Source organism: Dermochelys coriacea, chromosome 9, assembly GCF_009764565.3.
Source record: "Dermochelys coriacea isolate rDerCor1 chromosome 9, rDerCor1.pri.v4, whole genome shotgun sequence".
NCBI classification, from domain to species: Eukaryota; Metazoa; Chordata; order Testudines; family Dermochelyidae; genus Dermochelys; species Dermochelys coriacea.
The window spans coordinates 17,102,005-17,390,362 of NC_050076.1; the positions used below are offsets into that span (position 1 = coordinate 17,102,005).

Here is a 288,358-nt window from a genome sequence, read left to right on the forward strand (position 1 = left end):
CTCAGAATAGTTCTTTCTCAAAAAGCTGACCAAATGCTTCACTGATGCTACTTAGAATAAAACACATTGAGATATAAGTACATAGCCAATATTCATAACTTCAAATACAAAAATGATACACATATACAGACAGCATAATCATAAACAGCAAATTACAACCTTTCCATAGACACCTTACTTGACCTCCTTTGTACAAGATTTGGTGCAACTATAGGACCTTGGTTGCAACAATGATCTATATAGTCACAGTTCATGTCAGTAACGTCACACCTCTCACCTGTGGAGCTCAAAGCATTTTACCAACATAGGCAAGTCTTGTTAAATCCAATTGACAGTTGGGAAAACCTGGGAAAGTCTCCATCTCTCTGTGCCTAAATTCACCTAGCAAATCAGTGGCAGCATTCAGAATAGAATCCTTGGGACCTCGTTTTAAATCATGTGCTCTCACTACTAGACAAAGTGTCTTCCATGGTGAAACAGTAGCATGACCATTAAATTACCTTGTACAAGAATGCCTTTAACTAACTCCATGGCCCTTTTCCTGTGTCAAACATTCCTTGAATCTGGAACTGTGTGTGTGCATGCATGTGTATTTATTTTCAGGAAAATTCTGCTGCCACTTCTTGGTCTATTATGAAGGTGGTCAGTTTCAGTGCCCTGGTTCAGGATGCTGCTCTGTAACCATCTCTAGCACAATCCACTTATTTTTTTTATTCCTGCCTGGCAGCATTTAGTTGCACTTTCTGGAGGAGGCACTTCCAACTCCCAGAATTCTCCAAGTATTGATATGAAGGAAATTGCATTTTGAGACATTTCCTTATTCTAATTGCCATAGTTTGGTCTCCATCTCCCATGTCTCTTCACACTGATCTGCATATTTTACTTTGGAACAAAGAATGGCCCGCCCAGGCCAATAGTGGCAGGAGCAGAACGGCAATTTGGAGCCAGTGGTCTATCCAACCCTTATACCAGGCTGAGGAGAGCTGCTGAAGCCACACTACTATCCACACTGTTGGGTTAGCAACAAATCAAATCATTTTCATTCAATAAACTTCCTTAAAGAAAGCTATGTAGGAATGTAGACTTGAAATAGACTTCCCAATTTACTAGTGTCCTCAAGAGCTGTTGCCTGTGCCTGATGGAATATCCCTCGTAACTCTGGCTTTTGTTCTGAGATCTGGCTTCTTGTTTCTCTCGGTAGGTATGGCTAGGAACTGTGCAGCTACAACATGCTCAGTCTTGGGGTGGGGGTTCTCTCACTTTCTATAGCACAAGTAGAGTTTCATTTCTACGCCTGCTTTATGAGAAGCAGTGATGGTTCATTACCGGAGTCATGTTGGATCATATGTGGTCACAGCAAGGGACTGGAGGTGGGGTGAGTGGGAAAGCAGGCAAAGAAAGTGTCCTAGCTGCTTTCTCTCACACAAAGTCAGAGAAGACCTAAGCGGTAGATAGCTTTACTGTCTGTCTCTGCCCACCTTCATTTGCAGTATTTATCACTGCTGGCATTTTACAGGCATGCTGGAGTTCTTTTGCATAGCAGGGAGAAGCACTGCCCCCTCCCCTGACCAGAAATAACTAAAAGTATTTTAGAATTATCGGTTACAAAGCTAGACCTCCAGAAAGACCCTATCTAATCCTTCCAGATATCTGATCAAAGAATACCACTGCACTTAGACAATCAGTCTGTGATTATATACATAAGCTACTTGGGCAGCAATGCATTGTCCTTGATCTCAACAGATGCTAAGTAACCTTGGCACCATCCCAGAATGTAGATCTAGCTGAAGTAGGTAATTTCTCGTGCAATCACTTCTTGTATTCCATTAAATAAAGAGAGCTCTGGGTACTCTCAACATAGTCACCTATATTAGGGGTTCTCAACCTTTTTCTTTCTGAGGCCCCCCCCAACATGGTATAAAACTCCACTTGTGCCACAACAACTGTTATTCTGCATATAAAAGCCAAGACCAGCATTAGGGGGTGGCAAGCAGGACAACTGCCTGGGGCCCCACAAAGCTAAGTTGCTCAGGCTTCAGCTTCATCCTTAGGTGGCAGGGCTCGGGGCCCCGGGCTTCAGCCCCTTGTGGTGGGGCTTTGTCTTTCTGCCCCAGGCTCCAGCAAACCTAATGCCGGCCCTGCTTGGCAGACCCCTTGAAACCTGCTCATGCTCCCCCAGGGGGTCCCAGACCCCTGGTCGAGAATCACTGACCTATATCACCAATTATCTAATTCTTCAGTTCAAATATGTTGTCAACAGTAGGATAAACAGCTGTTAGAGACCCTTTCCTGGGTGAACAGCCAGAATGGAAACCTTTGTAGCTCCTTTAAACGCTTCTGATGGGACTTCCCCTAAAATCACACGAATCTCCAAAAGGCTATGGGCCAAATTCTGCCCTCATCCATGTGCAGCCACAGTGAAGCCAGTTATAATTACCCCAACGCGTTCTCCCACAGACTTCAATACCCAGGTACTGAACATCAGCGTAACAAGCAGAATTTAGTTTATAAGCCATCTGATCCAATTCCCATGCAAAATTATCCCATAGCCATATTCTCAATTCCCCATTTTTGGAGGAAAAAATTATTTCCAACATTAAAATAAGGGGCCCCAGATTGCCTCTTCCTGGGTCTCACAGCTAATGTAAATAGCCATAACTCAGTAGAATAAATATGGAAAGTTTCTTGCCACTGAGTTACGCTGACTTCCTGAATTTTCCAGCTTTATTAGGGGTTTGTGCCCTTTTAAAAAGCAAGCATGAGGCCATTCTTGATTCATTCTTGGCTCCATTACCTCTCTTTGCTACAGTAGCTTCTTACCTCGCAAAGAAATAAAAAACAGATGGAAAAAGGACATGAGACAAAGCTTAATTGTAAAGAGGCAGCCCCACACAATGTTTTATCCATTGCAGAAAATCATATATTTGTATCATTATGTGATCCTTTGCATGATTGTTGTTGAAATACAGAAAATATGTAGAAGCCAATGGAGCTATACCAATCTACACTAATTGATCCGATTCTTGATGCTAAATGTTAGGCATCAAAGGACATCCCTTATAAAAAGGGACAAGTGAGCTTCACTCTAAAATATAAGGCACCAAATAAGGAACATTCTTGTAACATCTCATACTCCGTGAATTTTCAAACTGCTACACTATGGAGACTAGACCAAATTCATCTCTGGAATAAGGATCACAGCTCCCAGTGAAATCAATGGAAGCTATGCCTGCTTATAGCAGGGGCAGGTGTGGCTCATGATTGCTAATTACAGGTGTCACTCTTAGCTCTCTTTTCCTGGGAGCAACCAGTTTAGCTGCACTGAGATTACCTCATTTTTCTTAACCTAAGGAAAAAACATCAATATTGCAGGTTTCACATCAACACTGCAAAATAGAAACCTTAAACTATCTTACGATGCAGAGAACAAACTCACTTAAGTCCCAGTGCCATTTTCCATTTCCTCATGCCAAAGGGAGGTCATCACCACACAGTTGAGCTGGAAGGGAATAGATCAGGGGTGGGCAAACTTTTTCACTTGAGGGCCAGATCAGGGTTCTGAAACTGTATGGAGGGCTGGGTGGGACAGGCTGTACCTCCCCAAACAGTCTGGCCCCCGCCCCCTATCTGTCCCCCTCCCACTCCCCACCCCCCTGACTGCCCCCCTCAGTATCCCTGACTCATCCAACTCCCCCCCCCGCTCCTTGTCCCCTCACTGCCCCCTCCCAGGACTCCCCACCCCTAACTGCCCCCCCGGGATCCCACCCCCTATTCAATCCCTCCCTGTCCCCTGACTGACCCAACCCCTATCCACACCCCTGCCCACTGACAGGCCCCCCTGGGACTCCCATGCCTATCCAACCTCCCATTCCCCATCCCCGACCGCTCCCCCAGAACCTCTGCCCCATCCAACTGCCCCCTGCTCCCTGTCCCCTGATTGCCCCCCAGAACCCTCTGTCCCTAATCCAACCACCCCACTCCCTGCCCCCTTACTATGCCGCTCAGAGCAGCAGGACTGGCAGCTGCACCTCCCGACTGGAGCCAGCCACACTGTCGCGCTTCCCGGCAGGAGCTCACAGCCCTGTTGCCCAAAGCGCTGGCGGGACAGAGAGCTGAGGCTGTGAGAGAAGGGGGGATAGCAGGGGAGGGTCCCGGGGCTAGCCTCCCCAGCCAGGAGCTCAAGGGCCAGGCAGGACAGTCCCATGGGCCATAGTTTGCCCACCTCTGGAATAAATGCAGGTAGTTGACCTTGTATAGTTTCCTCTCCTGTATAGTTTCTTCCTAGAGAAGGAAGAATTTGGCCCATTATTAGGAAGTTGCAAGTTTTAGATTGACCACCTGTTGTTCTCAACTGCAAATGGAGACACTGGTTCAGATTCCACTGTGTTAAAGTGACAGTACAGAATTCAATCCAGAGTCTATTTATAAATAACATTTCAGTTTTGTTTAACACTGACCTGGTCAGAGCCAAGTAGGTTCCATCTCCCCATGTCAAGTTATCCATGACTCTCTTCTAGTCATAACTCAGTTTATCCTCCTGTAGCCTCCCTCATTGCTGTACTGTCAGCAACTCAATGAGCTGAATTTCTAGTTGTATAATGACCTCAAGTTATTGTACCCTAAGCAGGTCACACAAGAATTCCACATTATTCTGAAAAGCCTCTTCTGATCTTTTCTGGAGAACAAACTGAGCCATGTAAAATGTATCTGGGGAGTTTTATATTAATAAATGACCTTCATAAGTATGAACTATTCAAATGAATGAAATACCCCTCGGAGATCAAGTGAATCAGGTATCACTAGCAATTTCTAATTGTTTGAGGATGATCATCCTGTTAGATTTACAAAACCTAGGGTCAGCAAGTGGCTATCACTATCTAAGTTGAAGGATAAGGAAGAGATAGGGGCTAGTAGTGAGAGCACTTAGTTGACATGAAGAAGGATAAAAAATGGAATTGAGAGCCAGGACTGTATTCTAGTCCCAGTTTTGCCACTGATTTACAGCATGAGCTTCAGTACTTGAAGTTAATTAGATTAATCTAATCAGAGTAAACAGAAAAGTGCCCTTTCCTGGAGTTCAGCTTGATCCTGTAACCTCCAGCTGTGGAGTCCAGCATTCACAAGGCATTCTCTCCCTTCTGGTTCCCAAGAAGCCACTGTTTAAGATCTTCCTTGGACACCTATACAAGGTGAGCTAGAGTTAATTTCTTGTCATTGGGACCAAGCAATGCCCTCTTGTGTTTGTGTCTGATCCAAAGTCAATGGGAATCTTTCCACTGAACTCAAATGGGGAAAGGTAGTTTAAGCTCTGTGTCTATTTTTGCATTGTTGTGAAAGCTGTCATGCTGATGTTCTATTCCTTTGATTAAGAAAAGTGAGGTGATGTCAATCTACCTACACTGACTGCTCCCAGGAAGAGAGTTGCTTTCAAGTGAACCTTACAAGTGAACCACATTTGCTCCTGCTGTGACTTCACTGGGAGCTGTATTCCTTATGCCTCTAGTCACTTAATTTGCAATTCTGGTACTGCTTTAATCAGCCTTTCATAATCTAGGCACTCAGTAATTGAGTAATGTCTCTTGTTCTATGTCTCTGCCCTGAAGTTACAGTCAGTTAGGTGGGACTGGCTTTTGGTTCTTAGGAGCAAATCTACAACAGCGCTTTCTCAGTTTAGGGTTGATGTTAGGCTTTGCATAGTGCCCTATGTACTATTTCAGGTTCATCCCTATTTGACTTTTGATTACCTGTGTGTTTTTCCTTCCTCCCCCCACCGATTTCCCCCCCCCATGTATTAATCCCATTCCTTTCCTAGTCCTTACGTTAACCGGGAATAGTTTCCACTTTTGTCATTAGGAAGGTTGCAAGAGGTTTATTAGACTTGTGGTTGATGTTTTGGTTCTTGTTGGTGGCCTGCCTACTTGGCCTTCGTTTGTGATGTTAATGTGTGCTGATTTCATCATAGGATGCTTATATGTTGGTCTTTTGGACATAAATAGTCTACTCCATTCCTCAATTTCCTCCACTACATGAGGTGGATAGTGATATTTACTCATCTCACAGTGATGTTGTGAAGCTACATAGCTAATAGTTAATGCTTGAAATGCCCTTTGAGATGCTCCTTAAGTACAGGAGAGCAATGTGGTGTTAGAATAATAACAATTGTCCGGTACATCATGTTTGTCAGAGTACAAGTGCTATAGGGCTGGGATCTGGTCTTTTTATGTGTGTTATAGCACTGTCTACTGTGCTGTTTAAATAACAATGGGCCAAATTATCCCCTCTGCCTATGAAGAGGAATAAAACCAGCAGGAATGTGTAGATAAGGGAGTTGGCTCCCTTTGTAACATCATACCTTTGTCCCTGAACCTCCGAGAGGGTCTTTCACTAGCATAGGGATTCCTATTTGGGGGTGGAACAGGTTGGAGGCAGAGTAGAGGGTGGTACAGGAGGAGGGGTTAACTTTACAATCAGCACTGAATCTGTTATTTTACATATGTTGCCTGATATATGGATTGTGCATTAATTAGATAGGCTTTTGTCCCAAGATCAGGGCCAGTATTATTAAAATTACTGTTCATTTGGGAACTCCGATGTGTACGGTTTTTGTCCCAAGATCAGGGCCAGTATTATTAAAATTACTGATCATTTGGGAACTCTGATGTGTACGGTTTTTGTCCCAAGATCAGAGCCAATATTATTAAAAATTACTGTTCATTTGGGAACCCTGATGTGTACAGTTGCAACATTCACACTTAGAAAAACCCTTCTGTATCTGTAATAGTTGTATTAACAGAGTTAGCTAAGTCACCAACATTCTAACCAGCAAGATAGATAGAGATAATACAGAATGTACATTTGATCATCCATATTGTTGAACATTAACACCATCCCTTGCAGAACAACCTGAAATGTTAGACATTATCTTTCTCATCACCATCACCTTCCTCATCGCCATCATCGGTGATCATCATCCTGGCACCTCCCAAGGGCTACATCTCTCCCTCCCAAAGCACCTGGGCTGGAATACAACTTTTATAATGTGTTACGCTGACACCAGGATGCCTAATGCACATTAAGTGTGTGTGGGAGGGTCTCCACCCTTCCTTGTTTGTTTTTTTCCTCAATGTGCTAATGTTGGAGTATCCTTCTCCCATAGGTTACTAGGTGTTGTACCTCAAGCTTATTAGAATATACATCCATTAGTTGCCATGGCACTCTTGTGATCAGATATCTGCAGATGTTCCTATCTTAAAATATCAAAAAGCTTATATCAGTTCATATTCCTTTGCTTACCTGGTTCCATTTTATACAAAAAATCCCCTAAGTGTAATAATCCTGGTTCCCCAAGAACTCAGGGTCACTGTTTGGTAACTCACTCATGCTAAGGCTCATAGGCCTCAAAGCTTTATGATAACTGCTCAAGCTAGCAGAATGTAGGTTTGTAGGTTTCTTGCATTACTGATACATAAATTACCTCTAAGCTAGGTGTATGGGCTACACCTAACTACTGTACTTAAGTGACTTCACTGTTGTAGTGTCCAAGCACCTGAGGCTGTATGGATTTTTGCATGTGCTGTTTCTATACTATGTACATACCCTCTCTGTCCTTTATGGTGAATTCCCGGGACAATTGCCTCTGTTGAATGTAGCTATGAAACTGTTATGTATTTTTCTTTTTCTGTACTGATCGTTTACATTTCTAAGAACTCAGGGTGGGATCCACAAAAATACTTCAGCATCTGAAAATGGGATTTAGGTGCCTAAGTCCCCCCATGGCAACTCACAAAACTCCCGCTGAATGCTGTAGACACCGAAGTTCACTTGTTGCCTAAGTTTTTCAAAGTGAAAATTCCATAGGCGCCTACATTTTTACCTCTGGGCTTATGCACTGCTGCTTCACTCTAGGTGTCTGGATGCCTATCTCCCACCTAAGCCCCAGGGCAATTCATGAACCAGGAGAAGACAGGCATTTGACTGCTTGTCTTGTCCACGGGACTCAAACAGGCAGGTACCCTCTGAAAAGCATATCATATTGTGCCCCATTCAAAAGTCAGCTAAAGGAGGAGGAAATGGTGGTCATCTTCTAGCCCAGTGGTTAGAGCACTCACCTAGGATGTGGGAGACTCGGGTTCAATTTTCCCCTCCTTGCAGTAGTAGAAGGGAGTCCCCAGTTCAAATCCCAACTCTCAGGCGAGTGCTCTAACCACTGAACTAAGAGAGAGTCTGATTGGCAGTCGTTCAGTCTCTCCTATTGAAGCTGTATCATTGTTGAGAAATAATGAGCCTGATTGGAGCAGGGGGACTTGACTCAAGGGTACCCTAACCACTAGGGGCTTGGGGTGTAGGAGGGTGCTCTGGGTTGGGACTGAGGGGTTTGGAGGTTGGGCTGGGGTGCAGGGGGGAGTGAGGGCTCTGGCTGGGGATGTGGGCTCTTTTATAGAACAGTGGGTACACTCTTTCATGGTAAACCTTGCTGTTAACATTACATACATAGCACATCTTAAATCAGCAGCCAGCAGAAGACGATGGCCAGCAGTCATACTGCACCGTCTTCTGCCGAGCACCCCGGAGATGACGATGGCTAGCGATCGTACTGCACAGTCTGCTGCCAACAAGATGTATAAAGATAGATGAAGTGGATCAAAACAAGAAATAAACCAGATTTGTTTTGTATTCATTTTCTCCTCCCTCCCTCTGTGAAATCAATGGCCTGCTAAACCCAGTTTTGAGTTCTGTCCTTGAGGTTTTGAGTTCTATCCTTGAGGGGGCCATTCTGTTTCTCGCAAAGCCACCCCCTTTGTTGATTTTAATTCCCTCTAAGCCAACCGTGGAAGCCATGTCATCAGTCGCCCTCCCTCCGTCAGGGCAACGGCAGACAATCGTTCCACGCCTTTTTTCTGTGCAGATGCCATAACACGGCAAGCATGGAGCCCACTCAGATCACTTTGGCAATTAGGAGCACATTAAACACCACACGCATTATCCAGCAGTATATGCAGCACCAGAACCTGGCAAAGCGAAACCGGGCGAGTAGGCGACATCAGCGCAGTGACGAGAGTGATGAGGACATGGACACAGACTTTTATCAAAACACGGGCCCTGGCAAGGTGGACATCATGGTGCTAATGGGGCAGGTTCATGCAGTGGAACGCTGATTCTGGGCTCGGGAAACAAGCACAGAGTGGTGGGACCACATAGTGTTGCAGGTCTGGGATGATTCCCAGTGGCTGCGAAACTTTTGTATGCATAAGGGCACTTTCATGGAACTTTGTGACTTGCTTTCCCCTGCCCTGAGGCGCAAGAATACCAAGATGAGAGCAGCCCTCACAGTTGAGAAGTGAGTGGAAATAGCCCTGTGGAAGCTTGCAACGCCAGACAGCTACCAGTCAGTCGGGAATCAATTTGGAATGGGCAAATCTACTGTGGGGGCTGCTGTGATGCAAGTGGCCAACGCAATCAAAGATCTGCTGATATCAAGGGTAGTGACCCTGGGAAATCTGCAGGTCATAGTGGATGGCTTTGCTGCAATGGGATTCCCTAATTGTGGTGGGGCCATAGACGGAACCCATATCCCTATCTTGGCACCGGAGCACCAAGCTGGCGAGTACATAAACCGCAAGGGGTACTTTTCAATGGTGCTGCAAGCTCTGGTGGATCACAAGGGACGTTTCATCAACATCAACATGGGATGGCCAGGAAAGGTACATGATGCTCACATCTTCAGGAACTCTGGTCTGTTTCAAAAGCTGCAGGAAGGGACTTTATTCCCAGACCAGAAAATAACCGTTGGGGATGTTGAAATGCCTATAGTTATCCTTGGGGACCCAGCCTACCCCTTAATGCCATGGCTCATGAAGCCATACACAGGCAGCCTGGACAGTAGTCAGGAGCTGTTCAACTACAGGCTGAGCAAGTGCAGAATGGTGGTAGAATGTGCATTTGGACTTTTAAAAGTGCACTGGTGCAGTTTACTGACTCGGTTAGACCTCAGCAAAACCAGTATTCCAATTGTTATTACTGCTTGCTGTGCGCTCCACAATATCTGTAAGAGTAAGGGGGAGACGTTAATGGCGGGGTGGGAGGTTGAGGCAAATCACCTGGCTGCTGGTTACGCACAGCCAGACGCCAGGATGGTTAGAAGAGCACAGGAGGATGCGGTGCGCATCAGAGAAGCTTTGAAAACCAGTTTAATGACTGGCAGGCTATGGTGTGAAAGTTCTGTTTGTTTCTCCTTGATGAAACCCCCCATCCCTTGGTTCACTCTACTTCCCTGTAAGCTAACCCCCTCCCTCCTCCCTTCGATCACAACTTGTAGAGGCAATAAAGTCATTGTTGCTTCACATTCATACATTCTGTATTAATTCATCACACAAATAGGGGGATAACTACCATGGTAGCCCAGGAGGGGTGGTGGAGGAGGGAAGGACAAGGCCACACTGCACTTGAAAAGTTTAAAACTTATTGAATGCCAGCCTTCTGTTACTTGGGCAATCCTCTGGGGTGGAGTGGTTGGGTGGCTGGAGGCCCCCCCACCGTGTTCTTGGGTGTCTTTGTGAGGAGACTATGGAACTTGGGAAGGAGGGCGGTTGGTTACACAGGGGCTGTAGCAGCAGTCTGTGCTCCTGCTGCCTTTCCTGCAGCTCAACCATACGCTGGAGCATATTAGTTTGATCCTCCAGCAGCCTCAGCATTGAATCCTGCCTCCTCTCATCACGCTGCTGCCACCTTTCAGCTTCAGCCCTCTCTTCAGCCCGCCACTTACTCTTTTCAGCCCGCCACCTCTCCTCCCGGTCATTTTGTGCTTTCCTGCACTCTGACATTGTCTACCTCCACGCATTCGTCTGTGCTCTGTCAGTGTGGGAGGACAGCATGAGCTCAGAGAACATTTCATCGCGAGTGCATTTTTTTTCGCCTTCTAATCTTCACTAGCCTCTGGGAAGGAGAAGATCCTGTGATCCTTGAAACACATGCAGCTGGTGGAGGAAAAAAAGGGACAGTGGTATTTTAAAATATACATTTTATAGAACAATGTGTACACTCTTTCACGATAAACCTTGCTGTTAACATTACATACATAGCACATGTGCTTTCATTCCAAGGTCGTATTTTGCCTCCCCCCAGCACGTGGCTAGCCCCTCCCCCCTCCCTGTGGCTAACAGCAGGGAACATTTCTGTTCAGCTACAGGCAAACAGCCAAGCAGGAACGGGCACCTCTGAATGTCCCCTTAAGAAAAGCACCCTATTTCAACCAGGTGACCATGAATAATATCACTCTCCTGAGGATAACACAGAGAGATAAAGAACAAATGTTGTTTGAACACCAGCAAACGTACACTGCAATGCTTTGTTCTTACAATGATTCTCGAGTACGTGCTACTGGCCTGGAGTGGTAAAGTGTCCTACCATGGTGGATGGAATAAGGCTGCCCTCCCCAGAAACCTTTTGCAAAGGCTTTGGGAGTATATCCAGGAGAGCCACGAATGCCAGGGCAAATTAATCATTAAACATGCTGGCTTTTAAACCTTGTATAGTATTTTAAAAGGTACACTCACCAGAGGTCTCTTCTCCACCTGGTGGGTCCGGGAGGCAGCCTTGGGTGGGTTCGGGGGATACTGGCTCCAGGTCCAGGGTGAGAAACAGTTCCTGGCTGTCGGGAAAACCGGTTTCTCCGCTTGCTTGCTGTGAGCTATCTACAACCTCATCATCATCATCTTCCTTGTCCCCAAAACCTGCTTCCGTGTTGCCTCCATCTCCATTGAAGGAGTCAAACAACACGGCTGGAGTAGTGGTGGCTGAACTCCCTAAAATGGCATACAGCTCATCATAGAAGTGGCATGTTTTGGGCTCTGACCCGGAGCAGCCGTTCACCTCTCTGGTTTTCTGGTAGGCTTGCCTCAGCTCCTTCAGATTCACGTGGCACTGCTTCGGGTCCCTGTTATGGCCTCTGTCCTTCATGCCCTGGGAGATTTTGACAAATGTTTTGGCATTTCGAAAACTGGAACGTAGTTCTGATAGCACAGATTCCTCTCCCCATACAGCGATCAGATCCCGTACCTCCCTTTCGGTCCAAGCTGGAGCTCTTTTGCAATTCTGGGACTCCATCATGGTCATCTCTGCTGATGAGCTCTGCATGGTCATCTCTGCTGGTGAGCTCTGCATGGTCACCTGCAGCTTGCCACACTGGCCAAACAGGAAATTGAAATTCAAAAGTTCGCGGGCCTTTTCCTGTCTACCTGGCCAGAGCATCTGAGTTGAGAGTGCTGTCCAGAGCGGTCACAATGGAGCACTCTGGGATAGCTCCCGGAGGCCAATACCATTTAATTGTGTCCACAGTACCCCAAATTCGACCTGGCAAGGCCAAATCCAGCACTAATCCCCTTGTCAGGGGTGAAGTAAGGAAATTAATTTTAAGAGCCCTTTAACTCGAAAAAAAGGGCTTTGTCGTGTGGATGGGTGCAGGGTTAAATTGATTTAACACTGCTAAGTTCAACCTCAACTCCTCGTATAGACCAAGGTTTAGAAAGGTGCAAGCTGTTTTCTTCTCATGGCTTCCTCCTCTTCTCCCCTCCCCTTTTTTGGGGTGTCTTGTGCTTCAAGAGGCTAGTTAAAAACAGTTCTTGCACCCAGAAAAGAACAGTGAGTGCAGCTGTGACTGGACTACATAGGTTCATAGAGTCTTCTCCCCACAACTGGACATTTTTATAATCTGACCCTCAGGGAGCAAGAGGTGGTGATCAGAAGCATTTCTAAGCTTCAGACTTCCAAAAGGATTAATAATGTAAAGCATGGGAGAAATGAAAGGACCTGAGAGTGGCAGGAACTTCTGTCAGGAGAATTGTATGAGAAACTAGTATGTTTTAAAAAACAAAACAAAACAAAGAGGTTGGGCTGAGACAGTATGTGGTGATAAAGGTTTTAATGTATTAATGGAAACTTAATAAACTATTTATTTGACAGAGGAAAAAAAGAGCCAGGTGTTTGTACAAAAAATTGTTACATCTAAGAAAAATACTGCACTACTGTTCCATTAAAGGGATGTTTTCTGTTTCTTATAATCTGTCCCTTCAGGGATTCCTTATTGCTATTAATTAGGGCTCCTGATCAGACCTATTTCCTCCCATTTGTTCCTGGATTGTTTTTTTCTTAAGTAGATACTTCAACAATATCCTTTGTCAACTTTTAATTCAAAAAGCTTCTCTTAGTCGTAATCTGTTTCCAGATACTCAGTTGAAGACCAATAAACCCTACTGTACATCGGTGTATTCTTCTGCTGCATGTTGCAAATCATCTTTCACACAGGTCACAAATGATATTAAATCCAGCCTTGAATCATGATCAGTATTTCATTTACTGAACTAGCAAGTTTGCTTAACATTTATAACTGCAGCATGTTTCCCCTTCTGTAGTGTAAACATTGCTTCTATATATTATGACACTGCAGTTTTCTCTGCTTGTCTTTATCTGGTTGTAACGGCTTTGGTAGATGGATAGGCAGAGGTACATACTGTAAGTCTCTGCCTCCCTTGAGATGAGAATCATACTGGTAAACATAGATGGAGCTAGCAGGCGGACAAGTCTAAGTGAGAGGTGCAGTTATTTATAATGCTGTTTGTTCAGCAGCTGGAGCATTAACTCAAATAACTTGTTTACCAATAACTTTTCTCCCCCTGTTTGTTTCTGAAGTTGCTCAGTCTGGTGATGCTGCTATATATGAACTGAGATAGATTGGTTTGAGATCTAGTGCATTATACCCACTGCAAGCAGAAAAAATGGTTACTCAACTTCTTGTAACTGTTGTTCTTCTAGATGTGATGTTCACATCGATTCCAAGCAGGTGTGCGTGTGCCACATGCATGGTCGTCAGAAACTTTTTCCCTTAGCAGCTCCCATTGGGGCGGCTAGGGAGCCCCCTGGAGTGGCACCTTCATGGCGCTCAATATGTGACCCTGCCGACCCAACCCCCATTCAGTTCCTTATTGCCGGCTACTGTGACAGAGGGAAAGGAGGGTGGGTATTGGAATGGATGTGAACAACACATCTCAAAGAACAACAGTTATAAGAAGGTAACCATTTTTTCTTCTTCGAGTGCTTGTTCACGTTGATTCCAATCAGATGACTTCCAAGCTTTCCCGCACAGCTGGGGTCGGAGTTAAGGAATCACTGATTGGAGAACCACTCTGCTGAAAGCTGCGTCCTCTCTAGCATGCTGGGTGATGGCATAGTGGGTGGTAAACGTGTGCACTGAAGACCAGTTTGCCACTCTGCAGATCTCCTGGATGGGCACCTGGGCCAGGAAAGCGGCAGAAGAGGCTTGAGCTCATGTTGAGTGGGCTGTAATAGCCGGGGCTGGGACCTTGTCTAGGTCATAGCAGGTACGGATGCAGTCCGTGTCCCAGGAAGAAATGTGTTAAGGGGATCAGAAGCCCCTTCATCCAGTCTGCCACTGCTACAAACAGTTGGTTCGACTTCCTGAAAGGCTTTGTGCGCTCAATGTAGAATGCTAGTGCTCTCTGGACATCTAGTGAGTTAAGCCTTTGCTCCTGTGCATTAGCATGCAGCTTGGGATAGAAGACTAGTAGAAAAATGTCTTGGCCAATGTGAAATTGGGATACCACCTTGGGCAGGAAGGCTGGGTGCAGCCTGAGTTGTACTTTGTCCTTATGGAAGACTGCGTAGTGGGGGTTGGAGGTTAGCACTTTTAACTGAGACACCCTCCTGGCTGATGTGATGGTAACCAGGAATGCCACCTTCCACAAGAGATAGAGGGGAACATGTAGCCAGTGGTTCGAATGGGGCCCCCATTAGCCCAGAGAAGACCAGATTGAGATCCCAAGCAGGTACCAACGGTCGGGACTGTGGATATAGCCATTCCATGCCTTTCAGGAAACGGCCCACCATAGGGCTGGTGAATACCGAGCGCCCCAACTCTCTTGGGTGGAACGCCGAAATGGCCACAAGGTGTACCCTGATGGATGATCCCGTTGCTTCAGATTGAATGGTATAGATGCCTGAAGTGGAGGTACGTGACGCTGCTCACACCAGCACGAGAACCTTTTCCACTTAGCTAGGTAAGTGGCCCTGGTGGAAGGTTTCCTGCTACCAAGAAGCACCTCCCTCACCGATTCCATGCACTGAAGCTCTGTTGCTTTAACCATGAAGCTTCCAAGTCATGAGATGGAGGGACTGGAGGTCCGGGTGAAGGAGGTGACCGTGGTCCTGTGTGATCAGATCGGGATAGAGCGGCAGTGTGATCGAGATATCTACTGACAGCTCCAGAAGCATCGTGTACCAATGTTGGCATGACCATGCTAGGGCCAGCAGAATTACCTCCACTTTGTCCCTGTGGATCTTGAGCAGCACCTTGTGGACGAGTGGTATCGGCGAGAAGGCATACATTCGATGGTCTGCCCAGGGTAGCATGAATGCGTCCGAGATAGAGCCCGGACTGTGTTTTTTGGAAGAGTAAAACATTGGACACTTCTTGTTGCTCCTCATGGCAAATAGGTCTATCCGAGGGAACCCCCACCTTTGGAAGACGGAATGTTTGATGTCCGGATGGATGGACCTGTCTGTTACTAGGGTCATGGAGGGTTGAGGGGTGCTGAATGGGACTCCTTCACGGACAACGCGAGGGTCTAGCCACTAGCAAAGGGATTCTAGAACTCACTCCGGTACTGTCACTCCTGGGCCCAAGCTGTCTCAACCTGGGCGATAAGTTGAAGCGAGCCATGCCTGGAGCACCCTGAGCGTCAGTCTGGCATGCCATCTGACCAAGGAGACTCCAGCATCCCCTTGCAGTTGTGGTGGTATACCACCTGAGAGTCTGGATAATATCTGTCATTGTTAGAAATCTGGACTCTAGCAGAATTGCTCTGGCCTGTACCGATGAATTCTATTCTTTGGGTTGGTGAAAGCATGGACCTGTTCACTTTGAGGAGGAGTCCAAGTCTCAAAGGTGTCTCTGACTAACCGGACTTGGGACTCCACCTGTTCCTTGGAGCACCCCCGCAGCAGCCAGTCGTTTGAGGTAGGGATACACCTCTACCTGCCTCTTTCAGAGAAAGGCCACAACCACCAACATGCACTTGGTGAACACTCGGGGGGCTGTCGATAGATCAAATGGGAGCACCATGAAGTGGTAGTGTTTGTGGCCGACCACAAACCTCAGGAAACGTCAGTGGGCTGGACAAATGGCTATATGAAAGTATGCATCTTTCATGTCAAGGGTGGCATACCAGTCTCCCGGATCCAGGGAAGGTATGATTGTGCTCAGGGAGACCATGTGGAACTTTAACTTCACCATGAACTGGTTGAGTTCTCTTAGGTCTAGAATGGGTCTGAGACCTCCCTTTGCCTTGGAGACAAGGAAGTATTTGGAGTAGAATCCCTTGCTCCTTAGCTCCTGAGGAACCTCCTCCACTGCCCCTATGGCAAGGAGCGATTGCACCCCTTGAACAAGGAGTTGATCATGGGAAGGGTCCCTGAAGAGAGATGGGGCAAGGGGGTGGGAGGGGAGGAGCTGAACTGGAAAGAATATCCCACTTCTACCTTGTGAAGCACCCAGTGGTCCAATGTTATTTGCGACCAAGCACGGTAGAAGTGGGACAGACGATTCAGGAAGCACGGGACAGGATCCAGGATATTGGCGAGCACGCCGTCCTCGGGCTTCCCTTCAAAATCTTTGTTTGGAGCCCAACGATGGCTTGGTCGGGCCCTGATCCTGCCCTGAAGGTGGGTTTGAAGGCTCGTGCCTGTAATTTCTGCCCCTTTGCCTATAAAAATCCTGCCTCGGCTAAGGATGATATGGGTGTTGCTGTTGCTTAAAGTGCTTGCATTGGGTTGCAGGGATGTGCATCCCCAACGACTTAATGGTTACCCTGGAATATTTCAAGCTGTGTAGCTTGGAGTCAGTCTGCTCCAAAAAAAGCCCTGCACCCTCAAAGGGAAGGTCCTGCAGGGTTTGCTGCACTTCCGGGGGTAGCCCAGATGCATGGAACCAGGGTGTTTGTCGCATGGCTATTCCAGAGGAGCAGGTATGGGTGGCCAAATCTGCCAAGTTCAGGGTCGCCTGCAGACTGATCCGTGCAACCACTTTCCCTTCCTTGACTATAGTGGAGAATTCCATTCTGGAGTCTGCTGGGATCATATCTTTGAACTTCAACATGGCGGTCCATGAATTGAAGTAGTACCTATTGAGGATAGCCTGCTGATTGGCTATCCTCAGTTGTAGCCTGCCCGTGACATGGACCTTTCTGCTGAAGAGGCCAATCCTTTTTGCCTCCTTGGACTTGGGCGCTGGCCCTTGCTGTCCTTGATGCTCCTTCTTGTTGACTGCCAACACAACTCTCAAGCATGACTGTGGGTGTGAGAACAAATACTCATGTCCCTTGGAAGGGACGAAGTATTTACACTCAACGCCTCTAGCAGTTAGCAGGATCAAGGCTGGAGTCTGCCAAAGAGGTTTTTATGTTGTTCTGCACAGTCTTGATTAGGGGCAGAGCCAGCCGTGATGGACCTTTTGGGGGCGAGAATGGGGTTCTTGGTCTCGACAATCTTCTCTGCTTGCAACCCTATGTTGCGGGTGATTCGCCTGAGGAGGTCTTGGTGCACCCTGTGATCTATTGGAGGTGGCCCCGAAGCTGACGCCCCGCTACAGCTTTGTCTGGGGAAGAAGACGAGGTGGCTAGTGGAGGTATTGGGTCCTCCTGTTCCTCTAAGTCTCTGACCTCCTCTTGGTCAGTACAGACTGTTGTGGCCACTACAGTAGATACCTGGGGCTGGTCCTGTGGTGGAGATGTCTCGGCCACAACCTGAGGTTAAGGGCTTGGGACTGGTGGCTGGAATCCAATGATGGAGACCAGTAGTGCGTGTCCAGTGCCGGCGAAGGCGGACGAAGACCTGGTGCCATAGGTTGGTGCCGATCATTTGCTGGCGTGGGGGATCGATATCAGTCTGACCGCGGTGTCAGAGAGGTGGGGCATCACATCACTGGTGCTGGTGAGTCTGTTGCCAGGCTTGGTGCCAGGAAGCAGCGCCACAGCGAGGGCAAGCGATGCCAAGGATGGTGCTGAGCCAGGGACTGGGAGCACCGTATCATAGTGGGCTTGCCTCTAGATGGTACCAGCATCATTGGCACCAGAGGCTTGTTCCTTTAAAGCTGGGGGCTGTGCCACCATCGTCTTTATCAAGTCCCTGGCGGCTTCAAAAGTGTCCAGGGTAGAGGGTGGCTCTGTCACCTAGCACTGGCCAACTGGCAGGTAGAGGGACAGCAGAGGACTGCACAGAAGACAGCTGGGGGCACAGCGAAAAACAGGGCAGGTGTGAGAGAGGCATTGAATGTGAGCAGGAGAGAGAGAAATAGCTGTTAGGGCATTGGTCTTTAAGTCCGTTCAGCTGCTTAGGTGCCTTATTTTAAGAGAGGGTTCACAGCTGAAGGCCCCAAATAGAGGGAGGTGTCTGTCTCTGGTCTGTCAGCAGCATAAGTGCCTAAACCCCTCTCCTCAACAATTCACTCCTGGTTAACTTCAGTAGCTCCCCACTCAGCTGGCTGGCTTGTGAAAAATCCCTTCTGTAGGTGCTTAACTCTTCCTGTGTATTGTACGGGTGAGCCAAGGTACCTCACTTGGGGCTCAAAATTCCACTGAGTGGCAGGTTGCCTAGGATTGAGGCATTGCAATACTGAGTGTGGCAATACCTAAGGATCTGCCCCATGTGCCTTCCCCCCCCCCATCTTGTAAAATAAGGATAATGACATTTATGATCTTTTGTGAAGTGGTTTGATTGGCTCTGAAACATGACATAAGTGCACAGTACTCTTTTTTCTTTTCCCCACCCCTCTCTACTTGAGACTTATATGGGAATTATTTGCATGATGTTCATTACCAACCCTAACACTTTTTCTGAAGTTCTTTGCAGGGGGAATAAATGTTTTATGAAATCTTTTTTTCCACTAACTAATCATAAGTTCAGCACTAATGACCACTGAATCAACCGATGGAATAATGGACTGTATACACAATCAGGAGCTATACCTTTTTGTTTTCATGTTTGTTCAGTTGCTACATTGGATGATTTTATTCATAATGTTTTTTATTAAGTAAAGCAAGAAGCAACTGTGAAATTATACCAGCTGCTACAGGAAGTCTATTGAAAACAGACTCAAGAGATCATTTGCATTGCTTGGGTTATTTTGTCCTGCTCTGTCTGTAAATGAGAAAGCTATAGTATAACTCTGTGTACAATACAGTCTTGCACCATTTTATGCCATTCTCCTCACAAACTTTTCAAGGCACATGATCAAAATCAATGATAAACTGAGTTCAGCACTAAAGCACATACATACCAATTCTGAAATAAAAATGTGCACAGCAAGAAAACAAATTTTGACTTCCAAGTATTTTACAAAGGATGATTCGTACATCTTCACAATGCCCCTGTATGGCAGGTAAATAACTACTATATTACTCTCATGTTGCAGAGAGGTTAAGACTCAAATTCTCCTTCAGTCATATGACTTGGAATGGAGGTGCAAGTCATTCCTCCAACTTGCAATGGTGTTGGATAGGTTGACAGAGAAGAACTTGGCCCTATGGGTTTGACTGGTGCCATAGAATGAGTCAGTATCAAAGTTGGGATTAGAATACAGGGGTTTCTAGTTCCCAGTTCTATACATTGAATAGAAATGATCCCCTTTGTTCTAGATTCATAAGGTTTGACAGCTGCTTTAAATAGTAATGTACCATATGGATGAAAAATGTTGAACACAAAAGCCTATAGTTCAGTTCTTAATGCCAGCAATGGAGATGGAAACCCTTTAATTTAAAAAAACCCACAAAACATAATGCTACAATATTCACTGATAATCCAAAATATTACAGCCTAGAGTAGCATTACTAGATTTTATTTTGTTGGATCATAACTAACTGTAGAAAGACTCTCCTACATTGTATGGTTGATAAATATTCCTCAATAAGGACAGCATAAGTGAGAGTTTATAGTTCCAAGTAGACCAAGATCACAGAGGGCTGCAAATGATATGGGGGACTGAGGGGTGTGTGTGTGTGAGAGAGAGAGTGTGAGACAGAGAGAGAGCACTCCTTAGCTTGAAGTAATAATAGCAACTTAATGCATGGTTTCCATCATACAGAGGGGGTTACAGTTTTGTCTAATAGTTTTCAGCACCATACTATAAAAATTGTTCCAGCACCTCTGCAAGTGTTTCTGGGGTTGCTGTTAAGATGTATTAAAAGGCATCAGATATGAAACTCAAGTCAACCAAGTAATTAGGACTTGTTAAAAAAGCCCCACTAGCAACCAAACAGGCTGCCTCCAAGAGAAATGGGCTTTGGAACTAATCTCTGACCAATTATAAAGCAACATTCACTGACTGTCCTTCATCAAAGGTGGAGGCAGAGTGGCTGAGGTGCAACTAAATTTGCAACAAGTTTATCTGTATTTTAGCATAATATGGTAAAATGTATGATAAATAACTTAGCTGTCTCAGGAGGCAAGTAAAGACAGCTGGATTATGAATTTGTAGGTTCAGGGAGTCAGCACGTTGTATTCCTACAGCATCTCTGCCATTAGGCTCTTTCCCTAATCAGACATAAAAAAGGCTCCTGGCTAAAGTGTAATTTACCAGTCATTTGAGTCATTCCCCTTCCCCTTTGTCTCTCCTTGAAGCTACATTACCCTCTATGGATCTAATCTAACTCCCATGGACTTCACTAGAAGTTGGATCAGGCCTCAACTGGGGCAATAACAAACTTTTTAATATTTAAAACACTTGTATGAGAATCTGAGATACACATCACAGGATGGTCACAGTCCCATTTGTCTAATATGTATTAAAATTCTACTAAATTTCTAGTAATCATATATTTGCTCAGTTTCCACAGCTACTAGTAGCCTCCTCCCCACTGCCATACTCTAATGCATACAATACAGATTTGAGAATGAGTTGATTGAATATTTGAGTCTTGTATACATTACCAGATAAAGAGCTGAAAAAAATTAATGTACACTAGTTGATAGAGAAATTAAGTTGAAAATTCTAGTCTACCCTGTACCCAGAGCAGGTTTCAGTATAACATCTCCTCTATATGTTGACCTGCATAGTTTTCTGCTTAAGTTTAAAATTTTTAATAATTTATTTTCAAAATTGGTTAAACCAATGGTAATCACATTTTATCAGAAAAGAGTAACTATTACACTTGTTATATGGCTATAGGGAGAAAAATCAATGAGACCACTAAAATTGTATTGCAATAAGGAAATTTTAATAGAGTAACTGTTTAAATGTTCCACTAATATAAATAAAATTGTTCCCATTAAAGTCATCCTACTAGACAGGCATATAAGTTACGAAGTTTAAGTCAAAACCGGTAAGGGGAGTAGAAGCAACTTACTCTGAAATACTTTGATTTAAAAAGTAGCCGCATATCTTAAGAGAACTGAATGCTGATCAGTACCTTTATTATGTCCATATCTCTATTTGTACCCTGTGTCTGTTTTGGAAGTGTGTATGCAAAATGTCACATGTCCACTGATCCTTTTTTTTTTTTTTAGTTGTTGCTGGCATATCAAATTGTAGCCACTCATTTCCTATCTAACCCTAAAATAATTTATAAGTAGTGCAGTGAATTTAGTATTTGTGGAAATGTCTAATAGAACTGGGCAATGAAATGCTTTGTGTCACTGAACAGCTCCCAACAATAGTGCACCCTTTCTCATGTTACCCTGTCACTGTGTCTCAGAGTTGATCACTGCAAATTTAGGGTTAAGGGTAAGCGGGGGTTCATGGTGTACATGAGCTGGATGTTCCATCCACTTCACAAGTTCTTTTTTAAAGGTGATATGTGAACCAATAAAGTTTGGGAGCCAGTGGATTAGAGGATAGTTCCATTTCCATGCCTAGTTAAGCTATGAACTCTCCTGCCCCAGGGTTGGTATGGGTTTTGAGATCTAGACACCCGTCTACTAGGAAATGGACTTCCACCACAAGCTCATTTCAAATAAGTCACTGCACAGACAGCAGGTGACAGCTTTACTAAATAGGTATTTAATATTATTCCAATTTAGAATGATTAAATGTAATATTCAACAGGATTGTTAAGAGGTAATTTCATTTTAGCTGGGGAACTAGAGCTGTAATACATTGCCCTAAAGGCTTCAAACTGGGGGAGCCCAATTGTTTTTTACTTGGAAAAATGCTGGACCTTATTTTCAAATATTAGTTAAACCATCTTCAGCTTCTGTATTACACACTTTTTTTTTTTACCTCAGGTTCTGTTCTCCAGGCTTTTAAAAACTAGAGAGGCCAAATGTCAGTCTTACTTGATTTTAACTCACTGAAATCAATGGGAGTTTCACTGAATAAAGACAAGATTTAGCTTCAGCGTCGACTACAAAATGGTTTTACCACCCTGCATTTTACAGTAAAATCAAGGGTTCCGTGCTGTTCTTGCTCATCTGAAAGGAGGATGTACGTCTACCATTTTATGTATGATAATATTGGGTGTTTAGGGTGGTACTGAGCTACATCACAGAACCAAATAGCTAGAGTGTTGTACACAAAGGATTGCAGTTCAGTTCCTAATGCTAGCAACAGAGATTGGAACTGCAAGCATGGTAGATTTTAGCTTCTGCCTGAAGGCAGTGTGGTGTTCAAAATAATTGCTAAACTGAGTGGAGAGAAGAGTTTTGAGCCAGTGTACTATTCCATTACACATGCACATCTTAATAAGGTAGTGGATGGGAGTGACGGATCTGTTAAAACAAGTCACTGTAATCAGCAATAACACACGTCAAAGTTTGCCAGGGAACAGGTTAATAAAAATATCTTCCGTATTAATAGAAAAATGCATAACAGATCCAATCTCTGTTCCCCATACAATAAATATTTAGAAGTAGGAAGCAAATCAGACCTTATCAATGCACACATAAAATGTATATATTTGCACAACCAGAAAAATTAACATCTTCATTCAAAACACTGATGATGGAAAAGAGCAATTCAAGGAAAAAAAAGATGTCAACTACTGAAAATTCAAGCAATATCTAGCATTCTTTCCTCACAGTGGTGTCAGGGAGGAATAATATCTGTATTCACTATTTCAATTTCAGTCTGAAATTGAACAATTCAGAGGAATTATGTCAAATCTTAACATTTTTTAAATGCTTATATAACTAAACAAAACGTCCTCCAACAGTCTAGCAAATAAGAGATGTGTGAAACAAACTGAACATTCAAATTGCTTCAGGAGTTTTAAAAACAATTCGATCTTGGTTGTCTTTTGAATTAGCTTTTTTGTTATCTGTACTTCTGAACAGGTGAATACTCTCAAGCAGTGCCTACTCCTCAGTTAATACAGTACTCCAGTTTCTGAATACAGAAAATGTTAAGATTAACATTAAGGCATAGAGACAGCTATGTTGTTATCTGCTTTTGTTTAATAAAGGATCAATTTACTCATTCAAATGCATGGAATGTTGGCAGGAAACTAAAGCTCCTGGGATAAATCTACCAATCACGTACAGATTCTGTGAGGTCCTCCATCTTGCATTTCTCTAACAAACACACCCTGAAATGGCTTCAATTATACAAATTGAAATTTGGATAAAACTTCTAAATAATAAGTAACAGTTAAAATAAAAAGGGTTGCTTTATTTTAAAAGCATGTACAGAATAATTTCTTCTTGAATTATGATGGCGAGGGAAGAGAGGGGGAAAAGACGACAGCCAGAGTTTCCAAACTGCTGTTCCCTTTACCTCCTCGAGATGACACCTTTCTCTGAACCAGATGTACAAAACAATTTGGATTTCTTAAGTTGGTGGAACACAATTTGTACACAACTGAAAACACTGCAGCCAAATAAGCACTACCAGCTTGTATGTCTTTAGCAAAATACTTTAAAATTACCTTCTGCTAAAACTAGTTGTCTTAAAGTTCTCTCTTACAATTTTATAAAAATCAGGAAGAATGTCAAGAGAGCCATCAGCTAAGAAGTGCTTTACTTAACTAGCTATCAAATGAATATACTAGGAATAATCTGAGATTTGGTCATTCAACTTTTACCATTTTACAAAGCTATTTTGAATAGGCTATACTTACTGAAAAGTTATGCAAGTATCAGAAAATGACAATAGGGAAACTATGTTCTTCAGTATGTTTGAGGACTATCTAGTCAAATCCTAGGATCTGACAGAAAACTTGTCAAATTGACAACTTTTTTGTAAATGTAGTATTAATGACTTCAGATTGTACCAAGTAATCAAGCTAATAGTTTTTAAAAAATGAAGATACTAGATATAAAACTGTTTGGATAACATGTATTTCAGCAAACAAATGGAAAGAATGTTACTGTAACTATATTTTGGTGATCAGCCAATGAAGAAAATCCAATTGTTTTGCACATATTCAGTCTCAAAACTACAGCGAGTTAGGATTTTTCATGTAAAGACCTAGTTTCTTCTTCTTCCTCCTCCTCCTCCTCCTCCTCTTCCTCCTCCTCCTCCTCACAATCTCCTTCATCTGTTTGCTGTTCAAGTTCCTCCTTTGTGATCATTTCAAAATCATTTCCATTTCCACTACTATGCTGGGATCTGTCATCCTCTCGCCTATCACTGTCTGTGTCTGAATGCCGCTCTCCTCCAGAGCCTTCTGCTCCCGAGTTTCCTGTTGCTTCGACTTTTCCATCCTCATCTTCCTTTTTCTCACTATCTGATTTCTCCTCACCGTCAGACTTCAGCTGCTTTTTGGACTCTGATTTCTCGTCTTTCCTTGAGTCTGCTTTTGGTCCCTTATAGTCGTGTGTGTACAAGGGCCTGAAGGAGTCAATGAAACCCACGTCTGCTGTCAGATTTGGCAAAAACCAGAAATGATGCCTTCCTCCAGTTATCAGCCAAATAATAAGGAAGAGGATGCAGCGGGCTGTGAGGAGAGAAAGCCCAAATATTGTATATAAATATTTACAACATATAACAACTGTGTTTATTAGCTGCCTCTCCCCTGCTGCTGCACTCAAAATCAAGTTGTGGACAGACAAAACACGAAAAATACAAATGAAACCAAATTCCTGGGCTGGAAGGATGGGTCTAACAGCATGTTCTGATACTTAATGGTGGTGATTGAGAAGTAAGCAAGGGGGAGAATTAAAAGGTGCCATCCTTCAACCCCCTCCCAAAAATAAAAGTCTGATATAAAAGTTTGATGATAAAAGTTAGAAACAGTAAAGAGCTAATAGACAGAAAAGTCTATTCCCTTGCAATGGGATATGATCATTTGATCTTAGCCGAAGACCAAGTTTTCTCTATTAGTTTGTAAATCTCCATGAAAAATAGGAGGGTCAATGATCTCCCATCTGCATTTTAAGCATTGTTTTGCTCAGCTACACACCATACAAATCAAAAAGAAAGCTCGATTACCTGCATCCAGCTCCTCAAAGGTAGTTAGGCTCCTAACTTCCACTGATTTCAGATTTGAGGATCTGGGCCCAAATCCTTAATAGGTGAGCCACGTTCTCAGTTTTATTTCTTTTGCAAGTGCCTATGTGTTAGTCCTGAACTATTCCTTAAGGGCACTGCATCTAATTCTGTCTAGAAGAAAGGCAGGTGGCCAAAATGCAGGCCTCTGATATCAAGATGCAACACATACCTGAATGTGACTTAAGTGGTTTTCCTTTCCTTTGTATTCTAGCTACAAGCAATGCTCATAAGTTTATAAGTAACACACTGTTTCTAGGTCAGGTGATTCCACCTCTGCCCAAAGCCTGAACTGGCTTTTCAGGAGGAAGCACACATTCTCTGACCAACAAGAAGCACTGCCTCTAATTTGTAGATTATGGTCCTTTCCCCCTCCCTGTTGTCTCAAACTTTTTCTCTTCATCCTAGCCACTGTTTCTCCTCCAGTTTAAATACCCCACCACCTTGGGCACCTTTCTCATCTCCCAATCTTAATAACACATCTCACATTAGATAGCAGCAGCAGCACCACTAGTGCCTAAAACAAGAGTGAAGCAGCACGAGAGGTCAAACATGAACCATGGACCAGAGAGCTCTGATAGGAGAGAGTGCTTGTGTTGTCCTAAGGACTATGATCTCCACTATGCAAGATCAAGATTGCATGTGCTAGTGTAAGCCTGCAGCCTGAAATGGACCCTGCGGAACACTTTTTTCCAATGCCACAATAGTGACATTTAGTGGCCATTAAGGAACTACTCACATAAGATTAGTCTATGGCAGTGGTCCCCAAACTTTTCCTCTCGTAACGCACCCCTTTACCAGTAATGGAATGTGTCCATGCTCCCCTGGCCAAGAGCAGGGCTGTGGTGGAGAGGTCAAGCCGGTTTGTGTGTGTGTGGGAGGGGTGTTAAACTGTGGTGTGGGGAGTCAAGCTGGGGGAGGGAGCAAAGCTGTGGACGGGAGCGGAGCTGAGGGCAGAGTGGGGCTGGGCAGCACTTCCTCCCCTATGGGAGTTGGCCTATGCCCCCCCAGATATTCCTCCATGCTCCCCAAAGAGGTGCATGCCTCACAGGTTGGGGACCACTGGTCTATGGCTATTTTAAATAGGAGTAAAATTTTCAAAAGTGAAGTTGACAGATTTAGGAGCCTAAGTACTTATTCCACTTTTACAGATTAGATAGGGTTCTAAGTCACTTAGACATGTCTGAAAATTTTACTCTACTTGTCCTCTTCAGGTAACTTCTATTGATAAACAAATGACACTTACCAACAGCAAGGAGGAGAATACTGGCTACGAAACAGCCTGCGCCTACACTGAGGTAATAAACACCTACTCGCATCTCTGCAGGCCAAAGCGGGAAGAGAGTAGCAGCTATAACCGCAATCACTAAAAATGAAGATAAGAATTTGAGAAACATGGATAAGTTACCAATTAAAGGGCAATAGCGGTCTGGGGTTGTTGCCTGTAGTAATGTTTGTACAGTACTTTGAATAGGCATTCCCATCATTTGATTGCCATTCAGAAACAGAGTAAGATTTCTCTTGGCCCACAAATACACATATATAAATGACCAGCTTAGGCCATAAAAACCCAGTAGAACAGGCTTAAGTTTGGAGAGCAAGTGAATATCCCCACCCTTTCATTTTTTGCTTGTTTTTCAGTCCCCACCCTCGCCCCCCTTGTCTTCCATAGAGTTGTGCGGTTTCTGTCCTCCTGCTATTTGTTGAAAGATTGCGTAATCACATAACTGGCTCCCAACACCACTTTAGAAGCTAAGCACATTACCTTTCAAAGCCCTAAATATATCATGGTCATATAAATTATATCATCTCCTTAGAGAACTGTACTGATGGAGAAATGATATGAACATGGAACTGGGAGCCAGCAACTTCTACATTCTAATGCCAGCTCTGACACTGACTTACCCATGTGGCCTTGCCTTGGCAAGTCACTTCACCTCTCTGCCTCAGTTTTCCTCATCTTATAATTGGAATAAACAATATTTACCTGCCTCAGAGAGGGTTTGAAAAGATGATCTATATAATTCTCAAGATAAAAGCACCATATAAGTAGTAAGTATTCCCTGGTAAGTGTAGACAGAACCCAATATACAAAGTATACTGTATACTACAGCCCCACCAGTTGTAGCATGGTTAGGCCCTTTATATACTGATCAAAAATATTTATCCATCTACCTTAGGTATTCCCAAGGTGCCCATCACCATAGTGGTTAGGCATAACGTGTCAACATGATTCTCTAGAAAGGTGCTACCATGATTTCTAAACTCAGGGAAGTTGGATGCCTTTTAGGCCCTAACTTTTTCCATTTCCCCATTACACAGCAGCATCTAAGGAAGAATAATACACCTGTGTTTAAACATTAATATTGGTCTAGACCTTAAAAAAAAATTGCTTGGGCCAATGATCTACATAAATAATACTGGGAGGTGGAAGGGAAAGGGTATCAATTGTGAGTGTTCAGTACCTATTAAGGACACAATCTATTAGTGCTAAGTAATTGAAATCTACAGATCAGTTAGCAGGTGTAACTGTAAGCAAGGTGTAAATTGATAAAAATGTTAATTCTGTGTCTGAATATGAGAGAATAAAAAGGAGCCTCGCTATTCTGAGGTTTTTACTGCATGCACCTTTTCTCTCATTGGTACCAAGGCTGAAGCAGGTATCAAATTAGAGCAAAGTGTAAACACTAAAAGGTTTGTCCATGGGAAAGTAACAGGTGTCTTAAGGAACAGATATGCCTGTTTGGTACTATAGCCTATACTACACATTAACATCCATTCTTACTTACCAAGAACAAGTCCCATGGCAAATGTTTTAAAATGAACTGGGTCATAGATCCACACATACACCTGCAGTAAGAATAATCAGGTTAAAATTAACAAAATTGTATTCCAAACTAAAGATCTTTGGTAAGAGCTTTCAGATTAGTTTCTTCATCTGCATGTTTCTGTATTACCATATTACTCTAGTACTATGTTACATTCACCACCAGGTGCCACTCTGCCCTCCAAGTCAGCAATGAACTACGGTACAGCATTGTGGTGAGGGGGCACTGTATTGCTGGAAGTTCTGTATTTTTGGATGAGACATGAAGCCAAGGTCTATGTCAATTCTGCTCAGTGAAGTAGCTGCAGAAGCAGATATATAATCTTGTGACTACCACCCCTTTAAACCTACACAAATTGCCTCAGCAATGCACTGACCCTTAATCTGACTCAGTGAGCAGAAGGCCTAAGCATAATACTTTTATTGGAGAAGGATGTATAATACAAATATTACACTGGTGCCATATCTTGTCAGGCACAAGGATGAAGGCTGGGAGCTTCCAGCATCTGATAGATGCTCTTATTAGGATATATTGCTCATACCCTGGTGTGTGTTGGTGCCTTTATTTAAAATATTTTAATGATTTTAATGACGACTTCTTAGTATTATTTACTCCCGAGGGCATTCTGTGCCAAAAAATTAAAAATTCTACGCACAGTATTTTCAAATTCTGCAAATTTTATTTGTCAAATAAATGTGGAGGTTCCAGCATGGTATTGGGGAGCACAGGCCCCTGGCTGCACAGAGGTGGGAGATCACCGTGCAGCTCTCACCTGCGGACACAAACTCAGCAGTCTTTCAGAGTGGTAGCCGTGTTAGTCTGTATCAGAAAAAAGAATGAGAAGTACTTGTGGCACCTTAGAGACTAACAAATTTATTTGAGCATAAGCTTTTGTGGGCTAAAGCCCACTTCATCAGATGCATGCAGTGGAAAATACAATAGGAAGATATATATATTGTGACAAAGCTCTGTCCTTGCCTCCGTGGGTCCCGCGTTTCCTGGCAGATTTCGCTAGCCTCAGAGGCTCACTGTGACCCTCCACATAACCTTTCTCTCTCTAGATACAAGGGTCACAGTCTACTGAGCCATTTTCATTATAAGCCAGCGAGGGAGGTGAGAAGAAGTTATCCTTCCTTGCCCAGTCTCTGCTGTCTCCCAGTCTCAGTGATTAATCAGGGGGGCAAAGGTGGGGGGGGAGCCCAGGCCCACCCTCTACTCCGGGGCTCCAGCCCAGGGACCCTAATAGTATCAGCTATGGTAGCTGACCTTTTAGAAACATGACATGTACAATTCCCTGGGCTATTTCCCCCACAGCAGCCCTCACTTCCTCAAGCTCCACTTCACCCTTACCTCAGGGCCTCCTTCCTTGTGCCTGATACGGTGTGTACTACTCAGCCTCTCCAACCGCACAACTTCCTCTCATAGCTCCTGACATGCACGCCCATCTGACTAACTGGGAGGCTTTTAAACTAGTTTCAGCCAGCCCCTGATTGGTTTCAGGCGTCCCAATCAACATAGCCTTCTCCCTGCCTTCTGGAAAGTTCTTAATTGGCCCCAGGTGTCTTAACTGACCTGAAGCAGCTGCCATTTCACTTATCCTGCTCCAGGGATTTGTTTAGCCTGGAGCTAATATATCTATCCCCCACTACTTTTCTATAGCCATCTGGCCTTGCCCTATCACAATATACAGAGAACATGGAAAAAAAATAGAGGTTGCCATACCAACTCTAATGAGAGTAATCTATTAAGGTGGGCTATTAGCAGGAGAAAAAAAACTTTTGTAGCGATAATCAGGATGGCCCATTTCAAACAGTTGACAAGAAGGTGTGAGTAACGGGGGGGGGGGGGAAGATTAGCATGGGGAAAGTTTTTAGTTTGTGTAATGAATCATCCACTCCCAGTCTTTATTCAAGCCTAATTTAATGGTGTCCAGTTTGCAAATTAATTCCAGTTCTGCAGTTTCTCATTAGTCGGTTTTTGAAGTTTTTTTGTTGAATAATTGCGACTTTTAGGTCTGTAATTGAGTGTCCAGGGAGGTTGAAGTGTTCTCCGACTGGTTTTTGAATGTTATAATTCTTGACGTCTGATTTGTGTCTATTTATTCTTTTACGTAGAGACTGTCCAGTCTGGCCAATGTACATGCCAGAGGCGCATTGTTGGCACATCATGGCATATCACATTGGTAGATGTGCAGGTGAATGAGTCTCTGACAGCGTGGCTGATGTGATTACGTCCTCTGATGGTGTCCCTTGAATAGATATGTGGACACAGTTGGCAACGGGCTTTGTTGCAAGGATAGGTTCCTGGGTTAGTGTTTTGTTGTGTGGTTGCTGGTATTTGCTTCAGGTTGGGGGGCTGTCTGTAAGCGAGGACTGGCCTGTCTCCCAAGATCTGTGAGAGTGAGGGATCGTCCTTCAGGATAGGTTGTAGATCCTTGATGATGCGCTGGAGAGGTTTTAGTTGGGGGCTGAAGGTGACTGTTAGTGGTGTTCTGTTATTTTCTTTGTTGGGCCTGTCCTGTAGCAAGTGTAGGTGACTCAGTAATGAGGCTGCACCCAACCCTGACACAGCTCAAGGACCAGGCCTGCCCCAGAAACACCCCAGGACCATGCCCCTCAATGCCACATGCACCAGGTGTAGGCAGGCAGTCTCAGCAAGGCAGGATCCAAATGTGGAGGGGCTTAGTGTGGGGGGATCCAGGTGTGGGTTGAGAGGGCTCTGTGTGGGGCATTCTGGGTGCGGGCAGCTCATGGGGGATCTGGGTGCAACAGTAATGGAAGTCTGCAGGGAGGTCCAGGTGAAGGTGGTTGGGGCTCAGCAGGTTGGGGGTCTGGGTGCAGGTGGCTCGTTGGGGTAGTCCAGGTGCAGGGGTTCTGGGTGTGGGGAGAGTGAGGCTTGGCAAGAGGGTCTGGGTATGAGGGGCTCTGGATGCATGGGGATTGGGTGGATGGGGGAGCAGCTCTCTGTACAGTGATCCCTCCCCCTGCAGCTGAGGAGCGGGGAGTTTGCAGAGCTTCCTACCGCCAGGGAAGAAATCTGGGGGTGGATCACAACCCCAGATGCTGTGCAGGGAAGAGGAAGTCCTGTCCTCCCCAGCCCAGCTGGGACTAGCAGCTGAGCCCAGCGCAAGGTAAGAGTCACCAGCCAGGTCTTCCCCAATCCCACCCTTTGCCCCACAGTGATTTACCTCTGTGCCAGTTGCCCTGGGCACTCAAAAGATAGTGCTGGGGAGGGTCATATGACCGCCCCTGTGGCTTCCCCATCAAAGTCATTTTTCTGCAGGGAAGCAAAGAAAACTGAGGGGGACATAAATTCTGTGCAAGTGCAGTGGCGCAGAATTCCCCCAGGAGTATATTATTTTTCATTAATAATATATAGCCCTTTACACTTTCAGCATCTTACAAACATTAATCTTTATAGCTCCATCAGAGATAAAGAAAGGAAAGTTACTTTCATCTGGCTTAGCTGAAAATACTATTTAGCTGTATATTTTTACTTGAAGTTTAGCATGAGACTGGCATAAACTTCCCTAGCTCTCAAAGACTAACATTTTCCAGTGCTGAGAGTTGTCTCATTTACTGACCAACCAGTGGTGCCTCAATGTCCCACTTGAGCATTCATTTGTAATGCTTTAATGAGTGGGAAGCATGGAGCTCTCTAACCTCTGAGAATCATTTGTGAGCAAAAAAAATAGCTAAATGGACAAAAGGTAAATCATCAAGGGTTCATCTCCCAACTGTAAGGAAGTAGGAACACATCAAAGGATATTTTCAGAGAATTACAGGTAAATAATTTTCCCTTCTCTTAAGCTATAAAAATCACTTTCCTGAATGGATTCCTAGAAGCGTTACTTCTTAAAAGAAGCTTTAGCTAAGAATAATTTATGAAAAATGTTTTCTCTAGGAGTTCACAGTTAGGTAACAGACTCACGGAAATGAAAGAGCATCAGAAATAACACTAAATCACAGTGTTTATGGAGCTTTGGAGGTACTGGCCATGAAGCCATAACTTCCAGTAAATAACAAACAAACTCATGTTCCCAAAAGGGAAAAAATATATACTTTGAACTAGTAGGATTAATGAATGTCATTAAAGCCAGATAGCATCTTCGTCTAGTAGTGAAGACTCAAAGTGCGTGACAGCAGTAACTATGACCTTCACAGCTGAAAAGGTGGTGACCATTACGTCAACTGCATACCAGACATATACAAACCCACTTCTGTAGGTACTCACCAATTTTGTGAAGAACGTTTCTCTCGATGTATAGTCTGTAGGATAGGCAGGAAACTGGAACCAGTCATAACAGTCACAGTCCTAATGGGACATTCCTTTGCTGACCACCGTCAGAAAGGAATTTAAGGAAACATTCCAGGGGCCAATGAGACACAGCAGTTGGTCTATGTATGAGACACTGTTCCCTTTGTTTAAATGGGCAAAATCACTGAGAAGTACAGGAATTCCCTCGTCTCAAGATATAAGTGCAAGAGCAGGAATCCAGACAGTCTGGTATCATTAGAGAAGTAAATCATCTGATTTAAACAAGAGGCAAGTGAAGCATGGAGAGATTAAATAACTTAAGGCCACACGCAGAAATTTGGTGGCAGAGCCTAGTTTAGAATTCAGGCTTGCCTGACTCCCAGTCCCATGTTCAGACCACGAGGCTTCTAGATGGCAGCCACCTTGGACTCCCTTCCCTGTAACTGAATTTGAAGCTCCAACTTTTGTTTACAAATACTTCAATATGGCATGACCTTACTAGCAAGAAAGGCCAGCAAGTTTCCACCCATGCTGGTAACTATCAAAAGGGCAGAAGGAAAAAGTCTGGAGAAATTAATCAGTCCAGTACATTGACCATAAAATACTGAGTCACCGATAAACGTAGGAAGTTACACACAAACCTCACCTCATTTCCATCCAGAAAAACTTGATCTTCATGTGGCTCAAGTTTAAATTTTCTCTTGGTTTCCTTTTTCTTGGGTGTTCCTGGGTTCTCATCCTAAGAACATATATCAATCATGAAACAGAAGGAATAATTAAAAAAGGAATTTAGAGACTGTAAAAGGCTCCAGATTCATAGGTTCCATTTTGAAATTTTGGCTGCATCCATATATCCTCATTACAAAGTTGCTTATGAGTGCTGAACAACAAGAATACTACTGTAGAAGCACTCCCCATTACTAGCCAACATTTCAAAATAGGACTTCCATTTCTACACATGCAACAGCACACACAAATTTGGTGCACTGTCTTACATATATTCAAATGTTAAAATATTGGTGTAGCACTCTGCACTTCAACGCAGCACCCTGGAATCCTCATATTCATCCCGGTCATATAAATTATGATATATTTCATACAAAACATGCCATGTAAGATATCATATGAAAGGTCACAATCTGGTGAACCTGACTGTTCTATCAAAGTATGTATATTGTCAGTGTGTATGAAGTTATGTAATTTTGCTACATAGTTGCTACTGAAATATGTTGCAAGTTTGAGGCTGTGTCTGCCTGGCCACTTTCAGCACTAAAACTTTAAGTTGTTCAGGGGTGTGAAAAAACACCCCCCCCCCCCCCCCGAGCACCAAGTTTTAGCAAAGAAAAGTGCCAGTACAGACATCGCTTTATTGCTGGGAGCTGCGCTCCTGGTGATAAAGCTACCACCACTCGTTCAGGGTGGGTTTTTTTTTTTTTTTTTTTTATTGCCAGGAGAACTCTTCCCCGGCGATAAAACATGTCTATATTGCTCATGTCACAGAGCTGCTGCGGCCGCACTGTAATGTGGGCAGTATAGACATACCCTGAGAGTTGTCCAGTGCTAGTTCTCCAGTGACAACAAAGGTGGTTATCCTCTCCCAGGAGGGTGTTAAGAGACCTTTAATCAGCAGGGGAGTAGTAAACAAGGGGTTTATAATGCTGTAAGAGTGCTGCACAAGCATCACACAATGGGGGATTGCACAACTCTGTGACCCAGCAGAGCCCACCAGGACATATATGGACTAGTGTTTTCCAGGCACAAGGACTGAGGATATCAAATAGGGGAGAGTGGCATCATGCTTCTACCTCTCTCATCCCCCACCTACATTGGAAGCAACAAGAATGCTGTGAAGACAAAGACTTGAACTGAAGAGACTGGTCTCAGGCTTAAAGGAGAGGCCTGTGTATTAAGAACTGTGACCTACGTGCAACATCGAGTAAGCTCAGAAAAACTGCTTAATCTAAATATTGCCTAGTCTACTAAGATTTAGACCATGCACTTACCGAAAAAAAAAATAATAAAAAGGTAACTATATCTCACCTTTTGTGCCTACCACTTATAATCACTTAATATTTATCTTTCTGTAGTTAATAAAGCTGTTTTACATTTTACCTAAGACAATGTATTTTGCTTGAAGTGCTTGGGAAATCTCAGCTCAGTTTACAAAGGCTAGTGTGTGTCCTCTCCACATCGAGGGAGGGGTGGACTGGGTAATAAACTTACACTGGTCAGGCTTCTGACTAGGGCAAGATGGTATATTCTGGGGGTGCAAGGCTGGCGGCTTGGGAAACTTGCTGTGCCTTTCTCTGTATGATTCATGAGTGGCTCAGGGAGATTCACGCAATTAGCTGGCTGTGGGGCTCCACATGCTGTTGTGCTAAGTGATGATAGTGCCTGGAGAGGTTTGCTGCTTATCACTAGCAAAGCAATATGAGAGATAGCCCAGGCTGGAGAGTTAAGGGGGCACAGTGGTACCCCAGTTCCAGGCTGTACCCCAGGGATCCCGTCCTTTGGTACAAAGGATCACTGCATGTTCCAACCAAAGACAAATGTGTTTTGTTTGTTAGCATAAATTCCAGCTTCTCTGTCATTATGATAAAATGATGAGGTGCACAATTGGAGGTCAGGCTGGGTTCCCTTGGAAAATTTAGATCCAGATATTTAAAGAAGTAAGTATATTTTAAAGCCCAAAGTAATGGAATAGCAAGGAGATGGTAGGTTAAATTTTGGGTTGAACAACCTTACCCTTTTAAAAACTAGGTTTTTCGCAGTAGTTAACAGTATCTACTAATAGGTTTGACTGTCTTCTTTTTTGGTTGCATTTACCTTCTTGCATTCTTCTTTCTCACCATCCTTTCTCTTTTCCTTCTCTTTCTCCTTCTTAGTCTTTTCATCTTTGCCACTTTCCTTCTTGCTCTTTTTCTCATCCTCTTTCCCACTCTCAGTCTTTCCTTTCTCTTTTTCTTTTTTTGTGTCCTTATCAGGCTTCATTTTCATCACTTTCAGTGCTCGGTGAAAGAACTGCTTCTTTAGGAGTCTTACAATAAAAAGGTTATATTACTAAATCAATTCGGAGTTACTGGTGTGGTTATATGTTTAGAACACAATTAGGTTATTGGATATCTGTGAGAGCATGATGCAAAGACAGTGTCACACCAAGCAGGACTGATTATTAATAAACATAGTGGACCTGATTCTCCTCTGCTTCACACCTGTGTGCCTTCTTTGTAAGCCTGTGCAAAATGGGAGTAAAACCTCTAGCTTCCTGATTCGGTTGCATTTTGAAGAGATGTAAATGACAACACCAGGAGCAAGGGAATGGAAAATCAGGTCCATCGTTTAAAATATTTTTCTTACACTTCCTTTCAACATTTCTCTTTAATTACATGTCAACATTTCCCACAGCAGCAGGAGATATGGGAAGTGGACGTACAACTTTCCAAGCTATGTGGTTCAGAGCTGTAGGTTGACCCAGAATGTACTACTGAAACCAAGGTAACACACTTAGACAACGACATTCTGTGCTGTCCCAAGCATAAACTTGGTGCAAAGTGAGGGGGAAAAGTGTTGGGGAGATTTTTACATCTGAGAAACCAAGCATATGCCAACTGAGATAGCCAGAGCATAGAATACTATGGTCATGGCCTCTGCCACTACAAGGGCAGGTCAGGCTGGGGCTGCAGGAGGCAGGGATTAAAACACCAGAGAATCTTGCCCTTACATTGTGGTCTAGTTAGTTTGAATTATTGCCATCGCTTCACCCAGTAACTGATTCTTGTCCTTTCCTCTATCTATTATTATTGTAGATCAGGTGCCTTTGTCAGAGCTATTTATGGTAAATTTACCTAAATATTTTACAGGGAAAGAAATCAGCTGAACTACTTCATTGGAAAAACTATATGCAGAATGATATTAAAATAAAACATACACAGCTGGAGGCACAACAAAAATTAAACAGATAAAAAAAGAAAAGCAAGGTTTCATTCTTTTTTCCTTTTTAAGGCAGAGTAACTTTAGTAAGAATATGTTTGAAAAATAGTCCAGTTCTGCTAATCTGATCCTAAGCTGCATTGCTTTCAGCCTGACCCTGCAGTTCCTATACACACAAACTCCCACTAAAGCCAGGTTGGAATATTTAATGCAAAATGGCAGTAGAATCAGGTCCTCAATCCCTTATTCAAGAGGGAAAAAAAAAAATTACTTACCTTACAGTAACTGAAGTTCTTTGGGATGTGTTTTCCACATGGATTCCACTCTTGGTGCACATGTTCCTCATGCCTGTAAGATTGGATTCTTTTGGCCAGCAGTGTCCATTGCGGCCACACCTGTGCCCTAGATCGCCTTGCTTCCCATCCACCCCCCACCCTAGGCATAACGGTGGAGTGACCCCAACCATCCTTCAGGTCCTTTGCCAAAACAGAATCCCAGAGAAATAGGACTCTAATATCAAGAAAGGAGGGCAGGGTGTGGAATTCACCTGGGCAACACATCTCAAAGAATCAGTTATTGTAAGGTAAGTAAGCTCCCTTTCTTTCAGTGATTGTTCATAGAGATTCTACACTTGGTGAGTAACAAACAATCCATTTGCTTGTAGTTATCCTACTTAAACAAAAACGACAAGACAGCCCTACCAAGATCTCTGTCAAAGTATAAGTGTCCCCACAATAAGGGTCTGAATCCCCAACCCTTTGAGCTGATGTAATGGCAACTAAAAAGGCAATCTTCACTGATAGCAACTTGTTCCCTACACCACCTAAAGACTCTAAAAGGAGACCCGTCAATCCTGTTAAAACTATATTGAGGTCCCAAGAGGCCGGTGACTCCTGAACTGGAGGGGGTAAAAAAAAACAAAACTAATGAATAGGGCCTTTAAGAAATCTAGCTACTCTAGGATGGAAAGAATACAGTTTGGTCCTGGATAGCAGGGTGATGTGCAGATATTATTGCTAGATAAACCCTTATGGAAATAATAGGAGGCCAAAATTGTTTCAGGTCCAGTAAACCGTCCAATTCGTTGAAATGAGAGTTGTTGAGGACCAAAATAGTTTAAAATCTTTTTTGTGGAAGAAGATGGCTCTTGCTGACCTGAAATCTAACAAGACTTCTATGAACTCTCTGCTTTGAGTCAGTGTGGCAGGGAACTTTAAGGCTACTTTAATCAAGTTGGTCACTTGTTGCGGTGATCTTTCCTGGATCGACCCATCACTGGGATATTGGTAGACCTGGATCCCTTTTCTCCTTATGTGGGCTGCTACATCTGCCAAGTCCTTGATGAACAGTACTAGTGCTGTGGAAAGACCAGAAGACAAGACACTGCACTGGTAATGAGATGTTCCTATTAGGAATCTGAGGTATTTCCTATGAGCTAGATGTATGGATATCTGAAAATAGGTGTCTTGAAAGGTTAGAGCCATGAAAGTCTTGAGAATCCAATGGAGGCTCGAGGCACCATCCTGAACCTGAAATGGTGGATGAAGTTGATGAGACATCAAAGGTCCAGAATGGGATGCCAGCCACCTTTCTTCTTTGGAATGAAAATATAGTGTGAATAAGAACTCCTTCCCCCGAACTCAAAGGGCACCTCGTTCCACTGCTCAGAGATACAGGAGAGAAACCACCTCTTGCTTCAACAGTATATTGTGAGAGTGTCTCAGAAGAGGAATGGGGAAGGTACCTGAAGGGTAGTAAGCAACTGGAACTGCATGCAATACCTCTTGCTGACAATCTCTCACATCCACTGGTCCACAATGATCCCAGCCCAGGCTTCCCTGAAAAAAGACAGGCAGTTGCCAAAAGGGCTCAACTACGACATGAAAACTGCTGTTGAGAGGAAGACGTTGAGTGCATTGTAGCAGAGGAAGAGGCCGTGGGTTCTCTATTCTGGAAGCTCTGCTTCTCCTTTACTGGCTCCAATGTCCTCAGAAAGTTATAACAGTATGGAGCAGAGCGACTATGTCTGAAGGAATCTCGAGGTCTGGTTTGCTTTCTTCTTGGGGCTGAGGTATACAAACCCAGAGAACGCAAAGTGACTCAGGAGTCCTTTAACAACGGGAGGGCCTCATCAGTTTTTGATGAGTGTTTTGGACCTCCCCAATTCTGAACCACCACCAATGTGACCATGGTGCAGGTGGACCTATCAGATACATCTAAAGCAGCCTACAGGGAAGTTAAAGCTATCAGCTGCCTCTCTCACATGATGGATTTTAATTCTTCCTTCTGCTCCTGCAGCAGTCTTTCCATAAACAGAGAGAATTTGTCCCAGTTCAGATAGTCATATTTTGCCAAAAGCTGGTAGTTGGGAGATTGGCAGAGAAGACAACTTTTCTGCTGAACAGATCTAGTTTCTTAGGGTCCTTTTTCTTGGTGATGTTTTTGGAGGCCCTTTCTGCTTGGATCTTTCTGTAACAGCCACTATGACAAGTGAATTTGGTACTATAGGAATGGCCATAGTGGGTCAGACCAATGGTCCATCTAGCCCAATATCCTGTCCTTGGCAGTGACTATTGCCAGATGTTTTAGAGGGAATGAACAGAACAGGACAATTCTGAGTGATCAATCTCCTGTCATCCAGTCCCAGCGCCGGGCAGCTGGAGATTTAGGGATACCCGGAGCATGGGGTTGCATCCCTGACCATCCTGGCTAACAGCCATTGATGGACCCCTCCTCCATGAACATATCTAATTCTATTTTGAACCCAGTTATACTTTTAGCCTTCACCACATCCCATGGCAACGAGTTCCACAGGTTGACAGTGTGTTGTCTGAAGAACTTCCTTATATTTGTTTTAAACCTGATGCCTTCAGTTTTCAGAGAGATTGGCTGCCATATCAGGGGAGGAGGAGGAAATTGTTGCCAGGATCAATTGTTCCTCTATCCCTGCCTGTTATAGCCTCCTCCCTCTTAGGGGAAGGCGAGCTTACCCTAGAAGTGAGGGCAGAGGACGTTGGTTTGATGGCATATGGCTGCATACACTAGGCAGCCCAGTATGGCCATGACTGATAAGTAGGAACTGTTGGGCCCACTCTGCCCTTATGCGCTTGAGTGTGGGGGCTGGAGGACACTAGAGCACAGGCCCACCCCCAACAAGCACTGCTGGCCAAAAAAATCCAATCCAGTGTGCATAAGGTGGAATCCATGTGGACAATCACTTGAACAACAAGGCATTTAAAGCTTCTCCCAATTTCAGTCTTTACTGGAAAGTTCATTTTGCTCCTACAAGTCATGAAGTAGGAACTTAAAATCTATCTTTGCTGCCCTCCAATGCAGCCAACAGTTTCTTGATTGACTGCTGCTGGATATTTGTGGGTTATAGAGCCCAGGCCTTCAGAGCAGCAGTCCCACAAGAATTCTTACATAAGAACCACCATACTGGGTCAGATCAAAGGTCCATCTAGCCCAGTATCCTGTCTTTTGACCAAGGCCAATGCCAGGTGCCCCAGAGGGAATGAACAGAACAGGTAACCATCAAGTGATCCATCCTGTTGCCCATTCCCACCTTTTGGCAAACAGAGGTTAGGGATACCATCCCTGCCCATCCTGGCTAATAGCCATTAATAGACCTATCCTCTATGAATTTATCTAGTTCTTTTTTGAACCCTATTATATAGTCTTGGCCTTCACAACATCCTCTGGCAAAGAGTTCCACAGATTGACTGTGTGTTGTGTGAAGAAATACTTTCTTCATCTGAAAGAGCAGTTATTCTGCTAGATAAACATTACAATGTTTATGGAATTGGGAGAAAGATACTTTCACTTTGCTATTATTTTACTGTCTCCTTTTTCCTCCAGGGGTGCTGCTCCAATGGCAAAGCCACCAGTTATTACAGGATCGGGTCCAATAAGTTCTTCAATTGTTAACAACTATATAATTACAATTATTAAACTACATTATTTCTATGTTACTGATACAACACCACAAATATTTTTTCAAACATTCTAATCAAAAACATACATTGCTTCAGCAGTCTCTTTTGAAGTAACTATAATGTACACACAAAAGGTTAAGAAAAATAGTGAAAACATAATTTTTGAAAGTAGCTGTCCCATTTTCAAAAGGGCCCAAGTGATTTAGGACCTTCAGAAAATGGGACTTTAATGCTTTTGAAAATTGTACTTGTTATTAAGACTATTTATCTTGACTAAAAGGCCATACCTGTTGCAATAGTCAACTATAGACTCTCGAGTTGTAAATAAGGCTTCTTCTCCCTTCTTGGCTTTTGCCCACTTAGAATCCAAAAGGCAGTCCACAGCTTTTGAGGCTGAAAGGAAAAAAGGAAAAACAAACCTGTGACAAAATATAGAAAGAGTTCACTTCAATATTTGATGCACCCAAATACTAAAAAAACAGAATCTGCAATTAGTTCTCTCAGTTTTGCTAAATACAGGAACAAAATCCACCTGCATAATGAAACAACCCCCACAACTCTTAGAGAGATAGGCCACACTATTGCAACAGAGTTCCCACTGATGCCAACGGGAACTTCAACTGCATAAAGAATCCAGATTCAGATGAATACTTTTTACAATATTATATTACAAACCAATTTTAACAGGACATTGCAAGATCAAATCCTATCCTAAATAAGAATTTTGCTATAATTCCAAAACTAAGGTGTGGGGATTTTCTGTTTTTTAAGAAATTCCAAAGGAACCTTAAAAAAAAGAGATTATCCTCTACAGTAGTTTGTGCTGCTAGTGAATGAAAATCAAAAAAGTTAAACTGATTAGTCCATTTTTACTATCCAAGCTGAAATGCAGGAAGTAAAACATGTAAGTAGTTTAAAAAAAAGTCAGATTTTAAAAATGTATTTCAATGCATGATTTTTTTTTTATTTTTAACATGACAGTTAAATCTTTAAATATTCTTGGCCAAGTTCTATGAAAGGGAGTCATGTGACTATCTAAAGCAAAAATCTGACACAAAATATGAAATGGATTGTTATGTCCAGGCTCTAAAAGTAACAGCAATACACTAATCATGGAGCAGATAAAATCAAAGGAACAAGCATAGAGGTATTTGTTTATCCTGGAAAATTCTCATTAGCCTGTCCCATGAAATTGCTGTCCTACACCTTCTGCATAAACTGGCTTGCAGACACCAAATGTCCAAACATGTACGAAGGTGTAAGCATGTGCATACAGGCTCAGAAAGAGTGTCTGAAATCATAATGAAGATTTTAAAGCTTAAAACAACCAAACAAAACAAAACCTCAACTCTCATAACGGAACTCTCTGAGAGATCCAATTAGTTACTTTAGAAGTTTAAAGGCTCCAGGACAGATCCTGGCCCCCAATAAAGTTACTTTGCCCTGGTAGTACGATGCAGCCTTCAAGCCATCTTAACCAGATACCAGAATATGGGAATTTCTCTGGCATACTGAAATATTCAGGTGGTGGAAAGATAATGTAGCCAGCCCCACAGCATTGCTTCCCAGTCTCATCATAGAGGGCATTTTCAGGACACAAGACCTGGCTGGAGTGCTGCTGTGATCTGGTACTCCTTGGCTACAAAATGGCTCTGTGGGGGCCACTGCAGTCAGGTGTTTAGTGAGAAGGTAATTTATAGGAGAACAAATTTTGTCCAACCCTTCAGCTGCACTGACTGGAGCTCTGGCACAGCTGATGATACATCCTTTTTTCCCTTCTTTTTTAATATTTACACTTTGTACAATAGCTATTGCACAAACAGGCTGCCAGTTTGGACTCCAATTATATCACTTCCAAACTGAAAGCCTTTGCTTTCAGCCAATCATTACTAAAGCATTCTATTAATGGTATTGATTATGCCACGTGATCTCCCACTTCGAGGTTGTATGAATTTAAAACACAAACGCAGCTGTTTGTGTGTGTAGCTAGGAAGAGTTACGATTTTTTCCATTCTTTAGTCAGGCATATTACACATTTTTGTTTTACAATCTCTATTATTGAGGCTTTTTTTAAAAAAAGCATAATGTCATAACTATGCTCCGTACAATGCCAGAGCATCGTACCAAAAAAGTGTAAACTTAATGAAAACACTTCCAAAATCCAGTCCAATCACATGGAACACAGTTAAGTCCTTACTCCAAATATAAGTTTGTTGGAACTCTAGAATAGCTTCATGGCAAAATATATTGCTGAACTATTCCGTCAATCATAGAATCATAGGACTGGAAGGGATCTCGAGAGGTCATCTAGTCCAGTCCCTTGCACTCATGGCAGGACTATGTATTATCTAGACCATTCCTGAGAGGTGTTTGTCTAACCTGCTCTTAAAAATCTCAAAAGATGGAGATTCCACAACCTTCCTAAGCAATTTATTCCACTGTTTAACCACCATGACAGTTCGGAATTTTTTTCCGAATGTCTAATCTAAACCTCCCTTGCTGCAATTTAAGCCCATTGCTTCTTGTCATATCCTCAGAGGTTTAGAACAACAATTTTTCTCCCTCCTTCTTGTAACAACCTTTTATGTACTTGAAAATCATCATGACCCCGATCAGTCTTCTCTTTTCCAGACTAAACAAAACCATTTTTTTCCATCTTCCCTCATAGGTCATGTTTTCTAGACCTTTAATCATTTTTGTTGCTCTTCTCTGGGCTTTCTTCAATTTGTCCACACCTTTCCTGAAATGTGATGCCCAGAACTAGACACAGTACTCCAGCTGAGGCTAATCAGTGCAGATTAGAGCGGAAGAATTACTTCTCGTATCTTGTTTACAACACTCCTAATACATCCCAGAATGATGTTCACTTTTTTTTGCAACAGGGTTACACTGTTGACTCACATTTAACTTATGGTCCACTATGATCCCCAGATCCTTTTTCACAGTACTCGTTCCTAGGCAGTCATTTCCCATTTTGTGTGTGCGCAAGTGATTGTTCCTTCCTAAATGGAGTACTTTGCATTTGTCCTTTTTGAATTTCATCCTATTTACAATTCTGTTTTATATCCCACAGTAAGAATTAAATTATTTCCTAATCAACACAAGACAAATGGTTTAGAAGGAGAACCTGTATCAAAAGAAGAAGAAAAAAACAGTTAGGAATACACTAATCATCTTGGCTGTATTCTGGCTGTCACAATGAGACTTGCCCCTTTAAGACAGAGCGGGGCCCCCTACACCTGTGACTGGTCAGGTGCCTCCCAATTGGGCTTCAGAGCAAGGCCATATCACAAGGAGGAGACTGAGTCAAAGAGAGAGTATGAGCATGTCAGAGTCAGGAAGGGGCAGCAGGCATGAGAAGCCTGAGACCAGAGGAGAAACAGAAGAGTAGCAAAGAATGGCTAGAGGGAAAGAACACTAGGAAAACAGTAACTGTGAGCTGCTGTTGACGAGTTCTGAGGAAAGCTGTTGGGAGGACTGACTAGTGCTGGGGAACCTTTATGGAGTTGCAGGAAAGCTTGTGCAGAGGCCTTAGGAACAAGGGAAAGAACCAGTCTGATCAATGCAAGCCAGACCTAGATGTAAGCAGTTGATTCTAGAAGAAGATCCCCAGGACCAGAGGTAAAAAATTCATAGGTAAGGAGGTCTGGGGAGTGGAATGCTGCAGGGATCTAACGTGGGGCTATAGAAGACAACGTGTGGGAAAGAAATTGGTCTTGGAACTCTCAGGTGAATGCCCTGGAGAGTGAGGATCTTAGAACAGGGATAAAGAAACTGGAGTTGAAGGGTTAACAACTCTCAGGTGGGCAACCAGAGAATGGTGACCTCTGTTCGGGATTGAAGAGTTCTATGTTGTAACCTTGAAGAGTGCGGTATTGTGTTTTGGGAGAAACTGTTTTTACCATGAGGGATCTGAAGATTGTGGCACTTTATATGAATAAAAGGGTTTGAATTTGCTGCTGAGAGAGACAATATTCATTTGCATAGGCAGCTGAAATGGAAACTGAGGTGGGCTATGCCTGTGCTACTAATGTCGGCAGCAGGGGGGTGCCCACGGTGAGGTTTCCCTGCAACACTGACGGATACACAGTAGAGCACTTTTTTTCTAACCAGGCAAAACTGAGACTTTGAACTACTATAGTATTACAGCACCATTACACCAAATAAAGGTGGAGTAATCCTGATACCACACCACACATGCCTTACTCCTAAGCCAGCAGGGGATGGGTACAAGTGAATGTAGTATCCTTAACCCCTTCAGCCAGGAAGGTCACCTTAATTTGGGGCTTTTAAGGGTGGGATGGGAGAGGGGTGGAGAAAGGAGGTGATGGATGCCCTTCAAAAAAATAAAACAAACAATTAGCATAAACATTTTAAACACTAGCATGACTTACTGAACACTCAAGCAAGAAATGCTTTCATTTTATGAGTGGAATTTGCTGTTATATTACTGCCATTTTTGTATAAAATTTTACCAGTGAATACAATGTCATCTCCAAAAGTTACAAGGAAAATAAGTGATTGAAAAATATAAAATATAACCATTCAAACTACCAAGAAAGTTATAATTCAAGTATATAGCTCTTACATAGCCCTTTATATATGAAAAACACTATGAAGCTTAATTAAGTCTCACTACACCCATCTGAGGTATGTAATTAGTACCTTCATTTCCATTTTACAGATAGAGAAACTAGGGCAGGAAGGTTCGGAAGCTCGTCCAAGGCTACAGAAAGGAGTCTGTATGAAGTTATAAGTAGAACGACTTGTCTCATAGTCCTAACGCCACACAAAACATCTCACAATTTTTGTAACATTACTTCACAATGAAAAGTGAACTAAAAATAGGGTTTGAAAAAAAATCACTGGCCATGGCACATGGGAAGCTTTCCCTGGTGATTATGAGAGACAACGCCATCAATTTCATATTAAAAGATAATTTATACCCCTTATCATTACAAAGAAGTTTCCAGATGAGAACAGAATAGCCAGTGTAGCATTGTCTTGCAAAGTCTGCAAACAATACCTCTGCTACTCCTCATAGCTCAAAGAGACAGCAAGACAATTAAATTAACAAGATTCTGGTTAGTTTCTTGCTTCCATTCAGACCCTAGAGGAATAATGTGAAGCTATCATGAATAATATTAATGTAATGCTGCTACTGCTGTTTGACAAAGCTCTGGCTTTATTCACAGAGAAAAAAGACCCAAAAACTGGAGACTAAGAGAGGGGTCGTGTAGTGGAAATTTGCTGCCACTTTCCCCCCAGTAGCTTGAAGGCTCTGGGGAAGTAAAGTAGCAGAGTCTGCCCCTTTCACAGCAACTAGGATACTCAAGAGAATGGGGAAGAGACGGAAAGCTACTGCTCCCTTTCAGCAGCTAGAGGTGGGATGTGGTGTCAGATTTATCAGACACCTACTACTCAGTGACTGATGTGAATATTAGAGCCCCCAAACAGGGTGCAGGGACAACTGCTTGTTAGAAATCTCAATCCTCCTGCCTTACCAACAAATGGGGTGGAAGACAGACCAGGCTTTTCACCAGGGTGTCTTACTCTGGACCTCACTTCTGCTTTCCTGACTGTGTCTTCTGCATCTGCTTCAGATTGGTAAATGTAATCTTCTGACTAGTAAGTGCCTTGTTAATTTTCCTGGGCTATAAACCTTATACAGCTTACTAATTAAAAACACTAGTAACCTAAATTTTAAAAAGTACAATATTAGTAAATATGCAGTATCATTATTTGGTTACACATAATCTTACCAATAAAATAATCAACTCTGTGGCCCATCATGTTGGTAGATTTTGTTGGACAGTTGAAACGTAGGTATTTGGCTACAGCTTTCTCCTCTTTGACCGGCTCACCAACTTCCTATAGTATAAAAATATAAAATTAATACTGGTTTAAACACACAGCCAAGACAGTTTCATTTGAACTTAAATCTCAATTATTTTAAAAAGTACCAAGTTTTTTTTTGGCAATATATAAATAACGAACAGCATGGTCCTTGCTCCAAAGGGCTTTCAGTCTGCTTAAGACAAACTGAGCCAAAAGTTCAGTTCTGAGATAGTCTGAAGACCACGTCATGAGATCAAAGCTTGAAGGCTTTGCAAGAGTGAGTTAAAGGAGGAACTGAGGAGAAGGAAGGAAGGCACTTGGCACATGGAAAGTGTTCTACGCATACAGGACCGCATGAAAGAAATTATAAAGTTGAGAGTGGAAAGAGACAAAATGGAGAACCCAGGAATCAGAAACTGTCAGATGATAAATGTGCAGACAGTTGGCAGAGCTGAGTGGTACAAAACCTTTAATGCAATGAGAAGCTTGAACCTAATGTGGAAAAGGAGTGGAAACAGATGAAGTTTTTAAAGGTAGGGAGGCATTTACAGAATCTTATGACTGGTAGCTGTAGGTGATACCACATGACTTGAGAATGACTTTACAAGCAGAAATTGAGACCACAATTGAAGAGATGCTACCAGTTTGGAGAAAGGAAGTATCAAGACAAAAATTTGCTGGGCTAAAACGTAGAAACCTCAATTATCCTCACAAAAATGGGTATTTGGGGAGAAGGATTAGCTGTTTTGCATGTGTGAATATTAACATATTTATAAGAATGAAAACTGATATATTAGAGTGTCTCTGCAACCCAAATACCACTCCGAGATCAGTCACTGCAGAATAATGCAGTGTCATGAAACTGAAAGTATTACCTCTGCGCCTGTGCTTGCTTTGCAGGACTGCGGAGCATGGCACTAGTTCAGGCTGGGTCACTTACATGGCATATGGAATATGAATGCTCTATAGATGAATTAGTTTTAATCCTTAACATGCCTATCATGAACCACCTCTGGTCTTGCACTTATAGCAATACGTTTTAATTCTGCAATAAACACTTTAAATGGAAATGCAAAGATCAAGTATTTTTTTAAAACCAAACTGAAAAGTTTTAGACAGAATGAGACGGTATTACTAAAATTAAACAATTTTTACACAAACATGAAGAACTTGTAAAATAAATTGGTTGATAAGTGGTCATCCCACCTGAGCACGCTGTTGCCTTTCCTATCTGAATGGACAACTTTAAAAGGAAATTACACTTAACATACGACACACACTTTAGCAAATGACAGAATGTACTGGGTAATTCTCAGAATGCCAGCATCTTCCAGACTAAATCCTTTGGAGCATGTATCTTGTACACACATATATATGCAACACACGTAAGGTTAAACACACATGCCTGTACAGTATTACAGTCGATGATTGTACATTAGCCCTTATATAGGCAAAATGAAACATTTCTCCATGCTCATACTTGATTTCTGAATATTCACTTGAAATCTTTGTAAATCTATCCCATAGCAATACATAAAAAAAACACCTATACAAACAGACATACCCAAACACCACACATAACTATGCAACTATACTTGATATGAACTGACTCGCGCTATTGTGTTGATACTTTCACATGCACACTGATGTTATAAATACTGATGAATAACTACAGTGGGTTAATTTTCACTTAAAGCTTTTGTAATATTTGTGGGTTGCCACCCTATCAAATAACCTATATTTAGTACAATAGCTCCCTACAGGACAAATGTCCTTATTTCACAATGCAGAGTATGGAACTGCTCTCTTGGAAAAATCATCATCATTCACATTTACCATCAATGCTTAATTTTACTGCTAGTCTTGCTTATGTTTTTCCCCTGTCTGTTATCCGGCCAGTTCAGGATTGTTCCCTACCTACAGTGCATTTTCTAGTGTTCTGTCCAGTCTAGTTTTTAGTGTTCTAAGCAATAGGGCTCTCCTTTGGGAGGCCATTCCAGAGTTAAATAGCTCTTACTCTTAGAAAGTTTTTCCTGATAATTCGCCTACATGTTTCCCTCTCAGTTTCATCCCATTACTTGTAGTTCCAGATTTGTACTGCAATGTTAAAATAGACTGCTGAATGAAAAAAGTTGAAGTGACAGACACCAAGTGTACACGGGCATATATTTAAAAAACAAAACAAAAAAAACCCCACCAAAACACAGAACATGTGTCAGACTTAAATATATTGCTCTTTTTAAAGATGCAATTTGACAGACCTTCATTTCAGACCTAAGAATATCAAAAACAACAAGTATTTCAACTCCCATTAACTTGAGTAGGGCCAGAATTTCAGCCCTAATTTCCATTTATTCACATTCCATTTCTTGTAGGCACATTGTACATCATCTAGATGCCTAAATAACAGATTACGTAAGTAATTTGCAAGCACTAATACCCTAAATTATTTGCTCAAATGATTGCAGATTCAAAACTATTCCTGCAAATGGAGGCCTGGTGAAGATCCAGATGAAATAATTAACCCTCTGTACTCTAATCTCTCCTCAACATGCATTTGTAATTTCCATTGATGTTAATGATGGCTCTGCATGGACCCAAACAGAGAACAGAGCTGTAGATATTTGACAAATTGAAAACTTCTTAAGTTTTTAAAACCTGTGCATGCTAAGCTGGTCTTAAGCTTCTCTCTCTTTTGTTCCCACGTAGGTGTGACTTGTTCACTGGGGCTCTTCTCATTTGTGAGATGATCGACATGACCTAAAATAGGATGTTTCCCTGTCACAGTATAAACAAAGGTTCTGGAAAAACAGAATAGAACTAATGAGGACTGTCATTATCAAGATATTTAATGTGAAGACAAAATATTAAGAATCTTGGTGCCCTTCTAACACTAAAGAAGTGATCACACTTGTAAAAATTCTTTGAATTTATCCATATGAATATTTAGTAATAATACTTTGTACTTCTATAGCACCTTCTCAGGATTTCAAAACATCTAAAAACATCTATGAAGTAGAGTAAATATTTTACTCAATTTTCAAATGAGGAAATGAAAGAATTTACAAGCTTAATTTTCAGAGCTGCTTGACATTCAAAGGTCCCATTAACTTCAGTGGTATTTGTGGATCCTCAGTAAGTCTGAAAAAACAGGCCCTGTGTGACTGGTCCAAGGTTACACAGCAAGTGATGGAGCTTGGAAGTCAGATATAGAGCCTGACTCTCGGTCCCTTGTTCTAACATCTCCTCTCTTATTATTACAGTACTGCAACCATGTTAAAATTATTTTAGTTAAATGCTGTTTTTACACTCAAAACATTGGGATGGATCCTAAGGCACACCAGAGCTCTATTCGGTGTATACTAGGGAGGAGGCAGAGGTGTCATTATACTATCTTTCCAACATCTCCTTCCACTTTGAGGGGCATAAATTAAAGCAGCCACAGTCCTAGGGGTTGTTCTGTTGACATAGGATCACCAGAGTATAGCATCATGCTATCCCCTCAAAAGTCCCACAAGCATTCTATTATACCAGTTCTGTGTCACCAGGGTATTCCCCAACTACACCTTCACAGCATCTTTAAGTGTAGTGGCACAAATAGGACTTAGCTTGGGCTAAGGATCTGTACTATTTTGAAAGAATTTGAAAGAAATTTGTTTAGATAAGCTATTAATCATTGCAAGATGGGTCTCCTAATAAGAGTTACGGTAGTGGATATTTATAAAAGTATATAAGTACATACAGCAGGGGCGGGCAAACTTTTTGGAAACCACATCGTGTTTCCAAAATTGTATGGAGGGCCGGTTCTCGCCCCCTGATGTGCCCCCCCCACCCAGAAGTCCTGCCCCATCCACTCCCCCCCACCCCCACTCCCTGTCCCATGACCAGCCCCGGATTTCCGCCCTGACTGCCCCTCGCTGCCCCATCCAACCCCTCCTCTCATTCCTGACTGCCCCCCTGGGACCCCTGCCCCCATTCAATGCCCCCTGTTCCCTGCCCTCTGACGCCACAACCCCATCCACACCCCTGCCCCCTGACCACCACCCTGAACTCCCCTGCCCTCTATCCAACTTCCCCCACCCCTTGCTCCCTGCTCCCTTACCGTGCTCCTTGGAGCACCAGTGGCTGGTGGCGCTATAGCTGCACCACCCAGAACACCAGGACAGGCATCCATGCCGCCCGGCTGGAGCCAGCCACGCCACCGTGCAGCACAGAGCACCGGGTCAGGCCATGGCTCTGCAGCTGTTCTGCTGGCAGCACAGTGAGCTGAGGCTGTGGGGGAGGGGGGAACAGCAGGGGAAGGGCCAGGAGCTAGCTTCCCGGGCCAGGAGTTCAGGGGCCGGGCAGGAGGGTCCCATGTGCCGGATGTTTGCCCACCTCTGATATAGAGGCTCAAGTTACAGTTGTGAGTTGCTGAGTTTATGGTAAACCCCAGTTTTCACTCACTTGCCTGTCCAGATGTTTTGCTTTCTGGTGGGAGACATTAGTGGAGAAAAGAATGTGTTCCTGTTTAGTCTGAAAAGGATTGCATTTGATCCGAGAGTATTTTTAATGGATGACAACAATGCCTAGAACCTGGGACAGGCTTCACTTATGAGTTAATTTTTATTTATTTATATTTAGCTAGTTAATTTCACTTTCAAAAAATTATGTACTCATTCAGGACACATTTTTATACAAAATTCAAGCATACAGCATGTCTAAGCTTGTGAAACTCAATTATCTTGTCTAATCATATGAAAGTTGGGAGACAATAACAAAATTAAAACTTACACTGTGTCCTAGAGAGAGAACATTTATTTTCTGTTTGTCTTTGTTGGTCTGTGTAACATCTTTAGCATTTATTTAAGAAATCTGTCAAAGTAAAAATATCACTCTGGAAAAAAAAAAAAAAAAAAAAACACCTTTGCTATTTTAAAACACCTCTCATCTAAGGATCTCAAAGTACCTTACAGGCATGAATTGGAGTTTAGACCCATCAGACAGGTCAGTATTGGAAACTCAGGCACAAAGGCTAGGGGTCAGATTTTCAGAATTATTTAGGTGTCTATCTTGCATCTTTCAGGTATTTAGTGGGATTTACAAAAGTGCCTATCTCCACCTTTAAGCACCTAAATACCCCTGAAAATCTAGCCCTAAGTGATGAGCTAAGACTAAGACCAACTCTAGACCAGCGGTCGGCAACCTTTTAGAAGTGGTGTGCCAAGTCTTCATTTATTCACTTTAATGTAAGGTTTCGCATGCCAATACCATATTTTAATTTTTTTTAGAAGGTCTCTCTAAGTCTATATATTATATAACTAAACTATTGTTGTATGTAAACAAGGTTTTCAAAATGTTTAAGAAGCTTCATTTAAAATTAAATTAAAATGCTGATTTTACACCGCCGGTCTGCTCAGCCCGCTGCCGGCCTGGGGTTCCGTTCACCTAGGCTGGCAGTGGGCTGAGTGGAGCCTGCAGCCAGGACCCCGGCTGCCAAGGGGCAGCAGCCAGAAGCCCAGATCGGCAGTGGGCTGAGAAGCTCAGCCCGCTGCCAGTCTGGGATTCCGTCCGCCAGCTCCTGCCAGCCAGGGTCCCGGCTGCCGACCCCGCTCAGCCCGCTGCCAGTTTGGGGTCCCGGCCCTGTCCACATAGGTAGATACCTACTTTCTCCTTGGTTCTGACCCATTCTCTTCCTCTCTCTGCACTGAGATGAGGGTGGGAGTGAACTGAGAATAGGGCTGGGAGTGAAGGAGCAGGCTGGGGGTTGGGGTGCAGGGTCTGGCCAGGAGCTAGAATGAGGGAGGGGGCTCAGGGTTGGGGCAGGAGGTTTGGGCGTGGAGCACTTACCTGGGCAGCTCCCATTTGGTGCAAGGGGGAATGTGGGTGGGTGTGTGCAGGAGCTTCCGTTTGGTGCTCAGGGTGGGGGTGGGGATGTGGATGTGCAAGAGTCAGGGCATGGGGTGTGTGGGGGTTGCAGGGCAGAGGGCTGGGGGTGTGTGAGGGAGGTGCAGGGTCAGGGCAGAGGGCTGGGGTCGTGGGGGTGCTCCCAGCTCCCTGCCCTGGGCGGCTCACGGCAGGGGGCTGGAGGGGATATGCCGATTCCACCCCCTCCTCCAACATCACCGGAGCAGAGAGCTTGCTGCGGCTCTGCTTTTCCCTCTCCCGCTCCGTAGCAAGGGCTGTCAGCTGATTGGCCGCAGGGAGGGAGAGAAGGAGAGGCAGGAACCCTACACCCTTCAGGAAGAGGTGGAGGGAGGGGGAAAGCTTGCCTGCCCTGCAAGGAGAGAGCGTTGGGCGGAGAAGAATAGGCCAGGCCGGGCAGGATTTTTAATTGCACGCTGCTGTCCCCGGCAGACAGCAGCATGCCATTAAAAATTGGCTCGCGTGCAGTCTTTGGCACGCATGCAATAGATTGCCGACCCCTGCTCTAGACTAAGCGACTGATATGCGAGTTACCCGAGGTCCCTCAAAGGAAGCCTGTTGCAGAACCAGGTCTAGAAGCAAGATCTCCAGACTACTGGGGTACTATATTTTAACCATAAGAAATGCATCCTTTAAGAAAAAAGATGAATATTGCTCATTGCAGTGTTCTTGTAGTCGTATTGGTCTCAGGTAAATAGAGAGACAAGGTGGATGAGGTAATATCTGTTATTGGTCCAATTGAAGATATTGCTTCACCCACCTTTTCTCTCTCTCTACTATTGCTCATTGACATTGTGTCCCATATAAATATCCCTCACTAAAAATAATCATCTATTTTGTCCTTTATTATATTCAGTCATAGCTTTAATTTTGTAGTGCAACAACTAAAAGTATCATATTTCAAAATTAACAATTAATGAAAAATAGGAGGAGGGGACAACATTTTAAAAGCAAAGGTCATGCCTAATTTTTTCTCCTAGCCTTATGCCAGGTGATTTGGCCCCTTCCCCACACCTGACTTGGATATTTTTTTTTTTTTTTTTGAAGACCATACTACTTGTCTGACTGACAGCAAGTGCTGTTATCATGGAGTAAATCTTTGTCTTCATATCCTGTTTTGCTACTTCTCCTGTTTTTTTTGTTGTTCTTTTCTTCCTCCTCTACTATCTGACATCTCTTGTGCATACACTCCTCTCTACCTCTTGCCATTCTCCCTCCCTCTCTTTCCACCCAGCATCTGACCTTTTTTAAAAAATCACCCTGAAACTAACCGAAAAGAGCCCTAACAAATGGGAAAGTTGGTTTAGTTTTAGTGAAAAGTGTTCTATTGTCACTTCTGAAGACCAGTCCTTTATTCATCCACTGAAAGGGTAAACCACAGAAACAGTTGTGCAAGCTATTGTACAATGTCCTACCCACAGATTCCAACCCAAATGTGGAAGAACCAACTGTATGATTATGAAGCTAAAGGCTTCATAAAAATAATTACCAACACATCTTTCATCTAGTTGAATCCCAAAAGCCTGTGTATAACAGTTGGAGAAACTGAATGAAAATCAAGAAATCTGGATTTCTATTCCCAAGTCTGCCACCAACTTGCACTGAGGCATTGGCCAATCACAAGTTTTGCCTCAGTTTCTGCATCTATGTAATAGTGGTCATATTTACTAATATTTGTGAAATACAGTGACACTAAGATGAGAGGCATTTAATAAGTACTAATTATTTATCCAAATACAAGTATAGGCACAATTTTAGGTAGGCACCACATAATTATCCACTTTAGAATTTGGCCAGTGCAGTTCCAGCTGTGATGTTCAACTGAACACCTGTCCAAATGAACTGGACTAGGACAACTTTGTGTTTTAAGTGAATACTTTCATTGTAGGTTATGAAACACGTTTGTTTTGTTAACGAGATGAAAGAACACCTTGGATCAGGTTTCTTGGGTAACAGATATGGGGGGGGGAGTTATTATGTTTTTCTTTTTGAACATATGTATTTAGACTTTTTCTTAAACAGATGTTAATCTGCAGACTGTAAAGGAAAACTTGTTTTTTTAACACACACACACACACACACACACACACACACACACACAGAGCTTTCTCAGAGAAATTAAAGTCTTGGGTATTCAGAAGCCTCAATATCACTAAGTATCACACATTTTTAGGTTTCAGAGTAGCAGCTGTGTTAGTCTGTATTCGCAAAAAGAAAAGGAGTACCCGTGGCACCTTAGAGACTAACAAATTTATTAGAGCATAAGCTTTCGTGTAGCTGTAGCTCACGAAAGCTTATGCTCTAATAAATTTGTTAGTCTCTAAGGTGCCACGGGTACTCCTTTTCTTTTTACACATTTTTAGCAATCTGATTCCCTCAGGATTTTCTCTTTTCAACATTTTGTTTAATATAGTGCTCTTCCTATTACCTCAGTTAAACTGCCACCCAAGTAAGATTTACTAGAATCTTTATCTCCAAAATCCTTTTTATTGATCCTTTAAAGACCAAAATTTTGCTAAATTTCACCTTGCTGCCAGGACACTACATAGAAGAGAGCTGCGTGGCAGGGAAACACCACTGAGTGGAAACAGAGTAAAAAGGAAAAGAGATGAGGGTGGGATTTCAAGAGGAAGAGAAACAATACAGCTAGATATGGGGAAAATGAGAGACTACATAACTATGGAAAGGAAATAAATCCGGTGGGATATGAGAAACTTGTTTTTTTCTTTTTTTGCCCAAGTCAAGAGGCTAACCTCCTTCGTTGTTTTATGTCTAGATTCATAGATTCCAAGGCCAGAACGACAACTGTAGTAATCTAGTCTGACCTCCTGTATAGCACAGGACACAAAATTTCCCGAAAATAATTCCTAGAGCATATCGTTTACAAAAACATCCAATCTTGATTTAAAAGTTATAGTGATGGAGAATCCACCATGAATCTTGATCAATTGTACCAGTGGTTAATAATTCTCATTGTTAAAAATTTATACCTTACTTCCAGTGTGAAATTGTCTAGTTTCAACTTCCAGACATTGGATTATTATACCTCTCTGCTAGATGGACAAGCCCACTATAAAAATATGTATTCCCCATGTAGATACTTGTGGACTGAAATCAAATCACCTTTTTACCATCTCTTTGTTAAGTTAAATAAACTGAGCTCCTGGAGTCTATCACTATGAGGCAGGTTTGCTAATCCTTTAATCATTCTCATGGTTCTTCTCTGAACCTTCTCCAATTTTTCAACATCCTTTTAGAATTGTGGACACAGTATTCCAGGAGCAGTTGTACCAGTACCTGACACAACGATAAAATAACCTCTCTACTTTTACTCGAGATTCCCCTGTTTATGCATCCAAGGATTGTATTAGTCCTTTTGGCCAGAACATCACACTGGGAAATCATATTCAGCTGATAATCCACCATGACACCAAATCTTTTTCAGAGTCACTGCCTTCCAGGATAAAGTTCCCCTCTCTTGTGAGTACGGCCTGCATTCTTTGTTCCTAGATGAATACATTTACATTAGCCATATTAAAATGCATATTGTTTGTTTGTGCCCAGTTTAACAAGCAATTCCAGGTTGCTGTGTTTTAGTGACCTGTCCTCAATATTTACCATTCCCCCAATTTGTGTGTCATCTGCAAACTTTTAGTGATGATTTTGTTTTCTTCCAGGTCACCGATAAAAATGTTAAACAGAGTAGGGCCAAGAACTGATCCCTGTGGGACCCCACCAAAGATACACCTGCTTGATGATTCCCTATCAGTTAGCCAGCTTTTAATCCATTTCATGCATGTCATGGTTAATTATATAATGTTCTCTATGCCACACATATCAGGCAAAGTCTCCTCTTTAAAACCCTATGAATATATATTATTAGCCATTGCATTCTATTCAAAGCCACCAGCAAAGAACTATTTTAAGAACATTTTACAGAATTTTAAAACTTTTTATTGGAGGTAGTTTTCAACTCATCTCTCTCCTCCTGTAAAGTAATTTGACTTAATTATCATGAATTCAATGTCAGACACATAAAACCCTCTAAGAAATTATTTAATAGTTTTTCTAAACATAAAATTGTTTTGACTGTACTGTTACCTTTGCGCCTTCTATGGCTAGATGTCCCATTGCTGGGAATCTCTCCCTTCTCAATGGGATAAAGCTCCTGCTTACTGCCTAGCAAGGCCACAAGATGCCAGACTTTAAAGTCAGACTTTTATAGCTATTCACGGGCAAATAATTGGAAGTTTAAACACCAGCCTATAATAAACAGTTAGGGTGGAGTCCACAAAGCAACGTAGACTCCTAACTTGTATTAAGGCTCCTAATTTCCACTGATTACAATAGGAGTTAGGAGCCTATATCGCTTCATGGATTCAGCCTTGGTTCCAGAAAATCTGATATACATTTATAATGGAAAAATTGACTACCTTAACAGAGGCAGCTTGCAGTATTACTCTGAAAACTGGTGTTTCTTTTTGAATTATGCCAAGTCAGTCCAAGAAGCTAAGAAAAACAACTGACTCATTTTGGCCAATTAAGAATTCTGTGAATTAAAGAGTACTCTCTTCATGGACTCAACTCCTATATTCTGTTTGATATATGATGGAGAAACTGCTAAGAAGGCAACATATGTTTATCTACATATTTGTGTTACAAATTTAGGCCTCGGTCCTGCCAATTCTTATACACATACTTAACTTTAAGCATATGAGTAGTCCTGTTAAATTCAGGAGTACTTCTTAAATGCTTTAAATACACATACGAGTTTTGCAGAATTGAAGCCTTAGGTTGTTATTACACCAGACATTAAATATATTTAAATTGTTATTGCAATGGATGCAGTTCTAACTTGTAAGAACCTGATTATTTTCTTGTTCTAACTATGCTTTTTCCAGTTTCTTCTTTTTTTAATCATAATTTTTTTTAAAGTTTAAAAAAAGAACAGGTCACAAGCACAAGATGCATCCCATGAAGTGAGCGGTAGCTCACGAAAGCTTATGCTCAAATAAATTTGTTAGTCTCTAAGGTGCCACAAGTACTCCTTTTCTTTTTTGCGAATACAGACTAACACAGCTGCTACTCTGAAACAAGCACAAGAATGAATCCTGCCCTTCTTGGGCCTCAAACCAGGTAAGATTTTTCCCCCCAGAAAATTCCATATTGGGAGGAAGAAAGAAGAAACATTTCTCTGACCTTTTTTTCTTTTTTTAATGGCGGCTGTTTGACACTGATCATGGGCATAGCATGCTAGAATAAGTCCCAGTGTGATAGATTAGTGGGAACAGGGCACGTGAGATGATCTAAGTGAATAAATACATGAACTGTACGACTCTACAGTTCATTACATGAACACTGCCTCCATGAGTTCTCTCACATACTCACTCTCTCTCTCTCTCTCAACCTTAACTTCATTTTAGCATATTTTGCTTGGGAATATACATCAGTAATTTAACAATATAAAACATTACAGGGATGGTGTAATTATTCACAAAAGATACATTACAAACTCAGGAAATTCAGAATTAAGATTACATTTAAAAGAACTCCAAACATATTCAGGTTAAAAAAAATACATGGTGAAGAAATTTAAACAACTTTATCTCTGCTCTGAAGTAATGTAGTATTTGTGATCCCAGATTAAATTGATTTCTAAAGACAGATTTTTTTTTTTTTTTTTTTTTTTTTTACATATTCCCCTCCCTGCATGGCATCATTTTCTGTGGTTTGTAATGCTTGGTTTTAGGATAATTACAACTTCTCTATAATGTTTTCAACTGGGAAGTTACTGATTTGATATATATGCTCAAACTTAATTCCATGTTAATTAATTCCATAATTTCTCTAGGGTATTTTCATACATGAATACTAAACAAGAAACCTAAAAAGAATATTACCATACAACATTTCTAATTATTTGAAGATCTGTAGTATCAACCTCAAATCTTTTTTTGAAATTTTAAATTTAGGGGCAAATTCACCAGTACACCAAAACAGCCAGAGCACTTCAGCTAGTTAAGATGGTTTTACAGCTGCTTAGAATCATCAGAGCAGAACTAAGCATACTGGAGAATCTAACCCTTAATTTCCAATTGATTTATTAAGTGAGAGAGAGAGGGTTGTATAGCAAAACTGGTGATATGTGAAGGAGGGTAAGAGATCTTAATCTGTGACTCTGTGCTTTCAGGGTCCCCCCTGTGCTCCTGCACAAGATTTCAATTAATTTTAACTATATGGGAAGTCTGAAATGCCTGCATTATTCCATTGTTAAAATCATTTGGACAAAGAAAAGACTGAAGCTGCTTAATTTCTTAAAGGATTGTTTTTAAGTTAAACCAACTTAACAAAATAACTTGTAAATTCTCAGAAACTCTTGCTCGCTCAATGACTGTTCCACTGTAGATAAATCATTAATCGTCATTGGGCCAGAAACAGGGAGAGAATGACTGTAGTACAGTGGGTAAGACATCCACCTGGGAAATCAGAGACCCCAGCTTCAGTCTCTCTGCTCCACTCACTTATTATTTATCCACAGTGGACCAGCTTCAGCAGGAGACATTGAGGGAACCTCACATCAGTGATTAGGGCACTCTCCTGAGAGATCTGGGATACCCCTGTCCAAATCCTCCCTCTGCTAGAGAAGGGGGAATTGAACCGCAATCTCCCACATCCCAGGTGAATGCTCTAACCAGGGGGCTAAAGTTATAAGATGGACACTACCTCCTCCTCCGGCCAGATTCTGAATGGGACCCTATCAAGTAAGCATATTCAGAGGCCACCTACCAGTTTAGGCCACGCATGTGATACAGGCAGCCAAATGCCTATCTTTCCAGATCTTGTGAATTGCTCTGGGATTTAGGCAGGAAATGGTGTCTCAACCCCTTGAGGAAGGCAGACATGCACACTCTCAGAGACATAAACATAGGCACAAAGGAGAACTTTTATCCTGAAAACTTAGGTGCCAAATGAGTTTAGACACCTCCAGCATTTAGTGGGTGTTTTATGGATCTCAGTGGCACCAAAACTGGGATTTAGGAACCTAAGTAACATTGTGGATCCCACCCAATATGTTTTGGCAACCTGAACTGCAGATGCCTTTATTGCTCCAGCTGTAATAAATACTTTATTCCCTCACTTGAATATTTACTGAACAGCTCCTCCCCACTTCGTTAGTATTTGTCTAAATAAACTTTTTAATATGTATCTAAAGACCACAGGATTTTTGGAGGGGTCGGGGGATGGAGGAGGGATGATTTACTGTACCTGAAAAGACACCCACCATTCACAAAAGGAATCATTTAACTGTCTAAATTTCACAAAAGCTCATCTCTTTCACCAACAGAAGCTGGTGCAATAAATGATATTGCCTCACCCACCTTGTCTCTTTAAGAAAAATAATGAAAAGTTTTAAGCCGTATGATGAAGAAAATCCCGTCCACATATTTTTGCTTACAACTGAATAGGTCTGCAAGCTGCAAGAAGGTAGGAGAAATTCAGACGTTCTTTATAAAATACTGGTTCTTAAACGTGGAAACCCCTTCTGTCACCTCCTCCAAAAGAAGAGCATTGCTGTTCCCCTCAATTCAACGGCCTGCGCTTTTTTTGCGACAGGTGCAGCGGCCTGGGGGTGCGCCTCTGCCCCGGTGTGTCGGTGGGGGAGGCTACGGGAGCAGGCACAGGAGCTGGGTGGGCGCACGCAGGGGACGTATCGCTACGATACCACAACAAGGGTCGCACGCAGCCGCGGTCCGCGCGCGGTCACGCGATGCAGGGCGCCGGCGGGGCAGGTGGGCTGTGCGCAGGGCTGGGCTTTGCACGCGGGTGGGGCGCGCGGGCTCCAGGCGGGAGCGGGGCACTCGGGCAGGGCCTTACGGGAGGGAGTCAGGGGCTGGGGGGCGAGAAGCTGGTGGGGGGCCGGGGGCCTCCAGGCGCCGGGGGGTGGGGAGCAGGGCCGGCCGCGGGCTGCTCGTAGCGGGAGCAGAGACAGGGCGGGAGGACGCAACGAGTCCCCGGGGGAAGCGGCATACCTGGATCCGCTTCCTATGTCTCCTCCGCTCCGCCATGTTGTCGCCGTCTGGTCTGCCGGTGACGTGGGGGTGGGAGTCTCGCGAGAGGCCGCGGGGGCCGTTATGTAAGCGGGGCGGAGCTGGCTGGTGGCTAAGGTGGGGCTCGCGACTGGCGGGAGGGGTTAGGGGCCGGCTCGCGGGACGGGGCGGAGAGCTCCTCTCTCCGCCGTCTAGGCTGGGGGAGGCCGTTTTGGCGGGCTCCCGGCGGGGAGCGGGGCTCGAGCGAGGATACGCACCCCGCTGGGCGGCCTCCCTAGCGCTCCTGCTCCCTCATTGCCCCGCCTGAGGGGAGGGGAAGGTACCCTGCATCTTACCCAGCGCCCCTGGACGAGACACCAACGGTAGGTGCTCGTGCGGAGTCTATGCTAGCGCTCACCATAGTGTTAGTTAACACGTCTGAATTAACAGGTTCATTAACTCAACTAACCATTCAAGTGTGGCTAGATCCTTGGGGTTCTTTTCTCACCCTTGTGTGCCATGATCCCCAGGGTCACAACCAGTTTGGGGCATTGGTGCACCTTGGGCCCTCCTGTTCTCCACCTGTGCCACACACTCTATTCAGGAGACACCATCATAGGGCGTAATCACATCAGCCACGCTGTCAGAGGCTCGTTCACCTGCACATCTACCAATGTGATATATGCCATCCTGTGCCAGCAATGCTCCTCTGCCATGTACATTGGCCAAACTGGACAGTCTCTACGTAAAAGAATAAATGGACACACATCAGACGTCAAGAAGTATAACATTCAAAAACCAGTCGGAGAACACTTCATTCTCTTTGGTCACTCGATTACAGACCTAAAAGTTGCAATTCTTCAACAAAAAACTTCAAAAACAGACTCCAACGAGAGACTGCTGAATTGGAATTAATTTGCAAACTGGATACAATTAACTTAGGCTTGAATAGAGAGTGGGAGTGGATTACGCAAAGTAAAACTATTTCCCCATGTTTATTCCCTGCCCTCCCTTCCCCCCCTCCCCCACTGATCCTCAGACATTCTTGTCAACTGCTGGATATGGCCCACCTTGAGTATCACTACAAAAGGTCCCCCCCACCCCGCTCTCCTGCTGGTAATAGCTCACCTTACCTGATCACTCTTGTTACAGTGTGTATGGTAACACCCATTGTTTCATGTTTTCTATGTATATAAATCTCCCCACTGTGTTTTCCACTGAATGCATCTGATGAAGTGAGCTGTAGCTCACAAAAGCTTATGCTCAAATAAATTTGTTAGTCTCTAGGGTGCCACAAGTACTCCTTTTCTTTTTGCGGATACAGACTAACACGGCTGCTACTCTGACACTAGTTTAATCTGTTGAGGGCTGTAATGCTTTAGACTAAAATCCAGGTTATTGGGTTCAATTCAAGGGATAACTGCATGATAAACAGGAGGTCAGCCTAGAATCTGATGGGATGTTCTCTTCTGGCCTTCAACTCCAACTCTGTGTCAGCATACACAAACTGATGTATGCAGCTATCACAATTTAGAACAATTGCCTGAAATGAGCCCGCAAATGTAGGTGCCCTATTGTGCATCCACTTTTGCACATTGGCTAGAGGCATCCTGTTTTTAAAAGGTCCTGAATTTGTATACAAAAGACTAAAAATCCTTGGTCAAAATTTTTAAACGGAAGGTCCAAAGTTAAGCTCCTAAATCTATATTTACTCAGGTGTTTTTCTTCATCTCTGCCTATTGTGCTTATGTGTTCTATTCATGTACAGTACAAAGCATATCACGGTGCACCAAATGTGTGTGGCAGCACTCCAGGTACATTCTGCCAGATACACTATTTTATGCCAGGCAATAGATTAAACAAACCAAAAAGTACCCGTAAATGGCCATAGATGTTATTCTTTCTCTTGAAAGTCTGCCGCAAAGCTAGATTAGTAATAACCTATTCTTTTTAATATAGGCACATACATTTAGGATGGACAATTGACTACACATTCCTAGATGAGAGATTAGATCAAAACAAAGATAGTTGATGCACTGTGCCTCTATTTGTAGTTGCCTGTTGATATGTCCATAGGTCATGAAGGCATTGTACTTGTTTAGATTAGTCAGACCCTTGCCCATAGCTTAAGCAATAGGTTCAGATATACATCTTACATAAAAATCAAATACCTTTTTATCTGAGATTGTTTCACCACATGCTTTTACTAATAGGCCATATATATTAGCAAAGCATGTTTAGTTCTGTGCCAGAATATACAACTCATACCAAACCTTGTTGTACGCGGTTATTCCTGCTAATCTGGAGCGCTCAGCCTGTCTCAGTTTGTATTCCTGCGCAAATGAAAATTATACTCTCAATTGAAAACCAGACAGAAAAAAAAAGTTTAAAATAGTTTCAGATATTATACTTGCCCCTGAATCACCTTGCCCACTTATGCGATTTTATAATCACAATTTCCTTTTTATTTTAAATGTTTTTCTTTCCCTTGTTGCTGGACAACGGATCCACACAAGCTACAAGTTAATCTGACTGATTGCATCATAGAATATTAGGGTTGGAAGAGACCTCAGGAGGTCATCTAGTCCAATCCCCTGCTTAAAGCAGGACCAACACCAACTAAATCATCCTAGCCGAGGCTTTGTCAAGCCAGGCCTTAAAAATCTCTAAGGATGGAGATTCCACCACCTCCCTAGGTAACCCATTCCAGTGCTTCATCACCTTCCTTGTGAAATAATGTTTCCTAATATCCAGCCTGTACCTCCCCTGCTGCAAGTTGAGACCATTGCTTCTTGTTCTGTCATCTGCCACCACTGAGAACAGCCTAGCTCCATCCTCTTTAGAATCCCCTTCAGGTAGTTGAAGGCTGCTATCAAATTCCCCCTCACTCTTCTGCAGACTAAATAACCCCAGTTCCCTCAGCCTCTCCTCATAAGTCATTTTCGTTGCCCTCCGCTAAACTCTCTCCAATTTGTCCACATCCCTTCTGTAGTGGGGGGATCAAAACTGAATGCAGTACTCCAGGTGTGGCCTCACCAATGTTGAATAGAGGGGAATAATCACTTCCCTCGATCTGCTGGCACTTCTCCTACTAATACAGCCCAATATGCCATTGGCCTTCTTGGCAACAAGGGCGCACTGCTGACTCATATCCTGCTTCTCGTTCACTGTCATCCCCAGGTCCTTTTCTGCAGAACTGCTGCTTAGCCAGCCGGTCCCCAGCCTGTAGCGGTGCATGGGATTCTTTCTTCCCAAGTGCACGACTCTGTACTTGTCCTTGTTGAACCTCATCAGATTTCTTTTGGCCCAATCCTCCAATTTGTCTAGGTCACTCTGGAACCTATCCCTACCCTCCGTCTTGTCTACCTCTCCCCCCCTCTTAGAGTCATCTACAAACTTGCTGAGGATGCAATTAATCCCATCATCCAGATCATTAATAAAGATCTTGAACAAAATCGGCCCCAGGACCGACCCCTGGGGCACTGCTTGATACTGGCTGCGAACTAGACATCAAGCCCAACAATCTAGCCAGCTTTCTATCCACCTTATAGTTCATTCATCCAATCCATACTTTTTTAACCTGCTGGCAAGAATACTGTGGGAGACAGTATCAAATGCTTTGCTAAAGTCAAGATACATCACATCCACTGCTTTCCCCATATCCACAGAGCCCGTTATCTCATCATAGACTGTAGAGGGGACTTGTACACAAACTGAAAATATAGGGAAATAAAGTTTTAATCTGTTTTAGATAGAGTAAAATTAGGTGCTTCTTCTAAAAATAGCTGGTAAGATATATTCAGACAGAAGTGTGATTTTTAAGTTGACAGTAGCCTTTTAATAATTATATAATGTGCTTAGCTGTTGAAGTGACAAAACAGCAGGTGCAAATTGAGGCTGTTGGTTTAACTTACCTGTGGAAGAGGTTTTGCCCATCTCCTAAATGACCAAGGATAACAACACTTTACTTGGCACAGAAGTGGTGGAATGCACAGGACACTGACGTGGAAACGTGACTTGACATGCAGAATAATGACAAATGGCATGTGATGTAATGCTTAAATCTGTCTTATGAGAAGCCTTCTGCTAATACTGCAAGAAAGCTTTGGCTACTCAAGTTACAGACATATTCATACACACACAAAATGCTTTAGGAAGAAAATGCTCTCACTCCCTGGAACAGCAAACTATGTCCAGTGCCACACCTCTCTGTTGTGCATGTGAGGTAGCATGTCTCTGCTGTTAAAACAGCAGACTTGTTAACTGAGTCATCATCATATTAGGAATTTAAATAAGTGGAACAGCAAAGTATCTTAATTCAATCTATATACTGACCTTTCATTAAAAGGCATCTTACACAATTTCTGAAACCTGTATAGTAGGGAAATTCATGGTATTGGAGCAGCACTTGGAAAGTCTGCCTGGAAGAATGCAGACTTAGGTGAACTTGGCTATGCAACAAGCAGAGGACTACCTGAAGGCCAACAAAACAGAGGAACTGTTGTGGCCACAACCTTGAACTGAAGGAGTTGGATAGGTGATAGAGACATCCCAGAGAAGAATGAAGGGACTTTGGAACTCCCAGGGATGAACCAAATAGGAATAGGAATGCATACCAAGAATCGAGGAAGGACCTATTGGCCTTTCCTATAATTGCCTTCTATTGTGGTGGATATGTGGCATATAAAACAATTATTTCACATGGTGGAACCTGACCATGGAGAGACATTGTTTTACAGATGTCACAAAGTCCAGTGCTGCCAGGTGACCTCCTGTGCCAGTGTAGCTGAAAGAGGTAGTATGAACCTTCATGGAGTTGGGGTGTGTCCAGACATTAGTATGATAGGGCTTAGTCAAACTGAGTAATTGCAGGTAGCAGAACCTTTCAAGGTGATCTGTGTCCATGTGGATTCCAGATGTATAACTTAGTTATTATCTCCCAACAAGTAAAAAGAGTCAGATGGGTCAGTTCGTAATGTGAGTATCTCACTTGTTCCAAAGGCCTATTGTCTTTAGGAGAGTGGGATCATGCTCTTGCCTTGCTGGAGTTTGAATAGCATGACAGATTTCTGTTACCAATCGGCCTTAGGTGTCAGGTGATCAGGCTGAGGCCACGGGATCATTAAGGGAGGAGATGACGGAACACACCAAGTGTCTAAGTTTTAAAGCTTGATTGATAAAATAATAAAATAACAGTGGAGAGTGATGGGTGCACCCCATGTCACTCAGAGGAAGGAAGAAAGCATTAGTGCCCCAAACCCTAACCCACTTTCATACTCACACACGCACTACCCAAGACTGTCCTGGCCTGGGTGTAACGTAAGAAGAAGAGGGGGAGGGGTGGACGGGAGTTCTGTCCTGTGCGCATAGGTCGTCCAGGGTCCGCTGCCAATCTCTGAATTGTTCCAGCTCTCAGGAGGGTTTTTAAGTCTTGGGATCCACTGGGGGTTTTTTGTTCAGTGACCTTTGCTACTGGTGCTCTTTGTACCAGTCCAAACCGGCTTTCTGTGGTATCCTCAACTTTCCCAAAACACACCGGCTAGACTTTGTTGTCCTCTTTGTTTTCCTCCGTGCTGGCCTTCGCTGCCTCTACAGGTCTGTTCAGCTGCATCTTCCTTTCTCACAGCTGGTCGGTGGATTCTAGACCCCATCTTCCTCGGCAGGCAGCCAAGCGTCGGCTGTGAGCTGTGGCCTTGGACTGGAGTCAGTGCCTTATTTCCTGATTAAGCGAGCTGGGGTATCGAGTTAACCTGTTCTCTGCTCTCTTCCTCCTTCCCCCTCTGGCCTCTTGTAACCTGCAAAGGAACCTTTCACTCACACTCACACCTTTAACCCTTTCCAAAATACTTTGCAATGCCTGCAACAACGTTAGCAACATACAATACCGATCTGCCTCCCCAGGGGACTTGAGAGAGGGGTCCATTGGAATGTGACAGTAGGGCATAGTAAGAGAAATGTTGTACGTAAGGAGGAGACTGGATCTGCTGGCAGCAACATAAGACTTCAGGAATTACGTCCTGAATTTTGTGTATTGTGTTAGGAGTAGAGTGGGAATACAAGTAGCTTACAAAGTGGGTTTTGGATACATGAAGTTCAAATAGTCAAGATTGTTCTTTATTGTTATCTATCTGATTTAGATAGTAAGCTGCATGGGGCACAGACAATGTCTTTGTAAAATGTCATCCACAACTATGGAATCAGTCTTTACAGACGTTTTTTCAAGCCGTGATACTGGGTTCTCATACTCTGATTTTACAAATGAGGCTGCTCTTAAAAATCAAGATGGCTATTGTGACATTACACCCCATATTCTTCATAGAAATATGGTTATGATATGAATATGACATAACAGAATATATTTTATGCAAGATGGCTCATGTAAGGTATCATTGGAAAGGTTATAATTTACTGAATGTGATTATCCAATTTGTATGCATGTATCATTTCTGTATCTAAAGTTAGAAATATTGACTACGTAACAATTACATCTGTGTGTATACTTGGGAAACGCCCATTAGACAGTAAGCAATCAGCCTTAATGGGCCATTAGAAAATGACAATGAGTCTTTGAAGATGTGGATTTCCAATAAGGCCTGGAGTTACTTCCTCTGGACATTGCAAATAAACCTGGCTTCATAGTTGCTTTCAAACTGGTCTGCTTTCTTTTTAAGGGAAATCCTAGCACAGCTTTCTGTATCCTTTAAGGGAAATAATACATAACTGACTGAAAGGGACAATTCAGAAGTCACCCAATAACCCACTACAGGGCCCAGACAAAAGAATGGAACTAGTATGGTCTATCATGTAACACATACTTTGGGACAACTTAATCTGCAGATCACTGGCACTTTAAGCCTTACCAGCTGTTTTAAAGCTGTATTGCATCAGTGTATAGAAAGGGAGACTTTAATCAGAGAATCCAGACAACATGAACAGTAATGCTCCATATTAAAACAAAAAATCCTTGTGCAATTTGATATTGAAGTGATAAATGCAGATTTGCCAAAAAAAATGAAATATATTTTAAAATGCATACCGTGCATTGCGTTACAAGTATAGATCAAATACAAAGAGAAGACCATGACTGCAAGTGAATTATACTCTATCGTGCCCAGTCTTTAACCTTCTCTTTCCAGGAAGGTTATTAAGAAGGTTATAGCTGGGCAACTTTGGTGTCCTCTGGTGTCAAATTCCCTTGATCTCTTTCAGTCTGGCTTTGGACCTGATTATGTCAGGAAGAGTGGTCTCATCGGTTGATGATCTCCTAGAAATAGACAAAGTACATGTCGAAGCTGATTTTTCATTTTTTTCTTTTCTTTTAAAGATTTGTCAGCAGTTTTTGATACCAGTGCCCATGAAGTTCTGTTGACACACCTGCAGATACTGGCTAGGATAGATGGGAAGATTTTATTCTTCTCAAATACATCCTAAATTGTGGGGTTACAGAATTGTTCAAAATGCCTAAAAGCTCTCTCATATGGGATCCACTGTTCCAGTTCTATTCTGTCACTGCTTAAGTTAATGTGTACAGTATGTGAGGCCATTGCAGGAAGGGCTATGTTGCCATCAGTGTTCAGGTGACACAAGCGCTATATCGGATTTTTATTGAGCGTAGATGGAGTAGTATATTGATTTTCCAGTACCTGGCTAGGATTGAATGTGGATAGGGTGGGGTGGTTGCAGTTCAGTCCAGACAAGTTGTTGATGCTGGTAGGATGGGGCAGCATCTAGCAGAAGGCAAGATGGAGTGGTGTCTGCCTCCGTGATTGAGGAGGACTGACTACATTTTGTCAATGTGGTTTGCAGTTTGGGCAGAGGAAACTTTTGGATCCCACTTTGCTGCTGAATTCTCAGTGGTGTCTACAGCCGAAAATGCTTTTTTTCATCCAAGTCTGGTTAGGAAACTAAAACTGTAACCATTTTCTGTGGTGTAGGCCTTGCTGCTGTTACCCATTCTGCAACATTAATTATTGCAATGAACTTGAGGGGATACACTCAAGAAACAACTCAGAAACTACAACAGCTGCAGAAAGCAGCTGACGAACTGCAAGGAGAACTTAACATCAGTTTTCCAGACTGATTTTGCTTCCTATTTGCTTCCAAGTGAAATTCAGGTTATTGACAATGATCTATAAAACTGTGTACGACTCCTGTTTAGGATCTGCCTAACTGAGATGACACCTTGTGCTATTTGTAATTTAGAATGTTGAGGCGAGCCAGGTACCTCCTTAGCTTTAAACATTTTGAAGCTGGAGTCAGGGCCTTTGTTTCTAATACGTATATTTCTGCTGGTCTAACAGAAAGAGTTTGTTGACCATTTTAGGATCGATTTTCACAGGCTTTTATCTCAAGGAACTGATTTTGAGGGATGGATACAGTTCACAGTGTAGAGGTTTTATTCTACTTTTGTTTATATTGGTCAATAAATTGTGTATGAATTTAGTAATTTTATATTTGCACTTGGACACAATGTGATGGGCACATTTTTCATATAAAAACAAGTAAATAGGTACTAGGAATTGGGGGTAACATCCCATATGTGAGATTTTACATACAACCAATGGTAAAACTGATAGTATATTCCATAAGCTTTAAACAGTAACGATCGGTGGATTTTAATGTATGCATATATAAAGTGAGGCATTTTGATTCTAAGAATCATAAAGCAACCTGTATGATGCCATGTAAAGAGCTGGAATATACTGACAGGCATAGATGACTGGTGCAAATATTCTTGGGGTTGGGTCTGAGCAGGGGATAGCCACAGCCACATGGCCCATTCCTGTTAGCACCCAGGCCCAGCAAAATCTAAGCACCAGGAAAGTGCTTAAAGTAAGGGGGTGGGGGTCGAAACCTCAGATTGAGCAGGGGTGCTGAGGGGCACGTTCTTTTAGTGAAGCTGCTGCTGCCTCAGACCATTCAGCTCAGCTCTGTTTTCCCATCAGCACAGAGTCCAACTATGCCCCATGCCACCCAGCTCCAGTTAGCCAATGGGGAGGTGCTAATTGTTTGGGAACTGAGCCAATATGACCAGAGTCCCCTACCAGCAGAGGGCAGGGCACACCTCCACCAATGGGGTGTGATCGTGGACAGGATAGATGTATCTCTGCCAAGGGGAGGCAGTAACCAGAGTTCAGTGCTGTAAGAGCGGATCCTCTTCCCTGCTGGCATGATGAAGGGATAGCCAGACCAAATTTGGGTGATACTGCGATCTGGTGCATGGACTCCTGCTCCTAGTCCCAGGCTCTGCCCCCTGTGACTGATCCTGTGTCCGGGGGAAACAGGTCAGAGACAGAGATGAGGAGCATCAAAATCCTGTGCGCCTGGCAGAGAGCAATTTGCGGGGACTGACCTCCTCTAGTCTTATCCACCAGTTGCCTATGCTGATAGGGATTCAAGTCAGCTGTATGGAAAGGTGTTATTCAATTGCAGCAAAGAAGACTAGTCAGTTCCTGAGCTGCATCAGAAATATTACAAACAAAACAAGAGAAGCCATCATACCATTGTACAGCATCTGAGGGAAGTACCATGTGAAGTGCTGTGCCCAGTTTTCAGTATCCTTCTGTAAAACGTTTGTGGGAATGCTCAAATTCTGGAGAAGTTTCTAAGGAGAGCGGCTCAATTGACAAAAGTTATGTTACGTCATAGCTGTGACAACAGGTTGGTGAGCAGAAACATATAGAGTTTGTAGAGAAGTTTATGGGGATCATAAAACAGTACTTAAAGGAGATCTAAAAAGTTTAGGTGAGGATCTGTTTGAACTAAGCAATAGTAAGAGAATATGTGGACAGCCCAGAAAACATACATTTAGGTTAAAAAGTTCAGATGCTATTTTCTCCTGCACACTACAAAAAATTAACATATTGAATTCTCTATCCTGTGAAGACTATTACACAATTATAGGATTTTTTTTTAAAAATGGGCAATTATTCAGTCACTGAATGGCCTGAAACATCAATGGTATGTGATTCTTAACTGGCAATTCTTTCTTTGATGCACTGAATTACAATAATTATCTGATTTCAGGGTCAGGTGAGAATTCCTCTCACTGATCATACTGAGTTTCCTTTTGAGATTTTTCACCTTATTCTGGACTATGAAGAGTGGAATATCTATTAAGACTATATGGGCATAGTCCACATAATAAAATTCTGCAATATGGGGTGAGAGAAGACTGATACTGATGGACCTTCCAACTTCTATTTTTTCTTCTTGTCAGAAGAATTTCTAATTCAGTTATTCCTAGCACAGAGTGATTTTCAACACATCTACTATTAAATGTTATTTACTAAGCCTTGTAATTGGGCTTGGTTCTGTACAAACAAAAGTCACAGTCCCTGCCCCTAGCTTACACATCTAGTGCAGACACAGGCAAAATAATTTGGACACATATAATACATACATACTCCTCTTCATTAACTGCTTCACTGCTGCCAAATGTGGCAGATATATTAAGTAAATAATTTCCAGTGCCACCACATGTATTCAGGTTCATCATCTGTGTTCCATTGTGATTTCAGTAGCACATCAGAACAAAAGAACACAGAGGTGGCATGGACACTGGAACACCAGTAAGTAACAAAGCTCATCCAATATGGGTACATATTTGAGACTGCTAGTTACACCTCTGGTGCAGCATGTAGTATTTGTTAAAAATATAGAAAGAATGTGCAGGTATTGAGAATTAATAAGGCCTCCAATGTTTATATATAAGAATAATCTGAAAAGCACAGCAAGGGCTGAATATGTGGCCCTGTCTAGTAGTGCTGTGAAGAATTTTTTTTGCTTTTCATTCTTATTTCTGGAGTTGATAGGGAAATCTTGGAAGAGAACATTCAACACTAGAGGTTTCTCCTTGTATATAAAGAGAATGGATGTGTCTGTTTATATGAATCCTCTTCCTTCCCACTTCATCCCACCACGGATTTTCACACTGCAAACCTGTGTTCGTTATATTTTGGCTGCCCTAAGTGAAATTTCTCAGGCATAGAAAATTAATAAATAATTATTTTTTTCAGCTATGGGCAGAATAATCCCATATGTGCAAAATGATCACGTTTCTTTCACAGTCCAAGCTGCAAAGTTTGGATCCCAATTTTCCCCACCTTTTGGAGTTGTGGTCTCCCATGTTTAAGAAAGATGAGTTCAAACTGGAAGAGGTACAGAGAAGGGCTACTAGGATGATCCGAGGAATGGAAAACCTGTCTTATGAATGGAGACTCAAGGAGCTTGGCTTGTTTAGCCTAACCAAAAGAAGGCTGAAGGGAGATATGATTGCTCTCTATAAATATATCAGAGGGATAAATACCAAGGAGGGAGAGGAATTATTTAAGCTCAGTACCAATGTGGACACAAGAACAAATGGATATAAACTGGCCATCAGGAAGTTTAGACTTGAAATTAGATGAATCATCAGAAGAGTGAAGTTCTGGAACAGCCTTCCAAGGGAAGCAGTGGGGACAAAAGACCTATCTGGCTTCAAGATTAAACTTGATTAAGTTTATGGAGGAGATAGTATGATGGGATAACATGATTTTGGCAATTAATTGATCTTTAACTATTCGTGGTAAATAGGCCCAATGGCCTGTGATGGGATGTTAGATGGGGTGGGATCTGAGTTACTACAGAGAACTCTTTCCTGGGTATCTGGCTGGTGAATCTTGCCCACATGCTCAGGGTTCAGCTGATCACCATATTTGGGGTCGGGAAGGAATAGTCCTCCAGGGCAGATTGGCAGCGGCTCTGGGGGTTTTTCACCTTCCTCTGTAGCATGGGCACGGGTCACTTGCTGGAGGATTCTCTGCACCTTGAAGTGTTTAAACCACGATTTGAGGACTTCAGTAGCTCAGACATAGGTGAGAGCTTTATTGCAGGAGTGGGTGGGTGAGATTCTGTGGCCTGCATTGTGCAGGAGGTCAGACTAGATGATCATAATGGTCCCTTCTGACCGTAATATCTATGAATCTATGAAGTGTTCAGATTTGAGCCCATTTAGAAAGATAGGCCTAAACCCCAAAATTCAGCTCCAGATTTGAAATCTTCTTATTCTAGGGTATGGGATATATTGTGTCAAGTTCCCCTCTGGTTTCTTTAAAAATAAATCTGGCTTCCTTTCTATCCCTATCCTTAATAGATACTGCAAAGGTGCTGCTGAGCTGCAAAGAGATGTCAGTCACCTTAGCCTCTTTTAGCTTTGCAGTAACATCTTGTGACCAGTTGACCTGAGAGACTAGCAAAGCTTTGTCCTCCCATGTGGAGGAGAATTTCATGGGGACTGTGTAAACTCTTTTTGTATAAAAAGAAAAACAGCAAGGCTTTCATGAAGGTACAAGTTTGAAAGTCTTGCAACTTAAAATTAAGTCACAAACGGAATGTTCCATACAATGAGAGGGAAGGGAGCAATTGGAAGACCATTGCATTAATTGTTTTTAATAAGACAAAGGGACACTGCCAACTGGAAATATAGTCAATTTTACAAAAAAATAAATAATTTAAAAATAGCTTCAGGTACTATACCTATCCCTGAGTCTCCCTGACAATTTTTGTTGTTTTACAATTGCATTTTGTTGTTTTTGGTTTTTTTTTAAAATTGTCTCCCCTGTTGCTGTGTTGAAAACCTACACAAACAAAAGGAAAAGTGACCACAGTGAAACTTACTACGAATAAACAGCTGTCAAGAGCACAAATGAAAGAATGAAGAATAATTTTTTACTCTAATCTCTTTCACTTTTTGTAATCATAGGCATTACTGACTAGAGTAGTAGGTAAAGATGTTTCAGGAAGAATGTGATTTTTAAGTTGACAGTGGCCTTTTATCTAAAAGTTTTAAAAGTAAATTTTGATTATTTTACAAAAACACCCAAAATCCTTTCTTAGAAAGTTTTTAGCTGTGAAAAATACAGAAAAGTTAATGAAAAGGGTCAATTCTTGCTAAAGTTATCTGAGAAAAATTGAACAGCAAACTAATTGCCATTCTAAGTTTAATAACACTTTGTTTGTTTTGTTTTGTTTTTTTGTAGAGAACCTTACGGAGTTATACTTAGGTTTTCCGGCTTCAGGTTTTTTTTGTTTTTTGTTTTTTCCTAATTATAGGTGTTTATTTTTAGGGAATTTTTGACTCATATTTTAGGAGTAAACAATATGAGGGGTTTTTTATCTCAGTTTAAAAAATTGTTTTCTTTGAATTATATCAAATATTGTTCCCCTGTGTAGCCCTTTACTCCCAGGGATGATCTCCAAAGATCTGATCTAAAACCTTAAGTCAATAGAAAGACTCCCATTGACTTCAACAGGATTAGGATTGGGGCTCTTGTGAGTGTGAGAGGACTTTAGGGTCCTTCTGCACTATAAATAGTTTTAAATACTACAAAAATGGCAAATTTGGGGTATTTTGTTATATATACACATCAGACATATGCATCAGTAGGGTTTATTGGGTTTTACTGATTTAGCCCTAAAACCGGAAACCCTGGTTATAGTATGTAGAGAAATACACAAATATATCAGTATTAGAGTCCAGTCCTGCTCCAATAGAAGTTAATAACAGAACTCCCATTGAAAGCAGAATCAGGCCCATACAATTTTTAGCCCAAAACTTTGCTGTTTCAGAAAGAAAATACTCCTAAAGGCCACACAATATGAACAGTACAATACAGTAAGATAAGCATCTTCATTTAGTTGCTGCTGTTAGCATCTTGTCACACATTATCTAATGCACAAAGGTATGATCTACAAGACCAAAGACATAACATAATTTACTTGAAGATAAAACAAAAGAGCAGGTGCCCATAATTTAAAATGTTAAATTACTTTTCCCCCACAACCAGGGTAAATTAAAAATGTACTTAAACACTTACTATCCTAAGCATCAGTTTTCCTTTTGTTTAATTACTCAAGGCCATATCAACTAGAGTAGGGGAAAGAGACTCTCTGTTAATGACATACAGTAGAACCCCAATTTATCAATCCTCAATTTACAAAACTCCATTTTATCCAAAAAATGTGTGTGTTTCCTGGCAAAAGGGCTCAGTCCTGCAGGGATGTAGATGAGACTGGGAAAGAGAATTGCAGAGCACCATTAAGGCTACTGACTGTACCTCTCAGCCTGCCAAGTCCTAAATGTGGGACAAAGTGTGTGACAAAAACCTGCAGTGAGGAACACACAAAATAATTAATGCAGGAAACATCACAAAATGCTGTGAGATTTATCCCTTTCTAAAATCTCAGTTTCATGATCTTGTTTGTTCTGTTGCAAATCATTTTCAACAGAAAAAGTGAGGGGACACCAAGTTAGTGCAGAACCTAGATAACTTTGGCATTAAAATGAGTGACGTCCCTTGAAATGTGTTATACTCAAAAAGGTATGCTGCTGAGCCTGGTGCTTTTTAATAAGTGGTCTAATAAGGTAAATTAAGACTTGGGGAATGGGTACTGCTGCAGGTCAATAGGCCAGCAGGAATTCTGAGCCCATCTTTGGTTGTGACTGTGAGGCATTGAGCCAGGCAGCTGCAAGAACTGGGAAACATTTCTTTCTTGGCTCATCTTCATGACAGACTCTGCTCTCACTTTCTCCTAAACTCAGCTCATATGTGCAATCAGGCAAAACACCACTCCAGGGCAGCAGCAGGAGTATCCCAGAATAATGAATATGGCAGTTGCATGCATCATTTTAATGTCCAGAATTTAACTAGTTTACCCAACCCACACCTTGCATCCACTTCTCCACTACACGCAAATGCTCAGTTCAGGGAGGGCATTGAGATTTACTCAAATTGCAGAGCACTAGGCAAATTTCTCTATAGTTTGAAATTGTTCCCGTATACTCCCATTAAATTCCATATGAATTTTGCCATTGACTTCTGTGGAAACAGAATGGGCTCTCAGCAGAGATGCTGAGCAAAAGCCAATTGTTCAGTGCTATCCCTTTCCCTCTCACACCTTGTTCCTCAGCACTCAGCAGCCTGCGGGATCAAGCCCTAAGACAGTATTCTTTGAATCCTAACAGTTCTGAATGATAATTTTGGAGTTTTGATTTAAATTTAGGCTTTAATTGCATTAATATTCACTTGTATGAATTGCACTTGAAATTAATTGCACTGATGTGTATTTGCACTTTTTAAAAAAATGCTTTTAAAAATACCTTACTAAGTCCTGCTGCATTTGGAGGTTATTTCACTATCCGTGGTTTTATGAAGGTTTCAGATGTCCCTTGAAACCATTTTTAACATAGGGGTTCTACTGTATTACTGAAAACATTATACACGTTGAACCCAGCTCAGCTCTTCTCAAAATTGATCATCTGAAAGTCAGCCTGGGCTCCAGCTGTGTCACATGGATTTTCTCTGTTTTCCGAAACAGTCTGCTCCAGTATTTTTGAAGTTTCTGGGTCCTGGGAGCAGGGACTGCCCAGTGTATCCCCACTGCTATTGCAGTGCATAGGGGAGGCCATGTTGGAGGGCTGATCTGATGGTTTGCCTGTAGCAGAAGGAAGGGGCATGGGCAGAGGAAGATTCATCATGTAGAACACATTGCCCAGCCGCCGACTCACCTTTAAAGACATAAGCAATTACAGTAATTACTTCAAATAATGTCAATTTAACTAATTGCTCATCTTAACCTTAAATTTGAATGTAAGGTCCAGATTATCCACAGGGCTGATGGGGACATGGCCTCAGAGCCTTCAGGTTGTATGGCCTCCAGCCATCTAATAGGGCCAGATCTAAGGATGGTTAGCAAAAGTTCAGAAATGGCCTCCACTGCCCCGCCTCTCAGTTTCAGCTACTACCAGCTTCTGCAGAATTGGTTTGGCTGTGCTCAGCACAATCTGTAGGGGAAGGGGAGCAAGCACCCTGTTGAATCTAGACAACAAACTCCTTCCTTCCCAGTAGGTGGTGCGCTTTAGCCTGCATAATGCAGCTATTGGTGGTACATAAAACAAATGATTAAGAGCAAAGAGAAATAGGTTTAATAAGAGGAGAATGAGAGATATACAAGGGTTAAGAAAAGGGAAAGGAACATGGGTTAGGAGAAAGATAGACGAGACAAACAGAATTGAGAACAAATTTGAAGTCAGTGGATGAAATTAAGAACAGGACATTTGTAACTGATGGGCAGGAAAACCTTGTCAGTGAGATCTGTAACACTGTGGAATACAGTCCCAAGGAAAGTGATGGAAGCTTCATCACTTGCATTATTTTAAAGGAAAAGTCAAAGTACTGGAGAATCTACAGGAGAGAACAATCCTCCATTGGTCAGAGGAGGGAGGGAAATAGGGGAGATGGACTAAATGATCAGACAAGTCTTCCTCATTTCTAATTTCAACCCAATTTTATGACCCTGGCTATGGATCCCAACCTTCCCAAAGGCATTCTCTTCCATCACTGTCTCTCAAGCAGCTGTTCATAGTTCTTCCCCGGGGCACTAATGAAAAGCAAAGAGAAACTGAATTGGAGTTAATGTGCGGTACACTGGGACTAGATAGTGCACCCTGTCACAATACTATTTCAAATATTTTATGGGTGAAAGAGTGTTATATAACTTCAAAAAAAAATTTTGTCACTTTCCCATGAAACACAAAGCTTTCATTCTCCCTCCATTTAGCATTTCAGTACCTGAGATCGAATTTTTAGTGCTGGTCCAAGTTTTAATCCCATTGTGTCCAACAGATGTTCTTCTGTGAGTAGTGGCAGGGTTTCTCCATCGATAGCATGATCTTTAAATATCTTGTCAAACAATAAAATGCACACAATGGCTTGTTAAAACAGACTATTTTATGTCTTCTATTTTAATCCTGATACCCAGACAATAAAGGCAGGAAACAGTAACATGGAAGTAATTCAGCTTTATATTAATCTGAGAGCAGATGGATGTGGCTGTCATCATCTGTGCCTGCAGCACATCCAGTTGCTCTCAGAGAGTTCCAGCTGTGTAATGTTGCAACATTATTTAGTTTTATTATTTTAACAAAAGTGATCAATGAAAGGGAGGATCATGTCCGAGTCATTCATTCTTTATCCATGAATATGCAGATTTTCAGCCTTCTGTTTACACTGCTTATGATTTTTCATGAAATTGAATGAAGTAATTTCACTATTGCTTAAAACATTGCTTAACATCATAACAACATGCAATTGATTCCCTGTGTTTGAAAATTGCACAAGTGCTCTACTGGCAGAGTGTGGGCGATTAAAACACTTCCTTATACAGTTGCTTTCCTATTAACATTTTCATATTACGCCATGATAGAACACTCTGTATTGCAGCATACAACCACAAACAAGCATTAGTCTACATTGTATGCTGTCTTTTACTGCATGGTTGTACATTGCCTAGCTAGCACAAAGGGGCTTCATGATACTACTCTAATGCAAATAATAAATAGTAATAATTTAATTTCAGTAGATAAAATAATGTTAGCAGAACTTTAAATCCAGGGCATGTATCTTTAAACATCTAAAAATGTAAGTATGATTAATACTTATGGTCACCTGTGCATAGTCTGAACAACCTGCAAGGCTAATAATAAAATTGTATACATCGTCAACAGTCCATTTGCGAATATCTTCAATGGAAGAAATATCTTCTCCACTCAGAATCAGGCCATGCGTTCCTTTGAGAAGGAAACAAAAATGTTGTGTTTGTATGACCTCAATAGGAAAACCTTATTAAAAGTATGAGTTTATACACATCTACAGGACCTACTTCATATACTAACAATACTATGTGGTCACGAATGTATAGCGTAGTCCTAAGCAACATGATAAATAATCACTCATCACTTTCTAATTCTGAAGAGTTTCGTTTTTTCTTTTATTCAGTTACTTTTATTTTCTCTGCTGATGGTACTGTATATGCCTACCACACCGCAGCATTTTCTCTAAAGACTACGTTATCTGATGCTTTCGGTTTGTTATACCTTACCACTATTTTAACTTGACTGACTAATATTTCAAGTGAACAAACAGACAAGCCGATAAGAGTGCTCTGTGTCACACTCATTCATATCATGGTACTGATGAAGCATGAACTGCATGATGTGTGTCAGTCTCCAGGTAAATACTAAAAGGCAACATCTATACTTTTTGAAGGCACATCAGTCTCTAGGTGAAGCACTGTACTAGGGACATCTTCTGTAAAATGACAAAGCAGCACTTCATGAAAAATATAACAAAGCTCAGAATGCATGTTATACACCAGGGATTCTCAAACTTCATTCCGCCGCAACCCCCTTCTGACAAAAATTGCTATAGGACCCCTGGAGTGGGGACCGAAGCCTGAGCCTCCCAAGTCACACCACCCTGGATGGAGGGGCCAAAGCCCCTATGCCTCAGGCCAGGGGGCCAAAGCTGAAGCCCAAGGGCTTCAGCCCCAGGCAGAGGACCTGTAACCTGAGCCCCGCCACCTAGGGCTGAAGCCCTCAGGCTTTGGCTTTGGCCCAGGTCCCAGCAAGTCTAAACCACCCCTGGCAACCCCATTAAAACAGGGTCGTGACCCACTTTGGGGTCCCAACCCAAAGTTTGAGAATCGCTGTTATACACAGATTATATACGTACCAAAACTCAGCCCATCACAACTAGTATCTGCTGTAAAGGCATGCAGAAAGAGCGGGCAGAAGAAATAGGCTAGTTCAGAGACTTCAACAATTTTTGTATTGTTTTGTTTGGCATTGCATTAATTTTGCAGACAGGAAAAAAACATGTAAGGCAAGTCTGCAAGCTAATTAATTCATTTTGCAGCAATACAAACTGGTATTTCTGGATGTTTTAGGATAAAGACCTGAACTGGCTGCCATTTAAGTGAATGGAAGTTTTATCAGGTTTGGACTCATTGCTGTTAGAGCACTTAGCAATGGCTGCAAAACTTTAGAACAGTGATCCTGTGAAGCTCTCCTGCCAACATAGAGCTGTCCATGCTGGCGCTTAGGTGGATATACTACAGAGTTAAGTCGACTTAAGTTTTGTCAACAATCATAAGTGTCTTTAATAACATCAGTGGAGCATGTCTACACAATGGTCCTTGTGTCAGCTGAGCACATCCACAGTCGTTGCTCTTGCATCAATACAGAGAGCACTGCATCAAGGGAAGCTATCCTACAGTGAAACTCGGCAACCTCTGTCACCCTCTGCCGCTGGGAGCTCTGGGAATGGATTGCAGTACATCATGGGGAATTGCTCATAATCTTGTGATGCAGTACTTTCTATCCCACCATTCCATGGGCTTCATACTTCGTTTTGTGCCTTTTTTCAGCAGCCCTTGTAAAATGCGTGCCCGCCATCTCTGCCTGACAACATGGATCGTGAGTTGCTGACCATTCTGGTGATGAGCATTAAGAACACAATACAGTTGATCCTGCAGTATTTCATGAGCTGCAAAACAGAGAGTGAATCGGTGATGCCTGCCTTTCTGTCTGCCATGGAAACAATTCAAGATTGCTGCTGGCATTCACGGACCAGGTTGCCATGGTGGACCATCGTTATTGGGATCAGGAAACAAGCACTGAGTGGGGAATCGCATCGTGATGCATGTATGGGATGACTAGCAGTGGCTACAGAACTTTTGGATGCACAAAGCCACCTTCCTGGAACTGTGTGCGGAACTTGCTCCAGTACTGCAGTGCAAGGACACCAGAGTGAGAGCTGCCCTCACTGTGCAAAAGCAAGTGGCAATCAGTGTGTGGAAGCTGACAACTCCAGACTGCTACTGGTCTGTCGTCTAGGAAATAATTGATGGCTTTGAAGCAATGGGATTCCCTAACTGCTGCAGGGCAATAGATGGAATGTATATTCCAATTTTGGCCCCCGAACATCTTGCGACAGAGTACATCAACCAAAAGTGCTACTTCTCCATGGTCTTGCAGGCACTGGTGGATCACCAGGGCCATTTCACTGATGTCCATGGGGGGTGGTCAGGGAACATGCATGATGCACGCATCTTTCGGAACACTGGACTGTGTAGAAAGCAGCACACTGGGATTTTCTTTCTAAACCAGAAGATTCCAATGGGGATATGCAAATGATCATAGTGACCCCTGCATACCCCTTGCTCCTGTGGCTCATGAAGCTTTACACTGGGAATACACAGCAGCAAGGAGCACTGTAACAACAGGCTAGCAGGTGCCGAATGACCATTGAATGTGCCTTTGGCTGATTAAAAGGTCACTGGGGCTGTCTTTTTGGCCGGTTAGACCTCAATGAGGAAAATATTCCAATGGTCATTGCGGCCTGCTGCACTCTCCATAATATTTGTGAATCAAAAGGGGAAAAGTTTCCCTAGGAATGGGCTGCTGAGGCTGATTGGCAGAGCTGATTTTGAGCAGCCAGATACAAGGGCAATTAGAGGGACACAGCAGGAGGCAATTCAAATTGTGGAGGCTTTGAAGGAGTAGTTTGACAGTGATTCATAGTAATGTGTCTGTATGTGATGCATTTAACCAAGCAATGCTTACTTGCTGCCATGAATTACTCTTATAGTGCTTGCTTCTTGAGCGTTGATTGCAAGGAGCAAATATTCCTACCTATAGCCACTGTGTTTCAATGATAGCACTGAGTGATATATGTATTTCACAAATAAAGACTCATTTTATTTAAAAGACTCAAGTTTAATATAGAAATAAAACACAAACTTTTGGACAAACAGGGGACAAAAATGAGGAATATCTCGTAGTTAGGGCTCTTACAGCTGGGTGAAATTCCCATTTTCATTGGAAACCAGTCCCCAGACATGGAGTGCACGGGGTACTGTGGGGGACCGGGAACACATGATGAATGCGGTGCAGGAGTTTGGGGAGGGCATGGATCAGAGTTCTGTAGTGGCTGGAGTGGGAGTTGAGCACAGATAGCTTTGAGTGCAGGCTAATGAGGGACTTCAACATCTCCATTTGGTCCTCCATGAGCTTTATCATCTGCTCCTGCCCCTGTGTCCTTTCCTGGCTATTCTTCAGCCTCAGTCTTTCACTGTCACCCTCAATGCTCTTATTTAGCTGTGTGCTGCATCTGTTGACTGCAGTATTTCACGAAACATATCCTCCTTACTCCTCCTGGGTTGCTGCCTTATCTGATGGAGGCACTCTACCGGTGTGGAGGAGTGTGTTCTCAAGGGCACATCTTCAGATCTCAAAGAAACAGTGAAGACAGACAGTATTATGAGTGCACTCACACCTCTGAATCACATATACCTCTTTCTCACAGCCCCTTGGCTAGCACACAGGTTACTGCAAGTCCCAGTTATGGTGAGTTCCCGCGGAGGTAGGATGGGAAAGGCGCAAAGGGCAAGAAAGGACAAAGGGTAGTTTGTGGAGGGAGTTATTATAAGGTGGTAAGGAACCTAATCTGAATTTTGGTACTCTTTTCCACAGGCAAGGGCAATCAAACCTGATACCTCACTCTTAAGGGTAACCTAAGATGCAAGGGAGTATCTCCTGCATTCATGTTGCTTCAGATTGGCTTCATATGCTGCTGATCTGTGTGCCACATTGGTCCCCGCAGAAATAATTGCCGGGTGGCATGGGAAAGTTTCCTGCAGTGTGGGGAGAAACGAGGTAGCCCTCCCAAAGAATCTTCGGCAGAGGATTGCAGAATACTTACAGGAAATTTTCCTAAAGATCACTATGGAGGATTCCAGAAACATCCCCGTGTATATTAAACTTTTCCACCCTGGCCCCACTGCATAGATGGACAAGCTCTGGTGTTAATTTCTGTCCCTTATCCCTCCTCTACCATATAACAAAGTACATGAGAGCTCAATCTCCTCTCACCATGAAGCATGAAAGCAAAATGAGCACTTTCCCGAGCTCCCATCTCCTGCATCCTTCATTCCAGAGCTGCAGTGCTGGGACCTGCTAGACTCCTCCAGAATGGAAAAGAAGTCCTGACACACCACACCACCAGACAACCCCACCGTGTGCGCCACATAGTTCTCCAGCTCCATCTCCTCATCCACCACTTCTTCACTGGAATTGAGTCTGCTGGCCACTGCCTTTATTCCCCTCGAAACATCCATGGGACTCTTGACAGTGAAGGTGGGGTCGCCCCTGAGATGGCGTGCAGCACCTTATAGAAGCACCATGTCTTCGGCGTCACATCAGAGCAATGGTTGGCCTCCTGGTACACCTGCCTCAGCTCCTTGATTTTAGCACAACACTGCTGTGTGTCCATTTCGTGCCCCTTCTCCTGCATGCCACCAGCAATCAGTCCATAGCTATCGAAATTTCTATGGCTTGTGTGAAGCTGCAACTGCACAGCCTCCTCTCTCTATATACTCAGCAGATCCAACAGCTCTGGTGTACTCCACATGGAAGCAAGTCTGCTGCATAAAGCCAACATGGTCAGCTGGAAAGATGCTATGTGAACTGTTCATGCCGAGCAAACAGGAAGAGGAATTTAAAAAAATCCCGGGCCTTTAAACGGAGGAGGGTTGCATACCTGTGTATCTTCAGGTAGCAGCGTTCGAACTGCTGATCAGAGTGGTCATGATGGGCATTGTGGAACACCTCCTGGAGGTGAGTTAGGGTGACATAACCAAGTGAGGTGTCTACACTGCCGCTGCGTTACTCTAACTACTTTGCAAAAAGCTCTATGCCGCTTGTTGAAGTGGTTTTATTATGTTGGCATAACAGTGGAGTTACATTGATGAGAGGAACATTTCAGTGTGTAAACTTCCATTGTTTTGTTGACCAAAGCTGACTTGTCAACAAAACTGTGTAGTGTAGACAAGACCTTATTCACACCCTTGAGTGACATAATTTATACCGACGTAAGCTGTAATGTATACATAGCAAACCTGAGGCATGGATTTGGTCTCAAGCAGAGGGCAGCTGATGTGTGGACTCCCTGTGCTGCCCAACACACACATAGGAGTTGCTCAAATGGGCAGTTGCTGCCAGGATCCCACAAGGGAGCCTGGAGGAGATGGGAGGACAGAAAGCACCAAATGGGGTTGCAGAGAACCACAACATTATCCTGACATGATACATGTGTTAGCATCCCATCAGCATGTGATGAGATCATTTTGCAATAACATAATGGCATGACACACTATTGTGATGTTTGCATCAGGAGGTTACTTTGTGACTTTGCTCCTCTGTAACTCCATCTATTTCCCACATGGTTCTCCAAGATTGAACATCACTGCCTTAGAGAATGAAACCTTCATATGCCAGCAAATAACATGTGAAGATCTCTATAAATGGGAGAAATAACTATGTTTGCCATCACTGACGTGTACTTATCAGGTTATGTTAGCTGTAGCACATGCCCTGATTAATGAAGTCCACATTTTGAAACCCTGACTCTATCATTGTAAGTGGGGTTTAAATAAGGAGAGGATGATGAGAAAGCTAATCAATAAAAAAAAAATAGAAGCCAACTTGACAAACCTGGAGGCAGTAATGGATTGCTGGGTACTGGGAAACTATATGGCAGTGCTGAGAATGGGATTGCAGGAGGATACATGTACTTATCATCAAAGGCTGTGCAAGAGTTACTGGGATCCTTCTCATTTGCACTGCTGCAGCCATTTGTTTCAGTGGGAATTTCATGAGTAGCACAACTTTTTCTCAGGCTGTGTTCATACTCTTTACAGCTTTTCACAGCTGTAGCAGATGGCTCAACATGGGTTTTGCTTTGCTCATGTTTGTTTAGCATCTCAAGCTCTGTTTCTTTCTTGTCCTCTTTCTCATCATCGGCAGTGGTGGAAGCAGAGTCTGCATTTTTGTCTTCAGCTTGGCTTTTGGCGCCATTGGCATTGCAATCACTAGTTTTGTGATTCCCAGCTCTTCTCCCTGGCCGACGGCCTCTCTCCTTTTGCAGACTGCTGATAGGAGGATACGGGCTGGTTGCCATGAGCATGGTGTTGCCATGAAGGTCATCAAGGGTAGTTCGATGAACATATAGGTCGCTAGGAAGGTGACCTTCAGGAAGTCTGTGCCTGCCACGGAAAGCAACTGGGCTAGCTGGGATTCCATGATAAAGGAAAGGTGCTTCCAAACTCAGTAGCCCTTTACGATGAACTTTCTCAATTTCTTTTTGTTGAAAAATAGCACTCATTTCCATTTCCATCCTAAGGGGTAAACAGAGCATTAGCAGTGAGGACTGATCAGTTCTCTAGTCATTTCTTTTTCAATGACAGATTAAACTAGAATGATATACACAAATTGAAAAATGTTTCTTTCCCATGTTGCTGTGTGTGAAGGATCCATATGAACAACAGAGGAAACAGAGAAAGTGACTATACACAAAGTGCTGTCAAATGCACAAAAGAAAACCCCCAGAAAAGTATTATGTTTGTGACAATAAGGGATGAAATATTTTCTGACAAAAGCATGATTTGTAAGTTGATAACACAGGCATCCCTGCATCAGTTACACTCAAGTCACAATCACAAGGGCTAGAGACTTAAAAAGCTTAGATTCCAAGCAGAAAATTATATACCACCTTGAAAAGGGGCACTTATGTGGCAATTGATGCAGCAATATAATCGTATTATACATGGGGCCTTGACTATACTGCCGGAGCCAGTTAACATCAGTAAGTAAAGATCTTGGGTCAACTCTCCAATGCACCTTGGTCTCTGTCTAATGCTTAGATGGTGCAAAGGGCTGTATTCTGGCAGTAAATGACAATCTGAGAATTACTTTTGTGGAGGGAACTACCCACTGACCTAAAGCCAATGGAACAGATCCATGTGCCAGCTTCCCCCACTGTATCTGGCATAGGGTGGCTTGCCGGAGAAAGGAGGGAGATGTTGAAGGTGAGGTAGAGCTCCACTGTGCTATGCCAGTCCTCTCCTGGCACTAGATCCTTTAGGGATAGGCCAGTGCAGAAGCAGGAAGCTGTGACTGGCTCCCCTCCCATCTCTAGTGAGTACTCCCACTACAGGTACTCCCTCCAGCATCCCCAGCTGTAACCCTCCCAGTTTCCCCTCCCCTCTCCAGCAGTGTCCTCTTTTTGGGAACCTGAAATATGGCAACCCTAGTTTGGATTCAAGTTCCTCTTTGAAGATTAAGGTGAGTTCACTACATGGGAAAAGGAATCCAGCTGATTACATTGAAACCGGGACAAATCACCAGATTTCCAGATAATCATCCATGACACCAAAACTGCTTCACTAAACCAGGACATCTGGTCATCCTGTTCATGGTGTAGGGATTTCCAATCCTCCCCAGAACTCCAGCTGTAGAATTTAAAATACTATGAGTGATGGGTCCAAGCTGCCAAGTTCAGATCTGGTTCTGAGTTTTCCCAAGGTCAAGGGTATTTGAATCCAGAGTTCCAAGCTGCAAAGTCTAGATCCATATCCAATCTTTAACCAAGTTCTGGAAGTTCCAGCTTCGGCCTGAAATCTCTCTTAAATCTGCTATTTAAAGCTAAAAGCAGAATGAGTGAAACAAACGGAAAGTTTTTCTGTGTCCCTGGCTTCCTGAAACATAGGGGATTTTTTACAGATCTGGATGGTTTGAACAAGTACTGCAATTACTTTTAACAGGGCACCAAAATTTATATATTACAAAATCTCAGCTTAACCATCCCAGTCAGGCTCCTTTCTCCCCACTTCAGGCCTTCACCTCAGTGCAAATTTACATTCAGGTACCTGGCTATATTTTGTTTTTGAACCAACTCCTGCCTTCTGGCCACAGCTTCAATGGATTCTGGCTGGAGAAAACTATATCCTAGAAAAAATAAACATATATGATTAGAAAGGCTTAGAATTGCACTCACACTTCACACATGCCCTGAAGTAGGTGGATGCTCCTTAAAAGTATTGTTAAAAGTTAACAGTTAAAAGGCCTGTTGAAAATGTAGCCTGTGGAATATTTTTCAGAGTCACTGGTATGACTTCAAGCCAGACGCTGCACACATTTCTCTTTTCAACGGGACTAACAGTAGTAATAACTAAGCCCAGTAACAAGTGTTTGTAGGGTCAGGACCTTAGTCAGGAACACGTGCCATCGATACTTCTAAGGCAAGGCAGAGCAGTGACGTTTATGAGATGACTTCTGTCTTTGAAGTACATGCAGGGCCAACTGAGTACATAATAACTGATAGTTTAAAAAAGGGAAAGAAATGTAGGTATACTCCTTAAAAGTCTATTTACAGCCTGGCTGCCATGGTCTTACATGTAATTTTTAATAGCATTTCCTCTCTGAGACCCGTTTCAGACCCAAGTGTAAATCAAAGGCAGAGATCCAGAGAAGGGGGAGAAGCTGAAGCTAAAAGTTCCTGTTTCTGGATCTTCGTGGCTTCGAGTGCCCTTTTATTCATCTTAGACCAAATATGGGGTCCTTGCTCAGCTTTCACTCATACCTGAGTAAGAACCTCAAGAAATGGTCCATTATTAACTTCTTATTCCCAGCATGACATGTGTTGCACAATTCTGCAGCCATGAAATTTGCTACTGTATCCACCCCTTGCTTTAGGACTGACCACCAAAATTTAAACTTTATTAAAACAAATATGTAGCCATCCTATATGGGAATAAATTATATCCAGGTAGCATGGGTCCTGGCAACAGGATCAAATAAAGTGATCAGTGAAACAGCTCCTTAAAACAGCTAAGATGAAAAAACATCCTATTACAGAGAGTTAAATATGCGTAACACAAAGAACATTGCCAGTCAGATAAATGTTGCTGGCTAGAACATTCTGCTTACATGGAGAGAGATGGACAATACCATACTATTTGGAAAATGCAAAAGCAAGGGGAGGGAGCATATAGGATGGACATGGATCTTGAAAGCCCAGTGTACCTAATAAATTTTAATTTGCATGTCTGAAGTCTCATATTGGTGCAGATTGGGATTTCTGCTAGGCAGGCTGCTCCGTTTCTCACGGCTATTTTACAAAGGTAAATACAATAAAACTTATTTACTGCCATCAGTGACAAACCAGATGAAAAGCTAGGAGTATCCACTTTTTCAGTAGTACCTTATTACTTCACAGGATCATTCAACTGGCTGTTACCTGGACCAGGGTAAACCCGATTGGACAGTATGTTTGGCATGTTTGCATGCTGTGGGACTGAAGGTCCAAAGTGGGAAGCTACGTGGATCTGTCTTGGGTCAGCTGGTGCCATCATTTCAGTAGAAGGCAACAAATCTCTAGGGAAAGACAGAAAATTACAGTTAGATATGTAAAGTATATGCTCTAACTTAATGTGTCATGTTCTACACTCACTTACATTGGTTCAACTCCCTTTGACTTTAACAGGACTGGCACATTTGACTGAGGCAGAACTGGGATGCTATTTGCAGAATTTGCTCAAAAAATTTTGCTAAAAAGTAATAAAGTAATAAAATAACTCTGATTAATATCTAAATTCTTATGTAAAAGGCCTTGGGGTTTTTTACAAGCCCAAGTGGTCACGTTCAATTTTATCTTTCAGCTGAAAAACAGCACCACCAATAACACAGTGTCCGAACCCTGCCCTCGAGCACAGATTTTTAAGTGACTCAGAGGAAAGACCTACTGAATCATTCATGCCACATATAGCAACACTCTGCATTTCTTCAAGGTCTCCCATGCAAGTACTGACTAGCCACAACTCTCTTTAGATTCTCAAAAAGGTATGTCTACATTGCAATAAAAGACCCATGGGATAGCCACAGCTGGCCGGAGTCCACTGACTTAGGCCCACAGGGTCTGGGCCTATAAAATTTCAGTGTAGAGATTTGGGCTCAGGTGCGTCCGGGCTCCAGCCTGAGCCAGAACACCTTCAGTGCAATTTTAAAGCCCTGCAGCCTGAGCCTTGCATGCCCAAATCAGCTGACCTGGGCTCTGAGACTTGGTGCCAGGGTGTTTTTTTATCTCAATGTAGACATACCACAAGTCTCCTTAGAATAGATCACAGGCTAAGGTACTAGTGGCTGCAGACATTTGTCAAAGAAATTAATGTCCTGTTTAGTTTATATTGTTTGTGTAATGTTTAGATGCCCATTGGCTCTTTGGACATCTCTCCTGGCAGATTGGTCTGTACCAAGAGTGGTCAGAAAGGGCATTACGTCCTAAGGAAGTAACTTAAATGTTCCTGTCCTTGGCAGTAGGAGTCAGTAATTGCATGTCTTTTCAATATTGGTCTTTCTGGGTACTGATGGAATAGGCCATCCAGTTATGTCAGAAAATGTTCTATGTTCACCTTAGGATTTGAGGGGGGCTTAATAAATATGTTCCAGAGCAGAGTAACTGGTATTAGACAGTCGACTCAGCAATTGTCCATGTGGAACTTAGCGCTGCGTGGAAAGGTGGATAGGAGCATAGCAGGAGCAATGTAGTATTCTGTATCCAAAGACAGGGATATTAAATTTATATATAGGAGCAAGCTAAGGAGACACACACAGCTTCATTATTAAGTTCATTATTCATTATTATTAATAAGCTTAGTTATTAAGGCTATTTTAAAGACTAGAGACCAAAGTGTTAAAAATCATCTCAAATCTTAAAACTCTACATATTCACAAATATAAGGTGATCTGCTGTTCTTTAAATGCAATGGAGAAGTGGGGAGAAATACCTGTCTACAAAGCGAGGTTCAAACTGTGAAGGAATTGCCTGCATTCTCTGCTGGCCTGCTCCCATTAGCTGAGGGTTTACTGCCATCATCTGGTTTCTCATTAGCACTTCTTGTCGCTGTCGCAGTTCTAACACAAAGCATATAAAATTCTATTGTAAGTTCAGTAAGTGATTCTATATCCAGTATGAACCTTACCAGAAATATAATAATTAGTTAGCATATAATCTTTCTTTATATTCTACCTGTTAAAAAGGCAAATGAGACACAAAGTACTTGCCACTTAAAAAAATGTAGCCTTATATCCCCCCTTAGTTACACTGAGCATCTCATTGATCAATATAGCATATTATAACAGGGCTGGCAAGTGATTAAAAAATTAATCACAATTAATTGGACAATTAAAAAATTAATCACAATTAATCATGCGATTAATCACGCTGTTAACAATAAGAGAATACCATTTAAATATTTTGGATGTTTTCTACATTTTTCAAATATATTGATTTTAATTACAACACAGAATACAAAGTGTACAGTGCTCACTTTATATTATCATTTTTATTACAAATATTTGCACTGTAAAAACCAAAAGAAATAGTATTTTTCAATTCATCTAATACAAATACTGTAGCATAATCTCTTTATCATGAAAGTTGAACTTACAAATGTAGAATTATGTCCAAAAATACCTGCATTCAAAAATAAAACAATGTAAAACTTTTGAGCCTGCTAGTCCACTCGGTCCTACTTGTAAACAAGAAGCAGGCAACATTATCTTCTGCAAATGTAAACAAACTTGTTTCTCTTAGCGATTGGCTGAACAAGAAGTAAGACTGAGTGGACTTATAGGCGCTAAAGTTTTACATTGTTTTATTTTTGAATGCAGGTTTTTTTTTTTACATAATTCTACATTGTAAGTTCAACTTTCATGATAAACAGATTATACCACAATACTTGCATGAGGTGAATTGAAAAATACTATTTCTTTTATTTATCATTTTTTACAGTGCAAATATTTGCAATAAAAATAATATAAAGTGAGCACTGTACACTTTGTATTCTGTGTTGTAATTAAAATCAATATATTTGAAAAATGTAGAAAAACATCTACAAATATTTAATAAATTCCACTTGGTGTTCTATTGTTTAACAGTGCGATTAAAACTGCGATTAATCGTGATTCATTTTTTAATTGCAATTCATTTTTTTGAGTTAATCACATGAGTTAACTGCAATTAACTGACAGCCCTAATATTATACAATCTTTAACTGCACCAGAAATAAACAAGATGTGCAGAGCCTCATGTAAACACAGTGACAGTTTATACAGTCCATATTGATGCATACCTCACCACTATTAAAGTATGAAGGAGTAGTGACATATAGGAAGTGCTCAGTTTGTGGAAATTTGTATTTTTAGTGATAGGGCAGATCTATGAAAAAATGGAAGACTCTAATTATCTAAGAAAAATACCAACCTGTCCTGATATGAAACAGCGTAATCTAATGGAATAAGCATGGGGCTATGAGTCAGGAATTATTTCAGATTTGGGTGTCGAAAGCTAAATACAGAATTCCATATATGAGCATCTCATAAGAGTCTGATCCAAAGTTCAGTGAAGTCAATGGAAAGACTTCTCTGTGCTTCAGTGGCTTTTGGATTAGGACATAAGTACCTGATTTTCAGCGCACCCTCAGCTTCCACTGAAGTGAGGTAAAAGAGAAATATATTTTTACTATTTGTTTTGATTGTTTTTAATTATTTTTAAATTTTGAATGAATTAAAAGTTCCACAGGTCCAAGGACCTTTAACATCCTTAGACCCCGATAGTGTGCTAGCTATTGAAGTGTGCTATTAAAGTGGTCACACTTTCATTGGAGTAATAATTTATAAAAGTTTAGTAAATTATTAATAGATGTTTTAATAAATGGTTATCAATTGTTATAGAGTCCAACAGGTCAAAAGGCTGTTTATAACCATGGCTTATAAACCTTCCACACTTTCTACCGATGTGCTTATAACCATCTATAATATACTGCTCATGTCTATGACATCCTTATAACATAAGAACATAATAACAACCATCCTGGGTCAGACCAAAGGTCCATCAAGCCCGGTATCCTGTCTTCCGACAGGGACCAGTGCCAGGTGCCCCAAAGGGAATGAACAGACAGGTTATCATCAAGTGATCCATGCCCTATCACCCAATCCCAGCTTCTGGCAAACAGAGGCTAGGGACACCATTCCTGCCCATCCTGGCTAATAGCCATTGATGGACCTATCTTCCATGAATCTGTCTAGCTCCCTTTTGAACCCCATTATAGTACTGGCCTTCACAACACCCTCTGGCAAGGAATTCCAGAGGTTGACAGTGTGTTGCTTGAAAAAATACTTTCTTGTGTTTGTTTTAAACCTGCTACCTATTAATTCATTTGGTGGCCCCTTGTTCTTGTATTATGAGAAGGAGTAAATAAAACTTCCTTATTTACTTTCTCTATACCACTCATGATTTTATAGACCTCTATCATATCCCCCCTTAGTTGCCTCTTTTCCCAAGCTGAAAAGTCCCAGTCTTATTAATCTCTCCTCATACGGAAGCCGTTCTATACCCCTAATAATTTTTGTTGCCCTTTTCTGAACCTTTTCTAATTCCAATATATCTCTTTTGAAATGGGGTGACCACATCTGCAGGCAGTATTCAAGGTGCGGGCGTACCATGGATTTATATAGAGGCAATATGATATTTTCTGTCTTATTATCTACCCTTTTGTTGATGATTCCCAACATTCTGTCACTTTTTTGACTGCCGCTGCACATTGAGTGGATGATTTCAGAGAACTATCAACAATGACTCCAAGATCTTTCTTGAGTGGTAACAGCTAATTTAGACCCCATCATTGTATATGTACATCTATTAATGATTTGTTAGCCCTTTATAAACAGAACCCCCAATATAAAGTGGGACCATTAACATTTGATTTGGTTCAAATGCACTATATACAGAGTATCATTTGGGGCATGTTCCAACTGATGTAAGCTTCAAGCTCCCCACCAGCAGTCTGGGAACAAAGGAAAATCAAGGATGAGAACAGGGCCAACTTAGTGACACTTCTGCTGCTCTTAGGTCTGCCAGGATGGGACTGCAAAGGCACAGTCACAGACCCTCCTTTCAAAATTCCCTCATCTGTACATATCCAGGACTTGGTCTTTTCATTTATAGGGCTCACCAGTAAGCAGCCTGTTTTTCCACAGAGCTTTTGAAAATGGGCACCATTCCCAGAGTGTAGTACAATGTGTACCTATAGGAGACATCAATTCCTTGAAAATTTGCCCCTTGGATTATATGATTAATATCCCTGGAAAATTGTTACCCCCTGCAAATTAACCAACAAAAATATCTTAGTAACATAACTTATTTAATAGCATATTTATTATAAAAAAAACCTGATGACCATAAGTTGTTAGAGAGATGCACATCGTGTGCTGCTAGGTTTGTATCACACAGTTTGTGCATGCCCTGTTATAGTGTCCCAGAGTTCTGGGAGTTTCTTGAATCAAATTAAAGACTCTGCATTGGGGAACATAATGATCAGTTTTGCTCATAGTTGACTAAAGACTTGATCCTGCAAAGTAATAAGTGCCCCCTGTAAGAGACAATCCTACAGTCATTGAAGTCAGTGACAAAGCTGCCACTGAATGATGCAAGGTCAGGGCTCCATTCAGTACTCAGCACCTTGCAGGACTGAGCCCTAGATCTATGGGAGTTACAGGAGCAGTGCCCTCCCAGGTGCTAGAGCACCTCTCACAATCAAATTTTAAACTCCCAAAGACCCACTCCAACATAAACTGGGCTCCATATAAAATTTGGTGTGAATTTTTTGTAAGCCATTTATTCAGTTTTTCCCAAGTCCAGGAATCTGGAGGGAATCTTTCCAGGACATTATTCCTCACATATTGTATACGTATTGTGAATACTATTAACACGGTCTTGGAAAGTTCTAGTTCTAGCTTACCTCCTGCTGCCATGCCACTTGCTAATCGGTATAAGTGCTTTTCATCCAACGTCCCTTGTTCCCCAAGTATAGACATCTTTCTCATGTGATCTCGGGGAGTCATGTTATGAGGTGATGCAGCAGACCTCCCTTTTCCAATGTAAAGAATGAAGTCAGAAAGGCCCAAGATGATAATAAAATATTCAACAATTTAAAAGAGATCAGGTCCCACATATAGTTTTTCTGGTAAACAGATAGACCTGCAAGGCCAGCATGCCATGCTTGTAGGTTCCACAGGGCATATGACAGAAAGATCTGAAGTGGGATTTTGCCTTTCTGAATCTTTTCAGAACTAATAGCCATATCAAAGGTGCCAGAATTCTAGTGCTACTCTTTCCTTCCAAAGTTAAAAAAAAATCTTTGAGACTTTTAAAAATTCAACTTAAACCAACACTAATTTTCCTGTGTATTCCAAAAGCCCCTTGATTTTTTTTAAGTGAACCAAAACACCATGACATTTACATAGGTAATAAAGCAAAGAAACACACACAGAGACAGGGGTAAAGCTAGTCCATCCCCATCAGGTTCAGTGAAGGAAGGTGCCCAGAATTATACCAGTTTAAATTAGATCAGAATCTGTCCCAGAGTCTAAGCCTCTAGAAGCACAACAGTTGCTGTTCTTTGTAAAAAAAGAAAACAAAAACAACTAAATTTAGGCTACACTTTTAATAAGCTATCTTAAAAAATAACAAAGGTGCCTTCCTATTGCTGGGGTGCCACAAGTTTTTTTTTTTTTTTTTTTTTACACTGTCTGGGTCTTCAGAACTATCAGATGTTTTTTGCTTTATCATTAGGAGACAAGACAGAAAATTTTTGTATGAGTGCTGACTCAAAACTCAGCGGACCTAGCTCTCATCTCTGAACATAAGACTGTACTAACTTCATTCTAAATCAGCAGTTCTCAACTCAAGACTCTTCACAACCGTCCCTTGGGGAATAAAGCCCAAAGCTAGACAAGTTAAGTCCATGCTGTACTATTCATATTAGGCATGATCCTGCTCCCATTTTAACTCACTGTGAGTTCTGCTATAACTACTACTGGAATAGGATTGGGCCCATGGGCACAGTTTAGGAGGGAATGTGGGGGGATATTGCCTTCCCAAACTGAAAGGCTTGGGCAGGTATGGAATTTGCCTCTATGCACAGCCCCATTGGCTTGAATGGAGCTGCCCTCCAAATACGAAAAAACACCTATGATTTGGACCCACTATTACTATTTATTTAGCCATTTTAATAACTATTTAACTGTTACTCAAGAATGTGATGATTGCATCTAAGCAATATCAACAAAACATTGGTAGATACTAAATATTAGCTGTTTTTCCTTCAAGAGATAACAGGTCTGGATATCCAGAGACATCAGTCTCATGGTAACTAGCAATAGCTCAGGCTAATTTTTTCCCTCTTAAGGAGCATAAAGCCTGCTTTCAGCAATGAACAAAGACTAGAGGATAGATAGGAGCTCAAAAACACAATTAACTTAAAAGTTTTGATGAACAAATCATGCAGAAGGAAACAAGGTAAAATACAAGTGTCCCTGGACCAAATCCTGCAGCTTTGATGCAGGCAAACCTCCCATTAGTTTCAGTGGGGTAAGTAATGGTTGTAGAATTAAATTCTGACGGTACTGATGTATAAGAAGGGCGAGCGGGATGACCCCAGTAACTGGAGGCCCATCTCCCTCTGCTCCATGATGTGCAAGCTTTATGCCAGCTGCCTCGTGTCGAGGATCACGGCGTGGTCGGCGAGCAGGGGAGCCATCAGCTCCATCCAGAAAGGCTTCATGTCCTGCGAGGGCTGCTATGAACATAACTTCATCCTCCAAACCGCCATCGAAATAGCCAGAAGGGCGTGGAGGCAGTGCATGGCTCGATCTGGCTAACGCCTTTGGGTCCATGCCCCACCTCCATAATCTGTGCCACGCTCCAGGAGTTTGGGATGCCAGAGAAGTTCCTTCGTGTGATCCGAGAGGTGTACGAGGGATGCAGCATCACCATTCACTCAGTCAAAGGGGAGACCACCAAAATCCCGATCCGGAGTGGAGTTAAGCAGGGCTGTCCCCTCAGTCCCATCATCTTTAATCTTGCCATGGAGCCGTTGCTGTGAGTGATCTCCAATGGCACAGATGGCTTCAACCTCCACGGCGAGAGGGTTAGCATCCTGGCTTACGCGGATGACCTGGTCCTGACCACGGATGACCCAGAGAGCCTCCAATGTATGCTAGATGCCACCAGTCGAGCTGCCGACTGGATGGGGCTCCGCTTCAATGCAAAGACGTGTGAAACTCTCCACATTGATGGCAGCAAAAGGGACTCAGTGCAGACGACGGGGCTCCAGATCCAGGGCGAGCCCTTCATCCCCCTGGCAGAGGGGCAGGCATACCAGCACCTCAGCACGCCAACGAGTTTCCGTGTCCGGCAGACACCCGAGGACACCATCCAGGAGATCTTGCAGGATGCTGCCAAGATCAACACCTCCCTGCTAGCACTGTGGCAGAAGATAAATGCCCTGAACACCTTCCTGATCCCCCGAATCTCGTTCGTCCTAAGGGGATCTGCCGTGGCAAAGGTACCCCTCAACAAGGCAGACAAGATCGTCTGGCAGCTGATGAAGAAGTGGCTGTTCCTTCTCCAGAGAGCCAGCAATGAGCTGGTCTACATCGCCCACAGGCATGGTTGTGCCAACATCCCCCGCATGGGCAACCTGTGTGACATTGTGATGATCACCCATGACTTCCGCCTGCTGACAGTACCAGGAAGTGTGAGCCGGAACGACATCATGCATCCACTATGAGAAAGGGACCGAGAGACTTTTTCCATTGCACCATATGAACTGGAACCATAAACTCACTGAACATTAAATCTCACCAAATGAGGGTAAATCCATCCTCATCATTGTTTCCACTCATTATACTCCACACCTGAACATAGCCATTATATGAACAACATACCTCCATACCTCAATGTCTGTACTTTGACCCATTAACCTTTTACCCCCAATCGGGGATATTGCAGATTATGTATTCCTTACGCCATCTGATCCTACACCAAACATTGCACCCCTTGATAATCTGTACCTTATTCCCTGATAACCAGAAACTTCTACACTTAAACTCTGTACCATTTTTTTAAATTTTATCATCTTAATTAAATTAAAAATCTAAGGTATGAGACTGCAGTAAAGTGGTTGTGATAGGATTAACTGGGTTATCTAGAGAATTATGGGATGGAACAATACTTCACTCCTCCCTTATTTCCTGCCCTTCCTCCCCCCCCCCGATATAGTTAAATAAAGCAGCAAGTTCCCAACCTGCAATCCTGTGAGTAGTCTTGCTTTTGTTGCACTGAGTAGTCCCTTTACAAAAGAGATGATGGCTCTTACTCATTATGGGCTTAGTCCTCCTTTCTCTAAAGTCAGTGACACTAGGATTGGGCCCTATTGACAATGCTGCTAATGCAGAGGTGGGCAAACTATGGCCCACGGGCCACATCTGGCCCGGCCCTTGAGCTCCTGCTGTCCCCCCTCCCTGCAGCCCTGTGGGCAGGGGGGCTGCGAGCTCCTGCCGCTTTGAGTGGCATGGTAAGGGGGCGGCGGCAACGCAGTGGTAGGAGGTTCTAGGGGGCAGTCAGAGCGGTTGGATGGGGCAGAGGTTCTGGGGCAGTTAGGGGTCGGGGGACAGGGGGGTTTGGATAGGGCGTGGGAGTCCCAGGGGACCTGTTGGGGGGGCGGGGGGCAGTCAAAGGACAGGGAATGGGGTGTTGGATAAGGGGTGAGATCCCGGGGAGGGCGGGTAGGGTAGGGGGTCCCAGGAGGGGGCAGTCAAGGCACAAGGAGCGGGGGGGTTGGATGGGTTGGGGGTTCTGAGGGGCACAGTCAGGGGGCGGGAAATGGGAGCGGGCAGGAGCCAGGCTGTTTGGGGGTCACAGCCTTCCCTACCTGGCCCTCAATACAGTTTCACACCCCAATGCGGCTCTCGGGCCAAAAAGTTTGCCCACCCCTGTGCTAATGGCTGCTGTTCCACTAACAGATCAGAATCACTGTAAGCAGAGAAAGAGCCCCTGAGAGACTAAAAGAAAAGGAGTACTTGTGGCACCTTAGAGACTAACAAATTTATTTGAGCATAAGCTTTCATGAGCTACAGCTCACTTCAGCCAAATTTTCTGGACCTGAACTGTCACAGTGCAGAACACAGTGCTCATAATCTGGGATTTGCACCTCTCTCTTTCCCCCCATCCCAATTACCACGTTACCCAACAGGCTGCAAAGGGATTTGCTGGTAAGGTGAGAGAGACCAGAAGCAAAAAGTGAGGAAATGAACTGCAGCCAGAATTTCTGGACCCAAATCCTGTAGAACTGTTGCTATTTTAGAGTTAGCCAGTGGTCACTCCCCTCATCCCTATGTCCCACCCCACTCACTGAAAAGACAATAAAGGGGACATGGAAGTGAATGAGGAGTAGCAGGTGATTCATCCCTAACAGAGCCGGAGATACCAGGACTTGGAGGAAAAAGTACCTGAGGAACTGCAGGCAAAGTTTGTCTCAGCAGTGCCACAGATTTGTAGTAGTCCAAGCAGCCTTTGAGAGTTTATGGAAGGAGATGTGGGAGTCCCCAGCTGAGTAAATAAGCAATGGCTCAAGAGGTGGGAGCAGAAATCCTGGAAGAGTATCCACCTCCCACATTCTCTAATGCACTCCATCCCACTGTAAATACTGAGCAGACGATGAGGGGAGACAAGGGATTCCAGGCAATCATCTTGTATAAGATGTCTCCCTCAGCCCACAACGACTGAATTCAGAATAGGGGTGGGAGGAGAAACTTCTGTTTCTTCCACTCAGACACAGCAAGGACACTGAAGATTTACCATGTCTCCCCAAGAAGGGCAGGTTGCTTGCCATTTTCTATCATTTTTAAAATTATATTTGCCATATTTCCATTTTCTCATGTTTAAAAGACATTGCTTATCCATGGCTCTGGGTGCACATGGAATTAATACATAACACTGAAGTCTGAATTTTAGGCAGGCAACATTCCTGCTACCCTTCCCCTACCCACAAAAAGCCTCCCTCCCCTGGTATCCCTGCTGAGCCAATAAATTCAGTGAGCTGTATTCTATTCATCATCATCAGAATTGTTCACTAAAATTCAATTATAGGGCCAATCAGTTACACCTGTGCAAAGTCCATGAAGACAGTGGGTTTGCAAAGGTGTCACTGAGGGAAGAATTTGGCCTAGGGAGGAAGCTTTAGCACTGGTGATGGTATGAAAGCAGGAAAAAACAAACAATCTCTAAGCAGTTCAACTAAACTGAGAATTTATTTAAACTGAGCACACTTTATATGGAAATTTTTGAGAGACAATGAACATGGACTTCCAAAATCTACAGACCTCCACAGAAAACCATACTTTTAAAAGGATAGTTCATTATCAGATATCTATATTCTTTGAGGGAATCAATCCTTAGAATTTGTGTGGATTTCAAATCAATTCCAAAACAAGGGAATAACCATATCTTTAGTTACTTTATAATAAACTGTATATGCATAGTTGAGTCATACTTTAATCACAAATACTTTACAGTGAGACAGAATGAGTGTGGGATTCCATTCCAGCCCCCATTTCTCAGAAAACCATACCATTTTCTGAAAATTCCCATAGTTGGTCTCAGTCCCAAAGTGAATTTTACTGAAGGAATGTGAATTCAATTAATTCAGCCATTTGAGTTATACGGTAGTGGGGGAGGGAATTACTCTCACCAGGAAAAAATGTGACCCACTTTTAAAAAAAAGTCTCATAACGCACAGGTGGCTGAAACACTAGACACCAAACTGGCCATCACATTAGTCCTCATGGAGGAGGAAAATCAAGACAGATTTGAAGATAAATAGCTTAGTATCTTTCAAGTTTTCAAGCTATGTGTCTGAACATGCACCTTAAGACTTGTTTTCATTCACTTTTTTTTAGGGCACTTGAGTCATAAAGTGGTTTAGGATGCTGGATGTTTGCTGAAGCACATCTGAACTGCCAAAGTGCTTCTGAGCCGCTAAAATATTTTTAAAGATGCCTCAGCATCTTTAGCGCTTTAGCGCTGAACTGAACTACTTTTACAATGGCTCAGGAGATAGGAGGTAACTAGTGGGAGAGAATGTAGGATTGCCATACCGTATTGGACCAGTGGTCTACCTAATTTGTTTCCAGTATCTGACAGTGGCCAAATTGGATGCTTCAGAGGAAAGCACTAAACCTTTGCAATTACCGAACAGCCTCCCTATAGGGGAAGCTTCATTGTAACCTCCTAAGAGTTTGGCTTGTGTCCTGAAGCATGAGAGAGTGGGGTATTTGGAGGTGGGAGGTGAAGTGGCAAGGGCTGGATGTGAAGACAGAGCTTGGAGACCAGGAAGTGTCTTTTTGCTTTCCTTTTTAGTAAACCAGAAAAACTATATATAAAAACCTGACATTAATAAGATATTAACAGCCGCCAGGGGATTTGTCTACACTGGAAAGTTGTACTGCTTTACATATACCAGTATAAAGCATTACAACCCCCTAGCATGGGCATGGTTATATTGGTATAAAAGTGATTTTTTGTGGTATAGCTATTCCTATATGGGAAAAGGACTAAGCTATATTGGCATAACTATAAGGCACATCCACATCAACTATAAGCTGCATCCACACTAGAACTTTTACTGGTGTAACTATTTCAGTAAAAAAAAATCACATCCCTAACCAAAATAGCTAGCCCACTAAAACTTTTCAGTTTAGATCAGGTAAAGGTGACTGTAGTTAGCAGGTGACCATTTGCACTGGTTTCCATGTCATTCACAAAATGTATTTGGATTTTGACAAGTTAACTATAGTCATGGATTGTATAGAAAGTTACAATCTGCTGACAAACATGCTCTTGCACGCACGATTGTTCTGCAAGCTAGTGCCAGGGCTATTTCAGATACTGCCTTGAAGCATCTGTTAGGGAAAGTTGGATGGATTTTGTTTGCCGTTTTTTGGGGCTGGGGGTGGGGGTGGAGGTTGTATTTTGGTTTTGGTGATGTTTCCACTGGAAATGTCCTGTGGAAATATGGCAGCAAACAATTCAGCTTCCATTAATCTGATGAAGCATGAGAAATATTTGCAGATATGTGGTTTGAATAAAGATAAGCAAATACCAAGACCCAAACTAGTATCAGTTGACACACCCAATTTAGGAGTCTTAGGTCTTGTCCATCTCAAGCCACTATGGTCTTAACTAATGTAATTGAGCAACATAAATCTATGGCAGGTTTCAGAGTAGCAGCCGTGTTAGTCTGTATTCGCAAAAAGAAAAGGAGTACTTGTGGCACCTTAGAGACTAACAAATTTATTAGAGCATAAGCTTTCATGAGCTACAGCTCACAAATTTGTTAGTCTCTAAGGTGCCACAAGTACTCCTTTTCTTTTTATAAATCTATGGCTTCCTCCACAAAGGCTGTGTAGCCTGATGCTTTTACTGAAACACCAGGCTTTGAAAATTTACAAGCCGGAGAGAAGATTCCACTCATATGTGAGTTTTTCATGTTAGTGGCTCTGTGAAGGCATTTTGTTTTTTACTGGTGCCTCAGTATATCCCATCTGAAGAAGTGGGATTTTTACCCAAGAATGCTTATGCTCAAATAAATTTGTTAGGCTTTAAGGTGCCACCGGACTCCTTATTGTTTTAGTATATCCTATGTAATTTACATTAGGTTTTCTTTTGATTATACTAGGAAAATTTCCCAAATACTCTTGTCTCTGAAATTCCAAATCTAATTCTTTATACTGTGGTTCATACTGATATTCAGAATATCATTAGTGTGAATTTGGACTATGTTCATTTTGCATAGACACAATCTTGCATACGATTTCTCTCTGCAGGAAGATTAGAACTTAAATGTTTAGTTTCAGTTGACTTGAAAACACAAACTTCCTTACTGGAAGAGAACAGTAGTTTGTCTAGGTTCAGCCTGCTTCAAGACTAGAAGTGACCTAGCCTCAGAGGGAAGTAAAAACACGAATAATGTACATGACAAGCTCAGTAATGCTATTTCCTTTGGGAAAATTCCTACCCAGACCGAACAGCAATTATCTTGGGTCAAATTCATGATTCTTTTAAAAGGCTCACTCTGCCTCCTAACAGCTATCATACTACAAACTGCCATATAAAACAAAAACACTTTGAAAATAGGGAAAGCATACTTCTGATTCCTATATTAGGTAGGACATTGGTGAGAATTGAAAGACTGCTCAAAATTTTAAAGCTGGGTTCATATAAAAAATGCATACACACCAGCTGTTCAGTGCTACATTCATGTATGACTCTTCTCTGATCCTATTGCACAAATCCTGGCTGTACAGCACATTACAAGGATGAAGACAAGTTAATCTCTTTCTTTGGATTCTTACCCTCAACAAACCCTTCTTGGCAGCAGGCAGAACCACTCACCCAGTGCTAATTCTGTCTCAAATTATTAGGCAAGAGGTGGCAAGACACAAACTTCATGAACTAAAAACACTCACAAATCTAATCATGTTATGTGCAGCGTCAAAATGTGTATAGCAGTCATATGTATCTAGACAATTTATTCAAAGCAATCTACTGCTTTTGGCAAAACCTACCCTAACAATCACAATATATCATGTATAATATGGACTTGTTGGAAGAGTGTCATTCTTTATAATTAGATAAATTAAGATTTCATTAATTTAAATACTGCTTTGACATACTTCATGTGCATATAGAATTACCATTTAAAAAGTAATTTGCAATATATCATTGCAATGGCTCTGCTCTACTCTTTTGGAAGGAGGTAAGTGTACTTTTAAAATCCTCAAGTAAATTAAAGAGAAAGGAAACAATTTTTTAAAAAATATATCTTTTTCTTGAATAGTATTCAACATAATATTGATGTAAATACTGTATATTTCTCTGACATTTTTTGCGTCTTCTTTTAGAAAAGCTTTCTTGGTTGCCTCAATTATAGCAAGTTTAGATTCTGTTTAAAAGGAAACAAATTTACTCCCAACAGTAAAACCTGAAATCTTTATTGTTTTTGCCTTAAAACTACCCAAGTTCGAAATTGTGCTGGATTCATAAGTCCACAGTTAGCAAAATAAATGGCAGTTCTAACAAATAAAGAAAAAAGTATGCTAACGTTATCAGACAACAGTATAAAACATGCTTCCTTGATTGGGGTAAGGTACAAATTGGCAGACTAGATTTAGAGGGCTAAATTCTAATCCCAGATATGTGGGCACAAACTGCTCTGAGACTGAGATTATTGTCTAGTCCTAAAACTGGATTGAGAACAATTTTTCTTCCTCAAGGAGGAAAAATAACTATATTTACTCTAGAGACTAACAAATTTATTAGAGCATAAGCTTTCGTGAGCTACAGCTCACTTCATCGGATGCATTATCCGATGAAGTGAGCTGTAGCTCACGAAAGCTTATGCTCTAATAAATTTGTTAGTTTCTAAGGTGCCACAAGTACTCCTTTTCTTTTTGCGAATACAGACTAACACGGCTGCTACTCTGAAACCTATATTTACTCTGTGTATGTCACCAATGGAGTTTGCATATTTTTACAATCTGTGTAACTGTAGAAAATATTAGCATGTTACACCATTATTGACCCATCTGAATACCAAAATTGGAAGCTGTAGTTCATTCATCAGTAGTTCTAGGGCCAAATTCAACCCTGGTGTTAGTGGGTGCAGCCTCAGCTGAAGTAAATGAGTTTAATTTCCACTTGCTAGAGCTGATTTTAATAGTTATTATTAGGACTGATCTTGTTCCCATTGAAGTTAATGGGGGTAGGAGCAGGCTAATTATTCTGCACATTTCTAAGGCAACCTTTAGCTACATGTATTACACTAGCATCTAAAAGCCATGACCAAGATCAGGCCCTGACCCCTGTGTGCTACACACTGTCCAAACACTTAGTAAGAGACCGTTCCTGCCCTGAAGATATTATAATATAATAGATAAGACAGACAAAAGGTAGGAGAAAGGAAGAGTTATTATTCCTATTTTTCACGTGGGGAAATGAGGCACAGAGAAATTAAGTGACTTGACCAAGGTCACACAGGAGGTCATGGCAGAACTGGGAATTCAACCCAGATCTTTTGAGTCTCAATGTAGTGCTTTAACCACAGGACCATCTTTCTCACAACCTTAGCTCTATTAATATTTATTTTTATTTGTGGTAGTAAATAAAGGCTACAGTTGAGGCCCCATTGTGCTAGGCTTTACAAACAAACATATAAGAAGCCCTGCTCCTAAAATCTAGTATATAATCTATAATCTAGTATCACTCTGAATTATATTTTTAGATTAAGGGAAACAACAAAACAAGATAAGAGCTCTGCAACCCAACCCAAACCCAGAGGGAGCCTACTACAAATTTTGGGTTTGGGTCAGGACAGAACTCCACTGGACCCTCTCGGGCTTGGATCTGGTCAGCTCTGATGGCCTTCTCGTCTGTGGGGTCGGCATGGTGGCAACTGCATGCCCCACTCCTGCTGGCATCTGCCTCTCTGTGCAGAGTGTGTGTTGTGGAGTGAGTATGCTGACAAGTTTTAGCACACACAGCACATCGGAGAGCAATGGCTGGCAGGAGTGGGGCATACAGCCATTGTGCCAACCCCATGGGCAGAGGTAGTGACGGTGCTGACTCAGATTTGGTGGGCAGCAGTTGGGGCGAAAAATGACTTTCTTGGACTCGGGTATAATCAGATGGGCTTGGATCCAGATCAGGTCCAAGTTGGGCTTTAAAATTAGGCTCAAGCAGACCTCAAGTGGAAGTTAAGTTTAAATAAGAGCACAGTATGTTTGTGTCTCCGTGTGTACGCTCTCTCTTACATTCTGCATCCACCAGGACTCCCAGTAGAGGAGCTGCTCCTGAACACAAACTATTTAGAAACAAAGATGTGGTACAGTGAAAACAAAGTAATAATAATTAGCAGGCTTCATACATCACACTAAATATCTCAGACCTATGACCTTGCAGTAGATGATCTACTGTATTAATTGGGACCAGCAAAGAGAAAAAAAATGAAGCTAGTGCCCTTTTAACTTTTTTGACTTATAAAGCTGGCATGAAATGGTTGGGTTTTTTATATTGTCTGTTTTGTAACATTGGAAATGTAGGTTCTGGATAAGCTGGAAAACTCTTTGACAACTGGAGAACTAGACTGGAACCTAAGGGAGTTAGGTTTCCAAATCCCATTGAATTTCACTGGGATTTGGGCATCTGATTTAAATTCCTTTGAAAATCGTATCTGTGTGCAGATAACATCATCACCAGAGCCAAGAGAATGAAAACTGAGCTGCTGAAAGAGGAAGGGACTTTAATGCAGACTGATTAAAACTCTTTGGGGTTTGGGTTTTTTTTTTACACACCTATTCAACTTCAGTGACAAACTAACAGTGTGACTAAATAAAGCCTTTGGTAAATATGCAATGCTTTCCCTCTTCAATTAAGGTATTAGAGATCACAGTAAACATCCCTGAAACTTCCCAGAAGTTGTCCAGCAAAATCAGATAACTTGACATTTCTTGTATGTCTAAGATAAAACAAGCTGATTAAAAAAAAAAAACCACAAACTTTTCAGGCATTCTTTATGTATCGTGAACCAAAAAGGGCACAAAACCAAATTTTAAGAAAATTCTTTGGAGGTCACCTTAGATTAGATATAAGCTGTTATCAAATACCAAGCCCACGACAATGACTAGTGTTATTTTGTGAGTTAATATGCATAGCCATAAGACTTAAACCAAACTACATTTTATGCAGTGAAATTATTACATAAAATCTCAGACTTCAGGCCTGATCCAGAGAGATTCTGAGCAGCCCAACATTCAGCAGCTTCATCAGAAGCTGAGGGCTTTCAGCTTAGCACTGTGCAGGATCAGACCCATACATGGTAACTTGGGTCAACACTGTCTTTAGTAGGTACAGTGCTTTCTCCATAAGATGGTGACTGGAAGATACGAGCGTGTTGTACAGAGTGTGGAGAGAAGAGACTATCTTGATTTTCCATGATCTTGAGAGAAATTATTCACTATGAAAACAGACATATAGTTCATGTTCACTAAAATGTAAGGAAATTACAGAGATCTTGAAATATTAAGTCTACAATGCAATAAAGTAGAGCCTCAGTCTTTCTCAGTCTATAAACCCTTTAACTCTCCTCCAGTGGTCACACTCCCTTTAATAGCTGTGTGTAAGGAAGTTTCATCTTACTAAGACTTCAATATTTTTACAAAATATAATACAATGTATAAAGATGTACAAAATACTCTTATTCTGCAGAACAGTATCATTAGGACCCATTAGATATCAAGAGGCCACACATGCTAGAGACATCTTAGATACATCAACCTAAACTACATTTGTAAAAATAAAACAATGACGTACATGTTATGGTTCAGTAGCTTGAATAGTCCATAAAGTGTCTCCCAGTCATTAGTGCAAATAATTGAAGTTTTCTACTGTACTTCAAATAAGAGAAATTAACATGAAGACTAAGCTGTAGCTGCTTAACAGCTAGTTAATTTTAAGGAATATTTCATCATTAAATATTTTTACTTCCTCTGGGCTAAGTTAACTGGCATTCAATTTTCTATTGTATCTATTTGAGATTTTCTGCTAAGTATGGTAGCATTTTTTTAGAAGAGTAAATGTATAAGGAACAATGAACCATCTGGAAAAACAGGACATGTTCTATTTATGAAAAAGATTTGAAAAAATTTTCAAACTGATCCATTTGATTTTGTAAAAAATTTTAAGCTTCCAGCCACATGTTCAAGGATTATTCACTCATGAGAATATTTCTAACAGATAGCCAATGCTCCAACACACATAATTTATCATCTGTATTACCTGTCATATACCATGCCTATCTCTTCCTAAAGTTACTGTATCTAGAGTTAAGTACCATGGTTTAAAAATGCCATAAAGGAGACCAAAAGTAGATGTATGATTTTTCTGTTGTGATGTGAGGATATTTAATACCAAAATCTGAAAAATCACACATTTCCTGATATTGTATAACCATGACTATACTACCACATTACACTAAAACTAGCATTTTTTAATTCCATGAACATGTATACTTACACCTATTATGAAGGCCTTAGTTTCAAGATAAAGGAGAAAACCATGAACATCCAAGAGTTTGTATGTTCACCATCAGTCTTCATTTCAAGCTGCCTTAGTCACAAGATTGGCAGCTTTTAAAACACATGAAGATTAACATGTCAAAAAACTGTCTTAACTAACGCTGACTTTGCTTTAAATACAAATTCAACTTATCTTGATTAGCTCTCATCCCTCTTTTTAAGTCCTACCCACTCTGACATCACAAGCCCTTCTCCTATACCATCTCTTAAAGAGCCTGTAAAAACATAATTACAAGAAGAGCACCGTGCTGATCTGATAAACCTATTTCAACAGTTAACCTGCTAATCTGTTGTTAGCCTTTAAGATGCTTGGTGCATTCACTTAAAATCTTACTGTTCCCAAAACAAATGCAAGAGAAGGTTCAGAATTGCCTCAGCTCTTTTCTATAATACTTTTTTTCCTATTGATTTTTAGAAGCTACATACTTCTGCCATTTGGCCAGCAGATAGCTCAGAATTATGTATTCTATTGGATTGGGGGGAACTAGAGGATGACAATCCTGTTAAGCATATTGTGAGGCTAACACAGGGATCAGATGGTTATACTGCTCAAGCTGACAGTTTACTCTTTAATTCTCACAGTCAGTGAGTTAACACCTCTCAGAATGAATGCATGGTAAAGGGCGGACTTTAAAATGTCAGACATCTACTTGTTTCTTCTAATGTCAGTCTCAGTCAACAGGAAACTTGCTAATGTTGTCGTAACTGTTAATCCCCTGTGCACTTGCATTAATGTTCAGGGAAGGGAGAGAACCTAAATGAAGCAACAGTAAAATGGTCAAAAAACCCAGCTAACTTAATGGCTAAACCTGGAAAAACATTGAGCCACTCCCACTAATCATTGCTCCTGGAAAGAATTTTTCACCAACAAAGAGAGGTTATTTACCTTTAATGGTGCCTTTTCCGAAAGACTATTATGACATTAATTTTGAAGCCTTTTTAGGGATTGGAATAATGTAAATTTTCCTTGTTGTGGACATTGTCATGGTTACTGGATGGCTTCATGTAGTTTCACCATGAGTGAGAACATAAAGGCCAGGGCCACAATCTTCAGACAGTTTCCAGTATCAGATCTTGAAACTCATTTCACAAGCATAAGTTTGCCAGCAGGCACCAGCTGGCATAGACGGAGAAACTTTTTTTTAATAGAGTTGTTCAACCCATGCAAGCCTAGGTAGTGCTAGGAAGCATCCTATGCTCAAGAATAATTTTTCCCACCTGGGTTTCCCATCCACCCAGCCAGGCACCTAACATGCAAAACCTTAACATCTGAAATGTAATTAGTAGATCTAATCTGCAAACATGTTTTCTAATCGGGTGATTTTTAAGTAGCATGGCCACAGCCTAAAACTAGGAAACATTGGGTAAGTTTTCCCAGTAGACCAAGAGCACGGTCTTTCATCAAGAGTCTCTCACAAAGTTTGCTAGGAAACATGAATCAGGTTTCAAAAAGTGGGTTTAATACTGACAGGCAAAAAGGCCCTCTCAGGCTGAAACAAAATCAGCAACATAATTATGACTTTTTTCTTGGATTTTACCTAGCAACAGAAGCTGGAGACAGGGAAGTAACTTCGCAAGATCGGTGGCATCCAGAGTTGGTTTCTTGAGAAGAAGCAGGATTATTGCATGCTTTAGGGAAGTGGGATGACATCATTTTCTGAAGGAGTCACTAAGCACATCTGTCAGTAGTGGGTCTAGTGGGTCTTGGCTGGATTTTACCAGCCCTGAAGCACAGGTTCTGAATCATGCAGTGGTCTGCACATCTCTTTATGATTCTACTACTACCCCATTGTACATCTTCATTGGAGGGGAAGTGGGGAGAGCAGCAAGGAGAGCAGAGAGAGACCCAAGGGATGATATGTGGAAGGGAGCAAAGAAATGGAGGGGAATTTATGGTTAACAGAACCAAATGTAAATTGGTTCTGGGGACATGGGGAGTGGGGGGAAAGAAATCTTCTCTTATGTCACATTGTGACTGAGCCTGTCAGTCCTTTTTTGCCACCTGTTGGAGGTGTCAGTGCCCTGACACCTCCCTGCTTAAGGAAAACCCTCTCAGGCCAGACCACCAACAAGACTTAGTCCTCCAGGGGACTAGAAGGGCCAGAAGGAGACACAGACCAACTAGGGGCCAGTAGACCAGTTAAGAAGGCTTTCTTGTACCTTCTTGGGGGAATGCTGGGTGAGGTGGGTGTAGGAACTGAGTGCCTGAATACTAACCCAGAACTTCAAGGGCAAGCTAAGACCTTTGCTTAAAATGCTGCAATTAACTTTTATGTTCTTTTGCTCGTTTAATTGCACAAAGAGCCAAATTCTCATTTGTTTGTTGTTTCATTATTTAAAGATTGATGCAGAGATCATAGAATGAGCTGTACTGTTCCATGCAAGCTGACACATGCGTCAGTGTCACCATTATCTAAGAGGATGATTTGGAGGGTCACTTTATCATGTATCATAAGAAATTTGAAGAGGACTATCCAAAAAAACCAATAGTTTTCAAAAGTGTAAGTAAATTATCTTTAAGATGCCTTGAGAACCCAAGAGTGTGTCTTTCTGAAGTCATTACAAAAGAGAAGGCTGCCCCTGGTATTTCTTAAGTTTCAGACATGTTCATGTACCTGCAAAACATAACAGGTTGTCAGTGATGGTGCAGTGGTGAAAGAAACAATGGATGAAGCAGATCAGCTTCCATTCAAAGAATTTAGAAATAGGCAAAGAATTATTAATTCAGCTTGCGGTGTGCAACCGGCTGCAAATACAGAGACAAGGTGAGACAAATCAAATTGTTGTCACAAGAGGTTTGTCAACAGTGGGAAAATAATTTGAGGCAGAGAAGTCTTCTCTCCAATTTGACAGAAACACAGGATATGATTGACATGACTCAGCTGGTGATATTTGTGTTTGAAAATGGTTTGTAAAGGAAGATATTGGACAAAGCCACCTGTGAAGAAGTAAACAAGAGGGAATGTTATTACAAGTTCAAGAAGTACATTATTTATAACAAAGTAACAATGGACCTGGTTTGTGTAAGCAGATGCAGCATCAGCTATAACTGGATCCAAACAGGCTTTATCACACTCTGCAGTCCAGACACTGATTTTCTGAATGGTCACTGCCTTAGTTGTCAGTCAGCATATTATGATGAGTAATATGTTTCATCAAGTCCATTTAAGCCAGGTCTTCCCCTATGCAAAATGAGATGAGATTGTTGGGCCAAGGTAGAGTTTAGCAAAGGTTTTTCAGTCTTTTACCTGAGATCACAGAATCAAGAAATGGAGAAACATGATCTTGCCAGCAAGGAGTTGTGGCCTGAGAACCTCTTGATGCTAACTGGTGAAGTGATGCACAGGGATCACCTGGGTCTGGTATGTACATTTTAGTTTATCAGAGAGTGTCATGTGAGGTCTCAAATAAAAGATGGTGTCACACTGGTCATCAATATCATTGTGAAATGCTATATGGATGTTGTGTAAGAAGTCATTCATATACACTGAAAATGATGTTCTTAAAGGTGTGTGTCAAGGGACTGGGTACCAGGAAAGATGAAAAAAAAAAAGAGGTGTTTCTCCCCACCACAGCAGCTCCGGGGCTAGGACTAGGGCTGGGGAAGAGGCATCTCTCCCTGGAGCTGTGGGAAGAGACGTGTCTCCTCCCCGCGCCGCAGCCCCGGGGCTGGAGGAACCTCAGTGCACGGCCCTTGGTGGCCTCCTGCTCTGCAGTGCAGGCATGCAGCTTAGCAGAAACTTAGGTTCTGAGGATTCAGAGATTGGTATATGTTTCTTGCTAACCTGTACAGAGAAATGAGGCTTGTTGCAAAGACCTGGAAGGCAGTGCTTGTGCTGCCAGAGGCTGGTGGTTTCAGGGATCCACAGGAGGCACAGACAAGATTTCCTTACGCTAGGGGCAGGTGGTGTTGAGGTGACTCACAACCCTGGGTACTTCTGGGGTGCATCACAGGATGAGTAGCTGGACTTTGCATTTCTGATTGACATTGTTAAAAAGCTCACATTAGTTAATTAAGAGCTTCAGTACAAAAAAAATTATGTTACATTCATGAATTCAATGTGAAATGGGATTTCTGGATAGCTCAGATAAAAAAGCAATACAGCGCTTCCCAGCCATGAAAACCTGCCTTGGAGAAGTTTGTAGAAGAGATTAAAAATTAACATAACTAGGGTTATGTCTACACTATGCCACTGTAGTGCAGGCATAAACTACATGTACTACAATGAGTGTTTCTGGCTATACAGGAAACAGGCAAAGATCATGCCTTATTAAGGATACTGTTTTTATATTGCATATGGAAGTTAATGCAATTTTTGTGCTTTATGTCAGTTAGGTTAGTGTAGTGTGTCCTGTTTTTTTTTTTTTTTTTTTGGTGCTGCCATCCTTCCAGGATAACCACTGCTAGAAAAAGAAAGAACAAAACAAGGTAGAGGCAAATTTAAAATACATATTTAGAAATGGGCCTTATCCTTTAAGTTCAGAATCAGATTTGTATTGGAATACAGATTTTCCCAAAGTTTAGGGCTGTTCTGATGTTATGCTCAAGTTTGGCCCCATCATAAAGATAAGAGAGCCATGAAGATACGGCAAGGCAAGGTACAAAAATTTCAGTTTAAATTCTCGAGCATACATGCCAAGTGGAATATGTCTAATTATCTAATTCCAGAACAGACTCCAAGTTTTTATCCTAATCAACCACAGAAAAGAGAGTTTAAAGCTAAAGATCAATTAGGACTCTTCATAAATCATAAGATGGTATGGAAAAGCTGATAAAATTTCAATAATTAGAATTTGTGTAAAGAAGTCTGTTTCCTTAATCCAGTTTCTTTTGGTAAAAGAGGCCAAATGGAGCTAAGAGTCCTTGTGAAAGAGTGCAGGGAGTTAACAGATTAGCCTGCACTCTGATCACTCCGACACCAATTAGTATTTCCCTCCCTCTTCCCTCTCCCAAGAAAGGTGATTGAGGTAATTAAAGATAATTAGCTAATCAGGCTAGTAGGCTGTGTGAGCTAATTAGTCCATCAGCTCAAGATTGATAAAGAGACACAGGTAGGAAGTGCAGCTGGCGGATAGGTGAACTGAACCCAGTCTCACAGAGGCCTCAGGGAAGGGAGACCTCTGCTCCTCTCAGTTCCTGAGGGAAGGGCCTAAAGCACAGGGGACATTGTAAATACAATAGTATTATTGCACGGGACTGTATGAGTTGGTGGAGGGAGCTCAGATAAATGGCACAGTGGATACACAACCAATAGAGTCGAAGCTAGTTCCTATGGTGCGAAAAGTCAGGAGGGGAACATGCCATGGTACAGTCCAGTTATTTGTTTTAAGGAGTCATGTCTGACTCCTCAAGACAGATTTAAATGTGCAAGTATGAGGCTGAAAGTGAAGGAACTGGAAAAATTAGAGAGAGAACTAAAATAATTGTCATTGACATTAATGCAAGATAGTTGATGAAACATGAGAGATGGCCTGATCAAGTCTGCAAGCATCCCTACCAGGGGGCAAACATTCCTACTTAATATCGTTAATACTGCTTCTGAGAAGAGAACTTTGTGTCTGAGTTGCTGAAGGTGCCATCCAAAAATGCAGAGAAGAAAGTGACATGAGCTTTTTGCCATTTGTTCAAGACAAAAATAAAATGAAAAAGAAGAATGAACTTCTTGGGTGCAATCTGCAACAGACTGAAATATGTCCAATTGTGAATTCCACTTTGTATTGTAACCTCCCATTTTTGAACTATGTGCAGAGCACATGTCTAACCTTCCCCAAGGCAAGTCTATTATGATGTGTTCCAGATACCTACCCTGCCCAAGAAAGGTGCCTGGCACCTCACTGAAGATCTACCACTGAGAAGCCATCACTGAGCAATCTAGAGACATTAATTTTGATTGTCTCTCAATTACTAGCCCAATCCCATGGAACAACGGATTTTCTATCGGGTGTCTGCATAGCTACAGGTTTTCCAGCTTCTCAGCTTGGGCATACCAAAAACCGTGCTCCCTCATACTTCCTCCCTAACAGGGTCCTAGAACCTGGGCTCCAGCCCAAGCCCAAACATCTACACTGCAATTAAACAGTCCCTTAGCCTGAGCCCCACAAGCCCAAGTCAGCGGGTACAGGCCAGCCACAGGTTTTTAATTGCAGTGTAGACATACCCTAAAGGGCTTGAGAGGTCTGAGGCCCTGTTTTGGGGAGCAAGGATGACTGGACTATGGAATCTCATGTTTCAAGGAAGGTTTGAGCCAGGGAAGTGTTCCCTGGAATCCCTGAGTTAGGAACAGTGACTAGACTCTACCCAGTCTCAGACTCAGTTGCCTTAGAAGCATTTGGGACCCTGCAGTTGGGTCCACTTGCAACAGACTGGTGACTGTCCCTAGCTGGACTGGGCCAGGTTGTGACACAGTCAGCCTAAGCATCCTAAGTCATCCTAAGCATCTGACACATCAATGTTCAACACAAACCTTATTGAGAAAGTAGTAACACCTATTGAGACCTAGAGCACATGGTGGAGGTTCAAAAATTCTTCCAGAGTCACCATCAGACTCATGGTTGGTTAACTGTGAAAGGAGGACAGATGCGCTAGTCTCCCAATGATTTCAGTGGAGCTCTTTGGAAGATTTTGTCTCTGCATTTGTATGTATGTTGAAATTTGCTGCGAACTTATATTGGACTTTCACTGAAACACAGCATGCATATTATACTGGAAGCAGTTCTACTAAGTTTACAAAAGCACCTGAAGGAGGTTTTGGAGCAATGTGGCCGATTATAGTCTGATGACAACTGCCTCAGTTGGAAATCTGACTTGATCTAATGAGCAACAAAGAATGGGAACAACCCAAAGACAAAACTGGAAAACCATACCTAGAAGCCACTGAATCTGTCCATGACTGCTCCCAAATACAAAGGTCAGAGGCTGAGCACAGAGTGGTGACCTTGAGTTCCTTTCCTTTCTTTTAACAGTTCATAGAGTCACAGATTTTAAGGCCATGAGGAACCATTAGATCATCTAGTCTGACCTGTATTACAATTTAAAACAGGGGCTCCAGATTTCTATCCCAAACCTATATTTTTTAAAAGAGATTATGTCATAGCTCATTAAATCAAAATGGTAGAAAATTATGGGTTTAAAATTATGGAGTATCCATGAATTCAGACTTGTCAGTTTTTAGAAGACATGCCCTCCTCCCCATCTAGTCAGTGAAATACACAGTCTGACATCATTATTTAGGATGACTTTCAAAAGTACTTTAGAATGAATTGCTGATCACCAAATACAAACATGCTCAGTCCAGTAATACTTATTCTGACTAAAATTCTACAGAATTTAATGGAGAGTTTTCCTGAAGTGAGGCCTGTAGGATCAGATCCGTTATACCAGATGGTACCCTATGGAAGAAACACTGATCCTTTGACTCTCTTGATTTCTAATTAGGTTTCTAGTAATTAATATAGTTTGCAGGCCTTGCATGAACTCAGCAGATTACCCATTCATGTAAATGATTAACTGAAAGGGGATTACTCCTGGCATAAGTTCAACCAAAAAGAATTTTCCAGCACTGAAAAGCTGCTCTGACAAACTGGGAAATGGTAATACAGTATAAAAAATTGTAAATGTATTTTTCTAGCCCTGCAATTTTCCAAATTAATCTAATATCAAAGCACAAAGAACACAAACATGATAATATAAAGATACATTTCATATTATCAATCACACTTTTTTCTTTTATGAAATCAAAGCACATTCTCAATGGGATTCTTGGGAATGGAAATAAGCAAAAAGGTCAATTCATTTTTTTAAATACTTACATTGAATGAACTTTAGTCTCAATCTTACAAATGCATACTTTTGTGTGGACCCCTGTGCCATGTATATGAGAATGCATGCCTGGCACCTTTATTGCTACAGTGAACTTTTTGGAGGACCATATAAGCACTCTAATGAGTTCATACTCTTCCTTCAGGAGACCACTACAGTGTCCTAACTGAGACAGTTGGAAGGTCACAGGCAGGACTGAAGAAAAAGTTCAGTTTGTAAGTATTAACATCTCAATCACTTTCTATGGAAGAAAAATATTGAGGATACCTGCACCATAATTTCAACACATTACAAAACCTCTAGCAAAGAACATTTTGAATGGTATTTTTGAAATGTAAAGAACATTGTGAAAAATTAAAATCTATTCCTGCAACCCTTGAACGCATGAGTAGTCTCATTGAGTTCAGTGTGATTACTTGTGCAAAATTACTCATATACATACATGTTTGTGGGAGTGTTTGATATGTTCTCTGTAATACAATCAGTGTAACTTCAAAGACTCTCTTTCTGGTCATTCTAAGACATTAGATAAATATTAGAATAAGGCATTGGCTTAAGTTTTCATAACACAGTGAAACCTGATTTAAACAGGTTTCAGAGTAGCAGCCGTGTTAGTCTGTATTCGCAAAAAGAAAAGGAATACTTGTGGCACCTTAGAGACTAACAAATTTATTAGAGCATAAGCTTTCGTGAGCTACAGCTCACTTCATCCGATGCATCCGATGAAGTGATCTGTAGCTCACGAAAGCTTATGCTCTAATAAATTTGTTAGTCTCTAAGGTGCCACAAGTACTCCTTTTCTTTTTCTGATTTAAACAGCCACTCAAGAAACCAGTGAAAACAGATTGTCTAGCTGAATCAGCTGAAGACCAAACTCCAAAAACTTTCAGCTGAATTCAGTCCTCATGTATGCACACTGAAATCAATGTAGATACACCAGTGAGGGTCAATGGAGCTGCTTCCTCTGCACCCAACTTCAAGTAATGACAGATCCTGCTAACTGTAGCCTAGTCCAGGGTACTTTTCAGGGTTTCCAAAGACTTTTTTGCTGACTTTGCACAGTTGATGCACATCTGTCTTTGGCAGGAGTTCCCTTAGTTTAAATGTAGCCAGCAACAGATTAGTGGATGACACCAGCACACAAATTTGAAACAAACTGGGAAGAGGCATGAAGAGGTTATAGCAGTGAAGGCTGCAGACAATGAGATTGTTCCAGGAAAAGGAAATAAAACAGCAGATATTCAAATTATGGGGAGAGAAGAATGGGCAGCCGTAATAATCACATTAAAACAAGTTTATTTTCATCCAGTCTCATTAACAGTGTTGTAGCATAAAATTTTTATACAACCAGGACCTGAAATTTCTGTAAATAAGGTATGGGACCAGTTTTGGGATGTTTGGTAAAACGAGATGATGATTTCTGATTCGGCAGCACTGAAGTTAATGGGAGCTTTGCTATATTGACTTCAATGGACGTAGGAGCAAGCAACAAGACAGGATCTCTGTCTTAAGAAGTTGCCCACATTAGAAAAAAAGCAAGGACCCCATGGCCATTAAACACTATAGTCTGAATTCAAAATAACTTTATTTTAAATTCTTGGTTATTAAATATATAAGTCCCTTAAATTTTGTATAGACTTTGGGCCAAATTCATTTCTATGGAACTCCATTGAAGGTACTGGAATAAGAGTAGGGGTGACTTTGGCCCACTATACTTATGTTCTGTGTTATTTTAACTAGATGTGTTTTTTTTTCAAATAGATGCATGAATAAATAATTGGGAGGGTGGATTTATGTTAGAAGAGGTATTACTAAACTGAAGAGAAAATCCCCAAAATGATACTCAGTGATTAAGTACACGGACTATAGGATTTCAATGTTTGCAAATCCTTTTTTCAAATCAATTTGTGGCACTAATCTTCTAATGGCATTATTCCCTTGGAATATATGCTGGATTAAGGAGTCATGATGAGGCAAAGTACAAAAATCCAAATTAATCTCTCTCTAGTGGATGTTGAACAGGATGCATTTTTAACTAATTTGTTCTAGGGCAGGTTCTGTTCCTACCCTCACCCCAATTATTACACAGTGGAAAGAACATGTAAGCGTGTTTACATGGGGCACTCAAAGAGTGGTGTGATCACAAATCACCTCCCTGCATAACAACTGGGAGATACAGCTGATCTTTCATTAGTCAGTCCTGCCCTGTCCAGTGTGGTTGCCCTAGTGGGGGAAGAAGACAGAGAGTCTGTTCATCATGCAGCAGTAGAGCAAGTACCCAAGAGTGCACATTGGAGGGAAAGTCGACCATTGCACTGCTGGGTAAGGAGGACATGACCAGGCCCATACACTGCAATCTGCAGCGCATGCTAATCCAGGGCACAAACTGTGCCATTCCAAAGCAATATCAGTGTTTACTCCACCATACTGCAGCTGTCTGACCAGAGTCATCGTGCTCTGCACTGGAATCTGCCCCCTTTCCCTTCATAGCTTCTGCAAGTAAGGCCACATATGTACCCTAAGGGAGGAGGAAATTAGGTCACCGACAAACATCATTTCTAGATGCTGTTGCTGTGGCACTAGATTTCCTGCACAATCCTTTAAAAACCTGTAGCAGTGAAAGCATTTTTGAATGGACAGTACACCCCATAAAGTGTTAGTGTCAAAGCATTAATGTTAGCTTTAAACTAAAGAACTTGAATGAGTCTTTAAGAAATCCCAAAGCACCATGAGCACAGATTGTCACAAACTGCAATTTAACAGGCTCTGTGGCGTTGCAGTGAGAGTGCAGCGTTCTGTTCCATCAGCACCTGAGCCATTATTGCAGAAAAGAAGGGAACAGCTTGTCCACATTTTAACCCCTACCACTCAATTCCCAAGCAGGAAGGAAAAGAGCAAGGCATGGCAGTGGGTCAGATAGACTGGGGATGGTCTGACAGTGGCAGCAAATGTGAGATGAGGTGTTCAGAGACGTGACATGAGATGTAACATAGTGAGATGATAAAAGCATAGCTCACAGGAAGGGACCAGTCGGAATGAGCATCACCCATGCAAAGAAACTAGCATCGGGAGTCAGGATAGCATTATCATTCCTGGTGTAGGATAATACTAAAGAATGGTAAAGGCCACTGGAGACGTACTTGGAGAATTATGCTAGCTGGAAATGGAAAAGACCTATTAGGCCAACTCCTCCATTCCCCTGCCAGAGAAGTGTAGTGAGTTTTCTATTCTTTTTTCAAATCTAGTGTAAACACCCCACCCCAAGTACAATTGGGAGACTCTTTCACAGCCTAATACTGTCAAGAAGATTTTCCTGATACTCACTCCAGGTTTTTCCTGTCTTAATCTCATCCTGTTTACTCCTAGCTATACTCCTGTACATCGCCCTAGATAATTCCTCCCTCTCCTTGGTGTTTAAACCATGCAGCTATTTACAGACTGGCATCATGTTTACCCACACCGCCTGTCTTTTAGCCAAACTATCTAATTGCTTTTAAAGCGGTCCCTACAGCCCCGCTGATCTATTTTGTTTTTCTTTGCCAAATGCCCTCTGGTTTGCTAGTACCTTTGGTGGGTTGGGTAGGTTTTGCTGGGTTCATGATTTATTATCAATAGGCCTCTGTTTGTGATCACAGTAGCTTTCTGTGTGTTGGGAGCACAGACTCCTCTGAGGATGGATTTAGTAACTCATATTCCTTGATTTTTATTAATGTATTATTTGAATGGATTTAATGCTCACTCAGGCCATTCTCAGAGTCCTGGAGATGAAGATACTCTGTTTACCCACAAAACAGATACAACACAGGAAATGGCAGAGCAAGCTTCCATATACAGCCCTATCCATATGCTTCCTCCTTGACCCGGAAGAATTGCCTCTGCAGATGTGGGTTGTTCAGTCTCCGTGAGCTGTACAGTTCTTAGCCTTTCTTCTGTGACTGTAGACACAATTGCTTACCAGTAGTCAGGGCTGGATTTAGGGGCAAGCAAGCCAGGTGACCACCTGGGGTGCCGGGCTAGGGGTGCTGTAAAGTATTCAAAAGTTTAACAAATAGAGAGATGGGGGTACCAAAGACACTCCTTGGCTGGGGCACTATTTGATCTAGGGCTGGCCCTGCTAGTAGTAGTCATGGTAGTATGTCTTGGTTGGTGGACTCTTGTCAACTAGGAACTGAACTGATATTACTGTACAGTTGAACACACAGGGACAGCTCCTGCAAACTTTACTCAGTCAAAACTGACTTCAGTTGAAGCTATGACTGAGCAAGGATTTCAAGTTTGGCCCATAGAATTACATCAGTTTACAGTCCAGACAATCGAGTACCTAAGGTGAATGAAAATGAGCTAGCCTCTATTATCCCTCTTACTAAAACATTTCTAACCAAAGTATGCAAACTATTTAAATGCTCTGCTTTGCTCACACTCTTGCAGTTCTTTTGGAGTGTACTGAGGGTGAGTGAAGAGGTGGAGGAAACAAAGAGCTTTTTCTTCAGATAGTCATGTAATTTGATCTATAAACTGACTCAGCCCTTCTAAAATCAGCTGCTTCCAACAACCTGTGGGAGGTAGTAAGCTCAGTACCGAAGTAGATACAATGACTTCCTCATTTTTTTACTATTAATTTATTCTAAAAAGAAAACTGACAAGACTAGTGAAATGAATTATTCCTGGACCTGGTTATAAAAAGAGTGTTTGCTAAATATTTTGCGAGACCTGACAGCTCAAAATCAGCAGAACAAACAGCCCAACAAATTGCAGTTGATCAACTGGTTTGTACTGAGCAGCTGATTTCAAATTTGCGAAGACAAACTTTCTGCCAAACAACAACAACAACAACAACAAATGAAAAGAGCCAGACAAATCTGGCTTTTAAGGAAGAGAGAACTTCACTTCTAGAGCATGGTACATTCGTTTTCGAAGCCATGAAAGTGCATTAAAAGGTGCAACTGATCCTTTATTCCAGAAATGGAAAAGACAGGTACGTAACTTTGTCTATTACAAATATTGCAGTCCCCGTGCATGAAAAGTTACAAATGTAAACAAACATTACATCATTACAACATTACATTACATTACAACTTTACATCATGTATATATAATTCTGCTTTGTTATATCATTTGTTTTGTACATTGGTCATGAGAAACATAGTTGTGACTAATACATAATTGTATTTAAAAGTTCTCCTTTCCCACCTTTTAAGCACTGTCACTTCACAGAATTTCCAACAAAACATCATGAAAACCAAATAAAACATTTAAAAACAAAGTGGCATAAAAATTAGCTGTATATAAAAGGAATGTTTGCCAACAGACTTTGTTTTACCATTTCTTCCTTCAGCCTAATTGCTGGTAAAATAGCATAAGAACTATATATGAAGGACCCAGTGTTTCTTGTGTTACTTTTCAATTTTGATTTTCTTTTGAGAAAAGTAATGCTTGCATGGTACCTGAAATTAGATGGTAAAAGGAAATGACAAGGCTTTTCTGGCTGGTGTAAATACAGAGGGTAAAATCCTAATTCCACTGAAGCCAGTGGGAACCTTTCCAGAATGTCATCCCCAACACTTGGCACTGAGATGTCTGCAAATAATTTTCATGTGGACTGTTAGGAAGGAGGTGACAAAGGAGCCACCCACCTAGGTATCCCCCTTCGTTGACGAGATAAGCTGGCTTTTAGGACTACTATGCCCAATGAACCAACATAAAATGACACCAGTATAGCAGAGACTTAGGACCATTAGGTCTACTTGTGCAAAATACTGAGCACCTCCACTGTGGTGCTAAACACCATCAGCTCCCTTTGAAGGCAACAGAAATTGCAATGAGTTCAGAATCTGGTCCACTGAATTGTATACCATTGATACTGACATGAAGAGAATGGTGGGAAAGTAGCTAAGAAATTCCTGATAATATCTACTATAGGGGGTAGGCAGGTAACCAATTAATAAATGTTGCTAAAACAGTTCTACTTATGTTTGCCAATCTTCTGAAAGGAGCAAACCAGAGTTCCCAGGATAGATGTGGAGAGGGCATCTTGAAGAGATCCCCATTTCAGTTGATTATGAACCAGATCAAAAGGAAGAAATCCTCTGTGGAAAAGGGAAAACATCAGTGCTCATCAGGCACTAGATTCTTCAGGGGTTTACACACTGGGAAATCTGATGGCGAAAGCAAAGGAGAAGGTGAAAGAGCAGAAATCGATAACTCTAGACCAGATAATCAGAATGAGAAGCAAGCTCCCTGTGTAGCAGGTAATGCTGATACCACAGTGATGGGTGCATTAGAAATAGTATTGAAGAACGGTTTTACTGCTAGCCAGAATCCTCTTATTTGTTGTTGATAGTTTATTTTGTATGTGTTGTTTTCTCCTGATTAAGCCACTATCATGCTGTGCCTTATAATTTGAGGGACACAAAGCAACAACTGGGACCCATGTTGCTGAGGCTGGAGGGATAAAGCTTTTGAGTTACCTCACTCTTGATTCCTAGTGCCAGAAGTCAACATCAGAATCAGCTCCTCGGTTGCAGAGTTTCTATGGGACATCAGCACCTCAAGTGGTAGCTTGGTTTGCTTGCATTAAAGGTCAGCTTCTGTGCACCCTGCTGCTAGAAATTTTAAGACAACAAAAGCAAATCACAGAATCACAGAATATCAGGGTTGGAAGGGACCTCAGAAGGTCATCTAGTCCAACCCCCTGCTCAAAGCAGGATATTTCTCAACACTTGATATCGTGAGGATGGAAATCAATCTTCTAATTTGTGTGTGTATACAAGGTTGCTATTAACCTCTGCGCCATGGAAGAAATAAAGCTATCATTGAAAGGCTGGTGGAAGGTGAGGTTTGCAAAAGGGGTGGAGATAGGGTGGAGAGGCAAAATGTAGAAAGAGGGGGTTACTGTCTTTTGTGCAGCTTTTGGCGGCTCATTTTTGGCCAAGGATATTAGGTAAAATTGCTGGAGGAGTATTTTTACATATTTGCTAAGCATTCCTGAAGGCCAGGATAGGTGCACTGTTACTTTATGTATGAATTGGAATGAATAAATAAGATGAAAGAGGGGTTGCTGAGCAGACCCAAGTCCCGCCAAGAGCCACCTCAGTACCTATTGGGCATCCATAAAACAAAGTTAACAGATGGTAGAGACAGTGGTCAGAGTTGTCGCTGAAGGACGGGGCAGAAGCCTTGTGGGATTGCACTGCAAGGACTAATTGAACTGGTGAAGCTCTGTTGCCTGTGCTTCCAATCTATACCAGCACTATAATAGTCAGGCTGAACTGAGGTGGATATAAGACTAGTGCAGGGATAATGATACACAGAATACATCCGCTTAGTGATTTACAAACATTTTGTGTGCTTGAACTGGTGCTGTTAAAGTCAAAAGTCTCTAATGTAGACCAGCCCAAAGACTTCCAATGGCAGATTCTTCTCTCATTCAGCATCAGGTACCATCAACCAGAGCATGGCACACCTGTTCCCATTACTTAGGGTAACAATGGACAATTGACATGGTCCAGAGGTTCCACCAGTAATCTCTAAAATGGGAATGCAGCCATTCCACAAATTCTGCCAGAGTCAGTATGTTTCATTATGTCTTAAGCTGACAGTTGTAGTTACACAAGACGAAATCTCATTGTAGCGGGGTGGTCACCCACTCTGGCCTTAAAGGGCTTAAAACAGCCTAGGAGAGGGCTGTGGCTGGGAGCAAGCAGTTGCCAGGCTGATTGGGGAAGCAGGCTCAGCTGTGGCCACACCCAATCAGGGCTCAGCTGGCCCTTATAAGAGGGCAGTGGGCCAGGAGTACACAGAGTCTCCTCTAGCTGCAGAGGGAGATGGACTTGGTTGTTGGGGAGTGTACCTAGATATCTGAGGTGAAGCAGGGCTGGGGAAGGCCAGAGGAGCTGGGAGGCTTAAGACTGGAAAAGCCTCAGGCTGCAGGTAGCCTAAAAAAAGGGTACTGGAGTTGCAGGAGCAGCCCATGGGTAGGCAGATGCAGCAGGTCCAAACCCCCCTTGCCTGTGATGATTGGCTTATATACTGTAGTCCACCCCAGTGTGTGGGGGCTCAATGGTGGCTGGCAGTAGCCAAAGACTGAGGTGAGGTGGGGATAGTGGGTGGGGGCTCCCTGGGGAGGGGAGACCCAGAAACTGGGGGTACTGCCAGGGGGCAGCACCCCAGGGAAAGGGGCACCTGGGTCTGGGAGGGACACAGGGTCAGCGGCAAGTGGGACACTAGCCTGCAGAGGATGCTCTGGAGGCTGGAAGAGCTAATTCCGTGAGACACCACCAGGAGGTGCTGCAGGAGTGAGTCTTGCCCTGTGACGCTCATCAATAAGATTACTGTTAGGGGTAACCACAATCCTGTTTTTTTGGTTATGCAGATGAACCTCCACATCTCATTTCCAAAACAAACACAACATCTTGTATGTGGCGCATTCTGCAGTTCATGCAGAAACTAGGTAAGAAGCCCAACAGCAAGAATATAGACCTAAATAATTGTGCATTAGATGTAACAGATTTAATGGAGCTGGGTAAGCAAGTTTTCCCACCCACCCACCGCCCGAAAGCTTCTGGGACAGAGTTTTCTATTCTCATTTGCCAATGAAATAGTCTGACCCCACTGCCTTTCTCCTCTCTCTCTGATAATGATACTTCCTTCTTATTCAGCATTTTCATTTGGTGATCCCAAAGCATTTTGCAAACAAACAACAATTTAAGCCACACAGCAATGCTGTGAATCAGGTAGATAGGGAAACTGAGGCACAGTTAATCTGAAGACAAATCCCTCTATCATGTTACCATATTAGTTTAGAAAAGCACCTCTATATTAAGGCATAGTGACACGTACATATTCACAAATTAAGTGGGTTATTTTTGCTGTTTTTGTTTTTTACCTCTAGTTCCTGCGTTACCTTTTCTACCAGAGCTGGAGGAGCTCAATCTTTCCTGGAATGATCTTGTAGGAGGGGCTCTGAAACCCCTTGCTCTTCGGCTCCATCATATGAGCAAGTTAAAAATCCTCCAACTAAACAACTGCAGGTTGACAGCTGAGGATGTTACTACTTTAGGTACAGTATAGCAGTTACATTTACTCTCCAAACAGCTTGTTACCAAGGGTCTATTGTGAGCTATTAAATCTATACTTCCATCACACCACAGCAGCCAAAATCTCAATCAGTGTCTCCACACTGACAACGTAAACTCCTGGCCATAAAGAAGTGTGATTCACTTATACTTGTGAGTAACTTTATACATAAAATTAGTCCCATTGAGTTCAATGGGGCTATTCATGGGCAAAAAGTCGCTCACATGCAGAATGGCTGAAGAATCTGAAGCTGAAGAATGGCTGGCTTATTTGTGCAAGAGCAACAGAAAATTACCCAAACTGGCTTAACATTTTAAGCAACAGGCTTGAAATGCCTACTGGTAGACTGATCAGAATTGGAAGATCAAATCACAGCATGATCAGTTTAGGCCTTTTTCCTTCAGCAGCAGATACAGAGAGTTCTGTGCAGATGATGATGGTGTACTGAGATCTTTTGGAAGAGACCTTAAACACAGAGAGGCTGTCAGTTCAGTGTAAGCATTCAAGATCCCTCAGCATCTTTTGTAAGAAATTTGGCCAAAATTTGCCTTCCTCTCACTGTTTTACTGTAATTGACTACAACCGGCCACCCAACAAAGGGTGAAGTTCCATTTTAGAGACGGTATTTGTATAAGAGGCCCTGATCTTGCAAACACTTACCACTGAACATAGCATTTACTACTGTGAGTGAGTTCATTGTGTACATACAAAGGAAGGGCAAACCCAGTGGCATTTGAGGCTCTGCAAAGTTTATGGATTATTTTGAAGGTTCACAAACTGTCATGAGCTAGAGTCTGCTTTTAATTTATTTTTTTCTCACTCCTTTTTATACTTTTTTTTTTCTTGTGTTTTTATATTTTATCTGCCAGGGGATATTTTTTCCCCTCTATCCTCTGTCTGCCCCTTTTTCCACCGCAGCCTTTGCTTAAGGGGATGCAAACCTGATGATAGCTGAGTTGAACTTTCAAATCACGGCTGGATTTGAAATTAAGCAGAATGAACGTGTCCAGCATTAATTCTTATAGCTGTAAATGCAACTATAACTGTTTCAAGACTTTAGTCCAGATCAGGACTTCAGTTTTATTTTTAGGGCTATGGAATACCAATGTTGAAGTCTGGAGGCCTGATTTTCATCTTGCTTACACCAATGTAAATTAGGTATACTTTCCTTGAAGCTAGTGGAGTTACCCTGATGTAAAAAAGGGTTAAGAATCAAACCGTAGGCCTTTGGTGTCTCTGGCACGTACTTTAGAGCTTATTTATTTATCTGTCCGTGAAACATTTTGAAAACTGTATGCACATTTGGTGATAAAGTGGTTAAACTAAACAGGTGCCTGCTTGAATATACAAGTGTCTGCTTTTGAAAAAGCAGGGGGTTGCATTGAGTGTGTTCACAATAGAAAACATAGGCCTGAAAACACAATTATTGAACCATAGTCTGTTTCTTGCAGAAGCTCTGACTAACTTGTGTGAGAAGTGGAAGAAAACTGTTCTTCATAGTCATTGTCCTTTATTTATCTTTAGGGTGGGAAAGGTGTCTGGAATGTTAGTTGCTCCACCAAACATTAACACGCTGCACTGCTTAGGAAAAACAGCTTCTCAATGCAAACACTCTGGTCCATTTTCAAGATCTGGGAAATTATTCTTAGATATGATTGTTTAACAGATGAGGAAAATTAGGCCTGAAGAAGAGCTTTGTGTAAGCTTGAAAGCTTGTCTCTCTCTCCGACAGAAGTTGGTCCAATAAGAGATCTCACCCATCTTGTGTGTCTCAAAAATTAGTCCACCGAATGCATCCAATGAAGTGAGCTGTAGCTCACGAAAGCTTATGCTCAAATAAATGGTAGTCTCTAAGGTGCCACAAGTACTCAGTTTCTTTTTGCGAATACAGACGAATACGGCTACTACTCTGAAACCAAAAATTAGGAGGCATTTTAAGGGGTCTCTCTCTCACTCAGACTTCTATACTCATTTAGTACAGAACAACAGGCATGGTTATTTTTGTATTACAAACCATATAGTTATAATTCATTATTAAAACACACAGTCATGAGGATTTCCCCATTAAATTAGAACTGTAAATTATCACATTGGTAATGATTGGGGGGGGGGGGAAATCAAATCTTCCTTTGCTTTTAACATCCCAAAATTGCATTTACATGTAGGCTGACCAACTGATTTCAGTTGGGAACTAGTTTATGCTAACAACATTTTTTGTTTTTTCTCCAAAAAAGGAGCTAGCCTTTTAACCATTGTGTACTGTGGTTCATAACTATTACTTCAGTCAGAATGGACATTAGGTGTCCCTTTTGAAGCATGAGATTTGCAGTTAAATATTAGCATTTCTTTGAAATGCTAACACTTTTCACTGCAATGCCAATGGCAATAAAGAGGTATCAAAAGGGCAAAGAGATGACTTGCTACCTCTGAGTGCGTGCAAGATGGCAGGTGCCTGCATACTTTGGTGATTCAAATCTAGTTTTAACTGGAAACAGCCAGCTTGAGTCTAAGAGCTTGTCTATACTATCCACCAGATCAGCAGGCAGTGATCGATCCAGCGGGGGTCAATTTATCGCTTCTAGTCTAGATGCGATAAATCAACTGCTGAGCGCTCTCCCGTCAACTCCGGTACTCCACCAGAGCGAGAGGTGCAGGCGGAGTCGACGGGAGAGTGTCAGCTGTCAACTCACCGCAATGAAGACACCATGGTGAGTAGATCAAGTATGTCTACTTCAGCTATGTTATTCACATAGCTGAAGTTGCGTAACTTAGGTTCCCCCACCCCCTCCCTCCCGCAGTGTAGACCAGACCTAAACAATGCTTAAGTTGGTTCTCTTTGCCAGAAATGATGCTTTTAAAGGTTCAAAAATAGCTATATGCAGACTTTTCTTCTTCACTCTGCACTTATCCAAGATGACCTCGGTGTTGCCAAATCTCATGAATTTGTCATGTCTCATGATGATTTTTCTTAAAGCTCCAGCTCCTGGAGTCAAGGGGGTATGTAATGATTTCAGCCTTCATTCTTAAAGAAGAAATAAGTTTCTAGCCCTTGTGGCTGTGGAGAAAGCTTCAAAATGTGACCCCAGAGCACTCTAAAGGCTCAAGCAGAAGGCAAACACCAAATCTATTATTTTTATATAATCTCATGATTGTAAAGCCAATCTCATGATTTTTGATGAGCTGGACACATGATTTTTTTGACATTTGGGGTTGGCAATACTGTGGTCTCCAGATGCAGTTCAGAGGGAGTTGGAAATTTGCCAGATGTCTACCAAAGCAGAGCTGTAAAAGATAAGCCATACAAATCTTCCACTTACACTGGTTTCCCTGTAGATTACAGAATCTGGGTCATTGACACAGGTCTACAGGGAAACTCAAGCAATGTGATATTTTTTTCTGAGGCCAGGCTAAGGGTATGTCTTCACTACTAATGTTAAAGCCCTGCTGCGGCAGCACTTTAACATAGCTATGAAGCCGTGGCACCAGTGCTGAGAGAGAGCTCTCCCAGTGCTGTTTTAAAAAAAACAAAAACCAACCACCCCCACGAGGGGAGTAGCTATCAGCATTGGGAGCATGGCTCCCGGTGCTGGTGCACTGTCTACACTGCCACTTTACAGCGCTGAAACTTGCATCGCTCAAGGGGGTATTTTTTCACACCCCCAACAAGAAAGTTTCAGCGTTGTCAAGTGGCAGTGTAAACAAGGCCTAAGTGTCAGGGGTGGAGAGTCGGAGCTGTGTGTGTTACAAGATGTGTATTTATGCAACAGCAAATCACCTCCTGACTTGTACTTTTTTCAAAGAAGAAAACACAACTGCATAATTAAAATGAGAATTAAATGACTAGTGACATCCTTTCATATTATGTCAAACTGTATTTTTATCCTGTACTCAAAATAGTATCTAGAATGATTCATCTTAGGGCTCTTTGTAACAGGAGAGGCACTTGAAACCATTCCTCACCTTGAAGAATTGGATTTATCCTGGAATAATAACATAGGTGGAAAACTATCCCTCTTGACCAAAAGATTCCAGACAGGCTGCAAGATCAAAATCCTAAAACTTACAGATTGCAGTCTAACAACAAAAGATGGAGAATCTCTAGGTAAGTGTATTTCACATACGTATGTTGAAATACTGGCTCCTCAGACCTGCAACTATTTTGGTTTCAGTTTTGGCATTTTACAAGAATCCAATATTAAGCTTAGTATTGATTGAAAGTTGTTACGTTTCTGGCTGTCCACTATAACGGTGTCTGTATTGGTTTCCAAAGAAGCCATTTTTGTTAATCGTATGAGCTCAGATGAATTTGTGGTTTATAGCATGGGGTTGACAGGAAGGATATCTGGGTTTGAATCTCAAGGTTGCCAGTGATTTCCTGTGTGACCTTGGGCAAGTCACTTAGGCCAAAATTTTCAAAGCTATAGTCTAAAGTTAGACAATTAAATGTGTATTTAAGCACGTGAATAAAAATGGCCTGACTTTGAAGAGTCTCCAGATCTCAAACAGAGACTAAGGCCTGGTCTACGCTGGGGTGGGACTGATCCAAATTTTGCAACTTCAGCTGTGTTAGTAAACTAGTTTGCAAAACTAGTTGAGTTTGACACTTTTTTCTCTCTACACCCACCCCATAACTTAATACTGTGTTCTTTTGAAGCGATTCTGTATTTTGAAAACATTTTTCTGTCTAAAGGGAAACTTTTGTGCTATGAGCTAAAGATAAAGGATTAAACCTTCTTCCCACTCCCCAAAGCTAGAATAGCTCCAGTGGGTGGTCTGTATTCAATATATATAGTTCATCCTTTTGCATTAGAATGTTCTCTTCCCCTCACTGTTCCTTGTATAGTTCTTTGTATTTTTTTCCCCATTTTCTCACCCTACTGTTTCACTTTTTATTTCTCTACTCCCGCCTTACTCCTTTTTTCACTGTATTTTTCTTAAACAGAACATGAATCTAAATCAAACATTTGAACCCATGTTGTTAGTGTTTGAATGTAGACAAAACAAGTTGGCTCAATCCTGCTTATAGTGGTATTTTCTGCAATATCCTTCCAGTAAATCTGGTAACTAACCAATTCTGTTTTCCTTTTTTTCAGCTGAGGTTCTAAATGTCATCCATGACCTTGAAGTATTAGATATTTCTTTTAACAGAAACATTGGCTGCAGTCTGAAGAGTATTGCTCAGGAATTGAAAAATGTGCCAGTTTTGAAAGAATTAAATTTGCACATGTGTGGATTAAAGCAAGATGACTTCCAGTATTTAGGTTAGTCTAGATTTAGAGTGCTTTAGATTTGGAATACCAAATCTAAAACCCATCTAAGAAAATGTCTAGGCAAAAGGCAATGAAATAGGTATTTTGTGTGATAATCATAAGAATATCAAATATTGATGATTATTCTCTTCTGTTTGGGGACAGTCGGTTTCCTTTAGTAAACCACTTTCAGCACCAGTTTCTTGGTTCAAAGTCATCTTAAGGGGCTAGTAACACAGTATGTCTACATTGCAATGTGAGCCCAGGGTTAGTGGGACTTGGGTCAGCTGACCCATGTTAGGGAACCCTGGCCTTAAGCATCTATACTGTATTTTAACCCTAGGTTAAGACTTTTGTGACCCATGCTCAAACCTAGTGCTCTGCACACTGCAGTGTGGGTGCCAGACCCAAGCCACAATAATCATCCCAGAGTCCCTAGTGCTTCGCCCTCCCCACCTCCTGAAATGTGGCTGCTCTGGCCCTAGGAATGTGGTGCACTGTGGGGAAACTTTACTGCCTGGCCTGCACATTACCAGGAACCAGCTTGCTTTGCAAAAGGCTTGACTGGTTCCCTTTTCCTTTGCAAACTAAGGAGGCTCTCTGGTGATCAGAACAGAATGGGTTAATGCTGACCTGAGCTGCTGCCATTTGCCGGGGAGGGCAGGTTTGAGAGGCTTCCATTTTCAATAGTGGTTTGCCAGTTGTTGAGTTAGAGAGGACTAAGTCATCCCATGGAATTGGGGGATACTTCTGGATGACTCCCGGGACCTGAGTTAAGCAGGGCTGTGACTACACTGTAAAGCAATAGGGCTTGGACGCTGGGCCACAGCTTGACTTGTGCTTGGACCCTCCAGCCCTGCAGGATTCTGGGTCCCTGGGTCCGAACCCTGGGTTAGTATAATGTAGATGCCCAGGCTCAAGCATGTATTTACATTACAGTATAGACATACCCTAAAAGTCATCACCTGAAGTCTGTCCAAATTATCTTGTCTAGTTCCTAGCAGACTAATTATTCACCACACAACTCAGGATCACAAGTGGTGCTATTTGGCACCCTTGATGGTTTTCTCAGTAAATAGACTGTAGCATTAATGGGTATGAAGGGTGAGCTGCTCTCTCACTTTTGGGTGGTTCTTTTAGAATAAGTTGAGTGACATTGGTGGGAAGAGCTTTGCAATGTTGATTGACTTCTGATGTAACTACACAGAAAACCTCATTCTCCAGAGCTGTCATTCGGACACCTTTCGCAAATATTAATACTAGAGTCCAGTCTGCCTTGTGTTAGAATATTCAGTGACCATGAATTCTGCCTTTTTCATTTTAGACAGGGCTTTCCAGTACTTACCAGAGCTAAACAAATTAGACCTATCGTGCAATAAAGAGATTGGTGGAGGGTTTAAGGACTCAGCAACTCATTTGGCCAGTTTTAAAGACCTAGAAGTCCTGGATCTCCACCAGTGCTGTGTAACAGAAGAGGACATGGTGGTTCTCAGTAAGGACATTGTTAGAATATTCATTAAGAATATAAATGTTTTTAACTTTGAAAACTTCTCATAGGTAGAAAATGGACTCCATCAGATTTTAATAGTCAGGACTAGTTTATCCACAAAGATTTGGTAGTGCAGTGATTGTGGTGAAGGTACATGACTGATGATCTTGGGCTAGTCGCATGGGGGCTGATCTTGAGAGGTGCTAAGAACTTGCAATTTCCCTTATTCAGCACCTTGCCTAAACTTAAATGCTACAGTGGTACCACTGCAGCTGAGCCATTGTAGCACTTCAGACACTACCTATGCTGACAGGAGGGATTCTCCCATTGGCACAAGTAATCCACCCCCCACAAGAGGTGGTTGGAAGAATTTTTCTGTTGACCTAACGCTGTCTACACAGGGACTTAAGTCAGCTTCACTACACCTCTCGGGGTATGGATTTTTTCCCCACAGTTAAACAGATTTAATTTTCTGGTGTAGACCAGGCCTTAGATAGCTCTGTTTTACACATGAGGCTAGTAACAGTTACTTGCCTCACAGATTTTGAGAAGCTTAATTCATTAATGTTCATAAAGTACTTTGAGATGTTTGAATGGAGAGAAAATACTGTTAGAATATTTTTGATAGGCCACAGCACTAAAGGGCCATTTCTCAATGCAAGTGACATAAGCTCATTTGGACAGATGTCCACATCATAGACACTAGCACCAACTAGGCAATCTTGTTTTGTTAGTTGATCACACTGGAGAAACCAAGGGCCAGATCCTCAGCTGGTATAGTTGGCATGACTCCCAGGGATGAATGCACATGAAAATTGAACTCTCCTGTGGCCCATAGTGGTAACGCCATATCAAGGCAGAAGTACAGTGGCAGGGTGGGGGGGGGGGGGAAAGAACTTGCACTGCTGTTCTTTGAAGAAACTGATTTCATTCTCCAGGGCTTGTTCAAACCCTGCTCAAGAGCACTAATTTCACTTCACATTACAGGAAATACACAGTTCACCTCTCACCAAGGAGTTGGTTTGGTTTCTTTGTTTTCTGTTACCATTTGTATTTTGACATGGATTTTAACCTTTAGAGTGTTAATAAAAAAAAAAAAAAATCCCATGACTTGAAGCATACAAGCTTGGTCTTCCTGATGAGGAAGACCATGTGAAAAGCTACTGATGAAGGAACACTAGTAAGGAGGAGAGTTAACTTAATCATTTTAGTAATTTTCAGTTCTAGTGATTTTTTTTTCATTTGATGCACGTAATAGGACTTTGATAACTATCTACTGGTATATATTATATGAACATATACTACCTGAGGTTAGCAAAGGCAGTGAGATTTGGATATAGATTCCCCCATTAATTTTAATAGGAGTTGTATGTTTAAACCCCCTAGTTTAAAATCTTTGAAAATCTCAGCCACTCTATCTGTTGGAGGCCAGACTCTGACACCCTTATTCAACGCTAGGTTGTACCTACTCGAGTAGCCCTATTGAAAACAATTGGACTATTTATGGAGTAAAGTATTACTCAGCATGTGTAAGAGTGTCAGAGTCTGGCAGTGTGTTTTGGGTTGAGTTATAAATAAATTGTAGCAAATGAAACTACAGTTATGTAGTCATTTAGGATCACGACTAATAAATATTGTGTATTTTTAAAGCACAGGTGATACCTTTACTCTCGAGTCTTCAGGAGCTGAATTTATCATCCAATAAAAACATTGGAGTGTCTTCCAACTATCTTTTTAGCAGGCTCAGATTTTTACCAAAGTTGAAATCTGTGGTCGTCAGCAGTTGCTCTTTAGGGGAAGATTCTTTTGCGTCACTAGGTAGGAATGTTTTTTAAATTATTATATATTCTCTGTGTGCAGCAAGATGCGATAATGCAGTAGTTTTGCATTGCCCTTTGATGGGATTCAGCAGATCTGTGGTTGAATTGTGGCTTTCGTCATGAGTAAAAATGTATCTTTTGGTCTCACCCTTGGCTCTGTCTGCCCATGTCACAAAACCATCACATAATTTGCCCTGTCTGCAAAGGGAAGTCTGAAAGTGGAATACCAGGAGTACTATAGGTCAGGACTTAGGTGCATTGTAACAGCTTCTGATCATATTATGCCTGAAGGATTAATAGGTCTACATTAAAATCATCTTCCAAAGAACTATAATATATTTTAGAAAAGAACACTAAAGTGTATGATCTCATACTATGCTGGAATTTTAATCATTAGTGGGCAGACCTTGTAGTAATTATCCATTTACTACTGATGTCTTAATATTTACCACTCCTAAGTGCAAAGGGATCTTGACACATGCCCATAAGAGACCCATAGTCGTGAGCATATACCTTCGTTTGAGTAAAGTTTTTTTCACCTCTAGGTACCAACAGAAACTTTCTGGCCTCTAAGTAAGCAGCATGTGTGCAAATCAAGAACCTATAAAAGGGATTATAGTAAATGTTGCATACAGAAAAGAGAACCTATTTGTTACTGCTTGCTCCACTGAAGTCCAACAGCAAAATTTCCACTGACTTCAGAGGAATCAGGATCAGGTTAACACTGGCTTGAGATCTTTACAGGCAATGTTCTAAAGAAGCATAAAATATTATTGAATGGTGATTTCTTGGTATCTTCAAGTCAGCATTGTCAGAAAATCTAACAAATCTCACCTTGCATAAATGGGTTTGCAGCAAGAACTGCTCCCTTTAAATTGTCATAAAATGGTCAAAAGTGCTCTTTTTACATCAGTGGGGCAGGATCAGGCCAATACTGCTAATGTAAAACAAAAAAATCCATCTGTGATTTGGGTTTCACCCAGGCCAGTAAGGGGTTCAGTTAACACCTGCCTTGCAGCTCTGGGTGCCTAAATGCTATGTTGCTGTGTGGCCCACAGACAGAACTGACCTGTGCCTGCTGATGGCGAAGGCAGGGAGGGGCAGAGCGAGGGCAGCTGGCTTCAGCAGTGTTCCTGAACATACTCAGTCTGTGTGAGCATGCTCAATACAAGCCAAGCAGCAAATCTGTGAGGGGACACATGACCCTGTATGCCCACAGACTTGACACCAACAGTACACATTCAAGCTTGCTGATCATATCTTGGCTTTCACTTCCCTGTTACTCTGACAGGGGATCTCAACAACCCTTCCAGCCCCAAAGTCTCCTGCAAAAATGTCTCTGCAGTAGGGTTGCCAACCCTCCAGGATTAGCCTAGAGTCTCCAGGACTGAAATTAATCTTTTAATTACAGATTATGTGGTGTGATGAGACCTCCAGGAATAGGTACAACCAAAATTGGCAACCTTATTCTGCAGTGCACAGCTTCATGCACATAGTACTCACAAAACCTTTTCAGGTTTGCTGCTCCTAGCAAGAGACAATGCACAGCAGCCTGTTAGTTTAACTGGGGTTAACACATCCTTCCCTTCAATCACAGTGCAAGCTGGTTTATAGTAAAACCAAAACAAATTTATTAACCAAAGGACATAAGTTTAAGTGATATCAACTAGAAGGAATAAGGATAGAAATGGTTACAAACAAAAGTTAAAATACTCTTAGACTGAAACACAACTTAACAAACTAGTCTTTTGTTCATAGTTTTCTTACCGTAGTCATTTTTCTAGTATGGCTGGCTAGTCCTTAGTCAAAATCCAAATACAAAGTTTACAGCACTTGGCTTTTGTCTGATCAGATAAAGGATAACTTAGGGGTTCTCTCACTCTTTATAGTCCAGTAAAACTCTGAAATGTATTCTTCTGAAGTGTATCCCCAGATCAAGTTCCTTTCCCCTGGGGGTGTAGACACCATGTTGTCTAGTGTAAATGCCATGCCGGCTTCTCTCCCACTTGTGATTTTTTTTTTTTACAGTGCAAATGATCTTCCTGCAACCTCTGATACAAATGAATAGGCCTCTGTCCTTGGGCACACCTGGCTTGAGAGGTCGGCCCCTTTTCTTTGTCAGGAAAAACCTGTTTATCAACTACCTCCCCCCGACATGCTTGTTTAAATACATTTTAGTGACCTATTTCTAGCACAGCTGGATGCACTGAGCTGGTCAGACCAGCTGACACTCATCACTGCTGCATATCAGGGAGCTCCAGGCCATCTGACACTGGGATGCCCATAGGGTCACACATTCCCAACCCCTTTTAAGGAAGATTGCTCAAGGACTTGTTTATGTTAAATATGCATTCTATATGTGAAAAATCAAACATTGCACTCTTTAGGGAGTATGTGAGATTTTATTTTGTCTAACTTTTACTGAGATCCAATAAACCTATGTTCTAAGCACAAGTAAGTAGGCAACATACTTAAAACCTATTCACAGGTGAATACATGGTGAAGTGTCTGCTAAGGCCATGATTTCTGTTAGTAAGCAGAAGTTCCTGGTGTTAATCTTTTCAGCTGAGACTGCCCTTCACCTCCCTGAACTGGAGATATTAGACCTTTCTTGGAATAAATGCGTTGGTGGGAACCTAAAGCTGCTTTTGGAAGCACTAAAGCTTGCAACGGAGATTCGAACGTTGAGACTGAGCAGCTGTAACTTGGTGGCTGAGGATCTGACTCTTTTAGGTATGTATAATGTGATGTTTACTAGCAGGCAAGCAGCTGCTGCATTTATACCACAATTCAGAGACTTGTTCCTTGTGTAGAGCAGATTTATGCATTAATCAGATGACAGGAGGCAGAATGCAGCAGTATCTTTCCACCAGGGAATTTTCATCCTGCTGATGAGGGATATTTACTCAGTACTTTACACAGTGACAGGGCAAAAACTGAAGAGTGTAGACAATACTGGAAAAATATGGAGGGATCTATTTTAGCTGAGCTATTCGTATTACTTCACAAATGCAACACTTAGAAAAATAAAATGTACAATATAAACATTATATTTAAAAGCAGCAAAGGGTCCTGTGGCACTGTAAGGTGCCACAAGACTTAGTCTGGATCTGTAAAAGCAGCAAACGCAGCTACCCCTCTGATACTAGATTTAAAGCCACTTCTGAGAAATTTTATATTGCACAACCAGTATTTCTGGGCTCAGTAACTCCAGCTAAATTATATTTTAACCGCATTACATGTAACTGCAGTGGTGCCAAATCTTTTGATTTTTAGGTGTGTTTGTGAAAGCCCCAACTCCCTGGAGTCCATGTTGTTAGAGGAGAATATTAGCTTTTTCAAAAAGTAAACCCTCTTAGTTGCTCAGAAATGCTGGAAAATGTGAATCCTGAAGTCTCAAACACCAGAAATCAAATTAAAATTTCTCATAATTTTTTTTAAAAACCTCATGATTTTTAAGTTAGTCTCTTGATTTTTGGGGGCCTGACACGACTTTTGAATGCTTGGAGTTGACAGTACAGTAATAGCTGCCTTAAAACATTTTGGGTCCCTGTAGACCACACAATGGTAAAAAAAAAAAAATGCTTGAGCCCTATTGATCCTACAGCCTTCACCATTGCTACCACTGACCAAATGGCACCAGTGGTAAATTACAGGTCCTAATTTTCTTAGGGTAGACAAGACTTCAATCTCTACCCGGCCTCTGCTCCATTAACTTTTCAGAATTAGGCATAGCTCTTTCAACATTTCTCTCTCCAGATCTCACTATAAAATCTTCCTGCCGGTTTTGTCCTATGCTTGACACTAAACTCCCTCTGACTGATCCATCATGAGGTTGCCACACAGTTTTAACCTAACACCTTTGTAATCCCTTTAGTTCCCTTTGAATTGTAAACTACACAACTTCTTTTGCGATAAAATAGGCTTTGTGAGACCAATAGCAAGTATCTCTGATTTAGTTTGAGCAACATGTTTCATATCACTGAGTGAGTACCCATTGCCATGTTTTATTGCTAAAGGACCATAAATAACATGGTAGTAAAAGAGCACTATTCTTAGTCATATGATTTTTTTAAACAATATTTGTAAGTATATATTCAATATGTATTCCAATATCTCTTTCAGCATTAGAGGCCCAAGGTGGTCATCTAGCCAAATTACAGAAGCTAGACCTGAGTTATAATGACACTGTTTCTGATGAAGGATGGGCCACTTTCTTTCAAGGCTTAACTGCACTCAAGGAACTTTCAGACTTGGATGTCAGTCTTCGGCCATCATCTTGTCGTGACTGTGGAATGTGGTTCAGCAAGTTGCTAACAGATTTGTCAAAGCTGCCTGCATTCACAGAGATAGGGATGCAAAGGTGGGCCCTTCCGGAATCACAGCAGGGGCAAATACAAAGCTTTAATCAGGACACTAAAAGGAATGTTCACTTTGACTATTGATACAGGGCCTGGGTTTCTGAAAAGACCTTTCCAAGTAGCACATGCATTATGTATTCTGGGATTCTGAGTCAGAAAATAGCTTTTTTTTTTTTAACTAGAAATCTGTTTTCATTGTGTCTCTTGAAATAGTTGCGAACTACACCGTTGTTTAACCTGTGAAATACGCAGATAAACTCCAAATGTCTGGGTATGTAAGGAAGGTCTGTCTTGTATACATATCTAACTGTTTTTAATAAGCTACATTTAAAATGTGAGCCTCTTCTGCCTCATTTGTGGTAATGCCCTTTGTCATAAATATAAAGGGAAGGGTAAGCACCTTTAAATCCCTCCTGGCCAGAGGAAAAACCCCTTTCACCTGTAAAGGGTTAAGAAGCTAAGACAACCTTGCTGGCACCTGACCAAAATGACCAATGAGGAGACAAGATGCTTTCAAAGCTGGAGGAGGGGGAAACAAAGGGTTCTTTCTGTTTTTGCCAGGACCAGAGCAGGAATGCAGGTCAGAACTCCTGTAAAAAGTCAGTAAGCAATCTAGTTAGATATGCATTAGATTCTGTTTTGTTTAAATGGCTGATAAAATAAGTTGTGCTGAATGGAATGTATATTCCTGTTGTCTTTTAGTAACATAAGGTTTAGTCTAGAGGGATTCTCTATGTTTTGAATCTGATTACCCTGTAAGGTATTTACCATCCTGATTTTACAGAGGTGAGTCTCTTACCTTTTCTTTAATTAAAATTCTTCTTTTAAGAACCTGATTGCTTTTTCATTGAGATCCAAGGGTTTGGGTCTGTGTTCACCTGTGCAAATTGGTGAGGATTTTTATCAAGCCTTTCCCAGGAAAGGGGGTGTAGGGCTTGGGGGATTTGGGGGGGAAGATGTTCCCAAGTGAGCTCTTTCCTTGTTAAATGCTTGGTGGTGGCAGCAATAAAGTCCAGGGACAAAAGGTAAAATAGCTTGTACCTTGGGGAAGTTTTTAACCTAAGCTGGTAAAAATAAGCTTAGGGGGTTTTCATGCAGGTCCCCACATCTGTACCCTAGAGTTCAGAGTTGGGAAGGAACCTTGACACCCTTAGACATATCTGCTGATAGAAAGGTTGGAGCACCTTGGAACACTTATTCATAATTCAGGACTGCACACAATCTGGCCCCTGTATGGGATGCCAATGACACATGGGGGCCATAAAAGGACCACAGTGGATTGAAGGACAATTCCCATGGCATTGCAGGCCTACAGCATAGAGGGCATGCTAGGAATCGGCGTGGGCAGGGCAGTAGTATGCTTGTATCTCTCCATGCTGCAGCGATGCAAGCCATAGGCATTCTGGGTATGACTGCAACAAATTACAGGATCCCTTGGGGCTCTTCCTGCTTATGTGAGGGTCTGATTAAGCCCCTGCAACAGCCTTTGTTGCCCTCTACCTAGACTACTCTGTGTTGCCTGTCTCAGTAGGTACAGCCATGGAGTCTAGCCTTAGCACTAAGGGATCTGATCCACTACTCATTGAAAGCAATGGGAGTCTGGGATGCACTGTCCTCCTCACACCAGCCCTGAGAGAGTTGAATAGGACAGGTGGGCCCAATCCATCAGCTAAGCTCCAAATAGGGGAGGTTTACATTGCTTGGAGGGCACTAATCAGGAAGAAGCTCAACTGTGAGGGAAGAGGAAGGGCTTCTATAAAGCCAGGAAGCTGGCAACAGAGATGAGTTTGCAGATCTTCCTGGGGTATGGGAGAAGACGCATGGTAGGAAGGGGTCCAGGGATTAGAGCAATAAGGTGGGTGTAAACACAGACCTTAATGGCTTGGTACAATACCCTGAACTGGAACCTAGAGTAGAGGAGTTCCCCTATCATCCACTGCAGAGTGGTACTGCTAGGACCTCTGAATGGGAAGACTGCCTGAGTTACTGTAGGAGTAAGCTAGTCAAGACAGCAGGTGTGAGGCCTGCCTGATGCTGCTGGTAAAACTGAGACCTTAGGAGACTCCCCTAGAAGGGAAAATCACAGTGTGATCTGGCTGGAGGGCTGAATCACAAAGCAGCTGGTTGCAAGTCTGTGGAGTGGAAGGAGAGTGGCATGTGGGAAGAGAAGAAAGGAGTTGCTGAATCAGCTGGAGCTAATGGCCAGCAGGAGGTGCTATCCAGTGGTGAGTAGAACACCCCCTGGCAGAGTCCTTCTAGTGACTCCTCTGAGCAGGGATGGGGGTTATGGCCCCCATCAGTTTTTACTAGCTGGAGGGTGAGTGATGGGTGGAGAGAGGTGGGGCTCCTGGGGAAGGGTGGTGGTGGGGTGCTTGGGGGGGGGAAGGATGCCAGTGACCCCCCACTTTTAGGGAGCTTCTGCTCTTGCCTCTGGGTCCTGGCTCAGGCCTATAGGACAGGTGTTACATGTTTTGATATGCAGCACAAGCCTCCCATCACATTCTCACAATGTCCCTGTGAAGCAGGTACTGTTAAGATTCATCTCTCTGCTTTACAGATGAAGAAAATCAACACACAGAAGTTGTGCTTTACTCTAGGCCATAAAGCAAAACAGGACAGAATAATCAGGAACAGAGTTTAGGATTTCCTGGTGCCCAGTCTTAAACTCAGCCCATCTGACCCATTAAACCAAGGACCTGACTAGTGTAAAGTAACCCTTCTGTTGTTTTGTTTGCTAGGGCCAGATTCACCCAACCTCATTCACGTTAACTGCTGCCTTACAAAGGGCCCGATTTTGCAACATGTACTTATGTTGAGTAGCACCTTAATCCACAAGATGCCCCATTGACTTTAAGGGGATTATTTGTAAAGTAAGGTACATTTACTATGTGGTAGTATCAGAAGCTGCCCCCTAAGTGAGGAGTCCTATTGAAATCATGGGACAGATTGAGTAATAAAAAGTACTGCTCAATTAGCCCTGAGAACTCCATGCAGAAACCTTTTCCCAGTGGCAAAGACACACTAGGATCATTCTCAGCCCAAGTCACTTACCTCAGGAAGGAGCCCCTGCCGGAAACCACTTCTGTTCAGATGTTTAGTACGTTGAAGATTCTTTGGCAGCATTGAGCACTGCTACACTGGGGGCATTAATTTCTGTAGAGGAAAATCCTCTTCTGGCTAGTCAATATGTGTAACAGCTGAATATACTGCTGCTTTGTTTACTCTTCTCGTACTGAATTACTATACTGTTTACTCTATGATTTCATAGGGGCATCTCTGAACTTCCGTGTTCTTGTCACAGCTTGATTATAAAAATGCATTTTACTATCCCCCAGGAAGCAAAACTGAGATCAAATTGTATGTTTGGTCAGACATGGCATAAAAAAGTTAGTTTGTAATCAATTGTTTTCAGAAGAGAAATTCTGTAAAGGTGAGCATGGAACACTGATAATGCAAACATTAAAAAGAAAAGAGCATCAATTCCTGTTCCACTCAGGACTAACACTTACTACTTAAAACCTGTGCTGTCAATGTGTCCATTTCTAGCAATAAATATGCCAGGAGAATCTTCTAATATGGAGGCACTAAAAACATTCCAACATGAGTTTTAACACAAACTTTATGTGGCATTGAGATAACATTTATAATCTACTGAAACACCTCTCTCCTTTGCTACACCCCATAGCAAGTATCCCAGATCTGATGAGTATTTTTCTGATATCTCCAAACCCGCAGCTTCTCATAATTGTCCTCAATGTGGAAACCCTTGTCCATATGCAGATTGTCTCTCCCCTTGATTACAGTAACCTCCTACAGTAATTCACATCTGTCAAAAGTCCTAGCTCTCCTTCAAATCCCCCCTCTCTTCCAGCAACACCCTCTTCAATCAGTCTTGTATCCTCCCTAACTTGAATTATTGTTTTGTGTCATGTCTCATTTTATTTAGTCTGCAAGGTTTTCAAGGGTCAAAAACATGACATTTATTTGTTCGTCTGGTTTTCAAAAAAAAACCTTATCAAAAACCCCCTTTGTATGAGCTCTAGGGGCCTTAACGGCAATTATGTCCCCAATCCATTAAAATATCATCTAGTAACCCAACACAATGGAAATATTTTCATGCCAACTCAAAGAGCAGCAAAACTCCATCCCACTCCACCCAAAGTGCCCTGGCCCCTGCTTTCATCAGAAGACCTATTAAATAGATGACTTTTGCAGGGAGTTTTGAAGGTCAACAATCTATTGACCAAATCCTTAGTTGTGGAACGTAGGCCCAGCCCTGCATAGAGTGCTCCAGGATGGAAGCATTCTATCTGACTGACCATGCTTCTTAAAAAGAAAAGGAGTACTTGTGGCACCTTAGAGACTAACAAATTTATTTGAGCATAAGCTTTCGTGAGTACTCCTTCTTCCACAAGTACTCCTTTTCTTTTTGCGAATACAGACTAACACGGCTGCTACTCTGAAACCCATGCTTCTTGCATCCCTTCAGGGAGTACTGCATCTCTAGGGTTACCATACCGCTGGGTTTTCCCAGACAGGACACACTTTTTTTTTTTTTTTTTTTTTTTTGGATCCTCAGCCTGGGCAGATTTTTCAAATAAGAGGCAATGTCTGGGATTTTTGCGGCACAGCTCAGAAAGCACTGTCTCTTTGCCCCAACTGGTCCCTTCCCTCTAGCCACAGCTGCTGGATCCTACCTACCCAGGATCTGGCTCCCAGCTCTGGCTCAGGAGAGAGGCCCACAGGGAGGTACTGCCTCCTGGGCCTATGCCAGCTGCCCTGCCACTGTGACAGGGAGTGAGGCCTCAGGTACCCCCTTCAGCTCCCCCCAGCAGTGTTCTCTTTCTGGGAACCTGAAACATGGTGACCCTATCGTACCCCTCCTGTCAATGGGGAAGGGCCAGCGCCCTATCTTCTCCCCACCTCTAGTACATGCTGGGAGGGAGCAGGACTTCAATTTTCACCTTACACATACCACCCAAGTGCTTCCACCCATTCATGCTCTGTGAAGCAGCATATGGACTAGTCACAGCCTGGCTCTCAGTTTGGATTCAGGCCTTACCCAGGTAAATCTCCCAGTGAAGTCAAGGGAAGGAAGCGTTGCCTGAGCAGTACTAAATCAAAACTAGGCAGTGATTCAGAGTATGACCCTCTGTTTGTGGAGTGCGGTTGTATAAATGTGTAGTAATATGTAAATGGGTTATACTGACACACTAGAAACATCCATCAATTGCTCTATATGAGCAGGGGCACATTAATATGTGAAATCCAGAAATCACAGTACCATTTTGTAGTTTTCAAATTCACTATATGTTGTAAATAAGACTTTTATATGAAGACATTTTGCAGCTGTGTGTATTGTTTTTGGGACTGGACATAAATCTGAGGACCTGACAATTTGCAGTTATTAAATGCTGTGACTAGACCTACTCAAAATTTTCAATTAAAAAGGGACATTTTTGCAAAAATCTAGAAATTTTGGACTTTTTTATAAGAATAGGATTATAATTAAGATGTCCTGGTGGGAATAATTATATTTCACCTACCATTCCTCTTGTACTGTCGAGTGAGGCAGTCATTACTTCTCATGAACTCTTGTGTAGTATTGCTCTGTTCAGTGCTACAGTTTCTGTGTTTTCCCCCAGAGGTAGCTGCACCTCGGTGGTAGGTAAAGTGCTGTCTAATGGCATATGTACATTTAAAACTCTACAGTAGTACAGCTGCATCAGGGGTCACCCAATAAAATTAATAGCAGATTTAAAACAAAAGGAAGTCCTATTTCACACAATGCATAGTCAACCTGTGGAACCCTTTGCCAGGGGATGCTGTGAAGGCCAAAACTATAATAGGGTTTAAAAAAAAAACAACCAACTAGATAAGTTCCTGGAGGATAGGTCCATCAATAGCTATTAGCCAGCATGGGCAGGGATGCAACCCCATGCCCTGGGTGTCCTTAGCCTCTGTTTGCCAGAAACTGGGAATAGATTGTGATTGCCTGTTCTGTTCATTACCTCTGAAGAACCTGGCACTGGTCACTGTCAGAAGACAGGATGCAAGGCTAGATGGACCATTGGCCTGACCCAGTAGGGATGTTATGAAAACACTAAACCACTGTAAGTTCATTCTCATTACAGAAGGCATGAATTTTGAAGATTTTAGTCAGCACAGAGCTCCACAGATACTATTTACTTCCAGTTAATCAATTACCCTTGTGCTTTGCAATCATGTACATTATTTTACCATCTAACCTCATTTAACTGGAGTAATTTTGACACATGCACAAAACTGGCCATAAAACACCTACGTTATTTTTTTAATTCTAATGTTCAGTATTCTGGACATTTTAGTATTGACTATCCCTTACTTTCTTGCCTCTCCCTATATCTGCCCTCCCAATGTGCAAGAGCTATACACAGTTTGATGTACAAATCATATGGAATTATTACTTTTTGCCCTTTGCACCTTTGCCAGGCTTTTCTTTCCCTTTTTCTTTTCCTTTCTTATCTTTCTTTCCTTTCTTTAACAGTTTTTGAAGCTCAGCAAAAATTCCAAGCCCCTTCTGCACCATCTGTCCACGCCACCAAGCCTGGATCTGAAAGAGAGGATGGAACAATATTGTTACCTAGAGGAGAAGAGGGTGACTTCAAGCAATTGAATTGAGCACTACGTCAGCTAGTATTGATACAAAAAGCTGAATGCATTGGGGTCTGCTGTAGTAAACTGGGGTTAAAGTCCTGATTAGACTAAATTAATTTAAATTAAGAGGACCTGCCAACCAACTAAATTATATTTTTCTGATTATTTCCATGTGCTATTTTAAAATTAAACTAAAATTTCTCTAAGGGAGGGAACACTCTCATTGTTGTTCTCTCAACTCTTTGGTCCAGGCAAGGACTTCAAGTGAAGAGAAGTCATCTTCCCAACTTCAGATGTCCCTATTTGGCTGTTACGTTAGCTCATGTACCTACAGCCAATTTGGACCTAGCTAATTGGGCCCAATAAAAGGGAAGTTGTTTCCTTCCAGATGTTGGGTAGCAATGTGTTAGAAATAAGAGACAATAACTGTGGGTAGGGAAGAATTTGAAGTACAGGAGATTCAGGGAAGGAAGGACCTGCCCTTTGTTCCTCATCCCCATCTTTTGAGCAGAAGAACTTTACTGCCCACTGGTGCTGTAGATTGAGCTTCTAATAACCATCTAGGGCAGTGATACTCAAACCACAGTGATTCAGGAGCCAAATTAGCAATCACCATTACCCAAAAGAGCCACAGTAATTCATTGTTTCTTTTTCTCTCTCTCGTTTATATTACATAATTAGAATCTCACAGCAAAACGATTGACCAAGTATTCTACAATTGGCTAATAACATAGTAAAAGCATCCTGATTGGTTGTTAATTATCAGTGTTTTAATATGTGCTACAAAGAGCTGCAGGAGACGCACTAAAGAGCCACTTGCAGCTCCTCAGCCTCAGTCTGAATATCACTGATCTAGGGCTGTTCCGGGCTGAATCTCTGTGCCCCCAGGCTCTACAGTCTTGGAATTAGCGGATGCAGTTTATAGCTTCTTCCCCAAGCAGGGATTTGACTTAATGGATCTGCATTGTGCATGGACCCAGTGGCCATTCCCCTGCCAAGCCTACATTCCCCATTTGGCAATGAGATGGATACCTCATTATGTGCAATGGAGTGTCTGCTGCTTTACTGCCCCATCATAGCTGACACAGAATTTTTAAGATACTTCAGGGCCTTGCATAGCATGCCCTGTAGAATGTTGTGTCAAACACTGGATTATTAATAATGAAGTTTGTGCAGTATAGTAGATCTCTTATGCCTTGTACCTTTGTAGCCTTGGCCTTTTGATGCCTCTTTTCCCGTAAATACTCCCAGATAGCCAAGTTCCCCTGGCTGCACACCTCAACTGTGGGGTCTGTCATAGGGTTCCCATCCAGCAAGACAAGCTGCAACTTCTGAAGATTGTCCAAATTTTCTGGGAGTTGGAACAACTGATTGTTCTGAACAAGCAATCTTTGCAAACCTAAACAAATAAAATCACAAAACTGCAATGCACAGACTAATAATAATCCGTAGTGTTTCCCTGGGTGTGTTTACAATAAAACAATGTATTGCTGGGGTGTGAAATATTTACTCTGTGTATATAAATATTTCCCAGTACATCATATATTATTTCATTCTATAGTATAAAGGGCCTAGTTCCCAAACATGGAGAGACTTTTCACAGGACTTCAATAACACCAATATGTTTGTTCTAATGGTGTGATCAAATATATATTTTCTACAAAAATATCAACAAGAAGGGTGTCACATTAATACAGATCAATGAAGAATATCATGCTGGCCACATTCTATTATATTGCCATCATATGGCTGAAATTTTTGCAACATTTCCCTGCTATATTCCCTTACTGAAAGGTGTCTCCATGTAAACTTTATCTAAATTAGGCTATTTCTTAAGTTGTGCCTTTCTACTTCCACAGCCCTGAGTTATGAGTTTTTAGGCTTAAGCTCATGATAATTGCAAGAATACAAAATTGTTTTTCCCCAAAAATAAGAACTAGAGTGAAGCACTCAACAGAAAGGTTCATTTTCTAAATGATATGGCACACCCTGAGGTGGGTCGCTGGCAATGAGAACTAGACTTGGGAGCTGGGGATCTTAAAGTATGATCCTCTAAGCTTAAAAGACGTCTGTCTGTTAGCCAAGGCTGAAATCAGGCTTATTGACCTCTATTTGTGGCCCAACCATCATTAGAGGAGGAGAGAAGGCCACATTGAGTGGGTGTGGGTTACATAACCACCACCTACACACTGCATCTGTGCCTCATACTCAGGGGAGTTTTGTGAAGCAGCAAAATGCTTTCTTGGTAAGAAAGCTGCCAGAATTGTTAATTGTTCTACTTTGTCATCAATTGACCAATTTGAAAAACCAATGCCACTTTAATCTGCAGATCATTAACTTTCCCACGGTGTATATTGCATCTAAATCTATTAAATAGGGGAAAGTCTTCAACAATCATCAGACAATAAGAATTTTTAATAATACAGATTACTCAGCCTAGTCTCTCGTTTGGACCACGAAAGGTGCCTGGGTGAGAAGAGGAAGATTTCTGAACTCTGAAATCCCTGCTTAAACCTGTGCCCTTACAGACACAAATGCATAGGATGATTTTTCACCTTGTACTTGACATATGGTGTCTGGGATTTCTTTAAGGAGGTTGTTTTGACAGTCAACTATTTCTAGGTTGCTCAGCAAGCCTATGGAAGGTGGCAGGTACTCCAGACAATTGTTCTCTAGGTACAGTTCTTTCAGATTCTGGAAAAAAATGTGCATGATTTTTTATTTAAAAAAGGATTTGTTTCCTTAGGGAGATCATTGAACAATGCACAACGGAACATCGGCAAACGCAAAACATACGACTGGGGTGATAGCATTGTTAGGTGCTCAGATACTATGGTAATTAGTGTGATGTAACTGGATAAATTTATCCAGCAGTGTTCTCTGAGTCTGAGCGTCCCTTTAAAGTGCCGCATGACCTATCAAGGCTTGAGAATTTATTTCCTTTGCCTTGGTTCATACTCATGTACATGCACTATGTGGTCCTTCTGTCACTCCTGCATGCTAGCAACCTCTTGAAAGGAATAGCGGCTGCTCTGTAGGCAGGCAAAGAGAAGGGAAAACATGAATTTCACCAGCAATTGGAAAGTGGCTTATAGCGTAGGCCTTGGGGGTGATTGAACTCCCAGTAAAACATGGGTTTAACAATGCCACTGCCCTGGTGTAGAGGCCCAACACATTTTATGGGATCAGAAAGATAAACATACATAACCTATTCCACATAAGGAGATGGAAATAATAGAGAATCTATGTGAAATAGGTTTCAGTGTAGCAGCCGTGTTAGTCTGTATTCGCAAAAAGAAAAGGAGTACTTGTGGCACCTTAGAGACTAACAAATTTATTAGAGCATAAGCTTTCATGAGCTACAGCTCACTTCATCGGATGCATTTGGTGGAAAAGGTTTTTTCCACCAAATGCATCCGATGAAGTGAGCTGTAGCTCATGAAAGCTTATGCTCTAATAAATTTGTTAGTCTCTAAGGTGCCACAAGTACTCCTTTTCTTTATGTGAAATAGGTTATATATAATATAGATAGATAGAGATACCTAAGTCTTGGGTCCATCAACTTTAACAAGACCAGTTTGTTACAAATGTTTTACCCAATCCTGCCAGACCTCAATGGGCCCAATTCTGCAAGATGCTGTGTCTCATTGAATTAAATGGGACTTTAGTGTGCTCAGCACCTGCTGTTGCCAGGCCCTGTACACCAAATCCCACTGAAGTCCATGGAAGGTGCACTTGTGGAAGGCCTGCGAGATTGAGATTCATTCTCTTCAAACAGCTTACTTCTTCTGTGCTTCTTTGTGGTACCAAGCAGAGTTATTATTGAGCTCCTCTCCCTCCTCTTTTTCTTACCTGCAGTTTGCTGATGTCGCTTGGAAGAGTCATGAATTTGATCCCTTTATCTTGTCCCAGATATAATTTCTCTAATGACTGAAGGAGAAATACTTCCTCTGGAAAGACACTGAATCTGTTTCCAGTCAGACCAAGGCATTTTAAGTTAGAGAGTCCCGTCACCTCTGGAGGTATCTAGGCATGTTCCAAAACATACATTTAAAAAAAATACGTTTATCTCCGTTAAATAGCTATGTTTTGTTATTTGTCGTCTGCAGTTCTGGGAAATACTCTGTTACATTACTACAGATCAATGAAGAATATCATGCTGGCCACATTCTATTATATTGCCATAATATGGCTGAAATTTTTGCAACATTTCCCTGCTATATTCCCTTACTGAAAGGTGTCTCCATGTAAACTTTATCTGAATTAGGCTATTTCTTAGCATATATGTTCCTTCCAGAAGTGGCTACCTGGAGAATGAAATGTAAGAACAGTTCCCATGCTTCCCAGTTCCTCTGACGGTATCTGTGCATTATAAGATAATTTACATAAATTAAAATGTTAAATTGGGTCATTTGCATATATTACCACTTCTGCAAATTTAGCCTTCAAGGGAAAAAAAATAACACAAATCACAAATGCATCCGATGAAGTGAACTGTAGCTCAATAAAGCTTATGCTCTAATAAATTTGTTAGGCTCTAAGGTGCCACAAGTACTCCTTTTCTTTTTGCGAATACAGACTAACACGGCTGCTACTCTGAAACACAAATCATGATCTCCTGGCAGAAGATGGGGAGAATTCCATTATCTCACAAAAGGGAAATGTGTTTGATGCCCTAAGAGCAAGACACCCATTATTGTTGTTCATGTATTAAAAGATTTCAGCTGTATAATTGTCCCCTAGGCTAGAATAAGATAACGGATCTAAAAGCATTAACAACTTGTACATCCATTTTAAACTTGCCTCCTGCTCTGTTTCAAATAGTATGTCACATTTATTGATACTAGGCAAGTGCAATTATCAGACCGTTACTTCAGAAAAAGATAGGAATAAATGGAACCAGGCCCTTTTAGCATCTAATCTCTACTATTCAAAGCAGGTTACCATGTCACTTTTTAGTGGTTTGGTTTTGGTTCCTTTTTTCCTGGCTGAATATCTGCTTGTCAGTGGCAGTTGGTTACAGGGGTAGTGAGGCTGTGATGCACATCAGCATTAAGAAAGAAACGTTCTGAACATAACCACTATCAGTAGTTTTATTAACTGCAATTTTAATTAAGCTACCGTCCCTCATCCGCTCCAATGGCTTTAAGAATGGGTTATTCTAGCACCTTGCTGCCTTTGGGTAGCGTATAACAGTGTCTCATATCACAAACAGCTTGTACATAATGCCTTATAACAGGGGTGGCCAAACCGCGTCTTGCGAGCCGCACGTGGTTCTTTTATAGTTAAAGTGCAGCTGGTGGAACTCACCATGTCATCCCTCACATTTTCCACTGGGTGTGGGGAGCTCAGGGTTTCAGCCCCACAGTGCAGTGGTGAGGTTAGGAGCATCTACCCAGGGGGAAGGGAGGTCTTGGGGCATCAGCCCCACAGGAAGCACCCGTCAGAGCTTCAACAGGAGCAGAGCAGAAGCCCCGAGCCTTGGCAGACGTCTCTCTGGGGCAGAAGCCCCAAGTCTTGGCAGGCACCTCCTGCAGGGCAGAAGCCTCGAGACCCCCACCACCCTGCTGCAGGGTAGAAGCCCCAACCCCTGGCAGGCCTTCTCAAACTTATGAAGATTATCGTCGGCTCCCAGGGTCAGTAAATTTGGCCACCCCACCTTATAATGAACACTGCACAAGCATCAAAGAAAATATTCTTCAAGTAAAGCACCGAAGTACAATTCTTCCATATCATATCATTCTTGGGCAATCTAGGCTCCCATCCTTTATGAAGCTCATACTTTGCACCCCAGTACCTGCAAGGACCTTATTACAGGATTGGGGCCATCGAGTACTTAGAGGTGAAAGGATTCTTGATGCCTTGGGATATAGTTTCAAAACTCCTGTTAATGTTAAAGGAAAACAATGAATAATTAGAATACCTTAGATAGCTCAATGCCATCCTGTAAACATGTGTTAAAGAAGAGAGAGCTGTAGATATCTGAATAGATTAAAAATTAAGTTGCAGGACAGCTTTGGTATTGACACTCATTGAATGGGGCTAGTAGGGACAATGGGAACTGGCAGGTTACTGATACCTAACTCCATTGTGTGGTAGAGGGTAGACTGAATCATGATAAACCAGCTCTGAATTGCAATGAAGGAGAAATGAAAAAGGGAAGGTAAATTATATTGCTTCTACAGCTGCCCTCATCCAGTGACTAACATGGATGAGACCACCCCAGCAAAAGGCATGTCTCTAAGTTGGGAAGAGAGAAGAGAAATTACAGTAGGAAGTCTCGCTGTATGGGAGGTTGGAAACATTTTGGCTTCTGCACTGGGTAGACCTCTTCCCTGTAAAATAATATTCAACAGTTATAGTGACGCTTTCCAGCCAAAGATCTCAGAGCACTTTGCAAAAGAAAGTAAGCATCATCATCATCATCTCTGTTTTAGAGATTGAGAGACTGAGGTAAAGAGGTGAAGTGACCTGCCCAGGATCACACAGCTGGACAATGGCAGAGCCAGGAACAGAGTCCTTTGTTTCCTGCTTCCCCAATTAGCGGCATCTCTATGTGGCTGTGCTGCCTGGCATAAGGATTGCTGGGGTTTGCATACCTTAGAAGCTTACATATTCTTGAGTCTCACGTCCTTGGAGTCAGGCTTGTATTAATTATTATTATTATTATTTTTATTTTAGCATCTATGAACACCAGTGATGGGCCAAGACTCCATTGTGCCAGGTGCTGTACAAACACAGAACAAAAAGATGGATCCTGCCCCAAAAGACCGTACATATGATTATCTTCCTATGTTGTAGAGTTAATACTCATACTATTACATTTGAGACGCATATTAGCCTAGTGAATTTGAAGTGTATCTAGAATCCCACGCCAAAAATAAAGAAATCAATACCTCACGTATTTGATTGTCATCCAGTGACAATATTTCCAGATTTTCCATAGCACAAATCTCTTTAGGGAATTCATCAAAGAAATTTTCACTAAGATCTAATATCTTGATACAGGTTAATCTGGTAAAGGAAGAAGGTAACATTTGCAAGCCAGTGTTTTTCAAATAAATGAGGCAAAGGGACATCCAGTGGCAAATCTGATGTGGAAACTTTTCCAAGTTGTTACCAGACAGACCAAGCTCGTTCATTTCTGTGAGCTGCTTGAAGCTAGGAGGGAGCCTACGCAGGAGGTTATTAGACAAATCAAGCACAGTCAGTCTCCAGCAGTGATGCAATGTATCAGGAACTGATAACAAGTTATTGGAAGCTAAAAATAGTTTCACTAAGTTTTTTAAAGAGACAATCTCTTCAGGGACAAAACTCACTAGATTTTGTTCCAGATCTAGTATTTCCAGGTTAAGAAGATGACAAAGCTCCAGCGGAAAGCTTTCAAATCTGTTTTTTTGCAGGTAGATCTCTTTAAGTTGTCTCAGATTCACTACTTCTTTAGGCAGATACCTTAGATTATTGCCAGAGAGTCCAAGCAGCTCAACATGATGGAGGCATTTACAGATCTCCACTGGGAACTCATCCAAGTTTACATCATAGAGCCTGAGCTGACGGAGAGCCTGCAGTTTGCTGATTATATGCAGCGAACTGTAAGAGAGTGGATTGCTACTTAAATCTAAGCTCTGAAGATATTTCAGCTCCCCAAGTTCTTCACATATGTTGTGTATGTAGTTCTTATTCAGATAGAGAACTTTCATCTTCTTAAGACAATGGATGTCACCTGGGATGTTTTCAATTGAGTTTTTTTCCAAGTGCAATTCTTCCAGATCTTCCAGTTCAAAGATATGTAAAGGAATAGTTGTCTGTTGCTTATTGGCTAAATCAATAAAAAATATCCGATCTGTGACGTACACAGGTAGAGTGTCCTCCTCTAGTTCTTTAGTCACTTGTGTTTCCTGTGAAATCTGCAAACTGTCATTCTCAAGAATTGTGGTATCTGCTCTTGAGAAATGAACATTCATTGTGATGGCATCAGGGCTCTGCTGAAACTCAACCATCTGTGCTACTTATTTTAAACACTAAAAAGAAAACAATAAGGAATCAGTAACACTCCAACTTTAACCCACTTAAATAAATAACAATCAAAGGATGAAATAGTTCAATATTTAGGGACAGATTCTGACTTCAGATGCACCCATAGCACTGAAGCTGATGTTACTCACTGACATCCAAAACTTGAAAGAATGAAAATAAAGGCATTTTTTGGCCCTTACTGTATTGGTAAAGGCACAAAGGGCCAAATTCAATGGATGACATGCTACTGAAGTCAACAAAGATGCATCTGCTTACACCATGACTGAATTTAGCCCAATGCGCCAGAAAGTCCTAGGTATAAAATTATATGGACCAAATTTTGTTCTCAGCTACACCAGTGTAAATTTGGAGTAATACCATTGAAGCTAAAGCAGTTACTGCAATTTATACCAGTGTAACCAAGAGCAGAATTTGGCCCTATATTGTCAAGTGATTTTAAATTGAATAAACAGTTCTTACATAGGTTTCAGAATAGCAGCCATATTAGTCTGTATTCGCAAAAAGAAAAAGAGTACTTGTGGCACCTTAGAGACTAACAAATTTATTCGAGCATAAGCTTTCGTGAGCTACAGCTCACTTCATCGGATGCATTCAGTGTGTTCTGAAATAAATTCAAGACCTTTTTTGAAGTAAGTTTTATGTGGCAGATCCTCATTTGGTGTAAATCAGCATAGCTCCATTGAGCTATAAAAGTTTATACCAGCAGAGGAGATGTGCTCATATTCTTAAAATGTTTTCAGTACAGATCAATTTGGATTTCTTCTCCCAAAATTCAGTGTTTTTTTCAAAGTTTCCAGTTTACTGGAGCACCAAACAGTGATACCTCCTGTAAATTAGATCTTTTCTATCATTAAAGTGTCCCGATTTTCATATTCTAGTATTGCTTTGGAATTTTTGCTCAACTGGGGCATGATCTTGATTTCAGTGGGAGTTGATGAACTTAAGCAGCATCACACCTTTATAGGCTCAAAGGCAGCAAAACACTGAATTTAAAGCATGTGCCTATGTGCTTTGGTGAATAGGAACAGGATTATCCACATTTAGGCTAAGGATGTGTTTAAATGTGTTGCTGAATCAGGACCAGAGAGTTGTCCTATGGGTTTTGTGCAACAGGCACCATGTTGGATATAGTTTTATGATTATACTGCCCCTAGCACAATGGCCCCCAGATCTCAGCTCAAGCCTCTGACCACTACTATATTAAATAATAATTCAATAATAGCAGAGTTTTACAAATGATATCACCATTTTACATGACATTTATTACTTCTATAGTTTCTGACAAATATGGTCAAGGTACGTGTCATTTGAACCATATGTATATATGCATTTAAAATCCTAGGATTGCAGAATGTTACTGAATAAAGGAAAATAGGGAATAATAGGAAGAGGAGGTGATTAACTCACTTGCATCTGATGTCTTAAATTTACTGGGGTGGATGTCATAATCCCACAAGTCAATGTTCAAAGAGCAGCAGCAGCAGAGAAAGCAATGGGAGGAAAAACCAAGAGGCTGGTGGTTGACTCATTTACCTCTACATCATAATCTCACCTGAAAGGATGTCATAATCCCAAAGATGAGCTGTTTGCAAGCATCAGCAGAAAGGGAGAGAGGAATGAAAAATATACAAAATAACAAGTGGTATAGAGAAATTGGATTCAGAATGTCTGTTGCCCCATCTCATAAAACAAGAACAAGGGAACAACCAATGAAATTGAAAGGCAGAAAATTCAAAGCTGATAAAAGGAAATACTTTTTCTCATAAACCATAAATTAGACTGCAGAACTCATTGTCACAGGATGCCCTTGAAGCCAAGAAGCAAGATTCAAAAAGAGATTGGACACTTATAACAAGAATATTCAGAGTTATAATAGTAAATGCTAAAAAAAAAAAGTTTTGGAAGGCATATAAAATCTCATGACTTGGGATTTAAACCAACCTCTGACTATTAGGGGCTAAGAGGAGAATTTTTAGGGAGCAAATTATCCCTCATCTGCCTACTGCAGGATTTCTTGCACTTTCTTCTGAAGAATCTAGTGCTGGCCACTCCCTCAGCAGGATATTGGACTGGATGGACCACATATCTGATCCAGTATGGTGATTCTTGCGTTCCTATGAATGGAAAAAGAGATGGGGAAAGAGGGAAAGAAGCTCAGATTTAGAGACAAAGCAGTAGCCATCATAACCATGCAGTTTGGGATTAGTTGGAATACTTCCAAACATGCAGGTTGGAATAGTTTTCTATTTTTGATGTAGAACCAAAGTTTGTGCACTGTCATACACCCTGCTTCTGCCCTGTGAGAGGCAGCAGCACATATCCTGTATACAAGGGTAATATTAAGATAGTGACAGACAGTAGAAAAATGTATTAAATGAGAGGGACCGATACAGACACTTGTGTGAACAGGCTGGTTTGCCCCTTTAAGGCTGTCAGGAGGCCTGGGACCAACCTGGTCAATCATCAGACACTGTGCAGAATGGAGAGGAGCTCCCTATAAAGCTCAGTTGGAGGCCAGCAGAGTGTTGGGTGTGGTGGTTGTTAGTCCTTCCCAGGTGGGGGAGACAGACCAGTAGCACACATGAGGTGGAGAACACAGGTTGGTGAAGAAGATGGTCCAGTGGTTACAGGACCTTGTTACCTGTTGGTTGCATGAAGACAATTATTGACTGGTGGTTCTGGACCAATTCTTGTAGATCCTGCCTGTGGGAGCCCAAAGTTGGGTCAGGCAGTTTTAACCATCATCCAGGGAGAGACCTGAGCAGAGTGGGAGTGTCCAGGGGGGAGAGCAAGAATGGGAGGTTGGGGGAAGCTCTCAAGGGATCAGAATCCTGGATAGCCCTAGATGTAGGGTTTCAGAATAGTTCAGCTCCACAGTGCTGGAGAATTTCCCTTGAGGGGGAGAAGTCCTGGGGGTAGGTTATTGATCCAGCAAACCTGGGCACAGCAGGAGAGATTGCCCAGTAATAACGTGCAATTACGCAGGGTGCTATTTCATCCAAGGGGTGGGGCCTTGGGACTGCCTCCTAACAATTCCTTCATTAAGCAACATGTAAGGCATCCATTAAAGGGACACACAAAGCGGGTCAGAGCACCAGAAAAAGGAGTACTTCCAGTGAAGTCTGTTAGGGGCACCCCTATCAACCCTCCAATTTTATGGTTCTGACAAACTGATGCCATCACAGGATGAGACTCAACCAATTCCAAGGCCTGTGTGAGGGGGAGAGGGAGGTAAGCAGTTTGTGGCTTTGCAGGGAGGACCCCAATCAAACATCCTCCTGCGGAGGGAACCCCAAGTTTGTGGCTTTTCAGAATGAACTCCTCTGTATGGAGAGGTATTTTCATGGCAGTGTAGGGGGACTCTGCTCCCATATTTTCTTCATGGGGAGGGATCCCCAGGCTCACGGCATTGCAGAGCACCCCAGTTCAATGCATTCACCGGGAGGGACCCCCAGTCTCACCCCGCTGCAGAGCACTCCTGGGAGGGGTCCCCAGTTTCACGGCGCTCCGGGGAGACCCCAAGCTAATGCATTTCATGTCTCGCAAGCGAGGGGCTTTGCTGGCACAGGGAGGGCTCCGCGCCAGCAGCCGCTGGGTCTCGGAATCACCCCGCCCTGCGTGGGGGAGTGCGAGGGTGACCCTCGACCAGCCGCAGGCTCGCTCAGCTCCTTCCCTAGCCGTGCCCGGGGCCTCGTTCCTTCCCCGGGGCGCTCGCTGAGTGGGACGCAGGCGCACTGGGGAACCCTCCAGCCGCAAGCGAAAAGCGCGTGCGGTCGCTGTCCCCATGGCAACCACGGCCGGGCCCCTGAGCTCGCGGCGGGGGCCGCGCTCGGGAACCCCCCTGGCAACGGCCGCAGGTAGCCGCGGGGAGGGGGCTGCCGCGTGCCGCCTGCGCCCCCGGACTCTGCCCCCCAGGCATTCAGGGCGCAGGCGCGGGAGACCCCAGCCGGGAGTCACGGGGGCAGGAGGCCCGGTGCGCCGCAGGGGCGGGGGGCCCCAGCCCGGAGTCACGGGGGCAGGAGGCCCGGTGCGCCGCAGGGGCGGGGGGCCCCGGCCCGGAGTCACGGGGGCAGGAGGCCCGGTGCGCCGCAGGGGCGGGGGGCCCCGGCCCGGAGTCACGGGGGCAGGAGGCCCGGTGCGCCGCAGGGGCGGGGGACCCCGGCCCGGAGTCACGGGGGCAGGAGGCCCGGTGCGCCGCAGGGGCGGGGGGCCCCGGCCCGGAGTCACGGGGGCAGGAGGCCCGGTGCGCCGCAGGGGCGGGGGGCCCCGGCCCGGAGTCACGGGGGCAGGAGGCCCGGTGCGCCGCAGGGGCGGGGGACCCCAGCCCGGAGTCACGGGGGCAGGAGGCCCGGTGCGCCGCAGGGGCGGGGGGCCCCGGCCCGGAGTCACGGGGGCAGGAGGCCCGGTGCGCCGCAGGGGTGGGGGGCTCACGCCGCCGCGTTTCGTGGGAGACCCCAGCGTGTAGGGTGCAGAAGCAAAGGCGGGAGGCGGGATATTCTCCACGGCGCCTCTGGGCCTGATCGGGTCTGCCGCCCCCACTGCGTGCTGGGGGAGAGCCCGGCCATGTGGGGCACAGCTGGGAAGGACCCACAGGAACTGAGCCCAGGGCCCCATTCTGCCCGCCCAGCAGCACTTCCTCCTGGGCACAGGGGGAACGCGATGCACGCTCGGCTGGATCGGGCCCCGACCCGGTGAGCTGTGCTTTGCTGCGCCTGGTTTTAAAAAAAACTTCTTTGAAACGAAAACCTGTGAGGCATATCGTTAACGTTTGAAACATCCACTTGTAATGGGCAAACAAGCGACTCTTACTGGCCCAACAGAAACAAGGGGAAAGCCTTTAAAAGAGATGGGGGGAGGCGGTTGGCTGTTTGTAGAGGGGAATTGTTTTATTTTTTAATATTAGGCTATTTCCCCTCCCCCTCGTAGTGTGACATCAGAGTTGTCAGTGAGAGCACCTGGAGTGCGCTGTGATTTTTGTGAAATGACAGCTCGCACCTCTGAAGGTAACTTTATTGCTAGAAAAGTTATACCATAAGTTAATATGTAATTTGTGTTGAAATTCTCCACTGCTGCATATTGGCACATTATTTATTATTTAAGGAAATATCAATATCAGATACAGGCCTTTAAGAGTATAGTCTAATTTAAAAGTAGATTAAAGAGGATCAAGTATGTTGCAACAGTGAAATCTCTCTCTTGGTTTTGCTTAGTAAAAAATTCAGTATTCACACCCTTGGGCTTGTTATTTTGCCATGAGGAAAGAATATCTGGGTAGTCTGCACTGCAGCTGGTCGCAGGCACACAGACTTGTGCTAGTCAGGCTTGAGCTATTGCACAAAAAATATCCGTGTGGATTTTGTGGCTTGGGCTCTCAGGCACTCCCAATCCCCTGGATCTGAGCTAGGGTGGCTAGCCTGCATCTCCACCAACCATGCTGCTATTTTTACATGCTAGTTCAAGCCTAACTAGCATGAGTCTAAAGAAAAGGAGTACTTGTGGCACCTTAGAGACTAACAGATTTATTTGAGCATAAGCTTTCATGAGCTACAGCTCACTTCATCAGATGCAGTGAGTTGTAGCCCACGAAAGCTTATGCTCAAATAAATTTGTTAGTCTCTAAGGTGCCACAAGTACTCCTTTTCTTTTTGCGAATACAGACTAACACGGCTGCTACTCTGAAACCTAGCATGAGTCTGTCTACCTGGGTTGGGAGGGTAGCTCCCAGCTGCAGTGTAGACATATCCTATATGTACAATCCTATAGTAAACATTGTGGGAAGATTCTCTCAAGCATCCAGGATTTGTTCAGTGCAGTAGAGCAGAGGAGTGGTTCCTGATTCTGTGGACTTGTCTGCATCAGCCCCTGTGTGAGTTAGGGCCTTGTCTTCAAGGTCTAACCCACAGCCTTTAACAGGCCAATCTGTTAACTTATCTAAAAACTCCAAACTGCCTTGTCTTCACTGGGGTTTTACTTTGAGGTAGGAACATGCCATTTTTTCCCCTAGTGAAGATAAGGGCTTGCGTGGAGTGCTAGGGAATGTATGAATAAACATGTACATATGCAAGGACAAAATATAACTCTAAACTGGAAGAGGGATGCTTAAGTGGTTGTTTTGTCTTTCATCTGTATTACGCTGTCATTTGTCTGATTCTGAATGTTGATTAAAAGTGCCAAGTCTAGAGTCTTTCTACCAAGGTGATATTTTTGTTCCCCCCCCCCCCCCCAAGTTTGGAGATGGGATCAATCTTGCTATCAGAACTGCTGACTGTTGAACCTCAGCCCAAAAGGGGAAAATTGCTCTGTTGTTTATTTGTCAGCAGAGTTGCAGTTATTTTTAATTGAGTTATTTTAAAAGTTTGAGTGTGTCTGCAACATTCACATCTCAAGCTCACTACATCGTTTTGAGGAACTTCGATTTCACTCTCTGAGTATCTGCCTCTCAGGACTGGTCTATACTACAAAGTTAGGTTGATGTAAGTTACCTTGCATCAACCTAGTTTTGCATGAGATACAAATTTGTCTCCTGCCTATGTAAACACCCTATGTACAGCAATGTATAGCAATGCAGTAACACCACCTGTCCAAATGGCATCGAGCCATGATGGACGTAGTGTGGTTGATTGAGTACAGTGTAGACACTGTCTGATCTATATTGACCCTAAAAGTCCTCCAGCAGCTGTCACACAATGCCTGAAACTCACTGCTTTGGTCAGAAGTGTGAACTCTGCTGCCCAGGGTTACAGAGATCCGAAGCTACCCACCCACCCTCACTAAAAACCTCACATGTTTTTGAAATGCCTTTTCCTGATTGCCCAGCTTGTGGGCACACCATGCACATTGTGGTGTGCAACTGCCAAACTGACCATCTGGCTACATGCTCCAGATGCATTCCTGCCTGGAATAGACAAGAGGCATCAGATCTCCTTGGCCTGTGGGGGAAAAGAGACTGTGGAGGCATGGAACAGCCATAAAAATGTGACAGTTTACATGGGGGATGCAGGTGAACAGGTATGACAGGAATCAGCTGCAATGACGTGTGAAAGCTAAGGAACTACAGTTGGCATACCAGAAGGCCTGGGGACCCAACAGTTGATCTAGTGCTGAGCTACAGACCTACTGTTGTTACAATGAGCTGCGTGACATACTTGCCAAGGAGCCTGAGAGACAGACCCCCCGCTATGAACAGTGAGGAGACATGCGGTCAAGGGTGTCCAACTATGCTGCGAGCCAGGACCAGTTTGAGGCTCCACCGCCATCTAGTCAGTCACAGCAGCAGAGCTCGGGCGAGTAGGGAAAGGAACCTTGGGTAAATGTGTGAATGCAGTTCCCATGAAGGTGATTAAATGTACAGATGGTGCCTGACACAATGCAGCAGAAGCAGGTATTGACTTTTCATTAATTTACTCGTCCTAGAAGAGGTAGTGGTACATCAAATCAGAGGTAGAGTTATCTAGTTTTCATTTCCTTGTAGAGTCAGGCCAGGGAGGTCATGCAGAGCAGTTTGGTTACGTACACAGGGATGTCCCTTGAATCCTCCTGAGAGATCTCGATGAAACTTCCATACTCCGCAATCCTCTCCCAAAGCTTTTTAGGTATGGCAGTCTTATTTCTTCCTCTGCAGTAGGACACTTTCCCACGCTAGTCCACAATGACTTCAGCAGGCACCATGGTGGTAAATAGGCTAGCAGCATATGGGACCAAGTGGCTTTGGGATGCCAGCAGCAGCTGTGCTCTCTGTGCCTTGGTTAACCTCAGAAGCAAGAGACCAGCTAAAATCACCACTGCCTGTGGAAAATAGTGCCAGTACTCAGTACCATTGCCCTGCATTCATACCCATGGGGGCCAAAATGTTATTGTTTCATCCTACAGAACAATTCCCTCCTCATTTCCCCCATGGCCCTGCTGGGCCATACTCACTATGGCTGGAGCTGGAGAGCAGTGCTGGGCACAGACACTCTGGAGCTGAAGTGTCAATAAGCATGTCTTGTTTAAAACTTAAGGAGAGCAAGGGAAGGGAGTTCTGAAACTTAGCTTTCACTTTATAAATACGATACCACTGGGTATTTTTTCTGTGTCTGCTGCAGTTGTGGCCTGGAGGCATCCCCCTCCACACTTGTTGAAAGCCTGACCTGGATAAGGAGGAAAAAGAAGATGACTCAGAAGGATATGTTCTCTGAGATCCTGCAAGATAGTGCCGCTTGGGACTGTGAGCAGAGGGGCTGGTGGGTGAATATTTCTGACAGCATGGAGAAAGGCCCAGCAAGAAAAGGAGAGGGAGGGAGCTGCACTACGACATAATGGGGCTTCTCCAGCAGCAAACACAGATGCTGCAGCCTCTTGATCTACAAGGTTCAACAAGCATGGGCTCACCTCCCTTTGCAGTCAATGAAGAACTCCATGTTAGTACCTCCCTAGGCCCCCAACTTTCCATGTGACATCAGGGGCTGTGTCTCTATGCCTCCCACTCCATGCTGGAGGACAGTAAGAACAGCTTAACGTAAACTGACCTGAGAGAGCCCCAGTTGCTGTTTGTGTAGGCAAAATGGACTGAAATGGACATGAACATTCTTTCCCCTTGTAAGTTCTGTTAATTTATTTCAGCATTTTTTACTGTATTTGTTTTTTAATTGCACATAGGTTTTTTGCACTACTTTTGGGACGCAATAGAATTCTATTTTTTGGCATCTTTATTACTTCACAACATATGCTGCAGAATGTCTAGAACTACTGAAAGCACTCACAACTTCTTATTATACAGGACGACAGAACTCATAGGATCAGTGACAAACACAGTGTAATCATTATAAAGTTACAGCTAGCACTGCATATTAATAGGTGCATTAACAGAGAGTGTTACATTCATAAATGTACATCAACCACCGCACAGGACCCCGCAGCCCCCAAAACTTCAGGACCAGGTAGAGAGCACAATCCACGACTGGCTAACTGTTAAAGGGCTCTTTCAAGGCCTCCTTCAGCTGCATGTTGAGCTCTTCTAATAGCTCTTGTGTCTGGCTGTTCGAATTCAGCAGACAGCCACTCCACCTCCACCCTGGGGGCAACGTTTCTCCCTTTGCCTCACAGATATTATGCAGGATATGACTGGCAGCTACAACCAGTTGGGATGTTTTTCTTACTGAGATCCAATTATTATAATAAAGATGGCCAGATTCCCCTCAATCTATCATATACACATTCAGTTGTCATTCTGCACCTGCTTTCCTTGGTGCTGTTGAGATGGCTGGCTTCATAAGCAAGGGGTAGGCTGGGTCCCCTGGGATCACTACTGGCATTTCAGCGTCGCCAATGGTAATCTGCTGGTCAGGAAAGAATGTCCTGGGGTGCAGCTTTCTTGAACAGTCCTCTGTTCTTAAAGATGTAAGCATTGTGCATCATCGCCGACACTGATAGTGGGGAAGTGTCTCCGGTGAGCTCCCAATGCTTGTATTACCATAGAAAAGCCTTTCTGTTGATGTAGTCTTTGGCAAGATGGTCTGGTGCCAAAATAGGGATATACATGCCATCTGTCACCCCACAACAGTTCGGGAACTGCACTGATGCAAATCCATTCACTACGTCATGCACATTACTAAGACTCCAGTCCTGTGTAGCAGGAGACAGTTAATGGCCCTGCACACTTGCATGACAGTTGCCCCCACTGTTGATTTTCCAACTCCAAAATAATTTCCCACTGACTGGTAGCAATCTAGTGTTGCAAGTTTCCACAGTGTGATCGCTTCTCAACTGTCCATGCAGCTCTAATTCCGGTATCCCTGTGCTGGAGGGTTGGGGATTCAGTATACAGATCCAGAAATGTGGCCTTTCACATCAGAAAATTCTGCAGCCAAGCCTTGTCTTCCCAAATCTGCATTAAGATATAATCCCATCAGTCAGTGCTTGTTTCTCGGGCTCAGAAGCAGCATTCCACCATCTGCAGCTGTTCCGTGAACTCCACCAACAACATTGAATTGGTTCTCGCTATGTTCCACAATAATCTGTACTCCAATAAATGTTTATATCCTCTGCTACTGAAGTTCTTGAAGCCTTGCAAATATCAGAGGATCATACATCCTTGCATTTGCAATGCTCGTGACAAAAGCATGTAGAGCTTTGTGGGCTCCATGCTTCAGAGATGGCAGACAATGAGAAATACTGTACAGTTTTGTAGGATTTTTTAAAAAGGCACCAAAATGATGGGATATGGATGGCATTATGGGATAGAGAAAGTTGCATGAGGAGAACTTGACCCTTTGCTCCCAGTCATCCCTGCACAACTTATTCCTGCCCCACCAGGCACTGCTAGAATTTCCCAAAAGAGTGTGCTGGATGATGGTGAGTCGCACACCAGAATACCTATGCACGGTGCACTGATGTCCATCAGCACAAGCACTCCTGATGAATATGCAGAGCACTGATGCAAGGAGCCAAAATAATAACTGTGGCAGCTTTATGCTTGCATTGACCAAAGTTTGTAGTGTAGACACGGCCGACAAGTCTAGATGGCTCATAGTCCCAGTTCGTAATACTTAACCTAAATGCTCGAAAAGGAGTAGCCTGAAATGCATTTTTCCATTCAGAAATGGCTAAGTGATTGAACTATCCCCCTGTGTTATGGCCTTATCACAGAGATTCATGCATGTGAATCCTCCAGACTGCATTATTGCAACACACACTCTTACCTGGTGTTAACACTAAAGATCACTCTGGGCTTGTCTGTATGAAGAGTTAGTGCACGGGAAATAGTGTAAATCTACAGTGCTTTAGCCTGCCATGTACTAACTGGCCATATGGAAACTCCTACAGCACACTAAAAGTCTGTAGTGTGCTTTGACTTAGGGCTGTCTCTCAATTTTGTAGAGGCCCCAGATTCTATATGATGGGCACATTAGAAATGCATAAAACTGTCTACTAAATTGCTTTTATTTTCAAGCTGTCATGTCAACTCATCTAAGTCTCCATAAACAGTATTTGCAAGCCTGCCAAGAGTCGAGCCTACCAGAAAACCCCTTCATTGCACAAATGCTTGAAGAAGCTGAGAAAGCAGATATAACGTAAGGAAATAATACATAGCATTTTTTAAATACTTCTGAAAGCTTTGGACAGTGTAACAGGACCAGGAATGGAATGATGAAAAAGGACAGTTCTCTGGAGTGTCAGGTTTAAATACAAATCACCCTTTTTGGATTTAGGTTTTATTGCCGGAGTTCTGGTTTAATTCAAGTTGACAACAGCTTGGCAAAAGTCTGTAGCTGCATATTCCTTCCAGACAGAAAACTCAAAATGTACAAAACATTTAGGGCAGTGGTTTCCAAACTACAGAAGCTCTCGTCAACAGGTACATGAGAAAAATCCTGTAATGGCGGACAACGCATTTTATTTAGTACAGAGGTTCTCAAACTGGAGCATGCCCTGGAGGAATGTTCGGGGTCGGGGGAGTGCGAGCAGCGACGCCAGGCAACTTGGGCCGGCCCAAAGTGGTGGGGCTCAGGGAGGGACTACCACCTCCCCTGCCTGACTCACCTTGGGCCAGCCCCTGGCAGTGTCGGTTGGTGGGTGGGGGGAGTGCCACCTCCAGCCTGACTCACCTCAGCAGGCCACCCAAATTTGTGCTGAGCCCCCACTTTTGAGTTACAATTTTTGGATGTGCCCCGCAACCCAGACAGGCCTGGCATTGCCGCTTACCCCTCTGAATGTTCTCCGTGCCCCACAGTTTGAAAACCTTTAGAAGCTGTTGCTAAATGGAAAGCAGAAATCTGGAGGGACACGTGACCCCATGTGCCCCTTCTGCCATGCATCACCTCTGATCCCAGATGGGGGTACATGGTAGACTATATTATTTGGAAAGGGGGTATGCAGCCTAAAAAGTTTGAAAACTACTGATTTAGGTTTTCAGAGTAGCAGCCGTGTTAGTCTGTATTCGCAAAAAGAAAAGGAGTACTTGTGGCACCTTAGAGACTAACAAATTTATTTGAGCATAAGCTTTCGTGAGCTTTGCATCCGACGAAGTGAGCTGTAGCTCACGAAAGCTTATGCTCAAATAAATTTGTTAGTCTCTAAAGTGCCACAAGTACTCCTTTTCTTTTTACTGATTTAGGGTAACACCTCTGTTTTTCCTAGAGCAGTCTCTCCTGGCTTCTGATTAGGACATACCCCTTTTTATCCCTCTCTCTATACAGTTTATGCCCTTCTTTGTTGAGCCTAAGGAAAGGGGATAAGGAAAAAGGTGAGAATGAACCTTCCAGAATAAGCTCCTGAATCATTTTGCTGCTAAAATTCTAAATGCGATCTTGTGGCAGTACAGTGTATCAAGCTGCCAAAATGAACAATTATGAATTACAGCTAGTATAGCATTGTTCTCCATGGATTTTTTTGATCCAGATTTCACAATCCTGATAAATATACTAGTGGAGGGAAAGCACCATTGCATCTCCGTCCCATGATACATATAGAACTAATACTTTTGTAAAGTGTTGCTTTCTCCTGCCATCCTTATGTTTCAAAGTATTCCTATGTTACAACAGATTGACAAAAGGGATCACATTAAAAATAGCTGGAAATAACCGCTTGCTGCCAGTACAGAAAGTTACAGATGAGGATTTTCGAATGCTTGCCTGCATCTTAAGCAATAACACATTTGTTACAGGTATGTTGTCTCATTACTTCATATCTCTTTATAAATTGGAAACAAGAAATATTTTTGAGTATTGGTTCTTTCTTCTGACCTTTCATGTGGAGATCAATTAGTTATTAATAAGTGTTGTTAGTCTTATTTATTTCTGTATTCTTTGCCTTTCAGGGCTGGACCTTAGATATAATGTATTAACTGATGTTGGAGCAGAGCATGCTGCAAAATTCCTTCAGGTAGTTTTCTCTGTGCCAAAATATTTGATTTTTACCTCAAGTTTGTAGTTTCATTGGCCATGATAACATTTATGTACAATATATTGGTGACAGTATATGTTGTTTTGGAAAAATTCCAGAAATCTTGGCTTTTCATATCCAAATCCATCAATGTAGAATATCAGATTGCATTCATCATAAAATTTTTGCAGTTGTTTCAATATATGTGCTTTTTACAGTACAGTCTGCAAAAGAGGCATTTGTATAGCATTTTGGTAGTATATTGTGCATGACAAAAAATTAACAGAAATGGAGAAAAACATAATGTATATCCTTAGTATGTATGGAAACTTAAAAACATAGGCTTCTGGTGCCATCTAGAAGCAAGCTATATGTAGGAATCCCCGTAGCCTGCAACTCCACATCTATGGAGTCAGCTCATTGCTGCAGAATCATGCTCCGAACCTAAACTTTCGTTTTTAAAAGAAAATGTATATTTCTAGCTCTAATAGTTGTGTAGAAAATCTTGAAAATGTGATCAGTGTAAACCAATGCAGTATTGCTTTCTTGAATCTGCTGACAGTCTGAAACAGTACCTCTGAGGCACATACTATCCCAGTCTTTTCCTGGGGCTTTGAACTGAAACCTAAGGATGACAATTTAAATATCAACACTATTAACTTTATTATAGATGGTCATTTTAGTAGCATTTTAATACCGGTATCCCCCGTCCCAAGCTTCCTCCCTCACCTCCGCAAGTATCAAAACAAATATTTCCCCACTTGCCTAAACCTCCGATTTGCCCCTTGTCATTTTCTGTGATGAGGTTATTTGTTGTAGATACAAAAACCTTTGGCATGTTGAAAACTGAATATGCAAATGCTAGCAGTTTGAATCTGGTCTGTTGGTTAATAAGGATGTTTGCTAGTTTTTGTTTAATCAGTACTGTGTTCATTTTTGTGTTACAGTTGTTTTTAAAGGTTTGTGCTCAGTACATTAATTATGGAGAAAACTGTTTCTAAATAAAATGTCTTTCAAAACGGTGTGAGGCATCAGCTGTTTAAAATGAAAAATTTCTCTGTAAAATGTATTTTTGAGTTTGGCGTTGGTTTCCTGTTTGTGTACTGCAGGAAAACGCAACCCTGTGCTACTTCAATCTGATGTTTAATGATATTGGCCCCAGTGGAGCCGAATTGATAGCTAAAGCATTGCATGTAAGTATTAATCGATATACTATAGTAATTTTGACAGTAGCATCTGATTTGATATTATATCTTCTGATGGACAAAACTAACTCTCTCATCAGCATCAAAGTTAATCTAAAAAATCCCCTTTTTCCCCTTATATCCAGTATTTGTTGTAACAAAGAGATTGCTTGTCTTCTCAAGACAGACTGTTTCTCTGCTACTTTTAGATCATCTTTCAGAAGAAGAGAAAACTGCCCTCTGCAGCCATTGATATTTATTGATTTCAACTATAAAATAGCTGGATATCTCTTTGTGAAAATTATGAAACTGAAAAATAAAACCAAAATATCATGTATTTCACCAAAATTTGATGGGACAAAATTTCACACAAATCCATACATAGCCAAGAATTTTTTTTTAATTTTTCCATTCTGTTCTGAAACTTGCTATCAGATTACTGTTATTTTCCTGTTTTTGTTTTTAAATTTTCCTTTTTTATGGTCACCTGACTAGCCTTCACATCAGTTTGTCAAGGACATCACTGTATAACCTCACGTATCAGCGTAGAAAATGTGTTTTTTGTAATTTCATTTTTAAATTGCTCAGAATGGATTTTTCAGCACAATTTCTGTTACAGTGGCACTGAGGAATTAAAAAATGAAAATTATTGTGTATACACTACAGCTAGGGCCTGATCCTGCAAATGCTTAGGGCTTGATCCAATGCCCATTGAAGTCTTGTCTTCAGTGGACTTTGGATCAAGCCCTTAGTTTGCCAAAAAAGAGGCCAATCTTGCAAAGATCTGCACACAAACTTATCTGTCTGCACATGAGGAATTCCACTGAAGTCAGTTGACTTCAGTGGGCTTTGATTACTCATGTGATAAAGGCAGATGAAAGACCTGCAAACTTCTAGTTTTCTACATTACAAAATTCAGCTATTAGCTAAATATGTGAAAAGACAGACATTATAATCAAATATAATGATGAATGGATTTAACTCTATTTTTAATAATTTTGTGTTGGTGCTATCAATTTAGACACAAATATCAGTCTGGAATTCTTTAATAAACATATGAAAATTGGGAGATTATACTGGAAGCACAGATACCCATAAATAATTCAGAGCCCTCCCACCCTTGCAAACCCTTATTCTCTTGGTAGACTTTACTCAGGCAACTAGTCCCAGTGAAAAGATAGGCAGCTAACTTACTGTTAGCAATTGGCTGTGTTCCTTACAGAAGATGACATTTTGTCTATATGCCACAATTAAAAAATTGGTAGTTAAATGTATAATATCACATCTTAGATCATTTCAGGAAAATCCTTTTAAATTTTCTTTACTAGAGGAATGAAACGCTCCTACACCTGAGAATGACTGGCAACAAAATTGAAAACAAAGGTGGGATGTACTTTGCTTCAATGCTGCAAATTAATTCGACCTTAGAGAAGTTAGATCTTGGAGACTGTGATCTGGTGCGTAAAGTAAAATTATCAACTTAAAGTGCAAACTAATAGCCTTTCAAGTGTATTATAAAGGTCCTGTGGTTAAATTAGTGGAAGATGCCATCTGTTGCACTTGTTTTATATACTGTGATAGCTTCAACTATCACAAAATGTCCTGTTGCAACTAACAAGATGCACTTGGAAGGGCCTGTAGCATAGTGTGTTGATAGGAATATGTGATGTAGTACATTATAGCCTCTAACTGTCAGTTCCTTCACTCCCAAAGAGCAAAGAGTCTAATATTTTGAGAGATTCAGTTTCTGTTATATATGTCATATCATCTAGAGCTCATGTAATTCATGTAAGAAAGAGATCCCTTATTCTCTAAGGGCTCTTTTCATTCTAAAGCAGCTTCTGCAGGGGTATGAAGCGTTGAAAGGTGCACTCCCTTTCAAGAAGTGCTCTCTCATTGTCAGCCACATTGTGTCAAAAGCAATGTTGTGTTCATGCCCCTGGGTGCCCCCAGCTTCCCCTAGGTGGAGTCACAGACTACCCAGTCTAGTTGTCAGGCCATCTGTATAATGGCAGTGGGTTCTTTCCTGGAGAAAAAGGCTGCTAATATAAGTAACGAAAGTTTCTAGTGCAAGGTACTGTCTGAGTGAAGAAACCTATGGAGAATGAGGTTTCATTCTCATAATATTTCTGGTGCTCCCAAACTGAAAGGTGAAAATGCCTTTAAAAATTAAAGGCATTACAAGCATGTATACTGGGAAGTTATAGTCACCACAGATAAACACAGCTCTTAGAAGCTTTGGATAATTATATTTCTATGCTTGAGTAAAATCAGTTTAAGGGAGCGTCTCCTGCTTCACTATGTGCTTATAAAAACAGGAGCATAACCGGCTTGTCAAAAGACAGTGTTCCTTTGACAGTTCAGCGTGTTACAGAAGTATGACTGAGGGGAAAGGAATAAAAGATCAGAACTGGCATCTACAGTAGAACCTCACTAGTTTGACTTCACTGATTCACACACTTCATAATTTTCCTGTGGAAGATAATGCATATCCACTTAATATGAAGATAATTAATAGAAGAGTGTTAGCTTTAGTGAGTTCTCATCTACCCTGCCCCTCACCCTTGGCCTGGGGAGCCATGCATACCCACAATCCCCACCTTACCCCAGGGAGCTCTACCCTCCAAAACCCTAACTAGAGAGGCCAACCCACCTCAATTCCAGCCTTATCTTAGGGACCCCCTACCCATGCTATCCTTGTCCTAAGGGCTATACCTTCCACAACGCCTACCCTAACCCAAGCCGGGGAGCCCCACTCTCTACAACCCTAGTCCGGAGAGGCCTGTTCACTTGAACACTAACCCTGGACCAAGGAGCCCAGTCCTAATGCTAGCTTAGGGAGCCCTACCCGCCAGAACCCTACCCCTAGTCTCAGGAGTCCTACGCTCTTAACCACTAAACTTAGCTGGGAACCCTACACTCCACAACGCTAACCCTAGCGCAGCGACGGCTACTGACCTGAAAGCTCACCTTAGCTCCACATTCCTAATACTAGCCCATTTTAGACACACGGACCTGAACACTAACTCTAGCTCTGGGAAGCCTACCCTCCACAGTCATAGTCCTAGCTGAAGAAGGCTTACTCACCTGAACCCTAACCCTCACCTGGAGAGCCCTGCCCTCCACAACCCTCACCCTAGCTCAGTGAGGCCCACCTACCTGAATCCTAACCTTAGCCCAGATAGCCCTGCATTCCATAAACCTATCCTGAGCCCGGGGAGCTCTACCCCCCTATACCCGTGATATTACTAACAGTTTTACCCCATACATTGCGAAAAATTCTTCTTCTCCAGTTTATCAGATTCTGTTTATTTTCAGCTGGTCTCATAGTAATTCGTGCCAGTTAGTTCAGTTCCACTCTCTTAACATCCTTTGCCTGCTGGTATTTCCAGGAAATGTTTGTATGTATTGCAATATTGCAGAGGCAGATGACCACTGAATAGCTCCAAAACACATGGAGCTAAAAATAATAGTATTTCTAACTCATGTCAATTTGATATTTATGATCTTCTGAAAATACATCCTGTAAGAAGGCATGATATTTTGGTATGTTGCTTTATTTATATATTGAACAGGTTTCCCTAAAGAGTTTATCTGTTTTTGTTTTCAGGGTTCGCAAAGTCTAATAGCAATAGCAACAGTTATGAGCCATAACAAAGCGATGAAAGCCCTAAACCTAAATCGTCCTATACTGTATAGCCAAGAGGTATGTGTATATACTGTAGGGTCAGTTCAATTAAACAGATATTTGCATACATAGAATCAATATTGATAGCTTTATGGAAGCTGATAGTGGTCTTGGACAGTGTGACTCTCTGGGGCTTCTTTATATGCTTGGGTGATAGCTGCCAGAATTGTTTTTTAAGTCTTTCTGCCCAAGGAAGAGAGAACACCAACAAAAAGGATTGTAGACTCAGACTCGGGGCCAAGATTTTCATACCTCCTTGGCTAGAGTTATGCTCCTGAATCATAATTTAGGCACATGAAGAAACAGCCTTCTTTTCAAAGGGCTCAGTTCTTGACCTCCATAGAAGCAGTTGGATGATCAGCACTTATTTAGGGGTTGTCTAAATGGGAATTGCAGAATAAGAATGGCTTTTTTTGTTTAGCTTAAACTCCTTCCTAAGTGACATAAACAGAACCAAAGAAATGTCACTCTTAAAATGAGATAAGTGTCCATTTGGGGGGTTCTGACAGTATAACTGCATCAGTTTAAATGCACACCTTGGCTTTTACTGAAAAAACTTTCCTGTGTCGACAAGACTGAAGGTGCCTAACCATGGATTTAGGAGCCTAATATTAGGCTCCTCCTTTTGAAAAAATTTGGACCAGAATAAACACCACGCTATATTAAAGGCCCAATCCAACACCAATTGAAGATTATGGGAGTCTTCCCATTTGTCACTTCTCTCTGGTCTGTAGGCTTCTCCATTGTGTCTACCTGACTGAAGCCCCTTATAAATTATTGTCTTAACCAAAGGTGATAACTTTAAAACCAATTCACTGCCTCTTATAGAAGCAGGATATATTTTTTTTCTATACTTAATCCCTCTTTCAAAGACTTCTGCTCTTCATAAAATAATTGTTGATATGTATTTCTGTCATACCATTGATGTCAGTGGGAACTGGATCAAGTCCTAAAACACTGTGTCATGGAAACTTTGAAAACAAATGATCAAGGTAGATGAGAAAACTAGTAGTTGTTAGAGTATCGACTTGCCTGAGATTTATACTGCAGGGGTATACAGTTCTGTAAATCTGCAGCCACATTTTGGTAACTCACTATTTTCCCAGAAAGAAAAGGAGTACTTGTGGCACCTTAGAGACTAACAAATTTATTAGAGCATAAGCTTTCGTGAGTCCATTCATTCTTTTACGTAGAAACTGTCCAGTTTGGCCAATGTACATGGCAGAGGGGCATTGCTGGCACAGGATGGCATATATCACATTGGTAGATGCACAGGTGAACGAGCCTCTGATAGTGTGGCTGATGTGATTAGGCCCTATGATGGTGTCCCCTGAATAGATATGTGGACAGAGTTGGCAACGGGCTTTGTTGCAAGGATAGGTTCCTGGGTTGGTGGTTCTGTTGTGTGGTGTGTGGTTGCTGGTGAGTATTTGCCTCAGATTGGGGGGCTGTCTGTAAGCAAGGACTGGCCTGTCTCCCAAGATCTGTGAGAGTGATGGGTCGTCCTTCAGGATAGGTTGTAGATCCTTGATGATGCATTGGAGAGGTTTTAGTTGGGGGCTAAAGGTGATGGCTAGTGGCGTTCTGTTATTTTCTTTGTTGGGCCTGTCCTGTAGTAGGTGACTTCTGGGTACTCTTCTGGCTCTGTCAATCTGTTTCTTCACTTCAGCAGGTGCGAATACAGACTAACACGGCTGCTACTCTGAAACCTATTTTCCCAGTGATCACAATAAGAAATTGTTTCCTGACTTTTTGTATATCAATTTGTAATACATCAGAAGGAAGATGAGTTAAGGCCATATTCTGCTCTCAGATGTGTGTAAACATCTACCGTTGACTGCAGGGAAAGTTGTACTTGTTCCTGGGGCCAAACATCAAAGAGTGGTGTTTGGCCCTAAAAACTGATCTGATGTTAAAAGGATAGTTTAACTGAGATTTTATTTTTTAGGAAGAGACCACAGTTCACATAGCTCTAATGATGAAAAATAACTCTTGTCTTATGGAACTGCATTTGTGCAAACATGAAATGAAGAACTTCGGTGTGGAGCGACTATGTGATGCATTGTATGAAAACTGCAGCCTGAGATATCTTGACCTCAGTTGGTAAAAGATTCACCCTCTTATTTTGTTTAAATTACACAAACATAGAGTATATTGTTGCAAGTGAAAACTGTGCACAATGCAATATCAGTATAGCAGTATTATATGGTACTTGCTACTGTTCCCTCTAGAAAAAATGTGATTTTTCTAGGTGAGATGGAGAGTTGAGGTGGAAGCCATAGTTAGAGGGAATGCAGCATTACTAAGGGATAAATTAGTATTTAGCCACAGCTGTGGGGGTGATGCAGAGCTGTGCCACCACAGAAGGAGCACCAGAAAACATTCTGCCTCAGGGAGGTGCAGTGCCCCCGTGTATATGGAGGAGCAACTGACAACACCCCTTTAAGGAGTGCAGTATCTTCCACCCTCCCCAGTCTGGCTGGTCAACTCTGCTATGACTCTGGCCACAGAAGGAGGGGAAGAGAGGTCTCCCTCTTGCCCCTCCCACCGCTGCTTAAGGGCTATGCCATAGTCTAATCCTAAATTTACAAGCTTCAGCCTAAGTGATCAGCTATATTTCATTAAATCATTTCCCTGCCTTGCAGGGGCCTCAGGCCTGAATGCATTTCAATCCCTCCTTCTTTTCTACCCATTGTCACACAATAGTTTAGTCTCCTGAGGGTTTTAATACTTCGGTCTAATTCTTGTTGAGCTTGGTGTGGAGGTAGGGTAGCTGGGTGGTGTTGGTGGCCTGTAATATAGAGGATGTTAGACTAATCTGATGGTCCCTTGTGGCCTTAAATTCTGTACTACTGTACACTTGAGTGAAGAAAGAGCACTAACTCTACGGTACATACTAATCAGACAGTGTGTCAAATTATGCCACTTTACAGAAGATATAAAAAATCAAAATTGAAAGAATACAATATGACATTTAGGACCTGAACCTGTTATCCAGAAACTATTGGAAGTGCCTGCACATGGATTGCAAGAATGGGTTCTAAAAATCCCATTAATCTATTAGCTTGTGTTAAAAGGTGGTAGTTTGAGTAAAAATCCGGTTAAAGTATATGTATTGTAGATTGCTTCAACAGCTGTAAATTTCAGAACAGTTTATTCAGCAGCCTGAGGGGCATTTTCTGCCTAGGAAGTAGTACTGCAGGTCCCTCAATAAGATCCCCCTTTTTAAAAAAAATATTTCTCTTTCAGTAATAAAATAACTCACGATGGTGTGAAATTTTTGGGAGAACTGCTGAAGCGGAACCAAATTCTGGAAATCCTAGATCTTAATTCAAACCGGATAGAAGATGATGGAGCCATCTACCTGAGCGAAGCCCTGGCTTTGTACAACAGGACTCTTCAAGCGTTAGTATAGATAAAACTCCCCAAAAAAGACTGCAGATGTAACTAGTGGAAAATCAGAAAATGTGACACAGTAGTATATGAGTTGGTATTGTAGTTCATCACTTTTTTATGCTAGTGATCCAAACTGCAAAGTCAATGAGTTTCCAAAATCACACATGGATGGGGACAGCTGGGGACACTGATGATGACAGACCTATGGTTTCACCTAGGCTCTGGCAGAACCAGTGAAATGCTAGTCCAAGGAATGCTCCCCACTCAGCAAAGCAAACCTGAGTGTCTGGACTGGCTGGGTTGAACTGCTGGGTCAATCTGTGGGAGGGAAGTCACATGGACTCTCCTCTCTTGGGAGGAGGGATGCTAGGAACAAGAAAGGCTAGGGGCAGAGGGAAGAGAGGGAGAAACATGAAGAGCTCCGGTATGAAACTGCAGAAAAACCTGAGAGTCTCTGGATTAAGTTTCAGAGTAGCAGCCGTGTTAGTCTGTATTCGCAAAAAGAAAAGGAGTACTTGTGGCACCTTAGAGACTAACAAATTTATTAGAGCATAAGCTTTCGTGAGCTACAGCTCACTTCATTGGATGCATTTGGTGGAGAAAACAGAGGGGAGATTCATATACACACACAGAGAACATGAAACAATGGGTTTATCATACACACTGTAAGGAGAGTGATCACTTAAGATAAGCCATCACCAGCAGCAGGGGGGGAAAGGAGGAAAACCTTTCATGGTGACAAAGCAAGGTAGGCTATTTCCAGCAGTTAACAAGAATATCTGAGGAACAGTGGGGGGTGGGGTGGGGTGCGGGGGAGAAATAACATGGGGAAATAGTTTTACTTTGTGTAATGACTCATCCATTCCCAGTCTCTATTCAAGCCTAAGTTAATTGTATCCAGTTTGCAAATTAATTCCAATTCAGCAGTCTCTCGTTGGAGTCTGTTTTTGAAGCTTTTTTTGCTGAAGGATAGCCACTCTTAGGTCTGTAATCGAGTGACCAGAGAGATTGAAGTGTTCTCCAACTGGTTTTTGAATGTTATAATTCTTGACGTCTGATTTGTGTCCATTCATTCTTTTACGTAGTGACTGTCCAGTTTGACCAATGTACATGGCAGAGGGGCATTGCTGGCACAGGATGGCATATATCACATTGGTAGATGTGCAGGTGAACGAGCCTCTGATAGTGTGGCTGATGTGATTAGGCCCTATGATGGTGTCCCCTGAATAGATATGTGGACAGAGTTGGCAACGGGCTTTGTTGCAAGGATAGGTTCGTGTGAGCAACAAGGGTGATGTCGTGGTGGGAGTCTGCTATAGACCACCAGACCAGGGGGATGAGGTGGATAAGGCTTTCTTCTGGCAACTAAGGGATGTTACTAGATCGCAGGCCCTGGTTCTCATGGGAGATTTCAATCACCCTGATATCTGCTGGGAGAGCAATACAGCGGTGCACAGACAATCCAAGAAGTTTTTGAAAAGTGTAGGGGACAATTTCCTGGTGCAAGTGCTGGAGGAACCAACTAGGGGCAGAGCTCTTCTTGACCTGCTGCTCACAAACTGGGAAGAATTTAGTAGGGGAAGCAAAAGTGGATGGGAACCTGGGAGGCAGTGACCATAAGATGGTCGAGTTCAGGATCCTGACACAAGGAAGAAAGGAGAGCAGCAGAATATGGACCCTGGACTTCAGAAAAGCAGACTTTGACTCCCTCAGGTAACTGATGGGCAGGATCCCATGGGAGAATAACATGAGGGAGAAAGGGGTCCGGAGAGTTGGCTGTATTTTAAAGAATCCTTATTGAGATTACAAGAACAAACTATCCTGATGTGTAGAAAGAATAGTAAATATAACAGGCGACCAGCTTGGCTTAACAGTGAAATCCTTGCTGATCTTAAACACAAAAAAGAAGCTTACAAGAAGTGGAAGATTGGACAAATGACCAGGGAGGAGTATAAATATATTGCTCAGGCATGCAGGAGTGAAATCAGGAAGGCCAAAACACACTTGGACTTGCAGCTAGCAAGAGATGTTAGGAGTAACAAGAAGGGTTTCTTCAGGTATGTTAGCAACAAGAAGAAAGTCAAGGAAGGTATGGCCCCTTACTGAATGAGGGAGGCAACCTAGTGACAGAGGATGTGGAAAAAGCTAATGTACTCAATGCTTTTTTTGCTTCTGTCTTCACAAACAAAGTCAGCTCCCAGAGTACTGCAGTGGGCAGCACAGTATGGGGAGGAGGTGACCAGCCCTCTGTGGAGAAAGCTGTGGTTCGGGACTATTTAGAAAAGCTGGATGAGCACAAGTCCATGGGGCCGGATACACTATATCCGAGGGTGCTAAAGGAGTTGGCAGAACCATTGGCCATTATTTTTGAAAACTCATGGCGATCGGGGGAGATCCCGGATGACTGGAAAAAGGCTAATGCAGTGCCCATCTTTAAAAAAGGGAAGGAGGAGGATCGGGGGAACTACAGCCCACTCAGCCTCACCGCAGTCCCTGGAAAAATCATGGAGCAGGTCCTCAAGGAATCAATTCTGAAGCACTTAGAGGAGAGGAAAGTGATCTGGAACAGTCAGTATGGATTCACCAAGGGAAAGTCAAGCCTGACTAATCTAATTGCCTTCTATGATGAGATAACTGGCTCTGTGGATGAGGGGAAAGCAGTGGACGTGTTATTCCTTGACTTTAGCAAAGCTTTTGATACGGTCTCCCACAGTATTCTTGCCAGCAAGTTAAAGAAGTATGGGCTGGATGAATGGACTATAAGGTGGATAGAAAGCTGGCTAGATCGTTGGCTCAATGGGTAGTGATCAATGGTTTCATGTCTAGTTGGCAGCCAATATCAAGCGGAGTGCCCCAAGAGTCAGTCCTGGGGCCAGTTTTGTTCAATATCTTCATTAATGGAGGATGGCGTGGACTGCACCCTCAGCAAGTTTGCAAATTACACTAAACTGGGAGGAGTGGTAGATACGCTGGAGGGTAGGGATGGGATACAGAGGGCCCTAGACAAATTAGAGGATTGGGCCAAAATAAATCTGATGAAGTTCAAGAAAGACAAGTGCAGAGTCCTGCACTTAGGATGGAAGAATCCTATGCACCGCTACAGACTAGGGACTGAATGGCTAGGCAGCAGTTCTGCAGAAAAGGACCTAGGGGTTACAGTGGACGAGAAGCTGGATATGAGTCAACAGTGTGCCCTTGCTGCCAAGAAGGCCAACGGCATTTTGGGCTGTATAAGTAGGGACATTGCCAGCAGATTGAGGGACGTGATCGTTCCCCTCTATTCGACATTGGTGAGGCCTCTTCTGGAGTACTGTGTCCAGTTTTGGGCCCCACATTACAAGAAGGATGTGGAAAAAATTGGAAAGCGTCCAGCAGAGGGCAACAAAAATGATTAGGGGACTGGAATACATGACTTATGAGGAGAGGCTGAGGGAACTGGGATTGTTTAAGTCTTCAGAAGAGAAGGGGGGGGGGGAATTTGATAGCTGCTTTCAACTACCTGAAAGGGGGTTCCAAAGAGGATGGATTTAGACCGTTCTCAGTGGTAGCAGATGACAACAAGGCATAATGGTCTCAAGTTTCAGTGTGGGAGGTTTAGGTTGGATATTAGGAAAAACTTTTTCACTAGGAAGGTGGTGAAGCACTGGAATGGGTTACCTAGGGAGGTGGTGGAATCTCCTTCCTTTGAGGTTTTGAAGGTCATGCTTGACAAAGCCCTGGCTGGGATGATTTAGTTGGGGATTGGTCCTGCTTTGAGCGGGGGTTGGACTAGATGACCTCCTGAGGTCCCTTCCAACCCTGATATTCTATGATGATGCTCCCTTCCCACCAGTGACAAAGCCCTAGCAGTTTCCCTGCCCAGCTGATCCCTAAATTTGATCATCTACCTGACAAAAGGAGGCCAAACTTTACCACCTCAGTGACTAAACCCTGGAACACTACTGCTGCCACGCCATTTCTTTTAAGGCAAAAGTCCCAAACTCTCCTCCCTCCACCGGGCACACTTCCAAGCTGCTAAATTTTCTGGTTTACCCTTCCTACAGCCAATTCTACTAAAAGCCCTTTAAACTTTTTTCCATTTTACTTGTTTTCCGCCCCTTGGTTTAAGTTATTTGTTGCTATAGAACAGTAGTTTCTATTTAAAGGGTTTTAATGCTTGTTCTCATACTTTTGATATTTTAGCAAGTTCTTCTTTTTCCCTTATGGATGAATCTAAAATTAATTTGATAGTATTTTCCTCTGTATTATATTTGGTTCACAGTATACATCTCGAGTCACTCTAATGAACATTGGCTGTCAGATCTGGTTCTCGTTTCATTTTAGTATCTTTACTGTTTAGGCCCTTTCCTGTAAAAGGTTTTGCAAACAAAATTCCTAATTGCTGCACGGAGTGCCATTTAAGTCAGCGTGACACACTGCAAGAATAAGGGTGTTGTTGTTTCAGGTCTTAAAAATAATTTTTCTTGAAGCCTTTTTTTAGTTTATTTCAAGTTCACCAGGAGGTTGTCTAATCTCTCCTACAGGATATATTTTGCGTCTTGCAGAAAACCATACCTTTAGCTGGATGTAAGCTCTGACCATAGGTGTTGCCTGAAGCCATTAGTTTTGGGGAGTAAAGATCAAAGGGTCTGCTAGATGCCTCTGAAAAACTCTCAGGTTCACCAATACAAATATACTTCTCTGAGCTCCAGGATCAAAGTTTAACTTGGCTAGAAACCAAGGCCATGCTTCAAAACAGACTAAATATGAGAGCTAGCCACCAAGCATAGGGTCACCTGCTTTGAAGAAATGAATTGTCCAAGTCTTCGGCACCCAAATCAAGGAAGTGCCTTGAGGAATATTATAATTATATAGGGCTTAATAACAGATTTGAGCTATAAAAATAATTTTTGTTGCTGATTTGTTCGAAATACTGTACTTAAGTGGTAGGAATCAAATGGCATGGAATTTACTTATATAATTTGTTTTATTTCTTCTGTGTTTACTAGGTTAGCAGTAGCGAGCAACAATATAAGTGGAAAAGGACTTGTTGCTCTTTCAAATTCAATGAAAACAAACATGGTGCTTTCCTACATTTATATTTGGGGAAACAAATTGGATGAGGCCACCTGTGTTGTAAGTGTTTTCTTCGTCACCGATCTTTTCCACAGCTTATCTTCATTTTATACTAGTGTGCTCACTAAAACTATTTGTAAAACTGATGTGTAGTTCATTATATTTTATTTTATTGTAAAATTATGGTAGTTGTGGCATAGTCTTCTCATGCCAAGCAATTATGGGACAGGAAAAGTATACAAGCAATTAAAATGCCATTTAGTGCTGACCCAGTCTGTATCATCTTCTGCTGTTCTGCTTTGCACTTTCTAAGTCTCTAGCAGGTAGAACACGTTAGAAGAATGTTAAATTTAAATCCTTTGCATTTGTTCATTTCAGGCATTTTCAGACTTAATTAAAACTGGCCGCTTGAAACCAAATTGTACAGATGTGGATCCGTATGAAGTGGATGGGCATGAATATCTTGCAGAACTCTCTCACGGCCTTAAAAGGCATTACTATTGGACACCAAGTTATAGGGAGGTTGATAACAAAGATGCTAATGCCAGTCTTGCAATAGGAGCAGTTGCAGAACATTTGTGAATAAGGTAACAACTTGATGCATTTATATCTATCAGCTTGAGGGTTTTTCTGGCTTATTTCTTTGTAAATCAAAATGATAGTATGTAGATTCTTGAGAAAGTTATTTTGGAGTGTGCCAATATAAGTTTGAAAAGTACCAGAGATAAAACCAACTCAAACTGAGTGCAACGTGAGCTTTTTAACAAAGTATATATTGTTCCTGTAGGCAGTGGTTCTCAACCTATTTAGCATGGTGGGCCACATATAACACAGAAAGAGCTGCATGTGGGCCGCATCCACACAATATACATACTACCTATATGACCCTGAGGATGTCATATGGGCCACAGCTGTGTGCTGATTGGGCTGTAGGTTGAGAACTACTGCTGTGTAAACAGAAGTTTGGTAAATGGTACCCAGACTATGATTAAAGGACTCTTATGATGAAAGTGCATGGGTTTAATTGCGTTCATTTTTTATATAAGGAGACAGAATAGTCTCTGTTACAGACTATTGTCTCAAGCTTCTGTCTTCTTTCTCTGCCCACTCATTTAGTCAATACGATCCACCCTCTAACAGAGTACTTTGCACTGATATCTTTCCAAAGTTCAGCACAAAGTTGTGGGTTTTTTTAAGTGACAGCTTATACTGCCCTTAAATAGAAAGTGTACATTGGCAAGAAAATCAGGCTTCTAAAATAAAGCAAAATTGTCAAGTAGCTACAACAATGCACTTAGAAAGCAACTATGTAAGCATTATTGTTAGTATGTCTCTCAGTGCCACAACGTTGCTCTTCTAGCGCTTTGGGACTACTTAGGGCCCCACTGTATCAGGCAGAAATATCCAAGAGGGTATTGATACTGATTGTGTGTGCTCACTTAGAATTTACTCTTTGAGTTGCTCTCAAAAATAGTTACACTCATAAGGGGAAGTAACAAAATCTGACTGACGAGATACTAACTAGCCAGTTGCTATAGAACTATGTGTTACCAAGCAATCGCTGAGCCAAAACGGCAAGCTGAGAGGACGGCTTGGGCTTGTCACTCTGTGCTGAGCCAAAACTCCTCCTCCAGTTAAGGGTCTTCAAGAAAAGATGAAGGCTAAGATAAAATAGGAAGAATTGGGATGATTTGGTTACATTAGATGGTCATATACTAGCTATGTGGACAAATAACCAGGTTCAAGAATAACCTTGGTTCTCTGTCATTTTAGATGAAGAGAATTGGGGCAGGAGAAACTTAAATATTCTATCCTGTAAACCAGCTTCTCATTTTCTCTGCAAGACTATAAATAACTTCAGTACACTTCTTCATTGTTTTTCACATTGAAAGGGTTGGGAAAGCTCATTAAAAAATATTTAGCACATTTTATTCAACTTTTTCCCTTTCGTAAAACTTAAGTACTTCAGAACAGAGATGGTCCTACTTAAATATCATAAACATACTTGTTGAGGTTGGACCTAATCAGTTTTACTTCATCTTCCAGACAATAACCACGTATTATCTTGCATTTTATAGAAAGGAGAATGCAATGGAACTTAAAGAATAATTATACAAAACTTACCATTATTTAATAGCATGTAAATCATTCTGAAGCGAAGGTGATAAGAGACTGTACTTTAACAGAGAATAGATGCCGTTAGAGTTTGGGACCTGGAAACTGCACCCTCTCTATAATCCCCCAAGATAACAGCTTTACAGGAATAATGCAGCTGGATAGACCTAGGTTCCAAGTATCACTGTGAATAGAACACTCAGTGGTGTAGACCCTGGCTGTGGAGTTCCTTGTCAGAGATCAGTATGAGCCCAACCAATTCATGCCAAGGTATAAAATACACCTTTTCAATACAGCTTTCCTTCAACACAATTAAAAAAAAAAAAAAAAGCCATGCAGAGAGAGATGTTGGGCTTTTGTGCCAGTTAGATACTATGCAGCTCAGAATCACTGTAGTGACTTAGGCCAGTGATTGATCAGCTCCAGTATCCTGTCTCCCAGTGTTTATGAGAAAGGTGCATATTGGCCCATAACAGACAGTTATGGAATAGGCTGCTTCCAGATAAAGTTTCTTCCTATTGTTAGGTAGGCCTGGTCTACACCAGAGTTAGGTTGACATAAAGCACCTTACGTGAACCTAATTATGTCAGTGTCTACCCTACAGCCTTGCTCCCGCCGATGTAAGTGCCCTACTACATGAACATAATAAGTCCACCTCCACAAAAGATATAGGGCTTATGTTGGTGTAGTTAGGGTGATGCAGTGTCTGTTACTTACATAGACTGTTTTGTCAGTTTCATGGCATGGCCGTGAAATTGACAAGAAAGTGGGTGGCAGCTGGGCTCTAGCTACCCCATCCCCCAGGAGCCCACTCCTGGCTGGGAGCCAGGGCAAGAAGCCTAGGGGGCAAGAGGCCAACCAGGCTCCTAGCAGGGAGCTGCCAGCAGAGTTGAGAGACCGGGCTTCCCACACTGCCCTTCTTAGGTCGGTGGAAGCACTCCTGGTGCACCACCAACACAAGCAGGGTAGTGTGGACAGGCACCACCACAGTAAATACCGTGGTGGCTGTAAGTAGATCTAATATAGGTAGACTTAAGTTTCTAGTGTAGACATACCCTTAGTGGTAGGTTTATTTTAGAAGCATGATAGTGTGTTTATATTCTTGTCAAAATTTAAGGTAGATCATCCTCCCCTTTTGCTGCACATTTATGTTCAAACTACTTCTATTGATTAAATTAACAACTTATGGATTGTTAATTAGTGATTAATGCTAAGGATGGATCATTTTATTCATTAAGTAATGTAAGCTTAAAATAGGCTGTGATAAGTAACCATGACTGCCAAAAGCAGTGTTTTAATTTGAATTGGTCTGATGAGAGCAATAACATCACAAACAAAATGTGAAAGGATAAATGGCATCCACTTTGAAAATAAGTGAGGTCTATTTTCAAAGAACACCTTCACTACACCTCATTATTTATTTTAACAGTAAGAGCTTTAGCCTGTGACAGCATTCTGTTCCATTGACATTATCCGCAAAAGTTGTTCACATATCTAACACCACTAATTCCTTCACATACTTTTTATCAGAGAGTGCTATAAGATGACTACTTCTAAATCTGTTACAGTACTTATTTCAGCAGGTTTCTTCAAATTAAAATAGCCAAAATCATAAATTCTGTCCAAGAACTAAGTTATCATTTTGTATACTTCTGAATTAAAAAATTACTATAGGCAAGAAACTACTTCTTTATTCCTGTGAATAAACTGCAATAGCTAAAATGCTACCTAGTTCTCATCTTCGGCACTCCAAGCACTTTACAAGGGGAAACTGAGGCACGGGGACAGGATATGATTTGCCCAAGGTTACCCAGCAAGTCAGTGACACATTGCTTTAGGCAACAGGCTCTACTGTCTCCATAGAGAAAAAAAAAATAAGTGATTTTTTTAAAAAAAATTAAGATATCCTTTGTAGAAGACATTCACTGCAAAGTAGTTTATATCTGCTTTAAAACATGGAGGTAAACTTACATTGTTTTGCACACTGCTTTACATCTTTCACTGCTCAAAAATAATTATACTAAGTAGTATTTAGAACAAATTTTTTGTTCCTTTACACCGAAAATATTGCCTTGTAGCAAGGGACTTGGGTGGTTTTTTTCCCTGTTGGAAGGAAAATGTAATGAATAATGCTGTTCCCAAATAACCCCTATACAGCTGTATACAGTGCTAAGGGCTATCTCTGAGCCCTCTCTGATGCTAGTGTAGTGTGTTGTGATGGTGGTTATGTTAGACTGCTTCCCTCCTCCTTTAATTACTACCCTTTGTAATTAAAAACACCAGACACAAGCTGAGGGAAAATTACAAAACAAGTTTATTAAAGCCTAACAAACACTGCAACCTATGTACACACACCTCCCCTCCCCATGGGATTATAAAAAAAGAACTGAACTATATACACATAGCAGAAGGAAAAACACTTTGTATATACAGGAAAAATACTTCAAAAATAACTTAACCCAAATCGATTACTAGTTCTTATCTAGACCTATTTCTGTAAATCTTACCAACGGCCTCTCACAAAGTCCAGTCTTGTAATCCTTACTCTGGGTTTTTCTACACTTGGAGCTTACCAAAAAAATTATTGCAGAATAGCTATTCTGGTATAACTCCCCATTCTGGAATAGCTAGCTATTTTGGTCAATTTCCAAGAGCAGTCAAGCCCTCAGGCAAAACTTCCATTGAAGTTAGTGGACTTGCTGAGATTTGGATCACACTTGAGATAGTCTTTAGAAGTCTTTTTCAAGATTTTAAAGAAATTTTAATGGTCCCACTTTCATTTTTCAGAAAGGAGAACTTTGGTTAACTATTAACGGCATTTGACTATTTAAGATGTCCATGTTTTCCCCCATTCGCTCTTTACATGGACCATCAATCCTCTTGATATAACTTCCAGCTCCAAATAGAACTTAAGAGCAGTAAGCCGCCACATAAGAGATGCATGGAAAGAACTCCAGGCATTGTCACAGATATGCAGTACAGCTCTCTCTCTCTCTCTCTCTCTCAAAGTTCTACAGCACCCAGCTGGAACACTCCTACACATTTTTTTAAATTATGTTATATTAAATTAATATATTTAAGGGAAATCAACTCAGCAGCTGAGTCATTTTCATCAAAGTTGAGGATAAGAATTGGTACTCAAGAGTACAGATCATTAAATTATTGCTGCAAGAGAACAACTTTATCAGAACCTGTGTATTCTGTGAAGAGAGGTTTAAAACCGTTGTCTTGTAAAAATGATGATCTTCCTGTGTATAAAGAAAACTAAATGAGTAATATAAAGCAAATGTCACCTCTATAAATATCTAAACTGGATCCAGTATAAATATAAGCACTGATTTTTTTTTTTTTGTTTTTTAAAGTCTGAAATGTAAGAATACTGTAGTAATCTAAAATTTTAGAAATATAAGAACAGTTGAAACAAACACTCTTATGGAATGCATATTCTACACAGGAATGTGTTTTTCAGAGTTAATTTGCTCTTCTGGTAATATATGCATTACTCAGTAATTCTGAACAAGTTAAACTTTTTTTTTTTTAAAGTAGTAGCACATAAGAAGAGATGTACTTTAATACATTTAAAGATGAACTTGCCAAAGAGCAGTGTAACCATATAAGCTGGCAGAGCACTTAAGATGGCTTTTCTTTTGTGCAATACTAATTACTGAAACTGCATTCATCTTTATACCTTTGCTGTATTTTTGGTCAGAAAATGCAGCCTTAGATCTGGTCACAAGGAGTGGACCTTTGTCACTTATATTCAAGGCCCTGCTTTTTGGTGCGATTCTTCAGTCACAGAATTACCAGTTGGCCATGGAATCCTTGAAAGATTACGAAGGAAAAAACAAAGATTTCAAAAGAATGAAAAAAGCCACACTGCACCACTGAAAACTCAAAATGATTCATCCAGTGTCCTACAACCGTGTGCTGAAGGACAGTAGATGCTGGCAAATGCTGTGGCATAGACATGATGGAGACAAGCAAATACTGTGAAGGTCAGGAAGCAATGGCAAGGATTCGTTTTACTGCAGTGAGAAGATTTTTGGGAGACTTGGTTGTACTTCATAATGTCCAGTAACCCTCAACAGCAAATTGACCGCATGTAATTAGGCATTAAACAATCAAAAACAGTATTACACATGTCACATTTAAAATGATAAACAACAAAAGATGAGACATCTATTTAATTTAAAAGGTACAGACAAAGAGGAAAACACACACATGGATAAAGAAAGCAACAAATAAAAGACAGAGCCATGCCCAGGATTCAGGGTTCCATTTGCAGAGGATAAATCCACTAAGAAATTTTTCACAAAGCCCTTTTAATTAGGTGAAGATGAGTTATAGGGAGTAGAGTAGGAATTATATTAATAGGCATCTTCTACGCTCTTCTGTTTACCAAGGCCTAGCCCCTAGGCACCAATGCAGATAAAATGGTATCAACAAATAAAAAAACAACAAAGAATGCACTTAAAAATATCACAGATACTGTTTCTGACTGGAGAAAACATGCCTATGTGGCTTTTTATTGATTATTCTTGAGAGTTCTAAGATTGGCTTGGTGAGGCATAAAAACACTCCCACTAATCACAATGGAGCTTAAGCAGTGACACTGTCAGACACCAGAAACGCTGCTTGTTAAAGAGAAAGCTCATATAAACTCCTTGGGCCCGGCTTACAGACAATGTGGTTCAAGCTGTAGTAGCCACATTTGGATATCAAAGGAAAACTCCTGAATGCTAAAACCAACCAGAGTATTGGGAAAAGCAGAGGAGTGCATGAAAGCAGATAGAGAGGTGAAAAGCAACACAAGGGCAGATGAATGAAGAAACATTGAAGATCTAGCAGCTGAAGCTGCTGCTATTATGGATGTCAGGGCTATTTACCAAGTGATTAAAATCCTGTGTGTCAATTTCAGAATAGGACATGGGCCAATAAAAAGCAAAGATGGAAAAATGCTTACAACTAAGGTAAAATAGAAAAATAAATGGGCAAAGCATTCAGAGAAGTCCTCAACAGACCAAGGCGGACTTCAGCACCAGACTTCCATTTAAACATGCAAACCTGACCAACGTGACGTTTCCATCAGTCCAAGAGAGATGACAGAAGTAAAGGCCACAATCAGGAAGCTGAAAAAAAATAAAGCAGCAGGAGATGATCAAGTCACTGCAGAAATGCTAAAAGGATTTGATACTATCACCTTAATGAAACTGACAGAGCTGTCCGATAAAGTCTGGGAAAAAGAGAAGCCTCCTGACGAATGGAAACATGGAATCATTGTCAGAATGTCCAAAAGGGGTGATCTTATTGACTGTAACAACTGGAGAGGAATTACACAACTCTATTGCAGGGAAAACCTTCGGTAGTGTGATTCTAAACAGGAAGAAAGAGGCAGTGGATGCAAAGCATAGAAAACAGGCTGGATTCAGGCCCAAGAGATTCTGTGTAGACCAGATATTCAGTTAAGGACCACCACAGAAGAAAGTATAGAATGGCAAGCTCCCCTCAATAATTTCACTGTTTTTTTTTTTTCCCCAAAAAGGCATCCCCCCCCAAAGATAGACATACATTGTGGACTATTCATTCTTCACTCCTATGGAATCCAGCTAAAGTTGTAATTATCATCAAGGCCATGTACAGAGATGTGAAGTGCTCTGCAACAGTGGACACCCAGACAACTGAATGGTTCAGTGTGGACACTAATGTGAAACAGGGCTGCATTTTATTGCTGCTGCTGTTTGGCATTGCCATAGACTGAATATTGAAGAAGTGTATTAGCAATACTAACACTGGTATAGCGGCGGGGGGGGGGGGGGAGTTGACAAATGTCTAGAAGGCCTAGATTTTGCTGATGATATGCTGAATGACACCCATGAAAAGTTACTATTAAAGACAGACGACCTTGCCAACAACAACAGGCCAATCAGGGCTCAAAATCAATCATGCTAAAACAAACATCTTTGAAACCTAGATTTCAAGCAATAATATTAGATGCCAAAAATCAAGAAAGTAAACCCATTCATCTACCTTGGCAGCACCATACTGACCAATACACATCACAAGAAGGAAGTGACATCAAGAATAGGAAAGGCAGCCACAAAAAGCATTTACTAACCTTAATATGGTAATCAATGAGATCTTCAGAGCATCAGACCAAAACTGAGAATTTTCAATTCTAATGTAATCTCAGTGCTAACATATGGCTGTGACAGATGGAGATCTACCAAATGGTTAGACAGAAAACTAGACACCATTGAAAATAAGTGCCTATGAAAGATTCTGGACAGTGAGAAAGACTTCATTACCAATGAAGAGATCCATGAAATCATCAATCATCAACTCATTTCCACCAGACTCAGAAGGAAGCCCTGAACATATCTGGGGCATGTACTCTGGATGTCAACACAAAGACTCCACATGAAGCTGTTCAGTTGAAACCAACTGGTGTGAGGAAATAAGGAGTCCAAGAGAAACCTTAAGAACCACCCTTAGCAGAGAGGACAGAGTAGTCTGTCTCAGCACCATAGAGCAGACAGAAGCAGCAGCAAAAGAAAGAGGAATTGAAGACCCTAATTTCTGGCCTGTGTGCCAACGCTTGCACAAGAATGTTAAAAAAAACAAAACAAAACACTACACATTGTGGTATAAAAAACAAAGCTTTTTCACATGGGTCTTGCTACAAACCACAGCAACTGCCTAAAACTGCACTACTGGCATGGGAAATAAAGCAGTAAATAAACACTACATTTATTTTTTAAGGAAATGTTTTTCTATTATGCCTTCCTGAATTCTGGCATGGAATAGTAAGAGCCTATTGTGGGTAACTGCAAAGTTTAGGGCCTTGGATCAATCTTCTTTACTAAAACTCCCTCATCTTTAGCTTTCACTTAATTTTTTGAGAGTAAATTTGTTGCTCATTTATTGTAAACGCTTCAGGGCAGGAACTGATGTGTCTGTACAGTGCTTAACCCAAAAGGGCTCTGATCCTGATTGGGAGTTCTAGGTGCTACTGTAATATTAGTAACTATGATGATAGAAGTCAGACATTTGCTAGCCATGTCTCCTCACAGCTAACTCAATACATCTTCTTACTTACAATAATCTTAATCCAATGTGACCTACAGCATTCACCATATTCCATCTTTTGACCTCTCCTGAGCAGAAGACTGTCACTTCTGTCAAACTATGAGATGTTTTGGGGGATGTGGAGAGATGACAGCTAGGATCAAACTCATGTTTGTCACATCTGAATGTGAATCCAGGAGAGGGAAAGGCTATGTGCTATCTAGCCTCTAAATCATTGCTCAAGGAAAAAGCCTCCCTCAGCTGTCATGGCATTTGCCCAAAGCTTTCCATCTAGTCTGACTGGCAAACAGCTGCTTCTGATCAACACCAGTAATGCTTCAAAAACATTTCACTAAAGAACTGGCCCAGTTGCCATCATATACTCCTCTTACATTGGCCTGGAGTTTGGGAGCCTGTGTTTAATAAATTTGTCATGCAATTTTTTTTTTTTATACAAGGCTGTGTACAAGGACCACACCTGTGAGTTAAGGTATTTAAAGTAAATTAACTAACAAAAATATGGCTTGAAAGTCTGCTCACAAATGACACTAATATGTTAGCTCTGCATGAGCATTGGAGGAGATCTCCAGAGTACAGTTACGTATCTATTTAGCACACGTTTCTTAAGGCAGGTGCTCTGGAAAGGTATTTCCTCCTAGGAAAAGTCAGTGGTCAATTACAATGATAAATATGATTCCGGATTAGCAAAATGTAACAAGAAATGAGAAACAGCACTGCACAGTGTAGATACATTACCAAATGTCTTCACTCAAAAGAATGAGAAAGAGTAAGTCCAACTGCTTGGATGATTATGTTCACCTTACCAATAGTGTGTTCACTACCAGGATTGTCTTGTTGGTTCCCATATTGCACAGAGTCAGTACAATTGCTGCAGGAAAATAAACTGAGGTTCTGAATATCCAGTCACAGCAGACCTCAGCAATGTGTCTGAGGAAGGAGACTGATTACCAGTTATAGGCAGCAGCATCTGATGGTCTTCAGTCCCAATGGGAAGAGGAAGTGGTAAAGACATCTCAGAAGGCTTCACATCTGCAGACTCTGACAAAGGGCTTTTTTGATTTTGAATGGATTCTTGCTCATTGTAGGAGTTATCAACTGTGTTAGAATCAAGGGTGGTTTCAGATCCTCAAAACAAAACAAACAAAATTTGTAACACATTCATTCATGAGGAAAAAGTAAAATGCCTGCAGTTAATGTAAGGAAAAGTACAGTAGTGACAGGAAAAAACATTGAGTGGGTGAGGTAAATTAAGAGATGAACTTTTTTTATGCCTCAAAAAACCTCAACAGTCCCCCACCCTCAAATTATAGAATCATAGAAATGCAGGAGTAGAAGGAAACTCGAGAAGTCATCTAGTCCAGTCTCCCTCTCCCCCAACCTTGGAAGCAGGAACAAGTACACCTAGTTCAGTCCCCATAAAATACTTTGTTACAACTATTCTTTTCTAGGGAACAAAGACTGGATAGAGAATTGCTCAAAATTCATCAAGGGTGCTCTGTAGCACTGCAAAGCTATCCCTTTAATCCAGCTGGCTGGTAGGCTTAAAAAAAAAAAAAAAAAAAAGAGTTCTTTAAGTGTAAGCATTTGGGGTGTCTGAGAATGACACTGCCTGAAACTCAGTCACTAAGCCAGTCTGAACTTAGTCTGAGCTTTAAGTATCAAGTCCCTGGTGCTCGTGTCCAGGTCATGACGGCTTGAGAAATGATACATCACAACAGAGCCTCTGTTATCTGGGCCACAGTAGAGTAACAAATCCTTAAGGTCAGAGTTAATGGGGAACTATGGAAAAAATCAGCAGGGATTCCTTGAAATATTCTAGCAGTGGGCTGTAGAACCATGGGCATGTCAGGCATCATCTCTTTCAATTAAAACAGTGCTAGGAAGAAAAGAACTTTTGCAGAAGAAGGTTATTTTTACACGGTCACTTTCTAGAGTATAAGTGCACTTGAAAAATCAGTTTTGTTCAGGTCTCAGCTGAAATGGGTGACAGTGGACCTTTCATTTAAAACTTTCACATGTCTCCCCCGCCCCGAATCCTTGTAGGTCTTTGATTCGGCCTGCTGAGGCTAGATAAGGATATTAATTAACCGTGCCACACTAATACAATATTATGGTAGCATGCAAGGGCCACACACTAAGCAAAGGTTTGCAGTTCTCCTGTTTATGCTACTTTAACTCCCTTCTCTCTCTGCCACCACTTTTGCTTCTTTCTCACCTCATCTTCCATGTCTCCACATACCCAGCCTGCACCACATTCCAGCTCCCCCAGCCTGGCCCTCCTTTGCTTGGCAGCCTCTACATCCCTCTCCCTACCTGTCTCTTCACTATTCTTCCAGCTCCACTTCCAACAAACCCTCCCCAGCAGCTTACAGCTTGTCTCTCCCTCACACTCCCTTCCATTATCTTCCTGCTTTACTAGATCCTCCCCACCCATCCTCTACATGCAGTTTCACCAGTCCATGATCCTCAAGGCTGCCACTGCATGTTACTTCTCCTCTCATTCTGCTAGTCTCTCCCCTGCACTGTCTGGGCCAGCCCCCATGATTTCTTTTTTTATAGAACTAGAGGTAAGGGAGTTATGGTATTAATGCACTTAAGTATGGACAGATGTGATCCACTGTAAGAAGGCATGTAGAGCCAATCTGGAGGGAGGTTGTTTACATCATCATCTTTACTGCCCACATACAACTCCTCCATGGTCAGTACTGTAAGCTATCTGTATACCAACGTTACAGCCATTCAACACTTGCATGTAAATCTAGGAAGAATAGGACTAGGTATAAATGAGAAATCTTTTTAGGATAGAATTCCTAATAGACAGCTGGTGCAACACTTCCAATCTGAGTTTGTGTGCCTGTTAATCCAGCTCAGACATGGATTAACTTTGACTATATAAAAAAAACCCAAACAAACCCACCATCTTTAATCATTGCATAAAGGAACATTTGGGCCTACAAAGAATCAGGAAGAGTAATTCCTGGAACTGGTGTGAACCATTCACCACAAATCTATACCTGTGAGAGCCATCAGAATGTGAGATAGAGCCATACTGAATAGGATTCACAAAAGTCTTTTGTGACCCAGATGACTTTCGCAGCTGTCTTAGAGCAGAAATCTTTCAGTTTTATTAGATAAGACCAGATTTTTAAACGTTAATAATCTTATCAGCAGCCCCCCACTCCCTATTGACAATAATGGCTTAACACTGTAGTCACTGCATTTTCTTTTTTAACATCTCCCCAGGACCGTCCATTTTAAAGCCTGCTTTTTCCAATCCTTATCTGAAAGATTTGGGTGCCATCAGAACAGATATTCTAGGCATTAAACAGACCTCTTTTCTTATCTAATTTTATGTTACATTTAAAAACACTAAGCAGAATTGTTATTCTTTGACCCCAAAAATTCATTTTTACAAGACTAATACTTACCTGTGTGAACTTTTGTTTTGTGCTTTTTTAAATTTTTTATATCTGTGTAAGAATTTCCACACAGTTCACAGATAAATGGTCTTTCACCTGAAAAATGGTTTGACAATTAGAATTAAAGAACAGAGAAAAACTATTTTTTAAGCTGTCTGTAGGACAGGCAAAATAACTGCAATGAAAATTACTTTAACACCTTTATGAACTAAGCCCATCTAAAAATAGTATCCAGAAGGAAAACGTTCAAAAAAAGACAAGATGAAAATGGTGAATATAGGACTGACTGCTTCATTTGAAGCCTATCAGACACCCAACTTGTCTTTGTACAAATGTTTATCTGAAAATTAATACTACAACGTGAATATTTTCTTTAATATTTAAATAATTCCCATGTTACTCTATATTAGAATGCTTTACAAATAGATCACACTTTATAATCCAAGGAATGGATAAAAAAAGTACAATCTCTATTTCACAGTTGAAAAAACAGAGATGCCAAGAGGTTAAGTGACATGCTGATTCAGACAGAGAAAGTTTAGCATCGGAGTTCCTGATTCCCTGCTCTGCTGAAGTCTTGTTATTTTAGATTTACAACAGTTTAGATTTAGTTTTTCTTTAAATATCTAATCAATTTTAAATGAGTTAACACAGATACAGTGTGTCCTCTTAATTTATGTCTCAATTATAGCATAGTACATAATTTTAAATGCAAAAGATCATACTGAAAAAAATTTACAACACAGGAAGTGGCCTATCTGGAAACTGACCTGTATGAGACCGAAAATGTTTGTTGAGCTCTCCTGAGGAAATAAAACTTTTGCCACAAATACCACATATATATGGTTTCTCTCCTGAAGGGTACACAAGGTGGTTAGTATTTCAATATACAGATGTGTATGTAAAATACATATTAAACAGAGTCAGTGTACAATGGTGTAAAGAGCTCCCCAAACCCCAATAAAAATTCAGATTTGCACCACTAAGCAATCCTCAAGGAAAAGCCCAAGGAAAGAGCCAACATGACTCTGGTCCTTTCTCCTATACAGATTCCATACCCACTAATGCAGACTCCATTACTCCACTCCCTCCCCAAATCCTGCTCTTTAGACTCCATTATCAATAATTGCTCCCTTCACCTCTTCTGCTGCAGCCAACCCTCTCCAAGATGGATCCCCAATTTACGCCAGCTCACTCAGCAGCCCATTTATCCTCACCTGTATGTTTTCGTGAATGAGTGATAAGAGAACTGGACACTGCAAATGCTTTCCCACATGTATCACACACATACGGCTTTTCTCCTGTATGGCGACGAACATGGTACGTCAGCGTGCTGGCCTGAGCAAACCTCTGCCCACACCTATCACACACGTAAGGCTTCTCACCACTGTGCTTCCTAGTAAGAAACACACGCCTTAGAGAATCCCACACAAGGAGAAGAGGACACAAGATGAAAGGAACTTTGTGTTACAACAGTTAATATCTTATATCTGGCCTGACTTTGGTGATATTTTGTGACCTAACAGGAGTAAGATTAGAGTCTAGTTTTCAGATGGAAGTTTCTCACCCTCAGGGACAGCTCCAATTCCCAAAGTCAATGGAAAAAGTCCACTGACCTCAGTGACTGTTGGATCAGGCTAAGGGCATTGCACAGGCAATAGGTGAACCCTGAGAAGTAAGCAAATCTTGTGTCACTCTCGTATGAAAGCTGACTACCAACAATGCTGACAGCTACTGCAGAGAGACACATTGTACTCTCCCCTGCCAGAGAATATAAATGGATTGATCCCTTCACCAAAACAACAATGGCAGAGAAGTTCTCTTCTCTCAGTATGGTTAGAAAGGGAAGAAATTACCAAATGCAACAGGGGCGCTAGGATGAATGTTCCCACATGGACTGCTGTTCCAAATCACTACCTTGGGTAGAAGAAGCAGGCCGAGTACATACATTAGTCTGCAATGAAGACCTGGAGCTGAAAGTAGGGAAGGACTGGGAATGACAAAAACAAGTACAACATTTATTTAGGCCTGATCCTGCAAGCGCACACACACACTGAACTTCCTGAGCAGGTAGTTGTTTAAGTCAACTATTCTCATGCATGAAACTAAGCTTGTGCATAAGTGTTTGCAGGATCAGGGCTTTAGTTAGTACTTTCACTCACCTGGCATGGATCTTCAGATTGCTTGAAGTTGCAAACTGCAGATTACATACATCACATTTATATGGTTTCTCTTCTCCATGATGCATACGACTGTGGAAAACTAGCTGGCATTTCTGGGCAAAGCCTTTGTCGCACAATTCACATTTATATGGCTTCTCCCCTGGGAAAGAGATAAACTGTTACCTTTCCACTGTCTTGGTGTCTATGTAAGAAAGCCTTCAGTTAAGTTAGTTGACCCAAACTCAGGAGTTGACCCTAGTACTTCTTGCTTAGTGATGCCACATAGCACCCAACAATTAAGCCGTTGAGCCTGCACATTATCAGAACTGCAGCAATTTTTTTTAAAGCATCACCATTTGAAAATTCTCTGGTAATTAACTATTAGTTTTAATAAAATCTATTCTTTACAATTAATACTAGCACTGCATTGTCAGTAGGCAGAGAATCATTTTAACTTATGCAAAATCCTAGATATTAGAGCTGGAGAAGACCTATTAAATCATCTAGTCTGTCCAACTGTATATTCTTCTGCTCTTGCTAATATTTCCTTAGTATCTGCTGCAGCATGCTAACAGTGGTTCCCTGACCATCCACTATTTTTTAATAGATATTATGGTATTCTCTAATAAATATGTGCTAAGTACTATTCCTAGGTCTCATGTGACTGTATAGTAGGAGAACATGAGTTTACGTTACTATAGTCGTGCAGAATCTGTTAGTAGACAGAGGTTTCAGAGATCCTTAAATTTAATACATAATGCCATAGATCAAGGCTTGACAAAAAAATAAATTACCAGACACCTGCTCTCCAGAGGACTAAACCTGCCATCGAGTGGCTGATACAAATGATAAGGTTTCCCACCCGTCCATGCAAAGTGCAGGTGCAAGAACCAGGAAAGGGAAATACACTGCTGATGTTTCTACCAAAAACACTGTTCTTGGACCCTTCTCAGGGGCTCCAACTTTCATATTAGACTCTGGCTAGTCAGCATCTGGTAGATTTGAAGCCTTCCCCTTGACTACTGGAAGGGAAAGGAGTTCTTCATCTGCCCATCCTTACACTCTCTTATTTCCTCCTACTCTACTCCTTCCTGAGATTCCTGGAAATAGCTCCACTGCCTGAATCTGCCCAAACAGGAGCATAATGAAACTGACATCATTTTTGGAAGTTTCACTCCTCCCCTGAAAAAGCACAAGAACAAATCCGCACAGACACACCCCTAGAACTCCAACCTGGGGTTCTCTATCTGCTACCCAAGATCCATAAACCTGGAAATCCTGGATGCCCCATCATCTCAGGCATTGGCATCCTGACAGCAGGATTGTCTGGCTATGTAGACTCCCTCCTCAAGCCCTACGTTACCAGCACTCCCAGCTATCTTCGAGACACCACTGACTTCCTGAGGAAACTACAGTCCATCGGTGATCTTCCTAAAAACACCATCCTAGCCACTATGGATGTAGAAGCCCTCTACACCAACATTCCACACAAAGATGGACTACAAGCCGTCAGGAACAGTATCCCCGATAATGTCACGGCTAACCTGGTGGCTGAAGTTTGTGACTTTGTCCTCACCCATAACTATTTCACATTTGGGGACAATGTATACCTTCAAATCAGCAGCACTGCGATGGGTACCCGCATGGCCCCACAGTATGCCAACATTTTTATGGCTGACTTAAAACAACGCTTCCTCAGCTCTCGTCCCCTAATGCCCTTACTCTACTTGCGCTACATTGATGACATCTTCATCATTTGGACCCATGGAAAAGAAGCCCTTGAGGAATTCCACCATGATTTCAACAATTTCCATCCCACCATCAACCTCAGCCTGGACCAGTCCACACAAGAGATCCACTTCCTGGACACTACAGTGCTAATACGCGATGGTCACATAAACACCACCCTATATCGGAAACCCACTGACCGCTATTTCTACCTACATGCCTCTAGCTTTCATCCAGATCATACCACACGATCATACCACTACCATACCATTGTCTACAGCCAAGCTCTACGATATAACCGCATTTGCTCCAACCCCTCAGACAGAGACAAACACCTACAAGGTCTCTATCATGCATTCTTACAACTACAATACCCACTTGCTGAAGTGAAGAAACAGAGCCAGAAGAGTACCCAGAAGTCACCTACTACAGGACAGGCCCAACAAAGAAAACAACAGAACGCCACTAGCCATGACCTTCAGCCCCCAACTAAAACCTCTCCAACGCATCATCAAGGATCTACAACCTATCCTGAAGGACGACCCATCACTCTCACAGATCTTGGGAGACAGGCCAGTCCTTGCTTACAGACAGCCCCCCAACCTGAAGCAAATACTCACCAGCAACCACACACCACACAACAGAACCTCTAACCCAGGAACGTATCCTTGCAACAAAGCCTGTTGCCAACTCTGTCCACATATCTATTCAGGTGACACCATCATAGGACCTAATCACATCAGCCACACTATCAGAGGCTCGTTCACCTGCGCATCTACCAATGTGATATATGCCATCATGTGCCAGCAATGCCCCTCTGCCATGTACATTGGTCAAACTGGACAGTCTCTACGTAAAAGAATAAATGGACACATCAGATGTCAAGAATTATAACATTCAAAAACCAGTCGAAGAACACATCAGTCTCTCCGATCACTCGATTACAGACCTGAGGATGGCTATCCTTCAACAAAAAAGCTTCAAAAACAGACTCCAATGAGAGACTGCTGAATTGGAATTAATTTGCAAACTGGATACAATTAACTTAGGCTTGAATAGAGACTGGGAATGGATGAGTCATTACACAAAGTAAAACTATTTCCCCATGTTATTTCTCCCCCCCACCCCACCCCCCACTGTTCCTCAGATGTTCTTGTTAACTGCTGGAAATGGCCTATCTTGCTTGTCACCATGAAAGGTTTTCCTCCTTTCCCTCCCCTGCTGCTGGTGATGGCTCTTCTTAAATGATCACTCTCCTTACAGTGTGTATGATAAAACCCATTGTTTCATGTTCTCTGTGTGTGTGTGTATATAAATCTCCCCATTGTATTTTCCACCAAATGCATCCGATGAAGTGAGCTGTAGCTCACGAAAGCTTATGCTCAAATAAATTTGTTAGTCTCTAAGGTGCCACAAGTACTCCTTTTCATTTTGCGAATACAGACTAACACGGCTACTACTCTGAAACTCCTCCCCTAGAGTCCTGAACAACAGCAGTAAAAGGCACCTGTGTGTAGACAATTTTACTCTGTCACCTACTGAGAAGGCTACGAGCAGCAGCAGCTAAGGCACCGAGGCTCTCTGCAGACAGCATCAATTCAAATTTGGGAAGTTATTCTCATAACCATGTGCTATAAACTTTTTCTAATTAAATGAAAGCTCAGATTCTGTAATAATTTATGGCTTAGCCATGCACTATAACAAGATATCACTGTCAAAGTTTCCTATTTGCCACCGGAGATTGGATTTTTCAACCCCAGATGTTATCAAACTCATTCTGGTACATCAAGACTTGACAGACATAAATGGCTGTACAGATTACTGTATTGTGTACATGATGGAAATCTGAAAGACAGTGAACTAATAAATTATAAATGCCATTAATGTGACATAGCTTGAAAGGATAGTCTGATCTCTTGTATATCAGTCAGACATTTTCTGCATTGCACTCCACTTATTTACCTTACAAAGATAAAGGACTGAATCAGATCTGCTGGGACTTCAGGAAGTCACAGTATTCCCTACAGGCTGCTTTAACTGCAATGCTATCCTTTCTAGCTCTACTATTTTTCTAGACACATTCATAGTTTCTATTTTAAAATATTACAGACTGGTGGAATGCAATTAGCACTGACCAGCAGTTATCATCCAAATATACAGATCAGCAGCATGAAGATTTGAAGCTTCTGAAAAACATAGAAGAAAACAGGGCTCCTTTCTAGTTATGCTTCCCCATGCTATCATTAAAAACAAAAAGCAGCCCTTATAAACAGACCACAGCTTACCTGTGTGCGTTCTGACATGTGTTTTCAGCTGATTACACTGTGTAAATGCTTTCCCGCAGAGTTGACACACATAAGGCTTTACTCCTTTGTGTATTCTCATGTGTCGTCGTAGACTACTGGCTTCTGAAAATATTTTCCCACAAGTGTTGCATACTGGCTTGGCCTTGGAGTATTTCTGATCTAGTTCTTCCCCGGTGCTCTCCAATTGGTAAGAGTTCTTTTCACTAGCTATATTAGACATACTGTGTTCTTTCAATGCACAGTTCTGCTGCAGCTTCCCCCGTTTTTGTTTCACTGTAATAGTCTGAATCAAAACATCTTGTGCTGCAAAAGTTTCACTGTCCACCACAGACGCTAGCTGTAGCTCCGAGTTATCGCTGCCTTGGGCAGCTTGTTCCGTTATCTGTGTGGCCAGTTTATTTGCATCTAAAAACATATCGACTGATGAGTTCTCAATTATGTCATTCTGATATTGCACTGGTTTATTCTTCATGTTTTTCTGAGAGTTAAAAGTCTTTTTTCGCTTCCTGGTCTGAGTAGATTTCTTTTCTAAACCCACTTTTTTTGCTTGTGGCTGAACTGAGTCTGCAGAAGGGACATCTGATTTCTCTCTATTATTGTAATCTCGAAGAGTGAGGAGGCAAGTCTGTTGGTTCAGTTCAATGTTTCCCGTAATACTAGAAATCTCTGTAGAGGAGGGATTAGCAATAAAAGCAAAGTCTTCCATTTTTATTTTACATTTAGTGACCACCTCCTCCACTTTGAGATAGTCAGCAGCCTGGTGAATTTCTTTAACATTCCAACTGCAAGGAAACAAGGCTAAATGACAATATTCTGGACAAAGAAAACCTGTGTCACTGAGAATCAATATAAATAAATACTAAGACTTTTACATGGCTGTTCTCTTATTTAAAAAGTTTCATGGTGAAAAATTATAACTGTCAGGAGAATCTAACAAAATCTAACTTTATATCTTTGACATTTGGAGATTATTTAACACTGATACATGATAGGAGACATATAAGCTGACAAAAATAATAATTCTATAGTGGTTTCATTCAAGAATCTCAAAGCATTTTACAGATAATGACTAAAACCTCAACACCTCTGTGAAGTATGTATTAACCCCTTTTTACAGCAAAATTGTTTTCAAATGGTCATTACTGTGGATCAGTGGCAAAGACAGGAGTAAAACCCAGGAAGTATAGCTTTAGGCCACTATACTTTTGTTATACCTGAACAGAGGTCAACCTATAGTGATTTTTTTTTTTTAAAAAAAAACCCTCTAAAAATACATGTTATACAGTATTCTAACAAATAACTATCTTTGGAGCTTACAATGCTTGGAAACAAGATCAGTGGTAAACAAAGTGATTTTATTATGGTAATAGGTTCCCCAAAGGACAGATTTTAAATAACAAAGCTGTTCTCCATCAACACAATATACAAAGCAATTACTTTCAGTACAATAAAATGACTAAGAATGATACAGATAACTTTGGTCTAAGCTTATATGGATTCAGTATAAATGCAAAAGGGAAAAAATTATGATAAAAAAAGAAAAGTAGTAAAGTTCAGAAAGTGAGCCCAAGTTTTGATATTCTGAATATTCCTTCATGTGAAATAATATCCAATACTAAAGTTAGTAAAACAGAATTTACCACAAGTGTTCTTTCAACCCCTTTTTTTCTTTTCTCCTTCCCATTCTCTTTTCTTGTCTTATCTGTCTTTCTTTCCTGCCTTTCTTCTTGTCCATCTATTTTCTCCTCCTCTTCCTCTCTCTTTATCTCTCTCTTCATTAAGGGCAAGGCCGGCCATTACAGAAGCATTCTAAGGATGCTGCAGTGGTTTGTAAAAGCACTTTCTTAAAGAAAAACTGCAGTAATTGGTTTTACTAGCTTAGAAAGAAATATTAACTACAGAATAATATCTTGAACACAAACCCCGAAGTTAGTTCAGCATTAGGGTTGCACAGTTCAAATCATAACAAGCCAGGAAATACAAAACTAAGGATCCATCTATTGCGTTAACTTGTCCGCACTGCTGATGGAACATTAAATTTTATTATATGTAAGGTATGTGATTTTACCACAAAAATATATATTTTAAAGATACACAAAGAATAGAAAATACCGTGAAAACTATTAAAAACTATACATTTATCATGGTACATGAGATATATCCTGGTCTAATAGGGACTACCAAAAATATAATGGTATAAAAAGTAAATACAGTGGTGCTGTTAAAAAATCCATATTTTTAACAACACCCACTGTACTACATATGTACAGTGTGGCAGAACTAATGACGCTCTTACATTGTCTGATTTTTTGTCATTTTATTTGTGCAACTAAGATGCTGTACTAACAGTTTCACATCCAATTGCAGGATCAGAGCCTAAATAACTAAAACCTGCTATTTTTGGTACTCAGAGGTAGTGATTAGAATACCTTGTATTATATAAATTTTCCTCTCAAGCACTGATTGCATAGTGAAGTTGTCTGCGGCTCCAATCTTTTAATTACTTCTGCATGGAAGCAATTGTTTATTTCCCCACACAAACAACAGGAAAAACTGGCTACACACAAAGTGATGTAAAGTGCACAAAGTTAATAACGAAAAAGATGGAGAAATATTTGTTTTCTAATCACTTTTGGGTACAGTAATAAGAGGTGTTACTTGTAACATTAACAGGTAAAACAAATTCATACAGAAGTCTAATTTTTGAATTGATGGTGTCCCTAAACTATCTATCGCAGGGTGAATGGCCCCTTTAAGAGAAAATGGATCCAGTTCACCTGTGACTAGTTAGCTGCCTCCCAACAGGACCTGACAAAAGGCATCTTACCTCTATACAGACCATGGCAGCAGTTAAGGAAAGGGAGCATGTTAGAGTTACTAGGAGAGTGATAGTTGGGAGCTTCTTGCGAGGAGAAAGAAATGTAGAAAACTGTTGGGAGAGGGAAGTAGATGGGAGCTGTTGGAAAGAACTGGCCAGATGAGGAAATCCTGAGAAATAGAAGACTCATATCGAAGCCTCAAGGTAAAGAGGAAGAACTAGCTCAGTCAGGGTAGGCCAAGCCCATGAACTAGAGAACTGATTCTAGAGGGAGGTTCCCATAAGAAGGGGTAGGACTTGCAAGAAAGGAGCTTGGGGAATGAAACACTGTGGAGAGTCCTCCAGAGATGTTGCAGTCTGGGCATAGGAATTGGAGAAGAGGGACTGTTTACTCTTGGGTGGGCAGCCAAGAGTGTGGAGCTGGAGGATTGCTGTATTTCAACCTGCCTTATTTTAGGGTTTTTGAGAACTGTATTTCTCAGAGGGACTTGCTGAAGGTTGGAATTCTATTAATAAGTTATACCTAGAAGCAGAGCTTCATTTGGACACAGGAAAGGAATGTTGTCCTTCTGGGCGAGGAAAGGTGACCTTCAGGGTGATCCATGGAGGAAAAGATAGGCAACTCACTCAGCTCTGGAGATTGTAGGAGAAATTGAGGGAGGACTAGCCCTTACCAATCATCGTTGCTTATATCTGGTGGTGGTGAGCCCTGTTACATCTTCTCTCAAACTTTGGTATTTGCCTTTCCTGCTTATGCAGCTAGGTCTGTCTACGTATATAAGGGAAAAATGGGCTCCTGTACAACTAACATTACTGTGGGGGTTTATCCCCCTCCTCCTCCCAGAAATTAAGTAGGATATCTTTTTAATCTCAATCCAGACAGCCAGAGTCACAAATATGAAAACTCCTAACAGCAAGTCATTTGACCAAATATAGTTTGAAGATTTATATAGACACTATGGAAAGTTGATTATAGTTAGACCCCTCACGAGGTAGTTAGAGAACACATGCCTCTTAATATGGATGTGAATTGTCTGAAAACCACAGACACGATCTAAATGGCACCTGGATGGCTTACACAAATTAAGTTTTATTTTTTTAAAATATATTTACACACCTAATATAACACATGAGATCAGGGTCACGAAGGTGAGTCTGGTATGCACATAGAGAAAGGCTTTGGTGCAGAAATTAAGTAGATGACTGGGAGAGGGGACAGAGAACTACAGCAACTCAATCTGAAAAATTAGGTGACAGCAATTGTATAGCCTTATAATGGGTTTAGATACCTTAGCAAGAGAAAATAGGAAACAAATTTCAGTTCTAACAGATTAGATACTATCACACACTTTGAACAGAAAATAATAAAGGAACCCTATTTGGTTCATATGTAGTATTTACATGGCTTTTAAAATGCATGTATGATAGCTGACCTTTATTCTTTGGTATGTACTGTATCTGAAATTAAATGTGTTCTTCCATAATTCATGGCAAAGAAATCAGAACTGAATCTCTTTAACTCAATTTTTTTTTTTTAAAGTACGTTACCTGTCAAGGTTTAAGTTTCCCGTGTATATAAACTCCAGGAGTTTCTGAAATCCATCAGCCTTCACTTGAGTCTGATCCAAAACCACATTATTGTCAGAGGCATCCCTGTAAAATGCACCGAAGTACTCACTGAAGGAGGCAAGCACATTTCTGTGAGCTCTGAACTGGAATTCACCAATAACTACCGTGCAGTCACAAAGGAAGCCTGCCTCTCGTTGCTTGTTCAGCCTCTCTAGAAGGTGCTCACAGTGATGGGAATACTGCATTTTGATAGAGGGATGGAGTGTCTTGGCCTAAAGAAGCAAAGGAACTTGTCAACTTACTGTGTTTGAAAGACATGAAATTACAGTTGTAAAGTGGGACACTGTCCAATACTGTTCCCATGATCATTGCAGTGCAACTCACTTTAATATAGTGTCCTTTGAACAAAATATAAAAAATAGTGAGAAACGCAGCACTGGATCCCTCTCAACGTGGGATCGGTTAGTCTTAATGTATATAGAGACAAGGTGTGGGAGGGAAAAGGACACATTGTGTGTGTGGGTACACATTTTCCCCTGCCCCCAAAATCTGAACACTAGGAGAATCGTTTATTGGTTCAAGTCTATCAGCCTGATGCTTTTACAGAAATGGTCCTGGAAAATTAATGTTAAAGTTTCTAAATGGTGGAGCATCTCCTGACGGAAACAGATTTTTTTCCATTGAACAGATCATGGGAGCAGTTACTAGGAAACTACTGAGTTCTGAGTGCATCCGATGAAGTGAGCTGTAGCTCACGAAAGCTTATGCTCTAATAAATTTGTTAGTCTCTAAGGTGCCACAAGTCCTCCTTTTCTTTTTGCGAATACAGACCAACACGGCTGCTACTCTGAATACTGAGTTCTAGTGCAACTGTGTGGCAGTTGGCAAGATGCAACTTCTTTGTGCATAACTTTCTCCAGGTAAACAAGGGGGATAATATTTACTTACAGCTATGTCACAGGAGTGCTGTGAAGATCAGGGATCCTATCAGCTTTTTTTTTTTTTTAATCACATTCCCTGGCTGTACCCGAGTGCCCTGGCTAGGCACTCTTCGTACTTGGCTGTCCGCAGCCGCTGCCTGCGTGGGTCATTATCACAGCACCAAGAGAGAGGAGGGGAAAACATCTGTCTAAAGCCAGCACAATCGCCAGATGGGCTGGGCAGCACTTCGCCCTGGGCTGCTCTAGGCACGCCTGCCCCGACCCAGCGGCCGGGAATGAGAGTAAAGTGCCCAGGGTAGGCAGGGGCCCAGGGCTGCTGCTGTTTGTTTCTATGGCAGCGTGTCAGCGAGGAGGAGGAAGGGGGCACCGGCCCCGTGCCACCCTAGCTCCCGGGCGACTCCACTGTACCCCCGCTCCTCAGGTAGCTGCCTTTGCCCAATCCCCGGCCCCCACAGTTACTTGGCTCGGTCCGGTTCCCCCCCCCCCCCCCGCTAGATGGTTTGGTCGCATCCCCCATTCTCCCACCACGTCAGTCCCCGCCCGACTCCGAGCCGCCTGGCTCGGCCCAGCCGGTCACCTCCACGGAGCGGCTAACGCGGCTCTGTCTACACCCACATGTACCCCGGGGTGGTCGGTTCCGTCCCGTCTGCCGCTGCCACCACCGCTCCGGAGCTGGGCGATGTAGTCCCGCCCGCTCCCCCAGCCCCCCAAGACTGGTCGATTCGGTCCCGCATGCCCAATCCCCAAGCGGCGGAGCCCGCTGAGCGAGGCCCAGCTGGGGTGGGGGGGGAAACCGTACGCACACACCTGAGGCAGGGGAGACCGAGTCCGTTCGCCTCAGGCCGCCATTTTATGATGACAGCACACGCACCGCTCGTCCGCTTCCGGAATATCACTTCCGGTCTCGGCCTGGGAGGTCTCTGCCCCCAGCCACATTGGAGCCAACCGGGCTCCACGTTACGTCGCTAACGGGACCTGACTCCCACAGTGGCACGGCGTCATCCTCCGGTCTCGGTCTTGTGGGGCTGCGGGGGACGGTGGCATCGAGGCGGTGGGCAGGGCGTGGACAACAATTCCCATAGTGCACTGCAGCACCGCGAGCGGGAGCCCCGGGTCGGCGTGGAGTAGTGCACGATGGGAGATGTAGTCCCGGTAAGGCTGCCCCCTCCACTCAGGGCGGGTGGCGGGTCACGTGGCGGCCAGAAATAGGCCTCGAACGCTCGTGTTACAAAGTCTGGGCCGCTCTTTCCCGTGAGTCCCACGTGTGATTTACAGAGGGGCAGGGGCAGGGGCCCAAGCTGCGGAGGACCTTGACTAGGTGGGATAGTTTACCAGTTGCACAATATGGCCATAGTGGTATAGCCCCCTCAGGGGTACTCTTATTCTGCTGTCCCAGTGGCTTTTTCAGGTTAGCTTAAACTTCTTCCCAAGCAACACAGAAAAGCGGCTGTCTGTAAATTATGTAACACATTTTGGGGTGGTTGTTTTTTCCAAGACCCACCTACCCCCTTGTACCACTGAAACAGACACTGTGTCAGGCAAAGTTAAGGGCCTGCCTAGCCTACCCACTTCCTCCCCAATGCATTACATCATTTATTGACAGCCCCAAAATGGCAGCTTCATAGCTGAATTGGGAAGCCTATATGGGGGGATTAAAATGATATAATTATATTGGTACCAATTATAGGAAAAACTGATGGAAACAAGACTTAGGTGGTTTGGGTACAAGAAAAGAAGAATGTGGAAGAATATATAGGACACAGGGTGTTACCCTCCACTTCCTCAGTGTAAGAGAAGATTTGGAAGACTGCAAACTAGGTGGACTGATGTCATACAAAAGAATTTGATCAGCTGCAGAGTTTCTGAGGAACTGCTTCAAGACAGACTGGAATGGAGAAAAAGGACTCAAAGAGCTGACCTACATAGATGGTACTAAGACTGGAAGAAGAAAAACTATATTGGTTTAAATTCACACCTTGCCTTAAACTGGTGTGGGAGCAGAGGCCTTCCTGTGTAGACATCACCTCTTATAGCAAGGAGCCAACCTTGAATTTAAGATCCATATCTCAAGCCATGATTCAGCAAGTCTGATTCCAGGTGGTTGGTTTAACCCTTTCTCTAGCAAAAACATACAGAACTCTTTAAACATAGTTTCTGGATGTAGATTCCAGTGTGAAATATGTACTCTGAGACACACAGACACATGCATACGTATATTCAAACAAGAACACAGAGAGGCACGCAGCCATGCACAGAGAAAGATGCATATAGAACCATGTGCCCGCACTCTCACAGATAACTGTTACAGTTTGATAGTAAGATCTGATTAGTTAGATCTTCTCAGATGATTGTGCAGCCTTCTTGGCTTCCTTTGCCTCATCTAGAAAGGGAAATTGAAGGTCTTTATTTTTGACTTTATGCTACCTCTCAGCTATCTTATCTGTAAATGATGGGAATGCTGGTTGCTTCTCTCCACACTAGAGATATGAGGCCATGGTCAATAATTAAAGTTGTGAAGTGTACAGAAATATTAAATGCAGTCAGCTGATGAAGTGACAAGCTTCTGGGTGTCAACCTGGTGCCCATTCCCCTAACTAGTACTTTATCAGAAAGATGTGCACTTGTGCTCTCAGATCTCTTTCTCTCTACCTGAGAGTGGTGGGCAGGAATATGGACCAGTCTGTACAGTTGTGAATAACTTCATATTGACTAGCAGTCTGATCTTGGTACGGACACATTGTATTTAATTGGGGGTATTCAAGTGATATATTTCATGTGGATTTTTAACTCCTTTCCCCCTTACCCCACTCACTTTTCCAAATTTGTGCACAAAAATCATTATAGTTATGACTTATTTTTAAAAAAAAAACAGGTTACTGGAGGGAGGGGAAGAGCTGTGTCTTGGAAACATCTTGATCAAATGAGGTTGAATTTGTACCATAAACTACCCTAGGTCCTTAATTGGCTGGCACTATCATTTTCAAACAGATATGATAATGCATGTGGATTTTAGCAAAGTCCTGCTTTAAACAAAAACTACATTTCAACTGTCACAATTACTGTACTAAATGCACATCTGACTCCTCTTAGACTCATTGAGTGCACCCCTCTTAGGTCTTGTGCCTCATGCCATCACCTTTCTTGGATTAGAATCATGGGATTCTTCCACTCTACTGCTCGGGCTGCAGTCCCTGGTTATTGTGATTACTTCAGAAGGCCTGACTTACGTTCAGCACTTGCAGTTTTCTTACCTCTAGGAGCAATGACCATGGTAACCAGTGACAAAACAGCCTTCTTAAAGCAAAGTATTATTTAAATATGAATGTTTTCTCTGAAATGCTCTTTTAAAACTATAGACTATATGTATGTCTAGCTAAACAGGCATCTAATAGTTTCATATATGGGGGACCTAGTAAGTCTAACTTCCTACAGACTCTTCTTCAGACCCTCTCTCTGTGTCACCTTATTTTCCTCGGCAGCTCCTGGAACTGACCCCTTTACTGTCACCTTTTAACTGTTCAGACCTAGTCTACATAGCAAGTTAGGTTTCAGAGTAGCAGCCGTGTTAGTCTGTATTCGCAAAAAGAAAAAGAGTACTTGTGGCACCTTAGAGACTAACAAATTTATTTGAGCATAAGCTTTCATGAGCTACAGTTCACTTCATCGGATGCATTTGGTGGAAAATACAGTGGGGAGATTTATATACGCACACAGAGAACATGAAACAATGGGTTTTATCATACACATTGTAAGGAGAGTGATCACTTAAGATGAGCCATCACCAGCAGCGGCGGGGGGGGGAAAGGAGGAAAACCTTTCACGGTGACAAGCAAGGTGGGCCATTTCCAGCAGTTAACAAGAACATCTGAGGAACAGTGGGGGCTGGGGTGGGGGGGAGAAATAACATGGGGAAATAGTTTTACTTTGTGTAATGACTCATCCATTCCCAGTCTCTATTCAAGTCTAAGTTAATTGTATCCAGTTTGCAAATTAATTCCAATTCAGCAGTCTCTCGTTGGAGTCTGTTGATTTCTGTAGAAATCTCTGTAGAAATCTCTCTGTAGATTTCAGAGTAGCAGCCGTGTTAATCTGTATTCGCAAAAAGAAAAGGAGTACTTGTGGCACCTTAGAGACTAACAAATTTATTAGAGCATAAGCTTTCGTGCATCCGATGAAGTGAGCTGTAGCTCACGAAAGCTTATGCTCTAATAAATTTGTTAGTCTCTAAGGTGCCACAAGTACTCCTTTTCTTTTTGTTCCTCAGATGTTCTTGTTAACTGCTAGAATTAGCCTACCTTGCTTGTCACCATGAAAGGTTTTCCTCCTTTCCCTCCCCTGCTGCTGCTGATGGCTCATCTTAAGTGATCACTCTCCTTACAGTGTGTATGATAAACCCATTGTTTCATGTTCTCTGTGTGTGTATATAAATTTCCCACTGTATTTTCCACCAAATGCATCCAATGAAGTGAGCTGTAGCTAATGAAAGCTTATGCTCAAATAAATTTGTTAGTCTTTAAGGTGCCACAAGTACTCTTTTTCTTACAGCAAGATAGGTCAGTTTAACTACATCAGTCAGGAGTATGAAAAATCCTACCTAAGGGTACGTCTTCACTAGCAACGCTAAAGTGCTGCCGCGGCAGCATTTTAGTGTTGCTTGTGTAGTTGTGGCAGAGTGCTGGGAGACGGGTCTCCCAGCGCTCTAAAAAACCACTTCCACGAGGGGAATAGCTACCAGTGCTGGGAGCATGGCTCCCAGTGCTGGTGCGCTGTCTACACTGGTGTTTTACAGCGCTGAAACTTGCTGAACTCGGGGGTGTTTTTCCCCGTGTAGACCGGGAAAGAATTCTTCCATTGACCTAGCTACTGCCTCTCAGGGAGATGGATTACCTACCCCAATGGGAGAACCACTCCCATCATCATTATTAGTGTCTACACTGAAGTGCTCAGTGGCACGACTATAGCTTTTTAAGTGTAGACAAGCCCTTTGTGTTCTTTTGATCTCTAAGCTCCCAACATGGAAAAACAACTGTATCATATCAAACTGGTGTCTGGAATTGCACCATTCTGTTGTGACTGCCCCCTCCCCTCCATGTTTGCTGGGAAATTATTTATCTGGATCCATTTTATTGCTTTCTGCTTGTTTTTCCCAGAGCCCCTTATTAAGTTAGAATAATACATTCAAACAGGAAATTTGAATAACCCAACATAATTCTACAGTAATTTTATCTTACTGTTCAGGTCACATAGAGTGTTTATAAAATTATTACATCTCAGTATCTTTAGCTTACTACATAGCATCTTCAAGGCTGTCACAGCAACTATAACTAAAGTGCATCTGTGGCTGACCCATAAATGGGAAAAAGCTTTCACAGATCCATTAAGGGAATCTTGATGGGTACAGTCTAGAGTTAATGCAGATAATTAAATATTTAATGCAGACAGTAGGATACGCTATTTTAAAGGTTCCGTTTTACTAGATGAACTAAATTAAAATCAGTTTTATTTGCTGTTAAAAATTTTGAGCTGCCTGGTGTGTCTTCTTTGGTTCCGTTGCTTTTGTTACAAATGTCCCCACATTTCACATATCAATATTATGAATGAAAGTGACAATATTACAATAGGTTTCAGAGTAGGGGCTGTGTTAGTCTGTATTCGCAAAAAGAAAAAGAGTACTTGTGGCACCTTAGAGACTAACAAATTTATCTGAGCATAAGCTTTCGTGAGCTACAGCTCACTTCATCGAATACATCCAATGAAGTGAGCTGTAGCTCATGAAAGCTTATGCTCAAATAAATTTGTTAGTCTTTAAGGTGCCACAAGTACTCCTTTTCTTTTTGCGAATATTACAGTAGTTACTTATCAGCACTAATATTGCCTGTCAAAGGTTCAGACGATGCATTTCAGGCTAATTGTCTGACAAAGATAGCAAGATATGTAAGCCCCCATCTACCCTTTAAATATATGCACACAATTACAACTTCTTGTTGAAAATCTAATGGCCAATTGTATTATCACAATATATATGTTTTAACAATTGTTTCCATTATTACCATTGCAAAGTAACCTATTTGCTACATTAGTTTTATTATTGCTTGCTCTATTATTATTTGTTGTTTACTGAGGACCATCAGTATGCTTTGCACCATTTCATTTACACATAGGAAAATATGGTCACTGCTCAAAAGAGCATACATGCTAAGGCCCCAATCCTGCAAGTGTTTATGCACATGAGCAATTTTATTTGAACTCAATGGGACTATTCAGAGAAATAAAGCTACATGTGTAAATGTTTGCATAGTCAGAGCATGCATTAGAAATGCAGTTAAAACAATGAATGTACCAGCTTTTTCTTTCTTTCTTTCTTTCTTGAACATGGAAAGGCTTTGCAGAAGAAGTGTTTCTTAAGGAATTATTTGAATAATTAATATCAGAATAATAAAACTAACACAATAATAATTAATACTCTATGCTCATTTTTATTTTGTTATCCATGGAGATCACAGGATAGTACAGAAGGAGTCAACTTTAATGTTAGACAAATTTCATTGTTAACAAAGAAAAGATTAGCAAAATAATAAGCTGCTTAATATTATTCACTATTTTCAGGGCTTTGATATTGCCCTTACGCTCTTACGAGACATGATATCATTACAAAATACACATAACTGAAACCTAAAACAGGGCTCAAAACTTTTCATCAACTTCAAATTGTGTATTTTTGCACTCATTTAAACTGCTGTTTAAAAAGAATCTAACAAAACCATTCATTTGAAACAGATTCCACTAGTGTACATTCAAGTATGAATTATTAAACAAAAACAAAACTGGACAGCTGGCTGGCTGGTCAATGCTATAAAGCACTTTACTTTTTCGAAGATGTCATCGTGGCAAAATAAAAGGATTCAAATGGTACCAGTCAAAGCGATTTTAAATTGCCCCTGATGGAAATGTGCATTTTTTTTTTCTAATGCAACAGTATCCAGTATAGTACAGTGTATTTAAAAGAAGTTTTAAAACACAAATCTACGGATAAAACTGTTTCCGCCCGGTTTCGAACCGGGGACCTTTCGCGTGTTAGGCGAACGTGATAACCACTACACTACGGAAACTTGCCCGGGGAAGAGTTTGGAAACTCTCTCTTTCATGAATGTGCCGGAGGACTCTGCGTGCTCTCGTAAGACTCGCAATGTGCAGGATCTCTAGTTACCACGTTAGCGCCTGAAAGCGGCGCATTTTCCGGAGAAGCAACCCCTGCCTAGATTCAGGTGGACGACACGTGCGTCTGACCAGGTCTCCAGGCCCTCAGTGGAGCTCTTAACACCAATATGGGGGAGACGGACGCAAACAGTGAAAACAGTCGTGGGGGGGGGGATCGCTCTCACCGGGCCAGCGCAACAGGGCTCCACGCGACTGCGCTTCCGGAGCATGCACGGCCCCCCGTGCCTATGCGCTGGCCCCTCTGCTCCAAGCCCTGCATTCCACCCACCCTAGCGCCCAGCAGGGGCAGCCCCCTCCCCGGAGGACTGCAACAGGTCACTGCGCGGCACCCGCCTCCGAGGATGCAATTCATCGATTCGCCGCTGAGTAGGCACCCATTCACGCCCCCACGCGACTTTCCCGAGCGTCCCGTGCACAGCCCCGCCCCGCCCCGCCCCGCCCCGGGGCAGGCGCCGCGCGCCCCCTCCCGCGTGAGGGCTGAGTACCGTATGTATCCCATACCCCCCTCCTCCGCGGCGTGCGCAGCACCGCCCCCCCCCCCCCACTACGCATGACCCTGGGGAGCGTGTATAATAACCCCGGGTTTCCACCCTCCTGGGGGCTGCGGTGTGCGCGCCTGCGCCCTGCCTCGCTCGGGGGGCTGTAGAGCACGCGGAGCTGCCCAGGGGCGACCACAACGTTCGCCTCCCCGCCGCGGGCCCTGTGGCTAAGCCGCAGTCTCCTTCCTTTGACGCCTACCCAGCTGCAAGCGTCAATCTACTCTCGCCGGGGCTTGGCGCAAAGACCAGGGGCAGGGCTCAAGAAGGACGCGATGTTCCTTTTTGGCATTTTCAAATGTTACCTGTTTGAAACAGATACACAGTGCCGGGGGGGAGGAGCTTTAATTTCCTGATCAACAGGGTGTTCCTAAGTAATTAAGCATGATACATATAAAGAAAAGGAGGACTTGTGGCACCTTAAAGACGAACACGTTTATTTGAGCATAAGCTTTCGTGAGCTACAGCTCACTTCATCGGATGCATTTGGTGGAAAAAGCAGAGGAGAGATTCATATACACACACACAGAGAACATGAAACAATGGGTTTATCATACACACTGTAAGGAGAGTGATCACTTAAGATGAGCCATCACCAGCAGCAGGGGGGGGAAGGAGGAAAACCTTTCATGGTGACAAGCAGGTAGGCTAATTCCAGCAGTTCCCTCAACCACTAGAGTGTATTAAAATTACTATCTGAATTCTAGGTTTCAGAGTAGCAGCCGTGTTAGTCTGTATTTGCAAAAAGAAAAGGAGGACTTGTGGCACCTTAGAGACGAACAAATTTATTAGAGCATAAGCTTTCGTGAGCTACAGCTCACTTCATCGGATGCAACGTCCGATGAAGTGAGCTGTAGCTTACGAAAGCTTATGCTCAAATAAATGTGTTCGTCTTTAAGGTCCTCCACAAGTCCTCCTTTTCTTTATCTGAATTCTAATAAACTATTATTCCTGTAGATTAAGTGACTCAATATTCGTTTAGTACTGTAGTATTAAAGGGAGCTCAGTTTTGGACTAAAATTTAAATGTTGTTAAAATAACTTTACAAAACCAAAAATCAGTCAAATATTTAAAATAAATAAATAAATACATTTGTTAGTCTCTAAGGTGCCACAAGGACTCCTCGTTATTTTTGCTGATACAGACTAACACAGCTATCACTCTGAAACCTGCCAAATATTTCTGTTAATTTAAAAAACAAGGACAGTAAAAGCAGGATTTTTTAAAATCAGAAAGCCAACGGTCCCCCAGTGATGTTTGTATCTAAACAATGCAGCATTGTGATAGTAAATAATGGAAGTTATGGCTCTGATCCTATAATTGGATGCCCGTGGCTGGACCCAGTAGCCACCTACACAGACCCAGTAACAAAATCCTGGCCTTAATTTGTAGGACCAAGAAAAAATGAACATTATAACAACACTGAAGAGGGTAAAATTTCTCATAAAAAGCTGAAAAGAGCTATAAGAAGAAAAATAAATGTTGTATTTATATTAGCAATAACATATACCTACAGTGTCTTTAATCCCAAAGAATAACAAATCCCTTTACAAATTTAACAAATTGACAGGCAAACTATATGTAGGAATCACTCCTCAGAAATGAAACCATCTTTGGAATGAAATTCATCCACTATTTAACAATACCACTCAGTTTAGAGAAAGTAAAGAAGACTGTGCCCACTTAAAACTATTTTGGGAACCTAGACTGCAAAATGCAATTGCCTGAGTTGGAATTTGTCTTGGTCACAATGGTTAACAGCTTGACTCTTACAAAAGTGTCTTGGACTCTTTAATGACCTCAAATTATCAAGACCTCATATCCCATATATCAAATTAAGCTGCTAGGACCTGCCTTAGGCAAAAGCAAAATAGGCATTTACTGAGACTTGTGTATTGGAAACCCAGAGAACTAATTCAGTACTCTGTGGATCTGCTTAGCCTCCCTTTCAAGCAACAGAATAAGGAGAGATTCTCTGCCATTGTCCAGAGCAAAGCTCGGGTCTGACCACATGATGATGGCAGGCTTGCCAGTCTCAAGGTGCTGCCTGCCCTAAATGCGTATTAGAAGATTTCGTTACTGATTCAGAGGGAAAAGTCCCACCACCAGAATCAACACCATCAATTCCCAGTGGCAACTTGCAGATCCTAGCAGAATATTCTAATTATTTTTAAAGTATATTAATCAAATTTAAAAAGAAAAACCCTATCCTAATCAAATATTTTATCCTAAAAAAAAGGGAGCCCCAGGAATGTTGTTATTGCTATTGTTTTCATGTGGAAGGCAATGAGGCACTCAGCTACTACAGTGACAGGTAGTAAGTTAAATCATGGGGGCTCCAAGCCAGCTCCTCCAACAATCAGGGAGTTTCCCGTGCAGATAGTGAACAGGCTGGACTTTTCTTAGCTTGATAAGGGCTGAGGGGGTGTCTTAGCAACCAGGGCACTACTCCTGTATGTGCCTCTGTCATAATAGGAGGGGATTATCACGTGAAGGGGAAGTTGCTGGCCCTCACCACTCCCCAGTGGCCTGAGTGGGAAGTGGCAGGTGGAAAGCCACCTCCTGGGATGGGGGATCTGTTACCGGCTGTGGTTATAGACAATGGCTCAGGCCTGATCAAGGCAGGCATAGCTGGGGACAAGGAACCACGTTTCACCTACAGCAACATAACAGGCCGGCCTAAAGCCAAGGCTGTGATGCTGGGGGCAGGCCAGAAGGACCTCTACATTGGGGATGAGGCACAAGCCAAGCGTGGGATCCTCTCCATCAGGTATCAGAGAATGGTGGGGGCTAGGCCTGGGGAAATGAGGAGAGCAGGGGAAGGAGTGGGTTCTCTCCACCTGGTCTAAAAAGGGGGACATGGAAAGATGGAAAGTGGGTAGGGAGCAGGCCAAGTGGGGGGGTCCTCTTCGTTGGGTACCAGGTAGGAAAGGAGATGACAGGGGCCCCTGCCAAGATGGAGAGGCTGGTTGGTCTAATGAAGAATGTGTCCATCAGGTACTGAGGAGGGAGGAGGAGCTATCCCTGCTCATCAGGTACCATTAGCCTTGTGGGAGGAAGGTTGTTCTGAAGCAGCAGTTAGGTGGATGCAGGGTGAGCTGGGACAGGAAGGCTGGCATCTGAACAAGGAAGGAGCATTGCCTCAGACAGCAGTCTCGTTTGGAGGCCTCTCCTCATGGAGAGAGTTTGGTACAGGAGGAAGAGTTTTCCTCTGTACCAGTCTCTTAAATGTTTGATCATGGAAGGGGCTGCAGAAGGAAACTGTCAAAGAACCTGCAGGCCCTTTTCCAAATGAAAGGCTGTTGCTATTGGCTTTTGCTCTGCACAGACTGATACAAGCATCCCAAAGGTAAACACGAGACAAGGCCAAACAAGGTCAAAAAGTGGGAGGGAGAGCAAAACAAGGAAGAAAGAGTAGAGACTAACAGAGGAGGCTGGAAGTGTGGAAAAGAAGGGAAGGGGGCCACAGAAACAAAGAAAGAGAGGGTAGAGACAGAAAAAGATGTATCCCAAATTCTGTGCAGTTTGACTGCTACAGCTTTATGAACTTTTGCAGCCAATGTGAAGGTTTCCAAAGGGCATGGGGAGGTGTGCAAAACAATTTCATCTGCCATATAGCTACATTAGAGCATTTGGGCATGAGACATTACAAACACCTATTGTCCTTGAAACTCACCTCATGTCCACACACAAAAGCAGTTGCAGAAGTGCACTGCTGCAGTTGTCCTTCCCGAGCACCATTGTATCCTGCATCACCCTGCCCCACTGCAGTGCTAATGTAGACAGAAAATGCTGTAATTGCAGCTGCACCTTTTCATAGGCTTAGACTGCAGCTACACACAACAATATGCTACTGCTCTTGTAATCTCTTTAGCAGTTGCAATGTACAGTGTCTCTTGTATTTCAAACTGCATTCCTGTGATAAATTACTGAAGCTTCTATTATTTTTACACATTAGAGTTTTCTGTTTAATAAGGAGTGATGCATGCAGTTTTTGGGGTTTTCTTGTTTAAAAAAAATAGAGAAGCTTCCATAAAGCATGTGCTACTTTGTATATTGAAATACACTGATTTATACAGTTCCAGTTTTCTTTTAAATGGTATAGTACTTCTCCAGTTATGGATAACTCCTACAAAACACTGCTTTAGGGACCTGTGATGGAAACATTGCACCCATTTTACAGTAGAAGTACAATGATTGGAAGGAGTGGTGTGACATGCTGAACAGTTTTATATTAGCCAAGATGGCTAGTTTGTGAACATACTGCACCATTACAATTTACAGCAGTTCCACAGGAACCACTGTAAAATATAATGGTGCTTTTCTCTGATGCAGATAAAGCTACTGATTGACAATGCGCCTACAAATAGGTGGGAAGGTTGTGTAGGGAGTAGTAGTAGAGAGATTTCAGAGTAGCAGCCGTGTTAGTCTGTATTCGCAAAAAGAAAAGGAGTACTTGTGGCACCTTAGAGACTAACACATTTATTTGAGCATAAGCTTTCGTGAGCTACAGCTCACTTCATCGGATGCATTTGGTGGAAAAAACAGAGGGAAGATTGATATACACACACAGAGAACATGAAACAATGGGTTTCTCATACACAATGTAAGGAGAAAGAAAAGGAGTACTTGTGGCACCTTAGAGACTAACAAATTTATTAGAGCATAAGCTTTTGTGAGCTACAGCTCACTTCATCGGAACCCTTATGTAAGGAGAGTGATCACTTAAGATAAGCCATCACCAGCAGCAGGGGGGGAAAGGAGGAAAACCTTTCATGGTGACAAGCAAGGTAGGCTATTTCCAGCAGTTAACAAGAATATCTGAGGAACAATGGGGGGTAGGGTGGGGTGGGGGGAGAAATAACATGGGGAAATAGTTTTACTTTGTGTAATGACTCATCCATTCCCAGTCTCTATTCAAGCCTAAATTAATTGTATCCAGTTTGCAAATTAATTCCAATTCAGCAGTCTCTCGTTGGAGTCTGTTTTTGAAGCTTTTTTGCTGAAGGATAGCCACTCTTAGGTCTGTAATCGAGTGACCAGAGAGATTGAAGTGTTCTCCAACTGGTTTTTAAATGTTATAATTCTTGACGTCTGATTTGTGTCCATTCATTCTTTTATGTAGAGACTGTCCAGTTTGACCAATGTACATGGCAGAGGGGCATTGCTGGCACAGGATGGCATATATCACATTGGTAGATGCGCAGGTGAACGAGCCTCTGATAGTGTGGCTGATGTGATTAGGCCCTATGATGGTGTCCCCTGAATAGATATGTGGACAGAGTTGGCAACGGGCTTTGTTGCAAGGATAGGTTCCTGGGTCGGTGGTTTTGTTGTGTGGTGTGTGGTTGCTGGTGAGTATTTGCCTCAGATTGGGGGGCTGTCTGTAAGGAAGGACTGGCCTGTCTCCCAAGATCTGTGAGAGTGATGGGTCGTCCTTCAGGATAGGTTGTAGATCCTTGATGATGCGTTGGAGAGGTTTTAGTTGGGGGCTAAAGGTGATGGCTAGTGGCGTTCTGTTATTTTCTTTGTTGGGCCTGTCCTGTAGTAGGTGACTTCTGGGTACTCTTCTGGCTCTGTCAATCTGTTTCTTCACTTCAGCAGGTGGGTATTGTAGTTGTAGGAATGCATGATAGAGATCTTGTAGGTGTTTGTCTCGGTCTGAGGGGTTGGAGCAAATGCGGTTATATCGTAGAGCTTGGCTGTAGACAATGGATCCTGTGGTATGATCTGGATGAAAGCTAGAGGCATGTAGGTAGGAATAGCGGTCAATAGGTTTCCGATATAGGGTGGTGTTTATGTGACCATTGCTTATTAGCACCGTAGTGTCCAGGAAGTGGATCTCTTGTGTGGACAGGTCCAGGCTGAGGTTGATGGTGGGATGGAAATTGTTGAAATCATGGTGGAATTCCTCAAGGGCTTCTTTTTCATGGGTCCAGATGATGAAGATGTCATCAATGTAGCGCAAGTAGAGTAGGGGCATTAGGAGACGAGAGCTGAGAAAGCGTTTTTCTAAGTCAGCCATAAAAATGTTGGCATACTGTGGGGCCATGCGGGTACCCATCGCAGTGCCGCTGACTTGAAGGTATACATTGTCCCCAAATGTGAAATAGTTATGGGTGAGGACAAAGTCACAAAGTTCAGCCACCAGGTTAGCCGTGACATTATCGGGGATACTGTTCCTGACGGCTTGTAGCCCATCTTTGTGTGGAATGTTGGTGTAGAGGGCTTCTACATCCATAGTGGCTAGGATGGTGTTTTTAGGAAGATCACCGATGGATTGTAGTTTCCTCAGGAAGTCAGTGGTGTCTCGAAGATAGCTGGGAGTGCTGGTAACGTAGGGCCTGAGGAGGGAGTCTACATAGCCAGACAATCCTGCTGTCGGGGTGCCAATGCCTGAGATGATGGGGCGTCCAGGATTTCCAGGTTTATGGATCTTGGGTAGCAGATAGAATACCCCAGGTCGGGGTTCTAGGGGTGTGTCTGTGCGGATTTGTTCTTGTGCTTTTTCAGGGAGTTTCTTGAGCAAATGCTGTAGTTTCTTTTGGTAACTCTCAGTGGGATCAGAGGGTAATGGCTTGTAGAAAGTGGTGTTGGAGAGCTGCCTAGTAGCCTCTTGTTCATACTCCGACCTATTCATGATGACGACAGCACCTCCTTTGTCAGCCTTTTTGATTATGATGTCAGAGTTGTTTCTGAGGCTGTGGATGGCCATTGTGTTCTGCATGGCTGAGGTTATGGGGCAAGCGATGCTGCTTTTCCACAATTTCAGCTCGTGCACGTTGGCGGAAGCACTGTATGTAGAAGTCCAGGCTGCTGTTTTGACCTTCAGGACGACTCCACCCAGAATCCTTCTTTTTGTAGTGTTGGTAGGAAGGTCTCTGTGGGTTAATATGTTGGTCAGAGGTGTTTTGGAAATATTCCTTGAGTCGGAGATGTCGAAAATAGGATTCTAGGTCACCACAGAACTGTATCATGTTCGTGGGGGTGGAGGGGCAAAAGGAGAGGCCCCGAGATAGGACAGATTCTTCTGCTGGGCTAAGAGTATAGTTGGATAGATTAACAATATTGCTGGGTGGGTTACAACTCTGTCCACATATCTATTCAGGGGACACCATCATAGGACCTAATCACATCAGCCACACTATCAGAGGCTCGTTCACCTGCGCATCTACCAATGTGATATATGCCATCCTGTGCCAGCAATGCCCCTCTGCCATGTACATTGGTCAAACTGGACAGTCTCTACATAAAAGAATGAATGGACACAAATCAGACGTCAAGAATTATAACATTCAAAAACCAGTTGGAGAACACTTCAATCTCTCTGGTCACTCGATTACAGACCTAAGAGTGGCTATCCTTCAGCAAAAAAGCTTCAAAAACAGACTCCAACGAGAGACTGCTGAATTGGAATTAATTTGCAAACTGGATACAATTAATTTAGGCTTGAATAGAGACTGGGAATGGATGAGTCATTACACAAAGTAAAACTATTTCCCCATGTTATTTCTCCCCCCCACCCCACCTCACCCCCCACTGTTCCTCAGATATTCTTGTTAACTGCTGGAAATAGCCTACCTTGCTTGTCACCATGAAAGGTTTTCCTCCTCCTCCCCCCCCCCCCCCGCTGCTGGTGATGGCTTATCTTAAATGATCACTCTCCTTACATTGTGTATGATAAACCCATTGTTTCATGTTCTCTGTGTGTGTTATCAATCTTCCCTCTGTTTTTTCCACCAAATGCATCCGATGAAGTGAGCTGTAGCTCACGAAAGCTTATGCTCTAATAAATTTGTTAGTCTCTAAGATGCCACAAGTACTCCTTTTCTTTTTGTAGTAGAGAGAGGAATTAGAGGAGGGAATAGGAAAAGGAAAAAAAGAATTCAAGGGATCTGGTGGAGAAAAGAAAGCACTAAAAGAAGAAAAAGAAAAATTGGAGAGAATGAAAAGAAGAAGAGACTGGAAAATTGGACACAACAAAGAGTAAAAAAGGAGACAGAAAAAGGAAAAACAAATACATGGATCTCTCAGGTCTTGTCTAGACTAACTTACCAATTAGTTCAAATTAGCAAATGTGACTGTAAAGTGCTAAACTAGATACTCCACAGACATTTTTTTCTGGATACAACACACACAACCACACACACACCTGAGTCTACACTTCAGGGTTATGCTGCTATAGTCTCAGTAATGTAGACACGGTCTGTTTGTACTCTCACACAACCACATGCAATAGACACAATACCCAGTTGAACCCTTCGCCTACATGGTGCTAGTTTCTGGACAGACTCTATTAGGCTTTGGTTTAGGTGTGGCCTCTTAAATGACTCTTATCACTATCTTAAGTGAAGGGAGTGTTCACACTTATCAATCTCAATGAGTTTTTAACTCAACCCATAACAAGGCTTCACCCAGAGCATAACATTATTATGAGGCAAATTTCTGCATAGACCAGCCCTTCTTATGTCTCCAGCCAGCCAGCCGGAAACAACTTTAGAGAGCTACAAACTGCTTCCTTTCAGTGTTAACACCAAGCACTGCGTAGGGCCAGATTCTCCATGCTCTGCAACTTATGCCAGTTCAAAAGGAGTGCATAATAGGTGTAAAATTCTATTAAATCATAATAGTAGCATTTTGTACCAACTTTCTGTTCACTAAGCTCTGGTGTAAATGACCACACAAGATGTAGACCAACAGAGAATCTGGTCTTCAGTTTCTGCCTATCATGGCTAATGTTCCACTGGCATTAGCAATGTTGGGAGAACTACCATAGATCACTGCCACTAGCGGTGTTTTAAACACCTAATTATCTAGCCCTGTCCAGATCAGAATTAATCAACTTGGTGCTTAAAACAATGGCAGCACCCACTGTATGTTAAGGCTCCCAATATTGATGGTGAATTTTTGCAAGATTTCTCTAGTGAAGACAAGGCTAATGTCTGGGACTTCCAAGAAACTTTAATCATCTTTCTCTACCCTTTATACGAGGGGTGGCCAACCTGTGGCTCCGGAGCCACATGCGGCTCTTCAGAAGTTAATATGCGTCTCCTTGTATAGGCATCGACTCCGGGGCTGGACCTATAGGCGCCAACTTTCCAGTGAGCCAGGGGGTGCTCACTGCTCAACCCCTGGCTCTGCTACAGGCCCTGCCCCCTCCCCTGAGCCTGCCATGCCCTCACTCCTCCCCTCTCCCCCCCAGAGCCTCCTGCATGCCATGAAACAGCTGATCCGGAGGTGAAGGGAGGGAAGAGGAGGCACTGATTGGCAGGGCTGCTGGTGGGTGAGAGATGCTGGGAGCGGGTATGGGGAGCTGCTGATGTATTAATGTGGCTCTTTGGCAATGTACACTGGTAAATTCTGGGCCCTTTTCAGCCTCAGATTGACCACCCCTGCTTTACACTCTCTATACTTGTTGAGTGCTATCAGAATGTAAGGTAAATCTTCTAGCTACTAATCTACTGGATGAATTTTTGAGGTCTGGCATAAGAAATACTCCCACAATAAAGTTTAATAAACATACATTACCAATAGTGAAATTAATAAATTGTAAATGATTCATATTGAACTTTGCAGTAATATTTTAAAAATCATGTTTACATACTTTTTAAAATGTAGGTCCTAATCCTGAAACATGCTATAGCCCTTCTTAAATGTGCTGAGAGTTAAGGATGTTCAGCAGCTCTAGGAGGCAATCACCAACTTTCTTGAGCACAGGCCATTATTCATTTTATTTTTCAAGGAAACACTTGTGACTTAAGAGTTTTATATACAATACACTTCATGAAATGCTATACTTGGGAAGCACCAGACAAGGTGAACCTGGTAAATGGTGAATGCCGGGGTTGTGGACATGGTGACTATGGTAGGAAAATGCTGCTTTTGTCTTTTGTCTGTTTGAACCCCATGTAGGTACCCAGTGGAGCATGGGATTGTCACATCTTGGGCGGACATGGAGTCTGTGTGGAAGAATGTCTATGACCGTGACCTGAAGATGAAGGCAAGTGAGCGGCCAGCACTGTTCACCGAGGCACCGCTCAACCCACTGGTCAATCGAGAACATATGACAAAAATTCTCTTTGAGCGCTTTGAGGTACCAGCCCTTTATGTGGCCATCCAGGCCGTACTGGCACTCTATGCATCAGGCCTTACCACAGGCTGTGTGATGGACTCTGGTGATGGCGTTACCCACACTGTACCTATCTTTGAGGGCTACTGCTTGTCCCATGCCGTTCTGCGGCTTGACCTGGCTGGCCGTGACCTTACAAACTACCTGATGAGAATCCTTAAAGAGAGTGGTGTCTCCCTGGTCAGTACAGCTGAAAGGGAGATTGTACGAGACATGAAGGAGAACTTGTGTTATGTGTGTCTGTATCCAGAGGAGGAGATGGCTAAGAATCCAAGTGAAGTAGAGAAATCTTACAGGCTGCCTGATGGACAGGTTATTAAAGTCCAAAATCAAAGATTCCGCTGCCCTGAGACCCTTTTCTGCCCATCTAATATTGGCATGGAGGCCCCAGGGATTGACAAGCTCTGCTTCAACACCATCATGAAGTGTGACATTGACCTGAGGACCAACTTTTACTCCAACATAATCCTGTCTGGTGGTTCCAGCCTCTTCCCTGGCCTGGCTGAGCGCGTAACCAAAGAGTTAATCCGCATGGTTCCCAGTGACACTGAGGTGAAGGTCACAGCTCCCCCTGACAGGAAGCTCTCTGTTTGGATGGGGGGCTCCATTCTCTCCTCCCTCTCTGCCTTCCAGCGAATGTGGATTACCATGGCAGAGTACAGGGAAATTGGACCTAACATAGTGCATAGAAAATGCTTCTGAAATCCAGTTGTTTTTAAAAGGATCTAACTGAAAGTGTTGTGGGAAAGAAAAGAACCTCAAATTATAGTAACCTCAAAACTCTAGGAGGCCTATGCCTGTAGTATTTGTTTGGTGAAAGACTAATAAAAATCATGACTCTGGGTGTGCTTGTTCTAGAATATATCTTTATGAATATGTATAAAATGTTTTGGATTTCTAGTGAGAGAGTTCTTTACACAAGGACAAAACAGTGCAGAAACAAGTGAAGTAGATGAAAGTGACAATTTTACAACACGGCTTTTGAAATCTTATCCCATTATTACTGAATGTATGTATAAGTGTAATATCCCCACACTTTCTAACAGACATTTCCATTACTAAGATGTAATATTGAGCAGGAAATAACTGAGGGACACAGGCCATTGCAATGTTATTATGCACATATTTGGTAGATTATTTTTCTAGTGAGACCTAGTTGGAAGAGAGACATTCACAGAAGAGAAACTCTTTTCTGTTGAGTTATGACCACAAAATAAAGAGATCCACTTTGTTTTCTTTTGGTTGGAACTAAGGTCAGCCAAAGGGCCTGCCTCATTAGGGAAAATTCTCCCTAGAATAGGGTAGAAGAGAGAACTCTGGCCATGTGGATTCGATGCCTATGTTGAAGAGACAATAGCATCTCTGGCAGTAGGGATGTCGGGCCATTGGAGTGGGGGGGTTTTGTGGGGGTAATTGGGGGGAGCACAGAACGGGTTTCCCGGCCATGTGACTTCTGTGCCTATGGAGCAGGTGAGGTAAGAACTCTGCAAGCTGGTCACGTTATCCAGTCTTATTGGGATCCGGGAAGTGGGCGGGCGAAGCCCGTCCACTGCTAAAGGGTCCCCCCCAGCCTAAAAGGGGGATCCACAGGACCTAGATACCCAAATAATTCCGGGGGACAACTAATAAAAGAACAGGGACAGGAGTGCGGTCAAAGGGTCAAAAGAAGGGAACCGGACGGGGACACCGAGCAGAGAACCCCGGACAGAGCCCACTGCTCCTTCACGTTATCCAGTAGTGCTGCTAGAACTGGGGTAGGCGAGAGAAAGAAAAGAGCCTCTCAAGCCACGTGGTTTGCTTGTGGGCGGAGTCAGGCATTTCCAATCTCCCGCGAGTGATACCATTTCCCCTCCGTGCCCCGCCAAGCCAATGGGGAGCGAGGAGACTCCCGCTAGCCAATCCAGGCGCGGGGGCGGGGCGGTGGAAGGTATATAAGATCCGCCGCAAGGCGGGCCTGAATGCGGCGGCGCGGGGAGGCCCAGTTTTTCTAACCCTAAGCTTAACGCGGCCCCTCCCCGCCGCAGCCGGCCGCTGTTTTACTCGCTGACTTTCAGCGGCCGGGGGGAGCGGGCGGAGACAGCAACCAAAAAACGTCAGCGAGGGGGTCCTCCCCTCCCACGCCGACCTGCGCCGGTGGTGGGGCCCGCCAGCGAAGTCCCCGCCGCCCCGCCCTGGTGAGGCCGCGGTCAGCCGGTTCGCGCCACTGCTGCCGCGAAGAGTTCGTCTCTGTCAGCCTCGGGGGCGGCCGGGGTGGAAGGGCGGGTCCCGGGCGGGTCGGCCGGGAGAGCAAACGTGAGCGGCAGCCCCAGCGCAACCGCCCTCCCCTGAGCTGTGGGGCCCGCGGTCGGGGCTGCTCTCAGACACGCCGAGTCGGGGGCGGAGCAGCGCCCGTCTCCTGCCGCCGCGCGAATCTGCCCTGGCCTCCGTCCGCCGTGAGGAGGCTGCGCCGCCCAACGGCGGGCGAGCGGTTTCCTGTCCCCCGGGGCCCCACTCCGCGACCCCGGCCCCACCCCGTCTGTGAGTCCGTCCCCGACAGGCTGGGGGGCCTTGCTCTCTGGCCCTGCCCCTGGGACCCCAACTCATGCACAGGGTCCTGCTCTGTGCGCGGGACCCCCTTGCCCCCCCAAACATCCATGATCCGTTACTCTTCCCCCTCTGGCGGCCCCCGGCCCACGGGGCTGTGCTCTGTGACTCTCCATGCTTGGCGGTGCGTGAAGAGGGCAAGAAGGGTCACAGGTTAGCGCGGGGAGTGCGGTTGGGGGAGGGGCAGGGTCAAAGCCTGCTAGAGAAGTGGTCGGGAGAAGGGAGGCTCCCAGAGGCCCAATTTCGTGATCTGTGGACTTCCTGGATCCCAAAGGAGAGCTGCAGGGGAAAAAAAAAAAAACAACAAAAAAACACAAAAATAGGAGCCTTGAATGTGCAGCCTCTCTTACAGGAGAAGCCTCTTTTTGTCCAGGAATTAAAAAAAAAAAAAAAAAAAAGTCAGGCTGAGAGTTGATTTCATCTCACTTCCCCATCAGTCTTGCCATCTTAAACAAGACTTTTTTAATTTTTTGCGACTCAGACATGCATGCTGTGATACAGGCTCGTGATATTAAACTGATTTAATTATTAAGCAATCTAGGATATTAATCTCAGGATGCTTTTACCATGTGGTTAACCAATTGCAGTTGATAAAATACTTGGTGAGTCATTTTCTGTGGAAATATCTCTATTTAAAATATGAATATACAGTACTACTGTAAATGAAACAATGAATTCACACTACTGTGGCTCTTTTGATTGCTAATTTGGTTCTTGAATCACTGATGTCTAAGTATCACTGACATGAAGGCTAATTGTGGGAGAAATGCAACAGTCCTGACTATACAAGCACAAAAGAAAACTGTCTGTAAATGTCCTGGGTTGTGCAATGGGAGGCATGATAAGTGTTCAGGCTTGTCTTCTGTTTACCTCTTTGTTACCGAGCCTGGGTTTTGTTTAGGGTATGTCTACACTGCAAGCAGCGTGGCAGCTGTGCTGCTGTAGTGTAGATGCTACAGTAACAGGAGTTTTGCTGTTGTAGTAAATCTATCCCCTTTAGAGGGGGTAGCTGTCAAAGGATGAATTCTTTTGTCAGCCTCACGGTGTCTACACTGGGCCTTGGGTTGGCTTAACTACATCTCTCAGGGCTGTGAATTTTTCACATCCATGTGATATAAGCAAGTCAACTAAAGTATTAGGATCATATTTTGGATAAATGTGCATCTTAGGCCATGTTTACACTATGGGGCTATACTGTGTTGGCATAACCTCAAAGTGAAGATGCAGCCTATGCCGACGGAAGGGGTTTCTCTTTTGGTGAGAGAACACCACCTCCCTAACTGAATACCTATCTCAACCTACATTTTAAGTGTAGACTAGGCCTAAAACTCAGTGCAGGGCCCAACAGCATCATATAGCTGCAGTTTAGTAAATTGATGTTTGACTAGCACCATCTCGTGGCTGTTTTCTTTCTTTGCATGTAAAATGAGGGTAGACTAAGGCAGAGTGGAGGGAGTGGGAAAATACATGCTCCGTTGCCAAAGGAAAAGTAAGAAAGCTATGTGCGTCTCTTGTGGATTGGTAAAAGAAAACACATGTTCCTGTTTTGTATGTATAACGATTCTAATGAATTTTTTACTAAAAACATAAAGCTCTACAACCCTTTACCATTGTCTTGTGGTCCAGTTTATTTCAAAGTAACTGTTTTACTAATTTTTACTTGATAAGTTAGGAATATCTCTTTTGTTTTCTCATCTATAACTTTAGCTTACCATCTATCAAATATTGCTTTTGAGACTTGCAGCTAACCAAAGAGAAGGCAAGTTTACTTCACACTCAACAAAACATCCTAAATTTAAAATATTTTCAAGTGAGGGTTCCTACCCTTCTGTCCTTCAAGGCTCTCCCTCCCTCACCCCTCTTTGACAGCAATTAAATAGAATTGTATGAGTTTCCTACCTGAAACTACACAAGAGTCAGTCCTTACTTGACTCTGTTCATTGCTATAAATTGCTTACTTCCCTAGAAACTAAACAGTCTCTCTGCCATGTCTCTGAATAGTTGGAATCCTCTCTGCAAAAAACCTCACTCTTCTTTTTTTTTTTTTTCTCCTTTCAGTTCTCCTGCAAGTTAAAAGTAAGCAGGGAACAGCTCAAGGTACATATGTTCAGTCTTATGTTTAACATGCCTTCTGTGAGACAAATCTAGCACTAGATGAAATAATTACCTCTAGATGTGCCATTAGTCCCGGTAGGGGAAAGAAGAACGGCAAGTGCCAAAATGCAAAATGGATGGAAAGAAGGGTCCAGGTGAAACAAGTGGATCTTCCCAAATGCCCTAGGACCATCGAAGGTGAAATTGGAGAAAGTCCACAATTAAATATACTTGACTGGAAAAGTCCCAATCTGGCCAGGACCTAATGCCTAAGAAACAACACTTGGGTTGATTTATTGGTTGGGCTGGATGTTTTATAAATTAAAATGAATAGGGCTAGAAGTGATTGTTCAAGTACTTGGGGCCTAGGTCATGGTAGGCTTTGTTAGTTGTAGCTTGCAGAGGTACATGTAATTCCTATTCAAAGGAGTTAAAGATCAGCCATGTGCTGCAATATTGCAGCCTCCAGATTAGGTGCCTGGAAAGCTCAGTCATGTGTGCATTGCTGTTGGCTAGCCTGGGGATAGCAGTGGCAATAAGTGAGCCTCAAGCATGTGCTGGAGTTGACTACTTTTGCAGCATCTCTAGAGAGCAGGCAAGAGACCAACCCTTGAATGTTCCTTCTCTCCCTTTCCCCATCTGTCTGGCCAGCAGGGGTGTGCTCCCTGAATAACTGGGTACTCTCAAAAATCCCTGAAAATACTCCCACTTGGCTCTGAAAGTCACTTGGTTTGAGTTTGTCAGCTATCTCACCAACATAAAAATGTTGGCTAGACAGTTTAATAGCTAAGAGATGGACCAGTAAAAAGATTTAGAATTGTGTGTCTGCATATTGATACCACCATCCACCACCATGTGATCTTCTGCCGTGACATTCTGAACAGCAAGGGAAAGAAAGGAGTCTTGCAGACCACAGAAGGGAAGAGGATAACATTGTTTTCAACAATTTTAAATAAAATTGGAAATTTTACATAGTTCATTATCCACAATTTTTTTTTAAAATTCTTAAGCTCCTACTCATACTATATTTAATTTGGTTTTCCAGTCCAGCATATGAAAATAGCACTGGGCCAAATCTATTCCTTGTGTACCTCATTTTAGTGGAGTTTACAAATTATTTACAGATTTCAGGGAACTTAGGTCTTTATGAAACTAGGGAGCATATTACTCCAATTTTACCTCTATTGGTTTGTACGGCAGCGAGCAAAGTTTTGTGCGAGATGGCCGCCTTGGGGCGTTACTACTGATGAGTCTACAGAAAAAATAATCAGGGGAAAGATTCAGCTATTGCGGTTGTGCTGCCTTCCCAGATGCACTAATGCTTTACCACAGAAATGATTCGAAAGAGCATTGCTGTGGCTTTTCAGGAATCAAAATAACTCAAGCTCTCAGCAAGTTTTTGCCTTAAGAGCTTAAAACTATTTGTAAGTGGCAGCCACCGCAGAAAGTGAAGGAAATCCCACTTGATAGTTCTCCCCTTGATGAAATTCAACTGGTACCAAGCAGCAGCCTCTGTGAGAGTGAGCAGCTTGGGGAAGCAGGTTTGCAATTGTGTCATCCCTTGCTTCATTACATGTTTCAAATTTTAATTTTTTTTTAAAGCATAACTTATTACTTATTTAACACTTGTACAGTGCCATATGTACACTTTCTGTGTGTAAAAAGAATAAAGACATGATCCCTGCTTCAAGGACCTCATAATCTAGGATAGGTATGACATGATGTGATACAAGGAGAGAGAGAACATCACTCAAGGAGGGAAAAGGAGGATTTACATACAATAAGGTTATGAATTTGCTTTCATAAGGTTTGCATTATGTTAGGATTTAATTTTAAAACATGGCCCCACTGTGCCTGGTGATTTATGCACGGAGGTTCCACTTCAGGCAGATGGGTAGCTGCCTTTGGTATTGTGCCTCTTTTTACCTTGGTATATTCTCCGTAGTGGCAGGGAGATGCTGTGGCTAGAGAGAAGGCTATGGGAAATGTTCCCCATCGCTCCATCAGCCCTGTGGAGCATCTGTAAGAAAATACAGCCTGGGGCTGTTGTTAAATTTCCTTCAGAGACGTTCTTTGAGATGGGACACCCCTTTCCTCTTTCAGGATAGTGGAAGTGGCAGTGCTGCTGCAAAGGAGCTGAAGGAGGAAAGGGATCAGAGAGTTAGTTTGCAAGTGCAGAGTGCTACACAGATTGCCCTCTCCTCCCATGTATCCCCCAAGAGCTGTGTGGTTCTTGAACGGGCTGCAGGTTTTGTGGCATTGAGACATCAGTTCCCAGTAAAAGAATTTGGAGAAAACTCTGTGATAGGCACCCCACAGCATTTCTTTCCCTATGTGGGTTTCTGTCACATGCAGGATCAAACTGGGCCTTTGTTATTTTCAATTTAAAAAAAAAATACTATTTAAATAGGTTAGTATGGGAGGAATGGTTAGAAAGAGGGGAGTTGAAGGAGACACCACCCAAAGGTGTCGTTGGGTCTGGTAAAAGGATGAATCCAGTTAATTACTTAGAAGCAGCCCCTCGGCCCACCTGCATAAAAATGGTAAATTTGCTGCAGTGCATCAGGTAGGAGGAATAACAATGCAATAATATAGAAAGAACAGTAAAAACAGGAGGAATGTCTCAAACTGAAGACCTGAAAATGCTACAACAAAATGAATCTTGATGGCCCTGAAGAATGTATATGTGCTGTTTAGTTTGAGACATAAAAGTATGCACATTTCCCCCTCTATTTTTAATATGCTCTTTCGGCTGCATGTTTTGCAATATGTATTTTGGTTTTGTCTGTGACTCAGTGGATGGAACACTGGACTGGAGACGGGACCAATGTTCTATGTCTGGATCTGCCACTGACTTTGTGACTTCAGTCAAATCACATAACTTCAGTTCCCCTATCAGTAAAATATGGATAATAATACATAAACACCTAAGGGCTTATCTATATGCAGAAGCTGCACAGGTTTAGCTAAAAGTCAATTAAACTGCTGCAACTTGTGTGTGTGCATGTGTGAACTCTCCTATTGGTTTAAAATTAGCTATCTTGGTTTAGTTTGTGCCCATAAATTTGCTGACACAGGCTAAACCAATATAAGCCAGGTTTAACTCATATAAAAGTGGTGTCCACACATAAAGTTGTACCAGTTAAGATAAATTGGTATAAAATCACATCCTTAGTAGGTAAACTGGTACAACTTTTTGTGTAGATCATACCTAACAGTGAGATCTATGCTTTAAAAATATTATATAAAGTTATGTATTTATATAAATATTATATATTATATATATTTATAAAATTATATTGTTGATTATTAATTTTATTTATTATAATTAAACAAAATTCCAATAAAATATATATATTAAAAAACCCAAATATTTATGTGGTTGTATAAGAAAATTAAGGTAGAGTTTAAACTGAACTACAGTATTAAGTCTAACAAAACAGCTTGACCTTACTTGTGAAACAAACAAAAAAAGTGTCCTGATGAGGAATAATAGTTATCAAAGAATGAAGAATTGTTTTATTTAAAGATTAACTACTGATGAATCTGGCTAAACATTAAAAGAACTTAACCTAGTCCTGTTCATACACTAATCTAAGGGTACATGGACATTTTTAAAATGTAGATGTGATGTCATATATACAGATATGAATCAGCAATGGGAGAGATGTAGCTTTTTTAACCATTGTATTGATTTCTGGAAATAATCTTTATATGTAAAATGTTATTAAATCAAATCTGCATAATTAATAAAAATAGGAACTGAAACACATACTGGCTTTTCATATTTATATATCCCTTTTGCTTTGCAAAGATCTGCATTTTCAAGTTGACACGCTTGATTCAGAAAATTGAAGCCAGAAGGATGGATGTGTCATTCAAAGGCTCAAGAATTCTCTGGTTCCGGTAGGTACATTATGCTATCAGCTCTGCAGGTTGTTCTCACAGTTCAAATTAATCTTTTTTCTGTGGATTGCTGGATTTTTTGTTTGTTTTGTTTTGTTTTGGTCCTTGAATTACCTAATTACATTGTCTTTCATTAACCCCGTATTTACTCTCTAGATGTTATTTGGACAAATGTGAATTTGTAACAAAAAGTAATGAAATGACTTAAATGCTTTTACTCTAGCCGATTGAAATTAAGTAAAATAAAATAAAAATACTATTGTATCTTTATAACACCTCACAACTTCTGTCTTCAAAGTGCTCTGCAAACAGAAGTATTGTCCTTGCTCTACTGAGGGGAAAACTGAAACTCAGTGAAATCCTGGCTCCATTGAATTCAACACAAAACTCCTATTGAATTCAATGGGGCCTGGATGTTGTCCCCAGAGAATTCATAGACTTGCCTGATGCCACATAAGTGAGTCCCAGAGCCAGTATTAGAACTCAGGAGTTCCTATTGCCCAGGCCACTAGACCAAGTTGCCTCTATATGGGTGAAATTCATCCTTGTACAGAGTACTAACCAGGGCTATGCATGTTTGTGAGACTTTAGTAGTGTGTAAGCTTCGTACAGACATCACAGGGATGAATTGTTTCCTATGTGATCATTGTTTGCCGCTAACAAAACATAATAAAAATAAAAGTTCAGGATCAGGACTCGTTATCTTAAAATTAATTATCTTTTTCAGTGGGGTTTAAGCTTTTGAAGTCAATGGTAATTAAGAGTACCCAGTTTTATGTGCACAAAAAAAAGCAACCATGGATATTTAGCTCTTAGTTGTATCAGCCCCTAATATAATAATGGTTTAGGAGCAGAACTGTCTTTTTTCCCTCCCTTTTGTCCAGGAGAATGGTACAGTTATGCAGATTTCTGTTTAATTAGTTTCTTTCCTATAACTTTATAAGTCCTTGTTTTTACTTTTTAAATCAGTGCTACGAAGCAAGTTTGTCCAAGCTGTACTGTATATGTCTTGGCTGATCTATCATATATTTTTTGAACAGTAGATGGCAACATCCATTCACTTGTAGCAAAAACCCAACACAAATATTCAACGCATTACACAACCTAATGTACAAGTCTGAAAATATCAATAGTGTGAAATAGAACCATTTTTAAAATGATCATTTACAGTTGTAGATTCAAAGTGAAACAATTTATATGAGCCCTGATATGCTATGATTGTGATTGTTTTCCAACTCAAAAAGGGGTTACAGTGAAATTGCAAAAAGAAAAGCAGTACTTGTGGCACCTTGCAATTGTTGCAGGTTCCTTGTTTTTATACTGATTAGAAGGATGTTTGTTAAGCTTTGCAGGAGGACACCACTGTGAAATCTCATTCTTGAGCAAGTATGGAATAAGTATGTATTTTAATATATACTTCTATTAAACTTTGTAAAAGACTAAGGAATATTGTTTGAGCACCTTCACCTGATTGCAAGCACGATGGTTAATAGTTTTGTTTCAGATATCAGTTACACTTCATAGTTTGCACTGTGCTTAGAAAATGTGCAAAATGTACTTACCACCCAAGGTGAAGAATATGATTTCTAGACCTTTAACTTTAGGATTTACCTTGAGATGTAAGAGTTTGAGATCCTGGCTCTGTTGAAATTAATGGCAAAACTCCCATTGACTTCAAAGAGGCCAGGATTTCACTCATTCTGATTCATAATTTGTTCGAATACCATGTTCCTAAATAGATAATGGCCAAAATGTTCAAACCTGTGTACCCAAAGTTAAGCTCCTAAATCTCTGTTTAGGTACCGAAATATGAATAACCTGATTTTTAAAAAGTGCTGAGTACCTGCAGCTCTCATTGACTTCAATGATTTTTTTATTGCTCAACATTTCTGAAAATCAGGTCACTTTATTTAGTACTTAAATATGAAAAAATTGAAAAATTAAGCCAATGCAGATATATAATAATATGTTTCAATTTCTTTTACTGTTTAAATAATTTCACTCTTTGATTCTGTGAAATACCTGGTTTGCTCTGCAAGTGTGAATGTCAGTCATGTCAGATGTGAGAGCGAGTGGTCTAACTGTCTGTTGCCCAAAGTTACAACCACTTCACAGCATTGATTTTCAGTTATAAAATTTTCAAAAGTTCTCATGAGTTATTGTTATAATTAATGTTCTGAGCAGACAACTGATCTCAAGAATAGCAGTTTTATTGAGAAGATGACTAGACTCTTGTGTGGTGATAACATACTGAATTATGGATCATTCACAGAAGTGATAATATTGTATTGGTGACACATTTTTTCTTTAAGATTTTGTTTCTTTTTGATGCATATCTGGGTCAAATGAATTGTACTGTTGAATGGTTTGCTGTGATTTGTGAGGGGGAAAGTATGGTACAGAGGATAGGGGATTAGACAGGAAATTAGGAGATGTAGGGTTTAGTCCCAGCTATTCTGTTGAGTCCTGCTGTGCCTTGGAGCACTTAACTTCTTGGTGTCTCCATCCATAGAATGGGGATAATGATAGTTACCTTCTTTTGAGATCTACAGTTGAAAAGTGCTAATTATATTATTCTCTTAATCCCCCTGACCCAGAGTTAAAACTTGATACACACATTATTTTTTGAGGCCATGCCTTTCATAATGTGAACATACCTTCTAACAGCAAATTCTCAGGATCAGTACAAACCCATCAGGCTACCATATTTGCATTTAATTCTGTTTCCTTCAGCCTAAGAGCCTTCTCAAGAGCAGAATTGCATCACTCCTTCCATCACACTAATATTCTTTTATATTATTTTAAACAAATGTATCATGGGATCTACTATATTTAACTAAGTATATCTACCATACAGTCCATGTTTTTCATCACAAGAAGCATCTTGCACTGCTTATAACACATAAAGTATACATTTGTCTTGTTTTAGAATAGCTTTATGCTGTTCAGCTGCTTTCATGTCCTCTTCTGTGTCTAAAGATAAGTATGTTTAAGTATAATTCTGAAGTTTTTATCTTCTGCACCATCAGCTTACGTTCTAGTTACAATTTCATATTATGCTTCTCTAGGAAGCTTTGCACAAGCTTAGCATGACAATTAAGGGAGTGAACTGGCAAAAGTCTGCTGATTTCTCTCCCTTTCCTTTCACTCTTATCTCAAATTCTCTAAGGTACACCTCTTTATCTACATGTTTCCAAGAAGGTGTTCAATTAATAACTCAGACAAATTGTGGCTGCTAGGATCTTTTCATTAATTTAACTCTTCCTTTTAAATAGAGTGCCAGAAAATAGCTGTTTTTGTGTGTTCTCCTTTTATTCTGGCTGGATTTTTTATAGTGTTGAAGTCACGTACTGCAGCCCTTTGATTCTGCTCCCAAGAAATTATCAGAGATTACAGTAGGGGCTTAACAGGCAAACTGGGATACTCACTGCAGTATTAAATAGCAATTTTGTTGTGTACTTATGTTGATCTTACTGTGTTTTTATTTATAGTTAAAAGGTAAACCTAAGACTAGGACATGTCTGATCTTGATCTGATTACACAGAAAAGTTTAGGAAGTGACCAATTGTTTCATGTTCTCTGTGTGTGTATATAAATCTCCCCACTGTATTTTCCACCGAATGCATCCGATGAAGTGAGCTGTAGCTTACGAAAGCTTATGCTCAAAGAAATTTGTTAGTCTCTAAGGTGCCACAAGTACTCCTTTTCTTTTTGCAAATACAGACTAACACGGCTGCTACTCTAAAACCTAGCAGAAAAGTTTGTAGTTGTTTTGCTGCCCGGTTTCTAGTGGCTGTTGCAGTTTGTAGAGGACAATGATGCAGCACAGATGACGTGCACAACAAAACTGATTTTTCAGTGTAGACAATCATAAGACTCATTAAAGGGCAGAGGTTTATTGGCTTCTATGTGCTAAAATGTTATTTAGTAGTTAAAGCATTGTTTAAACACACTCTGCTCTTTCATTAGATGTGACCAAGAATATGTTTAGTATCCATCTTGTGACAGATACTGCAACCATAAGCAATGTCTTTGGGGACAATATTGTATTAAGTATCACTGTGGGCCAGGGATTGTGTGCAGCACCCCCAGGAACCAAAAACAGGGGGCGTGATTAAGGTGAATCACTTAGGTTGTAAACACCTTTAGAGAGAGATCCCCTCACGGATAGGCTTGCATATGCTGTTTCAAACTAGGTTTTCAAGAGATAAACAGAGAAAGAAAGGGTTTTTGACATAAAAAAGGCTGAATTTAAACTGGCTCAGGGCCTTCTTTCAGATCTAGCAAATGGACAGGACTTTCTGTTCTAGGGAGCGCTCCAGTCCTACCTACTAGTGGTCCCATAAAACTGATGGGTGATCTCTGGCAGCTTTTAGCATGTGTATAGGAACGTTTATTGCTTTTTGTGTGTTTTCTATGTAGTGCTTTTACCTTAAGAATAAATGTGCTTGCTTAGAAAGAGTTGTGTGGCAACTTGTAACTGGGGGCAACACACTGTTCGTAGTACTTGGAGAGAAAGCAACACACAGGCACTGGCTGTCAGGAGACTAGCTTGCTGCAGATATCACAGTGTATGTCAGGGGGTTGTGAAGTTTTAAAATCCCCAATCAGAAGGGACAAGGGTCCCGTCCGAAGTCAAGTAGTGGCAGGAGACCTGACTGGGAACTCCTGGAATGGTACCTGGAGGAGTACAGGTGCAATTGCCCTCGAAGTGTGACACATCTGTGTTGGTGTAGCAGCAAGTTTAAGTTTAAGATGAGAGTTAAGATGAATTGATTGTTATTATAATAAATTCTTTTGGCTCTCTCTACAATTTAAATGTAGCTGTCCCCCTGAAGCACGTATATCACTCTGTGTGGATTAGGAGGTGCATAAAAATGTACTCAGAGTTGTCTAGGATTAGAGCTGAAAGGATTCAGCCTCTCACTAGGCCGGGCCATTCATTTAATAAATATGAAATGAATATAAGCTTAGCATCAGTGTTTGAATAATGTTGCAGTGAACCCAGTTAACTGGCAATTTGTGAATAAGGGAAGAAGTTCCCATGTAGTCGAGCTCCCATATAGTCAAGTTTTAGTCTAAAAAGAAAAATCAAGAATATTCAGCTGAAATGAGACTGGTTTTAGGGGTCTGTGTTCTTATAGGTATGTTTAATAATAGTTGGTGAAAGTTAAATCAGCCTGCTTCTGCCAATTTCATCGTATTATAACTAAGTCCCTGACCATTACCATAAAACAGTCTCCAGCTCTAAATTACAACCAGTTTAGTATTAACTAATTTGGGTGGAACATCAAGCATATGGCACTGACAAATATTTGGGCAGTGTCATAGATAGTACTGGAAGATACTTGAAAGATGTGGATGCTTGTGTGTCAGCAGCTGTTGCCATGTTTCAGGCCCTTCAACGGCTTCTGTGGGGATGTCCTTGCTATGGAGCTTGCTATGAAGCCACAGATCTATAGAACCATGGTTATATCAACTCTGTTGTACGGAACTGAAATCTGGGTGCTGAGAGAGGCTGAAGAACACTGGATTGATATTTTCAATTCTTGTTGTCTTTGTCAGCTGCTCCATGCCAAGTTGCAGGACAAGATAAGAAATGTGGATATTTGAAGCCAAACCCAGCAACTGCCTCCATCAATACTAGCTCTGTTTCAGTGGTGTTCTTAGTATGGACATATTAGACTGGAAGACCAATGAATTCTGAAGTGTGTGTACCAAGGAATGCCACTACATGGCTGCTGACCACATGGGCATCAAAAGCTTCAGTGGTGCGATAAGATTGTGATTGATGGGCATAAATACACTGACCACCTTAGGCACCTTGCCAGAGATCACTCTGGATGATACTTGATTTGCAAGGTTTCAGAGTAGCAGCCGTGTTAGTCTGTATTCGCAAAAAGAAAAGGAGTACTTGTGGCACCTTAGAGACTAACAGATTTATTAGAGCATAAGCTTTTGTGAGCTACAGCTCACTTCATCGGATGCATTGATTTGCAAGGCGGCCATGTCCATTTGGGATTTGCCATGATGATGATAGTAAAAGTTGAAAACTTTTACATGACTTACTTTCCTTCATCCTAAATTATGGAGTTCAATTCTATGGTTGAGGTCAGTGGCAGAATTCTAATTGACTTAAATGGGAGCAGGATGAGGCCCATAATACAATCAATCTCTGTACATCTGGAGCCATCAGAATGAATGATAAATATCGGGAAATGCAAATTGGGATCCTGCTCATGCATTCTTTATTCATGCAAACACCTATGGGCTTCAGGGAAAAATTAGCCTGAAACTGGCTTACTGAATTGGGATCTCTGTTTTATAGAAAGAAACTTAACCAGGACAGCTAAATGTTAAAAACATTTCACGCTTCTATAAACAGGACATGAACATGTTTTCAGATCTTTGATATGTGTATTGAGGGTGATAATATTGGTGATCTGAAAGTGAATGTATGGAGAGGTTGTTAGTGTGTTGGGGTGACTGAGTGTCATGATAGTAGTAGGCTAATGCCTGAAGACTGGTGCTGTGCTGGGTGTGAGTGCTGCCTTAACATATGATTTCCTTCCTTTTCAGAGCTTATGTTGTAAGGAAAAATGCCTGGGAAACCTCAACTCCAAGTTAATGATGTTTTTGTATGGTGGAATTTCCTAGTGTTTAAAATAATACATATGTAGGCTGGGGAACGAGAAGTGGAAACTTGTTGAAGGGCTAGTGAGGGGGTCTAGATGGGTGTGGGGGTGCTGCAGAGTTTGACAAATTATTGTATCATCTCCCTTTAAAACTTTGCAAGCCTGGTTGAAAGAGCTTTACTGATGCTACAGCTTCCTCAGTCCGGCACTTTCGTATGAAGCTGCAGGAGCCTGGTAGGCTGAAAGCTTTGAGTGCTGAGCAGAGAAAAAATAAATGTCATTTAAAACTTTCTCCAACAGGAGTGAAAAGTTTTAAACAGAACAGATATTACTGCTTCCCTGGCCCCGTTTTCCCTCGTGCTGCTTTCTAGCCAGTTCTCGTTCCAAGATCCTCAGCCAGTTTCCATCCCATGCTTTAAGTTCTAGGCAGATGCTTTCTCCTCCCCATTTAGTGACGTATCCAGTGATCCCCTGGTAGACTATAAATGCTTAACTTTTATATGTATAGGCTAAGATATTCAAAACCACTTAGGGGATTTAGATTTAGATTCATTTTAATTTCAGTGGGAATTGTACATCCTAAAATCCCTGGATGGTTTTGAAAATTTCAGCCAGAACTACTGCTTGCAAAGATTGTACATATAAAAATTATAATAGAAAATATATAACTGTATAAAACGTATATATCAAAAACACATGTGCTTATAATTTACAAGTAGAAAATTTACACAGTAGTAGAGAGGGTCCAGTAACAGGGATGTGGAAGCGGCAGTAGGAGAGCGTTGGTCTCAAGGGTCACTGGTCAGGATGTAATGGGTAAAGAGATGATATGGTCATGGAGGTCACAGATTCCTTGACTTTAACAGCTCTCTGAGACTGCTTTGGCTTCAGCCCCAGGTGGCGGGGCTATCAGCTGCAGGGGAGGGGGGGCTGGGGCCTTCAGCTGTGAGCAGTGGGGCTGCGCCTGTCAGCCGCAGATGGCGAGACTCAGGCTTGGGCTGTCAGCCCTGGTGGCGGGGCTGGGACTGTCAGCCCTCAGCCCCAGGTGGCGGAGCTTCTGCTATCAGCCCTGGGTAGGGGGGTTTGGGCTTGGACTCTCAGCCCTGGGCAGTGGGGCTCGGGCTCTGGTATAAGCCACCCATGGGGGGCCCAGGCATCAGCCCTGCCATGACTTTACCATGATTTTGTACATTTTTACCATGACAGTTGGATGAATTTTGCTTAATTTTACCATGACAAAATTGTATCCAGAGTAATGGGCAAAGGGGCCTTCTCAGGGGCTGCCTAGAGAGAAGATCCTGTTTTGCTTGCATTAGGAGATGAAAAATGTAGGTATTTTGTGCACCTAGAAAGTCTGGAGGAGAACAACACCCCTTGTGCAGACTTTCTGACATTCGGGGGCATGTTCTGAGAGAGGATCCTTTCTTATAGCTCAGCCAGTGAAGCACTGGCTGCATAATTGGCTGTGGTGTAAGGACAATTGTTTTGATGAAAATGCTTTTTCTGTTGGCCTTTCTATTAGTATTCATTGTGCAAAAACACATTGTACAAACCATTTTTCATTTGAAGTAATTGATGAAAAATTAATGATATGCCTTGCAATTAATCATAAATTACATTTTATGACAAATGAATTTGATGAAAAATATATAGTTAACATCTCTGCTTAAATGAAAATTGTTATTCCTAACAAAATGAAATAAATACAATTAAAATACATGCACATTAATAAGCTTTTAAAAATAGCCAATTTCTTTGCCCTCAGGAAAGGCTATTCCTCACTATAGCATAACTGCATCTTATGGACAAAAGTCTCATATGACCTCTATGAAGCCAATGAGCATCATACCCTCTTCAAGAACAGATACATGAACTAGTGGTCAAATTATTGATTCTATGGTAAATTCTTTTTGGGAAATATTTATTCCATGTATCATGATTGTACATACACTGAAAATATCAAAGCACACATAGTGCTGGATATTCCAGGCTCTTAAAAGGACTTCACAACATACTGCAGGACTGGCATATTTCCAAGTTTTTTCTACCACACTCAAGTTTATCAGTCAGTGGTACTAACATTGTATATACCATATAATGCCATAGAGTTGTCTGTTGAATTGATGGTCACCCCTACACGATGAAACTCTGTGTTGTAGGACTTGGTTACAAAACTGTAATGGCTAACATGTTTGAAATATGGTTTAGTCTTGCAGCATAGATTGGTGCAAACCATGTTTTAACCATATTCCTGAATTATACTACAGCCTTGCCCAGAGTGTTGCCTGGTTCAGGAATGCACTTAAAGCAGGATAACTGCAAGACTGAATTATGTTATAACAAATGTTAAGCTCTACCTTGTTGTAACCAGCTCTTGCAACACAGTAGATTTTTCAAAATGTAGAGAGGGCCTAAATTTTTTTCCATCTTGATGCTGAGGCAAACGGAAAGACAGGTGCTTAGGAAAAAACAAACCACTTTTCTGTTGCTGTTCACATAATCTTTTTCTTTTGCAACTACTTAGCTTGACTAAACTCTTGTTGGTGGATCAGATCAGTATCAAAATGCAGGACAGACATTGGAGCTGGTTGTGCCATTGAGACATTATTCTTGAATGACATGTTTGACTGTAAAGAATAAACACTACTCATTGGAATATGGTAGTCAACTCAGTGATTTACCAACAGGGTGGTTGTTTTTTTCCCTTTGGTCATCATTGTTGGAGATCTATCTTTAAACCAGCTATTTCTGTTTGTTAACAGGTATGTATGCTACTTGGTTGAAGACTTGGGAACCAAATTTGAAATCCAGAGGAGACCTATTACCACTGTCAGAAAGGCATAGTTCTTATGCTGTTTACAGGTTCCTAACTAAATACCGTGTAATGCTTGACAGGGAAGAATACATGTTGACAGCATTTCTTAAGACATGCTTCAAGGACAAAATTAAAATACTTCCATAGGGTGTAGACATCAATCACCAGAAGGATGTTCTTGTACACCAAGTAGCTTTCCAATGACCTTAACACGTTGGCCAACACAGGAGCTGCTATAGTAATTACAAATTACATTAAGTATCAATCAAAAGCCACCATCCAACTAGAAGACAAACCTTTTATGCATTATTAAAATAAGATCCTTCCCAGAAGATTTAGGTTAATAAAATTGAATTTAATAATGCAGTGAGTGAAACTCAAGTTTAAAAAAAATTTGATTTCTCCTTTGTTGATAATATCCTAAGAAATCCTATGTTTTATATAATGCATAAAATACATAAATCTTTGAATAATCCCTTGAATGGATTCACAGTTCAGTCTCACATTCTCTCAGGGGTTCCCTTTATTTTTATTGTAATTTTAATTGTTTTTATTGTATATTTTATTGTGAAATAATTGCTATTATATATCAGGTATGCATGATTCTTATTGCTACAGATTAAAGACTTGAGGTGAGCTGTACGTAATATTCCAGCTAGTTACAATATGGAGCATTTTTCTACAAATATTATGCAATGTTCTACAAATATTAGCAATGATCCATACTTGCTAAAAATTAGGCCCTTTGAAGGAATCTCAAAATCACTAGTCATTTATTAAAATCTTGGTCAGTGCATACTAGTATGTTCATATATTACTGATGTTGCAATTGTTAGTGGACTGTAGTACAGGAAAGGGGCCTCTTTCATAAAAGTTCATAATATTCAATACATGATTTCCTATCAGTCTAATCTTTAAAACAATCTACTTATATAGCATTCACATAAAAGTTATAGGTATTTTGGAGAAGACAATTGTAGAATATTTTCTACATTATATTAGTTTTCAATCTTTACCATCCTGAAAGGTTTGGGATTGGGCTATGGGGCCTTCCTGAATGTATCACTCCGTTAACTCAACACAGAATATTTAGAGCAGGGGTCGGCAACCTTTCAGAAGTGGTGTGCCGAGTCTTCATTTAGTCACTCTAATTTAAGGTTTTGCATGCCAGTAATACATTTTAACATTTTTAGAAAGTCTCTTTCTATAAGTCTATAATATATAACTAAACTATTGTTGTATGTAAAGTAAATAAGGTTTTTAAAATGTTTAAGAAGCTTCATTTAAAATTAAATTAAAATGCAGATCTTATCAGTTTAGTGTGATCCTTGCCCTTGCTTTTCCTTGCTGAGTTTTCCAATGTCTCTGGCACGTATTTGGATACTTTAAGCTGCACACAGGCTTGTGAGTGATCAGTTGTTAACCGGCTCAGAGAGGGACAGATTTCATGAGTGAAGATACCTGTTCACACAGGTATGTGGATCCAAATGCTGAAAGCATTGCAAACACAATTTTTTTCAAACAGTTAGATTTCACTGGCAGGGACATCCAGCAGGTCAGAATAGAGGCCCCATGATCTCTCTCGGTAGCTTCAAGTGAACTCTGCAGATCTCCAAACTTTAATGCCCACAATTCTGAGCTTTTTAACTGAATGAGCTGCATTTCAAAATCTTCAAGACCCATCCACTGAAATACAGACAAATCCAAGTCTCTTTTATTGAACTTTTCAGGTTTAATTAGAAAAGAAAGCATTGAGCCAAATTGCTGGAAATCTTGAAATCTGTTGGAAAATTCTGATTCCAGTTCTTGCATGTACATTCTAATCTCAATGTCAAATGCAGAGTGCTGTTCCACGTGGCGTGATAGTGATGTAAGCAGCAAATCACACCTGGGCAGTGTGAATGCCACTGAAAATCAGCTTGCGTGCCGCCTTTGGCACGCATGCCATAGGTTGCCTACCCCTGATTTAGAGCATGGCTCAAAGCAGAATATTCTATTGATTCACTGGGTAGGTAGTACAAAAACACTATTTTTTTTTATAAGCAAGGACTGGTGACAGATCAGTTTCACAAAGTTTCATTTTAGGAATAGATAAGCAAGGTTGCACAATCTTGCTCTTAATTATTAGCATACTGAAGAGACAGGAAAGTCATATGCAGTGTCCATGTTGAGGGCATGCCTAACTGGGGATATACATGGCTGTCTTTGATTTCAAAATGGTAGGAAAGGTTATAACTTTATTTATTAGAGCACAAATATTTAAGCCAATGATATCTGTTGACCCAGTCCAGCTCCTATTAAAGTGAATGGAAAATTCCCCACTGACACCAATGGGAGTTTGATCAAAATTTGTCATTTATAAATTCAGATGCATAAAATATGTACAATGCTGGTGAACAGGGGTGATTCCAGTTCTCTTATGGGTCAATAAGGAAAAAGGTGCTTCTCTATAACACACACATAGCCTTGGCTTTTTTGTTCAAACACTCTGAGAGAGGATAAGCTGGTGGGTATCCTCCATACCTTTGCACTAGCCAGAATGGCACTGCCAATTAATGACACTATCTTGGAGCCTGCCAGGACAGTATGGCATACCCCTCCCACATGCACAGCTACCCCCAAAGGGGCCCAAAATGTTACTATGTCCCCACCAAGGGGTTCCTGTTTTCACACCCTCTTCCAAATTCCCTGGTTGTCCAGGGGGCGACTGAATGAGCCAAACACCAGCTTCCTTGATCTACACCAGCCTATAAAGAGGGCAAACGCTTGGACCTTTTGGGACGCAAGGTGTTTTCCTTATCTAGCCTTCAATTTAGGATCGAAAAATACCAGATTTATGAGCCAAATACGATTTTCTGAATTACAATAAGTTTGAGGATTTTATCATTAGCCTGCCTCAACAGATCAGGCTAGTTTTCAGGTGCTTAAAGTTGGTAGCCGGGATAGCCCTCTTATTGGTCATGGATGCACCAGCTACCTCTTCCAGGGCCATGGCTATACTTATGTGTAGGGAGTCTTGGCTCCATTTTTCTGGTTTCCTGAGGGAGGTGCAGAACACCACTGAAGACCTCATTTTTGATTGTCATCTTTTTAACCAAAAGATGAATGAATTGCTGCATACCCTCAAGGACTCCAGAGCCAGCCTTCGTTCACTGGGCATCTACACTACTGCTGTTGAGAGCAAATTCCACCACCTGCCATCCTCCCAACACTACAGGTTCCCCATTTCTACCCTCAGACCATATGAGCCCCTGACGAAATGCCAAAAGACTCCTAGACCTCGCCTTCTGGGGCTGCCTTCACAGGCTTTGACATCGCAGACACAATCTCCACCTAAGAGATATTTCTGAGGCAAACCCCAGAGCCACCAACCACTATGCCTACCATCTCACGATCACCCTATTCCCTTTGGGGGCCATTTAGCACTCTTTACCCATCCTTGGAGTGTAATAACAATACACAAATGGATGTTGAACATTATCCACCATGGCTTACAATTGAGTTTGTCATGCTACCTCCTCCAAGCCCCCCCCCCGTCCCTCTTTAGGGACCACTCTCATGACAGCATCCTCACCCAAGAAACAAGCTCCTTATTATGAGGATCAGTAGAATGTGTTCCCCCAGAATATCAGGGAATTGGGTTTTACTCGACTTACTTCCTGATACTGAAGAAGAAAGGCAGATGGAAACAAATCCTTGATCTCTGACATCTCAGTCCTTCCTTCCAGGACAAGATGATCATCACCGATGTATCCCTGGTGGGCTGGGGAGCCCACATGGACAATAACATGACATGTGGTTTCCCTGAGAATCCAGGATACCCATAAATATCCTGGAACTCTAAGCCGTAAGGAAGGCATGCCAATCCTTTTGTCTGTACATTCATTCCCATCACGTTCTTATCATGTCGGACAACACAGCCACTGTTTTCTGTATCAACAAACAGGGATTGACCGCTCTATGCGCAGAAGCAACCACTCTCTGGAATTGGTGCATCAATCATCACATCCTCTTGTCTGCAGCCTGTCTTCCAGGGACACAGAATGTACTCATGGACTCACTCAGCAGACATTTTGCGATCGACCACGACTGGGAACTTCACAGTTAAGTTACATGACATCTTCACCTGATGGGGGACCCCAGCCTCTCCTGCTGCAGGTACTGTATGAGATCTGACGAGGCAGAGCGATGGTCATTCTGATCGCCCCCTCCTGCCCCAGGCAATTTTGGTTTCCCAGTCTTCTCCACATGTCAGCCTGACCACTGGTTTACCTCCACAACTTCCCTGACCTGCTGACCCAGTACGATGGAGAGATCAAGCATCCCAATCCACATGCACTCCACCTCAGAGCATGGTATTTGGATGGGCATCTGCTTTAGAACACATGTGCTCTCCAGCTGTGCAAGATGTCCTCTCTAGCAGTGGGAAGGACTCCACTAGGCAATGTTACCAAGCCAAATAGAAATGTTTCTCATCTTGGGTCCAACAGAAAGGAGTTTCACCTGAGTCGGCGAGAATCCCCCTCATCCTCGGTTATGTTCTGTCCTTGAAGTCATCAGCTCTTGCCCTCAACTCTTTGAGAGTCCATCTGGCGGTGATTAGTGCATTCTACCCTCCATTGGAAGGTTGGTCCCTATTTACACAACCACTAACCGCTAGCTTTTGGAAAGTCCGCCAAAACCTTCTCACCTGTCCAAACGATCATGCCTCAATGGAACCTGAATCTAGTTATTTCCATGCTAACAAAACCACTCTTTGAGCTGTTACATTGTACTCCATGTCCCTCCTTCCATGAAAGTTGCCCTTGTTGTTGTTATCACTTCTGCGAGTTGGGTTGGCAAACTTGGCGCTCTGATGGCAGACCCACCTTTCACAGTTTTTCAGAAGGACAGAAGTCCTCCTGCATCTACACCCTAACTTTTTACCAAAGGTGGTCTTCCAGTTTCACATCAATCAATCCAGTCACATACCTGTTTTTTTCCTGAAGCCTCACATATCCTCTGAGGAACATTGACTCCATTCCCTTGATGTTCAGCAAGCCCTGGCCTTCTACTTGTAGAGAACAAAATCTATCAGGAAGTCCCCTAAACTGTTTGTTTTGGTAGCAGAAAGACTCAGAGGACAAGCCATCTCCACCCAAAGAATCACCAAGTGGATTGTGGGTTGCATTAAACTCTGCTACCAACTGTGAGGCCTACCTCCCCCACAGAGGGGAGAGGACTCACTCCATGAGAGCTCAAGCCTTGACCACAAGATGTGGCACTTATGGACATATGTAGGACAGCCACATGGAGTTCTGTGCACACCTCTACAGTGCGCTATGCCCTAGTACAGGACTTATCAGCAGATGTCTCCTTGAGTATGACAGTTCTCTGCATGACCATTCCATTCTCAGCCTCACATCCTCCTCCAACTTGTTAATCACTTGCAGGGGAATACAATAGGGACCATCACTTGAAGAAGAAGAGGAGGTGTCTTACCTGTAACTGGAGGTTCTTTGAGATGCGTGGTCCCTATTTGTATTCCACTTCCTGCCCTCCTTCTCCTCTGCCATGGATTTGTTTGATTCACAGTGGAGAAGGAACTGGAGATACATTCGATCTGCCCTGCCCGTTATCATCTTGGATGGAAGCACGAAGCAAGCCAAGGCACACGCATAGACAAATGGACACTACTTTCAAATTCTCTGACTCCTGGTGCATGGTGCGCATGCGTAACCCTCAGAGGAATATGGATAGGAATCACACATCTCGAAAAACTTCCAGTTACAGGTAAGTAACCTCGTCTTTTAGAGAGAGTTTTGTTTTGAAATGGTCACAATGAAAAGCAGGAGGTAGTGCAATAATGTTCCGGGAGGCAATCTTATCTAGTGGTCTGAGCCAGTGATTGGACACTTCGATTCTGTTCCGGCTTCTGTTGTTGTGCTTTTTGACTTGGGTAAATTAATTAACCTCCATGTGCCTCAGTTTCTGTCTGTGGGATGGAGATAATAGTACTCACATTTGTGAAATGTTTGGAGAGCATGAGATGAAATGTGTAATCCAATTGTAGCAGCAAATGTTAATTTAATGACACGTGACGACTAGTGGATTGCAGTCTCTTTTGATGAACTGTTGTGTTATATTCACTTTTCTTTTTCTTTCAACAGATCTGGGAACCTGCAGTGTGTCATTTAAATCATTTTGTCCTCAGCATTCACAGATGAGTGTAGATTCCTGCTTCCAAATGTTTAAAAAATGCCCAGACTCTATTACCAGGACATACCCTTAGCTACATCCTTGGGATCATGATTCTCAAAAATTGGAGCTTAAAGCCAAGTCAGTGGTCCGGTTTTCAAATATCTGAGCATTTAACAGTTCAGTTTGCTTTTAGTGGAAGCTGTTCAGTGCACGGCACTCTTTAAAAATCAGGTTACTTATTTAGGAACCTAACTTTAGGCTCATATTATTAAAAATCTTGACCTGAGTCTTTTCTTGTGTCTCTTTCAGAAAGGGTGCCCAAAGCAGAAAGCAGAACTACCCTATGCCAAATTCAGCCCATGTGCAACTCTGGTGCAATCAGTGGAGTTGTGCTTACTTACACCAGAGGTGAATTTGGCCCTCTGTCTTTGTTGCGTGAGCAGAGATTCCACTTTAATACATTACAAGCTCCCAAGAAAATCTTTTAATTGACATTTTCCACACATTTTCTTCTGTTTGTTCTGTCTTTCGGTTGAGTCACATTTCCCCACCCTCTGCCGTACACTAGAATTCTGGAAAAACTTGCTCTCATGCATAAGGAAGGAGGAGAAGTTACAAAGGAGGAATTTATTGGCTTCAGTCTCTACTCCTGGTCTCTATCTTGCTCTACAAGCTCATACAGCAAGTGTGTGGTAGAGCCAAGAATAGAACTTTCTCCTGATGCCAAGCCCATGGCCTTAACCCTTTCCTCCCATGAGAAATCTAGCCTTCTTACTCTATTTCAGTTTCCGAGATGTCGCAAAAAAAAACCCAAAACAAAAAAACCCTTGTATTATTTTGGCCTATAAATTGATCCCAGGGCCTGGGGGGAGGAACAATGGGGGTGGGAAGCAATGAATGAAGAACAATATAAATATTGATATGAAAATAAGCACTTACAAAGCACTACATCTTCTCAAACTGCTGTGCATATAGAACTATCTAAACCTTATACTAGATATTTCAGCTTATTCAAGTTGATCCTGAGTGAACTGCCTCAGTGGATTGGCTAGTGTGTGTGTTCAAGTGCAAATCACTGCTCTGTCATGGTCCGAGTCTAGTAATGAGAAGAGTATGTCTGAAGCCTAGTATGAAGATAACACCAGCCAAGTTCCAAATACTCCCCACTTTTCTTGCACTCAGGATTGCAGCAGAAAATTAAAGAGCAACAATGGTCTTTAATAGTGTCTCCTGAATCAGCAACCATGTCTTCAAAAACAGACACTGCCTCAAAGTGTGAAAAGCAAACCCACTCCAAAACAGCTAGCTGCACAGATTTAAAAGGAGCAGAGTAAAAGGCTGATATGGGGACTCATTTTGCCTTTTGCTGTGCTTTTCAGCAAACCTTTCATCAGATTCATGGCTGCAGCTGGCCTACATTAGCAGGCTCCTTTTCAGGATTTCTTCCCCAGAAAAGCACATTCACAGCTTTAAGAAACTGCAGAGCAGGGGGAAATGGATGATCTCCTAAAAGCTGAAGAATGCCAAGTTGCCCTCACTCCCAGGAATTTGGATAAGTAGCCAGACACTCATGTCTGTTACCGCACATTGGGCAAAAATCTGACTTCTCAGTTTTAGCCAGTTCCATAATATGAACAAGCAGCAGCTGCTAAACTTCATATAAGAAAGTTCATTACCTTGTTAAAAGGAAATCTCTGCTTTGTTTGCTCTCACAGACAACAAGCAGCATAGTTATACATGATGGGCCCAGATTTGCTGTTTTAATGCAAGTAAAACTTCCATTGAAGACAATGGAGAATTTTGCCTGTGAGAGCACTGCATGGTCAGGCCTTGTATGTGCTATTGTTAAGTATGAAAATGCAGCCCCACAGGAAGATAGAGCACACAAAGGATCCTTTATTAACCAATATAAGTAGTGTGAATTGATCATTCTTGACCTTAATTATATTTTTTTCCAGGCATATGTATATATTATTTAGCATGATTTTTAATTACAATGCAACGTAGGAACCACAGTCATGGATCGGGCCCCATTGTATTAGGCACTGTACAAACGTAAAAACATAGTCCTTGCCCCAGACAGCTTACAATTTAAATAACAGAACACAATAGCAGGTCAAATCAGATAAACAGGATGGGAGTATGAGGGAAGAAAATGAACGGAGTTGAACAGAAAGACACAATTTGTAGGTCATCAGTTACTTAATTCTGGTTATTTCCGCCCTCTGTCATTGCTTTACTGGAAGATATCAGCTTGGCACCAAAAGTTCCTGCACATTACATCTATACAAGAAATTCTCAAAGGAGAATATAGGACGTGATTGTTGGGAAGATTCCCCAGATATCTGTATTATCTTTTAGGAGATTATATAGTTAATAAACATCTTTGGCAGAGAAAATTTAGCACCAGTGTCTTCTGACACATCAGTGATATAAAAAATGAAATTGCCATAGTAGCAGAAAGGACATGGCATTACTTCAGTTTTCTCTCTGAATAGTTCTTTATCTCCAGGAATTATTTGTGTATCAGCATTTACAGTGAAACCCACCTAAAGCCATTTGTGCTTTGAAAATCTCCCCACCTTGCTGTAAGCACATACGTTTGAAATTTTGGCTTGTATCATTGTAATCCATCTTTGGCAGTGATGTCCTAGACTCAGACTGGTATACCTCATTACTCCATCATGTAGTTTTTGTGCATGTGGTTTTGCTTTTGATGAAAGAGCTCTCAGACATAAAAGTTGTTGTGAAATAGGCTTTCCTGAAGAAATAAAACTAAAAGATTAAACCTGAGCTATCTCTGGAAGTGCAAGAGAGAAAGGCAAAGATCTTTGTTCTCTAGCCCATCCACTGGACTCTTATGGCCAGTTTGGTTATTATCATTTATCCTTCTGAAATGCTGATTCAGGAAGTCACTAATACCAATGATAGCTTGATCCAGGTGCTTTCCATTGATGGAGATCTGCACTTGCTCAAAACTGAAATAAAAATGGAACACTGCTGCGGTAACACTGTCTAAGGAACTTACTGAGTTTCTAAACTGCTCCAGACTGCAGAGTCAGCAAAATGTGTGAAAGAGAAGCCTATATGTTGGCAACATTGTGTTTGATCCACTGATAATTGACAACACTGAAAACTGCTCAGTCTAAGGGAAACCATACATTTACTTGGATCATCAGCCAGGAATACATAAGGTCTATTTAAAAATAACTATTTAAAATTCTGATTATTTACATTTTTTAATGAAAATAATGTTGCCATCTGCTGTTCTTCCCGCAACCTAGCATTTGTTATGTCATTTACTCACTTTCTGATTTTGGCGCAGCCATACTTTTTATAATGCTTAATAATAGATTTATTCAAAGCTTAAGCAAATCTTAAAGCCTTTTAAATCTGTCTGGATGTTAAAACAGAAGGTCTGATTCTAATCTCACACTGGTGTGAATAAACTGACATTTACTGTCCATTTCTTTAGAGAGACCAGTTTCAAGGAGCCTGTCCCCAGAGCTGTATCTGTTTAGTTCTTCTATCTTTACGCAAAGGGAACAGATTGTGATACCCTTACTCACATCAAATGGTACATTCACTGGGTTACATCAAAATCAAAGTAAACAAACAAAAATCCTGCCAAACCAAAATGCTATTCTATCCACACAGTTCTCCACCTGGGAAGAGGATGAGAGAGAGAGAACCAATCACACATGACAGCTGTTAGTCATGATGCTTAATGCACTACTGGAAGGCATTCATACTGAGGTGATGAGTGCAGTATGAGAAGCTACAAAGAATAGAATAGATATTAGTGGGGCTCCTGGTGGAGAAGACACCACTCAGTATAAGGAAATCATAATATGACCTTTGAGTTACACCATACTTCATGAGGGGTCCCACTGAAAACAGTGGACCTTGTGGAATAGGTTGGTGGTCAGTGTGATTAAGGGCGGCAGAATTTAGTCTTATCTTTTGGGATTCCACAGATCCATGATTGTGCTTGTTTCTTCTTGATCACCTATATAATATAACTAGCAGAATATCAGTTCAAAGAAAGTGATTCTCATACTGATGAATGAGGAAATGTAAACACTTAACTTCCATTAGCATTAATGGAGAGTTATCTGTGTATATTTTCCATGCATCAGTGGAAGAATAGACTTCAGAATGTGTCTCCATATTAGCCTCAATAGATCTGAAGTAGAAATAGTGATAATACTCTAAAGAAGATACAATTAATTATTCCCTTTTATTTTATCTTAAAAATAGTCATCTTGCTAAATCAACCATGGGTTCAACTGCTGCATAAAGATTATTTAATGTCTGTGTGTTTTAGTAGTAATGAATGTTATATGAGTTTGTGGTGCAACTTTTCAAGCAGAAAATAAAAGAGGATGAAGGAAAATGTCTGAAATACTGGTATAGAAATGAGTCCTAAACAAAGCTCTTTTGTTTAAAGCCTACAGAGTGACTAAAATATTTGCCATGTATTGTAGGGCCTAATCCTGCTTTAGAATGCATGCCTGGAGGTGTGAGCTTTTCTGAATAATTTCTGAAAATGAATACCTTAAATTTGTCTCTTAACATATACTTTAGCTTGTTTTATTCATTTAGTTTTAGTAGATTTATTGCTTTATTATGTTGTGACTAATCTTGCAATTCTTACTCAGGCAAAACTTCCACTGAAATAGCTGGAAATTTTTACTGAGCAAGGATTAGAGGATTGGACCATTTGTAATGTTATAATAAAAATGCCATAACTGGCCTCCATTTTCTACTATTTGTGCTCATAGGCTTTTGTGTTTTATATAGCGTTGTTCGCATGTTAGGTTCTGCTGGCATCGAAGAAAAAGTTTAATTAAAAGTACTATAAAGAGTAAATGTAAAGATCAAAGATCCAGTACTTTGATACCATGGTAATAGGTACCTTAGAAATACCATAGATGGATTATATAATAAATTATTCTTCTCTTGTTTCTCTCTTCTTTTGTACTTCAAAGACCATAACGCACAAAGTTTTAAAGGAGGATAAATAGTAATTTTTAAAAATTAAAAACAAATGGTTTTCCAGTTTAAACTAATTGATCAAAAATGATGGAAATGATGAAGTGAGACCTCAAGAATAAATATGAACAAAAACATAATAAAAATTGACTAGGAACATAATCCTGAATGCTAACATAAATCCATTTCCATTGTAACAAATGTGGTCTAATTTAATCTCCAGAATTTATTACTACCAGAAAGAATAGAATTGACAAGCTCTAATGCATTGGTTACTCTTAAAATTCCACTTTAACTATTGACCTGCTGAGGGTGTCCATCACTGAAAAGACTATCTTAATTATCAGTATCATCCATCTCAGTAAAGTCTGTGCATGTGTATTATTTACAGATTATTCCTGAAACTACTAAATGACTCATATACAGACAAGGGATCAGGAGTTCAAATTATGCTGTGTTGCTATGTTATGATCAGAGTACAACAGTGTGATCTTGGGTCATGTGTGAATTTGACCTCTTATGAATTAAGTGTGGGCTGGTACTTATAAGAAAGGAAAAGCTATACTAGTATAGTTATACTGTGTACCTAATGGCCTGATCCTGCAAGGTGCTGAGTGCCTCCTGGGTGGTGCTGAATGCTCTCAGCTTCCACTGAAGTCAATGAAAGTTAGTGATGCTCAGTGCTATGTTTTTACATACAAGAAGAGCGCAAACACAGTATTTTCAGCTGAATAACTTTTGTTTTAGATTGATTATATCAAAACCAAGAAAGGACAAAAGTAAAGTCTGCTGGAGAGCAAAATTTGTGTGTGTCTTTGTTACAAGCTAGAAACCACTCTAACAGCTTAACTGACCAAAAAATTAAGTTCCAGAAAAACAGAAACAACGTTTTCTGACCTAGCCTAGGTAGAATTGTAGTTTTAAAATGGTTTCTAATTCTATTAAATAGTTGTAAAGTATTGCCATGTTCTCTTAAGTCATTGCTGTGTTGCATCCTAGAGGTGGCTGCATTTCAGCGATGGATGGTGTGATCCTAGTATATAGTATGTCTTGGTGAAATCTGAGAAAAAACTTGCATTGACTTCAGCAGGGCCAGAATTTCACCCCAGATTATTATGTAAGTAAAGCACTTTGTGATTCTCGAGGATGAAACATGCAACATAAACATAGATAATATTTATTAACAATTATTTTACTATAACTTATGAGTCCCTACTCTGTATTACCCAAAACTTGCTTTGGGAATACAGTAGGAATTGAAGAATCAAAGGAAGATTACAGGGAAACAATGCGTTGGGTCATATAGTCAATCCTCTGGCACTTCTTTTAAGCATAGATGTAAACTGCAAAGGAGAAACAAACCACAGAAATACAGAGATGCCTTGCTTCATTTTGAAATCTACATTTGGGGTTATATTTTAAATACTAATAATTTAGATCTAAAATTGTTGTAATTAGGTTTAGTCTAGTAAGTAACCATTATTATTTTTCATGGGGGAAAAAAAGCTTAAGAATCTCTTGTTATCAGTGTAGACAGACATTTTGTACAATTTTGCCAGTGGCCAGAAAGCTATCGCTGCACAGTCCACAATAAAAAGAAAAGGAGTACTTGTGGCACCTTAGAGACTAACAAATTTATTTGAGCATCAGCTTTCGTGAGCTACAGCTCACTTCATCTGATGCATTCCAAATAATGCTCAAATAAATTTGTTAGTCTCTAAGGTGCCACAAGTACTCCTTTTCTTTTTGCGAATACAGACTAACAAGGGTGCTACTCTGAAACAAGTCTACAATAAGACATGGATTGGTGGATAACACAGACACCATAATACACAGAATCTTTTCCATAAAATGTTAATGTTAGGTCTTGTGAACCTGTTTCCGGTGCCCGTTCAAGTGGGTGCTAAAGACATTATATTCTGTAGGGTATTCAATAGGGAAGACCTATATCCATTTCTGGGAAATACCGTTACAGGATCCTACACAGTTATGCCCTGCATACAGTTTCATCAGGAAAGGTATATGATTTATTGCCCTGTAAAGGGTTTTGACATGAAGCCTGTGAAAAACGCTGTATAAATGCCAATACAATGCAATGCAATATAAAACGTCACAAAAATACTTTATTCATTAATTCTGACACCGTGTTTTTTTGTACTGGAATGAAATAGGAGTGAAATATAAATGTGTTCCTTACATTTTAAAGAAAAAAACAGGTTTGTTGGTTTTACAAATGTGCTAGAGTTTGCCTTACTTAGTGGCTCCATAGCAAGAAAAGCAGAATTCTGTTTGTCTTGTAATGTTACTACAGATAAATGCAAATAAACCACTGACTTAGAGGAACTGGGAACATTCTTGATGATAGAGGCCCCAATTCTGCTCCCACTAAAGCAATTGAGAGCTTTGCTCTTGACTTCAGAGAAAGAGGACTAGGCCCAAAGAGGACTTGATCAATGTAAAGACTTTACCCTATACGGTAATAGCTCTTGTATTCAGTAATGCTAAATCTTACTTAAATAGCTCAATAACCAAAGAAATAGCTTCCCCAGACTTGCAAACTATTGTACAAAGTATGGCTTTAGTACAAGAAACATGCTTTAAAGACATTAAAACAGATCAGTTTGGGTTCCTAAGTACTGCTGCTTTTTGTCTCTCCCCTTCTCCCCTCGTCCCTCCCCAGGAATACAGTACATTACTTTATAATTGCTTTCACTTCTGGCTCCAGTACTGGGGACCTCCTCTGCTCTACGTTTGCTTTCCATAGGAAGTCCCCATTTCAGATGCTAAGGCATAGGCAAGAGGACATCAGGTCTGACCACAGATTTTGCACTTGATGAAACATGCACTCGAAGTCTGAGCAGACCTCAGCCAATGGTAAAACTCCCATTGACTTCAGTGGAAGCAGGACTGAGTCTATAGTGGGTCATGTACCTATATTATTATAGTGTTAATATGTGAGGGTCATATAATTAGGTTTTCCCCTCCCTTGCTTCTTCTGTTGAAATGATCCTTTATTGTACCCGTTAGTTTGCTGTACCTTGTCCTGTTCCTTTCAGATATAGGGTCCAATCTTGCTATTACTCAGGCAAAGCATTCATGGGGTTAAATTCTGGCCCGCATTGAAGTTAATGACAAAATGCCTATTGACTTCAGTAGGTCCAGGATTTCACCCCATTGACTTAAATGGCTATGAAGGAGCTGTAGGATTGGGCCCATACACAGATTCACATACTTTATTATTTGCTCTGTTTGTTTTATCTCCCTGTGATAACATTATTCCATTTTCATTTAACATGAAGTTCACATTCTGTTGATCTTTCCACTTACACTTTGAACTACTATATTATTCCCATTTGTTTAATATTTTGTTTACGTTCCAAATATTTTTTTCTTTTGTTTGCTGTAGTTCCCCCACCCCTTCTTTTCAATTTTCCAAAATATTGTGTCTGCATTATGCTGTCCCTTTAAGAGCAGGGCAGGCTGGGAATTCTCTCCATGATATAAAACAAAGGTCAGCAGTAGGAAATCAGTCTAGTCTTTGGTAAAGGAAAGAATTTTTGAAAGTTTGAAGGTATTGGTATCTTTTAGTGACATTTGTTTCTAATAAAAGGGGCTTGATCTTGAGTTCTACTGCTGTTTAGGCTCCAGGATGCAGATGAGTGTAATATATGTTTGGTGGAGGAGCCAGGAGCACTGGGATTTCCTGCTAACCCTGAAGAGGACATATGCCACTTTCTAAGAGTGAAGGTCTAGCACCAGTGTAGACAATGGCAAACCATCTCACTGACTTGAATGAAGCTAGGATTTTGTCTTTAAAATTTAGAATGTAGGGCTAGGGCCTTTCTAATATGTCACACTCCTTTTGCTAGATCATACGTCCGTAGACTCAGCTCACACTGCAGCATGCACTGAAAGAGATGCCACTCCAACCTACACAGGTTAGCTAATAGGAGTGCAAATGCTGTCATAATGAGTGTTGCAAAGTCCACTTTCCAAGATTTCCCTCAAGAGCTCCACCCTCAATAAATGCTGCATTGTAATATAAAATATATAAAGCAAGTGTTAAGTGATAGAAGTTAGGAAGCATCTCTCAACATTCAGCCCATTTTTACGGTTATCTCACCATGTCCATGATCATCGTTATCCTAATGCTCACTGCTACTTGCTGCCCTATAACTGTCACTCTTCACCTGTCTCTTCCTTGTCTCTCCTTTCCCCCACCCTCAGTTCATTCACAGCAGTTTCCTATCAGCTAGTCTCCCCACAAAAACTCCTCAGCATAGTCTGACCATATAATTAATTCACTTTGAAAATGTAACAAGATCTATAATGCCTCTAGGCTATGACCTTGCATTTGTAACTTTAATCCTCATTTGCCCCACCTGTCCTTCTGTTTGACCATCCCTTATCTTGTCAGATCTATTCTTATGCTGTAAATTCTGGCAGGGAAAGACTGTTCACAGTGTACATCTAAATTCTGACTTATAGGAACTCCATGAATAAATAATAATGAGCAGGTTATCCATAATTGTGCCTTAGGGGAATCCTTACATTGAAACACCTGGTACTGGCCAGTTAAAGACAAAAAACCCTACTAGATGAACTAGAATTGTTAATTCCTGTGGGATAACAACTCAAAGTGAATCCAAAGTCTATCTGAATCCTTCAGATTACTGTGAACCCACCAGCATCTGGTCCCAGCTTTGGTCAGAGGTTTGCCAGGGTATAAGCTACAGAATGGAGGTTGGGGGTAGACTTCTGTGTCATCTTTATTTTATGTACTGTATGCCTCCCATCACCCTAACATCAAGCCTTTACTGTATTTTTCCTGACAATACCCCTCTGAGGTAGGGAAGTACTATTATCCCCATTTTACATATTGGGAATAAAGGTGAGAGATTAAATGACTTGTCCAGAGTCAAAGAGCAGGGAATTGAAACCAGATCTCTTGCATTCCAGGGAGTGTCCTAACCACCCTCTGATTCTTTCTTCCACCTCCAGTCCTTTTTTCTTGTCTCCCCTGGTAATTTTCTCCCCTGTGTATACTGTGAAATTCACAGTCCAGCTGGTAATTGTATGCAGTAGGCATACATCCTCCATATCATTTTGTTCCATATTTTATTCCCCAGGGCAATATTTTGTATAGCCTACTGGCATCTTGTATTTTGTTCCTCAGTAGGGACCAACTACATCCCTGGTTTAATTTCACAGATTTCAGCAAAGGTTATGCCAAGTATGGGTTAGATCCCAGGCTTCTTTGAGACATCATGCAGGTTTTGCTTTTCCTCAAATATCTCAATCTAACATTATATACATCAGTCAGTTTAACATCTATTTTCAGTTAATTGTCATTGATCGCAAGAGGTGTCTGATATTAAATTCGTATGGAATACCATCCTCCCAAGCCAAGCCCAGTGCTGCCAGGTAAGGCTTTTTCTGGGAGGAGGAAAACAAACAAACAATCTTTTCCCCATTACCTTGATGGTTTATCTCAGTACTGATCAGTAATACCCAACTCCAGCAATACTAATGTGTATAGCAGAAAGTTCAGACTTTACCCCTAGTTAGCTCTTATCTTAAAATGTTCGGAAATTTGTGACTATAAAAATAATAATCACTATGCTTATACTGGACCTGATTCAATGATCATTGAAGTCAGGGTGGGGAGGTCTTTCCTTTGACCTCAATCAGCATTGGATCAGGCCCATTGTGTAATGCCTGATAGTCATAATGGATGAACTTCAGAAAGTTCAGAGCTTGGATGCTTATCTGCACTCTACAGATCTATGAGATCAGGGTGGAAATCTTCTGTGAATCATATAATTTTTCAGATTTCTACGTTTGGTCCCAGCTGCAGCATGGGCAACTCTCCTGGTGCTTCACTCCCACTGGGCCCCAGAAGGGCCAAGAGAGAAGGACTGCAAAAATTACAAACATGAAGATCTTTCCGAATCTTAACAGAAAGGTGAAATTGGAGGTAGGTTTTAGAAATGGATTAGTATTTGGGGCAATAGTTTGGGCGGAGGTGTGTTGGAAGTACTTATTTTACTCTGAACTGGCTGATCTAGTCTTAATAGAGACACACACATGCCTAGCTGGGGCATACCTAGGGAGAACAGGAACATATCTGGAGGGATACAATGGAGGCTAGTGATGTCTGAAAATGGAAAGGTGCATTCAAAGACTGTTTACAGAAGCTGTTAGGAATCATACTGCATCTAGCCGTGTAAAGAGCAGGCAGTTCCTGGAACCTCCACTGGGTATATACAAAAAGAAAAGAAGTACTTGTGGCACCTTAGAGACTAACAAATTTATTTGAGCATAAGCTTTCGTGAGCTACAGCTCACTTCATCGGATGCATTGGGTATATAGTTGCATACACTTTACCTTCACGCATGCAGACCTACGCACGTGGTTTGTTAAGCTACATCGTCAGCACTGCTCCTGCTGCTTTCCTCCAGCTCCAACTTTCTGCGGGGATCCCAGAAAGAGAGAAAGGGGGCTCCTCCGGAAAGGTAGCAGCAGGAGCGGAGAGGAAATGAGCAGGAGCGTGCTGCTGAGCCGCAGGTTGGGCTGTTTGCATTGCACTGCAGGCGCAGCTGAAGGTGCCTGTGCTAATGTTTGAGCTGCCAGCGTGGCTCGCTCCCTTCTCGCACAGTGCAGGCGTGGGGCGCATTCCACCGCTTTCCTTCCTCTCTCTCGCTGTGCGTTTAATGGCCTTAGCTAGGAGTAGGGGGCACGGGCGGAGGGCTGAAAGGGTAATCACTCCCCAGTGCTCGTGCTGCCAATAGCGCTGGCTCGCTGCAGTTCCTCCTTGACACCGGACGGGGGCAGCGCAGACCGATCTGTCTTTGCTCCCGGTAGCTTGTGATGCTGAGACTCGCCTGTTTGTGGGAGGCTGGGGAGAAAGGGGCGGTGTTAGCAGAGCAGCATCTGGTGTGAACCTGAGCAGCGCTGGCAGCACACCACATTCCCACACCCCAAGAGGATCGTTGGACTACCTGGGAGGCAAAACCCCAGCATCTTAAAACAACCTCTATATTTATGTGTCCATCTAGCAGTGCCGCACAAGCCCGCCGTTTACATGCTCCGTGCTTGCGCTCAGCAATCATTAGCCTCTAACTTCTCTCCGAAGACTAGCAGACTAATAGTAATTCAGTTGCGTGAAGGCCTCCCACATTTTGTGACTCTGATTTAAAGTCATTTAGAGAGAGAGGCAAGCGATCAACATCAAGTAAAATAATAATAATAATAATAATTAATAATAATCCCCTTCCGGCGTAGCACAGAGCGGGGGGGGGGGGCGAACACAATGTCAAACAAACAAACAAACAAACAACTAAATAAACAATGAAAGGTTTGCTAAGGAATCCAGTGAATTATAGGAAGGAAAATTAAATGTCCGGTGCTTTACAAGACGGCATGTTTTACAAGGATGAAGGAAACTGTGCAGAAAATGCATTTGCTTTTATTGTTGCTTTTCATTGCCTGTGTTGTGGTGGATGCTTTATGCCATGGAGAGCAAGTTTAATTGAACAAGATCGCCGATTTCATTTAACATGGGGCATGGTTTGTGAGTGTGAGAGAGTGTGTGTGTGTTTTAAATTAACCATTAAAAGTCTGGGACTAAAAGCAGAAAGGATCGCGTTCTCCGATGCAAATTCTTCAATCCCACATTAATAAGCAAACCAATCAAGATACCTTTCTTAACACAGTGCCCAGGTAGAAAATCCTCAATCCTTTTGTATTATTTCTCTCTCGTGTTTGGATGTACTTTTTTAAAATCGCATCTATCATTGCCAGCCTTTCCCACAGTTTTAAGTAGACAGTTTAAAGCGAACACCCAATGGAGGAGGCATTTTCTACTGGGAAACTTCCTAGTGTTTCCCCTTTCTTTCGAGAATGCCAGACAAGGGGGGGAAAGTGCAATCTTCCCATTGATTAAAGTCTACGTATTTGTCTTTAGGCATATCGGCTTGATCCAAACTTTCGTCTGTGTCTCTCTTTCATACCCCCCTCCTTTTCTGTGCATTTGTAAAGTAGCCCCATCTAGCAATGATAAATATCCCTGTTGATCACTTGATTGATTACCTCTCTGAAAGGTCACGCGGGCTTGCAGTAATTTCCTTTTGCCTAAGGCTCCCTTTTCACTTTTACTCCAGCACGACAGCTCCAAGTATACAGGATCTTTATTTTTTATTTTAACCCCTAAATAGCCTCCCGAAAACAATGCATTGGAGAAAATCGTAGGAAAATAAACTCTCTCGCAGTCTCCATTGCGCACTCAGCTCTCTCTCTCTCTCTCCCCATCCTCCCCACCATGTATGCTGTGCACTAGTGTTTAATAGATACGGAACTTGCGAGTAAACTCAATGTCTCTTGGGTCTGAATTTCACGTTTGAGAGTCTCCCTCCCCTTTTCTCCTGTGGACTGAGAATTCGGATTTAAACAACCAGACAAGCTATTAATTTACCCATGCTTCCCAGGGTCCTGAACCCAATTAATTTCTAATAATTACAGCCCAAGGGGGCTAGAGAGATCCCTCTGCCTCTTTCTAGCCTTGCCACTTCACGACATTGAGGCCAGCATATAATAATAAAGTGTATATTTTGCAAGTGATCTGCATAACAGTGAGTTATTGCAATGAATGAAAATTGTTTCCATTTTGCCTAATTGAGCCCATGGCTGAAAGCTGAGTTCTGAGACTAAATAAAGAGGACTGTTTCATTTCAACAAGCACTGGAAGTCCCTGCATAGCTTTTTGGTCACCCAGCAAGAGGTTTAATTTCTTAACAGCAAAGTCGAAATCAAGCGTTGTGTAAACAGTATTAATAATTGCATTACAATGATTAAATTAATCTTACGGGTAGCTAGGAGAATATAGGTTGAGACTGAATAACACGATGTAAAGTTCACTGCACAAAGACAATAGCACAGCAAATACCTCGATGAAGAATTCCAACTTGCCTCCGAATACACTGCGGGGCTTATTCATTTATAATGTGAGGAAGGGAAAATTTCCTGTTCTATAGAATGCATTGAAACCTGAGGGTTGCTTTCCCCCACACCCCCGGCATGTATTAAAATACATTTCATCCCCCCCCCTTTTAAAATATTTTTTCGTGGCTCTGATTCTACTATAAACACACACACAACAATTCCAGTGTTCACTAGTCAGCAATTTCCCCAACTTGAAGGGCTAGAAACGCTTAAAAACGTGACCAACCTAAATTAAACGGATTTCTCGTGGGTCTAGCAGGCAACTCTTTGGGAGGGTGGCAAACTTTATGAAGGTTCTGTCCGCGACTAATAGATCGGACATCAGAAAAATCTGTTTGATGCAACCGAAATGAAAATCGAGATGTTTGCTGGGTGTTCGGGAAAACAGAAAGACACCTGTTCGGGGTCTTGTGATCGCTTGGGACTTTAAACAGGTGAAACTGATAAGCTGGAGGAGAAAGCTGGTGTCTTCCAAAGTCAAGAGACCCAAGTGGGCTGCTTAGAGGAATCTATATCTGCACAGATCCCTCTGTTTAACTATATTAGACTGTCGCTTTCCCCTTCTGTCGCAGAAAGGCGTACAAATACAGACGCTTGCTTTTCTTGTGCAGATGTGCTACAAGGGGCCAAGGGGTTGTTTAAATAACCTCAGTAGGTCTGTAAAGCAATCGAAAGTCTTGTGTTTTTGTTGTCTTGGTGGTATTCTGGATCTCAGAGAAAAGCTAATGAAATATACTTCCCATTGGACAATATACTTCGGGGCTGTTGCTAAACAAAAGTTTGTAAAAGTTCTCAGACATTTTCGATTAGGGTTAGAAAGCTGGCATCACCTGGGTTAGTTCATTCATCTTTATAATTTAAGAAACTCTTTTGAAGAACCCGACAGAAAACTATGTCTGATGGAGAAGGAAGGAGGTTCAGTGCCGGAAAGGTGTAGAGTCCCACTCCTCAAGTTTTCTTCTTTCCCAGAATTAATTTCTTCTTTCTCCCCGTCCCGTCCCGTCCCCCCCGCACCCCTGTTGTGCTGTACTCCCAGCCTAATGCTTTCCACGGGCACGATTTAGTTGAGCGGGTCAGTTAGTTCACCGCATATTACTTCATAGCCTTTCACCAGGAAACCAAAATGCTTCCAATCATTTCTAAAAGGAGGGCAGACGAGGGAAATAATTGTAACACCCCCCGGACACTGCGGGTAGATGGGTGCGTGGCTGTCTCTGCTGGCCGGCTGATAAGAAGTGTCCTAAAAGCCCAGCTTCCCAGTACGCAGTGCGTCATGGAAGGGCCAGGCTGCGGGGCACAGACCCAAGCTAGGGTGTGCACTGAAACGGGATTCTTTGGATGTCAATGTGATATTGCTTTTGAGTTTGTCTCGGTGACACACAGAATCGGGGGGAAAGGGAGGCATGGAAAGAAACAGGTGATTGCAGAGAGAGGAGGAAAGAAAAAGGAGAAGTCGGGTCACTTTACAGCTACTTTTGCTGAAGTTCTGCGTTGGCGCAGCTTGGTGTGCTAACCTTACCCTTCCAAGAGGGAGTCCCTCTCTCCTCCACCCCACGCTGGGCTCTGTAATGCAAAGGGGTCGGGCTTTATTAGTACTCCCGCTAGATTGCGGAATTTCCCCCCTACAAAAAACAGCTGCATGGTGGGTTTTTTATTATTATTCTTCACATATTAAAAATAATGGCGAGGATCAAGAAGTTCGCTCTCCAGTGGGTTTTCAAATACTTGTGCCTCATTTGGAGAGGCGGGAGGGAAACATGAGAAATTCCCTTTGCTATTCAGTCATTTCAATTTGTTTCGTGTGTGTGCTTGTATCATCTAGGAGTTTGCGGAACACCTTTCCTTGGGGTGGACAAAGGCTCACAGCGTTCGGAAATGTGCTGCCACAATCTAAACAAAATTCAGTGATTGCTTCTAAAACAAACACGTCTTCATTAGGTTTACAGTGCTCTGCAATGTTTATGTGCTGCTGGCTATTGTAACCTTATGGCAGAGGTGGCTGTTTTCTGCTTTTTCGCCTTAGAATGGCCATGATTCTGACCGTGAACACCAGCAGGATTTTTGTTTAAAAAGAGCGAGTGATGCTTAAGATTTTATTAAAACCAAAACTTGAGCAGCATGTATGTACTGGCGCAGCACTGAGTCTGAAAGATTGTAATTTTCTTTTATGGTGTCTGGCAGGATTTGCAACAGATATTAATGGGAACATAAATAGCGCATAGAAGGCATTGAACAAAACTGTTTAAAGCAAAGGAGGTTGTACCAGAGGAAAATCTATATGTAGTTTGGACTGATTCATACCTTGAACAGAGCCATCCCCTAAAGGAATTTCCAGTTTCAGCGGCTCCCCTTGTTGATTGGCAAACCCTGTAATTAAAACAGATTCAAACAATACGGATTATCATTTCTAAAGTGCTTTTTTTCTTTTATCCAGCTGGGGGAAACTGAACTCAAGCTGAAGGTGGGAAAGGGAGTGTGTGTGTTTAGAAGAGTATATAATTTAATTATATGCATACATAAAATGTATAATTTAATTATATCTATGTGTCTGTTTAAATCCACAGATCTATGATAATTACGAGTGGGTCGGAATAAACTATTGACATGTTGCAAAGATGACAGAGTATCATTAATCTTACATAAACAGCTAGAAAGAAAATGTCATTTATTCTACTCTAAAACTCTGGAACATCAAGAGCAGGGAGATTTTTTTTCTGTTATAAATAATCTGCCTCACTGCCGCCCCTCGAGTCAATGAAAAGTGGCTCAGAATCTATTCCTTCTCCAGCAGATTGGGACAGGAAAAGCTCTAGAGTGTGTTACCCCGATGCTGGTTTATTAATTAATAATAATAATTGTTGGGGGTTGATGGCGGAATAAAGAAGAAGAAGAAGAAGAATTCGGGCATCTGGCTGTTTGCGACTGGTTGGCTCTGGCCAGGTTGTTTTTATTGGAGAGGAAGAGGTGTCCTCGCTCCCTTCCCTGGGCGGCCTCCTCCCCTCCACCGATTGCCAGCTGACAAGATCCTGAAATCGAAGTGATAGATCGCTCCAAACTTTTTTTGGCGGCGCTGAGATGTGGAAGAGTGGGGGGGGGGGGAGGCCGCCCGTGCGCATGTGCGAAGGTGTCCAAACTGACAATGCTGGAGAGATAGCGAGCCTGGATTGAGAGAAAGAGAGAGTGTGAGAGAGAGTGAGAGAGAGAGAGAGGGGGGAGAAAAAGGAGCAAAAGATCCGAGAGGGAAACACCCCCCCCCCACCCACCCACCACAGCAGCGGCGCGGGACTGGCAGCATGAGATCCAAAGGCAGGGCAAGAAAACTGGCCACAAGTAGGTGCAATATCCCTTTCCATTGGCTTTTCACCCGCTCTCTGCCATGTTGCGTGGAATGTCGGATGCGCCGGGGTCTGGGGCGCCACGCAACCTGCAGCACCCCTGCGCCGGAGCCCAGCCGGGGAGCGCATCCCCGAGCGCAGCGCAGCGCAGCGCAGCGGCTGGGGGAGCGGGCGCGGGGTCAGGCTGCGGGTGCGGGGAGGGGGGGGGAGTGGAGATCAGAGGCGGGGGGAGGGGGAGGATTTCAGGCAGTCCCTCCAGCAGGCAGATCGCTGGGCTGCGGTGGGCGGGGGGCTGCGGGGTCGCTGAGGAGGCGCTGCCCGGCCGCTCGGGCTGGCTGCGGGGGCGCTGGGAGGCGGAGAAGGAGTTGAGGAAAAGTTCAGTGGCGAGCGCTGGAAGTTGAGCGGTGGCTGCCGCCGCCGGGGCTGCGAAGAGCAGCTGAGACCATAGTGGGCGCTGTCGGCTCTCGGCAAGCTCTGGAGGGGAGGGGAGGGGTGTGTGGGTCGGGGAGGGGGAGGGAGTCAGGCGGCAGGTCTCGCTCCGAGCTTCCAGCGGGCAAAGCAGGAGAGCCCAGGCAGGTGGGGGGGGGGGGGCTAGGGGAAGAGAGAGCTCCCCCCTCCTTCTAGCTCTCCCAGGAGGGCATCCCAACTAGCAAGCAGAGCTCTGCGGAGGGGGGCTGGTCAGGGACCTTCCAGCCTGGGGCTCTGACTCTCTGTTTTCTCGACACTGGGGTGTGTGGCTGCAATCTCTGCGCCCAGGGAGGCAGCTCCGGGGCTCCCTCCCCTCTTGCATTGGTGGTAATGAGAAGGCGCAGAAAGTAAAATCTTAGCTTAATGCATCGGCTGGGAACTCTACGTTCATGGGGGGACAACCCCCCGCTGGAAACGCTGCGTTAATGGGGACCCCTCCCTCCCCATTCCTGTGCACTCAGGAAACAGAAAGAAATAGTTGTGGAGGAAATGTTCCAGTTTATTTCCTGTGTGCAACATTGCAGACGCTGTCAAACGCAGCGCGTCCCGAGTGACAGTGGACAAGGCTTGTTGACCAGATTTTGATGCATTTGATTTTAGTGTAAGTTAAACTCGTCCTGCTTGGGGCAAAGGCTCAAACAGTCTTCTGCCAGTGCAGTCTGAAGGTGCAAGGTAGCAGGGCTTTGGCTGCAAAACGAGGCCAAACGGTTTCGTTCTTCAGTGGCTTCCTGCAACTTTCCACTATGTCTCCTTGGGATCGAGTGCTCTGGTCGGTTTAAAAAACAAACAATCAACAAAATCCCGGAGCCTGCTTCAGACGAATAATACATTCCGTCTTAGCACTAGCCCAGAGTGGCGGTGTTTTGCCGTGACTCCTCGTAAATGGAGTATATGTGAGGAGCTGGGGAGAGGGCAGTAGTGATTGGGCCATCAGCGCAGTTTAAACGCTAGCTCAGCTCTCTGCCCACTGGAGCCACCCGATGAAGTTGATCTAAATATTGTAATTTCAGGCGTTTTTCAAGCAGTTTATTCAGTTCGGCTGCACTAGGTCTATATTGTCTTAGCTTGGGTCTCAGCAATCGGCATAAATACTGTTCTATTTATTTTTACAGGCACTCCATCTTCTCCTTTTTGACAGCGATAATGATCTTTTAATTGCAACAGTTGCAAAAAAAAAAATAGCCTGCCTTCGTATCTTATTTTAAATACAACTGATGTATTTTATTTGTGTGTGAGAGTAGGGATATACTATATGCAAGTTTCATTTGATATGTATCTCAATTGCAACTTTCATTTCCATCTGAAAGTGTGCCGGAAAATGGTAGATGAAACGCTGCATAACATCATAAATGACTAACAATCGGTTTTTGTCTACTAGTGAAAAAATATGTGACTAGAGAAAAGGGAAAGCAAAAGATCTTTGGATCTTCATCTACTTTTCTGTGAAACTTAACCACAACCTATATTTGATTAGCTGATTTTAAACTGGATGTATCAGCACAATTTGAAAACAAATAAGCTTCCAGGTCACCATCCCTGCTTTTAGGCTAATTGTGAAAATCATATACAAAGAAAAGGAGGACTTGTGGCACCTTACAGACTAACAAATTTATTTGAGCATAAGCTTTCGTGAGCTACAGCTCACTGTGTTACATTCACTAGCACATATGTATAATAAATTTCCCCTAAAGTTTCTGGGCTGCTGCTGCTTTGCAGTGCTTAGATTTGACCACTTTCAAACTTTCTTCTTTGGGTTGCATGTCTTGGCAGTCACAGCAGCGGCAGCAGCTTTCCCTAGACAGATGCGTTGCATTATATAATCTTTCGGTTACAATACGCTCATAAAGGAAATCGTATTAAAAAGTTGAGATTTTTGTATTTTGAGACCCCTTTAATTTCTCCTTCGAATACCGTGCGAGTTTCATGGCGTGGTGTATGCGCGCCTGTGTTGGTGGGGGAAAATTAGTGGTGACCCCTGTAATTCAATCATTCAACAGGAAAAGTTTTCAGCTTTTGGTTTCATCCTGTGACCCCTTCTCTTCACGATTTAATTGCAGAGCTGTGAAGAAGAAGAAGGAAAAAAAAGAAACGTTTTGTGGCTGTAACTTACTTGGAAAAACACCCCACTCGGGATACAATTGGAATTCTCTTATTATTCCACTTTTGCCTCTGTGTGTGTGTGTGTGTGTGTGTGTGTAATAAACTAGAGATAACACCCCCCAAATTGTGACTAACACCAGTAGTCGGGAAAGTTCTGCCCATAATTAACCAAGGGGAAATTAGATGCTTATATTTTCCCTCTATATATTGAAATAGCAATTTAGGGACTTTTGCTAACCTGAAAAATCTCAGACGAAACAAAAGAAGCCTCGTTATGAATAGTTAGTGAATATTTTAAACCTCCAGCTGTAAAAATAAAGGAAAGGGAAAGAGGCAAGACATTTTTTCTTTTTGAAGGCATATTCGAAATGAAGTCTGAATATAATATGCGAAAAAGAAGGGTGCAAATTGCAAAGCTCTCGAACAGTGACAGTGTCTATACCGCTGCACCTTTTTAGAGTTCCAGGATTGCACCTGCATGGCGACAGTAATTTACAGCGACCAGCATTTGTGCTATAAGTGGTGTCACACTGTGGCGGTTTTTTTTGTCCGAATGTATCCCTGTCTGAAAATCACTCCCGAACAGTGACACTTCACAGAACTCAACCCCGTGCACCGAACAAGCTGTACAGGCTAAACCAGTGGTAGCCATTAGCAACCCAGTAGCCTCATAAAGAGACAGAAGGTGATCAGTTTAGGAGAACGCACGTGAATAAGGGGGCACTTGTTACTTTTACACTTTATCACCGGGTTTGTTTGTTTGTTTGTTTTTAAACAGGCAATTTAGTGCAGGTCCAGAGCTATCTAACCATCTGAGATGGTAAAATAACACTTTCCCGAGTTCCAGCAGGTTTTCCTGCCCCTGTAGCTTGCCTCTCTACTACTTAAAAGCCTGGCAAGTTTATTTGCCTGCTTAAGACTCTGTCCGGGAATTTGTTTTTGAAAAGGGAAATGTTTGCCAGTGTCCAGGCTTTCAGCCCCCTTTAGCAAGGCTGTTTATTTGCCATTACCTCTGGCTTAGTACTTCTTTATTGCACTTGGCACTTTGTGTAAATAGTCCCCTAAAACATTTCAGTATATTTCGTCAAAGAAACCCTCTAAGTTTAGAGGAAGGTTAATAACGCGTCGCTCTATTTTGAAATAGTGGGGTAGGGGAAAGAGACGGTTCATTAAGGAAAAGATGGAGGGAGATACTCTCTCTCTTCATTTATTTTGACGGTAAAAAATCCCTCCACATCTATATCGCTATGCATTCTGCCAATTCATAGCTAAATGGATTTCTGGATATGTATGTTTCACAGATGATACATGATATCTGTAGCTTATGCACTACACACCCATCCAACTCATCCACACCAACCATAACACTTTTTGTATGGCTTGGAAACAAACGGGTTTCCTAGTCGTCCTCCCCCCCTCCCCCCAGAAGTTGCGATTCATGTGGAGTAGTTGACAGGAGTCCCGTTTAGCTGAGTGATTTGATGTGGCCTTCCGGAGAAGGGGAGAGGGGTTCTTCAACTCTCAGTCCTGCTTTTTAGGAAAGGGGGCCCGGGTAAAGGGAGGACCTGGACACGTACTACGATCAGCGCTATTGTCTCTAGCATGCCTCTTGTCACTCCCCCACCCTCTTCAAATATCTGGTGCACAGAAACCAAAAGACTCTCCCATCTCGATCTAAGGCACACGAGGAATTGAATGTGTTCCTCCACTTCTAGGCCAATAATTCCCCCAATAATTCCTCCTCCCCCCCTCGCTGCAAAGCTAACCAAGCCAATCCCCCAAATAGGGAGGACGGAATACAACCACCATCACCCTCATTCCTACATCTAAACGTCTTGTCAAAACAGCTTCTCTCCAGGAAGGTCTGGGAGATTAGATCCCGCTAAACAGGGCCACTGAGTCCGGGTTCTGGGGGATTCTGGGGGTCTAGACATGGGTCATGTGGCTCTAGAGGCTGAATCTGAAGAGATCGGGGGCTGGGGTGAGCTCTGCAAGGAATCTGGAGACAGCTGGGGCAGGGCATAGGCACGGAATCGGCGTGGATCGCCTGAAACGTTCACACTGCAGTTTACAATGTGGCAAAGCATCAGCAGGGTGCGTCTTAGTGGGGAAACCACTTTCCCTGCCTGGAACTTTGGAGGTGCAGAGGTTACCATCTGTCTTTCACGTGACACTTATTTGGGATTCGTGTGTGTGCATATCACTATATATAATGTAATATACAAATAGTATGTAGTTTGTTCCCGGATGGCTCTTTCACAGCAAGGGGGGTGGGGAATAGGGGGCGAGACAATCGCATTATATGCCAAGCACATTTTCACAAGGCACTTGATTAACCCTTTTCAGGATGGAAAGCGTGTGTGATTTTTTTTCCCAGGGCATCCAGAGACTCACTGGGGTCGATAGACTTCATTGCATTTGAAAACAATTTTCTGCTCCCCTCCCCGATGCTGTTTCTAAAATTAGATCATCTTTCACAGCAACCCCCCACCCCTTCTCCACCTCGTCTGCCTTCTGTCTGCTTCCACCAGTGAAATGTATGTAGTCTACAAAGGTTTCGAGAAAAAAAGGACCCAAACACAAAGAGAAAGCAGGGCAATCGGAAAGCAGAGATCATTATTAATATAGATCTATTTGTACATGAAAAATGTAACCCCAGTTAATTAAGGCTGTTTACATGGGATACAAAAAACTTAAGAAATGTTTCTGCAAAGGGGAAGGAACTGTTTACAAAACTCTTTCGAAAGTGTGACATATTGCTGCAGTTCCAGCACTAAAAAGCTAAACACACTTGTACGCCTTTGAAGTACCCTGGCTGAGGCAACATTATTTGACTCCGATTCAGATATTGCTTGTGGGTATAACTAATGACTTTTACCTATTTAGTTCAAGTGGGAGGGGCGAAAGTCCTGGATTCCTTGTCCACTGGGGATCTCTCTAGAGAGTTTGAATCTGGCTCCCAGCCAGCTCTGTACAATGTCAACACTGAATATTTGAATTCCCAGACTCTATTTAACAAGTTTCTAAATAAATAAACTCGTTGTGTGTCTGTGTTTAAAATTATTTCACCCCTTTCGGAAAAGCTGCAGCATCTTATTACATCGGCCTCGCAGGCTGATTTCCCTTTTCTTTCTGGACAAACACCAACACAGGGGAACGCATTTTGTTACAGCCATGTATCTCTCTCTCTCTCTCTCTCTCTCTCTGGCTAGTGCGAAGTGGGAGCGGGCAAACACAGACCTTTGCGGACTGCTCGGCGTGCCATGATATCTAATCATAACTAAAAACAAAGCTAGGTTCAGAAAGTCAGTTAAATATTAATCATTTCTAAAAGGAGGCCCATGTGTGTGCCATTGCTTTAGCAATGCCCTGTAGATACTCAATCATTTTGGCTGCTGTACCACATGCAGGCTCCAGGGACAGCTTTCATTGTTGTTGCCATAAATGGCTATTAGTGTTCATATTCACCTATTTATTTAAACTCGTTATGTGTGTCTCTGTTTTATATGCGTGTGTGATGTGATCGCTATATATTTATGCATGTAGCTAGATAAAATGTGTATCTATAGGTAAACATATATGGATACATAGCAGATAGACATGGCTGAGTGTCTATATATGATGGCTGTAAATGTACCTAGGCATGTAAATACAGAATAGCTATAGGTGTTTGTGTATGCATATACACATATGCATAATCACTGTGTCTACATGTATAGGTTGTGTACATGCAAAGACTGTGTGTCAACAATATAGGGAAAGTAGATATAGAGGTGTGTGCACCTGTACATGATTACTATATGTATATGATATCTACATGCATAGGTTAGATATGGGGTGTGTATGTGTTTGAACACACTAATCTAGATCGTTGGGGGGTGAAGGGGGGTGTATGGAGGGAGAGAAGGAACCTATTTAAAATATTTCCTGACCTCAGTTTGTAAGCAGCCATGTCCTAACTGAGAAAATGTTCTTTGGTCCTCTTCAGGAGTGTAATTCCCCAACAAAGCCATCAAAGTTGTTGAGCAGTGAAGTGGAATTTACTCTCTACTATGACAGGTACATTATGCAAGAGAACAAACTAAAAAAAAGTATCAATGATCATTAAAATCCCCTGCAGTCACAATAGAGGGTAGATGAAGCGAGGGAATGGGGGAAGCAGATGAAGGTTTATAAAAACTCAGCTAAGTGTGTCTACACCACACACACAAGTTGACCACTTTAACTTAAATCAGGTTTTAAACATACTTAGTTAAACTCATGCAAAATCCTATGTAGACTCTCATATTTCAGATTATTTCAATTTATTTTAAATCTCTCTTGACTGACCTGAACTAATCAAGATAAACTAGGTTTATATGAGTTTAAGGGTGCTCAGTGCACCCTTTTCATCCAGTTTAACAAAATCAATTTTACATTACATCTTTAGTTAAATGGGTGCAACTTTGCATGTAGGCAAGACCTAAGATTGGGATGATAAGTGTATTTTTAAAAACTAAGCTAGGAATACAGTGACTTTCACTTCTCCATTTAACAAAAGTAATAGTATTTATTAAGAAAAAGTGGGTTCTAGGATCTTAATGACAGCCACACTACTCTTTTGCATCCCTATTGTTATTCATTTGGCTCTTTTGCATCATTGCTGTTATTTGTATCCCAGTAGCCCCTAGAGACCCCATTGTGCTAGGTACCATGCATAGATAAATGGAAAGATGGTCCCTTCCCTAAATAGCTTACAGTCTGTGTTTGTGGTGGGGGACAACAGGTGGATACTATAAACAGATGGTGAATGAAGGAGGAGTTGCAGGAAGCACAAGGTAAAAGTGATACAATTATGATTAATACCATTATGATAAAAATGTTTTGTAGTGGCATTGCAATATTTCCCCCAGAATCTTATTTACTTTCATTTGATTACCACTACAAATATTATTATTATTATTTATTTATTAATTTTTAAAAAACCACACCAGAGTGCATGGGTTAATGTGTTGGCACAGTGGCAGGTGTGTGCATTAGTGAGGTGTTAATCAGGAGGCAGGTGCAAATAATGAGCACTGAGGATGTGAAAGGAGGATCAATGTAGGGGACGAAGCAGTGTGAACAAAGAGTGTTATTGCCTAAATAAAGACACGTGGCTGTTTGCCTGTTTATATTGCCATCTCTATTATCAAAACTAAAACACCTGATGGATTGAGAGAAACCTGCCTGACTGTTCATAGACATTATGTCCCTTCCCTGTGCTAGTATGTCAGTTCCTAGAAACCTCCTAGACATGTTTCCAGGACATAGATATAGAGTCCACCCTTTCTCTCAGATATACATGCACAGCTCCCATTCAACTAAATGGGAGCCACATACACATGGAGGGAGAAAATTTAGCCTGCAGTGAATATTGTATTTAATGCCATTCAACTAAATGGGAGCCACATACATGTGGAGAGAGAAAATTTAGCCTGCAGTGAATATTGTATTTAATGCCAAGTATTGAATATAATTAATTCAGACTAATATAGCAATAAGGACTGGATAGTGCAATACAGTTATTTTCTTGTAGAGATTTAATACTCTGGTCTGTTTCACTGCAATATTATCTTTCAAGCTAGGATATAGACAGCTACATAAAGAATAGTACCTTAAGGGAATGTCAAAGTTTGATCTACAAAATAAAGGAAATTCAAAGTTAAGGCTGAAATGTACCACATGGCCTCCAAACCCCAGAAACTACAGGCAGCAAGAAAGTAGCTAAAGGTATGTTCTGTGTTTTGAAAACAACTGGTCCGTTAAGTATTGAGGGCCCAATTCAGATCACAGATGTACAGCACAATGCAAAACCTGACTTGTTGATTGGAGTAGCTCACTTCGCAGGCCTTGTAATGATTTTGGAAGTTCTTGAAAATCTCATTTGGATGCTATATGCAAAGTTAGGGCCCAGGAGTTTTGCTGGGATGAGGATTATATGATCAAGCCCTCTATTTAAAAAAAAACTTTATTTGTTGCTTGAAAAGTGCATAATGGAGCCTGAACCTACTAAAACATGTTTGTTTTCTTCACTGAGGAGAACAAATTTAGTGTTTTAATTATTTTAGATGGGATAGCTCTAGTGTTTGAATTATTTGCTAAGTTTTAGCCTAATGTAAACTCATAATTGAGTCTAAAACCCCAGTGAAATAAAATGTAGAATGAAAACTACAACCCAGCCTGAACTATAGCTCCACAACAAACCTCTGTATTCTATAGCAAAGTGTTTCTAGAGCACAACTCCACTTTTTGATTGTAATAAGTTAGAAACCAGAAAAGCAAGGCTTCTGCGAATGGGTTGTTTTTGGCAACTGTACCACTGATTATGTACAAAATTTAAAAAAATATTAGTTCTGCCAGTTTAATTGTCGAGAGGGTTACAAAAATAGGAAAGCTTGGGGAATATTGTAATATCATACTATTTTGTCTTTTAGATATCATTAGATATCCACTATGCTGAGCATTTCATATCAAACAATCTAACAAAAACTTCCAGATGGTTTAAATTTAAAAAGTAGCTATAAATATATTCTGCATAATGCAATTTATCATGTATGTTTACTGTGTGCTGTGGGAAAATGCTTGGCTTCAGACAGTTTACTATATAACATGTACACTATTGTTGTTGTTTATATTGTGGTAGCATGCAAAGACCCGTCAAATATGAGGCCCCATTTTGTTATGCACTGTACATACCTACAGGAGGACATGATCCCAGCCCCCAAAAAGCCACATAGGCAATAAGATGTAATACAATATATGTGTAATATAGTGCATGCCATACAGAAAATTGATCATGAAATATAAACATCTGGCAATTGTGGAAGAAGTGAATATTAGATGATTTTGTAGGATGTTTCAAACCAACATAAATCAGTAAAAGAAGGGAGGGAATAAATGATACTAATCCTCCAATGGTTTATATTATGATTTTGTAATCTGGTTTATAAAATGGTTCACACCAATCTAAAGTGGTTAGGGAAACAGGGTTAGCACTCTAGCTACCAAAGCTATACTTCTTGCTAATGTGGTTCCAGCATGAATGTAAATAAGGTCCCATCCTGCCATTCATTTTATTGAGATCTTTACTGATTTCAATGGGAGATGGAGGGTGCGGAGGGAGTGAAGGAATGAGTGGTGCAAGGGAATACTGGTAGAGACACAACAGTAGTATGAGTCTTTTTCTTCCTTTCTTGGATTCTCCAATATGTGGGGCTAAATTCTGTCAGAACCATACAAGTTTGAGTCCTTCCTTAGCTTCAGTGGGATTCTTAATGAGAATAAACAGGATAAACATTCAAAAGATTGTGAAGTTCTCAGATAAACATTCAAAAGATTGTGAGGTTCTCAGATGCTACACTAATGTGGGCTATATGAGTACCTGAATAGAAGTAGGTTTCAGACGAATGAAATGAGCTGTAGCTCACAAAAGCTTATGCTCTAATAAATTTGTTAGTCTCTAAGGTGCCACAAGTACTCCTTTTCTTTTTGTGAATAGAAGTAGGTTTCTCTGTCTTGTGCAAAGCTTATAGGCAGGGAAGTGTGAATTTTACCCTTCAAAGAAATTACTTTGCTCATGTATGAACACCAGCCTGGCAAAGTGGCAAAAGATTTTGTATCTTGGAAGCAGAATTGGCTTAGTGCATGTTATGGGCCTGATCCCAAATTCATTGAAATCATTGGAAGGATTTCTATTGACTTCAATGGGCTTTGGATCAGGCCCTACAGCAGTAGTAATCCACTTCCATTGTTCTTTAGAAATATTTTTTATTAGCATCTTTTTATTCTATAGTGAGACCTAAATTGTGACAAATATCTGGGTTTACATCAGTGTAAATGAGAGGAGAATTTGGCCCTGTAATCTGGCCTCATTTAAGAGCTATTTTAGTATAATCTGCACAAACCCTCATCAATGAAATATGAACATCGTTGAAGAGGGGGCCATGTAAAACATATAAAAACATTTTTGTTTTTTGCTTTACCTCATCACTTAACTGCCCCACTGCCTGACAGTATGTGACAGAGTCTCTGTCTCTGCTCAATAGCAGCTAAGGACTGGGAAAAATAGGGTGCTGGAGATCAACATTGAGGTACACTGGCAGAGTGTTGTAGGGAATCTTGCACAATGCCAACTCCCATTATGCCTGGCTGGTTTTAATCAATGCTATCAGTCTCTTACTTTCACAAGCACTGCAATCATCTATATAAACCAGTTAGCTAGTGCTGAAGGTACCTGGTACTTCCCGTAAACACCTCCTTTGCTGTTGAATGTTCCCAGTACTTCCTAGCATTTCATGATTTACAGTTTTATTCAGCAGAATAAAAAGAAGATGGGACAGGAATCAGAGATGAGGATTAACCCATAGGAAAAAATATCACCCAAAATGTATCTAAAACATGTCTGGCTTTGGGGACCTGTAGTGCTTTTATTTTTTAAAAATCATTTAAAATTTTAATTGTATTTTTAAATGATTAACTTTTCCTACTTGAAGTCTCTTTGCAGTTTCACCTTGATGTGGTCACTTTTTAACCACAGTTCACTTAATTGCACCTTTTTGAGGAATTATGCAATCACTTTTGTGTGTTTTAATCTTTCCCCATTCTCTTTGTAGCCAGGTGTTAAGGGACAAAAGGAAATAAATTACTTGAAAGAAGCCTGAAGTTGTGTTTTTTGAGCTATTGATGTATTTTTGGATATAAGAACCAGCATGGGATGTCAGACTAGGTATACACAATGGAGAAGAGGATATATAGTTCTAGCCTTACAAGCACTGCTTTATACTACTGATACCCTTGTTGTACTGGGTTACTATAGGATATTATAATAATGTTGATTTATTATTTCTTAGTGAACAATTGTAAAAAACGTAGCATTAATAGAATGGACTAATAGTTCAGGTCCAGATTTTGCAACCCTTACTCACAATGAAAAATACATTAGTAGTCCATGGATTATTCACATGAGTAAGTACTACTCAACAACCTGCAGAGTAAGGTGCTACTTGAAATCAGTGAGGGAACTGAATCTTACCCAAAGTAATTGAGGCTTGAGCAAAACCAGGTCTGCCATGTCAGGAAGGGCTGGGGGAAGTTTCATGCCTGATGAATAAAAAGTTTCAAGCCCCCTTCATAAATTATTAATTAATACTAGTGAGCAGATCCAAAGTGAAAGAGCAAAGTGAAATTGTCTGACTTAGCTAGTCAGGGGGCACGATGTGAATACACCAACCACACGAGAGGCCTAGGATGACCCAGCTTAGGTCCCCGGTGCGCCCCAACTGGTGATAGTACCAAATCCCTCTTTCAAGGATCAGGTATAAACTGAAACCAGGAGATTTATCTTCAGTTGGACAGTTTTTTACATTTATTTATTATTATTTGAATGAGAGCAGTGACTACAGAATTCATTCAGGGCCCTTTGTGCTCGGCTTATTATAAACTTACACAGATCATGCACAGGTTAGAATGTAAGAAAAATGCACCTAGCCCCATCTCCAGGCCCCATATGTGCCATTACAGCAGCAGCACCAAGTCCTGAGGCAAGATGGTCACTTTTAAGCAAATCTCCTGGGATGGGGGAGTTTGGTATTGTGCTTTCTGCTTGCTGGCTGGCAGATGTAATGTCAGATTCAGCAGCGTTGGCCCTCTCCCCTTACCAGCAGCCGGCCCCACTCAAACCATCCTCAGATGCCTGTATTATTTTTGACTGGGTCCACCATGGGTAACCCAAACCACTTTAAGCCTTGCGTATCCTTACAGCATCACCCTTTCTCTTTCAAAGACAAATTTTTTTCACTGAGACTTGCAGGAGAAGAAGCGGGAAATGCAGCCAGATAACCCGGTGTTATAAAATCCACAGGTTGTGATTCCATCTGTCTGTTTGCTGCAAGGGAGGCTGAAGCAGTGTAGGTGGGAAGTGCCAGCAACCGAAAAATCCTCCAAGTCTACCAGGCCTATTAAAGTTCTTTTAAATCAGTGCCAATAAAAAGGGTGCAGGCAACCTCTGAGTGAGGCTCCATAAGCTCAGTTTTATGTTGGGATATTTTGGAGCCAAACCCTCACAGATTTCATGTAGAGAAATACCCCATGGAGCATAACGTAGTGTGAATGAAATATACTAAGGAACAAGAAGACTGATATTATGACTTTCCAGGAAGCTAGCTGTAAAATTGGCTTTACGCAGACATTATCTTAATTTTGATTGCAATTTTGTTAGCAGTGCAATGTTTTTAGATATAATTTCCTGTTCACAAAATAAATATTTGAAAACTGAAGAGATAAGGTTTCTGCAAAATATAGAGAGTTTTGAAGGAAAGGCAGGATGCGGTGTGCATTCAAATAATTTGCACCCCCATATAAAATGTTTGATTTTGGATCAGCCCACAAGACAGGTCTGTCCAGTGCCACATAGATCTGTTGTTGGAGGCTTTCCACTGAACTCAGTGTTGCAGGATTTCCTCATTGGCTTGTAAATAGTTTGCACTATAGTTTGGTGATAAGTCACAAAATTTTCCAAAGTGGCTTCATTTTTTGGGTGCCTAACTGGAATCACGTTACAGAGACCTGATTTTCACAGTGTGGTTGCTGAGCACTTTCTGAAATTAGCCCTCAAAAATGGAGACTGTCAAAATCACTAGTCACTTTTTGAAAACCTTTGCCAAAGTGTGTGTGTATCTATATTAATGTATACAACTACTGTTTACACAAGAGTAACCTTACATTTGTTGCTCATTTGATTATTTTGTTTTACCTTGACTTGGCACAGGTTTGAGGCCATCTTGTTCAAACATTTTACAAAGCTATACTCACTACACTTTTCCTGGGAAAGTCATTTATAGACGAGTTAAAGGTGGCTGGGTGTTGAAATGCACATCTGTGGTGTATGTGACAACTACAAAAAGGTTGATCGGCTTACTAGTGAACAATGCTCTGCTGTCAAGATCACTGACCAGCCAGTGAGAGTTGATATGGTGATGTCCGAGTTGAATGTCCCTCAACATTCTGTTGTGAGAGAAGTTTTGACCTTGATTGTTTGAATTTAGCTCTTACTAAGAACAAACAATGCCCTTCCCGCAAATTTTAATTTGGCTAAGGACTCAAATACTTTTATTCCAGATATTCCTGGGTATTTAGACATCCTGGATGAATCTCAGTTGCAGTTTAGTAGACAGTGCAGATCAGGATAGAGCAGATTGATTCACAATGTCCAAGTCATTACCTGAAAATGGCTAGTTGGGGTAGAATAGAAGTTTATCTCATCAGTGCTGAGCGCTACTTACATAGCATGAAGGAGAAAAGGAACCACTAAGAAATACATGGAAAAAAACTGAGAAGCAGAAACTAGATAAAGGCTTTTTAAAGGGACACTATCATCAACTTGACAATTGTGTTTCCTTCTGAAGATGTTGCACCTGCAGTTGTCACAGTGTAACCAATACAATACTGGAACAGAAAGAAATTAGAAAAATATTTTTATTTCACTCTCTTTTTTTCAGTAGGTTTGTCTTGTACGTTTGACAGCATTTTGAGTTTCACTGTTTTGGAGGTGGGATTCTCCAGGCTCTGTAAGAAGGTGTTTAGCAGCAAAAGTAGCAGCAGAAATGAAACTGGAGGCAGTAGGCAGATTATATATATATATATATATATATATATATATATATATATATAAAGAGAGAGAGAGAGAGAGAGAGAGGGGTATGAAGAGCAGGAATGACGGTATTGCTGTCAGACCTGCTTAAGCATAAAGAGATAAGCGGAAAAAGCTCTCTGGGAATTTTCTAAAAAAGAATTTTAAAGAAATTCAGGACACACTATGTAAAAGATGCTTGGTCTGAGGACTGGATATTTTGAAATTAGTATCCCTTTCAATGTGCTCTAGACTTTTTCTCTTTCACTTTCCACTGTGTCCTCTTCCTAACACACTCTAAATTAGGAACATGTGCAGTGCTTGGCAGACTGACTAGCGCACCTATCTTTATCCTGCCCTCTCTGGTTAGTCTCATCCTTTGACAGGCTGAAAATGTATTTAAGCTAGTGTGGCTAAATGCAACTAAATATGCATCACACCAATGCTCTGTACCCTTTGCTGGCTCCCAATTTGCATCTGGTGCCCAATTCAAGGCACTGCACTCACTCTTTAAACCCTTTAATGGTTTGGCGCTGAGGTACATCAGAAAGTGCCTTCCTATTTTTGACCCACAGAGACAGCTGTGCACCTAGAGCTCCAGAATGAAGCTTGCCAGGCTAGAGATAACACAATCTTGTTCAAGGCTCCTACCTGTGGAATGACAAATCAGAAGAGATAAGTCTAAGCCCTGGCTGATGTCTAACTGTCAGAGCCTGTTAGAAGACTCATCTTTTTGCAACAGCATTCCCACTCCACCCAGCCCCCCTTCCCCAATTGAAAACAAGGAATTACAACAGCAATGGAACAGAGCGAGGGAAGGAAAAAGGAGAAAAAGGAAGAGGAAGTAAAGCTGTTGATATAGAAGAAGCTACTGTGGACGAACCTAGGCAAATCTTAATCACTGTAACTGATACTACAGTAATGGGTGCCCTAGAAATACCCTGGATGGATAGATAGTGTAAGCTAGAAAGATATGTCTAATCTAGGAAATAGTCTAGATTCATCTTTTTACAGGTGAGGTAATTCACACTGGTTGTGGTAAGACAGATCTGTCTGTTAAAATACACCAGTAATACTGAAGATGCATTTTGAGCACAAGCAGGATACTGGGAAACTCAGACAAAGTATTTTTTGCTGACGGTGGTTTCAGCCATCTTTTCACTTCCATGTGTGTGTGTGTGCGCGCACGCGCACGCGCATGCATGTGTGCTTCTCTTAACCCCTTCATTGAAAACGATCCTTCCACTGAATGACAAATGAGTTTATATGGACAGTCCTTTTCCACTCAACTGAGGCAAAGTCCAAACCATCCATATAATCTATAGCCCTCAGATTCCGCATAGACAAACACTGCACCTGATTCTTCTCTCACAATACTCTAAATCAGGAGTAAATGCACTGAAGTCAATGGAACTGACATGAGATCAGTCAGGCCTGCCAGCTGTTTTCATTGCTGATGCTAGTCTTGGAATTACCAAGGTATTGCTTTCTTTTAGGAACCTAGAAACATAGAAAGTGCTAGATTAACATAGATATCAATGAGCTCAATCTATTTAAATCTATTTAATTTAACAAAGAGAAGCTTAAGGGGTGATTTGATTACAGTCTATGAGTAGCTACATGGGGAATAAATATTTAATAATGGGCTCTTCAGTCTAGCAGAGAAGGTATCCATTGATTGGAAGCTGAAGCTAGGCAAATTCAAATGGGATATAAGGCAGACATTTTAAACTGCAAGTAATTAACCACTTGAACCATTTATGAAGGGTTGTGGTGGATTCTCCATCACTGATCATTTTAAAATCAAGTTTGGATGTTTTTCTAAAGGGTGTGCTCTAGGAATTATTTTGGGGAAATTCTATGGCCTGTGTTAGACAGGAGGTCAGACTAGATGATCACAATGGTCCCTACTAGCCTTGGAATCCATGAATCTATGACCCATGGTCCATCTGCTCCAGTATGCTGCCTCTGACAGTGTTTTGCCTCAGATGTTTCCGAGGCAGATGCAAGAGACTCCACAGTTGGTAGATGTGGGACAATTTGACTCTCTAGTGAAGGCTCATCCTCTAACCATGGTAGTTAGAGACTGGCTTAATCCTTGAAACATGATGTTTTATCTCCCTTTGGGGTGTTCTCAGGGAGCATCGTATTCCATGAGATGTACTGGACTTTAAAGCTTGGGAGAAAGATGAAATAACCCTTAATACTTTACTTATGAGAACATCTTTCCATGGAGCTGTACAGATACAGTATATGTATATTCTATCTATTCTGATCACGATGTGAAGAACAATGACAGTTCTTACCAGACATTCTTCCTTCTCTAATCATCTGTAAAATTTGAGGATAGCTTTTAAGATAGTTTTCCTACCAATACAGCTGCAATAGTCTTGCTTTTGCTTTCTAAATTCTTCTTTTAAAAAATTTGTTCACCAAGTTGGGCAGATAAGGTGAAGCAGAAGGCTCATTCTGGTGCTATATCATTGCTGAGTTCCTGAGTGGCCTGTTCAAATGAGAAAAAGATGTTGAACTAAGTTAGCAACAAGATTCTAGTGTGTAAAAGAGAGCACCACATCTGCTTTTACAATTGTATGCTGGCTAAACAGGATTGTGTACTCTTTGTGTTGTCCCAGAAACCTTTCAAGCATACAGAATACAGAGTGCCAATGACTTGGAGCATCCTGTTTCAGCTGATTTCTTCCTGAAGTTGGATCTGGATTTTTTCTGGTCTTCAGAGAATGGTCAGTGTGTTCACATATCTTATACAGCAGATGGTCAGAGGTATGGTAGGGGTTGCTTTATTACAAGCCATACAAAAATGAGGATTAGTAAGTATGGAACAGAGGAAACGGGGGCAAAAAAAAGATTGCAGTGGTGTTCCTCCATCTACTCTGAACAGCATCTACACATGCTGGGCCAGATCCTCAGCTAGTGTTAATCAGTGTAGCTACATTGAAGTCAAAGGAACTATGCCTATTTACACCTGCTGAGAATCTGGCCCAGTACATTTAGTCCAAATTTAACCCCTTCCTGGTTTGGGTTTATTGGTAATTAAAATAAGAAACAAACAAAAAATGTACATAGCTCAAGCTTTCTCACTACTCTTGATTTTTCCTGTGGATGCCCTAAAGAGACTTTTCTGTCTGAGAGATCCTTCTGCCCAGACAAGCACCCTTACTTCCCTTTGTATTCCAGAGCCACACCTGCCACAATGATTCAGCAGGAATCCATCACCATCTCCCTGCAGAGTTCTAGTACCTACTAACAGGGTGGGTCAACATAAGGAGCCTGTTACAGGAGGCTGCAGTGCAAATTGATCAGTCAGTCCCTCCTTTTCATGTGATCTCATCAGAACAAAGTCACTTGCTGAAAGTAATGGCAGGTAAATTTAGAACCAGCTAAAGGCAATAGTTCCTAGAGCAACCTATGGAATTATGTGGGAACCACCGTGAAAGTATTTTGAGCCCCAGGGACGAGTTATCTCTGTGAGGAATGGTATAGTAGTATCCAGAGAGGGAGTGACTCCATCAGAGATGGAGTAATGATCCCAGTCATCTCTTTCATCTGGTGGTGGAATTTGAACAAGAGGATCCCGGGTTCTACCCCTACCCTCCAATATGGGCTTTGGCGAAGGTTGAGGTCTCTTTTTTTCATGGCTTTTAGTCAGTAGGGGGGTAGTTTTCCCTTTTCAGTGATATTTCAGTGTTGAAGTGGCTGGACATCTAATCCATCCATTTCACCAGGGTATCTAAGCACCAATATCTAACAAATATTCCTTTCACTGGGGCTTGTATCGCAGATGAGGCAAATGCTCTGATCTTTTGCGGAGAAAGTTCTTTTTTTTTTTAAACATATCAGAGTTTTGACTCATTTGGTCTGGTGGCACCAATGGCTGTTTAGGGAGAGTGACAATATCTGAAAATAATAGAAGCAGGACTTTTTCTACGTGCTTCTGAGATGAATTGCTCACTCCTTGAATTACTGCTTCTTGGTGTCTTGCTGCCTGCCACAGAATCCCCCACCTGCAGGAAACACACTTCAAGATGCAGACCTATCACTTGCCCCATCTCCTTCACCTCTCTGCCGCAGGACTGAGTGCCAGAGCTCTTACTCTCATTTTCTTTTCCTGACCTTTTGATTCTGTTAGATTCTCTACACCTCACTGCAAATGGACAACATATGTATTGATTTAAATTTGACTGTCATTTAGACTGATACAGGACAACGACAAGGACCAAAGCACTCTCATAGAACATCAGCGGGTCACTTAGTTCTTAATTTTGGTGCTTCCCCAGTTTGACTAGTAATGGAAAAGGAAGGAGACTAGACCGTGGGTGATGTTCAATAGCTTGGCTGTCTGTTTGAGGCTAGCAGCCAGGGCTGGCATTGTGCTGTGCTTTGGGACATGTTGTTTTGATGGATGGTTTTCCATTGCTGGTGGACAGACCACCACTAGCAGCAGCAGTGATGGAGTATGACCTTCTAACTCTGCTTTGGTTAATGAACCAGAAAAATGTGCAAAACCTGTTAGAGTGGGACTTGTAAGAATAGTAGCGGGCAGCTTCTTTCGGATAAGGCCTTCTACATTATATAGATTATCTTTGAATCTTGAGCTTTGTCACAGCCTCGTGGTCAATGAGAGCACCAGAGAACTGTGGCTAATGAAAGGGACCTTGTAGGGAGGTAAAAGATTTCACTGAAGTGAAAGACACATGCCGGGAATAAATCTGCAGTAAAATGAAATGGCTTTGCAACTTCTTGCTGTGCTAGCTGCAGTATCTTTTCTGAAGGTGATTTTCCTTTACCCTTCTAGTTTCTCCCAGTTTAAGGGGAGCCACCAGTCCCAGGCTTTGCAGGGCCCAGGGCTGACTCTGGTTAGATGTGATACTGTATAATTAATAACTACATTAACAGTAGAATCCCATTTATCCTATAGAGCAGGGATGTGGAATTTATATACTAAATCATGTTAAGGATACTTTGGGGCCTTTTCAATGTAAATGAGATTCATCAGTGGACATAATCCAATTTTGGATAATGTGTTTAGGTAAAACAATTTTCAGATAAGAGTGGTCCAGGTAAATAAGTTTCTTTTGGGTGAAATGCATCTGTCTGCAGAGGGTCCTGATGTAGAATGTGTATCTGGGAAAAGGGGGCCTACCTGGAAAACTGCTGTGCTTTGGTAATCCTGAATAGAGGGTCAATTGCCAGGTAGTAGAATTTACAGCAGCCTTGTGGCTACTCTAAGTTGCACCAGTGGCTAAAATATCCCCAGGCTAGTTCCAGGAATAGGGTGTGGGTGCATGTATAAGTGTGCAAAGGTGACATCAAATGATATTTGCATTATGCTCTGCTCAGTTACTGCTGAGCACAGTTTACTTGCAGCTCTGGATTAAGCCAGATGTCCAGTTGCTGTATATGCAAAATATGTTAAAACATGCTACTTAACCTCAGTGTTGTCATTTGAAATTTAAATTGTAAATTATGTGTTTATTTAGTACTTTTGTAATGTAAATTAATTCCTGCGCTCTCTACTGGTTCACAAATGACACTTGTTTGTAAGTGCTTTAAGTTAACGGTTATTAGAAGGTACCCGTTATTTTTTTCTAAGTTAATATTACATAATAAGGTGAATGCTAGCCAGAAGCAATAATGAAGTGATTTTAAAAAGAAATCCTAATTCTGGGAAAGAAATATTATGGAGCTGTAGTTTAATTGTGCTGGGAGCTTACTTTAATCTAAAGGTTTAAAAATATTATGTTTTGGTTCTATATAAATTGGGACATTGGTCTCTAATGTCTTGATCTTGCACTGCTTGCATATCCAAATCTCTTAAAAGCCAGTGGCAGTTTTGGGTGTAATAGAATGTGGGTTTTGGTGTTAAAATTACAGATCGGCCTGGCCCAAAATACCTCTAGAACTCAGAAGTGTTTGACAGTTGGATTTTGATCTGGATGCATATGTTGTCATTTGAGCCCATCTCTACTGAAAATGTAGGGTCTGGTTCTGATCTCACTACATTGTCGTAAATCAGTAGTACGGCTGCAATCTAGCAAAGCCCGTAAGCGTGCTCTTAACTTGACTTTAATGGGACTACTTGCCTGTTTATAGTTAAGTGTGTGCTTAAGGGCTTTGCTGGACTGAAATCTAAATCCACTGAAGTCAATAGAGTTAGAACAGTATAATGCAGGTGTAAATCAGATCTGAAGGTGACCCAAAATGTTTGTTTCTACCTGGAAAACCGCAATGCACACCTTGTACTTAGTGCTTTCTGAACTGCATATAATATAGCATAACAAATTCCTTAAGAGTGGGATTTTTTAAAGTATAATGCACTTTGTGTTGTTATTCCTTTATATTTAATACATTCTTTATGGTAATCTGTTTGTTAAATACAGTAAAAATAAATATTCTTTGACTTTCCTGCTGCATTACTCGTATTTCACGAAACGTTTTTTATGCCAAGTGTTTGTTTATATATATATATAAACATATATGTGTGTGTTTCTTTATTGTTATCGGCAAGATACAAGAAGAATTATGATACAGTTAAAAGCTTGCGAACAGTTTTATCCCTCTTTTAAAGCATTTCAAAAGAGTTTACTGGACTTGGCCACATTACTTTAACTCATTTTCAGTTTTGCACCTACCAATATTACCAGTTAGAAAACATAATAATTGTACATAGCTGTAATTTTGACTATGGTTACATGCACTTTCAAAAATACAAAACATATAAATGGCTTTTGACTCACCCATTACATATCATTTTTGTTTTGTGTTTTAAACCTACTTTCAGTGGAATCTGCAGCTGCATAAAGCTGTCAGTGAATCATTTCATGAGAATACATTAGCATAGTTTAAAAGGCTATGTATCACTTTTTCGACTGCTGCAACTCATTACAAGCAGAATGTAAAAGGGTTAATTGATTGGACCCTTTAAAAGGTGATATGGGTGCAGACTAGCATCAGCAATTTAAAAAATACATTTAACACAAACGAATACTACATCAAGATAAAAGTATTTTTTTTCTGCGTGGACCAATAATAGTCAAACAAATAATAGTACAATACTAATAAAAATATGAACTTGATCTTGCAAACTTTTACCACTGTGAGTAGGTCCATTGAACTATTGGGCTATTTATAGTAATAAATTATCCACTCAGAAGTAAGTTTCTGCAGGTTTGGGCCATAGGTGAATAAAACAGTGGTGTTCTATCTGTAGAACCTTATACAGGAGTCTTATTAAATAGTGATTTGATGGTCTAAATTCAATCCTTTTTAGTTATGGAAATCAACTCATGCATTTAGCATCACTATTTTTTTCTGCTTGCAGTAAGCAGGTGTGCGACTAGACAGAGACTAGGACTGGTAGAAAAATGGGAAAATTTTCTCATGAAAAATTTTACAAAAAAAGCATAATTTTTTTTGGGTGTTGAAATTTCAACTTTTTATGGTTGAAATTCAGAAAATTTTGAATAGTTCTTATAGAGATTTTTCCATTTGAACTCTATGTGCTTGTCTGTCTCTATCTGCAGACCAAATTTCAGCTCAGTTGTAAACTGGTGGTATGGAAGTATTTGTACAGTGACAATGGCAAGCTCTTCAATAAAGCTGGCTTATGAATACATAATAAAAGCATAGCTTTCAGTGCTGATCATTCTAAAAGCTGCGTTCAGCTTGCAGTTGATTTCAGTGTACATACTCTAGATTTAAATTGGCATAAATGAGAGCAAAATTTGGTCCTGAACCTCAAACAACAAGGCCCAATCCTGCTTCTATGGAAGCCAATGGTAAAAGTTCCCCCCACATAAAAGAAATATGAGTTTGACTCATATATGTTGCTACCCAAAGGCATTGTCCATGTATTACATACTGTACTCTGCCGTACTCTGTTATGGTCTCAATTCTGCTGTCATTGAAGTCAGTAGCAAAACTCCTTTTGACTTTTATTGTACAGAATCAGACCCTAAATGGATAATGTATCATTTTAGGAAAAGCCACTAAAGATGATACAGTAAATCTATACAGTATTTATGAAGTGATTCTTGTGTCTATAGAGCCAAACTCTGAATTCCTTATTCAAGTAAGCGACTGAATCAGGACTAAGTAAAAATTAAGGGCTACATTCTGATCTAAGGTATACCAGAGAAACTCCACAGAAGAAAACTGAGTTATTCTGTAAATAGGTTGGATCCTTCTGACTCTGTGTAAGGTTGGATCCTGGAAGGGGCTGAGCACTCTCAGTCCCTCTTCATTTCAAAGGGAGCTGAGGATGCTCAGTACAGCAAGCACAGTGCTTACAACCCTGAATAACGGTGCTGAAATTAATGAGAATACTCCACTGTGGTAAATGTTATGTATGGTAGTAAGTATATGCTGGATCTGGCTCTTCAGGCTTTGGCCCACTGAAACCAATGGGGAGCACTGCTTAAAAATCAATGACATGATATAGCCCCTCGTTTATAAAATGCTTTGGGATCCTTCAGGATGAAAGAAGCCAGATAAATTGAGAATATTACTACTTATGTTATATACTGGTTGTGTTATATCTCTAAGGTATCAAGATAAAGCAAAAACTGTTAGAGAAACAAGTATTTAACAGAAATACCTACTATGTTTTCTGCTGATTTTCTGGCATTTTTAAAACTCAGGCAAATACAATTTGTTGCCTTCCTTTATTACAAATGAAAAAGGAACTCTGATCCAAAGCCAAGTGTACCTTTAATATTTCCCTAGTCTCCTGCCTTTATATTTAAGGCAGTAGGGAGTTTTCAGGACAGTTTTCTAGATTGTAGAGCCACTTTATAAGAGGCCTAGTACAAATACACCAGCATTAGCAAAGTAATGCAGATATAAAATATAGCCAAGTTCAGCTGCCCAGTTAATAGGTCAAAATGTTTGTCCAATCCAGACAGAGTCTAGCTGCATTGGGAATGTCTCTGACTTTGGCATGGGAAAAATTGTTTTGTTTACCATTAGGGAAGTGATATGTATAAATCACAATGACCAGGCCTAAACACTCCAGTTGTCTTTATGCATTGGGCCATCCTCTAATGGTCATTTCATTATGCAGCGACATTTATATTTCTTCTAAAGAACTTGAGCTCCAGGCTGCAAAATAGCTTCCATATAGTCAGAGCATTCCTGCAATTTTCCTTCCATTCAGAGGAAGCAATGCACTTGTTGTTGTGTTACCTTGGTGAATCTAAAGTTGTTTTTCACTTCCTTAATTAAGTCTCCTTTAGAGACTGCCCCTCCAAAGGTGGAGAGCAGAGCATACTCAGGAGCGTTGCCACTGATTTGAATTCCTAAATTCCTCTCCTTCTAAACATCAAAGGGAAGTATATTGCGCTGTCTAAGAGGCACCAATTATGTAAACCCTAGGCTATTCAGAATGTTCTATAATTATTTATTTCCAAGGAAAGAGGTTTTAACCCAAACTAGACAGGAAACTGGCATTTTTCCAGTTATTAGATTCTATTGAAAAAAGTAATAAACAATGGACAGGGAAACATGGTAGATTAGTGTCCTGGCCCTTTATCTTCATGACCTGGGCATATGTCAGATCCATACTGAGCTGACCAAAATTACTTTGATTTGATGGCCATTAAGGGTCATGGGCAGAATGGGATCAGAAGTCTCAACCGAGGTTGAAGTGCACAACATTACATATTGACAGTAATTAAACAGTCTCATTTAATAAGAGTAATCAGATTTAAAGGCATTGTTAGAGTATCAGGGCTTGCAAGAGGAATGGGAGTGTCTGGATTTAGGTATATATGTGTGTGTGTGTGTGTGTGTGTATATATATACACACACACATAAAATAAAATACAGAGGGAGAGAGAAAGGGTTCTGGAATGAGTGAAATATGTCCCTGGAGTAATTTTTTATTTTATAAAATGAATGCAAACCTGATGGAGAACTATGGAAATGAGCAGTCATGCTCGATACATACACACACACTCTCAATATTCCTATACTGGGGATAATGAAAAGTGCCTTCAGGGATAGGGTGGCCTTATCATTCATCAGTGCCATAGCCTTAAGTGGGTAATAACTAAGGGCTCCCATATCTAGTATGTATATAAATTCCAGCTTCTCAGTATATTCACTGCAGATTGCATTTAATTTATACAATTCCTGAGCTTTAAAGCTGTCAATTGATAACATTCAATCTGTGAGCCTGACTGATAAAAGGGAGAGAGGGAGTGCTCTCTAGTGGTTAGAACAGGAGATGGGAGTCAGGGCTAGTGCTGTAGCAATGGTGTCCCAGGTCCTCCCCCTTACTTTCCCTGTCTTGGGGAGGGTGGGGGGAGCTGTGGCTATCCATACCATCTCCAGTCTCGGGTCAGGTTCTCTTTGTTCTTCAGGAGCACTCGGTGGTCACTTCACTCTAGAAGATGTGTCATGGGGCTGTCAGATGTGGCAGCTGAGTTCCCTGGTCCTTCTGGAAGGCAATGCGTGGGGTGTATTTGCCACCCCCTTCCCTATGCATTGAGCAGCAGGAGCAAAAAAGTATTCCTGTAGCCGCCTGTTTGGGGGCAGCTCTTTACCTATGGTCAATAGCGAGCATTCTGGAAGTGAATGTGGGAGTATTTTCCCTCCCCCTTGAGTCCTATGGAGCTGGTAGCACCCTTCCCCTATGCCCTAAAGACCTGGTAAGGATTGGAAGAGGCAGCAGGTATATTAGGTAACAACCTCTCCCCCACAGAACCTGCAGCCACCATATTTGGGGGAGTAGCTGAGGGAACAATCTAGCCTTAGGATGAAGTGGGAGTGGGGGAGAAACCCCTTGAAAATAGCAAAGTTAAGGGGAGTCCCAGCATTTAGGAGGCCAGGCAGGGGAAGCTGCTTCAGAAATTAACACCTGCCCAGATTTGCGAACTTGAACTGATGCATGCCAACCTGAAAAATAGTTCACCATGGAATTGTAACCTGATTTCAGTGCTTAAGAATTCAGCTCATGATATTGTTTTTGTACATTTGAATACAAGGAACTCATTATTATCAGAAATGCGCGCAAGGTGCAAAGCTTGCATCTGGATCCAGATTTAAAATGGCCCAATGTTTGGGGGTGAGTGGATCAAGAGTTTTGATTCAGCTTATTATAATGAGATAGTCCATTTGCAAACCTTGAATCCAGATCCAAGCTTGTATTTCAAATACCCCAAAGTTGAAGGTTTTTGGTTTGGGTCCACCTCTAAAAATTATAGCATAATCACAGCTGCATTTCCAAAATTAGCTTCTACCTTTGAGTGCCTCAATTTTTGGATCCCCAGACTAAGAAACTTACAATGTGATTTTCAAAGTTGCTGAGCCCTTACTGCTCCCATTTATTTCTCTTGGACTTATGGGTACTCCACACCCATGCAAAGCTTTCCAGATGGGGCCCCCCAACATGGAGGCACCCAAAATCAGCATCCACTTCTGAAGATTTTAGCTAAAGACAGTTTTCAAAACATGCACAAAAAGATGCAGTCTCTGACCCAATGTGCTTACAACTGAGTGCAGGCATTTAGAGTGCAGAGGGGCAAGAAAGTGCAGAGAGAGGGTTGCTGAGCTAATGACTACAAAAAAGCTTTATGCTTTTTCCTGATTTATGGCTAGAGACCTCACTGCTACTTGTCATCACACAGTGTGTTTACAGTAACAAGAAGATTACACTGGCCTTCAGGTGTTTTGAGTAGTTCTCATTTTTAATTCCTCTATCATGGAGATGTAGAAATGGGAGATCCTATGTCTGTAAAGTCCTGATCACTAAAGCTTTCTAAAATAATTTGCTATATTGATTAGAAGGGAGCAATAGCTTGAGTGAACTGCACATACACTTTGCAGATAAGGGGGCAAACAATTCCTTACCCCTGTGAAAGAGCCAGGCTATATGGAGCTGGCATATGAATATTTGCTTGTTGATGCTCATGAAAGGAATCCCCCCTATACCTAATAATCTTTATCAATCGATTAATCTCTGCAGTGGGTCCCTTTAAGATGGGTAGTTGGGACACGGAAGATTCACTGAAGAACTCCTGATGATATTTTCAAATCTAAGGTTTCCTTTAATTCTGAAGCTATTGACATTTGTACAACTGCTGCATTAAAACCAGTTGTTGAGGCAACAGTCTCCTGGTATTACAGTGCATACTGCTACAGGCACTAATAGCAAGGCATATTATTATTATTAAAATAATTGTGTAGAATAACCTACATTCACTCAGTGTTTACAAGTTCAGAGCTGGTGTAAATGGATGCAGCTCCACTGGCATTATAGCTGTGTACAACAGAACTGAATCTGGATAGTCGAGAGCCTTTTCTCCTGCAGTCCTTACTCATGTGAGTTGTTGTACTGACTTCAGCTACTATCCGGTAGGCTACCCCTTTGAGTCAGGAAATGGCCCTAAGACTGATAAGACAAGCAGAAGACATGACATAGGATACCATTTCAAGGAAGGGAACGTGAGGAGAAAAAGGTGTCAGTAGAATGGATTCATGGAAAGTTGGCTTTAAGGAAATGTTTGAAGTAGCAGAGGGAAGAGACTTGTACAAGAAGTGTGATATTGTTTCAAGCATAGGAGGCGGCATGATAGATGATGCACAGCTAGAAGAGAATGTGTGTTGATTGGTATTTGGTTTGGTTCATATTGTATTTAGGACCTTAGACCGGGCCCCAGAGTGAAGAGAAATTGTTGGCTTAGTAGGGTCATAGCTCCATAATATCTGTCAGCATACTTCTCACATAAATCAAGAAAAGTTATATCATCAGTATTCCCTACACACTGGTCCTACTAAACGTTTATTGCTTCTTATGCCTATGATCCAACTCTTAACATACTCAGTTTTTCAATCTCTAGCGAGCACCTTATATGAGCAAAATAACTCCTTTAGAAGGGTCCCAGCTCAATCAGAGATAAATAAACTTAAACAGACATAATAATTAACCTACTCCAGTAAGAACAAAATTATTTAGTGAAGATTGAATGTTTGGCAAAGATATTTTCAGCTGGCTCCAGCTTTGCACAAACTGTTTCAATGGAAGAGGAGTCTTTTGAAAAAACGATTGAAATGACCCAAATTACAGTTAGAGCTTGCGATGTTCAGAGATAGGAAACGGAAAGAGGGAACCTTTGCCAAATAAGGGCTACAACAGGTTTTGGAAGCCGGCAAATTACAATGGAAATAAACCTGTTGAAAGCTAAAAAAGATGCAGTTTGAAGAAGTACAAAAGAAGGAAGTAAGATCACAATCACTGTGCATCACTGTGCTATGTGAAAATTCTAAACCCTCCTAAGAATAAGTCTTCCAATATGGGTCAGGAAGCTGTGTTGTCTCAGCCTGGATGCCTAGCAAAAACAATAGTTGGTGTTATGTTAATTTAACAGGTGCAGTTCCATTTTACACAAGAGGCAGCTATTGTTTTCTGGAAGTGTGGTGATTTACTGTCTTACAGCATGTAGCCCTGAGCAGCAGCAGGATAAGTGTCAGAGGTTTTTTTTAACCCTATCAGGATAGCAGCTCTCCTGTCTGTCTGAAAAACATGTCCTGCAGGCCGTCACATAAAAGAAAGGGCCCTGGAAGCCTCAACTCGCCAAATCAATTCAGGGGGATTCACTCAATGATACTCAAATGCTCACAGAGCATGAAATACCATTTGTAAATGATTGAAGATGGGGAAGTAGATTTTGGAATGAAATGCAGAGGTGTTCTTCAGGCCAAATTCTGGCCTCACATGTGACTCCAGTTGATTTTGGTGGGATTTATTCATGAGTATGTCAGGGTAGAGTTTGGCCCTACGAGTAATGTTTGCTTGGCATGTCAGCCCATTTGTAGGTAAAGAACAAGAATTATGAAGTATCTTGATTCGTGATGCTGACTACAAAAATCTGTTATTTCAACACAGCATCTAATTTGCCGAGTACAAAACTGTCTGAAGTGTAATATTTGATTAAT

The 288,358-nt window shown here is 41.9% G+C and overlaps 8 protein-coding genes, 3 long non-coding RNA genes and 1 other non-coding gene across 26 annotated transcripts in view; 6 read left to right on the forward strand and 6 right to left on the reverse strand.

The window, feature by feature from the left end:
- Positions 1-1,478: 1,478 nt before the first annotated feature.
- Positions 1,479-6,075, reverse strand: LOC122455852. The gene is made up of 2 exons (XR_006274350.1): positions 4,029-6,075; positions 1,479-3,499 (listed from the first exon to the last, which is right to left on the reverse strand). It is a non-coding gene; the product is annotated as an uncharacterized LOC122455852 (long non-coding RNA).
- Positions 6,076-21,256: 15,181 nt separating this feature from the next.
- SEC62 (SEC62 homolog, preprotein translocation factor) lies at positions 21,257-60,337 on the reverse strand. Of its 2 annotated transcripts, XM_038415306.2 has the most exons (8): positions 60,206-60,337; positions 46,196-46,304; positions 40,721-40,826; positions 35,395-35,605; positions 33,215-33,307; positions 28,273-28,333; positions 26,730-26,849; positions 21,257-24,932 (listed from the first exon to the last, which is right to left on the reverse strand). In XM_038415306.2, exons 1-8 carry the CDS (start codon positions 60,239-60,241, stop codon positions 24,442-24,444), a joined length of 1,227 nt encoding a protein of 408 aa, XP_038271234.1. In that variant the 5' UTR covers positions 60,242-60,337; the 3' UTR covers positions 21,257-24,441. The 2 variants fall into 2 exon arrangements, with proteins under 2 accessions (XP_038271234.1, XP_043348256.1); XM_043492321.1 differs by lacking the exons at positions 40,721-40,826; positions 46,196-46,304; positions 60,206-60,337 and adding an exon at positions 36,774-37,008.
- On the forward strand, positions 35,870-36,516 carry LOC122455772. The gene is made up of 2 exons (XR_006274232.1): positions 35,870-36,063; positions 36,429-36,516. It is a non-coding gene; the product is annotated as an uncharacterized LOC122455772 (long non-coding RNA).
- Positions 60,338-60,381: 44 nt separating the features above from the next.
- On the forward strand, positions 60,382-136,254 carry LRRC31 (leucine rich repeat containing 31). Of its 3 annotated transcripts, XM_043492319.1 has the most exons (13): positions 60,382-60,585; positions 108,292-108,451; positions 113,915-113,984; positions 118,198-118,744; positions 119,760-120,017; positions 122,141-122,290; positions 122,660-122,827; positions 126,779-126,946; positions 127,938-128,105; positions 129,418-129,585; positions 131,233-131,400; positions 133,968-134,135; positions 135,528-136,254. In XM_043492319.1, the coding sequence occupies exons 4-13, from the start codon at positions 118,732-118,734 to the stop codon at positions 135,845-135,847; spliced, it is 1,749 nt and encodes a 582-aa protein (XP_043348254.1). In that variant the 5' UTR covers positions 60,382-60,585; positions 108,292-108,451; positions 113,915-113,984; positions 118,198-118,731; the 3' UTR covers positions 135,848-136,254. The 3 variants fall into 3 exon arrangements, with proteins under 3 accessions (XP_043348254.1, XP_038273506.2, XP_043348255.1); XM_038417578.2 differs by lacking the exons at positions 60,382-60,585; positions 108,292-108,451; positions 113,915-113,984; positions 118,198-118,744 and having other exon boundaries at positions 118,804-120,017; positions 122,141-122,218; XM_043492320.1 differs by lacking the exons at positions 60,382-60,585; positions 108,292-108,451; positions 113,915-113,984; positions 118,198-118,744; positions 122,141-122,290 and having other exon boundaries at positions 118,806-120,017.
- SAMD7 (sterile alpha motif domain containing 7) lies at positions 75,477-92,819 on the reverse strand. The gene is made up of 8 exons (XM_038416427.1): positions 92,717-92,819; positions 88,703-88,829; positions 87,157-87,293; positions 85,787-85,865; positions 83,574-84,256; positions 77,689-77,810; positions 76,813-76,923; positions 75,477-75,749 (listed from the first exon to the last, which is right to left on the reverse strand). Exons 1-8 carry the CDS (start codon positions 92,817-92,819, stop codon positions 75,477-75,479), a joined length of 1,635 nt encoding a protein of 544 aa, XP_038272355.1.
- Positions 136,255-141,795: 5,541 nt separating the features above from the next.
- On the reverse strand, positions 141,796-154,122 carry LRRIQ4 (leucine rich repeats and IQ motif containing 4). Of its 2 annotated transcripts, none has more exons than XM_043492324.1 (6): positions 152,440-154,122; positions 149,296-150,420; positions 146,252-146,425; positions 144,955-145,093; positions 143,602-143,798; positions 141,796-142,355 (listed from the first exon to the last, which is right to left on the reverse strand). In XM_043492324.1, the coding sequence occupies exons 2-6, from the start codon at positions 150,397-150,399 to the stop codon at positions 142,206-142,208; spliced, it is 1,764 nt and encodes a 587-aa protein (XP_043348259.1). In that variant the 5' UTR covers positions 150,400-150,420; positions 152,440-154,122; the 3' UTR covers positions 141,796-142,205. The 2 variants fall into 2 exon arrangements, with proteins under 2 accessions (XP_043348259.1, XP_038273377.1); XM_038417449.2 differs by having other exon boundaries at positions 151,989-154,122.
- Positions 154,123-154,164: 42 nt separating this feature from the next.
- Positions 154,165-177,630, forward strand: LRRC34 (leucine rich repeat containing 34). 5 transcript variants are annotated; one of them, XM_043492327.1, is made up of 12 exons: positions 154,168-154,293; positions 155,363-155,439; positions 161,367-161,487; positions 162,958-163,079; positions 163,233-163,297; positions 164,407-164,490; positions 165,810-165,938; positions 168,092-168,187; positions 170,118-170,272; positions 171,419-171,574; positions 176,554-176,680; positions 176,999-177,630. In XM_043492327.1, exons 2-12 carry the CDS (start codon positions 155,418-155,420, stop codon positions 177,200-177,202), a joined length of 1,281 nt encoding a protein of 426 aa, XP_043348262.1. In that variant the 5' UTR covers positions 154,168-154,293; positions 155,363-155,417; the 3' UTR covers positions 177,203-177,630. The 5 variants fall into 5 exon arrangements, with proteins under 5 accessions (XP_038273382.1, XP_043348262.1, XP_038273378.1 ...); XM_038417450.2 differs by lacking the exon at positions 155,363-155,439 and having other exon boundaries at positions 154,174-154,293; XM_043492326.1 differs by lacking the exon at positions 161,367-161,487 and having other exon boundaries at positions 154,231-154,293.
- A 3,396-nt stretch (positions 177,631-181,026) lies between these two features.
- MYNN (myoneurin) lies at positions 181,027-201,844 on the reverse strand. 3 transcript variants are annotated; one of them, XR_006274233.1, is made up of 10 exons: positions 201,572-201,716; positions 199,803-200,095; positions 195,416-196,218; positions 191,403-191,562; positions 190,458-190,636; positions 190,011-190,094; positions 189,250-189,336; positions 186,625-186,946; positions 182,424-182,556; positions 181,027-181,983 (listed from the first exon to the last, which is right to left on the reverse strand). XR_006274233.1 is itself a non-coding variant. In XM_043492322.1 (8 exons), exons 2-8 carry the CDS (start codon positions 200,066-200,068, stop codon positions 186,678-186,680), a joined length of 1,848 nt encoding a protein of 615 aa, XP_043348257.1. In that variant the 5' UTR covers positions 200,069-200,095; positions 201,572-201,844; the 3' UTR covers positions 181,027-186,677. The 3 variants fall into 3 exon arrangements, 2 of the variants coding, with proteins under 2 accessions (XP_043348257.1, XP_043348258.1); XM_043492322.1 differs by having other exon boundaries at positions 181,027-186,946; positions 201,572-201,844; XM_043492323.1 differs by lacking the exon at positions 201,572-201,716 and having other exon boundaries at positions 181,027-186,946; positions 199,933-200,068.
- Positions 201,845-207,800: 5,956 nt separating this feature from the next.
- TRNAV-AAC lies at positions 207,801-207,873 on the reverse strand. Its single transcript has one exon. It is a non-coding gene; the product is annotated as a tRNA-Val (tRNA).
- Positions 207,874-211,085: 3,212 nt separating this feature from the next.
- On the forward strand, positions 211,086-219,395 carry ACTRT3 (actin related protein T3). Its single transcript, XM_038415650.2, has 2 exons — positions 211,086-211,288; positions 218,431-219,395. Exons 1-2 carry the CDS (start codon positions 211,086-211,088, stop codon positions 219,347-219,349), a joined length of 1,122 nt encoding a protein of 373 aa, XP_038271578.1. The 3' UTR covers positions 219,350-219,395.
- Positions 219,396-220,549: 1,154 nt separating this feature from the next.
- Positions 220,550-237,877, forward strand: LOC122455773. Its single transcript, XR_006274234.1, has 4 exons — positions 220,550-221,832; positions 223,289-223,327; positions 227,139-227,230; positions 236,628-237,877. It is a non-coding gene; the product is annotated as an uncharacterized LOC122455773 (long non-coding RNA).
- Positions 237,878-259,907: 22,030 nt separating this feature from the next.
- MECOM (MDS1 and EVI1 complex locus) overlaps positions 259,908-288,358 on the forward strand; it is a 450,691-nt gene continuing 422,240 nt past the window's right edge. Inside the window, exon 1 of one of the 5 annotated variants that reach the window (XM_043492336.1) lies at positions 259,908-260,185. In XM_043492336.1, the coding sequence (XP_043348271.1) occupies positions 260,149-260,185 (37 nt within the window). In that variant the 5' untranslated portion in view covers positions 259,908-260,148. The remainder of the gene's footprint in view (positions 260,186-288,358) is intronic. The other 4 variants (XM_043492335.1, XM_043492330.1, XM_043492329.1 and 1 more) reach the window with 4 other exon arrangements.

Bases quoted from the DNA above. Each gene is read 5' to 3' on its own strand.
- SEC62 (XM_038415306.2), bottom strand. From the start codon at position 60,241: ATGGCGGAGCGGAGGAGACATAGGAAGCGGATCCAG. The intron at 33,308-35,394 runs GTAAATGCAACC...ATATGTTCTTAG, and splicing joins AGAAAGAAGAATGCAAGAAG to GATGAGAACCCAGGAACACC. The intron at 28,334-33,214 runs GTGAGGTTTGTG...TTCTTACTGCAG, and splicing joins TTTTTCTGGATGGAAATGAG to GTGTATGTGTGGATCTATGA.
- SAMD7 (XM_038416427.1), bottom strand. From the start codon at position 92,819: ATGACTCCCCGAGATCACATGAGAAAGATGTCTATACTTGGGGAACAA. The intron at 77,811-83,573 runs GTTTGTCAAGTT...TCCTTCTCAAAG, and splicing joins CAATCCATTACTGCCTCCAG to GAACGCATGGCCTGATTCTG. The intron at 76,924-77,688 runs GTGACCATAAGT...TTGTTTGACAAG, and splicing joins GTTGTTCAGACTATGCACAG to ATATTTAAAGATCATGCTAT.
- LRRC31 (XM_043492319.1), top strand. The intron at 131,401-133,967 runs GTAGGAATGTTT...TAATCTTTTCAG, and splicing joins AGATTCTTTTGCGTCACTAG to CTGAGACTGCCCTTCACCTC. The intron at 134,136-135,527 runs GTATGTATAATG...TATCTCTTTCAG, and splicing joins TGAGGATCTGACTCTTTTAG to CATTAGAGGCCCAAGGTGGT.
- LRRIQ4 (XM_043492324.1), bottom strand. From the start codon at position 150,399: ATGGTTGAGTTTCAGCAGAGCCCTGATGCCATCACAATGAATGTTCAT. The intron at 145,094-146,251 runs GTAAGAAAAAGA...ATTTTTTTCCAG, and splicing joins GCGACATCAGCAAACTGCAG to AATCTGAAAGAACTGTACCT. The intron at 143,799-144,954 runs GTGAAAAATCAT...TTATTTGTTTAG, and splicing joins CACCATATGTCAAGTACAAG to GTTTGCAAAGATTGCTTGTT.
- LRRC34 (XM_038417450.2), top strand. From the start codon at position 154,221: ATGGCAACCACGGCCGGGCCCCTGAGCTCGCGGCGGGGGCCGCGCTCG. The intron at 161,488-162,957 runs GTAAGGAAATAA...ATGTTACAACAG, and splicing joins GCTGAGAAAGCAGATATAAC to ATTGACAAAAGGGATCACAT. The intron at 176,681-176,998 runs GTAAGTGTTTTC...TGTTCATTTCAG, and splicing joins TGGATGAGGCCACCTGTGTT to GCATTTTCAGACTTAATTAA.
- MYNN (XM_043492322.1), bottom strand. From the start codon at position 200,068: ATGCAGTATTCCCATCACTGTGAGCACCTTCTAGAGAGGCTGAACAAG. The intron at 190,095-190,457 runs GTGAGGATAAAT...TGTACCCTTCAG, and splicing joins TCATTCACGAAAACATACAG to GAGAGAAACCATATATATGT. The intron at 189,337-190,010 runs GTCAGTTTCCAG...ACCATTTTTCAG, and splicing joins ACATTTTCGGTCTCATACAG to GTGAAAGACCATTTATCTGT.
- ACTRT3 (XM_038415650.2), top strand. From the start codon at position 211,086: ATGGGGGATCTGTTACCGGCTGTGGTTATAGACAATGGCTCAGGCCTG. The intron at 211,289-218,430 runs GTATCAGAGAAT...AACCCCATGTAG, and splicing joins CGTGGGATCCTCTCCATCAG to GTACCCAGTGGAGCATGGGA.